This window comes from Raphanus sativus, chromosome 5 (assembly GCF_000801105.2).
Source record: "Raphanus sativus cultivar WK10039 chromosome 5, ASM80110v3, whole genome shotgun sequence".
In the NCBI taxonomy this organism is placed as follows: Eukaryota; Viridiplantae; Streptophyta; class Magnoliopsida; order Brassicales; family Brassicaceae; genus Raphanus; species Raphanus sativus.
The window spans coordinates 31,562,537-31,834,834 of NC_079515.1; the positions used below are offsets into that span (position 1 = coordinate 31,562,537).

A 272,298-nucleotide genomic window follows, 5' to 3' on the forward strand; every position below is an offset into this window, starting at 1 on the left:
AAGAGCTTTGCATTACCATTGCATCGCCTGTGTGTGTTGATTAGCCTTGAATTCCACCAAACATCTCCAAAGAAACTCAAATCAACAGACCATGAAGAGTGAAAGGTGAGTGCTGCTTAGAAATTGCATTTTATGGCATTTCTAATCATACTCCATTTTCAACTTCAAATATCATTATGGAATAAATTTTTCTTCAATCCCACTCTAAAAATGGATTAATGACTAGGATTACTCGTTGCTCCATTTAATCTTACCAATTATTCCATTTTATAGTTGAACTTTATTATTTATAAAATGATTCTTGGAATTTTAATGTTTTTATTTTTTACTTAAATAATATTTAAAAATGACATAATAACATGAAAGAAAATAGTATATTACAGAAATAACTATTCAATAATTTTACATAAAATGTACAAAATACTCTTTTAAAAAAAATAGAAAACATAAATATTTAAAATAAAAATAACATAAAATAAATGAAAATGTCTAATTTCAAAATTTTCTTACTCGATTTAGGAATATCGACAATAAAGAAGTTCATTTTTCATTAAATGCATTAGCTGATCATTTGTGGAAAAAATATTCTGATGCTCATTGTTGAACCAACATATATTGTCTTTTTAATGATTTCTTGTAGTTTTTAATAATAAATGTTTAATTAAAATAATTTATATTTTCAGGAATTATTGTATACATAAAATAGTTGGGGTTAATTGATATTTTATAAATATAATTTATTATTAAAAATATTAAAAAATAAAAATAAAATACTATTTTGGAGAAAAAATAGAGTAATATGCATCATTTTTAAGTAAAACTGCAGTAATACATTGGAGATGCTTTTATACATTTTTTATCAGTTTCATTTTTAAACAAGCGGGGGTTTTCTGTATTATCGCATTTATTGATCTTTTATTTTATTTTTGGGTCAAATTATATATATACAGTAGTTTGTTTTAAAAACTTTGAATAATAAAAAAAAATACTTTGAATAACATTTAAATAATACTTTGAATAACATTTAAAAACATATCTTTTCTCCCGCCATAAGTCTTCTTAACCCATTAATAACATTTAAATCTTTATTTGTTTCGTCCAGTGTTCAAGAAAACGCTAGGCGCTAAGCAGACGGTGAGCTAACACCTAGCGTCTAGAACGATTAAGTGAACGCCTAGATTATTAGTTAAGCGGTTTAAGCGTTTACAAATTATAACAATATATGTAATGTTTTATACTAATAATAGTAAAAAGTATTATTTATATATGATAAAAATTATTTTCATTAAGAATATATATTACAATATATTAATTATTATAATTTATGAATAATAAATTTTATATTATTTATTATTACAATATTATAATTATCTAGGCGGTTTAAAGAGTAATCGCCACGGTCTTGTAGTGTTTAGTGCCTAAACGCCGCCTAAACCGCTTTTCACAGTTAATTATCACATCTTGTATCTGGTCCGAAATGCAATGGGATATGATACTCTAATCCAGTTTTTATTTCATATTTTAGTTTTAAGACAAATGTATTAATTATACTTAAACAACAAATTTTTAAATATAATCACAAAATCTAAAACATCAATCATTCGTGTACACGGAAGGAGTATATTTGGTCCATAAATTACACAATAACTAAATCATTTTCTTGATCTTAGCATAATCAGTAATTGATTTGTCATAATCCATGAATCATAGTGCAATTTCCAGTAACACTACAATGAAACATCTATAAATTAATAATGTTGGGGCTACACTAAAACTATAATTTTTTTATTAATTTATTAAAATTATTAATTTATCGATATACTAATTGAACCGAAAACTCAATTTGAGACTATAAAATTATATTAATTTATAGAAAATTTTAATTTATATTAATTTATTGAATATTAATTTAAAAAAAGTATACTGTATTTGTTTAATAAGTTAAACGAGTAGTGAGTTGTTTGACAAAAAAAAACGAGTAGTGAATTTGATAGTCTATACTAATAAAGTAGGTTTTTTTATCTTCTTGGGGGGAAAAATGCCATGTAGCATTTTTTTTTAATAATTAAAATATTTTCTCAACTTAAATTTAATGAATTTTTTTTTTGGTAAATTTTTTTTTTACTAAATTTTGGTATTAATTGTGAAATTTAATGAATTTTGGTATTAAATTATGAAATAAATGGGGGGAGAGGGTAGGTTAAACTTTTCTTGATACATGTCCAAGCGTTTATAATAGTGTTTTGAATCTGACTCAGATCCGTAATTAAACTGATAAATCTGTGACCCAATAGAAATCGAGTTTGGGTTTTATTGTAGCACTGGTTGAACCAATAGATAATTTTTATTTTTACTATTTTTAGTTTAAGTTGTATTTTGAAATTATTTTTTATATTCTAAATTTCTAATTAAAATTTTGAAATTTAAGTTTTATTGTCGTCTTCCTCTTCTTCTACACTACAATTTACGTTTGCAAAAAAAGTGAGACTTATTATTCCCCTACACTACAATTTACTTTGGCAAGAAATGTGAGTCAATTATTTCTTTATTTTTATTTAATTTAATTTAATACAAATCATTACATTTTTAATTTACAGATAGAAAAATAAAATCATATGATCATATGAATTACAAAACAGAGTTTGGATTGTTGAAGAAGAAAAACCTAGCGAGATTGATTATAATAAATTAGAGAATGCTCTTACTGAAAAATATTCCAAAATGATGAAGTGACAAATTAAAAAAAAATTGTTGGTAAGTTTTAAAATTTAGAGAAAACCAAAATTAGTTGATATGATCTGGTGTTAGTTTATTTTTGTTATTGACAATTTATTACAATAATGTTTTAATTCCGGTTTATTTTAAATTGGAAAATGTCTTGATTTTTTAGATGTCATAATTCTTATGTTACAACTTTTTTAAATAGTCTAAACTATTTCTTAATATTTTGTATGTACACTAAAAATTCTTAACTTTAGTTTTTATATATATTTGTTTTCATAGCTAATATATTATTATATAATAAAACTAATATTAACCCGCAATTCATCTGCGATTAATCCAATGATCTAGTGATTCAGTAAATCATCTGATTTAATGTCTGGGTCGAGTTTCAAAACACTGGTTTATAGGATTTTTTTGTATTTGATGTTGACGATGGAGAATATAGCCTCTACAATTCTCCTTCTTTAACGCAATCGACGTAATCATTCATATAATCAATCCAGAAATCACATTCATCCCACCATCTCCTATTGAATGCTTCTTTAGTTCCTGCTTTCTCAGTTTCATTGTATATGTATAGATGGTGTGAGAGTTCGGATGATACTCCTTTTACTTTTTTCAACTCAATCATTGTCAAATTTCCAGTTTCATTGTTCGGAGTTAAAGACAAATCAGTGTAAAGATGTTCAAACTAGGCTACAACAATTTTGGCAAGCTTGAAAGGAGAAAGATATTAGGGTTGATATGTTGTTGATTAATGGGAATGTACACCGATTTCTTATTTCAGTTTACCAACTAATGATTGCTTACTTTTAAAGTAGCAGTTTTCTTATGCATCATCTCTTTTCTCAGATGGTGCTTCTACATGCGTTAACCAACTTTCTCAGATTTAACACTTTTAAACATTTCTTGAAAGAAAACTCAGTCTATGACACGAGTATTTAAGATTCCAACTAAAATTTTTTTTACGACTATTAATTTTAATTCTATTTTTATTAAATCGATTAGTAACAACTACTTATGCTATTTTACTTTGAACTAAATAACTTCAAACAAAATAATATATTACGGTCGCTAATCATTATAAAAAGATCAGAAAATATTATTTTTTACATATTTTCTTTACTAAAACCATATAATAAATTATAAATTTAAGTAAGAAAAAAATATACAAATCCGGCGCGTAGCGCCGGTATATCACTAGTATAATATAAACTATCGAATTTAATAAAACTTTTACAACAAAAAAAAAGAGAAATCATCAGCTGTTTTACATTTATTCGAATTTAACTAGACTGTGTCATATCACAGACATGCTTTCTAGTGTTACTACTAATCTATCTTATTAAAACAGAAACATTCTGTTGAACCTAACATTTATTTTGTAAGTTTTTAAATTAAATACATCTTTATACTTTATAGTTAAACCTACATTAAATCACTAATGTTACTTTCTTTATACTACTATTCATGTTTCCAAACAATATACTTATTTTTTTATACTATTATCAATGTTTCCAAACAATATATTTTTATACTACTATCAATGTTTCCAGACAATACAATAATTAATCTTAGTTATTTTATATATATCATTTTCTCTTTAAAATTTTGTAGAAACGTCATAATTTCATAAATTGCAAAATAATGAACTTTAAAATTTGGATTATAAGATTACATATCGGTCATCCATCAGTCATCCATCAGTTCAATCGGTTAGTCTCCAGGTTTAGTGATTTTTTTAATATGAATATTTTAAAAACCAAAATTGAATTGTCAGGTCTCCGGATTAACGGATATAATCACAATCGGGTTTAATTTAAAAACATTGATTTAAATGCAAAAATATTTTAAATACACACTCTTTAAAAATTACCAAAATATTTGTTAAAATTATTAGTGAAATTTTTTATCGTAAAATATTTCGCGATTCCAAAGCGCGGGTCAAAATCTAGTTTAGATATTATGTTGGACTTTCACGTAAACAAACGGGTTTAACGTTTTATACCAAAACGTAACCTCACAATTATCTGTCGTGCGTATGTGCATTTTCTTACTTAGTTCTGCCACGCTCACATAATTTACGTGTATTAGAAATATTTGAGATATATTTTATATTTTTACTTTATGATTATTATTTTAGTTTATTAATTTTATTTGACAATTTACTGTTACGCTCTTATTTTTATAGCATTACCCCGACTCCTTTTTCATTTGTTTAAAAAACAATTCCGAGTTTCTTTTAATATATTTTTGATTAAAGGAAAATTATAAAGAGAAATCGTGATATTAAATAAAAATGTTATATATTTAAAATTACCTTTTTGTCTCTACCTAATTGGCTAGTTTAACACATCTTTATATCCTTATCAAAGTATGTATATACCATACTGCTGTCCTCAATTATTTGTGATAAATATTTGTAGCTGCCGGTCATTTCTCTCTCTCTCTCTCCCTCCCTCTAAGCAAACTAAAACACAACAAGAAAAGCTATGGCTGGTATGCTTCCTGGAGTTGAGTGCGCGAGGAGGCGGCGCTTCCACGGCGGTGCTTCACCGATTGACTTATCCAACACGGTTTCTGTGGCGGCAGCGACAGGACAGGTATGGACTCGGCGACCATCGTTCTCTCTCTACACTACCAGTCACGAGTGTCACCAAGCCTATGTCTCCTTCTCGGTAATGAAACGTCTAAAATAAAATAAACAAACAGTTCAAGCATTTTCTTGGGAAAGACTGTAACTCTTTTTAAGTTTATAAAATATAGGATAGAAATGTTAGCAACAAATCGTACGGTGATGATAACGATGAGAAGCTCTTCGGAGCAGCCAAAGAAGCTAAGGAGAGGCTGGACAAGCGGCTGAGGAACCCGCGAAGAAGGTTCGGTTTGGTTAAACTAGCGTATGGTAGCAAATGAAGTACTAATTCACCTTAAAATGCGCCGAACCAGCTCAAGTCTTTTGCTTTTATTCCATGATAATGATGCATGATGATGTATTATTTACTTTCAACATGTGGTATCACATGAGCATATAATTGTGAGATTGCCTTTTGTCGGACAATTATTTTATCCCTTTAAATATTAAACCACTTTATCAGCTAAGCGCATTTTAGCAAGTCCTCTATATTTAATGTTAAGTTGCGTCTTTCTGTTATATAATGGAAACTTCCCGGAAACCACTAGGCAGCTTCCAAGTTTGCCAAATTTGACATTAACTCCTCTCGATTTTTGCTTTGAATTTTCAATGGAAAAATGGCAACGAAAGTGAATAAACTCAGGCAACCAATGGTAATTGGTAAATCTAATGTTCGGAAGCTCTTCTAGATGCTATATGTATGCGTGCAGCATATATGGATCGAGCAATTTATCGAAAAAAGAGGATTTTTTATGTCTACCACATTATTGTATTATTACTGATCTTTAATTTCACTATAAGATATAAGCAAATCTCTAAAATAACATTTTTTCAGTTTTTGTCACAAAATAGCACTCAAAAAATAAAGTGACCAAAATAGCACTTTTTATTTTAAAATTTTAATATTTATTTTCTATTTTTAAATATTTGAACACATTACTAAAACTTCACCCTTTAACTCTAAACCCTAAGTCGTAAACTAGTTAACCCAAAAGTTATAAACGCATATTTCTCTTATGAGAAAAAGACAAAAATAGCACCAAACCAAAAGTTTTTGTCACAAAATAGCATCCAAGGGTTATAAATGCATATTTAACCTTCAGTAAAACTTATTTTGGTCATTTTCCTTCCTGTGATGCTATTTTTGTGACAAAAACTTGGTTTGATGCAATTTTTGTCTTTTTCTCATAAGATATTGTTATAAATACATTTTTCTTTAAGAGGCGAGAGACTCTTGTACCCTTGATCTATATATATATAATAATTAACTTTATAAATAAATAAAAAAATAAAATAAAAATTATTATTTTCAATACTTTTCGATTATATATTTTCAAGTTATATTTTTTTTCTTTTTCATTTTTTTAATTTTCTTTTTGAAATTAAAAAAAAAACATTTTTGAAACTATTGAAAAATATTTATTAGAATCGTAAAACTCTATAGCATTCCTCAACTCCAAACTCTAAATCTTAAATTAGTTAACCCTAGAATTATAAGTGTTTTTTATTTCTTTAAAAATATGGATAAAAATTGTTAAAGTAAACATGAAAATGATACTAGGAATGTCATATTTTTAGACAATTTCCCAAAGTAAAAAAGAAAGAATTTCTTATACTTTTATATGTATAATACTGTATTAATATCATATTTTGTACATATAATACAAAAAGTTAGACACATCATTGGTACTAAATAAATTAATAGATTTATAAATATATACCAATTAGTGACAAAATTAAACTGTACTTCTTTTAGTTTAGATACAAAATATAATCCACTTACAAAGAGACACAAAATATAGAGCCAAAATATTGTTTTGATCTTGAGAACAACCTGACAAAATTTATGATTGCACTTTAATTTTCTATTAGATTTTGATCTGCGCTTTAAAAACGCGAAATATCCGACACTATAAAAGTTGAATAAGAAACATCGAATAGTTCGTTATAGATATTAAATAGGTCATCTTGCCCCATTTAGTCTCATTTAAGATTCATCCATATGTAAACTTTAGATCATGTGTAGTCTGTAGAAATACATATTCATTTAATTTAATCTAAAGATTCATATTATTGTGGAGGTTCACCAAACAATCATATTGTTTCATTTTGTATGCATATTTTTTTAAAAAATAAATAAGATATTTAACATTTACTTTTAAAAATAAAATAAAAAATAAACAAAAAATAGTTCGAAAAAAGAAAATTAATATTATTAAACCTGTCTACACTAAACTCTAAATCACAAACTAAACTCTAAACACTAAACTCTAAACACTAAACCCTAAATTCTTAGGTAACTCCTAAACTCTTGGTTAAACCCTAAACTTTTGGATAAATCTTAACATCAAGTCCTAAATACTAAACCATAAATAGTAATTCCTAAATTTTTAGATTTATCCAAAGGTTTAGGATTTATCCAAATATTTATTATTTAGTGTTTAGTGTTTAGGACATGAGTTTAAGATTTATTCCAGAGTTTATGTTTTATCTAAGAGTTTAGGGTTTACCCAAGTGTTTAGGAGTTACCTAAGAGTTTTGGGTTTAGTGTTTAAGATTTAGGGTTTAGTTTACGATTTAGGATTTTGTATAGACGGTGTTTAATAATATTAATTTTTTTCTTTTCAAACTAATACTATTTTTTGTTTGTTTTATTTTTTATTTTTAAAAGTAAACTAAATATCTTGTTTCCTTTTTAAGAAAAATCTGCATATAAAATGAAATAATGATTGGTTGGTGAACCTTTAGGTTCACCCCTAGGGTGAACCCAAGAATAACTCTTATTTTTTTTATACGCATAACTATTTGGATTACATAATTAGTGGTATATAATTTTAATATTTACTATATTACTAATTTCTTAATTAAGAAATTTAAACACAATAATTTATTGTTTCAAGTTTATGAAAAGTGAACTAATTAAAATCATAACCTTTGTGATATTTTCGAGAAATTTCATTCAATTTAACATTAAGTTAGATATTTCATTAACGGTATAATTCTATTTTAGGTTTTGGCCATACAAATAGCTCTGGAAAAGTATTATGTAAAATCAATTTTAATATTTATGTATTGTTAGTTTTCAGAAAGTAAGAATATTTAATTACTCTAAATTTATGTATTGTTAGTTTTCACAAGCTCTGAAGACTTTGATCCTTGGATATTTGTAATATCAATTTATTATAGAGATTTATTAAAATAATTAAATAGTATCCAAATTAAATATTCATTTCAAAAATATCAAAGTATTAAATTCTTTGAATATTTTTCTAACTAAATGAAGATTTTGTTGAAGATTCTGACATCAAAGATACAATTATTAATTGTGCTAAATGTAGTATAATATATTACTAGACTAAGATTCGCGGTTTGTGCTAGCAGAAAATTGTATATATAAATTATTTTTATGTACTATTACTAATTTCTGTTATTTTATATTATAAAATAATATATATATAGTGAATAATTAGTAACTATTAAATATATAATTAAATTGGGGTAAACCCATAAATCAAAACAATTACTCTTGTTTATTTACAATCATTTTATGGTAAATAAATCAAAATATTTACTTTTATCTATTTTATATAGTATATAATCTAATTTAAATGATATTAATATATATAGTATATTTTTATATGATTATATATCAGTGAGCTTTTTATTTATATGATTCATTTGTGTCATAGCAAAAATTTTAAATCGCTAATTTTTTTTAAAAATGTGAGATTTTTAATAGTTTTAATAATTTACAAAGTTCAAAAAATATAATGAATATTTGTTCAAAGCAAATTTAAAAATTAAAATATTCAGTATTTTATGGTATATAGTTTAATTTAAATGATATTAAAATAGATATATATATATATATATATAAATGAGATTTTCTACTCATGTGATTTTATTGTTATTTTGTTATTTTTTGAAACCATTGGTCACAAAATTTTCAGTGCAAGACTTTTAACTGTTTTAATAATTTATGCTTGTTTTGAAAATTTCAAAAATATACCATATACAGAAAAATCTAAAATTTATTATATAATTGATGTAGTTGTTTAATTTATTTTAATAATATAAAATTAAACAATAATGATAAATGATACACAATTTTTTATCATATCTATATTATTCAAAATGATTAATTATCATGTATACTTTAAGGAAAATTTATTATATATTAAAATAGAGCAACATATTTTTCTAGGGACTTTGAAATGTATTGTAATAATGACATGTGTTATAGATAAAAAAAATAAAATATTATAATGATTGTCACATGATATACAAGGGATATGAGGGATAAATTTAACTGCATGTATGTAATGCATTTGTGGTCAAAGTATGTATGTAATGTATGTTTACCGTAGATGTTAAAGATAAAAGATGGGTATTTGTCAAGTTTAATATAGTACAACTATAAGCTATTAAAACATTTGAATTGCCTGTTCATGTATATAGAAATATTGGTATATTCCGGTTTACTCCAAATTCTACATTTAATTGTGGTTTACAATAAGCCTTGAATTCTATTTTTAAATTATTTTTTACCAAAAAATAAATATTTTATACAGACAATTGACCTTTTAATGATGGTATAAAACATAATATTTTATATACTTAAAATTAAAAATATATAAAAATATTATGTTTTAATAGTCTATTTTGATCATACACATAAAAATAAAAAAATAAAATAATATTAGCTGTTCTTTTATACATATATTCATTTTTATGATAGTGAAATGCAAATCTAATAATATAAATATATAATAGTTTTGTATAATTAATAACAAAAAAAACTAATTAGTGTAAGCAAAATATTTATTTTGTCTTTAAAATTCTTATAAGCATTTAAAATTTAAACATATGACAAAAAACTTGAAAATATTAACCATTAACTATTTTAAATAATATATATAAGTGAAAATAAACATCTGCCTAGATGTGCAGATCAAATTATAGTACATAGTTAAGAAGGGAACAAATCTGCTAAATACTATTACATACTGTGAAACATAATAAAATAATAATTAAATTAAGTAATTATATGGTCAAATAAAATAAATTCTTTGAAAAAGATATACTGTTAATTATTAAGCAGATCTGTGGTCAACAAAATATAAAATTTGTGATAAGCTAATCAAATCTAACTATGTTAAAAGTGAAAAATAATTGTTGAAAATATTTTTTATTCATATGAAATAATTAATATTCCACATTTATATAGTATTATCATAATTACAGTAAACATTTAAAAAATATAATAAGAAATATTATTATTTAAATGTATTATAATGGTCACCTCATCATCCTATAAATCTCCCTCTAGTATCTCCCAAAATTTAGAGTATTTCAAAACAAGTAACTAAGTCTAGAATACAAATAAATAAATATGGCTAAAGCAAATTTTTCAGTTGTTCTTCCCATCATCTTCCTTGTAATGTTTGCTTTAGGTATGCATTTATCTTAATTTTTCCTCAAAAATTGTATTTAACGTCACTATATTTAATTTAATATCAGTCTTGTCTGTTGTAACATGCCCTAAATATTGTAAATTTGTAACTCATTGTGATATTGGGTTTTTTAAAAGATGATGTTAGTTTTTTGATATACATAATCCCTAAAGAAAAGAAAAGATATACATAATCATTTATAGTTTCTTTGTAGTTTACTCATAGCAATATTCAAAGATTTTTTTTTTAAGAAAGATCAATATTCAAAGATGCTTGCCTTATTCTACTTAGTTTTTTTTTTGGATTTATTCATATATATATATATATATATATGTTGTATTTTACTCTGTTGATATCTCCTGAGTCTTAGTTTTTAATTATTTAAGCATTTATTATCAAAAAAAAACTATTTAGGCATAAAATAGTGTTTTATTTGTTGTAGTTCAGGATAGTATGGGATGTCAGGCGAGTCTTGGTGATTGCCGTATCTATCTATAATAATAAAGTAGACATGGGTCTCTCCATAATCCGCCACGTCATCAGTAAGAGAGGGGCTTTTTCGGACACGTGTCCCCACTCTACAAAGTATATTGGCGTAGTTAGAGAAAAAAGCAGCAAATCCTGATGGGCCATTCAAGTTAAACCTAAAATAGAAAAAGCTCAATGTTAACTCATTAAATCTGCAGCCCATTTAGGGTAGTCTCCATCTTCGTCGGCTTCCTCTCCCTCTTCACATTCCCTGTATTCCAAAGAGTACATAATAACAGTTCTGTAACATTTTGTTTCATCATTGAAACCACGTCTTTGTTTCATTAACTCTCTTTCAAACTCTCCCACTACGATTATTTAATTAACTCTTTCATACACCTCCATATGAAATCCCTAATTTCTGATACTATAAATAGAGTTGCAGAATTCTCCAAATCTAACAGCTTCTCAAACGTCGAACCTATTGCTTCCAGCTTTGTTGATAGTAAACTATTATGGACAATATATGTTACATTCTGAAATTGTTAATCTGATAGTCTCTGATGCATCTGACTCAGCTGAGTTTGTAGCTTTTCATACTGTAACAAGTTAATTGGCAAATACTAGGGCTGCAGAGGTCTCCCAAATTAACAAATGGTATCGTACTTCCCAACTTACTCACATTTTTCTGTCCGTATTTTATGAAAACTGAGTGACTGAAATATTATCTCTCACCAGAACGCAAGTCTCCAAGAAGTAGGGAGTTCGGCCTTTCTATAATGCATCGAAAAAATGTCGGCCGCACCGTTACCTTCCAGTTGAAGCTTTCTCGATTTAATTTCTCATCCAAACATCAGAGTTCATTTACGATTCTCACTAGCGCCCATCCCAAACAAATTTTGAGAACCAAGTCATACATTAACTTCTTTATGCTCTGTCGGGAAACTACTGATGTTTTTGGTCATTGTTTAACATTGTTAATGCGCTAGGGTAGCAATGACAACCCGGTGATTACATGTCTGGTGGTGGAGCTGTGAAAAGAGGAAGCAGTGATGATGGGGATGGTGATGGGCAAACAGCTGCTCCAAGTGAATCAAATAGGTCACCTGTAGCTGAAAAGAATACAGGAGAGGATGCAGCAGTTCTGAAGGAAGGGTGAACCACAAAGAAGAAGAGAAACAATGAGATCAACAAGTTTGAAGACTGATTGACTACAAAGACGCTCTCACGTGAACATTGCATTGAAGGCTTTTTGTTTAAATCACTTTTATGAGTTAAGTCATTTTCCTTAAACCATGTCACTGATTTTAATAAGTTGGGTTTGTCCAGCCAATCTGTTACTGTTCGTTATCAATGTCAAGAAATATTTTTTACTACAATGAAGCAGCTACCTCATATAAATCAATAGTTCAAATAAAAATGTTTAAAGTAAAAGGTGAAACAAATATATAAAAGAAAAAATAACATAAGCTAACACAATCGACCACAATTGTCTTTTTAAAATATTGTTCTTATTATCATAGTCAAATTAGAAAAAAATTAAAAAACTAAAACAAATTTATTTCCATGAAAAACATTATGGTCAAACAAGTATATAAACTCTAAATGGAATCATCCAATAGATAGTAATTTTTGATAAAAAAACAACAAATAGTAAAATCTAATACTTTTAAAATTAAAATTTCAAAATTTTGTCAAACTTTAAATAATATTTATATTATTTGATCATTTTCTAACCCGCCCGTAAATACTATTTGGTATTTAAATAAAATAAAATTTCAAACATTGTTCCTTCTATGTATTGTCCACGGGGTACTTAACAGTATAAGTCTGTTCTCTAATTAAAACACTAACTTTAATTTATGTTTATGTTTTAACTAAATTAACTTTATTACGACTATCAATTTTTCATTTTATTTTATCCAGTCGATTAATCACAACCAGTTATGTTATTCCATTTTGAATTAAATAATTTTAAAACAAAGTAATATCCTATAGTGGCTAACAACTATCAAATGATTGGGAAAATATATCATTCTATTTTGATATATTTTCATTTTTCATATTTTTGAATACATTCTATTTACTAAGACCATGAAGAAGCTATAAATTTATGTGACAATAAAATATATGAACCCGGCGCGTAGCGCCGGAATACCACTAGTATGTGGAATAAAATGCAGTTATTATGGAAAGGGTGCAGAGGCTCATTGTTACGGTGGTATTTGTGTTTGTGACTATCCTTGTAATCCTCCACCAAACTTTTAAAATTAAAAATTATTGAAAATTAATAAGAAGAAATAATACGTTGAATTTCATAAACATAGTTGCTGCAGTCTTTCATGATATTTTAAATAATAATTCCGTAAATAATAGTTGCTGCAGTCTTGCAACTTTAAACCGACATCTCCAATGTTCTGCCATAATACGAGAAACACAAACTAAATACCTCAAGTAAAAGGTCTAAAGCAAATTAAATTTGTTACAGCATACTATTTCAATTCCCAACATCGAGCAGAGTTCTGGAGACCTTTACATGATGCCATGATGGGAACATGATGGCAAAAGCAGTTTTTAAGTTGTTCTCCCCATCATCTTCCTTGTAATGTTTGCTTTAGGTATACGTTTATATTAACCTTTCCTCAAAAAATATATTAACGTCGCAATATTTTGTATATTAAAACAGAAGTCATGATTTTTTTTCATGTATGATATTTTAAGTTGTACCATTATTTAGAAAGTTTATAAAATGTACTTAACTATAGTACTTCCTCCGTTTCATATAAAGTGTCGTTGTAGAGATTTTTTTCGTTGCAAAATAAGTGTCGTTTTAGCATTTCAATGCAAAATTTATTAATTTGATTCTGTATTTTATTTTTCTATTGGTTGAGATGTATGGGTAATGATGTTTTTGTATGGAAAATATGCAAAATTTAATGATTTCTTAATCCATGTGCACAACTCTAAAACGACACTTATTAAGAAACAGAGGGAGTATCACTTAATATCTTTATTTTCTATTTAAAATAAAAATTAATATCTATTTAAGAAAATTCTAAACAAAATCTTTAAAGAATCTTTTCAGAATCTTTTTAAAATTTATTTCCAAAATTGATTAACTTAAATTTTAGTTATCATAAATATAACCAGAAATTTAAATTTAATTTATTTTTGAATTATAAACAAAAATAAAAATTACACAAAATATTATTTTAATGATAGCAACTTAAAATGCTTACTTTAAAAAATACATTCTACAAAGATTTTAAAAAGATTTTGTAGGGAAGCAATATTCATTTCTATTTAATTATATAAAATGTATACATAATTAACTTATCTTATTTTTTATATATAATAATTTATCATATAAACTGAATAAACAAAACAAATTTCTAAAGAAATCTAGAGTTTTGAATTACGGATCGGGACCATAGTAAATTAAATAAAAAATAATTCTCGAGTATGTAATTTCTAACAAATCTATCATATTTTGTCCATTATATCTATCATTTTGAACTGATAAGTTAATATATTTTATTTTCATAAATATAAAACATTTATTCTAAAAATATAATATTTTGGTAGAATGGTTTAACATTAATAAACTATATAATACATGTATAAAAATTAATTAAACTTTATATATACAGTAATTTGTTATATAAAATGAATAAACAAAACAAATTTTACAAGAAAATCTAGCGCTTTCAATAACGGGCCATGATCATAATAAATTAAATACAAAATAATTCTCAATTATGTGATTTCATGCATAAAATATTGGTTTAATCATCAAAATCAAATTTAATACGAAAAATTAAATATATAATATGAAGCATCATATATATATATATAATGATTTAAAATAATTAGTTAATTAACAGCATAGAAATTATAAATATTGTATAGGAAATAATGATATAAATACTTAAATATATTAAAAATATAAACTAATTAAATAAAACAAAAAAAATATATATATATATATATATATATATATATAATATATATATATATATATATATATATGCGGGTCAAAATCTCGTTTAACTTAGTATCAGTCTTGTTTGCTGGAACATACCCCTTTAATATTGTAAATTTGTTTCTCGTTGTGACGTTAGTTTTTTTGATATACATAATCCCTTAAAAAGATATACAAAATCCTTTATAAATTACACATAGCAATATTCAAAGATTTCTTTTTTTGTTGAGAAAGAGCAATATTCAAATATCTCCCCTTATTCTACTTAGTTTTTAGGTTTTGGCTTTATTCATTGATATATATAATATTGTAGTTTACTCTGTTGATATCTCCCAAATCTTAGTTTTCAATTACTTAAACATAAAATATTTTTTAATTATTGTAGTTCAGGAAAGTATAGAATATCAGGCGAGTCTTGGTGATTGCCGTAGGAATAAAATGTAGTGTTTATGGAAAAGGTGCAGAGGCTCACTGTGACTACCGCTATGACGGTGGTGTTTGTATTTGCAACTTTCCTTGTAATTCTCCACCAAAAATTTAAAATGAAAAATTATAGAAAATTAATAAGAAGAAATAATATTTTGAATCTCATAAACATTGTTTCTGCAGTCTTTCATAGTATTTTAATTCTTTAATTTTTTATATCACTAAAATTTATAGAGCACAAAATTAGTTGCACTTAGATTTTTAAATTAAAATTAGAGCTAAACAGAAATATGATTTAAAATTTCATGCAAATTTATGAAATCAAATTAAAACAATAAAAATTGTACTTCAGCAACTAGAGTTCGACAGTCAAAAACTATTTGGGGGTTCATTTTTAAATTATTTATACACCAACGACTAGAGATAACCAAATATAGTTCCATTATAGAACTCCAAACATAATTAATCGATAGTGTGTCTTTAAACTAAAAGTCTCAGTTGTTCAAACAAAAAAAAACTAAAAGTCTCTTATCTATATGTAATTATATTAGTTAATTTAGTTTTATTAATATATATATATATATATATATATATATATCAAATTTTTATTTTTATTGTGAAATATTAGTTATTAGTATATTTAAATTGTTTTACAAAAATAAATATTTATGCAGAAATTATACTTTAAATGATTGTATAAAAGTTATTAGACCAGATTTGTTTTGTATATTAATGCAAATCCCACATTGAATTTACATATATATATATGTGTGTTTTATTAAATAGTCTTGATCATACACATAAAATATAATTACAAAAACAAAATAATACTCATGTGTTCTTTTATACATTTATCCACTTTTATAATAATAAAATGAAAATATAATTAAAAAAATAAAGAATATATTTTTTATAATTTATAACAATAAATTAAATCACTGAATGTAAAATATTATTTTGTCCTTAAAATTCATATAAACATTTAAGTATATGCAAAATGTTACAAATATTAACCATTATATATTTTAAATAATATCATTATATATAAAAGTTAAAACCAACATCTGTGTAGTGGCGCATATCAAATCTCTAGTAGTAAAAGAATATAAATCTGCTAAGCACTAGTAAATCTGCAAAAATTAATTTAAGTATTTTTTGGTCAAATAGAAACTTTTAAAAAGGTAAAAAAATAATCTGTTATTGTTAAGTAGATCTATGGTCAACGGAAAATTAAATTGGCGATAAACTAGTCAAATCTAAATATGTTAAAAGTTAAAATAATTGTTGTAAACATTATTTTTATTCATATGACTTGTTTATTGAATATATTATTATCATAATTCAGTCAATTTTCCAAAAATATAATAATAATAATAATAGTTATTATTATTAATTGTCGCCTCATCATCCTATAAATATCTCTCTACTGTCTCCCAAACTTTAGAGTCTTTCAATATTCAATAAACAAGTATCTTAATCTGCAATACAAAATATGGCTACAGCAAAATTTTCAGCTATTCTCCCCATCATCTTCCTTGTAGTGTTCTCTTTAGGTATGTGTTTATATTAACTTTTCCTCAAAAACTGTATTCAGTGTCATAATGTATAATTTAGTCTAAGTCTTGTTTGTTGGAACATACCTTGAATATTTTTTTTTTTGAAAAAGGGCTTTCAATCATACCTTGAATATTGTAAATTTGTATTTCGTTGTGATCTTAGTTTTTTGATATATTCAAAGATGCACGAATGATTCTACTTAGTTATTTGGTTTTGGATTTATTCATTGGTATATATATTTTATTTTACTGTGTTGATATCTCCTAAATCTTAGTTTTTCTTTATTTGAACATAAAAAGTTGTTTAATTTATTGTAGTTGAAAATAATATGGGATGTCAGGCAAGTCTTGGTGATTGTCGTATGTGCGGAATAAAATGCAGTTCTTATGGAAAAGGTGCAGAGGCTCACTGTGATTACCGCTACGACGGTGGTGCTTGTATTTGCGACTTTCCTTGTAAAGAATATAAGCCTCCTTCTGGCCCTCCACCAAAACTTTAGAATGAAAAATTATTCAAAATTAATAAGAAGAATTAATAATTTCTATCTCATAATCATAGTTGCTGCAGTCTTTCATAGTATTTTAAATAATAATTCCGTGTATTTTTGATATCAATAAAATTTATAGAACATAAAACTAGTGGCAGTTAGATTTCTAAATAAGAATTAGACCTAAACATAAAAAGTATTTGAAGTTTGATGCAAACTGATGAAATGAAAGTAAAAAGATAAAATTTGCACTCCAACAACGGGAGTTGGACATTCAAAATTTTTTGAGGTTCATCTAAACTATTAAAATAAAAGTGCAATTCAGAATTAATCCTAATCGTTAGTATGGTTAACGGAAAATTAAATTGGTGATCAATATTTAAGTCATACATTCTAGAAAGAGTTTTCTTTAACAATTTAGATCAATATTTAAGTCATACGTTCCATTTAGGGTAAAAATAATTCAAAATTTAAATAGACATTCTGAAAGTAGTATACTAATATTTTAAATGTTTTTTCAAATTATTAGTTTAAAAAAAAACTATTGAATACATATTACCAGTTTTCCTGGTTTACATTTTTTATTTTTTTAAATGAAAAAATATTTATTTTAGATAATTTTATTATTCACTTAAGGTTTTTTTATACATTAATTTAAGGTTATTTTAAAAGAAAACTAGATATTAATCCGCTCCTTTTAAGGGCAAAAATTATTTAAACAAATTTGTAACTTTCCGACTGCTCAATAATGAGTCACTTACGTCTGCCTCTTCGGTCTGTACGTTAACTTTCCAAAAGGTTCAAAATTATTTTTTACTGATTATGCAATCATCACCCGACTTTTTCCCGTACTTTGGCATCACTCATACGGTATCGTGAATAACTTTCCGATATACCACCTAGCATTTCACTATCCAATCCAAACACTTTTAACTTTGGAATTCTAAATGAATGTGTGGCGAAAAAAGTAAGTCAATTTTGGTGACATAGATAGCCAAATCAATTCTTTTAAACTTTTCCATATATCATAATTCAGAATCTTATAAAAATTTTTTAATTGTTACCAAGATTAGAATATATATATTATATAAAAAACGCAATATTTTATATATATATATATATAGTTTTGTTTATGATATTGTTTGTGGATATAATATTAGACTTGGGGGATAAGTTATATTTTAAAAACAATTTAAATATACATATATATATATATATATATATATATATAAATGTATGAATATAGTAATCTACTATATATTAACATAAGAATTTTTTAACTTTAATGGAAAAACAAATATAATAATAGATAACCGGCTAAGAGTTGTATATTGCATTTACTTTTATAATAATAGATAACCGGTTAATCGTTAATGAAATCGATAGTAAGAATAATGGTTTGGTTAAATTACCCGGTGATGGTATGATTTAAATATTACATCGGTTTATTAATTAATCAGTGTATAACTAATGTCACATGTAAACCTTTAGTAATGGGTCTGAAAATTAAAAATGACTTGACAACAGTAGATATAATGTAGGACTCTATTTTAATAGAGTAGATAACACAATGCATAGGGACAAAATGTCAAATTGTTTTTAACTACTCCAAATCTCCCAAAAAATATGGAATGAAAACACACACACAGAGATTGTCTGAACTATGAAGATGAACATTGTCTGAAAAGATCTATCTTTTCTTTTCTCTGAGATTATAATTGAAGTTCGTTATTTATACAATCTATTTCTTTTTAACTTTTTTTAAACATGAATTCTTGCAACTTTAAACCGACATCTCCAATGTTCTGCCATAACACGAGAAACACAAACTTAATACCTCAAGTAAAAGGTCTAAAGCAAAAGAAATTTGTTACAGCATAGAAAATACTATTGCAATTCCCAACATCAAGCAGAGTTTCAAGCAGACTTTGGAGCGCTATACATGATGGGAACACGCCACGCAAGAGCCAGTGAGCTCTCTACCAGTAATCGCCACAAGAACATTTGCCGTCACTGAAGTGATGGAACCGTTTGTTGTCTCTCACGATCAACGTTCTACCAATGATTTTGGACGTGATCTTGATGAAGTTGTGACAGTCATTACACACGCGCAGATTCTTGATGATTGTCAGAGACTTCCGAGGCGGGGTGCATATAATACCATAAGCAATCGCTAGCCTCTCACTGTGGTAGAGCAGCGCCTGTTGTTTAGCCTCCTCGTCAATGTCATGCAGAACACATTTAGTGTCTGGAACATAAACCGCTCCTTTCTTCGCATCCAACTCCTTAGCTTCATCCTTGTACAAAGTCAGATTCCGAAACTCGAGAATCCTACTCCTACTAGCAAGCATACTCGTCTCCCTGTATGACTTAGGAGGAGGAGTAGGAATCTTGTTGGTCACAGCCTTGGAAGGGTCAAGACCAACCATCAACTCCTCCGCGTAATCCTCTAACTCAATATCTCCATGAATCTTACCATAGTTCCTCATAGCTTCCCAGAACTCAGCCGTGGCTTCGAAAGGAAGCCCGCGGATGTACTGCTCCGCCTCGACGAGATGCCCACATTTCCCAAGAACATCCAAAACACCCAAGTAATGCTCAGTCCCGGGGCTAATCCCAAACTCGTTCTTCATCGAATCGAAATGCAGAAACGCTTCCTTTATCCCACCCACAGCAGCACAAGCCAAGAAGACAGCAACGAACGTCTCCTCGTTAGGTCTCATCCCTACCTTCGTCGTCATCTCCTCGAACATCTGCAACGCATCATCCCCCATCCCGTTGTCGCTATACACGCGCATCATCACGTGCCAAGAATCCATATCTTTGTCGGCCATGTGATCGAACACTCTCTTGGCGTCGGTGACGCTGCTGCACTCCCCGAACATACCGATGACCACGTTGTTCAGCTTCGGATCGCTCCTGAAGACGGACCGAAGGAAGTGATCGTGCACCTTCTTGGAATGCTCGAGGGATTTCAGATTGGCGCAGGACTCGAAGAGCAGAGAGAAACAGTCTTTGTCAGGCATCGCTCCCTTATCGAGCAGCTCGATCGCGTCTTTGTATCTCCTGAGCTTGCACAAGCGGACTATCTCATCCACGGTTGGGGCTATCTCGTTGCTCTGAACGTTCTGGTTCTGATAATTGACCTGATTGTAACCGCCTCCGCGGTGTTGAGGAGGTCTGTAACCGCCGTGCTGAGGATTCGATTGGTTAGGGTTAAACCTCTGGTTTTGAGGAGCGTTTGATTGGTTTTGGAAACGCTGGGAATCGAACCCCGGAGATGGATTGTGCCGTTGCGGCGGAGGGTAAGATGCGACGGGGTGAGGATTCCGGTGATAGTCACTCGCGGAGGCGGATGTGCTGAGGTTTTTGCTCGCGGTTGAGCTAAGGGCGAAGGTTTGGGTAACGGAGGCGAATCGAGAGGATAGATGGGGGAGAGAAGAGCGTACCTGAAGCAGGGAACCTACTGTGAAGATCTTCTGGGTACGCGCGCAACGAATCGCCATTAGAGAAGACATTTTCACTGAGCAGAAATGGTGAAAGGCGATAGCTAAAACCCTAGTTGATTTTAGGGGACGCGGATGATAACACAGGAAAATAATATTATGGTTTTCAGAATAATCCTTCAAGCGTTAAATATTTTCATATGTCACCTTTTTGTTCCAAATATTCAGAGTTTGTCCTCCTCATCTAATATAAAACAAATTGCAATACGACCCCAATATCTTTTAAAGATATACCTTGATTTAGATTGGGATTTATATATTCTTCAAATACTCGCGTTTAGTTAGTTAAATTTAATCAAACTGTATCCGTTTCTTGTTAAAAGTATATATATTGACTTTAATTGAGAAAAGAAAAAATCTAAATGCCATCAGTATTACAGTAATCTAGTAATTCATAATCTGATTGTTCAACCACATTATACATTGACAAATTAGTTGAAAGAATGTGGTATTTTGATCACTTTTTCAACCATTTTATCTTAGACTTGGACTGCAGCTTGAAACAACATTTCTTTATCTACCTTAAAACAATTAATTCTGGTACGAATTAAGTGTTTCATAAGAACCTGTCCATATTGTAATAAACTGATAGTTTTAGTTTTTTTTCTTGAATTTGGATTATTTTCTCTGTTTAGAAGTTTCATTTTTACTCTTATTCGCTTCCTTACTCCAGCTCTTCGTCAGCAATCACATAACTCCGTTTCTTGTATGATTTCTTGTACAACCCTTAACATACTGGGTTTCCTTATGAATTTATTCCACTTATCCTAATAAATTTGTTACCAACTTCATTCTTTGTATATAGAGTTATACAAGATAACAACAAACAACATAGCACCAGTGGTCTAGTGGTAGAATAGTACCCTGCCACGGTACAGACCCGGGTTCGATTCCCGGCTGGTGCATTCTTTCGGAGCTATGAAGAAAACGGCTTGCCGATGGTTGGGTCCGTCGCGTTTAATCTGTGATATCCAGATGACATGCCTTTATCCCGAGCTCTGTTTTTTTTCAGTTTGGTTTAGTTTGAAGTCAACTACTCATAAACATAAAAGAAAGTCTAAATCTTTTTCATTATGGTTACTAATGTTCTACTTGTACAATTTTTGAAATTTAGTCTATGAAGACCGAAGAACTGAAAGCTATAATGATAATACACTAGTGATACATTTTACAGTGTTGTTTTATTAACACAACGTAAAACGATATGTCTATCTACAGACTTATTTTTGATACTTGTACTAACAACATTTCGAAGAACCACTCTATTTACATCTTCCCGTATCATACAAACAACCCTCTCCTTTTCCTAAACATGTCTCTACTTCAATACCTCCCATTACGCATGTACCCCAAGTTCATCACAGTTTTGAACGTAAGAGGCGTCTCTGGAAACCACGATTTGAATTCTTACGGGAAGAGGAAGTGGCGTATGGTTGGCCGTTGAGACAACCTCCAAATCTGATATCCCATCCTTCGATGTTCTTAGGAACACATGAATCGAACAGGAACTGCCCAAGAACGCTGTGAGCGTTTATGCTCATTGGTTGGAGCGGGCGGAAGGAAGATCTCTCTCTCTGCTCTTCCTGTGAAGACGATGGATCATTGTTGTTGCTTTGATACGGAGCTGAGCTTGGTAAGAAAAAATGGTCACATGGACCAGTGGCTACTCTCTTTAGGCTTTGGTTAGATTTCACAGCCACTTTCTGAAGGTCGCAAATTAACTCAGAGATCTCATCATGCGTGCGAGCTCTTTCTCCAAGTTGTCGGATTTTATGTAAGTGAACTGATATGGCCTTCTCTAGAAAGTTGGAGATAACAGCTCGGTATTGTATAGGGTTATGTGTGTAGTGCCCTGAGGAAAGAGAGATAAAAAAAAGCTCAGATATTGCCATAATAGACTTAAACATGTTATATGACTCACCTGCATGAGGAGAGTTTTTCCACTTGACAACTTTAACCTCTCCTCCCAGTTCCTGTAATTGATGGGTGAAGCTCGAAATCACTTGGTGAGGAGCCAGTTTGTCATTCTCCGAGCATAAGATGAGATATGGAGCCTCAATTTCCTGGAAACACACACAGAAGGGAGAGTTTATCTTCTTCTGTAGAAACCAACTTGAGAAGCCATAACCAGAGAGAAGGTATAGATAGTAGACTTACAACAGATGAGTAGAGGGCCTGCCAATACTCACTGCGTTGAGATTCAAATCTCGTAAGATATAAACCGTCAAGGCCTGAAGATATCCCTTTGGCCATCCAAGATATGAGTCTTGAAGGCACAGACATTCGTCTTATGGATGGATGTAGTGCGAATTTTGTATTCAAATCACTGGTGAAATCCAATGGGCCAGAGTCGTAGACATGTCCAGAAAGACAGTTTCTAACAAGCTGGCTATCATCCTTCACAAATTGAAAAAAAAAAAAGAAAACAAGAAATGAGTTGAAAATTGAACTGAAGAAGAAACAAACATCATCATTATAATAAAGAGACAATTCTCACCGGATGAATTTGAGGTTCACAATCACCCATGATCACCTGTAGTACTTTGTACATGCAAGCTTTTGGAGCCCCAGAGAAAGCTAGAAAGATTACAGGACACGGTCTGCTCTTTAGCTCCTGAATAATAAATAAACACAACGTAACATAAAGCCACAAATAAAGTGACAAACAGTACCAATTCTTATAAAAATAAAAATAAAAGAATTCAGCAAATTACTGAACCAGAACCTTTAAGTTAGGCTGAATCTTACCTCAACGAGCTCAGCAAGAAGATGAAATGCTAGCGAGAGAGCCATCTCTGGGTAAAACCTGAAGAACATAGACGAAATAGCAAACCTAATTAAAGAGATTCTGAAACAATATCCAAACAGCATAAGACGCAAAAAGATACTGATTCTGATAATGCCGTTTTTACAAACTGAAACTCAGAGAGAATAGAGAATTCAAATTCAAAAAAAGGAACTAAACAGAATCTAAACAGCATAAGAAAGATTCCGATTCTGATTCTGATAGTGACGTTGTAGAAGCAAAATCTAGCTACGACACACATCGCAAAATTCATCAGTCGTAAGATTAAGCTCACAGATATATTTCAGAAGGAGCGGAGCTTACGCAGTGAGAAAATCAGCGCGGCAAACAAGCGAGTTCCAACCGAGAGAAGAGTAGAGGTCAACGAAACTCGCGAGATGGTTCTCGTCAATCGAACTCCACGCGAACATCGCAACGACGCCGTTTGATCCACCTTCGTCCTCCACCTCTCTATCCGCCTTCTTCCCCCAGTAAACTCTCCCCCCTCCGATCATTTTTCCCGGCGACGATTGACGCTGAAACTCGTCCGAGAGATTTGGTGTGGTTTTTTTTTTGTTTGTGAACCACTCGAAAATGTTTGAGATTACGGTGGTGGTTGTTATCGTCCACGTCAGATCGTTCTGTGCGTATTTTAGTTCGCTCGTTTATAGTGCGCCTTTTCGTACGATGTCGTTGGCCACGTCATTTGGGTTTGACGTGGAAGTAAGAGTCAAAAACGATACATAGGTGTTGTTTTCTTCCTCTACGCCTCGTGTTAAAGCCCAGATTAGATACCAAGAATTGCAATGTTCTCTTTTATGGATTATGGTTATCCTATTTTCTATGATACTAGGGATTGGCCCGGGCTACGCCCGGGATTCTTTATTCAATTTTTATTTTTTATATGTATATTGTATTTATATTTAACATATAAATATTATAATCTGGTATTAAAATATAAGTTGCTAGACAATTTAAAAATTATTTTAAATTATTCATTTAGTCTTTTCTTAGAAAACTGAACTTTTAATATATTTGTTATTGAAAATTATTTATAAGATGATGAGCAAATGAAGATGTTTTAGAATTCAGGTTGTAAATGTTTTGGTTGTGACTTTATTTTATATTGCTGTGTTTTATTTTCGAAAAAAAATTCAAAGCACTAAATAAAATGCTTTAGAAAAACTGATTTTCAAAGCTAGTATATTTCCATTTTTATTTTTTTTTGCTCTAGACTCATGCCTTGATTGGTAGAGCATTAACATTAGCATTATGTTCCACATTATCCAATCAACATTTGTTAGAAAAGCATTTAGAAAAGCATTTACTAAATGCTAATGCTCTCTAGCAAATGCTCTCATTTGAAGCTTTTGGAAGAGTATTTGCATTTACAATTTATAAATTTAAGAAATAAATATAATTAGTTCATTTATTTGATTTAATAATATCATAAAACTATTTTTATATCCAGAAAATGAAAATTTGATTTTTAAAATAAATTTACAATATAAATATTTTTAAAAATAGTATTTCAAATTTAAAATATAATTTAATTATATAAATTATATTATATTTCAAATGAGAAATATTATTTTTTAAAAATAGATATTTAGTTGTAATTTTATTTTTTTAAATAAAATTTTCGATATAAACATAATTTTGTAATTAGTAAATAAAAATAAATTAATCATATATTTTTATATATTAATATATAAAATAAAAATATATATATATAATGATAATTTATTTATTTTGTTCAATAGTATTCAAATTATTTTATATCCAAAAATAAATTTATATTTTATTTAATAATATTCAAAATTATTTTATATCCAAAAAATAAATTTATATTTTTAAAAATACATTTTTAAATAATAATATTTTACATTTAAAATTTAATTTATGTTATTAATTAAGATTCATTATTTTTATTAATAAATATATTATTAATATATATATATATATTATAATTTAATATGTATAATTTAAAATAAATCTATTATATACTAATTTTTATAAAAAATAAAATTATATACTGCTACTACTCTATCAATCATCTTATTAAAAGTTTTAATAACAGCATACAGCTTCTGCAGCATACTGCTTTTACAGTATACTGCTACTGTTTCTTCGTCAGCTGTACCAATCAAGTCCTCATTATTGAAAGCTAAAACATGATTGTCTCATAAAAGTGATTTAGAAAAAAAAAATATGGCTCTTCAGAGCTTCTACATCACTTACCAATCATCCTCTAAATTTTAATTAGATTAGTTGGACTATAGAAATGTTTCGGTCGATATATTTTTTATAACTTATTGTTTAATTTAGTTTTTTCAAAATGAAATAGTTTATAGTATTTAATGGGCTCTTTTCCCCGTTAGATCAACACTTCTATGTTTTTTGTTCATGTTTTTTTTTAAGTAAGAGGTTTAAAAGTTATAATATTTTTCTATAGCTAAAAAACTTACAACTACATAGATAAAAGCTATATACTAAATTCTTACAACAAAATTTATGCATTATAAATTTATATGTAAACTAATCGGACACTTGATCTAAAGCATTTTATTTATAACCAAACTAATCGGACACTTGATCTGAATATTATTTTATCTTATAAGTTTTTATGTAAAATATTGTTAAATGTACAAACATTATAATTCTTAGTTTTAGAATCTTTAGCTAAGGCCCATCTTGTTTCTGCTTCTGCAAATTATTCAACAGCCCACTGAGACTATTTTTACTAATCAAATTTCTGGTTGCTCAAAAAAAAAAAGAATCATTGAAATAATAACTTTCAGGTTTGTTAGAAAATTTGTCTTTTCAATTTTCAATAACTATCTTGAATTTATCGATGTAAAGCTATAGCTGATTAGTGTTTTTGTTTAATATACTACATTATGTGTTTTAAGATCCTCACGGTCCAAACGAATTGATTGATTCTGGTGATAAGCCATATAAGACAAAATGTCTACGTTCCTCGTTTGCCCTTTAACTCAGGTATCCTGCACTCAAAATAACAGAGAATAAAAGCCAGTTTCAAAAAAGAAAAAAATAACAGAGAATAATTCAATCCACTTTGTATTTTTTCAACACATTCAGTCTTTCATAAGAGCATAGAAGGTGGTTTCAAACCTCTGGATATGGTCTAGTATCAGAAGCCTTATCCTTGGTTAGATGCTCAGATCTTTTACCGCACATCATTTATATTTCAAAAAGCATCAAGACATCAATTTAGTTGCAACACAAAAGAAACTTTCAAGCTGATATATATGTTTTCATGATATATATACATATCGGTGAGAGAGTAAAGAATAACAACTCACTTTGAAAAATATTCCTCGGAAGATAGCAAAACCAACAGCAGTGGTGATTGCATTCAGTGGTTGTCCTTGCAAGTCTGGGCTCACCAAAGAGTACGCAAATCCAAATTCTAATGGTGTTACCATGCTGTCAAATTCATTCAAGAAGTAGTAACTTAATAAACTTATGCACGTAAATGGTTTGTGAACTGATACTTACGCTGTTCTGACTTAAACAGGTTCAAGATCCTTAAATCATGTGACAAAAACTTGATATTGAACCTGGCAAAAAAAAAAAAATTCGTTCATCACACATACTTATTAGTCTCAGCAAGTCAAATGTTCAACTCAACCACAAAAGTTCAAAACTTCCAAGCGAGTGAGATCGTTATGTAGAGAAAAATACAAAACACGACTTACAGAGGGAGAGATCTCGACTCCCAAAATCTCAGCAGGCGTATCTCGACGGTCGTCTTTCAAGTCGGAGAATATGAGAGAGAAGTTGAGTAAAAACTGATGAAACTGATGATTTTCACGAAAAGAAACTCTAATATTTATAGTTGTAGATTCATTGAGGGGAATAAAAGAGGGGATGTATGATTGGCAAGATTGTGTCAATGAGAGCTTTAATGACGATGCTTGAATGCAATGGCGAGAAATTAATCTTTGGTAACGTTTCAGAAGTTTCGAACATAATACAAAACGACGCAATTGAAGATTCAAATGGAGATTCATCACGTCGAATTGCCTCACTCAAGATCGGTTTAAAGCTGATTGATCGGTTTCTGAGATCGGGAGAAGAAGGAGGTGATACGGCGCTAAGCAGCGATAACGTAATCAGAAGCTTTGTTTGATTAAATCCGTGATGGGCTCAAGACGAATACGGCCCAACAAAACAAAAAAGACACAAATGACACAAATTAAATGATGCTCTGCGTTTTAGGTTGATGGACAGCTGTCGGCTCCTCCTTCCTTTATTTGTTGCGCTGGCAGCAGGAAAAGAGAGTAACCTTTTCTTTATAATAATAGATGTTATGTAACTTATACTTGAATTTTTGAATGTAGATTCAACAAAATAACTGAAACTAGGCATATGTGCAATTCGGATATTGGTTAGATCCGGTTCAGATATTTTGTGTTACGGATAATTGGTATAGAGGATAGAAGAACCATTTACTACTTTATCCTATTTTTGCTTGTTTTGGTCTTTCCTTCAACATATTGTAACACCTTTGAAATATACAAAACTAAGAGCACGCAAGTTTGTCGGTTGTAAAGTTTACTTGATCCGCGCTTTGGAAGCGCGGAATATTTTACGATGAAATTTTTTATTAATAACTTAATAAATATTTTGGTAAATTTTAAAGAGTGTGTATTTAAAATATTTTTGCATTTAAATCAGTGTTTTTAAATTAAACCCGATTGTGATTACACCGGTTAATCCGGAGATCTGACAATTCAATTTAGATTTTTAAAATATTCATATTAAAAAAATTACTACCCGAGACTAACCGATTGAACTGATGGATGACCGATATGTAATCTAATTTGATTTAAATTATAATAGTTTCATAATCTGTAATCTTATAATCCAAAATTTAAAGTTTATTATTTTACAATTTATGAAATTATGACGTTTCTACAAAAATTTAAAGAGAAAATGATAGATATAAAGTAACTAAAATTAATTATTGTATTGTTTGGAAACATTGATAGTGGTATAAAAAATATATTGTTTGGAAACAGTGTTAGTAGTATAAAGAAATAAGTATATTGTTTGGAAATATGGATAGTAGTATAAAAATGAATATTAGTGATTAATGTAGGTTTAACTATAAAGTATAAAGGTGTATTTAATTTAAAAACTTACAAAATAAATGTTAAGTCCAATAGAATGTTTCTGTTTTAATAAGATAGATGAGCACCGAAGAAAAAGAACTAGTGGTACAGGGAAAATAAGAAAGCAATTCAGGTTAGATTAATTCAAACTCTAACCCGAGAATCCGAGAATCCAATAACTAAAAGGAAAAGCACAAGTCAAACCTAAAAATACGGAATGGGTGACACGCTAAATATGAAATAATTACTATATTGTTGTTTTTAGAAAGGGAGATGCCAATTGACAAAAAAAAAAGAAAGGGAGATGCCATTGTGTTCGTGTCCGAAACATCGAAAACGATGTCGTTTCTTTGCTAATAGACTTTCGTCTCGAACCTTGCGCTTTCAATATTATTTTTATGGGTTCCCCTAAAGTTTCTTCTTTTCTTTTGTGCAAGTTGCCGAACATCTAAAAGCTCCACAGACAACGTTTCTCGTGTATCTCTAATAATTGTTTTTTAAATTAAAAAAAAAGAAAAACAATTCTCAAGAGTTTTCTTCGTTTCTCTTTTGATTTAAATTTTCTTTCTTATTGTATGGGCTTGATCGGAGAAAAGCCACTTTTGTGTTTTTGATTTTCATTATTGTGTTTTATTTAAATTTTTGGCTGGAGGGTGTGTCTGAATAATTCAATGCTTCTCTCTTCTCTTCCTTTCTAAATCTCTCTCTCTCCTCTCTAAACCAAAGCAGCTATGGGCGACGAACACTCTCTCAGCCCAAAGGTACCGTTTTGTTCAATAATCCGGTTAGGTCTTTTTAGGACTTTCGTTTGATTCGATATGGGTTTCTATAAAAATCGAATCTTAAGGCATCTTAGGGTCTTGAGTAATTTTGAATTTAGTGATACCTATGTTGTGTTCTAGCCCTTAATTTATGTTTTTTCTTTTTGTTTCTAAAACAAAGCAAACAATTCACTTTAATGTTATTTGTTTAATTTACAGGATAGTTTCGTCTTCAAGCTCCCTAAAAAATCCCCACTTGTGTTGAGAATGGTCGTTCTCATGTTTGTCATGGTCTGCGCTGTCTACATTTGCTCAATCTGTCTTAAACAAATCGGTGTCGTCCCAAGTGCTGGTTTTTTGAACGTTGAAGTCTTTGAGAAGCCTTGTCCCGAGCCTAACATTGAACCATGGGACATACCATATGTACATTACCCTAAACCCAAGACATACAACAGGTAAAACGAGATATGTTTCTCAGTCTATTTGTTTGGTTCTAATGGTTATGGTGTTGATGTGTGTGTGTGTGTGTGTGTGTTAGGGAGGAATGTTCGTGCAATCCAGTTAGGTATTTTGCGATTCTGTCAATGCAGAGATCTGGTAGCGGCTGGTTTGAGACTTTGCTAAACAATCATACTAACATAAGCTCCAACGGGGAGATCTTCTCGGTTAAAGACAGGAGGGCTAATGTCTCCACCATTTTCGAGACCTTGGACAAAGTATATAATCTAGATTGGTTGAGTAGTGCTTCTAAGAACGAGTGCACTTCTGCCGTTGGTTTGAAGTGGATGCTTAATCAGGTAAATTGTCTACTATAAATGGTTTTAAGTCATTTATTGCAAATTAAAATATAAAGATCTGTTGATAGCTACTACTACTAGTTACTACTCTCTGTGTGTGTTTAATTACCTGCAATAAAGGCTCTGAATATGTTGAAAAAAACATTTATTGTAATATTTGACCAAAAAAGTTATGTTGTTTACGATCTCTAATTGCTACTACTATCTATCTATGTGTTTATTACCTCCGTACTTTATACAGAACGTTTACTTACTGTTTTAGTATAGTTTAGATGCTGGAACTATAGATTTGTGTGTTATATCCTTAGGACAGAACCTAAACTATGATATATGTTCTTGGTTACGTTGTAATGTGGCTGGGAATGAAACATATGCAGGGTCTAATGAAACACCATGAAGAGATAGTAGAATACTTCAAAACCAGAGGCGTCTCAGCTATATTCCTCTTTAGAAGGAACCTCTTGCGCCGAATGATTTCAGTTCTTGCAAACTCTTACGATAAAGATGCTAAGCTATTGAACGGTACTCACAAGTCCCACGTCCATTCTCCTAAAGAGGTAATGCCTCTTTCTCTTTCTCCTTTGTTTTTTACATATCTTTGGTTTTTGTGAAACTGAACATGTGTGAAACAAATGTTTGTTTCAGGCTGAGATATTGGCGCGGTACAAACCGTTGATCAACACAACTCTTTTGATAGCTGATCTGAAACAAGTTCAAGAGATGACTACAAAAGCACTTTCTTACTTCAATACCACTCGCCACATCTTCCTCTATTACGAAGACGTTGTCAAAAACCGCACCGTGAGAACATATTCTTTCACTATGCTTCCTAGCTATTTTCACAACAAACAAATAAATCGAGCTTCTTTTTGGTTAGCAGAGACTAGATGATGTGCAAGAGTTTCTGAAGGTTCCAAAACTTAATTTAAAGAGCCGGCAAGTGAAGATTCATCACGGTCCTTTGTCACAGCACGTACAGAATTGGGAAGAGGTTCAAAAGACGCTGAATGGGACTGGTTTTGAAAACTTTCTACTTGAAGATTACCGAAAGTGAATTAACACGGTAGGAGAGAGTGATGTACATAAACCTCTCTCGGATGATTGTCAGACCATCAACTTGTAGGAGAGTTTTGCTAGAACAGGTTTTGCAAATCTGCTTTTTTTTTAATGTTTTAGTTTTCTGTCGTAAGCGAGTTGATAGATTTTTATTTGATTCATTCTTTATCAGGGAACTAAGAGTTAAATTGTAATCAGAAAAGTCGATCTGGTTAATTTGCTTCTAACGATAAAATCATGTGGTTATAAAATATGATTTAGAAGAGAAATCTGCAACTGAAACAGACAAAGACCACACAAAGATCTGAACTGCATTGCAACAGTCAGTCCCTAAAACTCTAATAATCCAAAACAGGACGCAAGATAGAGGGTCCAAAAGCAACACCAGTAAAGCCAAAGAAGCCTTATATGCTCCATATCTTAACCGTCTGCTGATAAACGATTGTTATGCAATCCATGTAACACCAGTATCAACACCAAGGAGCTTTCAACAGAGACCTCAGCACAAGCACATTTCGGCATCAGACTCCGAAAATTAAACGCTATGCCATAGTAAAGGACGGGCCTCGAACATAAAGCCTAGACGATGGATATTATCTCAATGGCCCTTTTTGGTTAATGGACTCAATTGCTTTAGTCCAAAAAAATTTGACGAAATGGACTTAAGACCCTTTTGTAATATGTATAACTACAGTACTACTAAATCACCAGTAAGATATATTTGTGCTTTTTTGTTTCTTCGATTATTTATACTTCTTTTAGCTATCAGTAAAAGTGAATATAAAATTTATTTTTTTCTCTTTTGTTAAATACACAATTATAGAAATATTATTCCATTTGGTTATATACTAAAAATTATAAATTTGATTCAGAACATTCTCATTTGGAATGAATCTTTATTTCTAATACTGCCATTTTCTAAAATTTTGATTGGGTATTTGGAAAAGCTAAAACCAAGTCAATGCTTTATATTTTTTAACAAAGTCAATGCTTTACTTCTTCTTTTTAAAAACCCATAGGACGTCATTGTTTTTTGGTTATTTTAATCAAATAAAAAATCAAAATTATTTAAACATTATCTTTTAAGTTATACAACACATATAATTCACATGGCCTGCATGTGTGATTCTATAAATACGAAGACAGAGAAGATGAATTGAAGGTGGAGAAAAGGGAAAGAAAAAGAAGAGAGGATCAAATGTTGATAAAAAGAATAGAGCTTTGTATAGAGATAGTGAAGATAACAATGGATTTTGTAGTGGTGGTGGCTGAAGCCGCCAAAGGCTTTTTGAGACACGCTCCTCAGGCTCCGCCCGCTCTCCTCCGCCAAGGCCCCTACTATTACTCAGCTACGACCCCTCGCCCTTCCCCTTACATGATTGGCTATCTTCCTTGTTGAGATTGTAATTCTTTATGATATTTCTGTAAGTTAATTACTTGGTTTAAAAATTTTAAATGTAAATTTTATACTTTTTTGTTTCTTTCAACATCATGTATTATACGGATTTAAACCTGGTTGGGGATGTTGCACCAGCTATAACACAAACCACAAAGCTACATATCGAAGTTATCTTGTAAATATTTTTCTTTTTGTATAAGTACTTATCTTGTAAATTGCTACGTTTTGTAATGAACCACATTTCTTATATATTTAACCTCGGTTCCCGAATTGTTTTGTGTGTGTTGGTTTGCTTTCGCTTGGGTTTTTTTTTTTTGAAACTTCGCTTGGGGTTTTACTCTTTGAGTTTGTTACTATTTGTTCTAATGTTCGAATCCGATGTGGAACTAAAGACAAACGTAAGATAAAATATAAATATTTTATTTTTGTAGAAAAGGGGGGGGGGATATGTTGGAAACATTTCGAGAAAGGGAAATGCCAAAAGACTTAATTGGAGGTCTAAATTGTTATCTAACAGCGTAAGTATTTGCAAAATAAACAAATACCTAATATATATATATAGTATTCTATATAATTTAATAATAAATTTATTTTAGTTTATATAACATAAATTAGATAATTTATCAATAATTAATCTTATTAATTTTATTTTTATAGCATTATAATTTTTAGATAGTTTAAAAGATCATTATCATGGTTTTGAAAAGCATCTTTCTTAAACGGTTTTAGAACATTGTTTCAAATAGAGTTATAAAATCAAAATAATGGAAATGAGGTTGACTTATAAGAAGACGTGAGGAAACATTGGTCCCGTCTCAGACAAGAAATGTCTAGGTTCAACCATATTCTTTATTAATTCCACCGCTTAACTTGTAAAATGAGTATTAAACACACGATAATAGTTTACACTTTGCATTTTTGACAAAAGAAAAATGGTTGCTATATACTTATAGAAAATAAAGTTTTTTTAAAGAAAATAAAACTTAAACTGAGTAAAACGTTGAACCTCATGCCGAGGTGGAATGAAAAATTGTGTGTGATATAGTGTCTAATGATGATACTTTGTGTAATTATATGTAGATCATAAAGTTCAAAAAAAAAATATGTAGATCAAACACTATATATATCGTAAATCTCTTAAATACCCAATATAAGTCTGACTGAAAGGTTTAGTTTTCATTCTAAGAGAATGTAACAAGTTTGTTGACTAAAAGTGAAAGGTAAAAAAAATCTTGTTCTTAATAGATAGAGATTTACATAGTCTTTTCATTTGGGAAATCTCTTTTCGTTTCTGATCGTATGTTTTGTTTTGGAGACCTTCCCAGATTCTGGAATGCTTAGAAATAAGTAACTCGTGGAGCTGTTATTATAATTTGAGCATGTTAATCCAGATTCAACGGATCAGATACAAACACGTGTTAGTTATAGCGGCATCTAGTCATGTTACGTGATCCGCAATTGTATAAGGTACGACCTAGGTATAGTTTTTATTATTTAAATATGGATAGCTATGTATTTTATGTATGTTTTTAGAGGACCACTTCTTCTTTTTCAGAGTTTTTGTGACTCGTGATGACCTTTAATTTGAGCCTTGATAGACTATATATAGAGCCTTCGTTTTTTTTTTGACTGCCTTCGTTTATTTTATTTTGATCAGAGGTTACTTCTTTCCTTTATCTTTGCAATAAACGAAAGTTGACTGCGAGCTGCAGGCGGAGTCGGACGGCGAAGCGAATCTCTGAAGTGGATATAAAACTAAAAGTCTAAAAGTATAACGCGAGATGTTCAAAGTCGAACAATTATAAACTGAACTAACTATGTAAATATATTTCCCCGATTAATTAATAGTTGCAAGGAACAATTAAGAAAATACAAATTGAAAGTAAGATACATAGTTGTTTTTAAAATAAGGAAATACAGTTCTTACTTTGAAAACAAGTACTAGCTTATACAATCTTCTAATTGATTTTAAAGTTAAGATTTAATTTTAAAATTTAAAGGCTATACATACCTTTTAATTTTGACATTTGGTATGTACTGTATTCATCTTTTTCAAACTGAAACTGATGTATCCATTTATCAAAAATATTTTTTTTTATCTCCGGGATTTTGTAGTCGAGTGATAAAGAGAAAGATTTCAGACGCCAACATCTTTAAGATTTGAGTCATCTGAATATATTCATGGACTCTATTTTTTTTTTGGAAATTAGTCTGAGTTTTTTTCATAAATTCGAGACATCTCAGATTAATCAAAAAAGTTGCTTTATAAAATTTAATTGGTAGTTACCAAGTTGACAAAACAATAAAAAGAATTTTGCAATTTATAAAGTAAATGGTTTAAACGGACAATTGAACGGAGAAGATGCACGTCTACATGCCTCAAATTGAAGCTAACCAATCAAACTCGGAAGATGCCTTCACCATACTATATTAAATGTTACTAGATCATGATCCGCCCAGTCGGGCGGGTTTTCATATTTTTTGGAAGCATGAGATATGTTTTTTCATTGTTATGAACTTTTTTTTTTGATTTTTTGTACATTATAAAGTTAATTATTTAAAAAACAATTATTACATATTTACTCAGTGAATTTTATTATATTCCGATGTCTAATATATTACATGTGTCTGATATATAAACAAAAAGTGTATTATTTTTTTGGAAGTGATCGTGGATGTGTAAAGATGATGTAGAAGATCAGTATTTATAGTTTAATTTTAGGGTAACAATAATGTACCACCGATATATATACTAAACCAATTAAATAATTTATAAAAAATACCAAATCACAGTATATGATTACCGAGATATTATGTATAATTGTAATGACTTGGTGAATGTATTTTTCCATAAAATATTTTCTTTGAAAGTAAAATTCGAGATATCTATATCTGTTATATAAATAATCATATGCATCGAATATATACTACACAAATATTCTCTAAGGCAATTTCCTAACATATCTTATTAGCAAAATCACCCATAATTGTAAATAGAATTATGGGTCATTTTGTTAATCTATTAAACATGTTTTATAAATAAATTTAATATTTTTAGTGTTATATATTTTTAGTTTTATAATATTTATATTTATATTTATATGTCTAGTTAACATTATTATTCAGACCCGTGCATATACACATAATTTCAATTTTATTAAGATATTAAACTAATATAAAATAATTAGTCATACATTTGTTAAAATTTTGGTATTTTATATATTTATGTAGACAAAAATGTATAATGAACATTTACAGTAGACTAATATAATAAAATTTGGTTTTATTTTTATATAATAAAATTCTAATTAAAATTATTTTATAATAAAATTATAATCATATGACTATTTTATAGTAGATAAAAATGATACATCTTTTTTAATAGAGAAGATATATTATCAAAGAAATGTTTATATGTATTCTTAAGGTTTGGTGGTATTAAATTCAATTTTAATAATATTACACATTACGTAATATAGAGGTAAATAGAATATGTACATATATTTGTACATAATATGTTATGTTGAACCCGAAGACAATTTTAAACAATAATCGTATGCAACTATGCACTAACTTAAATAAAGAAAAGATGGAGTTGCTAATCGTATGATTATGAACATGAATATATTTCAAATCTTTTAATTAGCGTTGGACCATTTATTTCCTAAACCAACAAAATAAAAGAAAGAGTCTCAGTCTATTAATGAAGGGAAAATTCCATAAAATACTCCAACTAAATTTTGTTAAGCTTTTTAATGCCTAAACTTTTTTACTACCCAGTTTAATACTTCAATTAATTATTTTGTTCATTTTAATACCCAGAATGTTAAACATGTACCCACTTTAATACCCAAACTTTATTTATTTTAATAAAAGTTCTAATAAGTTTCAAACAAAAATTTTAATTTTTAAAAAAAAATTTACAAAACAAATCAAAAAATTCTAATTTTTTTGGTGTTTGAGAAATAAAAGTAACTAAATAGTGTAAAATATTAAATTTTGTAATAAAATTTCTAAATTTTAAATACTGTATTTAGTTTGTTTTCTGAAATAAAAAACGAAATTTATTTTTATCATTAAAATTAACTTATTTTTTAAAAACTAATTTTCCATGGTTTATGTACCTTCTTTCCTAAATCTTAAAAAAAAATTAGAATTTTTTGAGTTTTTTTTTGTAAATTTTAAATATTTTTAAAAAATTTTGTTTGAAACTTATTAGAGCTTTTATTAAAATAAATAAAGTTTGGGTATTAAAGTGGGTACATGTTTAAAGTTTGGATATTAAAATGAGAAAATAATTAGTTGGGGTATTAAACTGGGCAGTGAAAAGTATGAGTATTAAAAAGCTTAACGAAATTTAGTTGGGGTATTTTTATGGAATTTTCCCATTAATGAATTCATGTGGATATCATATATACCTATACAAGAGAGTGTGCATTTAATTTAAAATCTTACAAAATAATAGTTAGATCCATTACAATGTTTCTATTTTAATAAGATAGATAAGCCTTCGTTGTGGATGATAAATAATGATTTGATATGTATATCAATTGAGCATAGAAAATAGTTCGCTAACATGCATTAAATAATATTCGACTTCAATATGAAATAAGTTCGTACCACTTCTTGAGATAACACTTCATTTTATTTTTTTATAACTGTGGGATCCCAAAAACTTTCTAGACCCAAAAACTAATCTTATAAAGTCTATGATATTCCATGTATTTTTACTATTTAAAACAGTCCGAAGGATCAAAGAAATTCGGACCCAAAATGATATTCACGACTGTGAACTCTTTACCAATAGGTCAAAACAATTTGGTTGATAACACTTCATTTTCAACATCTAGAAGAACAAAAATAAGCAATTTTGTTAGCAGGTAATTAGTCACTTCCGACGAGAGAGAGTACTGTAAATATAAGTCAACCGTCTTGGTGTTACTGTTTACGTTCATAAAACATCAAGGTGATGATTGTTTTACTAGTTCTTAGATTCTGGTTTTTAGTTTTTGGCTTTTAGTTTTTGGTTTTCAGATTTTAGTTTTTGATTTTTAGTTTTTGATTTTGCAGTAGATTTTGGTTTTTAAAAAAACATGATTGGTTGCTTTAGATTTTGGTTTTTAGTTTTTAGTTTTTGTTTTAAAAATAATAAAACAAAAGTATTACTAATAATAAAATATTTATTAAAGTAATCTAATTTAAAATATTATCATCAGAACACATATAAACTTACTAATAAAATTATTTTTAACCAAACAATTGTAAAAAAAATAAACTATTGTAAATCCCAAATAAATATGCAACAATTTAGTCTCAAATTCCTTCCATATTTGATATCAAATGCTATTATACAAGTAATTAAGTTATAAATAAAAAATTAATATCGTGCAGTTGATGATTTTTTTCTAAAATATTTTTTAGGCATATATATATCTAACAATTAAGTAAATAGTAATTTCTTTTAATTTACAAGTATAAAAAATTTGTTCTTATATCTAAACCATTTTTGTCGATTTTATATTTTGAAAAACTTGAATAAAAATTTATATTTCAATTTTTTGGATTTTGACTATAAAGTTAAAATCGATCAAATAAAAAAATGATAAAAATATATTACTTATTAGGAAAATAATAAAACAATACAAAATACTACCACATAAATATTTATATTTTATTAAACAAACCAAACAAAATTTAAACATATTTTAACATTATGATAAGTGTATTACTTTATGTAATTTAAATATTAATTGCTATAGTTTTAAAGTAAAAAATTAATATGTCGTGCAATAAATATATAGTACTTATAAATTTATAACAACTTTTAATTATATTTTATACAATTAAATTATATGTTAAAATATTAGTTAAAATATTATTAAATAATTTACCTACACAAATCTTTGAAATTCAATAAAAATAAAAATATACTCTTCGTATTGGATTTTATCTCTGATAAATTATTTTTATTCAACTATAATAATCTAGAATAACTACTATTTAATCAGTTTAATTTATATAAGATAGTTTCCTATATTGATGCATTAATATAAGAATATTTAAAACAAAAAGAAGAAAAAAGAAAGAAAACTCACGTCATTGAAGAAAAATCAAGAAAAGATGGATTTTGGTTTTTGCTAAGAAATAGTAGTTATTTTCAAAATCTGGTTTCCCTAAAATATAGGGAATCTATTTTCTAATAAACTTTTTTTGAAAATAGACTTGATTGGTAAAAAAGTAGCTTTTATAAAAACAAAAACCAAAAACTGTTTTAGAATCCACAAACATTCAACCTCCAAATATTAGTTCCAACAAAAGCTTCCTACTATACGTCTAAGATGCCTCTCAACTATTTTTGGATTATGATATCCTTCTAAAGTAAACTATAATTATATTACTAAATTGCGGATTTAGATTTTCGGAATCTAAAAATATCCCATTTGAATTTTTAATAAATTTTGACAAAACAAAATAATAATTTACTAATTTTAATTAAAAATTAAATTGTAAAATATTTTCAATATGTATTCAGTTAAAAGATTATTTTTTTTAAAATAAAAAAATGTTAGGTCGATTCAGATTTATATAGTTTTTATTTTTTATTTAAAATCTGTTAGTTTAATATTTAATTGTAAGGGAAATTTTCTCAAAAAAAAAACTTTAATTTTTTTCTCAAAAAATAGCTTATGAAGAGAAAAAATGATCAAAATGGCCTTTACTAATGAGATTAAGATACTTTTAATGAGTACTATATTTAATAATAAATCGTGTTAAAATATTATTAATTAAAAAATTTATACTTTAATTCTAAACTGTAGACCCAAACTATCCCCAAACTATAAACATAACCACACAAAAAAACTAAACCATAATTTTTAATCAATTAGTTCTAAGGATATATGTATTTTTAGGAGGTTGTATTCAACTAAGAGTTTCAAGTGATTTGTATTAAAATAACAAATCCACTGTTATTTAAACGTGGATTTTAAAAATCATTTTAAAATCTAGTGTTATTGAACTTGTCATTTTATAAATCACTCTGAAATCCACTGTTATTGAACAAAATTTAAGTTGGAGATTTTAGAATACTTTAATTGTTTCTAGAGTGTTTGAAGGGAGTTCTTTAGTTATAAAAATAAAAATCCAAATCCCACTATTTTAGATAAGATTCTAGAGTGTTTTAACAAAAATCACATAAATCTCTGCACCTAATTAAAATCATCTAAAACTCTATTAAAAATCAAATCACATCAAATGTTAAATTGAATACACCCCCCCTTAAGCTCTTCACTGAATGTTATTTTGGTCGTTTTTGTGGATATATTTTTGATAAAAATATCTTAGTTTGGTAGAATTTTTGGTACGGGTTTGAAAATTTTGGCTTAGTTTGGGAATTTTTCTAAGGTTTATATAGTTTCAATTAGGAATGGGCGTTTGGGTATTAATTCGGATTTAGTTTGGTTCTATTCGGATTTTGGATTTTTAGGATCAAAGATTTCAGTTCCATTCAGATACTTTTAAATTCCGGTTCGGATCTTTACAAGTTCGTTTCGGTTCATATATACTTTAAATTTCTCGCAATTATAAAGAAAATAATATATTACATATAAATTTGAATACATATGCCAAAATATCTAAATTTAACATGTAAATTAGTTTGGTTTGAATATTTGGATTTAGAATCAATAAATATTTTTTTTTGTATTTTGAGTATACTTTAACTATTTTAGACATTTACTTTTGACTATTTATATATATTTTCAAGTATTTCGGACAATTTAAAAGTATTATATATATTTGGATATCTTTTGATATACATTAAATCTAAAAATAATTGATATACACATATGTATAAGTATCTATTTTGGATATATTTAGGTATCCAAAATATTTGGTTTGAATTTGGTTTGATTTCGATTCTTAAATACCAAATTTTTGAATTCATTCAGATATTTAGTCATTTCCAATTTGGATTCGATACTACATTTTTGGATCGAATTTAGTTTGGTTCGGTTCTTCGGATTTGGATCTTTTGCCCGGTCTTAGTTCCAGTGATTTCTCTATGTATCAGAATATACCGCACAAACTGATATTGCTTATTTGCATTTCTTTATGGGCATTCCATAAATTTGGTTACTATTTCACTGTTTATTGAATATACCACACAAGCTGTATTCCTTTGTTTGCATTCATATATTTTTCTTATCTTCTCTGTTCTAGTTCCATTTCTTATTTACCCTGAAATTTTTATGTCAAAGCCTAGGTAACCAACCACTTGTCCTTCACACCGACAACTATGAGTTGTATTTCAAAACGTGTACGCAAATCTACAAGTCAACAAATATTGAAAGCAATGTTTATAGAATAATAGCACAATTAAATGGACGTACAAGCAACAAATTATGCGCTAATTTTTTGATTACTTGTTGTTTCGTGCGACTTACTCCAGAATATTTGATTTCTTGTAAAATTACGTTGCTAAATCTTGATTGCGAATTTGAACTCCAAATTATATTCAGCTCAGAATTATATAGTTTGGATTGATTTGAATACAGTTAATTTAGTATATAAATTTATATTCTATTCAAGTTATTTTCTAAATAATTTTGAGAATTTTGGTTTTAGAAAATTTTGACACAGTTCCAGAATTTTCCTCAGCTTTATATAGTTTCACTGATTTATGTATAAACTATACTACAAACATTTAGAGCGTCTCCAACACAAAAATCCTGGGGAATATCTCAGCAATAAAAGAATGAAAAATATAAAATGCATTAGAGAGCAGAGAAACGGGAATTTTTTTGGAGAGTTTTCTGATACATTTTTAAGAACTGTTTGACATCACTTGTTAATTATTAGTTGGTGTAATTTTCGAAAGGAGAAAAAATAACTATCAAATAAACAAATTAAAAAATATATTTTTGTGTGTGGGGATATCCAATTTGAATATAAGACCGATAAAGTTGCTCTTAATTATATTGATTAATTTGCATTATTATATAAGCATTCCAGAAAATTAGTAATTGTTTCCTGGGAAAAGAATGGTTATTTACAGAATTCGTATCAAAAATCAAAACACAATTCCCTCTCCCACTATTTTAGACTATCTACTTATTGAACCTGAGTTGTAATAGGCGTTGTATCTTTGGCTTCTCATAGTATCATGTTGACATGATTCGATTTCATCACTGTCTGTGATGTGCGATTATGTCGTCTTGCATTCCTCTCACGCCAAGTGTAGTAAATTGTGATCGGAAACACTATTCTCAACAATATGAAAGGTAAGAAACCAAACCAGTGAGAGAAAAGTCGTTCCAATGTGTCATTCCAGTCCGGGTCAGGTTCTGACTCCGTAAAGATTATCCACCACTTCTATCAAGAAAGTATACGGACAAGTAAAAAAAAGAGGTGGTCTCTTGTTTCTTCTCGTTCTCCACATAAAAGACATCTTTCTGATTGTCTCCAATTCCTCATTCGATCTCTTGTTGATAATTTGTCTCCTATCGCCATTTTCATATTATCACAGCAAACTTAAGTATTGAAAGCAATGTTTATAGATCAATAGAAGGATTAAATGAACGTCCAAGCAACAAAAGTTTGGAAGTAACACTCAAAAATAAAAATAAAACTAATCTATCTACCCTTGTTTTAATGTTTGGTTTCCAGATTTTATCAAACTTTTCAAAGATCCAAACAACATAGAAGTAGGACTAAAGTTGAAGCAAACAGACCATAAGATCAACTAGCAAAACAGACAATATCTACAAAGAAAGAAGGAAACATACAAATAACTGAATAAGAACAATCCGACTCTCTTATTATATTAAGAAGAGGGCATTGAGGTAGATATCACGACATAGGATAGGTACTGAAGTCCTTCCTGGATCTTTGTGATGGCTGTGGTTTGGTCGGAGCGAAGACTATCATTAAAAGTGTTTGCCTTTTCCTCCATGGTTGATGTTTTCAGTAGATTATCTTTGGAATCATCATCAGTGGAAGCTCCTTTGATCGCAGCTGAGTATGTTTCAGATACATCTGATATACCTGCAATGTGGAAAATAGTATTTTAGTTTTCTCAATATCACAGACAAGTATTTACGTGGAGGACCCAATACCAAGTACATTTATGCTAAGTACCCCCCTTCAGAGTAGAATAATTGTCTTCTGTTTTGTTTTGGGTTATTCAGTAGAAAAGATGTTCCTTGTACCTTCTAATATAACAAATGAGATACTACTACCCTTACATATGATGATTCTGGCAACCCAGTATCCACAGTATGAAATGCGATTGCAATTATAAGCCCAAGTAAGTTGAGAAATTATGGACCAACCTGTTATAAAACTGTTGGAAACTGCTTCAACGTATCCAGCCATCGATTCTGCTTTGCCTTTAATCAGCTTAGCTTTTTCAGTAGGATCCTCTGGCCACTCGATTTTCAGAGCTTCGGTGTCTTCATCCTGAACTTTGTTGGCATGAGATATCATGGACTTACCGAGAATAAGTAGATGAGTAACTGCAAAACAGCACATCTCTGAAAGTCTCTGCAGAACAAAAAAAAATCATATTAGGTGCATACTGTGGTAGAGTGAACAATCTTCAATATATTGACAGCGATAAAAAGGGAACACTCTTCGCACATGAACTCCTTCTGAGTGAAGAGATTCAAGCCTGCCACCAGTCCGCTGGATCATATCGTTTATGCTTAGTCCAGTTAAAGCGTTTGTGAACCTAAATACATCAAAAGTGACGAGCAAATTAGAAAAAAAAAGGATCAAAGTCAAATATACTGACACATAAGGAAATACTCATGATTACCCAGCAGCCATATCAGCAGCTTGGCTGACGCTCGAGTTATGTAAATTCTTCATGTCATCATCACTGCCTTCAGTTTCGGTATCTATTTTCTTCCCTTTGTCAGACTCTACTTTAATTTCATTCATTTCAGCAGCGAAGCTAAACAGCTGCTGGATCTGTTTGAGCTTCTCGTCATACATCGATTTCTCATCTTGTGACAGTTTCCCCTTTCTCCTGTTGAACAACAGAGTATAGTGGCTTGACAATGCTTCCAGTTCCTGAAATCAACACATATAAAAGAATGACGGAAACAATATAAATGATCCAAAACATACAATTTGACAGGTGATTTTTTGTTGAAAAAGTATCTCACCTCAAGCTGCTCAGGACCACCATAAATGTAAAAGCATCGATCAAATGTCACTTCCTCAATAGTTTGATCCTTAAAGCCTTCCCCGTTCTTGTCAACTCCAAGACCAGTCTCTGTAATCAACAAATCCATAGTCTCCTTGCCCACAAACTCAAGAACTTGCATTCCTTTGGCAGTTAATGCTTTTCCCGTCTGCAGATGAGAAGCAAGTGTTAAACGAAACGTGAAGCTAAACAAATACAGAAGAGGACACAAACAAGCACAAACCTCCAATAGAGACGGAGCATCAGATCCAGCTTCCCTAGGCGAAGAACCTTGCTGGACACTGTTTTCAAGCCTACAAAAGAGACAATGCGGCATCAATAACTTGAACTGTCTTTTCCTAGGAAAAGCAGTCTCTATTAAAGAAACACAAGACCTCTGGGTTCGTTAAGCTACCACATCTAAGAAAAAAAGTGAATTATTATCTTCAGCAAATGACACAAATAGCCTACCCAGCGTTTTATTGGTGATGGAGAACCAATGGAGCAAGCAAAGTTACCAGAACAAGAATCCATTAAATTACATAAATTGAGTATGTTCATGGTGTTATTAAGTCCGCCAGGTATTAATTGCTTAGAGCCTCCGAAACTGAAGTAAGTAATATACGATTCACACTTTCCTTAAGAAACATGGATAAATCCTTTAAGTTACAACAGTGGGACTAAAGCGTATTTCCATTTCCATTCACAAAGTTAGAACAGACTAAATAGTGAAAGCCTTGGAGTTAAACAAAGAGAAAAAAAATAGAAAGAAACATACTTTTGCACCAAACTAGTGCCTCCTTTTAATGCATTCCCTAGTGCCAGCCAAGCTCCAGAAGTAAAACTCTCCACTGAATCATCTAAAACCTTCAAACCCTGAAAAAAAAAAGATAACACCCGTAGCTACTTAAATTCTAAGCAAATAAGGAATAATGGCTTGAGCTAACGACAATATTAGATGGAGAGTGGCTTCTGCATAAAACTCACCTGGCTAAGAAGTGACTCTTCACTTGCATCCTCCAACTTAGCTAAAGCCAACTTCTTTAACTTGTGACTCTCATCATCATCATCATCATCACTATCCTGCTCTGTATCATCACCCTTCTCTTCTTCCTTGGCAGAAGATTCCGAGTCTTCATCGCCTTCCTGCATATCCGCAATGCTTTTCGCTGCTTTCTCCGCCACTGCTGCAGCCTACAATGAGAAGAAGAAAAATCAAATCAGAGACTGAATGTGTGGATCAGATTAGGTCAAAGTCCATTACATTGCGAGATATATCCTGGGCAGCTTTCTGAAGATCGGAGAGCACGGAGAAGCCGGAAAACCCCCATCCCCATCCACCGGCGTTCTGAGGCGGCGATTCCTCTCTCTGAATCGGTTCTTTCTCCCCCTCCTCGTGCGATTGTTTGTCATCTTCCTCCATCGATTTCGAGATCCAAATTAGGGTTTTCGAAGCAAATGAATGAGATAGTAACAAAGGGGGTTCGAATCGAAAACTGTATTTCGGTTAGATGAGTGAAGCAGTCTCAGACTTCACCATTTGTTTATACCTTCGTCGTGCAGCAAAAACATCCCTTACAATACGCTGTCGTTTTCGGTGTATTTTATGGTTTTAGACAGTAATTATCTTTCTTCCTTTAGCCCAATAATTTATTCTTTGGAGTTTGGCCCAACAGCTTTATTTTCTTTCTTTCCATTGATTTTTTCTCTACTTTCCATTGTTTTTCTTTTTGGTTTTCTCTAGGTGAAGAATGATCCACCACCATGCCTAAAATATTGTGAGTGGGTGTGGTGTAAGTACTTGCCAATTTTTGGTTATTAGCTATTTGAATTGATTTGTCCAAATAATTCCGTTTAATATTTATATTTGACTTACTTGTAAGTTGTAACGAGTATTTTATTTTATCAAATACTTGCAAAAGATTGATATTCATAAGTTACTTAGACTTATCTTGTTACTTATCATATCAAGTATTTTTCTCATGATTACCTAGAAGGTAACATACAATTACATGCAAAAAAGATAAACATTCCAATTTCAACATCCAGAAATCATATAAATACTCAAAGAAGTAGACAAAAATAAAAATAAGCATTCGAGATATTGGAAAAACACATGAAACTCATAGTTCTTCCATTTTGTTGTAATGCTCCATTTTATTTTGATGCTCTATATGTTGGCAAGGGAAGGTAAATAGTAAATGTGGAATTTGAATTTTTACAAGAGAAATACGAGCTTTATTATCTTATTTAGTAATGGGATGTATAGTATATTAAACCGATATTGATATTAACTTTTAGTCATTATCTGAAAGTGATTTTTTAAAATTTTGTTTAGATGTCATCAACATATTCAGTTTCATCAGAAAAATATAACATAGTTTATTAAAAAATATGACATGGTTTGAAGTTAATTGTGACAAAGAAAATTATATTAAATGTTGATTTAAATTTTGGTAAATTTTTTAGACATGGTAATAACTTATGAATCGCCATTAAAGTAAATATATTCAATATAACATTAAATAATATATAGTAAAACATAAAAGATTTAAAAAATCAAAATATTATTTCATTCTATTTTTGTAATATACAAATTTTATTTCTAAAAAGGTTCTTCAAACTTTTATGCAGTTTTTAAAAAACAATTATAAATTTCTATTCATAATACTATTCATAATACTTTTAGAAATACTATTTAGTTTTACTTTTTGAAAATTATAAAAGTTTTATATCTAAGAGCTTTTTCTTCTAATTTATACAATTTGATTTAATATATTTTAACCACAAGAAATAGAAAAATTTGTCCAAGATTACAATTTTAAATATATACATCTATTCATAAATATAATTTTAAATTTATGCTTAACTAAATAAAAATAAAAAAATTGGTAAAATAAAATATTATTAATAAAGTATTTTAATTTAATATAATTTTTAATATTTATTGTTGTTCATCATGCTGGAAAATACTTAGTTATAGTGGATGAAAAAGACAAATATTATTTTGCAAATAGCCAAAAAATTATTTTGTAATGAATAACGAAACAAATACCGAAAAATAAAATGATATTTTATACTTGGCTAATTTTTGGAAATATTGAAATTTATTAACTTACAACTCGTCTTGCTAATGCTAATGGTGTAACTGGTAGCCAAGATTATGAATGTTATGAACAAAAAGAATCATAAAAAATGGAATGAACGTCAACGGAATAGTAGAAGTTACGGAATAAAAAATATGGGATTCCATTCCATCTCATTCCATCATTCATAAACATTTTTAATCATGAATGTTTTATAATTACGTTCCATTTTTTTCATCTATTCCAAAAGGAATTAGTGGAATGACATTTGATTTTTATTCCATTTAAATGGTAAAAAAAATTTGGAATCAGTCGGAATAAGTCATTCCATGCATATGCAGTTTTATTCCAAAAATTGGTAATCCAGTTACACCCTAAGTATTACATTTCAAGGTGGGTACGGTCAAATCATAAGTGTAAAGAATTTAGGAGATGGATGGTGGTGTCTTGTGGCACATCTCCAATTTTCGCGCGCTCTTTTCTTAACAAACCACGTGACCCTCACGTGGGAGAAACCTAACAGACTCTGACCCTTCAAATCCTTAGCCTTTTCGTCTTCTCTTCAAAAGCTTCCCCTTATTTCTCTGTTTCCCGAGAAAATCCAGAGAGATAGTAAAGACGCCATCGTTTATTTTTCTCCAAGATTCAGCAGTAAAGTTCGCCGGTTCATCATCGAAAGTGGAGATGGAGTCATCAAAGGTTGATCAAGAAGCCGGGAAAGTCGAAGAAACATACCAGAAAGTTGATACGTGAGTAGTAAAATCAAACTCCTCCTTTCTCTCCATAGAATCTCTCCGATAATCATCTTTAACTATCTGTTGTTCAGAGAATCAGAAGAAGCGAACGTCACTCGTGTTCTAGCTCTTGATATGATACTCAAGGTGGTTTTATTTTTCAACCGTAACAAAGAATCTTATAAATACGATCAAAAAGTTTCTCAAGAATGTGATTGTTGTTGCAGTCTCTGTTGAAGATTAGCGTCTTCTTGAGCGATTTTATGCTGGAGTTTTGTCAAGAAACACATCACAGCTTCACAGAAGACGGTGAATACGCCGTTCCTCCTTCGACCCAACTTCGTGATTTTCTTCTCAACAATCTAAACGTCACTCATCATCCTCTGGTCTGAGTCTCTGACCTCTGAAACACTTTCGTCTCTGTTGTTAGTTTTCTCTTTAATCTTCATTTTTTTACTATTCAGGAAGCAAACGGTGTGTTCGAACTCCTGGTAACCGTCTTGGAGCTTTTACCTCTGTGGAGAAGTGTAAACGAACCTCTGAGTTCCAAGTTTGAAGTATACGAAGCGGCGAAAAAGATTTGTAACCGATGCAAATTGGTTACGGAATATCCGGTTGAACGTTCTTACGGTCTGATCGTGGTTGCTAGTTCACTCAGGGAAATCAAGGCAAGTCAAACTTTTCATTATTACTATTATTATTATCTAAGCGTCCTTTTATCCTTTATAAATGATGCAAGAAATGTTTTTTGGTTTTCATCACAGTCTGCATTCAAGGATTTCACATTTGAGAACATCCTTAAGGCTATCAGAATCGCCTTGATGATGATGCCTTGTGACAAGGAAGGATGTGGGAAACAAAACTATGTTGAGCGTGTGATCAATAAACTTCCATCTGTTTTCACTATTGGTAAGAGCTTAACAAAGTGTATTTGGTTTATTATGTAGACATCCACAACATAATGCACCTTTTTTTCTAAATGGAATTGTTTTAGGTCTAGAGTGGGAGGACAACGAGACTGAAGAAGATATATTTTCGACCACTTCTGTTCTGGCTACTGAAATTGATATTAGTGAGATTTTCAAATACGAAGGTGACAGTTTATTCACTAATTACCGTCTTGTGTCCATGGTAAGTATCTGATTCCTTGAGTTCCATTTGTTTTTTTTTTTATATTGAAGATTATGTTACAAGAAACAACTCTAAATGTTGAAATATTCAGGTTTGCTGGCTTGGGGATCAGTACAGTTGCATAGCTTATGAAAACAGAGGCTGGGTCATACATATTGGTACTGAGAATGAGGTCAAGCAGCAAGTTTCTTGATATGTGACTTGTTTTTATCTTGGATTTTGTAAAACTTGAACTGAGTGAGGTGTGTTGCTTTTATACAGGTTATCGGAGATTGGAACAGAGTTCTCAGCATTTTTGCAAAACTGAAGATTCGACCAGAGATTCTGTTTTTCGAAAACGTAAGGCTCCTAGAACTGCATGCTTGCTTATGTTTTTGTGGGTGTTCTCAGTTCCTTCAACTTGAATGGCAGGTGATGGGGAGAGACCAGATTGTGTCCGGGAACTTGGGATCAATTTCTGAAGACCAATAAAATCTTTTTTTTTTCTAATGGTGTAGAGAAGGGATTTGATGTATATTCAAAACTTTAGAATCAATGCTTTGGAGGTTAAAACGTTGTGACTCGATTTTTCTTTTCTCGTCAGCTCAAATTCAACATCTTGATTGATATGATCACTGAATAAAGTACCAAATTTCAAAACAAGGTTAAGTTTGCTTCGCTATAATGCATTTCGGTAAGCTTGTGAAGATGATCATAGAGAGTACAGCTCGCAGATTTAGTTAGTTTTGTGGTAGTTGTTCAGTTCCTCTAGTGAAAGCTTTATTTATCACTTGAACGAAGTTGATATGGGCTATTTTTGTCATAAAATGAATGAAAATCATAAACTTCGGCTAAATTTCTGTTAACCAAAACTTCACTACATTGTAATTTACAATGTTCTAAAACTCATTACACACTCGTTATATAGTAGATGATTTAACGCCTGATCATATATGCGGATGCTTAAATAGAGCTTAGCCAGATATATATATATATATATTAGAAAAGTGAACGTATAATGTCTTCAAACATAACTTCTATATATAATAATATTATTTAACATAAATAAATAGTTTCAAATTAAAAACTAAACATTTTAAATATACAAGATGATAAATATACGAATTTAATTATTTTGTTAGCAACTAAACTAATAGCTATAATCATATAAATACATAAAATAAATAGTGATGACAAAAAACATAAAATCAGGTAGTAATTGATATAAATTATAACATTAATAAAATATAGAATAATATTAATCATTTAATGTTTGAATATTTAGTTTAAAGTCTTCCACTGTTTTATTTTTAATTATCGTTTTAGATTTATGCATATTAAAAAAAAATATGATTTTATATATTTTCAAAATAAAAACACAATTACTTATACACCTACTATATTGCAAACAATAGAAAAACAAATGGTAGAATCTCATTGATAAAGTTTGCATTAAAATTATAAAGTAACAATTATTTTGAAACAAAAATTGCAACGATAATTAACTTGCAACGGATGAGGTATATATTATCAGTCTAAACTTTATCATACACATGAACTATATGAGTCTGTACAAGATATTGTTTAACATGAACAGTACAATCGATCACTGTACGACAACTTAATGCCATCTAAACCGCGTTTTGAAACACTGTAATTTTTATTAAATATGAAATACTTTATTTTATGATTTTTGACATTGACCCGAAAATTAGTAGAACCCAAATAAGATTTATGAACATTCAACATTGTGTGGTTAATCTAATAGAATCTTCTAACGAGACACCAAACACCCAATCTATTGCTATCGTGATGATTGGCAAGTACTTTAAAGTGTTAGTAAAATATTTTTGTACCTAAAATCTTCTAAACTATTAAAATTAAAGTACAAATAAATTTTAACCCAGAGTTTTCCTCAATAATTACATTTGTATGCCACTGACCTTAAACGGCGTCGTTTTGTAACATTACTAAAGCAACCTAATTAAATTTACAGCATTGATCTTAAATAATTTGATACAAAATCGACTGAACCTTAAATAATTACATGTCCGCACAATCTACATATTTTGTTTCCTATTTTTATGGCTAATTTTGAAAATCAAAAATTTTGGTTATTATGATGCTTTAATATAAAAGGAATGTATATTAAATATTTCAAAACGTATATCCTCTTTTTGATACCTTCAAATCACAACTAATTCCCTATTTAGCATATCCTTTGGGAAGTTAACTATATATATATATATATATATCTAAATCTAAATCTAAATCTAAGAATACAACTTTTAATCTTTTCTCAAAAGCTTCGTAGCGTGTTCAAGTTGTATGCTTATATTACTGGACACAAAACACATCTCAAGCGTTTGTTACATTTGATTGATTATCTTAATTGTTTTTAGATTAATATTTTAGTTGTATATAAAACAATCTTTCAAATACCCCCTCACGTATGCATCATTCAATCAAGTTCAAAACCAATCAAATAAAGTTAAGGCGTTAGTTCTATTGCAGTTCTAATTGAGCTTCTACATTAATTTTATCAAATAAACTAATGATTTGAGGTGTGTTCAAAAAAAAAAAAAACTAATGATATGATAATATAAAAGTTGAACTTTTAGATGTTAACTTTTTACTATTTTTTATATTTTCAAATATTTTAGACAACTTTAAAATAACTTATATTTTTAATATTAACTCTGAAAATAGCTAATATATTCACATATATAAATATGATTCAAATATATTCGAATACTCGAAATATTTTGTTGGATTATGTTTGGTTCTGAATCTCTAGATATCAAAATTGTAAATTCGTTTGGATATTTAACCAGTTTTGATTCGATTTTGGTAATACTTTCAGATTATTTAAACGAAGAGTTGAAATTATAATTTCCATGAATTATTTGTACAATAAAAATGAAAATATTTTTTGAAGCCGATAAAAATAAATATTTTTGACATTGATTTAATGGAGAATTGAATGAAATATATTTAATTCAAATTTAATTTAAGAAAACACATTAATCTAAAAGATAAAGCATTAAAATATGCAGTATTATTTAATTTTCAGTGACATGACATTGTAAATAAAGTAAAACAAAAGTTACAAATAAATATTACATTTAAAAAAAACAAATATCAGTCAATATAAAAGTTAAATGAAACACCCGAGCGGGCGCTCGGGTACAAATTCTAGTTCTTTTTAAGGCACATACCAATTATGCTTTAGAAAGATCTTTTCAAGATATGAAAAAAAATGGATATACGCTGACGACTGGTAACCTCTCGTTGTGATGATCATGCTTATTGGATACATTAATATTCAGTTCACCTAATATCGAGTTTGGAAACTGTAGTCTGTAGATTCTAAGATACCATCATCGTGAAACGGCCATAACACAAGAGAAGAAGCATAACAACCTTTCCGTATCAAAATGTAAATTTTTTCATGTACCAAAAAAGATGTTAGTTGTTACTACACGAATTTCATATATGATTCCTGGTAAGGAGTTAATGCTACTTCGATACATTGCCATCATTTTTTCTTCTTTTGTCTTCCTCAAGTTTTCTGATATTTTTGTTTTCTCACAACGCGATTTATAATATAAAACTTAGGTCTCTCTAATATTAATAGCCCGGAAACATAGGAGGTGGTGGCGATGCATATTGGTGACCAACAAATGGTGGTATGATGAATTCATCACTTGGGGGTGGTGCTTCTATGGTTTGCGTCGGTGTTCCTGGGGGAGGAGAGTTGACCGGTGTTTGTGGTGGAGATTGAATTGGTGTTGGCGACTGTGGCGGTGGGGAGAGAACAGGTGGTGGAGGAGAGTGGACTGGTGGCGGTGGCGAATATACCGGTGGTGGTGGAGAGTATACTGGTGGAGGTGGTGAATGAACTGGTGGTGGAGGTGAATGAACTGGTGGTGGAGGAGAGTGTACCGGTGGAGGTGGTGAATTGACTGGTGGTGGCGGGGGTGGGGAATAAACGGGTGGTGGAGGTGAATGGACTGGTGGTGGAGGAGAATGTACCGGTGGTGGTGGTGAGTGGACTGGGGGTGGTGGAGAATGAACTGGAAGTTGAGGAGAAACCACTGGGGGATGTGAATGATGTGGCGGAGGCGGGCTGCGTCGGAACTTCACTGGAGACTGTTCATATGGATCATTTGGTTGTGGTGACTCTGTTGGAGATTGTGGTTTCTGAACCGGTGATGGAGGTGAATGGTCAGGTGGTGGTAGAGAATGACTCGGAAGCGGAGGAGAATCCACCGGGGGATGTGATTGATGCGACGGAGGTGGGCTGCGCCGGAACTTCACTGGAGATTGTTCATATTGATCATTTGGTTGTGGTGATTCTGTTGGAGATTGTGGTATCTGAACCGGTGATGGAGGTGAATACATTGGTGGCGAATGCTGAGGTGGATGAATCGGAGGAGAAACCATTGGGGGATGTGATTGATGTGGCGGAGGTGGGCTGCGTCTGAACTTCACTGGAGATTGTTCATATGGATCATTTGGTTGTGGTGACTCTTTCCGAGGTTGTGGTTTCTGAACAGGTGGTGGAGGTGAATACATTGGGGGTGGTGGTGAATGGACAGGTGGTGGCGGAGAATAGACCGGTGGAGGTGGAGAATGAACTGGTGGTGGCGGTGAATGGACTGGTGGAGGCGGTGGTGGTGAGTGGACTGGGGGAGGTGGAGAATGAACCGGCGGTGGTGGTGAATGGACTGGTGGTGGTGGTGAGTGGACTGGTGGGGGTGGAGAATGAACTGGTGGTGGTGGTGAATGGACTGGTGGAGGCGGTGGTGGTGAGTGGACTGGTGGAGGTGGAGAATGAACAGGTGGGGGTGGTGAGTGGACTGGTGGAGGTGGAGAATGAACTGGTGGTGGTGGTGGTGAATAGACTGGTGGAGGTGGTGAGTGGACTGGTGGAGGTGGAGAATGAACTGGGGGTGGTGGTGAATGGACTGGTGGGGGCGGTGGTGGTGAGTAGACTGGTGGGGGTGGAGAATGAACCGGTGGTGGTGGCGGGCTACGCCTGAACCTCACAGGAGACTGGTCAGACGGGTCATTTGGTTTTGGCGACTCTTTCGGTGGTTGTGGATTATGTACTGGCCGAGTTGGCACGGGTGATGGTAGCTTCGACTTCGATGGTGTAGAGGGGCTATAACCGCCACCAGCACACTTGTCCTTACTACAATCAACTGGACGACTAATCACCACCGCACATTCCTTAGCTGGCCGTTGTTTAGGCCTATCTGGCAAGCAGTTACGTGTATCATCCAATGCAATCTCTTTCTGACTACCTGGGACACACGAATCACCTTGACCGTTGAAGTAATTGTAGGCGTACGTCAAGTTAACCAACTTAGGCAACTTGCAGATATTCTCCGGCACAAACCCAGTGAGTTTATTTCCAGAGATATCAATCTCTTCGACACCAGTAAGCCCAACAAAGCTCTGCGGTAAAACACCGGTGAATGAGTTCATGCTAGCATCAAAAACGTTCACATTGGCCAGCTTCCCGATCTCTGAGGGGAAACAACCTCCAAGGCGGTTGTCCTTAAAGATAATTTCGTTAAGATTCTTCATGTTTCCAATACTTTTAGGGACACAACCGTTGAATTTGTTGTGAGCGAAGGTCACGACAGAAGCCGAGGATTCTCCAAGAGACTCAGGAATGGTGGAAGTGAATCTATTGTTGTTCAAGAAAATGGCATCAAGATCCTTCTTGAAAAGCTGATGAGGGACTTGACCTTCGAAATCATTGAACCTCAGGTCGATGAATTTAACAGCCGGCCACGAAAGGACAACCGAAGGGAAAGGTCCGACAAAACGGTTGTTGCTGACATCGAACTCGTACATTAACTTCAACCTATCGAGACTCTTGGGTATGATACCACAAAACCTGTTCGAATTCAAATGAAACATGGCCACATCCGTCATCAAACCAAGCTCGACGGGTAAATGTCCCGCAATATCTGCACCATTAATATCTACACCGGCCACGACCGCGACGTTAGGATCATCGAGAGCTGGTGCACAAAACACGCCTGTGTAGTTACACACGTGCGGACCATTCCAGTTTCCGGTGGTGTTAAACGGGTCTGAATAGACTGCTTTTTTCCATGCCTGGAGAGCTATATAAGCTCTCTTAAGCCTGTTGTTGGCAAACGTCTCCTTGAGGTCGACCTCATACTCAATATCATCAGGAAGATCGCCGTTCTCAGGCAACGTCAAGAGCTGACGTTGCGCGATGAATGAGGCTTCTGCGTCGGTGAGTGCTAAAGCAACAGAGGAGGATAAGAAGAAGAATAGGACACAGCCCAAGGCCGCGAGAGAAAATGGAGGAGGTTTAGTCATCATGGCTTTTGATCAAAACCTTGGAAAAGACCCAAGGCTGCTTATGGAGGAGACACCAAAGGGTTAGTATTAATAAATACCAAAACTATTATTAATTTTGCATCACCCACAGTTTTTGTCCTATATTTAGAAGACTTGTTATGTTTTTGAAAGATTTTGCTTAACATTCGGAGACAGAACATTATCAAGAATAGAAATATCTTTGTAACCAAAACCAGGTACTAAAATAAGCACACGGCTTGGAAACAACTTTATCATCGAACCATTCAAGATCATCACACATTGACAACTATATTTTATAGGCATTATGAAGATATATTACAAAAACAGATATATTACAATAATTATATGTACATAGAAGTAAAACTGTGTGAGATGGATTCTTCAGTCTGTTTCGTGGTCCGGAGGGTGAGAGAACCAAGCAGGGATGGTTCCTTTGGCTCTAAGCAATCTTGTGAAAGCAGAATCTGGCATTCTTGATTTCTCTTCTTCTTCCAATTCTTGTTGAGATTTTGGTAAACCATCAGGAACATGAACGTGAAGTTTCGTCGCATCTGTATCTGATTCCTCTCTAACCTCTAAACCATTCTTGGTTTTGCTTTCCTTCTCCATCGAAGAAATTCCATGTAAACACCCGATTAGCGATTTCACACCGCCTGCTTGCAAGATTAGATTCTCAACTTCCACCTTTGGCTTCTCTTTCTCAAGGTCCTTGAGTTCAAAGTAAGCTCTCCAGCAGCTGTAAGAGTCATCACCTTCGAGTTTACAACAGTAATCTGAAACCGAACAAAAAAAAACGTCTCAATCATCTAATAACATTCACAAGTAGATATTTCATTTCATATTATTCTCAACGACATCTTCATATGTAACACATCCAAGAACAGAATAAGAAACGTTTTTATTGGTCGGTAAAAAATATGTACCTGAGAGTTCGGTCTCGGTTTTTTCTATTAATGGGGGATCTTGAAGAACACGGTCGAACTGTCCGCGGCTGAAGAGCTCAAGCTTAGGAACGTCTCTCGTGCTTGAACACCTGACCACCGGGAAACAAGACTTCGACGTTTGGACGAACTTAGGCTTGCCGTGAAACTCTATAGGGAGAGGAAACGGTCGAAGAGTAACAGACTTTATCATCTTCACTGAAAGATATAATTGTTAGCAAGTAGCAAGAAAGAAGGTTGGTTTTTGAAGTTGGAGATTATGCAGAAGAGTGAAATGGATAAGGCTTGGATACTTTTTTATAGATAAAAGGGAAAAAGGCAAATTGAATTATTAATATGGCCCATAGATTAAGCGCCGTTGATATGATTTTGTGTATATTCATAATATAAGATAAGGTTGTATAAATATCACTTTGATTGGTCCCCACGCCCAAAATATCTTAAACCAAAAGGGACTTTTACCTAGTCTTACCATTTAAACCTGATCAGGATACATGTCGATAAATTTTGATGATCTGATATGTAATTCGATTTAAATTTATAAAAAAATATATTTTTTGAAAATTCAAAAAATCTATAAAATCTGTTAAAACCTAAAATAACAACATCTCTAACTACATTTTATTTTCATTTTAATACAGAGTTTAGAATAATAATATTCTAATCGTATTTTATTTTTTACACTATCATAGAAATGAGTTTACTTTATTTTTTTGTTCATCACTTTATTTTTTGTTATAAAATAGAATACCATTAGAATATATCATAATTTTATTATAAAATAGAATACCATTAGAATATACCATAATTTTATTACAGAATTAATCTATTTTAGATTGAAAAATAGAATGAACCTAATAACCACATTGACTTGAACCAATTTGATTAGTTTTGTCATTTCTGTCTTTCTTTTGGGGTTCTTTAGAGATATTCTTTCATGTCTATAAGAAAAACAAGTGTTGGTATCAATTTTTCTGAGTTCTTTTTGGTATACAACAATGACATGTATGGAAATTGCACAAAACGAAGCTAGAACAAGAACAAAACTGTTTACAATGTGATTTCAACATCTGCAAATTTTTCTCGCAAGATGCATCACCCGATACATCCATATCTGCTAATTTTAGTGGGAGGATTGATATGATGGTGTCGAGCTATTCCAAAGATGTTAGCTTGTTCTTGGTTTTGCATAGCTTGGTTCTTCTTTGAATACGATATAAAAGCGTGTCGCTTCCATCTACACATGCAGAGTGCGCCACAACCACTGAGCCATTATTCCATGAATGTCATGTGCATCCTTTATTCCTAACTTCCAAACCAAGAGACCGAAGAAGATGTTGTGTTTGCAAAACGTCAACACATTCTACCACAACAAGTGAAACATTAAATTGATTAAATGCGACTTTTCTTTATGTTTCAAGTGTCCTGCTTTATCTCAGTAGCTGATGTATAACAGTATAAGCATATGCTTACTCTTACTATCATTGTCTCGACCACTTATCTTCAATTGTAACCAGCGATGTCCATACAAAATTGTTTTTTTTTGTATATATTGTCGATTAATATTTTGTTCCACGACTTGTGTTCGTGTAACTAAATAGCTCTTGTTGAAAATATATTATTGAGTTTGTATTCTGCTATCTGATCCATAGAAATATAATTTTTTTGTTTGGAAAACTTGGAGGGCAAGTTATTTGTTTAGGCCATGGAAGTTAAAAACCCCTACTTAGAAACCTCAATTACATAGTACCTGTGCTTCTCTGCATTACACTTTGTCTCTCTTACAGAAGCACTCCACTTAGAGAATTAACAGCATTTGCGTAGAGGTCGGCAAGAGAGTACTGCCTCAGATTCTTCACCTCGTACCATGAGTTCAATGACTCAAGGTTCATGTCTGTCCCCGAAAACGCCACCTGTATCCCGATGTTGCAATTAGCCTCACCACCTCCATTACCCTTGCATTTTGATGTTGGAACCGCACAATCCGTCCCATTCAGACACACGGAAGAAGATCCTCCTTTGCACGAGTCGCATCCGAAGTTGTTCCAGAACAGATTCTGCAACACTCCCTTCTGAAACTCCAGCACCTGCCAAAAAACAGTTTTCAAGTTCAGCGATTCAAATGCTCTATTATTGTTATGTTGTTTGTTTGAAAAGAGATTTAATCATTACAAGTGTGAACGATGTGATGGTGTGGCTTCCATCAGCGACCTTCACAGGATAAGATCTTGCTGCGTATTTCGAGCCTGCGAACCCAACCATGTGTCCTCCTGCTTCACTCTTTTTTCACAAGACAACAACAATAAACATCCCAAATAATTCGTTAGTTTTTTTTTTGTGGTTGTGTCTCGTTGAGATTAACGTCATCATATAGCCAGAGAGATACTTACCGGGTTAAACTTACTTGTGTCGATGGAGAGAAGAGAAATCTCGTCCACCTTAGGTCTAAAAAGCGCCAGCTCCGCCTTTTTCGCAGCTAAACCAAGACGAGAATCGCAAGGGGAAAGCTGGATTTGGTCAAGGAAGAAAGCTTCTTTGCTTGAGATTGCAACACCTACGGTGAAACCATCTCCTTTGCTTATTTGAGTGTCTGAACATGGACTGTACACCACGTTATTGTCTAATGCCCCAACCAAAACATCAACCATCACCATCAACAACATGATGGTCGTAGTGACCTTTCCTAGGGTTGATAGTTTAACCATTCTCAGAGATCGTTAGATTGATGATGTTATGAAAAAAGGATAAGAATCAGAATGAGAATGTTTCAAGGGTGAGCTTTTTCTGGGTTTAGGAGGATCCTTCAGAGGAAAGGAAATGATGGAGTTAAGACGCACCAAACGGTTACTTCGGCTGTAAAAATGGATCTGTCTCCATTTCTTTTCTTTTTGGAAAACACTAATTGTTTGGATCTCTCCTTAAATTAGTAAATTTCTTATTAACAGAAAAGTAATTGAATGTATTTGCTATTGTTGGTAAATGATGTATACTCCTTTCTGCTTCTTGGTAAAACTGAGCTGTTTTATTTGCCATATTCTCTAGTGAATTGAAAAAATACAATTTGGTCCAAACAATTAGTCTGCAAAGGGTTGCCTCCATCACAACAGTCTTAAAAAGAGATTTAGATTGTCATTTAGACAAGTTAAACATGTAATATAACATATGAAATAATATTATTTACAAATACCAAATTTTATGATATAATATATCAATGAGTTATCTTAGTTTATACATAATACTTTTATTAGTTTATTATTATAAGTTTTTGCAGTTCAAAAAGTAATCACCATAGGCTAGTCTAGAGACAGTAACTAGGAATTTTGAACACTGCTTTTTTTTTTGTGCACAAGAACTAGGCCTAACAAGAACACTGCTACTAATAAGATTTTATGAGCTAGATGGGACTGAGAAATCTCTTTGCTTTGGATCTCAATAATCTACTAACTAAACGGAGAAAAAGTGAGTATCACTGGTGACAGAGCTGTGTTTTATCATTCAGCTTCCTCATCTCAAACTCCAAAACAGCCAAGAAAAGAAAAGGCAATGTAGCCGTACAATCCTTTTCCAAACCAATCAGTTTAAAAATAATATCAGGATCAAATGTGTAAGAAAACACCAAGAATTGGGTTCAATAATCATATGCATAAGCAGCAAGACAAGACCTCTGTTTCTCTGTTAACTTTTATAAGTGGTTAGTATCAAAACCCCTAATCTAGGAACGGTGACACACTTTCATAATATATGATTTCCAAAACTATTCCGTAACAGCATGCGATCTCTCTCCTACTGCTCTTGAACACTCTTTCTACTCGATTCCATCACAATCTGCAAAGATGCAGCAAATTCTCACATAAGTAAATCTTATAAGAAGTTCTAAAATTACGAACTTCAACAAACAAGTCTACTCATTTACACCTCTTAATTGCAAGAAAAATACTAGTACCAGTACCAACAAGCTCAAGCATCAAAACAGATAACAATCAAATCAACAAACTCAACTATTCAATCAAAGTTTCTACTTTTGACACACAATTTCAAAATCGCTGAATCTAAAAAAATCGGATCGGAAGATTTTTACCTCAAGCGACGGCGACGGGTTGGCTGCTTTTAGGCTGGTTATTATTCGAATTGTTCTGAAAATCCTCCATGTTGTAGATGACGGTGATGTAGAGGGAGCAGCTTGGGCAATTCGCGATCTCTTCGCCGAGACGCAGATCCTCCTTGGTGATCTGGAACAGATCGCCACAGGGGCAAGGGTACGTGTACGCCTTCATCTCTTCGTTCCACTCCATATCCTCTATCTCCACATCGTCGTACGACATCGCTAACCCAAGCCCGAAGTTTGAAAAAACTTTGTTCCTTCTCCGGCGGAAATTAGGGCACTGCGTATCTGAGCTCCGCCGCCGCGTTGAATGTGTTTATATTCGAAAGAGTTGATGACCGAAGCGAGAGATATATTTTTTTATTTAGTCCACAACTTTATGAACTTTTAACAAAAGACCTCAGACGTATTGAAAATTATATTTTTAAGTCAACTGAAAAAATGTAAAAGAAAATTCTCGGGGGCTTCTTTCGATAGAGCTCAGATTTGCTCCTAACCTTTCAGACGAAGCACGACGTTACTGGGGACAGTTTTGCATATTTAGTATCACATTCTAATATCTAAATAACAGAGTATGAACACTCTCAGTTATTGTTTGAACCAAAATATTTGTGACTTCAGTTTCAAACTACTTTTCAATGAAACAAACGTGTAATTTTAGCAATAAGACAAAAGGAACCACGAAGAAATGGATAATAAGAGATAAGAATCCAACTCAGATGACAATCATTCACCAAACTAACTAGCTCCAAGTGGGGTTTGAAGAAAAAGTAATCATGGAATAAGATAAGAAGCACATTAGGTATGGCCCAGACCATATCCAATTGCTACGAATCAGCTCGATTTTCATTTTGTATTATCATCTTAAGAGATAGAAACATATTACCAATTAATGACAGGTCACCCCTGAAAGAAACAGTATCAGCAAACAACTAGAATACAGTTTTACCATTTGAGTAAATAAGCAAAAAAAAAGCTTAAAAAAAATCCGACCTGCCGGAATCCAACCAGCAACCTAAAAATTTGCTGTCACAGATTACAGTCTTCCCCTCGCTCTAATTATTAGTTAACAACTAAGCTAAGGTCCGTTGCTGAAATCTGTGAACAAGCAAGCCCTTAATATCTATAAACATTTCTTGAAACGTGTCGTTTGTTTTGCTTTTTCTTTTGGTCAGTGAAACGTCTTTTATTTGCATAACTTGGAAAATTCAAGATACTTTTGATGACTTGGCCGGCTATTTAGATGAATACGTTGTACATATCTCAAAAATACAACTCTTCTTGACTTGCAATATTGGAAGGATGTACATATCTCAAAAAGACAACTCGTCTTGACTTTGTATTATTGGATGCTGTCCAAGTGTAAACCCCACCACCACCAAGATGTCCACTTTTTCTCTCTTCTTGATCAAGAACGTACAATTATATGAACACTCATCAAACTTGCTATGATTTTCTATGTAAAAATACTAAAAAGTCCCCTCTTTTCATTATCTACATAAAGCTCAAAGCGTCTCTCTCTTAATTTCATACTGGAATCAACAAGAAGAATGGCAAAAGCTATGGAGCTCTGGGTTGGAGAGATGAAAAAGATGGGTGAGAAGATAAACCATAGAAACCCGTTGATGCAAAACAAGAAGAGTACATCTTCTATTGTGTCCAAACAACAACAAGGAGAAGAAGAAAGAGGAGTTGCTCAAAATGTGAGAGAAAAGGATACAACTATGTCTGAGCTCACTGTCTGTCTTCTCATGGACCGTTTTGTTCCATGGTGATCCTCCAATATAGTATTTTTTAGATCTCCCCTTTGTTGATGTTTGTTTATATATCCAGAGTTATATGTATATATATATGTATATAGATGTTGTATATGCAGTCCATGATCTTAAATTTCCATGTAAATCTATGAGGGTAATGTGTTTTGAGGGCTATAATTTGTTTTATTAGCCAATATACAGTGTTTAATTATTATAATAAAAATGATGACAGCTTTCTTTTGATAACCTCGTTATTTTGGGCGAAACCCAAACTTATTTATGTGACATGTGGAAGAACACAAACAAAAATTGAATTTCAGGATTCCAAATGGTCAATCATGATTGATATAGTAGTAAAATGGGAGAAAATTATCCATCTTTATGTAATTTAATCCACATGACAAGACGATCATGGACATTTTTTTTTGGTTAAAGACAATCACAGAGTTATTTTTACAATAGCACGACAGAGTAGCATGATGATTCTTGTTTTTTTTTTTGTCAAACACATGATGATTCTTGTTTATTTGGTTAACGGTCGCTGTTTAAGAATTCGCTATGTTATCAATCAGATTCAAAATTTCATTTAAATTTGTGGGCGTGGGATTTAGGAGTGTTCAACTCGGTAAACCAAACCAAACAACCAAAACTGAACTGAAAAAAAAAATTGTTTAGATTTGATTATACCAAACAAACCATATGTGTTTTATATAGAAACTATAGTATTAGTATATGAATATGGTTAAGTTACTAACAGATTAAACCAATTAAATCGATTTATGAACTATATAGCATGTCATAGTATTTATATTTGGTTTATTTTATTAATATAATCTCAATTTAAAGTTTTGTGGTTTACTAGTATTGTTTTGTTTAAGGTTGAAAATTATTTTGTTTTTTTTTCCTTTCCATTTCATAGATTTTACATAAATTATTAGTTATTCTCATTTTGTGTGTCCATTATTATTAGCTACCTTCGTGTGCATCAATAATTTTAAAATTTGACATTTTGTATTTTTAGTCACTGGTCTAATATCTAAATTATTAGTATTTTATTCAAAACTAGAAAATAATAATAATATAAAATAATTTAAAATTTCATAAAACAAGCAAATATCGATAACTGCTTATAAAAAGAAAATATAAAACACAAAATATTTTTTTTGTAATTTTCTTACAAATAATTCAATAAATTCATGTAGTTAAATCTTTCAATCATAATGTTCTCAGTTGATAACATAGATTATTCATCTAATCTCTTTTATAACTTGTTAAACTGCAAATAATGTTCTATCAGTTTTAGTTCCAAATTTTCTTTTGAATTTTGACAATCACTACATAATAGTCCACGTCACAATTAGTAATATCTATGTGTTTGATAACATTTTCATTTTTTTAAATAGAACTTTAATAGGTTTTTAACTTCCTCATGTGTTGATTATACAAAAAAAAACTAGTTTCGTAAGCAAATCATCACTACCAATTATGTTTAAATGACATATTTTATTTAAGAAGTTCCAAATTCAAACATGATATACCCTCAAAATATTATAACTAAAATGCTTAATAAATATTATTTTAACTATAGCTGGCACGACAATTGCTGCTTGCTTCCACCAATCAATCGCACACACTCTTAAAAGGTCTACCGCTACGTATGCCGACATGTGCAACGTCTTCATCACTGATATAGTAATCTATACTCTAAATAACTCCGTAATGGATCCATTTGCAACGTGGCACGAAGACATCCATCGATTCACTTCTATATGTTTCTAACAAGAATCACGTGTCTTTCACAACATTCATCACCATCATCTTCATTTTTCAAATCTCTAACCAGTTCTCTTTCTTGTTCCTCTGTAATCTCTCGGGCAAAGAGATGACTTTCACAGCGATGAGGAGAGACCATGGAACCCTTCAAGCTATGGTCGGATCCGATCTCAACGAGCTAGCTACCGCTGCTAAGAATCTCGTTAATCACACCTTCATGCTCACTGGTTTAGGCTTTGGGACTTCTATCCTCGAATGGATTGCTTCAATAGCCGCCATGTAATCTTTCTCTCCTCTTATATCTCTTTTCTCTTACTTCTTTTCTTTATGTTCATCTTGTTTTTTTTTTCCTTTTGCAGATACTTGTTGGTCTTGGATCGAACTAATTGGAAGACGAATATGCTCACATCACTTTTGATTCCTTACATCTTCTTCAGTCTTCCTTCCGTGATCTTTGGCCTTTTCAGGTAAAACTAACCAAAAAAAAACAAAGCTTATTCAGACAGATCGAGACATTTTTGTCTAACTCGTGTTTCTTAAATTTGACAGAGGAGATGTTGGTAAATGGATCGCGTTTGTAGCTGTTGTTGTACAACTCTTCTTCCCTAAACACTTCCGAGGTTTGTCTTCTTCACACTATCCGTTGTACAGAACAAAGACTTTTGCTCATTTTCTGATTGGCTATCTATTGTTGTTGTTGTTAAGAATGGTTTGAATTACCGGCGGCTCTGATTCTACTCATAGTGGTGGCTCCAGGACTAATCGCCGGCACATTCAGAGACAACTGGGTTGGTTTAGTCACATGCTTGTTGATCGGATGTTACTTGCTCCAAGAACATATTAGAGCTTCAGGTGGATTTAGAAACGCATTCACAAAAGCTCATGGCATCTCCAACACACTTGGGATCATTGCTCTTGTCGTCTTTCCCGTTTGGGCTCTTGCCTTTTAAGACAACTCTCTGTTTTATTTCCCATTTGTTTTTATTTATGTAATAGTGTGATGATTTGTATGATTCTGTGTCTTTCATAACTTGTCAACCAGTGTGGTTTCAGTTTCTACGCTTTTGGCCTATTCAATAAGAATGGCCATGAGGTGTTTGTTAGTGTGGATGGATTAAACTGAGATTTGTCATTTGCGATCTCTTGCCAAGTACATCGAAAACTCAAATTCTAGAAGTGTTTATGTTTGGCTTAACCTTAGCTTCATGGACTCTTTAACACCATCTAGACCAAAACATTTTCTATATAGCTCATATAGATACCCCATATTTAGACCAAAGTTTAACTTTATTATTTTATAAATCCTTGTAGAATATAGTCACTGAACCACAGAGACAAAGCACCAAACTAAATTTAAAATCTAGTCGTTAATCATAAGCCGAGCTGCGAAATATCTTGACGACAGAAGCATCAAGTATGTCAAGCATCACCGAATTGGTGGTACACCTAGGAGTCTTAAACTGGTTCAAGCTACCACATTTCCCAACAAACTTTTCGGCCACTTTCCCAAACGTGCCTCGCTCCACGACTCTCAGCTCGAGCGGTCCGATCGATTTCATACGCCTCGACACAACGTAACCATGGTCCACGAATCCAGCATCTATCTCCCTGCAGCATTCTTCGAGAGCTCTATCCTCTGCCTCTCCTCTGATCTCCCAGTAGATTATGTAACGACCGGGACTAGCTTTGACGTCTGCATGGCTCGTAAAGTCAACGACTTCGGCTTGTGTTGTTTGACTAAGAAGCTGAGACGCCTTGTCGACCACTCCCTGAAGATCCTTCTCTGTGTTCTTGTCAATGTTGATGTTTAAGATGAGTTTCCTTCTGTATATGAAACTTATCTTCGGTGTGCCGTTGTGAAAACCGGTCACCTCAACCACATCTCCTAACCTGTACCTGTAAAGACCTGAGGATACCACAAAGACTAATGATTTGAAAAGAATAAAACTAAAGTAAAGAAAATATATTATTTTATAAATTTATTGAAACTAATAATTTTATATTTAAATAGAATATATAATTCAAAATTGATAAAAGAAAATTAATAAATTATCATCAATTAAAAAAAAAATAGAACAAGGCCGAGGAAGCCTGAAAAGCTTGTCAATGCAGTGGAGATTTTTTGTTTTACCTGTGAAAGTGGTAAGAACAACCTCGTACTCATGTCCAAGTTTGACCTGAGAGAGGGGCACAGGTTTTTCTTCCACAGAGTCACGGTCACTAGGCATGTCTTGTTGATTCTGTTTTTGCCTGTGGAGTGGTATAAACTCAAAGTAACTAAAGGTGGGAACCACAGCAAAGCTCACGTCTTCAGGGGGAAGCTGAGGATCAACGTTCACGCCAATCAAACTCTCGGATGACACATAGTTCCCGCTCACCAGAGGCAAACCACCAGCGTAATGCCTCAGCTTTTTCAGGTAGGACAACATAGAACCCGTCATGATCGAGGAGACATATTTTGCAGTTGGCCATAGCTTCGGAATCAAACCGAACCATCCTAGGTTCGATTCCATCTCTACGCATATCTCTTCGATCTGAGAAGCGAGAGACGGGTTTGGTCTGATGAGAGCCAACACAGCTCTTCTCATACATGGGGATGTGATTCTTGAGCTGAGATTGCCTTCCTTGATGTCAGCACATATCTCTCTCCAGTTTTCTTCGAAAAAAGAGAATGCTTGGACAATGGTGTAGGAGAAACCAGAGGCGACGATGTCTACTTGGCTAGAGAAATGGAGACCAAGGAGGAGATGGCAATACGTGCACTGCACGAAATCGCCTCCCGAGATGACCTCTTGTGGGCTACAGGTGAAAGACTTTGTTGTCTCTTGCTTAGTTTTGAACTCTTTGCTCGCGTAGTAGAGTGTTGTGGCCGTTCCTACGCTCAGTCCACCTGGTGTCTTAGATACCTTGGCGGCATATATAAACTCAAGGATCTTCCCTCCTTCCCTTATTGGATAACACCTGCATCGCAGGAACTTTGTGAAGAAATGAACAACTCTTTTAATGGTCAAGAAATGAAAAGAAACCTTGATGTGTAAGCCGCTGATAATCTGGACATCTGAAGAATATCTTGCGTGACTTGACAAGTGAACGGAACATACTTTTGGCGCCCTTCTGTTGTTCCAGAGCTGTGTCAAAAAAAGAGAAAAGACCAATAGATTAGAGAACAGATATCACACTACAAGATGCATACATATATATTCATAAAAAAATATATATACCTGAGGGAGAGAACAGTGATGGGTTCTTTTGTGAGTAAAGGAGAAGTCTCTCCATTTGCAATTCTTTGAATATACGGATCCATATCAGCATGTGAAACAATAGGGACCAAGGAAGTAAAGACAGTTTCCAAGGTGTTATCGTCCATCTCTCCTACATCAGCAGTCCCAAGCCATTTCCTCAGATACTCCACTCCACAGTTGAGCTCAAGAATTCGACGGAGTGTCTCGCTTTGAGCTTTGCAGGCGTTCTCCGAGACATGCTCGAACCAACCAATAATGTCAGCATGTCCAGCTTCTGCTGTTTCCATTGACGATTAGCTTTTAGCGCACTGTAGTATTCGCTGAGTGCAAATGAATACCAACATATAAAGAGAGTACTATTGGTAAAAATCTTTTTTCGCAGATTTTATACTTCTATTAGTGAGACACCCATTAGATCACCTCTATCACTATAGTATCTCAAAAATCTTTTTCACAGATTTAATAATAACAATTTGATCTAGTTTTATTATGTAATTAAATTTTTTTAGATTTTTTTAGATTTAACTTCATTCTATGAATAACACTTGTAACTCAGTATCTATACAATTTTAATAATATCCTATTTGATATACTATGGGAGTATATTCAACCAGACATTTGATATGATTTATATTAATATGACAAATTTACTATTTCTTCAAATATGAAATTTAAAAAATATTTTAAAATCTAGTGTTAATGAATTTGTTATTTCATAAAATCCAATTATCCGATATACCTGGAACCGTGGTTCATACCCGAAACCGAACCGACTACTGTAACAGTGCTAGTATTCTGTAATAAAACATGGTTTCTAGTGGATAAGTTGCATTTGTTTGATCAAGTTTTTGCCAAACCACAATAAAAATTCTCTCATTGTATTACTAACTGATACATTTGCCTACCATTACGCAAGTGATAATGGTTGTGATACACTGTAACCATCTGATTAAATATCAGAACATATGTACTCTAAGATTATATGCTGAGAGGCACAAGCAAAAGAACAAAACTCTAAGGGAGTTATGTAGCTTCACATCTAAAAGAGACAAAAGGTTGAAACTTTACACACTGAAACTCATGAGGCAATGAATATTACAGACTAAGGCGATTTTTACAATTCAACCGTATCCGTAAGTTACATCTCGTTTCGCTAACACCGAGTCAAAGGGTATCTCGACTCTTTCCTTCACAAGACACCTCGCTTCACCGTCTTCAATCACTAGAACTTTCCCCTGAGGACATTGGTTCGGCTTCCCTCTGACTACTACTCTCTGCGGTAGGAGAAACTTCAGTGACGCCCCTCTTCTCCTGATCTCCGGACCGTATCCCGAAGCAGACAAGATTGAAATCACACCGATGACCGGAAGCATGATCTTGGCGACAGAGCCTAAGAAGCGAAAAACTCCACGATTTGAGCCTCCGTGGGGACTTTCCACCTCCGTTTCCTTTCTCACATGTCCTGACCCAAACCCGTTTTCATCAGATATCTTCTGCTTAGACGGTAGATGAGGTAAGTAGCCATTGTTGTTATCTAAACCGAGGGAGAGAGGAGGAGGATGAACAGGGTAAGGAGGAAGGAGAAGATCGTTCTCATAGTCAACTCTCTCGCCAGCGAAAGTCGAAGCCTCGCGTAGTACTACGAGTTCTTTCCCTTTGTACTCCTTGAGCTTCTCAAGCAACACCTTCCTGCTGTGATCAATCTCAGAGAGAGCCACTTGCTTCTCATACTGTTGCCTTTGCCGTTGATTCTGTTTTTTTTTATTACAAGAAAACCAATCAATACCATGAGAGATAGATCTTATTACTACATTAACTGAGAATTAAGACAGAAACACCAATTGGTTTGGTTTGGCTAATTGAGACAAAAAAAAAGACATAGAAGCAGGTAAAATCTAGGGTTTGGAACCTGTAAAGAAGCAAGCTGAGACTCTAGGGATTCAAGAGCATCGCGTATACGCAAAAGCTGTTCAGCTACCTCTTCTTCCTCCTCCTCCTCCTCTACATCTCCAGAGCTGATTGAGTCAAAATCCTTATCTTGACTCCTGAGAATAGTCCTATCTCTCTTTCCTTCTCCGGGAAAAGAAAGCTCGTCTCCGCCGACGGGGGTGCTGGAGCTGGCGATAGAATCGCTGATCTTGAGTCTGAGCTCGGTGGCTCTGGCTAAAATCAACCCGATGCCTTCTTCGTCTTCCATTTTTCAACGATTGTGAGTGAAGGAGAAAATTGGGGGTTAGGGTTTTTGTAAGGTAGTGAGTGAGGGGAAGGAAGGAAGAGCCAAAATCGGAGTGTGTTGTTGTTAAACAGAACGCGTGACTGTGGTTGGCTAATTCTCAGATTTCAGATTTCTTTCTGCTGTTTCTTTCCTGCTTTTCATCAACGGCCACAAAAATTCAACCATTCTTTATTTTATTTTATTTTATAATCTTTTTTGTTATTTCATTATTTAGGAAAAAGGAAGAAAAACAAAAGGGAAATTGATAGAAAGTCACTTCTGGATTTATCACAAAGATGACAAAACATAACATTTCTACATAAATTATCAAAAGATTTGAAAATTTGTTTTTCTTCGACGTAATTTTATTCATTAAATTTAGTCATTAAATTTAATCGTATAAGTGAATAAGTTTATAGATTAAAAAACTAATTCATTCTCAAGGATAGCAATATCGGTTCATGATCAAATTTGCCTATGTATTTCGATCTAGTCTAGAATTCATCACCCACTTGGTGATCATTCTCCGCTTGAGATCTTAATCCCTGAAACAATTTTACTATATTATCTCATTACGCTTTGATTCTAGTGTGCATCTATATTTTGATAGGTTGGAATCAACTAATTTGACTCCTTTTTATAATGCAATTTTAATGAAATCGGCTTGTCTCTCGAAGCCATTGAAAATTTATGAGAACTTTAAAAGGATCCACAAACTTCCCTCGCAGCTCTTTCATAATTTTACGAGAGCATATTACATTGATAATTTGCGGAAGATTTACGATGATTTTTTTGCCACTGTAATCTTTTCACAATCCATCACAAATTTGCGAAGATAATATTTTGAAGAGATAATATTCCGGGCTAATATTTCTTAGCCATTTTTTCTCGCAAATCATCTGATTATAGTGCCAGGAAAAAAAAATTAGTAGAAGTAGAAGCTTTTAAAACTTTATATATGTTATCAAAGTGGTCCAACATGTTCATACTAAAAAGTAAAAGATAATTTAGAAAAACAGTACAAATCTAGTTTCTTTTTCATGATATAATTACATTTTCCAAATCCAAATACTACAAACTAAATTGCTTGCCATTTGATAAAATTGAATTAAAATTAGTAAAGAAAACTCACATAAACTAAAGTTGCATTTATAAAGCAAACAAAATATCTACATATTCAATGAGGATTCAATTCTAGTTTGCATTTAAAGGATGAGCATGAGACAATATATAAAAATTATGAATAATTATCTCGTTTGATAATCAAAGATGAAAAGATCCGTGTGTCGACGGAAAACTGCAACTTTAGTTTACAGCCTCCAGGTTATTAACATATAAAAATTATGAATAATTATCTCGTTATATAATCAAAGATGAAAAGATCCATGGTGTGTCGACAAAAAACTGCATCAGTTAGAGATTTTCTTGAATTGTTAAGATTTGGGGTTACTGCTTTAGCTTTCAGTGAATGAACACCCATTAATTAGATACATGTTGACAATTTTCTTTCGGTTTCACATCCTGAAGTTGATTTTCGTTTAGATTTAAATTTAGGTATATGATCCAATCAACTTCCTAGTTCAGTATTTGTTCAGCTTAAAACCATTTTCTTGATGATAGTGTAGAATGGATCATCTAAGTATCAAAACTAAAGGTTATAGATTGTGTCGATAATAAATATGATTGGTCAAAACCGATTGCCGACCATATTGTAGTGTAATTGACTCTCTGTTGTGAATTTTGCTTGAATTGAAAGATAAACTACAAACGATAACCTTGGTTATGTTCTGTACAAAGTTAAAGATGATTTTATTAATTGTCCCAATGAGAATGTATTAGTATGTAACTAAATAGGGATGCAGTTTTTCGTCGACATACCATAGATCTTTTCATCTTTGATTATCAAACGAGATAATTATTCATAATCTTTATATGTTGCCCCATGTTCATCTTTTAAATGCTAACTAGAATTTGATCCTCATTGAATATGTATGATATTTTGTTTGCTTTATAAACGCAACTTTACTTTATGTGAGTTTTCTTTACTAATTTTAATTCAATTTTATCAAATGGTAAGCAATTTAGTTTGTAGTATTTGTATTTGGAAAATGTAATTATATCATGAAGACGGAATTTAGATTTGTGCTGTTTTCTAAATAATCTTTTACTAACAATTTATTATTTTTCTAAAAATAATTACTTCGCAATTTTTACATGTTTATACTAAAAAGTAAAAAAATAATTTAGAAAAACAGCACAAATCTAAATTTTGTCTTCATGATATAATTACATTTTCCAAATCCAAATACTACAAACTTAATTGTTTACCATTTGATAAAATTGAATTAAAATTAGTAAAGAAAACTCACATAAATAAAGTTGCGTTTATAAAGTAAACAAAATATCTACATATTCAATGAGGATTAGATTCTAGTTTGCATTTAAAGGATGAGCATGAGGTAACATAGAAAGATTATGAATAATTATCTCATCTAATAATCAAAATGAAAAGATCCACGGCGTGTCGACGGAAAACTGCATCAATTAGAGAATTTTTTTGTCAACAGTCAGAAATTTTTTTGAATTGTTAGGATTTGGAGTTTTGAACTTTGATTAATAGTTAAGATTTTGTTCTAATAAAAGAGTCAAAAATTAAGGTTATTTTATTTATAAGTAACCAAACCAATTAACATATAATATCCAAAAATAAGTAATTCCAAAATAAGTACATATATATCTATTTTTTAGAGATAGATTTTGTAATATTATTAAATATTGTTTTATTTTTTTGTTGCTTGATTACTTTTTTTCACGTTCCTTGGTAAAATTACTTGGTTTAACCGGTTAAGTTTAGTTAGACAAAGTTGGTTAAGTGGCAAACTAAATTAATTATTTAGGGTTTTGTTTATTGGTGTCACAAGGACTGTGCTATAACGAGTTGGCGATATATACACATTACACACATACCTGAGCAGATCTTGAGTTAAAAGAAATTAGGGTTCTACTCTACTTACTTTATGTTACCCTAAAGGAACCAAGAGAATGGGTATGATTAGTGACTTACCTGACCAGATGCTCCTTGAGATTCTCTCATGGCTTCCAACAAGAGAAGTGGTGGCGACAATGCTTTTGTCCAGACAATGGGAGTTTCTTTGGAAGCAAGTGCCAACACTTGATCACGCTTTTAGCCAAAACGATGGCAAAGACTCTTCAGATTTTGTCAACACATTTTTGCGGTTAAACGAGAGTCCGGTTTTTAGAAGTTTCAAGTTATCGGTCAGTCCATACTGCGACGCGAGAAATGTTAGAACCTGGATTGATTTCGCAGTTTCCCGGAGGGTGCGTCACCTTGAAATCGACCTTACAGCCGCCCGGAAGCCTATGATCACGACTCTTCCAAAGCGTCTGTACACTTGTGGGACACTAACTTGTTTGAATCTAAAGGCCCTTGTACTCGACGAAATACCTGAAGAATATCCAATTCGTCTCGCATCGCTCCATTACTTGTACCTCTCCGTCTCAAGTCAAGTGTCGGGGCACATGTTTATGTGTAAGCTTAACGCTGGTGCGCCTCTTCTAAAAAGGTCAGTGGTACGCGGTGACGATGTCTACAATAAGCAGTTTCTTGATTATATAGCACGTAAAAACTCACTGAAGAGCTTTACATTGTGCTCATCAGAGGTAAAAATACTAAGCTATCTTATTTAACTAATTAAGTACTTTGTCGTTGGAATATATGGATATATACTCACACGGTAACTCAAAATGTAGTGGGATCCAGTCACCATTGGCCCTTACTTTAAGAAGCTTGAGCATTTTTGTATGTGCACATGTTCCCCCTGGTGGTGGGATTTGCTTATCGCGTTTCTTAAGTATTCGCCTAAACTACGCTCTCTCCAGCTAACCAAGGTAATTCTGATTAAAAAAAACACTATTAGCTTTATTCTATAATATTATCATCTTCTTAACTTTGGTCTTCACATCAGTCTTGCAACTTGAGACGTTGTTTTCTTTGGGCGGAGCCAATTACTACTAGTGGTCCCCAGTGCTTGTCATCGACGCTTCAAACCTTGGAATGGAGAGATTATACAGATACTCAATTCGACAAAGATGTTATCTCTTTTCTCCTCAAGAACGCTACGTGTTTAACAAAGGTCAAGATTGTCCCCGTAACCACCACTGGTCATATTGAGAAGCTTCGAATCCAAGCCTACCTCTCAAACTTGTCTAGAGGTTCAACTGCGTGTCAGCTTATCTTCCCCTAAACGATAGTATCAAGCTCTCAAGATTTGTTATGTTCGTTGACAAAAAAAAACAAAAAATAAAAAAGATTTGTTATGTTCATTTGCTATTTTATTTTGGTGAATTCCTTGCACGAACCTTGAAATTAATCTTAAAAATGAAACTTTACTAAACGATATGGTTACATTCACTCATTTGAAACTGGTTCTACAGATGATTGTTGTATCACAGAAGCAACGATGACCACGGAAAAGTTAGCTTTTGCCTTGTCAAAATCCAACACTTTTTTTGAAGCGATGATGAAAATTTGATATTTGATGTAACGCTTGCCACAAACGAGAATATAGACATCAGCTAGCTCCACCTATCAGCTAAGTTCTGGTGTCACAATCCTCATCCGTGCAGTAGGCTTTGTCACATGATCAAGTGATGATGACATAGGAACCAAGGACAACTCAAGTGAGCTAATTCCGACCATGAGGCAGCAACCAAGAACAAGGTCCGGAGCTAAAGATTGGGCAAAGAATTTTTCAGCAAGGTTATTGATGTTTTAGTCGGCCAAGATGATCCTCTATGACCCAACAACCGTCCGGACCAGCAGATCCTCGACCAGATGTCCATGGGCAAGCCTCAGAAGCTCAAGACCCATCCGAGTACGATCCAAATGGACAAGGTATGAATACTATAGGTTATATATCTAAGTGAACATTATTCTCGGTCAAACAAGGAGTTCCATGGTTGTCATTTCCCCTAAATAAAATGCAGCATCTTAAGGCCAAGAGAGGAGCCAAAACGCTACACTTCAAAGATTCAAGCAAACATCCACATTCATCCCTTTATTTGGTCAAATCCACTTTACATATTCGCATGGTCGACTAGAAAACTAAAAGTTATAAATATTTGACTAGTTTGATTATCTTGCACTAATCGACAAACTAAAAGTTACATATACATAATATTTTTATAAAATAAAAAATAAGAGAAATAATTTTCAATTCTTTTCGAATACACTTTTTGAATTCACACTTTTTTTTTCAAAAGAATTCTTTTTCAAAAATCTTATTTTAAAATCAATTTTTTATGAAACTACTTTTAAAATTTCAGTATTTATTATTATTATTTTTAAAAACTAAACCTTGCCCCTAAAATCACATCTCCATATCTAAATTTTATGTCAATATTAATTATATAAATATCTATTTACCTCTGTGATAAAACATTTTGGTCCTTTACCGACTGTATCTATGATAAAAAAACAGTTACAGTCATTGTACGAAATTTCTCTAGTCAATATTTATTTATTTTTTACTTCTTACATTATCATCTTAGACACTTTATTTGCTATTATTTACTTCATTGTTTTGTAGAAACAAGAATGATAATTCACAAGAAAAAGCGCCACTTTGTGCCAGTGAAACAGAAGATAGAAAGAAAGGGTGAAGCTTACTTTTTCTTTTCTGGACAAAGGTGTAGCTTACTTATCTCGGTTTAGGTATGACTCATTAAAATATTGAATTAAAATTATTAGAAAGAGATTTATAATGCACAATCTGTGCGTATCGCGGATGAAATAAGAAATTAGTTGAGATTTAACGATGTAGACAAAGAAGTAGGTAGTGAATCACTTTCAAAATAAAAGGAAAACACTCCTCATTCATATTCTTCATCCAATATCTCTATAAAAGGAGTTATGAAGTCGATATAGGGTATTAAGTCTCACCAGACAATCTAATAGGTGACCTTGAGAAAGAAAACAACGGGATAAATAATGGTAACGGAGGAAATTGAGGTAGACGTGGAGATCAAATCTCCGGCTAATATGTTCCACATGTTCGTCGGAAGATTACAACATCTGCCCAAAGCCACTCGCTACATTCAGGGATGTGATTTGCTCGAAGGGGACTGGGGCATGGTTGGAAGCATAGTCTTGTGGAAACTACTTTTTGGTAATGGCATAACTATATCCTTTTTAAATTTTATTTATCAATTTGTTTTCGTCCTATTCTTCTTTGATTTAAATGCGAAGATCTTTTTTTGTTGTTGTTGAAAATGATGGTGAGATCATACAAGGACTTGGTAGTTGGAACATAAGATTTTAAAGATTTTCTGTTTTGCTTGTTTCTTTGATTTCAATCACAAGAAAACATGTTTTGGTTTAGATGGAGAGGAAATAGTGTCAAAAGATATGATCGAGGCGATGGATTTTGAGAAGAATGTTATTCAGTTGAGAGTGTTAGAGGGACCTCTTAAGACAGTGTACAACAGCCTCTTGAAAACGATGAAGGTGAGCCCTAACCATGGAGGACCAGGAAGCACGGTAAAGTGGAACGTGAAGTACGAGAGGATTGATGAGAACGTTGCTCACCCTGAGAGGCAGCTCCAGTTCTTGGTCGAAGTGACTAAACAGGTCGACGGATACCTCTTATCTGAGGAATAAAGCCTCTTCGGGTTGGCAATATCTAAATAATTAATGCTTCACATACAACATGTTTGTGTGGAAGAGTTATTGTTACGTAATAGAGGACTCCTCTTGTGTGTTTGTATGTGTTTCTCAATAATGTATTAATGTGACATTTATCGGATCTAAAAGAAATATATATATATATATTCATTTAGGATACTCCTCTTGTTTTATAGGCTTGACATCTTATCTGATATGTGCACCAGTATCCGAATCTGATGCGAGAAAACCAAACTGGAATAACAAAATATTCTAACATATATTGAATTAAAAAAATTGGATATCCAAATTCGAACAAGTATTATTTAAAGTTGAATCGATATCCGAAGATAACATAACATATGTACACTTGACCTTATATTTCTAGTTTACATCTTTTATTTTATTTAAAATTTTATATTGATACTATACATACTTTAAAATCATATAATATACATATAATTACGGACAAAATAATTGGATAATCACATAAAATGTATGTCAAGCTTTTTGTTTCATACATTAACAAAAGTTATATCGAATTTTTTTAAAATCAATAACCGAGTTCATGTTTTTTATTTTTGAAATGTTATTTCTAAATATATTTATCATTCAATCTATTAAAAATAAAAAGAATCATCTAAGTGAAATTTATATTTTTAAATATAAAAAAATTGAGAAATAAAATAAAATTTAAACTTTTATTTTCAAAATCTAAATATCCAAATCCGACCTAAAATAACCGAACTCGAATTAAAAATACATGAATCTTATCCAAAATGTAAAAATACCCGAACGATTGTATACTTATCCCCCAAACTGCTATCATGATCACATAACTAATATGCATTGCTAATATCTTTATGTATTAACCCTGAGCTTTTCTATAACTTTTCAACTTTTAAAATTCCACCGGTAAATTTGTAACATATATCTTATTTTTCCCAGAGAACAACATGCCACCAGCCACAATTTATATCTCAAATCAAATAAATTGATGAAAGCTGATTTCAAAAATTCATAACATATTAACCCATAAACCCAATAATTGAAATACCTGAAATTGTGATTGATGAATCGTTTAAATGAAAATTTTTAAAAGAAAGAAAAAGTTACCATCCATCCAATCGGTAACATACTTTTCAATCTCACCTGAATAGGAGGGAAAAGTCTGGTGGTGACTAATAGCCTAATAGGGGATTTATTCACCTATTAATAGATGGATAAATGCAAGAGTTGTCAAGGGAAACTCCCACTGAACAAAAACAAAGGTATTCCAACAAGTAGTTGTCCAGAACAAATAATTCTAACAAGTACTTGTCCAGCACAAATGGTTCTATGGTCTAGCGGTTAGGACATTGGACTCTGAATCCAGTAACCCGAGTTCAATTCTCGGTAGAACCTAATTTTTGTCTGTTTTTCCTTTGACCAAAGATATTCCGAAGCTTCCCACATGAAATCAAATAGTCAAGTATTATTTTAATCCACACAAGATCAGATCCAATCAAAACGTAGGGAAAGTGGAACTGAAACATTTAAACGAAACCAATGTTCACACCTTCTTTTTCCCGGCCTTCGATAAGAAAGAACCTGAGAAAACCCAACCTCCAAGAATTACAATTTACAATAATAAATGATCAAAAAAAAAAAAATCTAAAATTTTTAAATTAAAAAAGGAAAAAAAAGACAGCAAAAGAAAATAATAAAATCTATATATAAAAATGATTAAAAAAAACATATCCTCCCTTCTAACATAATCCAACCTGTGAGGACTGACTGTGCCTTTGGTTATATTATCAACACAAAGAATCGATGAACGAATCATAAAACATTATCCTCTCAACTCTCCCATCCCCATAAGCACTTTTACACATCTTCACCGTAACCAGGAGGTTCAGGCACAATCTCACTAGACTGCCGTCTTCTCGACGATGAGTTCCCATTGTTATTGTTCCTTCCACTACTCCCTTGCGACCCCGAGTTTCCATTACCACCACCTCCAGCTTGATGGACACCTGTTACATCCGACGCGCTCTGCCTCCAGCTCCCAAATATAGCAGCGTTCCAAGAACCCCTAGAGGAGTTTGTTCTCAACCGTGAAGAGCCTCCCGAGCCAGAGTTGTTATCCTCTCTCACTACTTTCAACGGATTCTCAAGAGCGTTCACAATGTGTCTCATTAACGGCCGTCTTGTTGGTTTTGGGTTTAGGCATGACTTTGCGATGATAGCCATCGCCCATACTTCTTCTAGAAGATCCTCGTCCACCAATAACGACGGGTCTAAGATCTTTGTTACCAGTTCCTTCTCGTTTGTGCTTATGTATTTCAAAGCTTCTTCCATGTAGGCTTTTGCTTCTGCGTTGTCTGGCGAGCTGATCCCCAGCTTCCCCGTGACTAGCTCAAGTAACACTTTGCCAAAGCAGTAGACATCATAGGAGCATGTTGCATTTGCTGCACCTGAAGAGAGATTAAAAAATCAGATATCATAAGACAAGAACCAACTAAACTGTTAAACAGAGCATATATACCTGAAGAGGATGCTTCAGTCGATCTGCAAGAGAGGGAACAGAAGCATAAGTAAAAGTCGAATGTTGTTATGACGAGACAACAAACAGAGTTTGGTTAATGTAATGAGAACTTACTGTGGTAACCGAAGTAAACGAGAAATCCTGCTTTGGTAAACATCAGCTTGAGCATATACCTCGCTTAGGCTTCCGAGACGTACATCGAATTTATCATCTAGAAGTATGCTACTTGCTTGCACATCCCTATGTAACATTGATCACACACACACACACACACAAGAGTCACTTTCGCTTCTGTGCTTATAAGACAATAGAGAAACAAGACACAAAGAATCAAGAGTTTAGTTACCTATGAACAAGAGGTGGAGAACACTCGTGATGCAAATAAGCTAGTCCCTCGGCTGCACCAAGAGCAATCTTCAACCTCGTTATCCAATCCAAAGACTTCAACCCATCACCACCTTCGTTATCTGACTTCCTAAACAAAGAGCTAGCCAAGTCTCCGTTCCTCATATACTTGTACACCAAAACCTTCTGGCTCTCACTCTCCAAGCAGTGTCCAAGAAAAGGAACCAGCCTCTGGTGTTGTCCAGCTTTACTAAACACCTGAAGCTCTGCTGATATATACCCTTCGTTTTTACTCTCCTTCGCATCGATCTTTTTAATAACAACGGGTGTTCCATTATCCAAAAACCCGCGGAACAAACTCCCGGAATGGCCATGTTTGATAAGATTAGCGTCACCGAACTCCTCCGTCGCTTGGAGAAGCTGCTCAAACGCAAACGCGTTCCCAAGACGCGACAAATCAAAAGTCTGTCCTCCTTTAGGTGGCTGAGAAGCTTCCGTTACAGGTTTAGTAGTAGGCCTATCATTGTTCACCCCTCCGCTTCCTCTTCTTCTTCTTCGACGTATACATAAAGCCACAAGAATGACAATCAGAATAAAACCAATCCCTCCACCAACTGCAGCTAATATAATCACAGTCATGTGGCTTATCCCTTTAGAAGCCTTCCCCGAACTAGGTTTCGTGATGTTAGGCCGTCCGAAAGCATCAAACTCTAGTCCTTTAGCCGTGTAGAACGACGAACAATCTTCTGAAGACTTCTGTCTCTTCTCATCCCGAAGACAGTTTCTGGTGACAGACGCGTTTGCTCTCACCACATAATCCGGAACCTGACCTTCGAAGTAGTTACCAGAGAGGTCCACGGCACTGAACCTCGTGAGAATCGGCGTGAGCTCGCCGTAGAACATGTTCGAGGAGATATTAACCACCACCACCACCACCCCAGCATCACCAGAGCTAGTAGTAGAGTTCGGCAGCGTTCCTGTAAAGTTGTTCTCAGCAACGTCGAGGTTCTTTAACATAGGCAAAGACCAACACGCGTCAGGTAGATAACCGAAGAAACCGTTTTCTCTCAGAACTAAACTCTCAAGCTGGCTATTATTAGCACCAGAACCAAACAAATCATCAGGCAAAGCTCCACTCAAGAGGTTATCACTAACCACCAAGCTCTTCAGATTCGTTAACTTTCGAAACTCTACAGGAACCGAACCGGACAAGGAGTTGACGCTGAGATCAAGGTCAACGAGATTGACCAGATCTCCCAGCTGAGGAGGAATCGAAGAAGAGAAGCTATTGCTGGAGAGGTTCAGATAGAGTAGCTTCGATAGCGATCCAACACCGATCGGGATCGGACCGGTGAGGTAGTTACCAGAAACATCGAGACTCGTCAGGTTCAGCAACGAGGTGAAAGAATCAGGGAGAGGTCCGGTGAGGGAGTTCTTAGAGAGATCGATCTCGTTGAGACTCGACAAACCTCCCAAACTGCTCGGAACCAAACCGGTGAGGCCGTTACGAGAGAGATTCAAGGTAATCAAGGTGGTTAGGTTACCTAGCGTCACGGGGACGACACCTGTCAATGAACAAGAGGTGAGATCCAAGACACGGAGCGTCGTTAAGGTGAGGGCGAACCAGTCGGGGAGGGAGCCGGGTAACGCGAATCCAGACGCGTTGAAGTAGAGTAAGGAGGTGAGGTTAGCGAGCGGTTCGAGGGAGGAGAAGAAGCGCGGGTTTCTCTTGCCGATTCTCGTCCTTTTGAAGCCTGAGATGTTGATCCCGACGACGACGACGCTTCCGTTTAGATCGCATTGTATGCCTCTCCAGACGAGGCAAGGGTCGCCTTTGATTGGCCAGTCTGTTCCTCGTAGGCCGAGAGTGGACCTGAGACGGAGCAGAGCGAGACGCTCGTCGAATCGAGTTTGTGATTTCGCAGTAGCAACAAGGAGTAAGCAGTCGAGGGAGAGTAGCAAGAACAGTAAGGAAGACAAGAAGAAGAAGAATGAGCTTCTCCGATGATGATGATCAACCATTGCTCATCTTCCACTCTCCAACATTGTTATCACTTTTACATAAATCCAAATTGAAAAAAAAAACCCTAGAAACAATGTTGGATTGTTAAGACTAGAGACAGATGTCGAAGTGGTTTTAGTCTGTGTCTGGATCCAATTACAGTTCCTTCCTACCTTCCTTCACAGAGACTTTAAACACACCTCTCTCTCTCTCTCTCTCTCTCTCTCTCTCTCTCTCTCTCTCTCTCTCTCTCTTCTTCTTCTCTCTAAAATCCTAGTTAGAGAAGATCACTAATCACTAAAAAGAAAAAGGGATTAGTGAAAAATCTTGGAGAAGATCGAGACTGCTGAGAAAACAAATGGAAGACTGTGATACTCCTCTCTCTTTCTTTGTAGCAAGACACTAGAAAAATAATTAAAATACTCCATAATCAGTGTAATCATGTAATGTTATGTAATAATACGCTTAATGATGAAAGAAAAATTATTTGGAGCAGTATTGAAATTTTATTAATATTTGCATTAAATTCAAAAATTATATGGTTACATTACAGGTGATGTCCTTTTTTATTGTTTGGTTTGGTTTTAGGTAAAAGCCAGCTGGGAAAAAAAGTTCCCTTTCTTCTTTCTTTTTTTGTCTCAACATTAATATTTTTGGATTTTTAAGGAATGGTATTTTTTCTTAACAAAAGTAATGATATATTCATGTACTAAATTCGGCACTCTTGATTGAAATAATGAGGTAATATATTATATTCTTCCAACTAAAGAAATAATTATTATTTTCAATTTTTTTATACGTGTTTATTGAAATAATACCTACACATAAACAGAAATTTAAAACCGTTTTTTTAAATAACATTGATAATAAGTTATGATATGAATTGTTTGACTTGTTCCAACTACCACATCGTATTATTGGGTGTTCACATGTTACGCAATTAAACCAAATCTTCTTCTTCTTTTTTCTAGAAACGAGAAAAGAAAATAAAGATTAAATTCCTCTATTTTTTTTCTAGTTGAAGAAAATTATTGTTTTTTTTTTCTTTTAGTTAGCACAAGTTGAAAAAGGTTCTCACATCGCAATCAAATGATCCAACAAATGAACTTTCACGACGATTTAGCCATTCACTATGCACTGGTCAACTAAAATATCTCAATGATATTCTAAATTCACGGGGCCAGTGGTTTAGATTGGTTCTGCTAAAAGTGTACTTACTACTATCTATTTATTTCATTTTTATAGTTTTCTAGATAGGAAACTTTAATGTAGCTTTTTAATTAATTTATCTTCAATTTGAAAAGAAACACAGGTTAAAAAGCTAATCCTCAAGATAATCATACAATATCTTGTATAGTAGAGCCTTTGTATTCTTCTGCAATTGTACGGATCTGATGAGAACACTTGTTGGAAACAAAATTTGACCATCCTAGATCCTACCATTACATGTCTGAACTTGGAAAACCTGATTACATATTTAAAAAAAAAAATAGTATCTATCTCCTGGGAAAAATGGGATAGAGATGTTTTTATTCCTCAAGGCCAAAAGATGATTCCATGGGTGATTTGTTCCATGTTGTTTCTTCATCCGCTTCTTTGTAGCTTATCTCGTAGCTCCTCGTAGTGTTTTATTTGCTGTTTGCTCACAGACGGCGAAACCAAGGAGACGGCTTGCTGAATATGAGTCACCTTGATGACACACTCACTTGAATCAATAACACCATCACCTTCAGACGATTCAATGGACCTGAATTTCTCCTCTACTGCCAGGTGTATAGCTTTGTCCATCTTCCAATTCAAACCAAACCGTCAGAGAATCATACACATTACAGTCATCTAACGATTCAAAAAAACAAAAAGAAAATTACCAGGTTAGCGAGATCAGCTCCGCTGAAACCATCACAGTTCATTTTTGCAATGGCATCCAGGTCAACACTAGGATCTATGGGTTTCTTCTTTCCGATAGCTTTTAGAATTGAAGCACGCTCATCTGCAGTAGGAAGAGGTACGTACACACGATTCCCAAACCTACCAGGTCTCAGTAATGCTGCATCAATCACATCTGGCCTGTTTGTAGCTCCGATTACGTATACATCACGCCTCTCTTCACCACCGTCCAGCTCAGTAAGAAACTGTGGAACACCAAACAAAACAAATCAATTTAATCAAACCATCATTCGCTCTATATAATCAAGAAAGCCTTACCTGGTTCAAAAGTCTTCCAACGACCCATGAACCTTCTCTGCCACGACTTGTTGTCATAGCATCCATCTGAAAAATTCAAACAAGAATCAGACAGTTCCACACTTAAACTTGCATGGTTTGTAAAATCATCTCAAACCTCATCAAAGAAGAGAATACATGGCGCGCATGTCCTGGCGCGTTGAAACAGCGTCCGAATAGCAAGCTCGCTTTCTCCAACGTATTTATTTAGAATTTCTGGACCCTGAAAAGCCAAACTTAGAAGATTAGAGAAAAAGCATATTATAAAGAAAAATCCAGAAAAACATGACTTGGAAGTCGTCAAACCTTAATGTATATGAAATTAACTCCTGCCTCGTTTGCAACTGCCTTTGCAATCAAAGTCTTTCCACAACCCGGTGGTCCATAGAGCAAGAAACCTGTCTCTAACTTCTCTCCAAAACCCTAAAAAGATCCCAAAGCAGTACACTCATATCTTAATAGAACAAGGAAGTAATCTTTGACTATGTAATAACGATGGTAAGTGTTTTTTTATTACTACCTTGTAAACCTCAGGATGTTTGATGGGTCTGACTATGTATTTGTTGAGTTCACGCCGTAGATGGTCAAGTCCACCAACATCGTCCCACGTGACATTAGGCACGATAGAGAATCCTTCTCTAGTTAAAGATCCCTGAGCTAACTTCACTGCTTCCTGGTGGAGAAAAAAATAAAAATAATAACAAAATAAGGAATCAAGGAGGAGCAAAATAAGGCATCAGATTAAGACACACACCTCAAAATCAGACATTCTGACAAAGAGCTGTTCCAAATCCTCTTCCGACCAGGGCTGCCTCAGCCAAGATTTATCATCTAGGCCATCCCCATCCCCATCCCCAGAGAGTTGACATTGTCTTGAATCCATAACTCTCTTGATGCCTATTCTGCCAGCCATGTTAGCCACACCTTCCAAATCAGCTCCGACGAAACCAGGCGTCAAACGAGCTATCCTTCTCAAGTCAATGGAACCTTCTAGTCTAAGTCTTCGGACCACAACAGAGAGTATCTCAGCCCTAGCATCTTCGTCTGGAGCTCTCAGAGCAATCTCACACTCAAACCGCCCGCTTCTCCTCAGGGCAGGATCAAGAGCATCAGGCCTATTAGTAGCTCCAATGACAACGACGTAACCAGCACTATTATCATCGCCCTTGTTACGAGGCCCATCCATACAAGTCAATAACTGCGTCACGATCCGCTTCTCCGCCTCCCTTTGCTGGTTTTCCCTCTTTGAACCAATCGCATCGATCTCGTCTATAAACACAATGGAAGGCGCAGTCCTATATGCTTTAGAGAAGAGCTCTCTAATGTTCTCTTCAGAACCACCTGAGAGAGAGAGAGCATACAGTCATTATTAATACAAGAGACAGAATAGTTGGCATGAGAGAAATGACATTATTACCAAAAACACTAGAGACCACTTCGGTGGCTGAGATCTGATAAAAGGGAACACCAGCTTCATTGGCTATAGCATTAGCCAGCTTGGTCTTTCCACAGCCAGGTGGTCCGTGGAACAGGATCCCGCTCGGCGGCTTCACTCCCATCTTCTTAAACGGTGGAGGATTGAGAAGCGGGAACAGAACATTAGTCATCAGTTCACCCAACACTTCGTTTATCCCACCAAAATCTTTAAAAGTAGGTCCGTTACTCCCCTCGACAGCTTCCGAATCGACATCACCAGTACTCCCACTCACGGAGGAGCGAGAGACCTTAGCCTCCTTTCTCAACAACCCCATGGTAGTAGTCATCTTGCTGCTGCTGCTACTACCAACTTTGTTGATTGGTTTCTCGGAGGAGGTGTTCAGCTTAGCGTAGCCATCTCTTACGCTGTTACTGGTCAAATCAAACCGCGGCGGACTCAACTTCTCGCTGTATACGGCGTCCTCAGAAGTGGAGACTTCACCAGTGTCTTCTTCAGAAGAAGAAGAAGACACTGGCCGCTCCTTGTTTGTCCTCTGTTTCTTCCTCTTGCCCTGGTCGCCACTGTTGTCATCTTCTTCTTCTTCTTCTTCTTCTTTGAGGCGCTTGGATTTAAGGATTTTTCTGACGTTGATTAGAAGCGCATTCTTTTTCGACCTCTCATACTCACGGGTGGTGGAGCGGAGATGATCAACGATATCTTCAGCTGTGGTTAAATCCTTGCTGCAAGAATCCATCATTCGACTCAGACGTCCCATATTAATTCCTCCGCTAAGACCCCTCATTGCCATCAGTCAGTTATGAATCTTCGTAACCTATTGGAAACATTCACACATCGATATTGGAAAAATTGAAATCTCGGATACAAATGCTCTTTGTCGCGTCATCAACGATAGAAAATTGTACATAAGCTATATATATGGAGGAGTAACCAACTTCTAAATATCGATCAAGTTATCATAATTCCACAATATGGGTTATCTTGTACCACAAGTAACCTAGAATACCTAGGAGATGTTACCTTTATGAGATAAGATGAGAGTCGAGTTCTTCTATTCGAGAGCAAGTTCAAAGAGAGAATTCTTTTTTTTCTCTGTATTTTTATTGAACTTCAAAAACTGTTTGACTACAAACACAAGACAGAGTTTAGACAAGAAAACTAATGAGAACCCTAATCTAACCACAAAAGCCACGTTAACAATTTAAAAGAACAATTAAAAAAGCCCATACGACCCATAGGAGATGGAGACTCGCTGCATCAATATGGGATATCTCAGAGTTAACGAGAAAGTTGAAACCTTTTTTAAAAAAATTTGTAAGGACTCATCCATGTAAACTAAAACAATGAAAAATCAATAACTAAACATGAATCTCTTCAAAAAAAAAAAAATCTCTTCTAAGGAGAGAGAGAAAACGTATAATACAATATGATCAAACGAGAACCTAAACTTGGTGTTCAAAAAAAAAAAAAAAGAGAACCTAAACTTGGATGTCAGAAAAAGCATACAAACTCTCGGTTTCGTGAATCCATACACTAAACTTGAACCTATAGGAAAGAGAAGAGCCAAAAAATTCTGAAAATGGAGATTTTACCTGAAATCGATAGTGGAAACGGAACGAACTTCTGAGTAGACACGAGTGATCAGTCTTCTCTTTTTCGGTCTACTAGGTCAAGAGTCCAGAGAAACAGGTAACCCAGACGGCGTTTATACAAAATTGCGTGTTGTTCTATCGGTTTGGCCCAACGGATTAAAAGCCCGCGGACTGATACCACACAAACAAGCAGTGGCGGTGGTAGTTACTGGCCCAAATGATTGGATAGGGCATTTTGTGTGGTCCAACTTAGTCACTGGCCCAAATGATTGGATAGAAATGTTGTGTAGTTTTTTTTTTTGTATTTTAATCTCCACCCAATATCGTGACCAAAAAAAAATCTCCACCCAATAATTCAAATTCATTTATCATATAATAATTTATTTTTAAATTAAAAATTTATCAATTCATAGTTTTTATGATCTATAAGCAGAGTCTACTTTCATTTCATTTTGGATATAGAAGAAAAACGTCATTTTCACTATAATCAAACTATTTTAGTGTTTTAAACTTTTTTTTGTTAAATAGATCTTAATAATAATTTTTTTAACACTCGCGGTTCTTCTTATTAAAATTTATGTTATATTAATTTTAAAGTTAATCTCAATTAAAAATATTATTAATATGTAATTATTATAAAAGTATAAACTAAAATGGTGAAAATGTTGAATTTTTTTAAATAAATTTGTAGAAGTTAAAAATGAAATGGGTGTCGAACGGTGGAAGAGAGATGATGATGTAGAATGCCCTTTTTACAGACATTAATATAGAATGTTAAAAAGAGAAAAAAGGATGGTGAAAATGAAATGGGGTTGAAACCATTGTATATGGTCTTGTTTGCTGTTTTCTGTTAAGTTGCTTGATTGTTCTTGTACTTTGAATGTGATGCTTCTTGGATTATTACTCTATCATTGAGTGCTATGGCATCTTGAATCCAATTTGCATCTCTATTTGATCAAATTCTAGTTGGAACAAGAATCAGAATCCATGGACTTGTTTAGCTTGCAATAAGTGCGTACTTTCCAGACTTCAAGCAAAACCACATATATATTAAGTTTCCTTTTAGAAAAAAAGTAAGACATAGGCTTTCGGACAACCGTAGAGATTCACCTCTCATTGAGGGCTCATGTAGACTACAATCGGTAAATCGCCGCACTAGCTCTAGCTAGAGCTCCTCTCCTGAGACGAGCAGTCTCTCCTCGAAAGACTGTCTTTCGTGAAGTTCTGCGACTGCATGTATCTCGCTAACTTCTAACGAGAATTATTGATAACAATGACTCATTGACAATGACATGTCCCTATATCCACATATCAACAACATGAGACTTTTTTTTAACAACATGAGACTTACCTTTGAAGGAAACCATATCATGTGTTTAAATCTGGTTGTTATATCTGGCCTCGTACGAAGTCCACGAGACAGACACTAGAGACTTAAGATATATATCACCAAACCGCCGATATAGCCTAAATGCCGTCATGTCCACTTTTCTAAATGAAGACATGTCTTTGATATTCCCAAAACGACCTATCATGTGATGGTTACAATCAACCAAACTAGAAGATGAACAAAGTTGGAAGCAAGATTACAAAACTCATTCAGATTCACTTAATAAGTCATAGATGTTTTCATACCAAAACAAAGTCACAGATGCTCATTGTTGGACTTGGCAGCGCCACAATTCCACAAAGCACCGGAGGTTCTATACTTTCGCCGTACGCCTCGTTACAGCCACTGCATTATGCGTTATGCGTCTTATTGGTTCCTACATAAAAAACGAGTAAATAAATCGATTTTTAAATATTAGAATTTTATGAAACTGAGGTCACAACTTCTCGGAAGACTACGAATTAAACCTAGAGTGTTTGTTGGGGAACTTCCGATCCAAGAAAAAACAGCGTGTGAACATGTGCATTGGGGTATAAAACCCTCAACATAGTTAGTATTGTAGCGTCGTGTATTAAAAGTAGAACAAAACCACATGACTAATCACTGGCGTTATAGTTTTTATGATATATTTATAAATCTTTATAAGTCATCAAAATCATCTAGTGGATGAGGAACATATGTGATGTGATCCAAAATTTAATAGATTACTACGAATTTTGTGTAAATCGAAGTAAGTTAGTGAAATATTTGGTCAGAATTAGTTTTATTAACTCTCAAAATGCATACAATTTTATAATATTATATATTATATTTGCAGTTTTTATATCATCTTGATTACGTTTCTGGTAGAGTAAATGCAATTTGAAGGATCCATAACATGTCTTTTTTTTGCTAAAATTTGTCATATAGAAAATATAATATTTGCAGGTTTTGCATGCTCGCCTCTATAAATATTTGCATGTGTAGAGATCGAGAAGCAGAGTGCAGAAATAAGAGATGAGATAGAAGGAGAGCGGCCCTACTAACTACCCTTTCTTTCTTTGTTAACTCAAATATTTACTCTCTAATGGCTAACGTAAAGCTTATTTACCATTTCCTCATAACCCACTTTTTCAAGCTCTGCCTGCTCCCATTAATAGCACTTGTGGCCACCACTAAAGCATCAACCCTAACACAAGAAGATTTCCAAAATCTATGGCTCCATCTCCAACACAACCTCCTAACCCTAACCATTCTCTTTGCGGTTTTCACATTCGTGTCAACCGTCTACTTCTTGACCCGACCTAGACCTGTCTACCTCGTTGACTACTCCTGCCATCTTCCTCCTCCGCATCAAAAGATCACGGTCCAAACGATCAGAAATAATATCAAAAAAAATCTAGAAATAAATCCTTCTCTTAGATTACTGGGAGAGGACTCGTCTTTGGACTTCTTTTATAGGGTTCTAGAACGTTCAGGTCTTGGGGAAGAGACCTACATTCCAAACGCACTTCATAGCGTCCCACCTCTCCAGACAATGGCCGCTGCACGTGAGGAGACAGAACAAGTCATCTTCGACGCCATCGACAATCTCTTAGCCAACACTAAAGTCAACACGCGCGACATCGGTATAATCATCCTCAACTCAAGCACGTTTAACCCGACTCCTTCGCTCTCAGCGATGGTTGTGAACAAGTACAAGCTTAGGAGCAACATCAAGAGCATCAACCTCGGCGGCATGGGCTGCAGCGCGGGCGTCATTGCCATCGATCTCGCTAAGGACTTGTTGCAAGTTCATAAGAACACTTACGCTCTTGTTGTGAGCACGGAGAATATCAGCCGCAACGCGTACGTGGGAGACAACAAATCTATGATCGTCGCCAACTGTTTGTTTCGTCTCGGTGGGGCCGCGGTCTTGCTCTCCAACAAGTCCGAAGACAGGAGACGTTCCAAGTACAAACTGCTCCACACGGTTCGGACACACACCGGAGCGGACGACAAATCTTTTAGATGTGTGCAGCAAGAAGATGATGAGAAGGGCAAAACCGGAGTCTCGTTGACCAAAGATATAACCTCTGTTGCTGGGAGAACCATTACCAAAAACATAGCCACTTTGGGTCCGTTGGTTCTTCCCTTGAGCGAGAAGCTCCTCTTTTTCAAGACTTATATTCACAAGAAGTACTTTGACGACAAGATTAAACACTATGTCCCGGATTTTAAGCGTGCCATTGATCATTTCTGCATCCATCCGGGTGGGAGAGCTCTGATCGATGAGCTTGAGAAGAACCTGGGGCTATCTCCGGTTGACGTGGAGCCATCCAGGTCGACATTGCATAGGTTTGGTAATACTTCTTCGAGCTCTATTTGGTATGAGTTAGCTTATACGGAAGCTAAAGGTAGGATGAAGAGAGGGAACAAAGCTTGGCAGATTGCTTTAGGTTCAGGTTTTAAGTGTAACAGTGCGGTGTGGGTGGCTTTACGCAATGTCAACCCTTCGGTTAATAGTCCTTGGGAACATTGCATTGACAAATACCCTGTTAAGCTTGATCTTTGATTATTTCAAAGTTAATAAGGTTGATCTCCAATATGTGTTATCGGTACACTTTTTTCTCTTCCTTTGTGATATGCTGGTGAATTTATGTTGTTGGTTGTAGTTGAGTTCAGTGAATGACTGCATTGTTAAGAGTGTTACTTTTGGTTTAATAGTTTTATATGAGTTCTAAGAGAAACTAGATCTTGACCCGTGCGACCGCACGGGTATTAATTTTCACTTTTAGTTTTTATTTATTTATACAAAATAATATATTTATAATATTTGATCGTTTTATATTGATTAAGTTAGGGGTGGATATTTGGGTATCCACTCGAATTCGGTTAAAATCTATTCGGGTTTGAGATTTTCGAGTTTAAAGATTCTAGCTTTATTCGTGTATTTATAAATTTTGGTTCCGGTTTGATTCGGATTTTTGCGGGTTTGATAACCCGTTTAAACTATTTTTAAATTTTCAAAATTTATATATCTTTAAATATCTCTAAATCTAAAAATAAAAATAATATAACATGTAAATATGAGTAATGTGATTTGAGTAATGTAAGCCAAAGTACCTAAATTAAAAATTAAAAATATGTTTAACTTGAATATTTGGATGAGAATAAATATATATTTTAAGTATTTTTGGTGTTTTAATTATTGTTTATCTATTTTAGATGTTTACTTTTGACTATTTTTTATATTTCAAATATTTTAAACAACTTTAAAATAGCTTATATCTTTAATATTAACTCTAAAAATAGTTAACATATTAAGTATATAAATATGATTTAAATACATTCGAATATCCAAAATATTTCGTTCAGATCAGGTTTGGTTATGGTTTTCTAGATACCAAAATGGTAAAAATCCGTTTAGATATTATCTAGTTTCGGTTCAAATTTGATAATATTTTTCGTTCAGATTCCTTAAATGAAAAGTTGATATTATAATTTCTATGAATTGTTTGTCCAGTAAAAATGTAATTTTTTAATTTGAATTTGATTTAATGGAGAAATTAATGAAGTGTATTTAATTCAAATTTAATTTTGGAAAACACATTAATCTAAGTGAAAAAAGACAAAATATTAAAATAGAAAGTATTGTTTAATTGTGTATTTAATTTTGGAAAACACATTAACTAAAGTGAAAAAGACAAACATAAAAATAGGAAACTTAATTAATACTACAGTGGCATGAAGTGTAAATAAAAGTGAAAACTAAGGGGTATTTTTAAATGGGTACTTCTCTTTTAATAAGATAGATAGACACAACTTTTAATTTGTAATAACACAACTTTTCACTTTGTAATGTTTCATTTTCTACTTACTGATTTATTTTTCTAATAAAAAAGTGATGTTCGTGATCCTTTAAGTTTGTAGTGATCAGAATATATGTGATATAAATTATTTCTTCCTCTTATACTTTATATTCTAAAATTCAGTTTTTTTAACATGACATCAGAGTCTTATTGATTCAAAGACTAACTAAAGAATAAAGAGAAGCAAGTATTTGCAAAAAGGATTCAAGGAAAAGCTAGAAACAACGAAAGCAACAATGTAGTGATTCCCATATTTAAAGAGGAGATTTCTGGCACATCAAAATGACAACAATTTTCATAACTCAAAAATTGTGGATACTGGTGGAGAATGGAGTTCTGAACTAACCGGCACAACAAACAAAGAAAACTCCTAGACTGTTGCACTTAAGAAATCAATGGGAAGGAGCATCATTGCAAATTGTTGTGTCTGATCAGATATTCTCGCATAGAACCAGCTGTTACTTTAAAGGAAGCGTGGGATGCTTTGAAATCTGAAATCCAAGGAACTCCACAATTATGATTAATCAAACTACAATCGTTAAAAAGGGAGTATAAAAATTTGAAGATGAATGAAAGTGATAACATCAAAGTCTTCACTAACAAATCAATTGATTTGGGAAATCAATTAAGGATTCATGGTGAAGAGAAGTTGGACTATCTATCAGATTGTCTATAAAATTTCCATATCTCTCCAGAAATATTTGACAGCATTGTGGCTGTGATGGAGCAAAAAAAAAAAGTTGGATGTCAATGTATAAATGAAGATAACACCTTGCAATGTATTAATATACAAGCTAACTATCAAAGTATCTGGAAAACGTGGTTAGTAACCAAAAGATAGCAGGGTGCGAAATTTGTAATCTTTAAACAATTAAGTGAAATCGATGTTGTTGAATATGCTCATTTTTATACAGTGCCGGCTAAAGCTTAGAGGTAGTGCTGACTGTGCATTTGTACAGGGTCCACTTTTCTCTATCAAATTTCTTTTACTAATTAGGGTCCTAAAATTTTAAAATCTTGTAAAATATACTACAAATCTAAATATTGCACATAAATCCTCCTAACATATTTATTTCAGATCAGGGCCCAATATCTAAGTGAGCGGGCCCTGTTTTTATAGTATAGTACAGTTATTGTTCGGAGTTCGGACATTTATTGTGAGCCATTTGTATTAGACATGGTAGGAAAAGGAACACGTCAATTTTACAATTTAATTTTTTTTCCGAAATTTATAAAGAATTAGAAAATAATTGCTACTCGTTGATGCTTTGCGACATACGAGGTTTCAACAACTTCTTGTTAGAAATGGATTTGGTGACATTCGCCTTCTCGCGCTGATTCCTTTTTTTCTTTCTTTCATTCTTCCTTCAAAAAGAAGAAGACAGTTTCTCTCCACGTTTTCTGGTAACAATCTCAAATCTCTTGATTGAAAAATGTGGTCTGTAACTGAAGCTTGTGTCTTTATTTTTCTGAAAATTGATTGAAAAATGTGATCTTTAGACTCTGATTGTGTCTGAGGCTTATCTTTAACCGTCCACCTTTTTTTTTATTGATGAAATTCTACTCAAAATGTAACCTTTTGAGTGAAATGTGGAAGCTTTGATGAGATTCTCTTTGTCGTTTTGGAGTTTATCCATTGTAATTGATAAAGAAAGTGACTTTTACTTACAGGTGATTTGATCAGGCTTCTGGAGAAGTCTGTGAAGCTCTGTTTTGGTACACCACCATTGTCTGAACAGTTTATGGTTATTGGGTAAAGTTAACAAGGGAATGAGCAAGAAAAAGGAATCAGCTTGGTTAGGTCGTTGGACTCAGTTAGGTAATGAAGTGAAGTTTCATGATCGTAGTAGTGGTAGTGACTCTAAGGAGTTGACTAGGGCTGAAGTCGATAAAGAGGTGTTGCCGTTTCCAATGTTCAAGGTTTCTCAGAAGAGAGATAATACTACTAAAGACGAATTGGGTTCAAGCTCGAAAGCTAATAACAACAGAATGCCTTGGATGTATGCTCAAGGAGATGATAACCATGTTAAAGAAAAGACTACACAGAACCTGCTTGAGCTGATGAGACCAGTGAGGTTTTACGCAACGGTTGATTCGATCAACTTGCCAGAAGAAGATGGTGGTCATCAGGTACTGAAGGGTTCCATGAAACTGAAAGGGAAGATTTTTGGTAGGTATCTTGATCTGTTTCCAAACCACCAACAACATAAAGGAGGAGGAGGAGGAGGAGGAGCTAGGCTGGAATCTCTGGAAAGCTCCCAAGAAGAGAAGAATGAATCATCTGCGGAGACTGATACCTTGGAAATGGATAAACTTCAGATGATTCATCTTTCTGGTATATATTGAAAACTTAACATACATGTCTCGCTCTGTTTATTCTCATACTTTTCTGATTCTCATTCTTCTTGGCAGGCTCCATTGCTTCCTCCTCAACTAAGGTATTTGATTAATCTACCTCTGTTCTCAAAAGCGTTTTCCAGAAACCTTACAATGACTTGGTTTTGTAGGGCAAAGGAAGAAAAGACGATTCGGCGGTTCCCAGGACTGAAATACCAGACATGAATGAAGAACCACCTCTGGTTATGGATGGAGAGAACTCAGTAGATGGTGGGCATCAGGGAGAAACAAGCAACTCAGCTACTCAAAGTATGAACGTGGACCACTTTCTCTCAAGAGACTGCAAACGTGTGCGGTTGGAACAAGAGCCAGAAGCCAGCAGCAGTAGATGGGTCAAGCGTCTGAAGAGAAACTCCTTTGATTCCAGCGGACATGATGAAACCAAGAGCCTGATGAAGATTGAAGAAGAAGAAGGGAACAACAGCAACAACAACAACAACCTCTTCCTTGAAATCTTGAAGTCAGGTATCAACAATCTCCAACCAAGAAATCAAGAACCTGCCACTTCACAAACCAAGGGAGGTGATGACGTTACGCTTATGCATCCATGGATCCAGAGATGGTGCAAGAAGAAAGATGAAGCAGAAGGGGAAGATGTTAGGTTTGAGGCAGAGAAGGAAAAGGAGAAGAAACAGTATCCGAGTATTGCAGCCATGGCACTGATGGGGAAGGCTCTGACCGGTTTAAACCCGTATGGTCTTAGAAAGACAGACTCTCTCATGGTCTGGAATGCTCGGGATCTAAGGTAGGATAAACAAAACCATCATCCTGATCACCAGAACTAGCTATCAGGCTTCAGTTGAATTCGAATTCGAACCATGTGCCGTTGGCCTGGTTGTTTTGTTTGATATATGAATAACTTATTTGTATTATAAAACTTCATTTGGTCGCAACACTAAGTAATTGGGTGACTAAACATATCAAATACCAGTTGTGTTTTATGTTTCATGTAAAATATAAATCTTTTTAAGACGAGAGCAAACTCCATTCTTGATTGAAGGGAAAAAAGATGAACATCTAAACATTGAGTCAAAGACTTGAGAAGTACATGTGGGCAAAAAGAAAGAGAGAGAGAGGAAAGACAATGAAAAGGAAACACTTAGTTGTGGGTAGCCCTAGTGTAAATCTGCTGGCTGGAGTGAGTAGAGACCATCCTGATGGTTCCTTTAGCCATCAAATCTCTGATAGCCTTCCTAGCAAGTGACCCATTGATCTACACAGCACACAAATATCATCATGTCACAAACTCTAAAACAATGAGAGAACCATCTGTGCTCAAAATCTATGAATCAGATCATTTTAGCGATAAGCAAGAAGAAAAAGTTGTTGCTTGAGCTTCACAAGCGTACCCAATAACAAAGATTTAGTTTTCCAAATTATACAAAAAGCATGCAAAGAACATCGATAGCTTATCTAAACCCAAACACACAACAAAGAGCTTATCTAGTGAAAAGTTTGAAACTTTGGAGAGTGGATTTAATTACACGAAGACGGTCGGAGAGGATGGAAGGAGTGATGAGTTTGAACTTGGGAGCTTCGGAGAGAAGCTTGTCGTAAGTAGGCTGATCGAAGAGAACCATGTTGTTCACCTTCTCCTTTTGCTTTCCCTTGCTCCACTTCTGTTTCAGTCAATCAAAGAGCAACGTAACTGTAAGCAAACAAGCAAGTAAGATGTGATTTTTTCTTGGATGGGAAAATGACCTTCTTCTTCTGCTTCCCGCCCCCTGATTTGGCGGGTTTAGAGGATGGTGGTGGAACTTTGTCCTTCTTCGGTGCCTGCCATCACCAAAACATAAACCCCATTTTGTCAGATCACCCATCATCATAACACGAAAAAGTTAGATAGAGATAGAAACGGAGCACACACCATTGAAGGAATTGACTGAACAGAAGAGAGGGGAGGCGGCTACAAGGGTGGACGAGCTGAAAAACCAGAAAACCAACAAAAAAAACCTAAAAAGAGTGTTTTTGTAAAGTAACAGCGAAAGGGAAAGGGTAAGAGGGAGGGGCTACCTCCTTAATAATAAAACGCTGCGTTTTCCACTGCTTTGAAAGCCCACAAACAGGCCTACAAGCTTTATCTGATAACCAATTATTATCCGTTGATTCTATGGACTCTTGCTCATTTCCAGCGAACTATGGTTTTGGATTTGCCAAGGATTTATAGTCATCTTGACCTTATTATTTATAACTAAGGTTAGTCAAAAGAAAAACTGAAAAGACAGGGAGGATAGTAAGATCAGACCAAAATTCGTTCCGAATATAAAGGAAACTCGCATCAAGAACCCCCTAAATCGCTTTAGAACCCTGTGTGGGAACTAAAGGATTCCAACACACATGTATCGATCACACTATCAGTGTTAAAGTTATCTCACCCACACAAAAGGGTATTCAATCTTTTACATTTTACATCACCACACTTGAGTAAGAGATGGATGGGGGAAACAAACTAAACTGCCATTTTCATCTCTATTTTCTTGTGAGGTTCATACCCAATGAGTTCAAAGTCTGCTGCCACAAAAGAGTCAACCTCTTTCTTCTCACCGTTTATCTTCAAAACCTGCAGTTGCCAAAACAAAACAAAAAACACACACATTAAACATATAGATGAATATGGTCCGCATTGCATACCTCAACCATCATTGTTATTATTGGTACACTTACAGGAAAAGGTTTTGGTGGGTTCCGAAGTTGCTCCTGGAGAGGCCTCACGTGAGTTCGATACACATGAGCATCCCCAATGACATGGATAAAATCACCGGGAACAAGATCACACACATGAGCTAGCATGCAAGTCAGAAGAGAGTAGGAAGCAATGTTAAACGGCACACCAAGGCCCATATCCGCTGAACGCTGATACATCTGACACGAGAGCTCCCCTTCCGCCACGTAGAACTGTGCGAACATGTGGCACGGAGGAAGCGCCATCAGCTTGAGGTCAGAAGGGTTCCAAGCCGATAATATGATACGCCGATCATCAGGATTGTTCTTGATCTTGTCGATTACATCTGCCAGCTGATCAAATCCTTGGCCAGTATAATCAGCATGCATATCTGTGTACCTGTAAAAAGAACAAGAGATTCACCCAAAGAAAATCATCCAAACAGAGAAGAGAAAGCAAAGAGATGTTACTGACTTGGCCCCAAAGTGTCTCCATTGAAATCCATAAACAGGTCCAAGGTCGCCTTCCTCTCTCTCAGTCAGACCAATACTGAAAATAAGTGAGGATCTATCAGCAAGAAGGTCGTGACATGACAATGAATCTTTAATTTCTTGAAACGGTTTAAAAGCTTACCCATCAAGATACTCTCTTGAAGCATTCCCATCCCATATATGGATACCTTTTTCCTGAAGCACCTGCCAGTGTACAGAGACGCCTCTCAGAGAACTATCTACTAACTCTTTTGTATAGTTTAGAGCACACAACCATTGTGAAAATAAATACCTTTGCATTAGTTGAGCCGCTTATAAACCATAGAAGCTCCTCAAGAACACCTCTCCAGAACACTCTCTAAACACAAGACGCAAACAGATTGAATCATATGAGATAGTGCCCTCAAGATATGACAGAAGACAATGAGCATATACCTTCGTTGTCAGAAGTGGAAAGCTTCTGCGCAGATTGAATTTCATCTGTGTGCCAAACCTCGACAACGTACCAGTCCCCGTCCTATCATTCTTCACGTTACCGTTCGAGATAATATCATCAACCATATTCAAATACCGAAACTCCTCATGCTGATCGAAAACCATCTTGGGGAGAAACGAAAACCTCTTCCCATTATAAAACTGAAGAAGAGACTGCGACCCGTTGCTTTCATCACCATCAGCACAACTCTTCACACGGACAAAACTGGTGAAGCAGAACCGAAGTCCATTCTCAGTTATAGGAACAGACGAACACCAAGGCTGATAAACGCGAGTGTCAATCTCGGGTATAAACGTGTCACACTCAATACTCGTATCAATCTCAGTCAAATGAATAGCATCGCAACTAGGCCTGTTCAATGCTTCCCTGCAAAACAAACACAACAATCAGCAACAAGATAAGGAATCAATCACCAAAAAAAAGCAAAAATCAACACATTACCTCAAAACATCACCACCTCCTATAACAAAGACCCTCTCGATAGACAAACAGTAAGGCGGTGCGGCTAAGAGATAAAGAGCAGAATCAACACTACTGCAGGTGACAACATTCTCGGTGTTGGCTATATCAAACCCACCAGAGCGAGTCAGAACAACGTTGAGGCGACCGGAGAGGGGCCTGTGCTTAGCGGGGATAGATTCCCACGTCTTTCTACCCATCACGACGGCGTTTTTCTTGGTTGGGTCGGAGGTTGTTTGAGTGATGTCCTTGAAGAACTTGAGGTCGGTAGGGAGGCTCCAGGGGAGTTTGCCGTCTTTGCCGATACCCATTTGCTTGGTTGCGGCTACCACGACTTGGTAAGTCCTCTGAGGGTCTGGAGGAGTTGTTGTGGTGTTGGCGTCATCGCCGTTGAGAGTGGTTGTTGTTGTTGCCATGGTGGAAAAAAGTTCGAGACTTTGTGGTTTAAGACAGCAGATACTGAGACAATCAAACACTGATTAAGATTTGATTCATATGATGTCATAACAATCGAAATAATCGAAAATTTCAGATTCAGACTGACCGATTTAAAGGCGAAAGGAAGAATCTTTGGCAGAGAATCGAAACCGCAGAAGATTAATGCAAAAGAGGAATTGGGGAGTTTTCTGCTGGTAGGTAAAGCCTCCTTGTTCCTTTCACCTAACTCTTGCGTTTTGTTTGATTGGGAAACTGTCTATAGAGCTTGAAAAGGACGGGGAGAGGTGATAAGCGGGAGAGTGAATAGTGGTGGGCTCGAGTTGATTTAGGTCTTTTATTTTTGGTATTTTTTTCAATTTTTTTTAGTTTTTGATATTTTTTCTGTAAATTTCGGTTTATAAGAAAAATTAATCAGTGATTTAGTTTAGTTTTTTAATCATATAAATATATTTTACGCAGATTTAGTCTCTCCGTTCCGTTTCATATTAAGTATCGTTTTATCTTTTAAATTTTGTTTCATTGTAAATGTTGTTTTATATTTTCAAAATAAATATTAAAAATATTATTTTCTGTTATTACTTTTACTTTCAACTCATTTATTATTAAAAATCAAAGTATTAACTATAAGATAGAAAAATTAATCATTTGATTAGTTTGTGTGTAAAATTATTAAACGATACTTATAATGAGACGGAATGAAACGGGGGAAGTAGAGATTTTTTATTATTTGAAATTTTACTATCTTTGTGTCAACAACACAGAATGAAAAGATCCAAACCCATTTAGCTTAACTAATACGATGATTGTTACATGAGTTGTGAGCAATCCGTGTAAGCATATTTCCTTCTTTATTACAGGTGTATGGTTGGTAACCTTACCTGAGTGAATTATAAGATTTAATGGTGAGTTAATCACGTTGGACTATTTTAGTTTTGTTGGGATGCTAGTGATTAACTCCAATTTAAAACTAAAATAGTCCAACGTGATTAACCCCAATTTAAAATGATACTATTGTCATATAGGTATGCTTTAATTAATCGGTGTATCCAAATCGAATGTGATATGAGTGATTGAGTTTTACAAAAGTGATATGAAATTTATTATTCTGAAATCCATAAGTTTTGGCTCAGCAAATCCCACTACTAAAAACAATTGAGTGTAGCGTGCTACGTGTCTATGTATCTAGTATTGACTAATCTAAAAGGAATATGGAGAACATATACTTCTCGATATGCTTTTTATTTTATTTTACTTGATGTAGCATGGTTGATGTAAAATATGTTTTAACTCGCAGTAGTGGGCTGAACTTAGTCAACATAGGCGTCACCTCTCTTCTATTATCTAGGTTTATTGTACATATATGATTGGTTGTTCATAATTTTTAATATAGCACACACATGTCTATTTCCATGATTAAGACAAAACAAGTTGCAAAACAAAACAAAACAAAAAAAACAAGTTGCAAAAAAGGAACAGTCTTTGGACCTTATCAATGGCTTGTTAGATTGTAAATCAAGTATTTTTCTCCAAGTCTTAGTTTCAAATCATCCTCTCCATTACCATCTTCCAGCCTTTCACCTCTTAATCATTCATCTCCAATAAGGTAAAGACTAAAACAAATATTTTTCATCTTCTCTTTCTCAATCTTGATCATTCTCATCTTGAATTATCTTTTGCCTGATCCTTCACCATCTACCCTTCTCTGGACGCGCCAGCGCGTTTCATTCATCAATATGTATTTCGTATTAATTGTACGAATAATCCGGCCATTCCGCCAGTACTTGATTCTGAATCATCTTAATTGTCTTGTAGGTGCTCAATTAAGTTCATCTAAGCATGGCTGACACCAAACAAGGTATATATAAAGTCAATGCATTTGTCTACGCCGTAAAATACAATATTTTTGATGTTCTCTAATGTTAAGTTAAACTAAATGAATCATGGGTGGAATTAGATATTGAAACTTCGGAGGATGAGAGGAAGATAACGAAGATAAGCTCCTTTAGAAAGAAAGCAATAAGCGCATCAAACAGATTTAAGAAGTCGTTCAGGAGGAAGAGTCGGAGGAACTTAGGCAGAATCGTGTCAGAGCCAGGCGGCATCAATGCCGAGGATCTTGAGTCTATTGATGCATTCCGTCGACTCCTTCTCCAAGAGGACCTTTTACCTACCCAACACGATGATCCTCACATGATGCTCAGGTTTTTTTTTCCAACTCATGAAAGAAAACAAAATTTGCTTTTAGGTACAACTTAAAATAGATGATTGACATTTTTTGGAAAATCAGTCTATAATTGTTCGCCAAATCGAAGGTCAACAGCAAAACCAAGTAGCCAAATATACCAAAATAAAACAAATATAAACTAGTTTTTTTTCTTTAACTTTAGTAGGTGGCATGATGAAGGACTAACTTTTGTGGAACATTAGTTTCTGACGTGGAAATATTTTAGACTTAACCAACTTTGAGTTGATCTATTAGTTAAAACTCATAGATTACTTAATTTTAATTTTAAAAATAATGAATTCAACTCATATTGGAAAAAACCTACTCTCCAAATAATAGTATAGATTACTTAATACTTGGTATGGGTCTCGTAAATACGGACCCACATATGACTTCCGATTTTTTTTTTTTGTAAATTATACTTCCGATTTTTTTTGACATCAACACCCAAATTATTCAAAAAAGAAATTTAGCTTAGATTTATTTTTACTGTGAGAGTATGTCAAATAGGGTGGATGATATTGATATCAATATATATGAAATGTGTTTACGTATCATAGAATTTCGTATAAGGTCCGAAAAGGTTCAAATCTTACTTGAGGATATACTTAATCGTTTTTCTTTGCCAAAAATTTCCTATAAATATTGTGTTCTCATATTAAAAATAAAAGTTACAGTCTCTGATGTTTGTTTGATCTACAAAGATTCTTAAGGGCGAGAAAATCAGACGCTGAGAAAGCAAAGCAAATGTGGAGTGACATGCTCCAATGGAGAAAAGATTTCGGAGCCGATTCAATCATCGAGGTCCACCATTAATTTGTCCATAATTTTTGGAACATCTCTCATGCCGAGTAAATGTATAGTGTTTTGACATTAAATAATATTTCTGATGATGAAGGATTTTGAGTTTGAAGAGATCGATGATGTTGTCAAACATTATCCTCAAGGCTATCATGGAGTGGACAAAGAAGGAAGGCCGGTTTACATTGAGAGATTAGGCCAAATCGATGCTAACAAACTGTTACAAGCGACTACAATGGACCGGTACGAGAAGTACCATGTAAAAGAGTTCGAGAAGATGTTCAAGATCAAGTTCCCTTCTTGCTCAGCGGCAGCAAAGAAGCACATCGATCAAAGCACAACCATTTTTGATGTGCAAGGCGTGGTGTGTTACCTTTTAATATCTTGATTCTAAACACAAAGATGTATAAATACGAAAAAGATTGTACATATTTTTAAAAATATGTTGCATTTTTCCTGAATATAGGGGCTTAAGAACTTCAACAAATGTGCAAGGGAGCTTCTACAACGCCTTCTGAAGATAGACAACGACAATTACCCTGAGGTATTCAAATCTCAAACAGCTTTTCATCATTACAAATGGTAACCAATTAGTGAATTAAGTTTTTCTTTTGTAGACTCTAAACAGAATGTTCATCATAAATGCGGGTCCTGGATTCCGGCTCTTATGGGGCCCGGTTAAATCTTTCCTTGATCCAAAGACGACGTCAAAGATTCATGTTCTCGGGAACAAATACCAGAGCAAATTGCTCGAAGCCATTGACGCTAGGTAAGATTAGTAGTCATTAATCATCTTAATATGCTATGTATACTTATTTGTAATTTTTTACAAAATCCGGTTTCTTGTATTAGTGAGTTGCCAGATTTCTTTGGCGGCCGTTGCACTTGTGAAGACAAAGGAGGCTGCATGCGATCTGATAAAGGCCCATGGAACGATCCCGAGATTCTTAAGGTTAACTTTGGAGCTTAAAACTTGTTTTTTTTTAACGTTTTATTTGAGTCTCTTACCAAAGTGTGTTCTTATGAAAAGCAGATGGTGAAGAATCCTGAGGCCAAGTTCTCGACTATTTCAGAGGACGAACGTATACTCGTAGAAGAAGAAATGTCAATGGTCTTCGAGGTAAGCTAAGAACTTTGTCAACAATAAACATTAGCATGAATTCTCATAAGTTACGTATCTAATTAAGAATATTTTATGCATAACTATAAAGCCTCTGGAGAAAAAGAAAAAGAGAACCATCAAAGACAATGTGTGTGAGAAACAAATTGCAGTAGTTGACAAGTTCATGGCCCTGTCTTTACCTGAAAAGCCTCCAAAAACCGTCAAAAGAGGTAATATAGCTATTCATATTAATTAATTATTATAGCTCAAATCTGAAGATTATTTCTTGTTCAACAATCCAAATTGTTTAACCTGTCATGGACTATTGCGTAGGGAAGGCGCCACAAAAGAAAGATGATGGTTTTCTTGTGGGAGGGGTTATCGCCTTTGTGATGGGAATTCTAGCAATGGTCCGGCTATCTAAAGGGGTTCCACGCAAGCTCACAGAGGCTGCACTATTCGGAAACTCAGTTTCCAATGAGGAATCAAAAATGACTAAACCGGACCAAGATCAACTTTCAACACCGGTCTCAAGCTCTGAGTATGTATTAATGGCAAAGAGAATGTCCGATCTTGAAGAAAAGTACATGTCCCTTGATTCTAAACCAGCGGATGATGGTTTAGAGAAAGAACAAAAACTTCAGGCTGCGCTAAACCGAGTCCAAGTGCTTGAGCTAGAGTTATCTGAGACCAGAAAGGTAAGATCTAACTCAGTCAAACTAGACTCAAATAAACGACAAAGAACAAATATTAGCTAATTAACAAATGCTAAAGAAAATAGCAAAATGGCACAGCTACAAGACTAGTGGAATAAACACGTTTTTTTTAGAAAATGACATATTACTAAATTTTCTTTTCTAGTAGAGACAGAGTGGCATATATTTTTAATTATAGACTATACTTAATAGTTTTTCTGCTTTTTCCGGTTTAGGCTTTGGATGAAACGATCGCCAAGCAGAAGGGAATTCTTGAATATATTGAGAAGAAAAAGAAGAAGAAGAGTCTGGTGAGATGAATCCTTCAGAGAACTTTTATGATTTATACTAATGCTTAATTAATTTCTAATGTTCTATGTCTATGTCCCTAACGATTTTGTCGTAATTTCAGTGTTTCAGGTTCTGAATCAACGAACCGCTCTGACACCCCCCCCCCCCCCCCCCCCAAAAAATAGAAAAGAAAAAAATCCTGTCTGAAAATAAGATGAGATGAAAAGCACATGATACACGATTTTTCTATATATAACTTTGTTGTTAAGCAAAAAGTGGAGTTTGCCACTAGAGGCATGCTTTTTGGTGTTCTCTTGTAATTTCGAGTGCTTATTTTGGTATTCGCTTGCAACTTTTCTTACTTGTACTTAGATTAATTCGTGCGAGTAAACGATAACTAATGTATCAACTATCATCACTGGTGTGCATTCAACCAAAATGTACTTTATTGTGATGCAAAGAGTATATTTATTTGATGTCAGTGCATACAATTATGCACTGGATCTGGATGGCAGCTAAAATTTGTGGTCATTTGTGGCCGACCCAGGGCCGGCCCTGGGGTAAAGCATGCAAAGCAGTGGCTTTAGGCGCCATAGCTTTATATACTTTACGGGGCGCCAACATCCTGTTAAGTCACTGTAACCTAGCGGTTTGTGTTCAGCACCACTGAGATGTTGGTGGCGAGTTCAATTCCTCCTCCCTTCATATTTTTCCTCCTTTTTCTTTTTCTTTTGGATAAGTATAGTAATTGATACCGATTTGACATGAACAATTTGGTTACCTTTTCTAACAACTTAGTTTCTTTTATTACCACACTATATTAAATGATATATATCATTAATAAACTATTTAACTAATTAAATCTTTTTTGATCAAAACTAATTAAATCCTGATTATTTTTAAAGGAGATATTTTTCTTTTTGGGTCTCCATTTTTTGTAAATTTTTATATTTAATGAAAAATTATATAATATGAGAATACAAATTATCCTAAACTGGGTTCTAATATTCTTTGATATATTTCTCAAAGTGAAATAAGTGTTAATGTTCAACTTTTATCATATGTATTGCAATATTAGAAAATTTATGTTATTTTTAAAGGAAATTAAAATACAATTAAGAATCAATCAAATGAATTATCAGTGGAATGCAAACCATCTAAAATGTGGTTATTCAAAAAAAAAAATTTGAAACTAATGGTTATTCAAAATTGATCAATGGTTTTGCGAGAAATTTTTTTTTTCGTCTAAAACAGATGAAGCTTTAGTAACATATATTTTGATTATATATTAAAAGTAGTAAAAAAATTGTAGTTATATTTATGGGGCATTATGTTTTAGATTTGCTTTAGGCGCCATATTAATCCGGACCGGTCCTGGGCCGACCCTCCAGTAAAGACTGTCTGTAGGGAAACAGAATGATGGAAATCAAGAAAATTGTGTATTTTACTATTTGCTAACAATAAAGATTTTGTTTCTTTATGAAAAAATCATAAAAAAATTTCTGAATCTTTTATGTAGCAGTAGGGACTCCCCTAAGTCCTAACTGATTGATCTCTCTGAATCTGAGGTTTTATTGTATCTACGTAATTTTCCCTTTTTTCTTGTTGTATGATTATTTTTGATCCCCTAAAATCTGTCAGTCATTAGTATTGGAGAATAAACCAAAAAAATTTGGATCATATCTTTCGGAGTATATTTAGCATTGTGAATATTATGTAATTTTCTTATTGGATCATTATGTAATATTATGTATAAATTTATTAAGTATTCATATATCAAATTATCAATGGAACAAAGCAAGTCATTCTCCAGTTGATCCTGTTCCTCAAATGAATTTCAGTTCATCATATAGCTTATTTTTTCCGTTAATCAAGCGACAACAAACAAAATTTGATAACCAATTAGTTAAATAACTATCTAAAACTAAGTATGTGAATATAAATATTCATAATTTAGATATCTAAGTTTACCAACTCAAAAAAATTGAAATATTAATATTTAAATATTAATAAATACTTATAACTGATTATATATACTTGATATTATTTTATTAAATTTATAAATTTTTGAAAATAAGCAAGATGACTCAAATAGGAACAATTTAACCGTTGTCAAAAAAAAAGGAACAATTTAACCATTTTACTGGACCGGTTAATCGATGACTCAAATAATGGGCTCAAAAGTCAAAACTGTTTATTGGACCGGTTAATCGATTAATAAACCTAACCTCTCATATTTTTAGCTCTAATTAAAATGGTCAAAAATAAAATAAACTCGCCAGCAAATTGATCGGAGAGTAAAGAAGAGAGGCGACGGAGGAAAAAAAAAGGTTCAGTTTGTTACTTCCTTCCTTCTCATGCAGATTCTCCAACCTCCCGTTAACGGTATAATGTCTCCCCTCTCTCCGATTCCACGAATGCATGTATGGTTTGATTGTGATTTTTAGGGTTTCGTTTTGATTTGATGACAGGTCACCGCAAAAGGAAGGCTGATGACGGACGACTCTGTCTCGGTGGCTCCGAAGCAACAAAGCGGGTCAGAAACTCATCTAAAGTCACAGACTTTTCTCAACCCTTTGCTGTCAGCAACATGCTCGAGGCTCTAGACGGTGGTAAGTTCGGGAGCGTTACCAAAGAGCTGGAAGAGGTGGCTAACCTGAGGATGGAGCTGGTCAAGCGTTGCATCTGGTTATATCCGTCGCTGGCCCATTCTGTGTTTGGAGCAGCAGCAGAGGATGGTGGCCAAGGAGAGCTTGTGAGTTTGGAGAATCAGCTGGCTTTGGATTGTGTTATTGACTTGGATGGTGATGATACTGATGCTTCTAAGAAGGCTCTCTGTGTGGTTCCTTCCACTGAGATTGTTATTCTTGATTCTGATGATGATGATGATGAGGGTGTTGAGAAGCCTAAGTATCCGTTTCAGTCGAGTCTTGTGCAGCATCAGAAGAGTCAAGGCGATGTGGTGCCTGTGACGCCGCAGTTCGCTTTTGAGGAGGTTGTTTTGGGGAAGGGAAAGGACATGTCTTGTGCCATTACGGCCTTGGTGGTAAGTTCTTAGTTTCAAGCTATGAAGGTTATTACAAGTTCGGATGTTTGCCTCTGTTTTGAAATTTTCTGGTTTTTGTAATTTTCGCAGGAGGGACAAAGTAGTAGAGGCAACCTACTTGCTATAGAAAATGGTATGGCTATTGACAGAGATGTCTGCGTGGGACAAGCGAGGAGAGAAAAGGTCATTGCCATTGAAAATGGTGTTGTCAACGATAAGGGTGTCTATGTGGGCGTTGAAGATGATGAAAGTGGTGATGAGTCTGAAGCAGCAGATGAGGATCTTGGTAATATCTGGAACGAAATGGCAATGTCGATAGTGTGTTCCAAGGTAAATCATTGCAGTGTTTCTAGTGCTTTTTTCATTTTGTTGCATCTGATATAGTTAGTAGTTGTGAAGCTCCTTTTGTTTTAGTCTTTTTGTATATTATGGTTGTTCATTGAGATCATATAAACGTGTAGGATGCAGAGACTTCACGTAATGAATCAAAGACCGATGAAGTGGAAGACTGTGAGCACTCCTTTATACTAAAGGACGACATGGGTTATGTTTGCCGTGTTTGCGGAGTTATTGACAAAAGCATCTTAGACATTATTGATGTGAACTTCAGTAAAGTAAGTCTCTTTCTTCTTACACTATGCTATTCTCTCCTTTGATGGAAAAGTATGTTTCTTCATACTCAGTTGTGCTCTATTTATATTACATCTAACGACTTGTTTTGTTGTAGGCGAAAAGAAGCACGAGAACATATGCTTCTGAAAGTCGGGTTAAAAAGTTTGGGGAATCAGATTTTGAGATTAAGTTATCTGAAGAAGGGCTGATGATAGGTGGACTTTCTGCTCATCCGACGCATGCTAACAAGATGAAGCCTCATCAAATTGAAGGGTTCCAATTCCTTTGCAGCAACTTAGTAGCAGATGAGCCTGGTGGCTGTATCATGGCTCATGCTCCAGGTTCTGGAAAAACCTTCATGATCATCAGTTTCATGCAGAGCTTCCTGGCAAAGTATCCTCAGGCCAAGCCATTGGTTGTGCTTCCAAAGGGGATTTTGTCTACCTGGAAAAGAGAGTTTGTGAGATGGCAGGTCGAAGACATTCCACTGCTTGACTTCTACAGCGCTAAAGCAGAAAACCGTGCACAACAGCTGGCCATTTTGAAACAGTGGATGGAGAAGAAGAGTATCTTGTTTCTGGGCTACAAGCAGTTCTCAACTATTGTCTGTGATGATACAAGCACCGACTCACATTCTTGCCAGGAGATATTGCTGAAAGTACCTTCGATCCTCATCTTGGATGAAGGACACACTCCAAGAAACGAGGACACAAATGTATTGCAGTCCCTTGCCCAAGTCCAAACACCAAGGAAAGTTGTCCTCTCAGGAACGCTTTATCAGAACCACGTGAAGGAGGTTTTCAACATTCTGAACCTCGTTCGACCAAAGTTCCTCAAGTTGGATACCTCCAAGTCTATTGTTAAAAGGATCCTGAGTCGTGCCCCTATCTCCGCTGTCAGGTCTCATCTGGGAGGCAATTCAGACGTGTCTTCGGCTTTCAACGAAATTGTGGAGCACACGCTGCAGAAGTGCGAGGATTTCAAGATGAAAATTAACATGATCCAGGATTTGAGGGAGATGACAAAGAAGGTGCTTCACTACTACAAAGGAGACTTCTTAGATGAGCTTCCTGGGCTTGATGATTTCACTGTGGTTCTCAATCTGTCTCCAAGGCAGTTGACTGAAGTGAAGAAGTTGAGGCGTGAGAAGAGAAAATTCAAGGTTTCGGCTGTGGGGAGTGCAATTTACCTTCATCCGAGGCTGAACGCTTTCTCTGAAAAGACTGATAGTAAGACTGATAGTGTATCTGATTCAACTATGGACGAAATGCTAGAGAAGCTAGATGTGGATGAAGGCGTGAAAGCAAAGTTCTTCCTAAACTTGATAGACCTGTGTGACTCAGCAGGGGAGAAGCTCTTGGTTTTCAGCCAGTATCTCGTGCCTCTGAAGTTTCTTGAAAGACTAGCTGGTCTAGCTAAAGGATGGAAGCTAGGGAAAGAAGTCTTTGTTCTCACAGGAGAATCCAGCTCTGAGCAGCGTGAGTTGTCTATGGAAAGGTTCAACAATTCGCCAGACGCCAAAGTGTTCTTCGGTTCGATAAGGGCCTGTGGAGAAGGTATCTCTCTAGTTGGAGCATCTCGGATACTGATTCTGGATGTTCCTCTAAACCCTTCAGTGACACGCCAAGCGATAGGGAGAGCTTTTAGACCAGGACAGACGAAGAAAGTGCATGCGTACAGATTGATAGCTGGGTCATCACCTGAGGAAGAGGATCACAACACTTGCTTCAAAAAGGAAGTCATCTCAAAGATGTGGTTCGAGTGGAATGAGTACTGTGGATACCGTAACTTTGAGGTAGAGACAATCGATGTGGATGATGCTGGTGATATGTTCCTTGAAAGTCCTGCCTTACGAGAAGATATAAGAGTTCTCTACAAAAGGTAACATCAGAGTTGAGACCAGATTTAAACATAAAGTCATCATCTTCTCTCTCTCTGTTTGTAATATATAACTTACTCAATGCTCCTTTTATTCAGGTAAACCGAAGAAAATTTACTGATGGAAACTTGTTCTTGTGGCTTTGGACATGCTTATGTTTTAGAAACCTGTCAATAAGATAACTTCGGGTAGGGTCCTTTTGGTTTTTGTGAAAGATTGTTGAATCTTTTGGACGTGCTTGTGGTTTTGTTTCATTAAGTAGTGAGCTTCTATTGTTCTTTTGATGTGAAAACCTTTGGCCTTATGATATGCTAGTTGTCCTCGTTAATTCCATCTGATGGTTTACTTTCACAAAAAGAATATAATTATTACTACACCCTCTCTATTGTATTTTTCATCAAGCTACAAAATCCTGCAAGAATTGTGCCGAGCCAAGTCGGTGCTGGCCGTTGCCTGAGTTTAAATACTGGAAACTGGTTCCCTGGATGCTGTTCTCGTAGCTGTCGCCGGACATAGGTACGTCGTTGCCGCGTGTGTCCGGAATGCCTAATGTTAAAGACATCCCACCACTACCATTTCTTGTCATTTCGGTGACCATCATGAACCGGTCGTCACCACCACCGTTGCTGGAACTAGACACGAGTTGATGCTGTTCTTGAGACTCGGTGGTTTCTGGTCTGTTGTTTACAGAAGACAAGGTGGTAGCATTCTCCTCCAATGCGTCTGTGAACTCTTCCTTGTACATCTCCTCCACCATCGGTTTCCAGAGACGCACACGTGCGTTTATAAACCAGTTCGACACCTTTCAACAATCATCCAAAAAAAAAGAATGAACACAACAAATTAAAAAAGCATTTGAATGAGAGAAAAAGACATTACAATACCTGGCCTCTGCTCAACCCTGTTTGTCTAGCTAGCATGATCTTGTCCGAATCCTTTGGATAACTAAGTTCACGGTTTTCAAAACAAAAACTGTTCAGAGACAATGAATCAACAACAAACTCAACGAGTGTAGTATATAGTAAAAGAAGAGTTACGGGTGGAGGAAATGCTCAAAGAGCCAAGCACGGAGTATCAAAACAGAGGAATCAGGTAGACCGCGTTGAGGCCTCCAAGCGTGAGGTGGTTGCATCACGCCTAACCTCTGCAACGCTCTCTGTTGCCTTACCTGTTGATCAACGTTCCTTAACCTACTTATACCAACTCCTCCTCCTCCTAGTCCATCTACTTCCCCACCTAAACTTCTCCTTATCACCAAGATTTGTCCTGATATTGCATCCCTTAGGCAACGGAAATGCCTTGAGATCGTCTGAAGCGCAAGGGCCGTGTATGGCTTCGCTGCTCCGTATCCGGCTATTACATCGAAAGATGACACCACTATCTGCATCTGATGGTAATACTGCTTGTATCTTCTGTCCACCTTTTTTAGATAAAAGTCACAAAACAAAATCAACACACATTATCAAGAAGATAGCAAAGAGTATGTGATTACCTCGTCTAATATAGATAAGAGTTTAGAAAGTTTGTTCTGCAGTTCTTGTCTCTCTGACGGAGGTAAGTCAGGGTTCATGCTTGATTCTTGAAGATTCTTCTCTCTGTGTTCTTCAATCTTGTCTCCCTCTGGCTGAAACTGCTTCAAAGCTTTCTTAACATTAACAGCTTCATCCAGAAGCTCTTGAGCAGCCTTGAGATACTTTGAGTTATGAAAGCCCGAAACAACTTGTGTTGCGTACTCATTGTTACCGCCTCTCGATGTCTCAGTCTGAGAGCTGAGGCCAAGGGAGAGTCCCTGTCCCGTGGTGGGACGCATCATCACCGGGAAGCAGGTCCTGTCATTGTCTTCTTGATCTCTCCAAGAACCAGAATCTTGAATCTCCACCACTTGTGAAGCTCCTCCACCGAAAAAACTAGACAGTACTTGAATCTCTTTTGGAGCTGAGACATTGTTAGCTTCTCCGGGAAAGTAAGAAACCGAAGGATTCGTGTAGATCATTGCGTTTTCAGGGACAAACTCGGATGCATTTGGTCTGGAATAAATGTCACTTGAGCCATTACTTTTGTAATAAGTTGCCATAGTTAAGTCTCCCCTTCTTCTTCTTATGATCAGATCAAACTTATCTGAAACAGGATTGGTGTGTTGCAAGATTCAAACACAATCAAACTCTAAACTCTTGGGCAAAGAAGAAAGTAAACGATTTTTTTTTTTTTTAACTTTCCTTTTTAGGTAGGGAGATAATAGATGCTTTAAAGCTGGTTGGTGCTTGAACTTGCTTCTTTGATTCTTCTTCTTAAATTTATTATTTGATGAAGATAAGAAATAAAAATGTTTTGAACTACAAATATGTTTAAGAGCATCTGAGGTATTACAACCCTCTCTTAAACCCTAATGTTCTCTCCTGTCACTCTCTTTGGCATTTTGTTTTGTTTGTTGTGTAAAATTGATTGGAGCAATAGCAAAACATACAATCATATTCCTCTTTTTATTAATTTTATTATATGTTGAAATACAATATATTCCTAATTGGTTACAGAAAATAAAGATATTCCTAATTCTTCTAAGATGATGTGTTCATCAAGCATAGATTTGGAGTAACGACAAACATTAATGGACATTTTCATATCTAAATTAAAATTGTATAATTAATCTGTTTTAAAATATTAATACTTAAATATTGAAAAACACATTTTAAGAAACTCTACAGATGATGCTCTTGTCTTTTATAAGATTAGGTGGGAATAATTTGATTAGACGTGTCAAAGTTTACACACGGATGCTCACTACTTTTTCAATTGGTAAGCTTTTACAGTTTCTTCTTCTCTGTCTTTAAAGTAAATTTCTCTAACATTTTTTGTTCCTTTTCAAATATTATCTTGCGATGATGGTCCACATGCTACTAACTAGTTGCATTTGCATAGAACTATTTTTGTAATAAACAAAAACAATGAAAACACTTTTCCTTATTTTTTTCTCATAAACAGTGAATAAGGGCCATTTTCCCCACTCAGCTTTGTCTTTTTGTGTTAATAGTTCCAAGATATTTACGGGTTAAAACCATTTCTTTCCAAAATGTTTATGTACAACTTTTACTTTCTCCCTCATGAGTGTAGTAGGTCCATACCTTAACATAGTGGAGCTGTTTATAGCTTTAATAATTAAGTAGCTGCAATTTTTTTTAGTAAAAGTCGAACTCAAAACAGTACAAAATGATGAAATATTTTGAACTAATGTCAGAATATATACAAAATTAAACAGTTTAATCGAAATCTTTGAAAGAAAAAATCTAAAATTTGAAATTAAAAATGACAAATAAACTGCATATATAGTTATGGGGTAGATAAGTGAAAAAACTTGAATTGATGGGTGGCCAAAGGAAAGGGAAAGATGTCTGAATTGGGTCAGAGATGGCAGAATTAGAGAGACAGAGACTTGGTCAGAGTCAGCCTCAGGGATAGGGAAGAGTGACACTTATAGACGACCAACCAACACTGCTTAACAATAATGATAAGAACAAATAATGTAGATTGTAGACGATAGAGGGAGGAGAGAGGAGAATACGTTAAGAAATGAAATGGCAGTTTTGGCTGGGCAATATAAGAATTGTGATGTTCATTTTCGTTGATGTACTTAGTTGATGTCACTGAACTTGCGGTCGACACTAATCTAGTTGGCTAAATGAAATTGAACTATAGGTTTAGTCATGACTCATGTAATCAGATATCAGCATTAGGCCACTCAAAATGTGTTTTTAGCTTGTGGGTGTTTTAGTCTACTTGAAACTAATGGGCTGACTCGCTGAGTTCATATTTTCTCATTATTGTCCTAAGAAACATGTGATATATTATGGGCAAGATTCGAATTGCGCTAGGTTTATATTATAGGTTTATATTAAACATTGCTTTGATACATTATCAAAAATAGTTTTGAAGTACTGTATCTATAATATAGAGAGAGTTTTTCTTGTTCCTTGTTATTGATTTGATTAAATTCATCAAATAACTCAAGCTATTTTTTTAATCCTAGATTGAGCTAAGCAAATCCAAAGTGAGGATTCTATTAAACCTCTTGGTTGAGCTGATTATTGACTTGGTACCCAACGTCAACAGTAAACATATCAGTCTAAGTGTACCAAATTAGTCTGATATATAGGACCATGGGAAACCAGAATATAACAGTGAACTGAAGGAGATAAGTAGAATCGAATTTGAGTATCCTCTAAACCAGAATAGATACACCGACCAGTTATAAATACCAAAAATTTAATTAATTTTGTATGATTAATTTTTGATCTAAAAGCACACTCCTTATATACTAAATCACATATCACCTAACTAATCAAAATTTAACACTTCGCAAAACAATTACTTTGCAAAAAAAAAAACAAATAATATTGATTAAAAATGATTTCGAAACTCCACTACAAACTCCACGTATAAAAATGATTTATAAAAACCTAGATCCCTAAATTTTCTCACATCATCCACACAAAGTAAAGAGACTTTTTCTTAGGTTCACCCTCTAGGGTGAACCTTTAGGTTCACCAACCAATAGCATTGTCTTATTTTAGATTTAGTATCTTTTATAAAAGGAAATAAAATAATTACTAAGTTATATTATGTTTTTAAAATAAAAAGGATAAAAATAAATAAAAATAAATAGTAGTTGTAAAAAAAATTAAAATATTTTTAACACTGTCAACAAAATACAAAACTCTAACCCCTAAATTTTAAACATTAAACTCTAAACCTTCAGATGAACTACAAGTTATAAGTCCAAGAATTTATGATTTATCCAAGGATTTAGAATTTACACAAGGGTTTAGGGATTTAAGGTTTAGGGTTTAGTATTAATGGTTTAGTGTTTTAACATTTAGTGTCTAGTGTTTATAATTTAGAAATTAAAATTTATCCAAGGGTTTAGGGTTTAGGGTTTAGGATTTAGGGTTTATGGTTTAGAGTTTAGTGTTTTAAGATTTAGTGTCTAGTGTTTATAATTTAGAGATTAAGATTTATCCAAGGGTTTAGGATTTACCCAAGGGTTTAGGGTTTAGGATTTAGGATTTAGGGTTTAGGGTTTAGTATTTTTTTTTACGGTTTAAAAGTTACTAGATCATGACCCGCTCTACCGAGCGGAAGTCAATTTTTTTTTTTTATCTTTGTTTCTACTAAATTTACTAAATGTTATACATGATTGCAATGTGTATTAATATAAAATTTTGATAAATAATAATGTGTACTAATGTGTTTAAATAAGTAATGTGTTTAATTACTAAATTTGATTTTTAAATTTTATGATAACGTGAAGTAGATTTTTTAATATATATTATTTAAAATATATAGTGCTATATATTTTGTATTTTCAACATTTATCATATAAAACTTACAATGGGGTATTATTTATATGAAAATATGTGTAACATAATATATAAATATATTATATAAACATATCTACGATTTTCGCAAAGGCCATGCGCACCCGCACGGGTTTTATTTTTAAAATGTATTCTATATTATTTAGTTTTAAGTAGTATCGAGTTTGTATAATTCAATTTTGTGTTTAAAGAACAATATCAAATCTGTATTTATGTAAAAATAACACTTTGCAAGCGCGAGTTGTGTCTTTCTATTGTAACACAAAATTTTCTATAAAACTTATGTTTTTTTGTACATTACGAAATTTAATTTTTTAAAATAACTATTACATAATTTCAAAGTAAATTTTATCTCTGGGGTCTAATATATTTTGTGTGTAATGGTTCAAAGCATTTTCGATATATATTATATTTCAGTTTGGTTTGTTTTTAGTATTATTGTATAAGTATAATACTATACAATATTACTATATTCTATACAATATATAAAGCTATGTGTTATTTGTTTTAGAAAGTAGATTAGGCCCAACGTAGTTAAAGAATAGTCATATCTTTATATATGTGTCTGTGACTTATCTACTTAGTGTTATTCGTACTAATAAAATCAATATGGCCAATGAAAGTATACTGATCAATTTAAAATGAATTGTATAAGGTAATTCTAAAACGATTAATATTTTTAGTATTTTTAGTATCTATCTTATTTAAATCGACATGTAATAAATGTGAAAATCATATATGGAATATGAACAAAAAGAAGAATTGTATTTAAGGAAATACATCAATGCAAAGTTAGACTATAGTACGTATAATATATAAAGAATGAGACATTTAATTTAAATATATAAGGTCCACCTTTAAAATCTACCTAGAAGAAGTTGTAATGTTTCTGATTTAATAAGATAGATTAAATTTATTTTTAAAAATTCGTTTTTTTATCAATTACAATTTTTTCTATATTTAAAAAACATAATATAACTTGCATTTACTTTATTTCCTTTTATAAAAGATATTAAATCTAAAATAACACAATGCTATTGGTTGGTGAACCTAAAGGTTCACCCTAGGGGGTGAACCCAAGAATAACTCAAGTAAAGATCACGTTTTGTTATGAGTTATTCTTGGGTTCACCCCCTAGGGTGTACCTTTAAATTCACCAACCAATAGGATTCAAGTATTTTATATTTAATATTTTTTTAAAAAGTAAATAAAATATTGTTAAATTATATTATGTTTTCAAATAAATAGCTAAAAATAAATAAAAATAGTTGTAGTTGCAAAATTTTTTTTTAATAAAAACTCTAAACCCAAAATACTAAACCCTAAACCCTAAATACTAAACCCTAAACCCTTGGGAAACCCTAAACCCTTGGATGAATCATAGTTTTAAAAATTAAAAAATCTTTTTTTTTCAATTATTACTGTTTTTGTTTATTTTTAGCTATTTATTTTAAAAACATAATATAATTTAAGAAGATTTTGTTTATTTTTTAAAAATATATTAAATAAAAAATACTTGAATCCTATTGGTTGGTGAACCTAAAGGTTCACCTAGGGGGTGAACCCAAGAATAAGTCTTTTGTTATTGTAACAAGAAATAAAGATCACGTTCTGTATAACTGTTTTCTGCATACATTTTGTAGTTTTACTTTATTCTTCATCCTTTCTTCTTCTGGTGTAGATCAGTTCTTCCATTGATCAAAAAAAATCTATACAGTTCATATTTACTCCTAATTCTAAATGTTTCTAGCTGTTTTCTCTTAGTTTAGATTTGGTTTCCTCTTCTTCTCAATAATATTTTCTTTTTATTAATTATATTCATTTCAGGTAAAACATCACATAACTGTGCTTATGTTTCAAAGTTTAATTTTCAGTAAAAAAATAAAATCTAATTTATTAAAACAGGATCATTGTTATCTTTTACCCTCAATATACTTAGGAATATTACTTATTTTGCCATTGGATCTATTTTTAATTAAGTACTAGATTTTGATCCGTGCTTTCAAAGCGCGGAATTATTTTCAAAACAAACAAACTTGTATTTTTGTTTTATATTTTTATTTAAAAGCTTACACATGAAACGTTTTCGGTGTTTTAAAATCAGATCCGGACCAGCGGTTAAACCCGCAAAACCGGCGATCCTATATATAATCTAGTTAGTTTTACAAAAAAAATTCATTGTTTAAAAATTCTATAAAACCTGCAAAAAAACTGCTAAAACTTTGGACTCGGTTACCGCCTTATCGGTTGAATCGATGGATAACCCATTATGTAAAATTATTTGACTTAAATTGTAAGTTTTAAAGTGTTTGTTATAATTTTTTTATTATATATAACAATAATTTATTATTAAATTTTGATCCGAACTTTAAAGTACATGATTAATTTGTATTCAAAAACTTATTTACTGAAAATTAAAAATCTTATACATATGTATTTGTTTTGATAAAAAAAATTTAAACTATATATAATTAAACTAAAATTACATGAACGTTATTTTATGAAATTTTGATAATTTCTTTATATATCCGTCTCATATCAATTTTACTTATATTTTAAAACTTTAAATTATAATACAAATTTAATTTTAATTTTTTGTATTTTTTAAAATTAATTTTATTTTTATATTTTCGAAATTATTATATAAATTAATTATTGTTATTCAACCCGTCTCATATTTGATAAATATATTAAATTATTTTTGATATTTTAATTTATATATTTATTAAAAATAAAATTAATCATTAGTTTATATTTCTTACTTAAATATTTGTTTTAATAAGTTGAAATAGGCTGTAAGATTCATAAATATATTTTATTCTGTTAATTGGTGTTGTATTTAATTATGAATATAAATTATGTATCTATATATATTATAGAAATGTTAATTCTTATCATTTTTAATTCTTATCATTTAAACGAAAAATGAATATTATTCATTTTTATTATAGTTATAATTATGATTTTTATTATATAAAAGTAAATATTAAAAAGAAATGTATATCTATATTTTAAATAAAATGTATTAAAATATATTATCAAAATGTAATCTTAGAAAGATCTGTTACAATTTATTCTAATGTAGTCAAAATAATGTGTACTGTATATGTTAGTTGATCAAATTATTATAGGTTTAGTTATTTAAATTAATTGTTAATGGTACAACTTAAACTAATATTAAAATACTGTAGCCGATTTTTGTAGCTGATTACTGTAGCCGATTATATAGGGAGAATATATTAAAGTTAATATTTGATTGAATGAAACAACCTAGACTACTCCTGAGTAGATCAAAATTGCTACTGTTTTAATAGTATAGATAGATTAATCTAACTCTAACTGTATATAACTAATCTATATATTTTGTAACTTTCATTTTAATCTCAAAACTGCCGTGATCCAGTTAACAAAAAGAAAAAAACTGCTCTGATCCACTTCTCTCCGATATGTACTCAACAGTCATATTTATTCATAATTATTTCTTGACAATATATGTAACCATGACTTTTTATACAACCGAACCACATTAATTATTTTCTACTATAGTTAATTGACTTTAACAGTATTAACATGCTATTAATAATTACATCTTCTATGGTCCAATTATTTTAATACAATTGTTAAAATCATTTATTAATTATTTAAGAAAAAAATATTAGTACAAAGAAAAACCCAAATATAACTAAAACACACAAAAATATAACTAAAAACAAATAAATAGAAAAATTAAATTTCTAGAAAAAATGTAAAACAAGGGCGGGTCAAAATCTAGTTGAAAAGTTAAACCTCTATCAAAAACAACGAAGGTAACTATAAGCATTTCAACCCCATTATCTACAAACTAAATGGGTATACACAAATGTTTTCTTTTATGTCTTATTTTTTGAAACTAACATTTCTTTTGAAAACCAGAAATGAAAAGGAAACAAGAAGATAAAAACAAGAAACAAAATGAAAGAGTCTTCTCTGCAACAAACATAAACACAAGCAAAACCGTAAACAACTGGTATTTTTATCTTTAGTTATTCTTTGATTCTCTTACTTATGTTAAGTTTTAAGAATTTCTATATTTTTTTGTAGCTTTGAAATCAAATCTCATGGCTAACAATAACTACGATGATGCAATTTAGATATTTACAAATTTGTTTGTTATAGTTTGACTAATTAACAAATCTGTTTTTTAAGGCAAGTTACTTAACATAGCATATTCTTACCATTTTTTTTGCTTGACAAAAAAACTAACATAGTTTTGTAAGTCTATATACTCACTATATTGACTATTTCTTATGCATGTTTAGTTTCATGTATTTAATATTAATTCCAAGAAATTTATTTTAAAGAAGAATTATTTATAAAACAAACACATATATAACTGAATATAACAAATATGATATTTCTAGGTGTTACTTAGCTTTAGATTATTGTTTTTTGAAATAAGTTCAATTTTGATTTAAAGACACTATAATTTTATTTTTGAACAAAAAAAAATTAAAAGCAAGCAAAAATTATAACCAGGATGGCTGCGCTGTGGATGGTTACATCATGTGGTTCTTTAATAGATTCTGGCATCCCATTGATGACTCTCCTGATGTTGATTCTTGAGAACCTTAGTATCTTATTTGTTCTCAAGAATCATCATCAGGAGAGTCATCAATGGGATGCTAGAATCTTTTAAAGAACCACATGGTGTCACCATCCACAGCGCAGCCATCCTGGTTCCTGTGCCAACCATAGTAAGCGTGCGTCCTGTTCTTTATCGTGAACATAGCATGTCCGAAGCTCGCTTCTCTGAAGGCAGAGTACTTAGGCTGAGGTTCAGTCATTCGGCAGAAACCATATATCACACATTCACAAATAAAAAAAAATAGGTTTCATTGATTAGAAAAATTTAATTTATAGCTTACTTGGTAGACAATCCTTCAAGATTGCCTCCATCACCAATGGTGATGTAGATGGGAGCAAAATGATCTTTTACTGGAGTACAAATTCCATTAACCACATTGTACGCAATGCTAGATATATGTTCCTGGTTTCAAAAATAGCTCAATATTTATCAAAAAGTATAGTTTAAAGAGACATGATGAGCTAAAAAGTTATTGTTTGTCTTACTGATGTTTCATAGCCATGGACGTGACCCTCAAAAACAACATATACTTCGTTCTCGACCAACCACGGCTCATACATCACTCTCATTGTTTCGCCTTCCATGTAATGGTAATCGTAGCTGTTGTACCACGGTGAATGCATCAGAAAAATCAACCATGGCATTTTCTGTTCTGTTAACCTTTGGGAACTCCTCTTCGAGCGACGTGTATTGCGGCGTATATTTACCTGTCCATGAACTCCTCTTAGTCTTGGTTTTAAGAATATCCCACAAAAAAAAGGGTTTAACAGCTTTAAGCTGCATTTTACAGTATGCTGATATGAAGCTAGCATGATTATGTAAGCAGGACCTCTCTTTATTGAATACCAGAATGGTTCTGTGCTGCCTGATGATCGGTGAGGAGTGCAGTATCTATTCTTGAATGGCTTAAATGGTTTGTTTTCTCCCTGCAAAAAGACAACCACTCCCAGTCTAATTAATACATGTCTAACTAAAGCCTAAAACAGAGAAGATAAAGCAAGAAGCATTACAATCTGGGGGGCAAAATCAAGTTCATGGTTTCCTACGGTCCAAACCCAGGGTTGATATGCTATGCTTCTTTCACATTATGAGTTGTGAAGTTGAGTTGTGAAGTTTTGTTATGCAGGGGATCTTGGGCAGAGTTTTGACTCTAACATAACCTTAACACACTATGATTTATGAGAATAACCCATTGAAAAGTCAAACAATTTTTTTTGTTGGAGATTTCTCATACGCTGACACATACTCGAACCATGCAATAATAGATGGGACAATTGGGGAAGATTTATTGAAAGAAGCATGGCATATCAAGTTATGCTTCTTTCAATAAATCTTCCCAACTGTCCCATCTATTATTGTCATGGTTCGGGTATGTGTCCGCGTATGAGAAATCTCCAACAAACAAAACTTTTTAACCTTTCAGTGGGTTATTCTCATAAATCATAATGTGTTAAGGTTATGTTAGAGTCAAACCTCTGCCCAAGATATCCTCTGCGTAACAAAACTTGACAACTCAAGTTCAAGTCCAAGACACTATCACTGCCTTTCCTTCAAGCTCTCCTTGTGTAATGTGCACCTTTTTTGTGAAAAACCAAATAACCCCAGTTTAGATCCGTTGTTTAACAAAGAAGAAAATAAAAATTTGTATCTTTATAAAATTTCAATAAGCAAAGGTTGTTAAATCATTTAAGAACATCCAATAAATCACATTTTCTCCATAACAAGATTAAAAAAAGAAGAAGACAGGTGATACCATAACAAACTCATAAAAAGATTGTTGATTATTATATAAAGGAAATGTATACGTACCTGTTGAGGTGCATTGCAATCAGGAGGAACAAGAAATACATCACCATCGAGTGGCATATCAACCGTTGCCTCTAACCTTCTGACATAACTACTTGTTGTGCCACCATGACAGAACAGCACTAAGCTGTCAAGAACCAAACATAAGAAAAGAAGAACATAATATGGATTTAGTGAAAAAAAAAATACGGATTTAGTGCTTCTAGCTGGCCCATTTTCTTGAGTGCTCAGACTATCTTGTGTGAAGAAATGTCCTCTGAAGAGCTAATCTTATAAAGACGGAGAAGTTTCCTTATGAAGCTCGTCCTGATGGGAAGCTTATCAAGCATCTTCCACCTGCCTCCCTAAAAAAGTTGAATAAAGTTGAACTAACAAGTGCGGTATTCAAGGCGAAATTGTCAAAACTGCTTGTGTCACCGATCAGTAATAATTTTGGAAATGGTCCATCTAACGTACATCTACCTAAAACCGCACATGCTACTAATAGCCAGCGTATAAATACGCACTTATTCATTTTTTGTATATTTCCATTAATTTATTGTATTAAAATTATAAAATTAACAGCAAATCAAAATCTTAAGTGATGGGAAGCTTATCACGCATCTTCCACCTGCCTCCCAAAAAGAGTTGAATAAATTGACATTTTTGTTTTAGAAAAAATGCTAATATATAGACAACATAGCTATTTTTAAGCAACGGAATATGCCTTTTCGGGGCGGGCATGATATGCATGTTGTTATATTTCCTTAATTACTTATTTTTTATTTTGACTAAAATGCCCAGATGGCCAGATGGCATACGTTAACGCTTGGAAGATTTTACACTACAGAATCAATGTACCCTTTTCAATTGCGGATCCTGGATTGTTCTTGACTGGTATCATAGTGAGATATTATCACCAATTTAATAAGGGTGGATTGGTGCAATAGACAGCAGGAGAAAAAACAGGCGATGTAACTCTGTAATAAAATAGTTTTGTGATGTAACAATTTTGGATGAAAGTAGACCGTAAGTGTGTCGGTCTAGACTCTAGTTGACGCGAGGTGGAACAGAAAAACTATACTACTATACTATATGCATTAGACAAATAGTATACAATTATCTATTTATATTAACAATGTGTTGGAGTCTGTTTCTTTTGATGACAAAAAAAAAATATTAACAATGTGTTAACAAACATAATTGTTTTTGCTAACTGCAGAAAAAATAATTAAAAATATGGGAGGAAGAGGAAAAGGAGAAGGAATATGAGAAGAAGATAAAAATTGAAGGAGAAACAGAAAGAAAAAAATAAGAAAGAAGGGAAAAAGAAAAAGAAATGACAAATATAAACTTTTTGAATCATAGTACTGATATAATAATTAAACCTATCACATGTTTATTTAATATAAGATCATATTTCTGTCATACGTTCACTGAATATAATAGAATATACTTTCTTTGTTTCAAAAAGATACATATTCTAAACTTTTCATATATATTAAAGAAACATATTAAAAATGCATTGGTTTTTGCGAATAACAATTTTTCATACCTATTAAACAAAAGAAATTCAATAATTTTTTTTTTTTGAATTAGCAAATTTTCAATAAATAATACATTGAAAATGTAAAAAAATATATCTTTTGAAAATGTTTTTTTTTAGATATGGATCTTTCTGAACTGATGAAATAGTACATTTCAGCTAAGAGATTAGAGGTGAAATTGATGGAGTTGTGAAGGAAAAGAGATGGCATATGGAACATAACAACTAAATTGTATAAATAACATATTAACAAACAATTTTGATCCCGTATAATGTTGATAGAATGATATAAACTGATAAATTGTATTAACATGAGTATTGTACATCGATATATATACAAAGCAATGACCGACATATATATCTCATAGAGTCCATCTTCAAGATAGATGGGCCGGATTAATAGCTCATGGAGTTAATCGAGTCCTCCTTGTTTGCAAGACGCCAACTGTTCTTTAAGATGATGAATACGAACTTTGTTTCCCAACGAGAAACGTTTCTTCAAATTCTCCCAAAGTTTGTAAGAATCGGAGATAAAGGTGACCAGTGATCAAACTTTTGCTTCAATAGACGACCTTATCCAGCCAACAATCATGGAGTTAACCGAGCCCCAGAGATCAAAGTTGGGATCGTCAATGAAAGGTTTTGATATCGTTCCATCGATAAACCCTAAGTTCCTTTTAGCTCTCAAGGCATTGATTAGTTCCGTCTCCGGTGAACAACACCGATGTAATTAGAGCACATGGATTGTCCGATGCGTGCAACGGATATGGATTTGTGCTCACTTAGCCGACGACACGTTTCTCAACTGAGTCAAGGCTTTACTTGCAGAAGAATTATCGTTCCCCGCCCTCTACTTGATGAAAAAAATATCAACTTCTAAGTCTCAGGATTTGGTTTTCTCTGATACCATATAATGTTGATAGAATGATATAAACTGATAACTTGTATTAACATGAGTATTGTACATCGATATATATATATATATATATATATATATATATCATAGAGTCTATCTACAAGACTCAAGTATATCAACAATAGGACTTATCTATAGGTAATCCTAACTACAACAAAATTCCCTAATATGCTGATAAATTAAATTTAGATTTATGGTTTTAAGAGAAGGAGGATGAACAAAATACAAAATATGAGAAAGAAGAGGACAAAGGAAATGAAGAGAAAAAGAATGAAGACAGAAAAGATGATGAAAACTTAAGATTTTTTTTTTGAATAAATTTAAAATTGATAAATATAATACACATAAAGATAAGAATATCCCATAGATGAAGAATAATTGATAAATATAATCTTCTCTATAATAAAAGGAAGATAATCTCAATAGTTAAGGTGTCCACGTCATCAAAAGAAATCAACCAATCAGAATATTCATTTTTGAGATGTCATTTCCTCTTTTAAGTCGATATTGAAAAATAATGGGCTTCTTACAAAAACTTGCTCATTCTATTTTCCTTACAGCCAAACTCGAACCAACTTCTGAAACTTGGATCGTCTCTGCCTACTCAATCTACTTTGTCTTCTTAGAAGTTCTCCGTTTCAGCTATCATCATATCAATCAATTGTGTTCTTTATTCCTCTTTTATGGGTAGGTTCGTTTCACCTTCCTCTTCTTCTCCTCATATATAAATTGCTAAAAAGCTTTGTCTAAATTTACTTCTAAGCAAACCCGAGAGAGTCTACTTTGAAGAGCCTAAAGCTATGGTGATGAACAGGTACACCCCCTTCTTTCTTATTTGTCGACATCCTTTAACTGAAATAACACATGGACAGGGCACTGTCGTACAAGGGTTTCGTTATCGATGAATAAAGATTTACCGTGTTACTGAAAACACCCCGCTATCAGCAACGCGTGATGTCTGAGATTGAATAGAACTGCAAAGAGATTCGGTTTTAAGCCCTCAGAGTATTTTCGAAGGAAACTGTGACGTGACCAAGGAGGCGATCGGTACGTTAAGTTGTATCTTTAATGATCCGAACTATAGAATCAGGATATTGGTATCGCATTTTCCAAGATAGTGCAACCTCGCTTCAGTCTCTAAAATGTTAGTTATTTGTTCTGGAGATGTAGGCGGCCATCTCAGGTTAATATATGTGAATGTTAGATATCAGATATTGTTACGATTGTATAGTTCCTATATCTCAGGGAATATTCCTTAATAGTTGTAACTGTATGGCCTTTATAAGTAACGATGAATACAAAGTATAATTCAAGGGGAACTCATTAACTTACATGGTATCAGAGGGTTCACAACGATTCTGAACCTACACTCTCTCAATTTTCTTCTTCTCGCTTCTCTCTCTTCTTCGTGTCCTCACTTTCTCTTCTTCAATGGCGGCGGCGGCACCTGCAATTCTCGAACGAGCCTATGGTGTCACCAACATCAAGCACCACATCCCCCTCATCTTGGACATCGACGACCATAACTATGACGCGTGGAGAGAGCTCTTTCTCACACACTGTCAAAGTTTTGATACCTCAGGGCATCTTGATGGATCATTGGTTCCTACTAACGCTGATGATCAAACTTGGCACAAGAGAGACGGCCTCGTAAAGCTTTGGCTTTATGGAACTCTATCAAAGGATCTGTTCAAAGCAGTTTTCAAGACCGGAGGAACATCAAAGGAAATATGGGATCGGATCGAAAACTTCTTCAGAAACAACAAAGAAGCTCGAGCGATCCAGTTGGATCATAAACTACGGACAAAGGAAATGGGAAATCTCACCGTCCATTCCTACTGCCAAGAACTCAAATCGATTGCAGATCTCCTGACGAATGTTGGAGCACCAGTCTCGGAGAGAACGCTTGTCACATACATGCTCAATGGCCTTGGCTCAAGGTATGACAACATCATCAATGTGATAATGCATCGACAACCTTTCCCTACCTATGACGAAGCTCGCTCCATGCTGATGCTTGAGGAAGACAGACTCAACAAGGGAACGCGTGTGCAGAAAAATGATACTTCATCTGCTGAAAAAGTGTTGCTTGCCTCTCACGCCTCTGCTCCAACAGAAAAGAGTCCTCATGCCTCTCAACAACAGCAACCACAAAGATCATATCAAAACAGAGGATCTAAGAAAAACAGAGGACGTGGGCGTGGATTCTACAATCAGCAACGTCCCCAATATCAGCAGTGGAATGCTCCCTTCTGGAACGGAGGATACCCGATGTGGCCTCAACAACAATTCAACTCGTGGGGTCAACCACTTCAAATGCAGCAACCTGGACTTCTTGGGCCAAGACCACACATGCCACCACAGCAGCAACAGCTTCAACGCAACAATGGCGGTCCACAACCAACAACAGATTTCGCCACAGCATTCAACACCATGACTCTGCTGGATCCATCAGATGGTCAGTGGTACATGGATTCTGGAGCTACTGCACACCTCGCTAATTCAGCAGGTAATCTAAAGTCGGTTTTTAGTTCTGGCATCGGAAAATCAATTATTACTGCAGATGGAAATCAAGTTCCAATTCACCAGACGGGTTCTTTCTCTTTTCCCAATTCACTTCGTCCTTTAAATCTCAATTCAATTCTTGTTTCACCATCAATTATCAAAAATCTCATTTCTGTTCGAAAGTTCACAAAAGATAATTCTTGTTCCATTGAGTTTGATCCTTTTGGTTTCTCTGTGAAGGACCTTCGCACTCAGAGGAAAATACTCCGCAGTGACAGTACCGGTGATCTCTATCCTCTTCTCCCGTCACCGATCAATGAGTCTCAGCAATCTACTGCTTTTTTAGCTACTTCTTCGAGCATTTGGCACAGCCGTCTTGCTCATCCCAGTACTCAAACTTTGGATTTTCTTATTTCATCTAAAGCTTTATCTTGTAATAAAAAGAACATGGCAACTCTTTGCAATGCATGTCAATTGGGCAAACATAATAAACATTCTTTTTCTTCATCAGACTCTTCTGTCACTGCAGCTTTTGATATTATCCACTCGGATTTATGGATGTCGCCTGTCACAAGTCAAACAGACATCCGGTACTACATTCTCTTTCTAGATCAATACTCAAATTTCGTATGGGTCTTTCCTCTTCGGCATAAGCATGAAGTCTTTTCCAAATTTCAAGAATTTTATGCTTATGTTAAAACTCAGTTCCATGCAGATATCAAATCCCTGCAATGTGACAATGGCACTGAGTTTAACAACGCCCAATTTCATGATTTCTTCAAAACAAAAGGCATCACCTTTCGCTTCTCCTGTCCCTACACGTCCCAACAAAACGGACGCTCCGAGAGGATGATTCGAACTATCAATAATGCTGTGCGCAGTCTTCTATTTCAAGCTCTTCTTCCTCCTTCTTTTTGGGTTGAAGCTCTGCATACAGCTGTTCATATCATCAATCTCTTACCATCAAAATCCATCAACAACCAAACACCTTTCACTACTCTATTCAAAAAGCCTACCTCTTACTCACACCTCAAAGTCTTTGGCTGCCTTTGTTACCCAAACCAAAACTACCCATACACTTCAAAGCTCTCACCTCGATCGTCAAGATGTATTTTTCTCGGGTATCCTCAAGATCACCGAGGATATAAGTGTTACGACCTTTCCACGAGAAAAATTATTCTCTCTCGTCACGTCAACTTTGACGAAACGAGTTTTCCATATCATGACTCGTCTTCTACTTCCACTTCAACTTATGACTTTCTTGACGATCTCTCTGCTCCTTCTCCTCTGCTCCGTGACATTTTGCAACAACCTGTTTCTCAACCTTCGCTTCCTCCTCCTATTCCTCCGACAGAGCCAACTCAGACAGCTCCCACAGTGTCTGTGGCACCAAGGCATACAATGTCAACCAGATCACGGAGTGGTATAACAAAACCCAAACAGATCATGTCTCTTCTAGCACGATCGTGCTCTGCCCTTCCTAAAAGCCATATAGCTGCTCTCAAAGACCCGTTCTGGAACAAATCTATGCAGGTTGAGTACGATGCCATTATTAAAAGCCATACTTATGATTTAGTGCCGCGACCCCCAGGCGTTAATATTGTTAGATCAATGTGGTTACACAAGCTTAAATATGATGCTAATGGTGTTTTTAAAAAGCCAAAATCTAGATTGGTGGCTAATGGTAAATCGCAGGAAGAGGGAATTGATTTCTCCGAGACCTTCGCACCTGTGATCAAGCCTGCGACAATAAGAACCGTCCTTCACGTCGCTCTTGCAAACAATTGGCCGGTCAATCAGTTAGACGTTCAAAATGCATTCCTTCATGGTACTTTGGATGAAACAGTATACATGTTCCAACCACCGGGGTTCGTTGATCCAACACGCCCACACCACGTCTGCAAGCTCAACCGCTCAATTTACGGATTGAAACAAGCCCCTAGGGCTTGGAATGCTCGATTTGTTGCTTTCATGACTAACCTTGGCTTTGTGCAAACCAAAAACGATGCAAGTCTTTTTGTTTACAGGGGAAACGGCAGCATTGCATACCTCATACTCTATGTAGACGACATAATTGTCACAGCCTCAACAACTCCTCTACGCAACAGCATCATCGCTGCATTGAAATCAGAATTTCCGATGACCGACAAGGGGACTATAAGTTCGTTTCTTGGCGTATCTGCGGTTTATAATGACAAAGGCCTCTTCTTGAGTCAAGCCCGATATGCAGAGGAGATAATAGAAAAGGCTGGTATGAAGGACTGCAAACCGATAGCCACTCCTGTTGACATGAAGTCCAAGCTAGCTGATGGAGTTGGCAAACCTGTTCTAAATGCCACGGAATACAGAAGCCTAGCAGGAGCCTTGCAGTATCTGACGTTCACGAGACCAGACATAGCTTATTCAGTACAACAAGTATGTCTTTTTATGCATGATCCAAGAGAAGAACATATGCTAGCTCTGAAGCGTGTCATAAGATATCTTCAAGGCACAAAATCAAAAGGTTTGCAGTTACTGAAGAACCAGAAGCTCACACTTACAGCATACACCGACGCAGACTGGGCTGGCTGTCCATCAACTCGTCGCTCGACTTCCGGTTTCTGTGTCTACATTGGAGATAACTTAGTGTCATGGTCGGCCAAGCGACAACCCACTGTCTCACGCTCCAGTGCAGAAGCCGAATACAAAGGAGTCGCAAACGCCGTTGCAGAAGCGTGTTGGCTAAGAAATCTGCTTCTTGAAATGCATTGCCCACTGCAAAAAGCTACAGTGGTCTATTGTGACAACGTTAGTGCCGTCTATCTATCTACCAATCCGGTGCAACACCAAAGAACCAAACACATAGAAATCGACATTCACTTCGTCCGAGAGAAGGTGAAAATGGGACAGGTTCGGGTCTTGCACATTCCTTCATCACTGCAATATGCAGACATCTTTACAAAAGGCCTACCTTCTTCCTTATTCAACTCCTTCCGCTCCAGTTTAGGTGTTTCAGACAACCACGCTGCAACTGCGGGGGAGTGTTAGATATCAGATATTGTTACGATTGTATAGTTCCTATATCTCAGGGAATATTCCTTAATAGTTGTAACTGTATGGCCTTTATAAGTAACGATGAATACAAAGTATAATTCAAGGGGAACTCATTAACTTACAGTGAACCAGAAGTTTCTAAGAATGTATGCTGATTATCCCACTAATTCTTTCTACTGTGTTGGCAATAATAGTCATTCCTTATTTTGAGCATTCGTGTCTATATTAGCAACTCCTATGAATGTTTAAATTGTTTGTAGCTGGCGATAAACTTTTGCGATTTGTGATCTTGTAGCTGGTCCGATTTCTCATGCTCTGGAAAAACCTAAAGAAGATGAATTCGTTCTGGAGTTGTAAGCTGTACATCTATATGATTTTGGTGAGGAAATCATAATATTTTTTATTTTATTTCTTAGGTCAAAGTTGCACAGTTATGACGATGTGGTGGAAAGAGTGGCTCAGAAGCTTGGTCTTGACGATCCATCTAAACTAAGGCTTACATCTCTCACAATTGCTATTCCCAGCAAATACCGTGGAGTAGAACGTTTGTCAGACATGTTAGTGAACTTCATAATTTCTTCTTACTAAAGAAATCATTTTGCTCATAAATTGTTTTTCTTTTTTGTCTTTCAGACGTCTGATATTTTGTATTATGAAGTTCTTGACATTCCTCTTCCAGAATTGCTATGTCTTAAAAACCTTGAAAGTTGCTTTCCATCATTCGACCAAGGAAGAAGTATGCATAGCCTTTTATTTCTGATTCATAGTCTTCTTTCTTTTGCAAATATTGGATTGTTTTTCAAGCCTTTTAACCATCACTGTACAGGTGGTAAATCCACAATATCAGACTACCTAAACAAAGCACAGTCGGAGATGTCATTAATGAACTAAAAACAAAAGGTAAAATGGCTGGCTTGTTTACTTTCTGAAGTAGCTGGTATATTCTTCTTTTTTTGTTTGGTCTCTGGATTGTCTACTGCGAGAAACTACTTTTAAATGACAATCCGATGAAATTGAAGGCATCCATCCGGATTATACTGCTGACCTCCATGTTTGTTGCTGAGGAAAATTCGTTTTACAGGCTTTGGATTACATTTATTACAAATTCGATGTTATGCAAAAGTTAATCTCTAAGGTTATGACTGATACAGGTGGAGCTCTCGCATCCAGATGCAGAACTGAGAATACTTTGAGGTGTTTTACCACAAGATCTACAAGGTAACGAGCGGCTTCTTACTTTTTTACATCCTAGTCAATTATTTGACGATCCTACGATGATGGCTGTTCGAGTATTTCTCCTCATCAAATTCTTGCAACCCTATAATTTACAATGAACATTAATTCAAGTTGCTGGTGGTATGGTCTGCAGATTTTTCCATTAACTGATCTGACTGAAAGAATTGAGAATATAAACGACCACTTTGGGAGCTGAGGAGGTATGTTACTAGTAGGCTGCCCCTTCTATTTAACTGTAGCTTTTCCTTCAATGTTTTATGGAAGTCTTAAGTAGTCTTGCTGTTCATTACTTATATTTCAGATTTTCTTAGTTTACTTACTTGTAGCATTGTTCCTCTCTGACTTGTGTCTTGCTAAATCGCAGATTCCGGAAGAAGAGAAAAACATTGGTCCAAATGATCGCTTAATACTTGTGTACCACTTTGCTAAGGAGTCTGGACAGAATCAGGTGATAGTCAGCTATCAAGTTTTTGTTATCCAACTGTTGTACAAGTAGTAGCAAAGTGTCTAAACTGTATAATGTTTGTTTGTTCCTCAGCAAGTGCAAAACTTTGGGGAGCCCTTTTTCTTTGGTAATCCATGAAGGTGAAACTTTTGAAGAAATTAAGAACCGTATCCAAAAGAAGCTTCATGTATCAGATGTGGACTTTGCCAAGGTATGTACAGGATTGAGTAAAAATGATCAAAGCTCTCTATATAAATGAATTCTGTAATTTTGGTGGAACTGGTACAACTCTTACCTTTTGCATTCTATTATGTAGTGGAAGTTTGCATTCATGTCAATGGGACGTCCGGAGTATTTGCAGGACTCAGATGTTGTTTACAATCTCTTTCAGGTGTTTACTTCATCTCCTCTAGTTTTCTTGAAAAAATGGGTGGTAATATCGGAGATCTAACTTTTTTGTTTTTTTCCTTTTCACCTTGAAAACGGGGTAAACAGAGAAGAGATGTCTATGGTGCTTTTGAGCAGTATCTCGGGTTGGTGGAGCACACTGATACTTCTCCTAAGAGGGCTTATACTGCAAACCAGGTGACATTTTTTTGATAAGTAGATTATTTTGCCCAACAAGGTGTAACCAAAGTCGTCCCTCTTTTGTTCATTTTGTATGCATTGTCCTTGTAGAACCGACACGCGTATGAGAAGCCGGTGAAGATATACAATTAGCCGAGAGGAGGAAAGACCAAGTGTGTGAGGTGCTTTGAAGCTGCTTTGAAGTTATACCCTTTGCTGTTGATGTGGTTTTCACGGACTGAGGGAAGAAGTACGACTGTGACTTTGTGAACATCTCTGGTCTTGAGTATGAAGAGATTGGGTGCTGTTACATTGTGCTTTCCCAGAACATTTTTCCAGACATTTTTGTTCTCCTGCAAATAAAAAGTTCATAATGTCTCAAGGAGCTAAAAAGCATTCAAATCAACTTATAAAAATGAAACGGAGGTTTCATTTACATAATTACCAACCTCGATCAGGGAGTATTGATTTTGCCGATAAAGTTACTGATCTATAACGGTGATTATTATCTATTTACATAATCAACTGATCAATAAGATAATCAATAACGGTGATTATTATGTGTATTGATTATTACACATTTGACTCTGGATAATAATCACCGTTCATAGTTTTTGATCAATAAGGGTTGTCAGAGTTTGTGTGATCCACTGGGAAGTACTATTGCATGGAAGTTTATCTTGTCTTTACATTATTCAAATAATCAATAACGGTTGGCAACCTAATTAATTTTAGATATCTTCCATTTTTTCATTTTCATGCTATATACATCGTCAAGACTGAATTATCCAGTGTGTATCACACAAACTCTGTTATTTACATCATCATTATCCACTATTTTTTTTTCCACGGACCCTGAGTTTTAGCAGTGAGTTAACTAGCTGTTACAGCAACTATTTGAGATTGTAGGCAAGGATGCCGATGCAGCCAATGGCCAAAGCAAGAAAAACAGGTACAGTGGAAGGCCCAAGGTTCTGCGTTGTGCTGTTTGTTCTGTCGCTGTCTACTCTCTCTTTGCGTGACCTTTCTACAAGATGCTCGTGAACAAGTTTGCTCAGTATGTCCATTTGAAGCATTATCTCATGTTGTCTACCAGTAACAAGCGCAACCTGTCCAGATATAATAAAGATAAGATGAAATATTTAGACCCATGCAGTAGTCTCTATCCGAGTCTAAAGCTATCTCTTAAGTTCTGCTTATGTCTATTGGAGTGAAGTAAGTCGAGAATAAAATTGAAAAAAAAAAAAAATACCTCTTCCTTGAGACAGCAGAAGCTCTTGGAAGGGCCCCTTGAGAAGGAATTAAGCTAATTTTTGTCTTCAAGTCATCTGGCAAATCCTGAAACATGGACCCACACACATATCAAAGCTTTACCATCATGATATATATAATCAACCGGATATGTGTGCACAACTCATACCGTAACTTTTTTCACAAGCTTCTCCAGCTGCATCAGTTCAATATATGTATCTGGAACATATGAAGAAGCGACAAAAAAAGTTTGATTAATTACTAGTTTCAAAATACCACCCTAAAGACAGTTGTAAAACTTTTACAGAGAGCAAAGAGAAACAGATACTACCTGAACATATGTCCGGTTCAGTTGTTCGAAACAACTGCTCTTCACAGTAACCTTGTCATCATCAAAGATGTGACTTTTTCTTTCCAGGATTGCTGAAGCTTTATAAAGTAACGCTGAATATTGTAACAACAGTATTTAAGGGATCCAAGTTCCACGTTATTATGAATGTGGAAACTTTATAAAGTAACGCTGAATATTGTAAGAAGACAAAGTAGAGAAGATCAAGGTCACATTAAAGTGCAAAAGATGTCAAATTACAATGGTTCATGAATTGGTAATTCGGTAGAAAAAAAAAAGAAAAGAAAACTAGATTGAAAACAAACTTTCGAAATGACAAACAGAAACAAAGGGCTTGTTAGCTGTGAATACTAACTCATAAGATTTGGTATGGAGATCATGTATCACCAGTGGTCGCATAGGATCACGATCACCACGAATCAATAACTTGTTCTTATCTAAAACCGCTATCGTTAAGAGTGGGAGACTTGATCCACACCAACGAAGAGGTTTTAGTGATATCTATTGAACACATTTTCTTCCATGTATTGATGTTACCGTCTGAAGAATCTAACAACCATATATCTTGGGTGGTGCAGTAACGCTCGGATACACACAAGCAGTTATTGAGGATGCACATGCTGTATCTGAAGGGATCATGTACATCGGAAAAGGGAGCTTTACAGATAACTTGAAAAGTTTCAGTGTGAAGATCGAAAGATAACACTTTGGTTTCTTCACCATCAGTTAACCAACAAAGAGATCCATCTACGTAAACAGGACTATGGAGAAGAATTATCTGATAAGGAGAAGCAGGGTGAACGTACCTCCAAGTGTTAATGCTAAAGTCGAAAACTTCACAAGTAGTAACGTTTTCTAGGCCAAATTCAGATGAATTATATAAAAAAACTGGTTTGTATGTACCCCTTAGTTTGTCTTTACCGAATCCAAGCTTATGACATGACGTAAACAATTTTTTTTGCAACCTTGTCGATGCAGAGCTGTTGAACTCTGGCAAGAGGTAAACTTTGATGCCACCTAGTGGCGGGATTCACCACCACGACACAGACACTCGGGCGGTAGTTGGTGTAGAAACATACTAGACCATCACAAATATAATGGCAGACCGACCTGCATGAAGTAGGAAAACAGACCGTATAAGCTATTGATGATCCAACCACAAATCTTCGAGCATCTGTCTTCAGGCACCCATCATCACGTGTATAGTGAATGAAAAGTATATCCGGACCTCGTGATCGCCTACGATGGCTCAACTGCCTCTCCTGGAAACTAGGTATTTTGGAAATAGAGGAAATTTTCTAGTCAGTTTATTTCTATTTTTCTTTTTAAGGAAAAGGGGAAACTCCATGACTCTTCCTTTCTTTCTTTTCAATATCTATATATAATAATATAATACGAGCTGAGTACCCTGCCCGAGCAAAGAGAAACAGATACTACATGAACATACAGTATATGTCCGGTTCAGTTGTTCGAAACAACCGCTCTTCACAGACAGTAACCTTGTCATCATCAAAGATGTGACTTTTTCTTTCCAAGATTGCTGAAACGGTATAACCCAATGCCATTAGTCCTCCGAGAAAGCGAACGTTGACTTCCATAGAACCGTAACCATCTCTGTTCTCAATCTGATATGGTGTGTTTATACATAAGAACTATATATATATATATAGTATGAACAAGTAATAATAACCATACCTCAAACGTGAGATAGTATTTTCCATCCCTGTTCCTCATTCTGAGGAATGATTGACATGCTTCAAGAGGATCCTCGCCTGTTGGTAGCAGACAGATGTCTCGTGAGTTTCCTCTGTACGTTCCTTGAAATCCTCAGACAGAGCCGCCTTCATTTGTTCGGGTGTTACAGCCTTCGTTGCCTACAATATAAGGTATCACAAAACCAGGAAAAGCGCCAAAATATAAAGTGTTGTTGTAACCTTTAAGAGTATAGGTTGGGTTATGAAAGCCACCGTAAGGTTCAAACGTGTTGAAGATGTTAATATGAGCTGTCTTCAGGTCAGGTTCAATAAGCGCCTCGTACGTGGGATAAACCTGGTTGAAGAGAAAGAAAAAAAACACAAAAGCGAGATTTTATTGTCCCAATAACTCAAAACCAAGTGAGATTAATCAGAGGATAAGAATAGGGTGACAACCGTCTCAAATATTTGATCAGACGTCTTATGAAGATCCCTGGCCAGGACGTTCAATGTCTCGAAAACACACAATTGACAAGATTCAAATGCATTCCACCAGTGACAGAGACACGAAGATCGAGCAAAGGCCGTAGCTTCTCGCTCAAAGCGTATATTCCTTCAAGGATAACAATGCGGGAGCTAGGCACCTCAAGCGTTCTATATTAAACACACACACAAAAGAGCCATATAAGTTGATGTGTCACAACTCTTATCAACTAAACAGCTGTTCATAAAACTACTAATCTATGTGCTAAGCAATATAAAATTAATGTCTTTCCCCTATAAGACACTGTTAACGTTTACAATGAAGCTTATATTCACTACCTGTAACCAATTCGCGACCTCGACTTGATGTCATATATAGGAACCTGAACAGATTTGCCATCCTTTTAGGCCGTGTATGTTGTCAAGAAGTGTATCATAATCTGTCAACCGTTTGTCTGCAACAAAGAAAAACATTAATAGTGAAAACACTTCAAAGACATAACCGAATCAAGCCGTATGCGTGACATTACCATCAAAGTCTCCGTCAATCGCACGAGTACCATCAATGTAGCTGTCCATATTGATGATAGCAGTACTAGGCATGAACATGAGAAAGTTTCTCACTGCAGACAGATTTTCCAGCGCCGGAAGGACCAGCCAAACCAACCATGATGAGTACATCGTTCTTCTGAGAGAGTAGCTGGCAAGAACGGATAACAGAAAGGAAACCATTTTCAAAACACACAGAATCCTCGATGGGAACGATCCCGTATCTTGGTTCTTACAATATTAAAAAAAAAAAATTAATGGTAATTTTTTGGAATTTTTACTTTTTAAAATACTAAACAAAAGAATATTTGAAAAATAATTTATAAGAGATAATATTGACCTTGGTTCTTTAAAATTACTAATTTATATAATTGTGACAAATGTCATATATTTAAAATTGTGATATATGTTCAAATTATATCATAATTAAAAATAAATATACTACGATAATAAAAGAGATTTTTTGTTAAAAATTAATTATATATATTATCTAATATTAATTTTCTATTTTTAATCTTAAATAAAATATGATTGTAAACGATTATTTGATAGCAGTTTTATTTTTAATACTGCGACATGGGTTAGAAATATATCTCATAATTAAAATATATATACTAAGAAAATAGAGACACTAATTTTGAAATAAAAAAATTTAAGAATTATTTCATACTAAATAATTTTTAGAACTATTTAACTGTATTTTTAAAAACAATTTCCTTTTTAAAAATTATAAATAAAAAATATTTGTAAAATAATTTATTCAATACCAATTGTCCTTTTCTAAAATCTTAAAGAAAAGATTATTGTAAAATATTATTTGATAGTAATTTTTAAATTTTGAGTTGTATTAAAATATCCCATGATCAATAAAATATATAATAAGATGATGAATTTTGCTTTTAAAAACTTATCTTTTAAAAACTTATTTTAAAATGATTTAATGTTATTTTTATCTACTTAATTATTTAAAAAAAAATATTTGTCAAATAATTTGTTTAATACTAATTTTTTTCTAAATTTCTAAATAAAATATAATTGTAAGAAATTGTTTGATAGTAATTGTCCTTTTCTAATATCTTAAACATAAGAAAATTGTAAGAGAATGTTTAATAGTAGTTTTTCTTTCTTCAAATCCTAATCAAAAAATTTTGTAGAATAATTATTTCAAATATTTTCTTTATGAAAAATTAATTTTCCTATTTAAATGGTTAATTTTCCTTTTAAAATCATAACAAAAAGAAACTACAATTATTTACATCTATATATGTGATTAAACTCTCTCATATTTCGCAATTTCTCATACTTTAACACCAAACATAATCAAAGATACAAGAAAATACTAAATGAGTTTTTCTCCATGTTCTTTCACATTTTCGCATTATCATTTTTTGGGTGATATGTTGAGGAAATAATTAGATATTCTGATTTTCATATTAAACTAATGTTGATATTTTAAAGAAAATGTGTTGGTCTTTTTATATATATATATATATTTGTTGCCGTACGTTAGTTATGTCACAGTTTTACATGTTGTTGTACATAAATTAATGGTGGAATAGACACAAGTTATTCTGTTGTAGGTTATGATAAAAAATTAATGAAAAGGAGAAATAATTTTTCTGTTTATACATGAACTTCAATATTAAAATATTGAAAAACTATCATTTAAATACTAAACTTTCATTAGTTCACCAAAACAAATACAGACTTTGCACTGATCCAAATAGATCACAAACATGTATTGACACCAAACATAATCAAAGATACAAGAAAAATACTAAATGAGTTTTTCTACATGTTTTTTCATATTTTCGCATTATCTATTTTTTTGGGGTGTCACATGTTAAGAAAATAACTAGATATTATGATTTTCATATTAAACTAATGTTGATCTTTTAAAGAAAATGTGTTGGTATTTTACCAAAAAAAAATCATTCTATATATTAATTGAGAAATCATTTTAATGATTTTTGCTTGCGTGTCGATCACTGGTGAGATTTCAGAAAATTGTTATAATTTGATTGATCGTTGATTTTAGGGAAATTGCCTAAAATATCATTTTCATAGTATCACTTTTCATGTTTACACTAACCACTTTTACCACCATTTTTAATGAATGGTTTAGATTTGAAGGTTTAGGGTTTAGAGTTGGGGTTTATGATTTAGAATTTGAGATTAGAATTTTGAAAAGCATATAAAAAAAAGCATATAAAAGTCTTTAACCTTATAATAAATAAAGTATTATTGCAAATTTGTTTTTAATGGCGGTAAAGATGAATAATGGTACTTTAAAGTGGTATTTTTGAAAATTCGCCTTCCAGAAAACTGATGGGAGGACAGAACTCCTGAACAATGCCAAATTGCAGTAGCTTGTGGTTGTGGACACATGAATAATATATGATTGATGTACTTCTCCTCTAGACAACATCTTTGGCAGGTTGGATATATCAACCTTAACCCCACGTGAACATATCTTGTATCCCTTTTCTCTTATATATTAAAAAGTAAGCATTTAAAATGATGTAACTTCAATTTTGTATTAATTAAAAGAGATCCCTCATATGTGGCACTCAATTAAGTATTCAATTAATCCTATGTGGCAGTATAATATTCAATTGGAAAACTGGTTGGTCCATGTTCGATTTATATTTTTTTTCTAGAAAACATCTCCTAGTCTATATTTGAGAATTGATTTGTATATGTGGCATCACTACAATCACTCTCGCAAAAAAAAGATGACATGGCGTTTAAAATATGACATGGCTTATGATTTAAATATAATGTGTACAATTACATTTAATATTGATATATATTTTTTGGAAAACTGTATGAAGTATGACAATAACTTATATATTACATTTATTTTTATTTTTGGTAATTTTTTTAGAATATGGTAATACTAATAAATGATCACTAAATAAATATATTCAGATATGAAATTATAAAATTTGAAATACTATTGTTTATTTTTATAATTATATAATTTGTATTACTAAATTTTCTTTTATAAATGTTGTTTATTTTTTAATTTTTGATAACTATAAATTTTATATGAATTTTTAGTAATTTTATATAAGTTGATTTAATATATATATAACCAAATGAAAGATAAAAAAATACTAAGATTATAAATTTAAAAATATGTACATACATATTCTTAAATATTAGTTTAAATAAACAAAATTATTCTTTTTCTTAATTTTATACTTAATTAAATCAAGTTTATCTTAAATATTGGTCAAAAATAATAAAATATATAATTTTAATAAATTTTAATTTTAAATAAAACTTAATTTTTAAAAAATTTATCACTGCACATGGTGCATGAAAACACCTAGTTAACTCTAAACTATAGTGTATTAACTAAAGCAAGGTATTGAATCATATGATGGAACGTTTCGTCTCTCTGATATTTAAAAAACGCAATCTACCAATTGATGATACAAAATGAAACTTTAACAAAAACGAAACTTAAAAAACTAAACACTATGGATATATGTTCACCGTTAATATGAGGTTTGCTTTTGTAATAAGACCATTGCTGGAAAAACTCAGTTAGTCAAACATTTAAACAAGTTTAATATCTCTTAAATACTTGATGATTTCAAACACAAAGGGGTATTATCATATTATGAATCTTGCTGATATTGGTTATAAATTTATACATTAAGCTTCTATACACAGTACTTTTGAGTCCGTATCAGTATCACAAACATATAATCAAGCATCTCTTAAAGCTGTAGAGTGGAGAATATATTGTTCTGTTACATTTCTTATAATTTTTAAATTATATAAATTTATTTGTAGCCAGTGGCGGAGCCACATTGTGTAAGGGTGGGGCATCTGCCCCTTATGCATTTTCAAAATTTCAAGCAAAACCTTGAAGAATTTCTGTTATGCCCCCTTTAATTTTAGCAAATTTCTCCATAATTCTTTGAACAATATTAACTATGCCCCCTATGGGACTCTTCTCTGCATCCGCTACTGTTTGTAGCTAATGTGCACAATTGTCATGATGCACGAAAAAATTTAAGCTTAAACTTTAAGATAATATTCAGCCAAGTGTCATGATGCACGAAAGTTTTGAGTTTTAAACCTTTGGCATTGCATACTTCGAACCATTAAAGGTATTATTACTATAACATAACTTTGAGCGACGACAATATTATAGTTATGTTTTCGGAAAGTGTGAAGTATATGGTATTTTGACTTGATTTTTTTAAGTAGTGAAGAAACTCAATATATATTGTTGAACAAGTTTACATATGTCATTAATTACTCTATTAATTTAAACACACGTTTTAATAAATTCAAATCTATAACCTGCCAATAATTTGTATTTCTTCTTTATCAAGCAAGACATAATATGGAAACAAACTAATTAGAAATAATACACTAAATATTTCATGAATTTAATTTGTGTATATTTTTTTGTCAATGATATCCATTGTGGCTTTAATTATTTATTCAGAAACCATGGATAGTATGACTATATATACAGTGTTCAGGAGAATTAAAAAAAGACAAATAGATATCAGATCTGATCATCTCTAAATTTTAGATCTCTACAAGTTAAAAAGACCATGTATAATAAACATGAAGCTATTGATTATCCAAGCTATACATAACTGTATAGAGAAAATGGAATCGTCAATACTTTGGGATTTGATATAAATCAAAGATTTTTGTTCAGCTGTCAAAAACAAAGTTCAGAAAAAGAGATTGAAGAATATCTCTTCTGAACCGATGAAATGAGAGAGCAAGAGACAAACCATAGTTGGAAAATTCAAATAAAAAGTCACATATGTTTATTTCAGAATTTTATCTGTTTTAAGAGTATTCATTTTATTTAGCCCAGAAAAAAAGTTTGATAATAAGATCTGATCAATTTTGTTGGTATGCCCCATATAGAACCACACTTACAATTGATGTCTAACTTTAAAAGCTAGCCCAGTAGGTAGTTGTTTTTTTAATAATATTTTCATTTTAATTTTATGTAAAATTGTGAAACTATGAATGTAAAAATTTTAAGCCTAAATTGACCATGCCTTGATAAATTCAAAAGAGTTATTTATCGACAATTACAATTACAAATGGTTTCCACCCAATGTATATATAAATAATTATATAAAACACACATACAATTATACAGATATCAAAAAAAAAAATCCTAACACATATAAATATTTAATATGTTAATACTATATGTTTTGAAATTTTAAATATTTAACCTCACAGCGCAAATCGCAGGTCTTATCCTAGTATATAATCAATTATCGTACTAAAAGACATCAGTCCAAAAGAAGTGGAAGACTCGAGTATAAACCAGCTCCAAGTTTTAAAGATAACTCTTCTCGTAAAATCTGGTAGGTTCAGTTACAAAAACAAAAATCTGATAGGTTTGCGGCAAAAGCAAAGAGGATCGTCCTACGATCTTTTACCATGTGACATTGTCGATCTTGTTTTGTCAAGATTCTTTAATAACCGCGCGAGGTAGAAAAAGAAGCTTTATAATAATTAAAGCTTTGTAATAGTTAGATATATGTACATAAATATATAATAGTTAAACCTTTGTAATAGTTAGATATTAATGTGTAATAGGGAGAGATTACACACGTAAAGCTTCAAATAATTTAACTAGAATGTTTTAGCTCCGCTCTGTTATAGGGTAGAGTTCACCAAGCAGTAAGTAGTTAAACCAAGAACCGTAAGATTTACCAAGTATTAAATAGCAAACTGATAACAAATCTCCTTTTTTTTGTCAAAGATAACAAATCTCCATGTTACAAGTAAACGGGGGGATATTTACAAACCGTAAGAGTTTACGAGAAGGAGAGGAGCCCAAAGGATAAAATCAACAAACAGGATGCCAGAACCTGTTGTAAACCCACATGGTGTCGGCCTCCACGGCGTAACCATCCTGGTTCCTGTGCCATCCATAGTGAGCATGCGTCCTGTTCTTTATAGAGAACATAGCATGTCCGAAGCTCGCTTCTCTGAAGGCAGAGTACTTAGGCTGAGGTTCAGTCATCCTGCAGAAACCATATATCACACATTCAAACTCTTCATACTGAATAAAATAAAAAATATAGGTTTGATTGATTAGAAAAGTTTAATTTATAGCTTACTTGGTAGACAATCCTTCAAGATTGCCTCCATCACCAATGGTGATGTAGATGGGAGCAGATTGATCTTTTACTGGAGTGCAAATTCCATTAACCACATTGTACGCAATGTTGGATATGCGTTCCTGGTTTCACAAATAGCTCAAAAATTTATCAAAAAGTATAGTTTAAAGAGACATGATGAGCTAAAAAAGTTATCTTCGTCTTACTGATCTTTCATAGCCATGGACATGCCCCGCAAAAACAACATCTACTTTGTTCTCGACGAACCACGGCTCATACATCACTCTCATTGTTTCGCCTTCCATGTAATGGTAATCGTAGCTGTTGTACCATGGTGAATGCATCAGAACAATCAACCACGGCGTTTCTGTCCTGTTAACCTTTGGGAACTCCTCTTCGAGCCACATGTATTGCGGCGTATATTTACCTGGCCATGAACTCCTCTTAGTCTTGGTTTTAAGAATATCCCACAAAAAAAAAGGGTTTAAGAGCTTTAAGCTGCATTTTACCGTATGCTGAATATGAAGCTAGCACGATTATGTAAGCAGGACCTCTCTTTATTGAGTACCAGAATGGTTCTGTGCTGCCTGATGATCGGTGAGGAGTACGGTATCTATTCTTGAATGGCTTAAATGGTTTGTTTTCTCCCTGCAAAAAGACAACCACTCTCAGTCTAATCAATACATGTCTAACTAAAGACTAAGGCCAAAACAGAGAAGATAGGTAAAGCAAGAAGCATTACAATCTGGGGGGCAAAATCAAGTTCATGGTTTCCTACGGTCCAAATCCAGGGCTGATATGCTATGCTTCTTTCAATAAACCTTCCCCAGCTGTCCCATCTATTATTGTCATGGTTGGGGTATATGTCAGCGTATGAGAGATCCCCAACAAACAGAATTGTTTGACCTTTCAATGGGTTATTCTCATAGTGTGTTAAGGTTGTGTTTGAATCAAAACTCTGCCCAAGATCCCCTGCGTGACAAAACTTCACAACTCAAGTTCAAGTCCATGGGAAGCTTACAACTCCACTCTCTTTTAAAACCATTAATATGTTTTCAGGAAACAATTACCAATGATACCAAACGTGTAGGGAACGTCAGGACCAGATTTAGGAGGAGTGAAGAACCAGAACTTGCGTTCTGTTTGTCCCACACCTACAATATAGTAGTACTTGGTGTCATACTGCAAGAAGAGAACCACAAAATCAGATACACGAAAATATAATAAAAGATTGTGAAATGATGATGATGATGGACCTCTAAGTTTCTGATGGTGCAATGATGGATGTGACCAGACGTATAGTTGTAGAACTTGTACGTCTTGGATTTGCCACGGGCTTTTAGCTTTTTGCAGCTGTGCTCTTTCCAGTAAAGAACCGTGTTAGATCCTCGTGCTTCTTGCGTCACCCAAGACACTATCACAGCCTTCCCTTCAAGGTCTCCTTGTGTAATGTGCACCTTTTTTTGTGGAAAAACCAAATAAAAACCCCCAGTTTAGATCCGTTGTGTAACAAAGAAGAAAATGAAAATTTGTAGCTTTATAAAATTTCAATAAGCAAAGGTTAAATCAATTAAGAACATCCAATAAATAACTTTTCTCCATTAGAACAAGATTAAAAGAAAAAAGACAAAAGTGATACCATAACAAAACTCATAAAAAGATTGTTGATTATATAAAGGAAATATATACGTACCTGTTGAGGTGCATTGCAACCAGGAGGAACACGAAATACATAACTATCCAGTGGCATATCAACCGCTGCCTCTAACCTCCTGACATAACTACTTGTTGTGCCACCATGACAGAACAGCACTAAGCTGTTAAGAACCAAACACAAGAAAAGAACATAGTATGGATTTAATGCTTCTAGCTTGCCCATTTTCTTGAGTGCTCAGACTATCTTGTGTGAAGAAAGGTCCTCTGAAAAGCTAATCGTATAAAGACGGAGAAGTTTCCTTATGAAGCCAATCCTGCTGAGAAGCTTATCAAGCATCTCCCACCTGCCTCCCTAAAAAAGTTGAATAAAGTTGAACTAACAAGTGCGGTATTCAAGGCGTATAAATATGCACTTATTCATTTTTGTATATTTCCTTTGATTTATTGTATTAAAATTATAAAATAAAAAACAGCAAATCAAAATCTTAACAACGAGCACACATATATATATATATATATATATATATATATATAAAACAATTATGCTAAACGTATAAGAACTAACGTATAGGTTTAAGAACGTTATTATGTTATAGCTACAGATATATGTTACATATATATTTCTGTTTATTAGTTGATTGTTTTATAAATATTAATTTTTAAAAATTTATTTAAATTACCATAGTTGTGTTTATTCATCGTTACAATTTTGTTTTGCCCTTACACAATGACAGGAACAAGAAATCACCAACATTGCGTTTATTCATCGTTATTCAACCATAAATGATGCATACAACAACACAAATCAGATTCTGAAGTTCTCAGGAATCAAAAGAAGGTGAATCATCAACAGGATGCCAGAACCTATTGTAAAACCACATGGTGTCAGCCTCCACGGCGTAACCATCCTGGTTCCTGTGCCATCCATAGTGAGCATGCGTCCTGTTCTTTATCGATAATATAGCATGTCCAAAGCTAGCTTCTCTGTAGGCAGAGTACTTAGGCTGAGGCTCAGTCATTCTGCACAAACCAATATATCACACATTCAAAACTCATCCCATCTGAATCTAATAAAAAAAAACTTTGTATAGCTTAATTACTTGGTAGCCAAGCCTTCAATATTTCCTCCATCACCAATTGTGATATAGACGGGAGCAGATTGATCTTTTACTGGACTGCAAATGCCGTTAACCACGGTGTATGCTATGTTTGATACGCGTTCCTAGTTTCACAAATAGCTCAGAGTTGTCAAAATATATAATAGTTTTAAAAGAGACAGGATGAGTTAATGTTTTTGTGTTCTTACTGATCTTTCGTAGGCGTGGACATGGCCTGAAAAAACCACATCTACTTTGTTCTTGACGAACCACGGCTCATACATTACTCTCATAGATTCACCTTCCATGTAATGGTAATCGTAGCTGTTGTACCAAGGTGAATGGTTCAGAACAATCAACCATGGCGTTTCTGTTCTGTTAACCTTTGGGAACTCCTCTTCGAGCCACGTGTATTGCGGTGTGTATTTACCTGTCCAAGAAAAGAAGTATAAATCTCGGATTTTAAGAAACGTGTCAAGATTTTAAAAGCTGCGTTTACGTACCATATGCTGAATATGAAGATAGCACGATTATGTAAGCTGGTCCTCTCTTTATCGAGTACCAGAATGGTTCTGTGCTGCCTGAAGCTCGGTAAGGAGTACGGTACCTATGCGTGAATGGCTTAAACGGTTTGTTTTCTCCCTGCAAGAGTGCATATAAAGACAATCCATCTCAATGTCAGTCTAGTCCATGTAATGCCAAAACATAGAGGGAGCAAGAAGCTTTACAATCTCGGGAGCAAAATCTAGTTCATGGTTTCCTGTAGTCCAAATCCAAGGCTGATAAGCTGTACTTCTTTCGGCAAATCTTCCCCAACTGTCCCATCTATTATTGTCATGATTTGGATAATTATCAGCATATGAGAGATCACCAACGAACAAAACTGCTTGCCCTTTTTTAGGGCTCTTCTCATAATGTGTTAAGGTTATGTTTGAGTCAAAAGTCTGTCCAAGATCCCCTGCAACAACAACAATTTGCAAATCAAGTTCAAGCCCAAACGTGTAGGGAACGTCAAGACCATGAATATGTTTTCAGGACAATTAATTAATTACCAATGAGACCAAACGTGTAGGGAACGTCAGGACCGACTTTAGGAGGAGTGAAGAACCAAAACTTGCGCTCTGTTTGTCCCACACCTACCACATAATAGTATTTGGAGTCATACTGCAAAAAAAAAAAAAACAAGAAAATCAGATAACAAGAATAGCAAAGATTAATGATGAAAATTAATGATGTTGGACCTCCAAGTTTCTGATGGTGCAATGATGGATGTAACCAGAAGTATAATTGTAGAACTTGTAAGTGTTGGTTTTGCCATGGGCTTTGTGCTTTGTGGAGCTATGCTCTTTCCAGTAATGGACTGTGTTGGATCCTGGTGCTTCTTGTGTCACCCAAGACACTATCACTGCCTTCCCTTCTACATCTCCTTGTGTTATATGCACCTTTTTGTTGAAAACCCAAATCACAAAACCCACTTTTCAATTCGAAAAGAAAAATTAATAGTTCTTTATAAACCTCCAATAAGCAAAGCTTGAATCAACCACTAGAAAAAAAAAGTGTTACAAAGAAAAAGAAATACCTAATATTAAATTAGATAAACAAACCTTGACATCTACCTACCAATTTTAATAGTGATAAGGGGAACCCACAACATGCAAAAACTCAGAAAGAGATGGTTGGTACCTGTTGAGGAGCATTATGACCAGGAGGAACGCGAAACACATCGCTATGAAGAGGCATATCAATGGACTTCTCCACTTTCCTGACAAACTTACTGGTGATGCCTCCATTACAGAACAGCACCAAGCTGTTCCAGACCAAACCAAGAACAAGAAGAAAGGATAAGAAATCTGATCTCATTTTCGCAGATTTTCTTTTCCGACCTTCTGTAAATTCCCTTTAAAAAAAGAAAAATAGGTGCAATGTATTTATGGTTACTGATCTGTAGATGATTCGAACCTTTTCAACTCTGTTTTGAATTTCTATCGAGTTTTTGGGTAAAATAGTACTTTTGCATGTTTCTTTCTTTGACCAATGGTAAATTGGTAATCGTGCGTAAACTTGGAAGTATATATTCTGGAAAATATTTCCGGACACACGAATCTATGCTTCTCTTTTTGTTCTCTTTTTTCCTGTTTATTTTATTTTAGTCAACTGTTCCCTCCGTTAACTATAAGACCCATGTTTTAAGTTTTTCGTATTTATTAAAAAAAAAACATAAAATTACAGTTGTCAACGCATAGTATTGTTTTTTAATGAACTACTAGATTTTGACCCGCCCTTCAAAGAGCGGATATATGTTTTGTTTTATGTTTTTTTTTAATAATTTAGTTTAATTTTTGTGTTTTTATAATTATTTTAGTGTTTAATATTATTTAATTTAATATATTTTGGTGACTATATTCAATATGTCAAATTACATAACTTTACACTTGTACCATATGCATTTCACAAACCATTTTAAAACTTTATTCTTAAAGTTTGCAACATATTATATTTACTTAGTAGTTACCTAATATAATTTAGTCAAGAATATTTATATCCCAATAGTTCCAAAAATAAAAGTCTCATACTCTATTAGACATGATCTATATACTCGAACGTTTCTTAAATTATTACATTCGAAAACTAATATCAAACTCAACCCGCAACTAAAACCGAACAAAATTTTTGAAAAATATTTAAAGAAAATATTTTTAACATATTCTGTTATATATATATGAAGTTGGGTTAAAATGGTCTTCCCTAACTTTTAAGTAGAATCACATTTAATAAATATTTTTATTCGAATAACCTATTTAAAACCCGTTAAACTAAATGAGTTCATATGAATATTTATTTCTATTAAAAATTCACTTAACCAGTTAAGCCTCGTCAATCATAAAATTAAATTTTATTAATAACCCAGGTTGTGGATTTTATTAATAACTAAGCCCCGTCAACCTACATATAAAATCCACGTTATAATTAAAAATATATTCTAATTATTTTAGAGCCCTTAATTTTTCTTTAAATAAAGAAAAATAATAGTTGAAGTAAATATATATATCAATAGATTATGTTCCAAATTTAATATAATAGATTTTAGTTTGATTAAATAAGATATATTGATGCATTTACAAATTTGGTGCTTTTTAATTAATTTTTTGAACTATATACATTGAAAACAGACAGTTTTTAAGGAGTAGCGGGATAGTACATAGTGATTACATGTACATCATTATTTTATGAAGAAACAATTAGATGCAGTTACAAATTAATTAATGTATTCTATAGAAGTTACAAATTTATTTTATTAAAGTGGTTAAATGAATAATCATTTAGACGCAGTTATATTTTGAGTTGGACCCGACTAATATCAATTGGTTATACTTAATATCAGTTGGTCATACCAATAAATTGTTAAAATTGTAAAAAGTAAATATATTATGTAACATATAAAAAGGAACCCAAACACTTACGTGATGCAACAGTTATTAGTATATCTCAAAGTAACAAAATTTTCAAAGAACCGTAGAATACGGTTACATTTTCCTTCTAGTAGAAATATATTTATCTTCTATTGGTTAATAATCTGTTGGTTTGACTAATATAAAGAAGTGGTCACCAGTAAATTTGGAGAGGAGGTTACAAAATATGTGTCCGATAAAAAGTAGTTACAGATACAGTTTGTTTAAATCAATATATGATTTATTTTTTAAGTAGATTACATAAAAAATATTAGTTGGACACAACTTCATATCAATTGGACATGTTGAAGAATTAATAGAATAGATTTCCTATAATTTTTAGAGTACCAATAGAATTTTAATATATACAAGTATATTTTTCAAAATATACAATTTATCATTAATCAATGTATTGAAAACACTAAAATATTTTTTTTGAAACAAAAGTTTTTTAGAACGTAAATCTTTTAAAAACGGAGAGAATAACTTTTTCCCCTATTCTTAATTTTGTTATAAACTATTTATAGTTCAAATACTATTTTTACCAGTTAGGGTGTTCAGTTCATAATTCTGTTTGAATTTTTGTATAATTTTTCTATTTTGTAGTAATAATTACAAAGCGAAAAAAATTATTAAGTAATTCAATTTTGGTCCAAATTTAATGATTGAATAAATATATAGTTTTATAAAAGCGAACTAATACATACTATTATTATAATAACAAAATAACATTGTCGAAATATTCTTCCGAACTTCATCTAAATGCAGAGAGTATATGTGACAAACTCTAATTATAATCAGACTTATTTTCAGATTTAGTTCGGAATGAACCTTCAGCATAACAAGATTTTTATTGTAATATATCTTCAACCTAGTTGATATTTTCTTTCTATTTAGGTCAATCTTTTAATATGCTTTTGCATGTTTCTTTATCACTTCTGATCTGTTTCGAAAGTCATAATTTTCATTGGATGCTTGATTATTTTTCATGTAAGAGTAGCTCTTTATTCCTCATGTATATAGCGATTATAAAGTGAAGGATCTCTTTAAACGAAGATTTAGAATTCTCCTTATCTTTAGATGAAGTTTTGAAGAATATTTTGTATTATTAACTGAGGTTTAGTTTCTGGTGACTTAAATCAATCATCACTCAATTCCTTCTAGTTATCAATTGCAAAAGGAGCTAATCAGTTCAAGCCAAAAATTGGAAGCTTCATGGTCCAAAGAATCTGACGTTGTTGATAAATATGAGTTTTGATTCTTAGTGAATACGACCAACAAAATTCAAGCAGAATTGTTCACAATAGTTTTGTATATTCAAAATAAATTTTCAGTCATAACTATGATGTAAATAGAACCATTCATCATAAATCTTGTAATGATGAAAACGTTGAAACTAGTCATTGTGGAGTCCTTTTTTGAACGCTTGTAATTCTATCAAAAAATTTTTTACAGCACTGAGACAAACTGGCTAACAACAAGAGTAAAGTTTATATTCTGATGTTGAAATCATTATTTTTAACATAAACATATTAACGTTATATTCTGATGTTGTAATAAATAAAAATATATAAGTTAATATATAAAATATGTCTCTCATTTATGTGCAAGGAAGATGTTTATAAGCCATATTCCACTTTTTGTAGAATTTAAACTGTTAACTCCAATGATCAGTGTCATCTGATCATCGACTTTTACCCGATTTCAATATACAATTACAGTTGGCTTTAAAAAAATTAGTTGAGAAAAAAAAAATTAGTTGAGAGAGATGTAGCAGCACTAAGAGAGGTATGGAGTCACGAGTTCCACCTTACCAATAAGAGCCGAAGAAACTCAGACCAATCGTATCGTATCGTTTACTTTTCGGCGAATGATGACTTTCTCATTTTAGACCATATCTAACCAAATTCAATAATGTTGGATCTGTGGACCCTATTTTAGAGGGTGTTATTGGATTATGTATATATAAAGAGTTATATAGATTTAGATTTTCTAATGATTCTAGTGTTATTCAATTATGACTTTTCAAAACTATATCAAAATCTGATGTTATTGGTTTATGAATTTGAAATAAGTTGTCAAGAGTTTTTAAAAGTCTAGAGTTATTGGATTTGTTATTTTACCAAATCAACAAATATCTTGTGTTATTCAAAAAAATATGAAAATAACTGTTTTTTCATGACTTAAAAGTCTGTTGTTATTCATTTGTGATTCTACATATTTTTCTTCACAAAATTTGTTTAGCAAAGTATTGCCTATCGTTCATGTATTCTCAAATACTTTTTATAATTTAACCAAATTTAAATTAATAACATTTCAAAAGAAACTCTACAAATATTGGTAGCACATGTCTTCGTACACTCATCACCGTAATTCGTTCACTCATCACCGTAAAGATTGGAACATGTAAACTTTGATATTAATTATAAAATGCTAACTAGTTACAGATGAATGTCGAGATTAGTCAGATTCTTAAAAAGTCAATGACTTAGAAAATAAACACAAAAACCTTTTTTTTTTAACGCTTTGTATCATTAACAAGCCATATAGGCAAAAAGTTCCAACATATTACAAAACCTTGCACAAGAACATATCAATAGATATGTCATAAGAGAGGATAAATAGAAAAATATCAAAGAAAGACAAACGCAATACACGAAGACAGTAGTTTTTTAGATCAAAAACCTTTGATCTAAAAAAAAATTGTGAGCTTTGAGAAAGAAAAAATATGAACGAGAACAAAGGAAGAACAACAAATGGAATACAAACTGGAAAAATGTGAAGAGGATAACAACAAACGTAACAACACAATATTTAGAGATACTCTACATAAGTTTATAATTATCTTCAGATAAAGACTCTAACAATTTACAAAACTTTTTGACAAAACTTTAAAAATAGAAAAAAAATCTTCATAACTCTTTTAAAATTCAGAAATCAATAAATTTTAAAAAATCATCAGAACTCTTTTTAAATCGCAAACTAATAACACCCCCTTAATCTTTTTCTTATTTTCTCTACTCCACCTTTTCATGCCAAAAGGTTGTAATTTGCAACCAAGCCTTTTAAAATGGGAATCAAATCATGTGAAAAGTATAGCCAACTTAATAAGTAAATAGACTCACTACCTAACTTTTTTTGGACATGCATGTTTTGCATGTTAATAATTGATAAAGGTACACCCTTAGGAAACTGAGACCAAATGAAACATTGAAGATAGATCGTCTTTAAAGTTGAAACTCATTACAGACAGACTAACAACTAGTGAGAAGACAGGCTGAGCCACATGGACCCGTCAATCACTTGCTAAGTTTCCATACTAATTAAGCTTACTAAATTCAAACTCTAACCACAGCATATATTAAGCTTTTCTCATCAGCTGCAAGGCACTGTGATTATACTCTCTTGATTCTGTCACCTTCAGCGACCAGAAACCCTTCACTAGCTAGGGTTCCAACCGCCTTTCTTACCTGATTAAGAAAGGTCACAACAAAGACTTTTTGTTAGTTTCTTTGTCACTTTTTGTTAGTTTCTTTGTCATTTTATGAGCCGTTCAAGACTTTTGATATGCAACAAAAGTTATAAATTGACTCACATCATGAAGATGAATTTCGGTGTTTATGTTGCCTCCATGCTTCTTCAGTTCTTCCAGTAGCTGCACAACATTTCTCATTGTAATTAGTAAAAATCTCAGAAGAATGGTATCTCTAACATCATTTGCTTGCATTGCTCGTTATGAAGCATCAGTATACCTCTGATAAGCGCATTGCTGATCCTCCAATTTGCATTTTCTCAAGAGTTATGTCTCGAATCGACGACACGAGGATGTCCCGTCTCATTCGTTCACTTGCTGAGACTCCAGTGTTTATCAGGTCCATGTCAATAGTTCCTTCACCAATATTAAAAACAGCGTTTATTGTTAGAAATAGGTATTGAATCATAGTGTTTATATTAATCGTCACGCTTAATAGTGACGAAGCTTACCAGTGGCGTGATCGGTTGCTGATTGCTGCATTGCAACTCTGAGAAGTCGAAATGCCTCGTCCACGTCATGTTTTTCAACCTTTATTATCCATCACAAGAACCAAAATATTAGTTGATATGAAATGACAAACTGAAACTGCATCGAAGATTCACTAACCCATTCAGAGAAGCGCATACGAGCCAAGGCCTCACTAAGTCTGATCAGGCTTTCAATTTGCCTAGGAGTCGCTGTTATGACCTGTGTCAGATTCAGAGAGTTAAGGCACGAGACTGACCAACCGTAAGCATTGCTATGACAGCACAAAAGGAAAAACAATGAAGTTCCAAGACGCACCTTTTTGCTACTTCCGGCAAATTTCCCTGCTTTTCTAAGCTCGACATAACCTCGGGTCAACTCCTCTGCGGCTTCATCTGATAGTTTAGGATGAATGTTCTTGCGAGCATAGCTAACATAGCTTGTCAGAGTAGTGATGTCCAAAGCTTCCTCTTGTGCACTCTGCAAATTGAGATAAAAGGATACCAAGTCAAGTAAGATATGGGCAAAACACAATCATTTGTAAAACATATACTGTGGAAAGATATATGACCTCTGCGTTCTCAAAGTGTAGTGCCACAATATGCTTTGCAAGCCTTCGGTCAGTCTGCTCATCAGGCTTGTCAAGAATCAAGTAGATTAAATCGAATCTGAGAAGCAAATTAAGATAAAATTAGTAACACCAAATAGACCTCTTTTGCATAAAACAAAAACAAAAACGTCACTTTCGTTGAAGCGTACCTAGAAAGCAGGGTCGGAGGAAGGTGAATATTCTCAATAACAGAAAGCCGCGGATTATAGCGTGAGCCACTAGGATTTGCGCAAGCCAACACAGAGGTCCTAGCATTTAGAGATGCAATGATACCAGCCTTTGCTATTGAAACAGTCTGCTGTTCCATAACCTGGCAGAGCAACAATGTTCATCAGTAATGCAATCTTGAGCACTAGAGAGGAAGCGCCTAGAAACTGCAAGCAATAACTTGAGCAATGCTAAGAAGAAGAGAACAAACCTCATGCAACATGCTCCTTGCACTGTCAGACATTTTGTCAAATTCATCAATACAGCAGATACCACGGTCACTGAGAACAAGAGCTCCACTCTCCAAAACCTAAATGATGTAGCATTCACGTTACCAGGTCAGGCTAGAGAAGATACTGAAAATACAATTGATTACAGAAATGGATGAAAACAAAATGAACATACAGTTTCTCCTGTCTCAGGATCTTTAGCCACATAAGCTGTCAAACCAACAGCTGAGCTCCCTCGCCCACTTGTGTAAATCCCACGTGGTGAAAGCTTATGAATGTACTGAAGCAGCTGAGACTTGCTTGTACCAGGGTCACCAACAAGTAAGATGTTGATGTCACCACGAAAATTAGCACCAGATGTCAAGTTCAAAGCATTCCCTCCAAAAAGCTTCACATTTTGAGGTTTGACTCAGTAAAAAGAGCTAATGTTGTTTAGAGTTAGTTGAAACTATATACAAATATCAAAAGCGTTATATCACCTGACACAGTAGACCCTTTTTTACATCATCCAACTCCCAGATGTTTGGTGCTAGTGATCTAGCAAGCTTCTCATATATATCTGGTTGTTTAGAGAGTTCTTCAAACTTCTTCAGCTGAAAATTAACACACACAAAAAAAAACTGATTAGAAAGAAGGGACAAAGGACAGTTACAAAAGTATAGATATATTTAGTTAACAAGATGAAGAACCTTCTCCTCATCTAACTCGACATCTTCATCGACTCTACGAAGACTATTGTCAACGTCCATAGGATCCTCTGCAGCCATTCTTGTCTTACTTGCTTTCTTTATATGAAGGCAATCGATGTAGGTCTGTACTCCAAGCGATCCATAAGAGAACATAAATAACAATGTCAGAACGTAAAAGGAATAATGAGGAATAACAAACAAAAGAAAAGATAAAGATGGCATGCCTTAAACACAGATTTCACAGTCCTGTGAGCAGGCCCTACTCGAACAGTCATTGCTCTGTAAATTCCAGTGACCTATCCAGTAAACAAGCTTTGACTGTCAAGGATAACCATAGTAACGCATGTATCAACATTATATCATTACTGATTTTACCTCAATTCTATCACCAGGCTTCCCATTATCAACTAGCTTATCATGCAGCAACAAGCTAACAGTGTGAGGTGTTCCTCCTTCAGGAATCTCATCAGGCGTTTCCTGAAGCCTCACAATCTGCTTATCCGCAAACCTGATTCACAAACGAAAGGGCATTAGCTACAGTACAGGATTAAACAGAATCAGACAAAAACCCATGTTTAGTTATATAACTTACCTGCATCGGTTGTGCACTAATGTCATTGAGTTCTTGGCAAGGCACTCTTGTTTCAAGCAAGTGGGAGGCTCACTTATTTTCCCTAACAAGAAAGCAAACATTATGAGAAAGAAACTATACAGACATTATAAAAGAGATGGATAAATCCTTACCTCTATCAACGATGATAGGGTCAGAGAAGTAGCCACAAACGAGACATCTAAACACAGCTTCCCTGATCTCAGGAATGATTGAGCTACTCCGAATGATCATCCCCTTCAAAGAGATCATCTTCTCAATATCTAACCAAGCAAAAAAAAAACACACATTCCAAACATAAGCTAAGCTAGTCAATATAGAGAGAGCTAAGAAACCATGAAAACAAAACTAACCAGATGGGTTGAGATTCCTCATGGAAGTGGAAGTCCTGAGGTTAAAAATCCTGACTTGAACATGTTTCTCAAACAAACGATTGATAGAGGAAACAATATCCATCAGCACGATATCAAAGATAGCGAGAACTTCCAAGGGATAACGAACCATCTTGTTGTACAAATCCGGATCATAATCAAACACATCATAGGCATCAACATCAATCCACTCTCCTTCAATCTCAATCACTTTGCGTATCGAAGCCATATACTTGCCTTCTCTAAACAGATCGTCGCTGCTCTCTTTCGCTTCCCTGAAATGCTTGACGAACATCTCAATCGCGGATTTGACATCCTGGACGCTGATGTTGGTTCCCCAGACGAAGGTCGGGGTGGTGTCGTCGGCGCCGTCTTCTCCGCCTTCGTCGGAAGAGGGAGGTGGTTCGTCGGTGTGCGAGGGAGTCGTTGGTGGACGGTTGGATCTGGCGGCGGAAGGGCGAGATGCGGGAGGGGTGGAGTTTGGGACTCCGAGGCGCGAAGGCGGTGGAGGAGTGGCGAATTGCGACGGGGTGGAGGATCTTGCTCGCCGGCGACGGGAAGCTGGGGAGGAGTAGGTGTTGGCGATGGGGCTTGAAGCGTTCTCGCCGGGAGACGAAGGACCTGCGGGTGGTTAGAGTAAAATAAAATCACGAAACGGTTACGGAGATAGAGATGAGAGATAGAGAAAGAGTGAGAGAGTACCGTCGGTGGTGTTGGCGGGAGGAGGAGAGTCGGAAGCCATAGCTGATTGGAATATTGTGAGAGAGAGACAGAGAGAGAGAGACGGAGGAGCGTGGAGTGAGGTTTCGGCGCTTTTTAGTGACGAGTGATGGTTTAGGCGGGGACTTCACTTGATTTTGGCGCCATTATTACTATGGGCTTTTTAAATGGGCCTGTAGCTTAGGCCTATTATTAATTTTGAATCGAAGGCCTAACTACATTGGAGCAAGGCTTGATTTTGATTATATACCATTCATAGAGACAACATTCTTTAGATAACCTTTGGCTTAACGCATCTTTAATCTATTTGGTGATCACGCGAAATTTGTTTTTGTTTTCTTCAATCTTGTGGAAAGAAGTCTTGATCGAAGGTATTTAGCTTCTCCATCAATTGCCTAAAGCCTTCTGTTTCTTGGTTTAGGTGGGACGCCACTTGATTTTGGCGCCACTATTTTTAATGGGCATAAAGCTGGGCCTATTATCCATTTTTACTCTTAATGGTCATAAAGGTCACATGCCTGCAGCATTTGCTGAGAGTATGCATGCAATAGTTAATCTGATTATCATGTAGTACCACCAAACTGAACTTCTTCACGTAGCTTTCTAATAATACAAACATTATAGGAAGGAATGATTCGTTGACTGTTCAATCTTGATTCAATCAAATGCTACAAGCTAACTGTTCTTGAATGATTCTTTCTGCTAAGTAAGAGATCATCATAAACGATGATTTCAATTCACACAAAAGTAGACTTAACAAACTAAAAGCGTCAAAGATCAACACTAAACATCCAATTCCACTCTTATCCAAATCGAGAAAGCAATCCAACTACACCATTATTTACAAAGATGATTATATCCAAGAAATGACCTACACACAAACCTCAGGTATGTACAAGAAAATCGAAAACAACATCATCAGCACCTGAATCAGACGCGGAGCCCATGCTTGCCGGAGAAGCAACCACGTTTAACGAACGCTCTCTTCCCAACTTTCCTCATCCTATCTCCCTTGCTCACGCTTCTTGGTGGTGCCACCTCATCATCATCAGGTTCGTCGCATTGATCCTCCTCCTCGCTGTAATCTCCGTACTTGATTCCAACAGAACAACCAGAAAGAACCACCGTCATCCCGCCGAGCAAACCACCACGGTGATCATCAGCGCCACCTTTGGCGTCGTCATCGGAAGGCTTCTCGTCGTGTTCATCAACGAAAGCTTTCATGAGCGTCGGCGGCGGCGGCGGAATGAAGTTTCGGTTCGCCATTGTCTCTCTCTCTCGTTCTTGCGGTTTTGGATTGGAGACGCTTTGTTTCACCGAAGGAGGAGGTGGAAGTTAGCTTTTAATACTACTAGACGCAGCGAGGTGGAAGTTAGCTTTTATACTACTAGACGCAGCGTCTTATGTGACTTTATACTCGATAATTTTTTTCTTTAATGCTCTCTTGTTTTTTTAATAATCTCCACAGTCCACAGTTATCGATAACTAATTTACTCAAAATTTGATACAGTTTATTTAATTTTCAGTGCGTTAAAAGGCTTTCTGAGAAGTTTATTCAGTAGTTTGAGTGTATGTTACTCGGTGAAGGTGAATTTATTCCAAGGTGGTGTTGTGTTATCATCAACGTAGGTAACATAAAAATGGGCTTACCGAAAAAGGAGAGGGAGAAATGGGCTTTTATGCGGCCCAAATATACAACGTGTTTCCAACTCTTATTATACAAACACGATCTTCCTCTTCCACTCATCAGAAAATCCAAAATAAAAAAATATCAGAGAGAGGTCGCTGCAAAAATCCAAATCAAATCTCCCCAGATTTAAAGGAAGATGTCTACCTTCAGCGGCGATGAGACTGCTCCCTTCTTCGGCTTCCTCGGCGCTGCCGCCGCCCTCGTCTTCTCCTGTAAGCACCTGCTTCTTCTCTCTATTCGCATCCACGCTTTCTGGAAATCGAATCAGATTCAAATGGTTTATTAGATAATTTCTGAGATAGATGGTCGCGTTTCTGTCAGAGTTAACATGATCTCGAAGATTCTTGTTATATCGTTTGCCTAATTGATCAAATGATTATGTGTTTGTTGTTTCCCTGTTCGATCTGCATCGACATGATCATCTCTTCATACTGTATATAATTTAGTCACGTTCGTATATCTTATGATCAATGCTATAATGTATGTTCTAGAAGACTATGTAATGTGAAAGTTTTAAACGCCCTTTGTTTGCTTTCACTTAATTTTGGAAATTGGAACCCGTTTGGTGTATACATAGATTATATTTAGCCAAAATGTTACTTGTTTGGGTTAAGGTATGGGAGCTGCTTATGGAACTGCGAAGAGTGGTGTTGGTGTGGCTTCCATGGGAGTTATGAGACCTGAGTTGGTGATGAAGTCCATTGTCCCCGTGGTTATGGCTGGTGTGTTGGGTATCTATGGACTCATCATCGCTGTTATCATCAGCACCGGTATCAACCCGAAGGCTAAGTCTTACTACCTCTTTGATGGATACGCGCACCTCTCGTCTGGTCTTGCTTGTGGTCTTGCTGGTCTCTCAGCTGGAATGGCCATTGGAATCGTTGGAGATGCTGGAGTCAGGTTTGTTTGTTCCTCTTTTGCAACTGTATAAATAGTCCTTACCTAGTGTATTGAAACTTGACTTGTTTGGTTTTGGAAAAAATCTTGGCAGGGCAAATGCTCAGCAGCCTAAGCTTTTCGTGGGGATGATTCTTATCCTCATCTTTGCGGAAGCACTTGCTCTATATGGTCTCATTGTAGGCATTATCTTGTCCTCTCGAGCTGGTCAGTCCAGAGCAGAATGAGAAACAAAACAAACGTCAGGTGATGATTATTATTTTTTTCGTGTGTGGAATGTCTCACTTGCTCTCATCTGTTTGTTTGGGGTTGCGATCTCTGCTCCTTCCTTCCGATGGGTGCTTGAGTGTAGGATGTTGTTATTTGTTTGGTTGGCTAATAATAAGACAAGTGTGCATGTTTTGTATTCTTTGTATTTGTCTTGAGGAACTTGATGATATTTTGTTTGTAAAGAAGTTTGCTTCTGAAACCATCTTCGAGTGTTGTTATGATATTCATCTATATTTGGTGTCCTACAAAATGTAAGTTACAGTTTTGATTATGCAGTTAACTTTTAAAACGAATAAAACATGAATTAACAGAGGTGGTTTAACCAAAGTGATGATAATAACTTTCTGAAGATGACATAAAACAAAAACTAGATTTTGACCCGCGCTTTTGAAGCGCGGGATATTTTACGATGAAAAATTTCACTAATAATTTAACAAATATTTTGGTAATTTTTAAAGAGTGTGTATTTAAAATATTTTTGCAGTTAAATCAGTATTTTTAAATTCAATCCGATTGTGATTATACCGGTTAATCCGGAGATCTGACAATTCAATTTATGTTTTTAAAATATTTATATTAAAAAATCACTAAAACCCGAGACTAACCGATTGAACTGATGGATGACCGATATGTAATCTAATTAGATTTAAATTGTAATAGTTTCATAATTTGTAATCTAATAATCGAAATTTCAAAGTTCACTATTTTGCAATTTATGAAATTATGACGTTTCTACAAAATTTTAAAGAGAAAATGATAGATATAAAATAACTAAGATTAATTATTGTATTATTTGGAAACATTGATAGTAGTATAAAAATATATTGTTTGGAAACATTGATAATAGTATAAAGAAATAAGTATATTGTTTGGAAACATTGATAGTAGTATAAAGAAATAAGTATATTGTTTGGAAACATAGATAGTAGTATAAAGAAATGAACATTAGTGATTTAATGTATGTTTAACTATAAAGTATAAAGGTGTATTTAATTTAAAAACTTACAAAATAAATGTTAGGTCCAACAAAATGTTTCTGTTTTAATAAGATAGATGATATAAGATTGATCAAATTTTTTTCTTGTGATTAAAATATACCTTGCTTGAGATTGTAAGCTTTGGTAAATTCATTAACTGAGAATAGCATAAAGATGATAAGCATAGCTCTTAACATTGGTGAAGCTGTGTTCTCTCTCTCTCTCTTTAACCATTTAGTAAACACAAGGAAAAATAGCATTCCGGCTAGCCGGATAATGCTCAAACTTCCGGAGATACCACCGGTGAGTTTCTACAGCCGATAATGATAGATTCCCAACCTACAAAAAAAAAGGAAAAAAATACAATTTCTCTGAATTTAAACAAAGCCATTCATCAGTGTTTCGACAGCGAGAAAGTGCACCGTACCACAAAACCAAAGAGTAACCAGTTAGTTACATCTGTTCCTCCACTAGCAATCAGCAAGCCCGCATATAAAATCTAAATTACAGAGCCATCATATACCATTTAGCAAGGAGAATAAGTAAAAGAAGATATCTACTAGAAGGTCGTGTTACGATTTCTGCCAAGTAATGTGGACTACAGTCTAGAGACAATCTCAAACCAATCTCCATTTGGTATTATGTACTCTTTCGCTTGGCTAGGATTCTCCCGGAGAGATCCCTGCATTGACAATTGTTTTGTAATATTTATTTATTAGTTATTTTAACTTTAATTAGTTTGAAAATTGATTTAGGTATGTTTAATGGTTGTTTAGGGGGGAGGGTTAGTGGGAGATGAATTTAGGCAGAGTTGATTGATTTTAAGAATCAAGAGATTTATTAAATTTATAAAATGTTATAATGAGTTTTTCATATTTAAAAAATCTATGAAACTATTCTACTATAATGATTTTGAGAATCTTGAGTATCAATGCAATATTTTGAAAGTTTTGTTTATGAGTTAAAATATTAAGAATTCAAATTCCAATAACACAAGATTTTGATAGAATTAAGAATATTATATCATTGAAGAATCATCAGTCCAATAACACTTGATTTTACAAGAATGTTAGAATCCATTAGCCAATAACTATAAACTTTTAAAATTCTAACAATCATTATAAATGTTGCTCCCACTAACTCCCCCTTAAGTGAAAAAAATAATAAATTTAGGATGAATGTTCTTGCGAGCATAGCTAACATAGCTTGTCAGAGTAGTGATGTCCAAAGCTTCCTCTTGTGCACTCTGCAAATTGAGATAAAAGGATACCAAGTCAAGTAAGATATGGGCAAAACACAATCATTTGTAAAACATATACTGTGGAAAGATATATGACCTCTGCGTTCTCAAAGTGTAGTGCCACAATATGCTTTGCAAGCCTTCGGTCAGTCTGCTCATCAGGCTTGTCAAGAATCAAGTAGATTAAATCGAATCTGAGAAGCAAATTAAGATAAAATTAGTAACACCAAATAGACCTCTTTTGCATAAAACAAAAACAAAAACGTCACTTTCGTTGAAGCGTACCTAGAAAGCAGGGTCGGAGGAAGGTGAATATTCTCAATAACAGAAAGCCGCGGATTATAGCGTGAGCCACTAGGATTTGCGCAAGCCAACACAGAGGTCCTAGCATTTAGAGATGCAATGATACCAGCCTTTGCTATTGAAACAGTCTGCTGTTCCATAACCTGGCAGAGCAACAATGTTCATCAGTAATGCAATCTTGAGCACTAGAGAGGAAGCGCCTAGAAACTGCAAGCAATAACTTGAGCAATGCTAAGAAGAAGAGAACAAACCTCATGCAACATGCTCCTTGCACTGTCAGACATTTTGTCAAATTCATCAATACAGCAGATACCACGGTCACTGAGAACAAGAGCTCCACTCTCCAAAACCTAAATGATGTAGCATTCACGTTACCAGGTCAGGCTAGAGAAGATACTGAAAATACAATTGATTACAGAAATGGATGAAAACAAAATGAACATACAGTTTCTCCTGTCTCAGGATCTTTAGCCACATAAGCTGTCAAACCAACAGCTGAGCTCCCTCGCCCACTTGTGTAAATCCCACGTGGTGAAAGCTTATGAATGTACTGAAGCAGCTGAGACTTGCTTGTACCAGGGTCACCAACAAGTAAGATGTTGATGTCACCACGAAAATTAGCACCAGATGTCAAGTTCAAAGCATTCCCTCCAAAAAGCTTCACATTTTGAGGTTTGACTCAGTAAAAAGAGCTAATGTTGTTTAGAGTTAGTTGAAACTATATACAAATATCAAAAGCGTTATATCACCTGACACAGTAGACCCTTTTTTACATCATCCAACTCCCAGATGTTTGGTGCTAGTGATCTAGCAAGCTTCTCATATATATCTGGTTGTTTAGAGAGTTCTTCAAACTTCTTCAGCTGAAAATTAACACACACAAAAAAAAACTGATTAGAAAGAAGGGACAAAGGACAGTTACAAAAGTATAGATATATTTAGTTAACAAGATGAAGAACCTTCTCCTCATCTAACTCGACATCTTCATCGACTCTACGAAGACTATTGTCAACGTCCATAGGATCCTCTGCAGCCATTCTTGTCTTACTTGCTTTCTTTATATGAAGGCAATCGATGTAGGTCTGTACTCCAAGCGATCCATAAGAGAACATAAATAACAATGTCAGAACGTAAAAGGAATAATGAGGAATAACAAACAAAAGAAAAGATAAAGATGGCATGCCTTAAACACAGATTTCACAGTCCTGTGAGCAGGCCCTACTCGAACAGTCATTGCTCTGTAAATTCCAGTGACCTATCCAGTAAACAAGCTTTGACTGTCAAGGATAACCATAGTAACGCATGTATCAACATTATATCATTACTGATTTTACCTCAATTCTATCACCAGGCTTCCCATTATCAACTAGCTTATCATGCAGCAACAAGCTAACAGTGTGAGGTGTTCCTCCTTCAGGAATCTCATCAGGCGTTTCCTGAAGCCTCACAATCTGCTTATCCGCAAACCTGATTCACAAACGAAAGGGCATTAGCTACAGTACAGGATTAAACAGAATCAGACAAAAACCCATGTTTAGTTATATAACTTACCTGCATCGGTTGTGCACTAATGTCATTGAGTTCTTGGCAAGGCACTCTTGTTTCAAGCAAGTGGGAGGCTCACTTATTTTCCCTAACAAGAAAGCAAACATTATGAGAAAGAAACTATACAGACATTATAAAAGAGATGGATAAATCCTTACCTCTATCAACGATGATAGGGTCAGAGAAGTAGCCACAAACGAGACATCTAAACACAGCTTCCCTGATCTCAGGAATGATTGAGCTACTCCGAATGATCATCCCCTTCAAAGAGATCATCTTCTCAATATCTAACCAAGCAAAAAAAAAACACACATTCCAAACATAAGCTAAGCTAGTCAATATAGAGAGAGCTAAGAAACCATGAAAACAAAACTAACCAGATGGGTTGAGATTCCTCATGGAAGTGGAAGTCCTGAGGTTAAAAATCCTGACTTGAACATGTTTCTCAAACAAACGATTGATAGAGGAAACAATATCCATCAGCACGATATCAAAGATAGCGAGAACTTCCAAGGGATAACGAACCATCTTGTTGTACAAATCCGGATCATAATCAAACACATCATAGGCATCAACATCAATCCACTCTCCTTCAATCTCAATCACTTTGCGTATCGAAGCCATATACTTGCCTTCTCTAAACAGATCGTCGCTGCTCTCTTTCGCTTCCCTGAAATGCTTGACGAACATCTCAATCGCGGATTTGACATCCTGGACGCTGATGTTGGTTCCCCAGACGAAGGTCGGGGTGGTGTCGTCGGCGCCGTCTTCTCCGCCTTCGTCGGAAGAGGGAGGTGGTTCGTCGGTGTGCGAGGGAGTCGTTGGTGGACGGTTGGATCTGGCGGCGGAAGGGCGAGATGCGGGAGGGGTGGAGTTTGGGACTCCGAGGCGCGAAGGCGGTGGAGGAGTGGCGAATTGCGACGGGGTGGAGGATCTTGCTCGCCGGCGACGGGAAGCTGGGGAGGAGTAGGTGTTGGCGATGGGGCTTGAAGCGTTCTCGCCGGGAGACGAAGGACCTGCGGGTGGTTAGAGTAAAATAAAATCACGAAACGGTTACGGAGATAGAGATGAGAGATAGAGAAAGAGTGAGAGAGTACCGTCGGTGGTGTTGGCGGGAGGAGGAGAGTCGGAAGCCATAGCTGATTGGAATATTGTGAGAGAGAGACAGAGAGAGAGAGACGGAGGAGCGTGGAGTGAGGTTTCGGCGCTTTTTAGTGACGAGTGATGGTTTAGGCGGGGACTTCACTTGATTTTGGCGCCATTATTACTATGGGCTTTTTAAATGGGCCTGTAGCTTAGGCCTATTATTAATTTTGAATCGAAGGCCTAACTACATTGGAGCAAGGCTTGATTTTGATTATATACCATTCATAGAGACAACATTCTTTAGATAACCTTTGGCTTAACGCATCTTTAATCTATTTGGTGATCACGCGAAATTTGTTTTTGTTTTCTTCAATCTTGTGGAAAGAAGTCTTGATCGAAGGTATTTAGCTTCTCCATCAATTGCCTAAAGCCTTCTGTTTCTTGGTTTAGGTGGGACGCCACTTGATTTTGGCGCCACTATTTTTAATGGGCATAAAGCTGGGCCTATTATCCATTTTTACTCTTAATGGTCATAAAGGTCACATGCCTGCAGCATTTGCTGAGAGTATGCATGCAATAGTTAATCTGATTATCATGTAGTACCACCAAACTGAACTTCTTCACGTAGCTTTCTAATAATACAAACATTATAGGAAGGAATGATTCGTTGACTGTTCAATCTTGATTCAATCAAATGCTACAAGCTAACTGTTCTTGAATGATTCTTTCTGCTAAGTAAGAGATCATCATAAACGATGATTTCAATTCACACAAAAGTAGACTTAACAAACTAAAAGCGTCAAAGATCAACACTAAACATCCAATTCCACTCTTATCCAAATCGAGAAAGCAATCCAACTACACCATTATTTACAAAGATGATTATATCCAAGAAATGACCTACACACAAACCTCAGGTATGTACAAGAAAATCGAAAACAACATCATCAGCACCTGAATCAGACGCGGAGCCCATGCTTGCCGGAGAAGCAACCACGTTTAACGAACGCTCTCTTCCCAACTTTCCTCATCCTATCTCCCTTGCTCACGCTTCTTGGTGGTGCCACCTCATCATCATCAGGTTCGTCGCATTGATCCTCCTCCTCGCTGTAATCTCCGTACTTGATTCCAACAGAACAACCAGAAAGAACCACCGTCATCCCGCCGAGCAAACCACCACGGTGATCATCAGCGCCACCTTTGGCGTCGTCATCGGAAGGCTTCTCGTCGTGTTCATCAACGAAAGCTTTCATGAGCGTCGGCGGCGGCGGCGGAATGAAGTTTCGGTTCGCCATTGTCTCTCTCTCTCGTTCTTGCGGTTTTGGATTGGAGACGCTTTGTTGTTCACCGAAGGAGGAGGTGGAAGTTAGCTTTTAATACTACTAGACGCAGCGAGGTGGAAGTAATTAGCTTTTATACTACTAGACGCAGCGTCTATGTGATTTTATACTCGATAATTTTTTTCTGTTTTTTTATTAGTTTGAGTGTATGTTAACTTGGTGAAAGTGAATTTTATTCCAAGGTGGTGTTGCGTTGTATCATCAACCTAGGTAACATTAAAAATGGGCTTATCGAAAAAGGAGTAGCAGAAATGGGTGTTTATGCGGCCCATTAATGCAACGTGTTCCCAACTCTTAACTATAGGTACACGATCTTCCTCTTCCACTCATCAGAAAATCCAAAATAAAAAATATCAGAGAGAGGTCGCTGCAAAAATCCAAATCAAATCTCCCCAGATTTAAAGGAAGATGTCTACCTTCAGCGGCGATGAGACTGCTCCCTTCTTCGGCTTCCTCGGCGCTGCCGCCGCCCTCGTCTTCTCCTGTAAGCACCTGCTTCTTCTCTCTATTCGCATCCACGCTTTCTGGAAATCGAATCAGATTCAAATGGTTTATTAGATAATTTCTGAGATAGATGGTCGCGTTTCTGTCAGAGTTAACATGATCTCGAAGATTCTTATTATATCGTTTGCCTAATGGATCAAATGATTATGTGTTTGTTGTTTCCCTGTTCGATCTGCATCGACATGATCATCTCTTCATACTGTATATAATTTAGTCACGTTCGTATATCTTATGATCAATGCTATAATGTATGTTCTAGAAGACTATGTAATGTGAAAGTTTTAAACGCCCTTTGTTTGCTTTCACTTAATTTTGGAAATTGGAACCCGTTTGGTGTATACATAGATTATATTTAGCCAAAATGTTACTTGTTTTGGGTTTAGGTATGGGAGCTGCTTATGGAACTGCGAAGAGTGGTGTTGGTGTGGCTTCCATGGGAGTGATGAGACCTGAGTTGGTGATGAAGTCCATTGTCCCCGTGGTTATGGCTGGTGTGTTGGGTATTTATGGACTCATCATCGCTGTTATCATCAGTACCGGTATCAACCCAAAGGCTAAGTCTTACTACCTCTTTGATGGATACGCGCACCTCTCCTCTGGTCTTGCTTGTGGTCTCGCTGGTCTCTCAGCTGGAATGGCCATTGGAATCGTCGGAGATGCTGGAGTCAGGTTTGTTTGTTCCTCCTTTGCAACTATATAAATAGTCTCCTTACCCAGTATATTGAAACTTGACTTGTTTGGTTTTGGAAAAAATCTTGTCAGGGCAAATGCTCAGCAGCCTAAGCTTTTCGTGGGGATGATTCTTATCCTCATCTTTGCGGAAGCACTTGCTCTCTATGGTCTCATTGTAGGCATTATCTTGTCCTCTCGAGCTGGTCAGTCCAGAGCAGAATGAGAAACAAAACAAACGTCAGGTGATGATGATTTTTTTCGTGTGTGTAATGTCTCACTTGCTGTCATCTGTTTGTTTGGGGTTGTCACCTTCCTTCCGATGGGTGCTTGAGTGTAGGATGTTGTTATTTGTTTGGTTGGCTAATAAAAAGACAAGTGTGCATGTTTTGTATTCTTTGTATTTGTCTTGAGGAACTTGATGATATTTTGTTTGTAAAGAAGTTTGCTTCTGAAACCGTCTTCGAGTGTTGTTATGATATTCATCTATATTTGGTGTCTTACAAACTGTAAGTTACAGTTTTGATTACGCAGTTAACTTTTAAAACGAATAAAACATGAATTAACAGAGGTGGTTTAACCAAAGTGATGATAATAACTTTCTGAAGATGACATAAAACAAAAATGATATAAGATTGATCAAATTTCTTTCTTGTGATTAAAATGTACCTGCTTGAGATTATAAGCTTTGGTAAATTCATTAACTGAGAATAGCATAAAGATGATAAGCATAGCTCTTAACATTGGTGAAGCTGTGTTCTCTCTCTCTCTCTTTAACCATTTAGTAAACACAAGGAAAAATAGCATTCCGGTTAGCCGGATAATTCTCAAACTTCCGGAGATACCACCGGTGAGTTTCTCCAGCCGATAATGATAGATTCCCAACCTACAAAAAAAGGAAAAAAATACAATTTCTCTGAATTTAAACAAAGCCATTCATCAGTGTTTCGACAGCGAGAAAGTGCACCGTACCACAAAACCAAAGAGTAACCAGTTAGTTACATCTGTTCCTCCACTAGCAATCAGCAAGCCCGCATATAAAATCTAAATTACAGAGCCATCATATACCATTTAGCAAGGAGAATAAGTAAAAGAAGATATCTACTAGAAGGTCGTGTTACGATTTCTGCCAAGTAATGTGGACTAGAGACAATCTCAAACCAATCTCCATTTGGTATTATGTACTCTTTCGCTTGGCTAGGATTCTCCCGGAGAGATCCCTGCATTGACAACATTTTTTGCATCTCTCAGGATCTTAAAACACTCAAACAATGAGACATAACGTTAGAAACATACGAGGATTGCATGACAGCGGCGCTGGTGTAACCATCCACAATAATTGTTTTGTAATATTTATTTATTAGTTATTTTAACTTTAATTAGTTTGAAAATTGATTTAGGTATGTTTAATGGTTGTTTAGGGGGGAAGGGTTAGTGGGAGATGAATTTAGGCAGAGTTGATTGATTTTAAGAATCAAGAGATTTATTAAATTTATAAAATGTTATAATGAGTTTTTCATATTTAAAAAATCTATGAAACTATTCTACTATAATGATTTTGAGAATCTTGAGTATCAATGCAATATTTTGAAAGTTTTATTTATGAGTTAAAATATTAAGAATTCAAGTTCCAATAATACAAGATTTTGATAGAATTAAGAATATTATATCATTGAAGAATCATCAGTCCGATAACACTTGATTTTACAAAAATGTTAGAATCCATTAGCCAATAACTATAAACTTTTAAAATTCTAACAATCATTATAAATGTTGCTCCCACTAACACCCCATTAAGTGAAAAAAATAATAAATTATGAAAGCTAGAAATGTAAAATTCTGTTGAATTATTATGGTAATAAAATTAGTGAAATAGTTAGTTGAGTGAAAAAGAAAGTAAATGTTGTAATAAAACACTTAAAATATATTTGTTTTGTTTTGTACTTCTGTTTTATTATAATATATATAAAGTTATTAAATTTCACAAAGAAAACGACACAAACATAATATATGAGAATCATAGCCAGTTGCATTGGTCATACGTAAGTAGTTGTAATTTCCCTACACATTTATGTTACTTTTACATTAGATTAAGTATGAGATACAATCTTCTTTTAAATAAAAATATGGATTTAGGTTTCTGAAAATAATATAACATAACAGAAGAGTTGTAAATTATTAGTTCTATGTTACTAGTTATAAGTTTATGATAATAAAATCGTTTTACATAGCAATTTTTGAAAATATATTACTTTTATCAAAATTTCTTTTATAAATAGTTTAATTTGGATTAAAAATATAGTTTTACAACTATTCATCTAATTATGGAGTAATAATTTATAGAAATTATTAATCTATTAAGTATTAGTTTATATATTTTTTGTTGTATGGGAAGTATATAAATTAATGATATTACTGTTTTCAACTAATTAATTAAAACTTTAGTTACAGCTTTAATTGGTTGCGATATTATATATATATATATATATATATATCCGGCTCTAAAGATGATTAAGGGTCGCAAATTTTGGTTAGTACAGTTAGTACAGCTAAATGTGTTTTGTAAAAGTTTTGGATACAACCACTGCTTTCATCACATGACTCATTTTCTTTTGTTTGTTACCTAATATATTTTGTATAATTTTGTTTTGTTCTTTTCCTTCAAATATAGTATTATGTAACGTAAAGGCAAATTGCCTTTTCAAAAGTAGTATTTTTTTACAATAAACATATAATCATGCACGTCGACAAATCCATGGGCAGGAAGAAAAGACAAAAATAACATTAAGAAATGAATTAACAAGCCTTCACTCAAAAAAAAAACAAAAAACGAATTAAGAAAAGCTACCCCAGGGAGAACAGAACAAACCCGTGAGTTGGCAAAATAAACAAGTGGTAAATATTAAATCACTCTGGTGGTGAGACCGTAACCTCGAATCTTTTAGGTAGTATTTAGCTATTCATAGTAAAACACTTCGGTGTTCATATGGGAGGCTTATGCGCTATGTCTCAAAATATACATGTCTCAAAACATACATATATGGAGCGAATCGAGTGATCATGAAATTAGTTACAAAAAAATTTGGAAGAAAAATTAACGTTCCGTAACACCAACCCATGCTTGAATATGTACGTACCTGCTTTGCTAGCTTGCTGGCATGATCTCTGTTCTACATAAATGTTATGTATAGAGAGAGACGGTTAGTTTTAGTCAAATAGTACATTGTGATCTGTTTTGACCATTGTCCTATGGCAACCACAATGGTTAAAACTTATATTGAGTATCTAAAAGCAAAAAAGAATAAATAATTTTATTTAGGAAAATAAAGTGGCCAATAAGAGAAGAACATATATGGTATGAAAGGGTTTTAATCTTAAGGGCAAAAATCTCTACACACATACGAGTTCTAATATTTTTTCATTTATATTTTCTATTATCTTAATTCTAAGGTACGTATTAAAAACCTCATGTTGGAGTTGGAGCTGACCTTAAGAGTTGTATGAATCTAAGAACTTAAAGTAAAAAAAAAAGAATCGTATTCGATTTAGACCGGAAAAAAACTTTAAAATTCCTTCTTCTGCAAGCAGTTGACGCACGCTTAGAAACTGGAGATATATTTGCTATAAAACTTGATTAATTAGGTTTTATTGGATGTACTATGTAGAGCATACTGATCATTTCTTTTAAGAGAACTAAGCATACTGATCATCGAAGATAATAATTAACCTCTCTCACAGATTTAGTAACAAACCAGATACCCGTGAGGAAAATATTACAAGCTTTCTTCAGAGATTTAAATCCAAAAATACCCAAGACGAGCTTAAAAACGACAAAAGAAACAGAGAAAACATCATCAAACTAAAGAAAAGAGAGAGGATGTTCAAAAAAAGAGAAGCTACAAAAAATAAAATAAAATAGAACTTCATCTTTAACCATCTCCATCTCTATCTCCTTCAGCTTATTTGTTCTTCGTCTTGTTGAAACTATATAGATGTCATCGGATCATGGAAGTCAGATCTCGAAAGAAGAGTTCATCGCAAGGAATGGTAAGACCCATGTCGTGATCAAAACCAAACTCTTCCTCAGCTCTTCGAAGGAGACATTGGAAGTCAAGATTGGACAAAAAAGAGATAGGAACTATGTATCTGCTCCTATTTTTTCCTACATAAACAGGGAAGTGTCCCTTTGGTACATCAAGTGGGAGATCATATTCTTCATATCCTACTCCTCCATTCTTCTTTCCCAAGCTCGAGCATCTCTTCAGAATATGCCTAAGCATTGTTGTTTGACCAAGTTTTGTAGATTTCTTGAGAATAGCCATTTTCTTGAGTTTTGGGTGATTTGGAGAGAAAAGCTTTTTGTTGTGTTTGTGGAGAGGCGGAGTTGGTGGATAATATTGAGTGGTGAGGTGTAAATATTTATAATGACGTGCATGTGTTGTATATTTCTATGTGTCTGCGAGAGAAGTGAGAAATATGTGTAGTCAGTAGAAGCCACGCACACAATGGCAATAAAAACGTTAGGGGTTAGAGCCATTTTATGGTTGCTCCTATTATGACACTGTGGTCCCCTTCGATCTCCACCTAGCTCATAACAAGATAACCCATAAAATGCTATGGATTTAAATTTTAGTGTAATATGTATTAGAAAGTTTGAAACATACACAACTTTTAGGCTCTTAAAAATGGACTCCGAACGATTTCTAATTAGAGTGGCCTGTCTTTCTTTTACTGCAGTAAATAAATACAGGCTTAACTAAAACAATATTTATGATAAAATTGTTGTTAATCTCCATTTATAACTATGTAACATGAACAAAAAGCTAAAACTCGAACAGATGTCTGCATAAAAGTACAATAAACTCTTTCATTATTTTTAACTTTGTAAATGGTGATTTACAACAATGTAACAATGCGATTCAACATTTGTTTTAACACAGTTAAAAAAATGCGGACGCATTCGTCCCCTCGCCGAACCCGGTACACGAGACGGCATCATCTCGGCATCCCGTGCAACGTAGCAAAAAAATAAAGTAAAATTGTTTATAAACAAATGTTTACTCGATGAAGCATTTTAATTTTGTAGGAGATATTATTTGAAAAGATATATTTTGGGGATTTTGAAGTTAATTTGTAAAACAAATAAAAATGAATTTGCTTCAGACATATTTGTCAGAACATTTCAAAATAAGTCAATTCGTGTCCCTGTCTACCTGCAGAGCAGAGGTGTTAAAGAGCGTTAATCACGGACTTTTGGAAATAGCAAATGTACTGAAGAGTACAAAGCAGGGCAGGATTTGTGGTTAGAAAGAGCTTGTGACACTTCCAAACAAAAAATAATATTGTCTGTTATTATTCTTTTTCTTTTAAACTTTATTTTTGCAGACACCATCCATGTGCGCTCCTCTCCATCTTTGCTATTTTTTCTCAAAACTCAGAATCTCAGTTCCTCTTTTCCAACGTTAGGTTTCAATTATTCCCCAAATTTCAGCTCTTTAACTGGTATAGTAGTTTTGATTCTATCGTGAACTCTCTAAAAATGAGTGGCTATAAGGATCTCATTTTGGTAATAGCGTATGTGTGGATAAAAAACGGGAAACATGTAGGACCAGTCGATGACTCTTGAACTTGACGTGGTGAGGCTACGAACGGTTATGTCGGAGCATTACAGTTACAGACCAATATAGTTATTGTTAATGTAGCTATATTGTAATGGCACTGAAGAGAAATAAGTGTAAAAAATAAAAATGTACATGCAAGGGTTAGTTTCACACTTTCCTTAACACTTTAAAAAGATAATATTTCCTTAAATGTAAGTAAACAACATTTTTCTAGTCTCTTAAGATTCAAACCAAACTGACAAAATATAAAGACTCAAAACAAAATTTTAATAATATTATTTTGTGGTTTTATGTAACATATTATTAAGGTCAAGAACGCTTCGATAACATGCTAAACCACCAATACTCTGATAAACCACCAAGGCACCATGTGCTTTGTATAAAACCTGATTTCAATGAAAAGCATGTAGAAGTATATGATAATGTTGGTTTCAATAAAACATCAATTAATCTTTTGCAAAAAAAAATAAAACATCAATTAAAAGCAGTGTTTTAAAACGTAAAAGAATCTCGGGAGAAATAGACCCCAATTTCCATAATCAGTGGAGCTGATTTGGTCAAAAAGCTATGTGATCGGCGGTTTGAGAGTAGAAAAATTGTCACTATCTGAAACAAGCATTTTGTCTTTAATAATTCTATCTGCATTTCTCTTGGGAGCTATGGCCCCATGTGTTTAGGAAAGCCACCTATGTTTCTTAGCTCAACTTTTGTCGTTATGTACTTTTCTTGTATAACACAGAAATCAAATCGATGTGCAATATTAGGAAGATTGCACACTTTTACTAATTTAGGTTTGGAATGGAGGAAAAGATGGGCCATACACATATAATCCCATATAGGATGTGATTGTAGGCCATGTTTATCCCATAAAACCCTTAATGAGTTTCTTTATTTTATTATTTTTTCTGATTAAAAAAATAAAAAATACATCAATTGCAGGTCGCCACATATCAGTGGAGTCCACGAACAGTATAAACCCCAACAATAGTCGATCTTTAACATGGGCTTTTTGTTACCGATTTTTATGTTTTTGTGGGACCTCTTCCCTAAGAAACTCCCTAATCATCCCTGATAAACTTGCCCTAACAGAGATAGAGATATGGATAATATTGTAGATGAAAAACATTTATTCCACTTCGAGCTAAAGGGTATGATTTGTGATTATAGCTAAACATAGAGTAACAAAAATAGAACAAATGAGAGCAAAAATTGTAGAATAAGAAAATAATAAAAATACAAATAAAAAGTGGAAACCAGCGTAAAACTTTTCTTCCACCAAAACTGAATAAATGATTTTTTCACCTAATTAAAGTACAATAAGTAAAATATTTTTTCACTTAATTCATTGGTACAGTCTTAGTAGAAATAAAAATAATTATGTTTTCAGCTGAAAAATTATCGATAAAAGTGACAAACAATTATTTTTGCTCCGCTTGATCCATACGATCCGCAGTGCTTGATCTGCTTTTTTCATTCAGAACTTAACTGCTGGTGAGTAAGATTTATGTTCACTAAAGTTATCTTCCACGCTTCTTCGCACCTAAGATAGTATGAGGACCGGCTCTTGGTCAGATATAACTGTCCGTTTGAAGCATGACAGTCACATACTTCATTTTGGGGGCTGAAAATACGGCTGATTTGACAGATATGTATTATCAACTCATAACCGTAGGTAAATTTTCACAAATTTTGTTAATTTTAAAACGTTAGGTTATGATATACAATGTTCTCAGACAATTTTTCAAGTATAACCGGAAACATTTCATGTAAAAAAACTCTTATTAAAGAAACTTGAAAATTTTGTAGAAGTTTAATAGTTGGAAGATAGAATTCTTTTAATGCAAACCAAAAAGATGGTTTTTGACAAACATATGAAAATTTACCTAAAACAAAGACGAGGTAAAAAGAAGGAAAAAAAAAGAAAATAGTTTCTTAATTTTTTATTAATGACTCGTGAGCTTTAAAAAACGAGCTATGTGTTTGTGCGACGTTCGGATTATCTATTGTATTTTTATAAAGTTAAGTGTTTTTTACAACTTTCATTTCATTTTATAACACATTATAACTATTTTATTTATTGTATTTTTAAATTATTCGACAACATTTATTATAGAAGTACAAAATATAAATTACCTATTTTTAAAATATTTTATTACAATTTTTAACATACATTTTCAATCTTTTTAACTAGTTCATTAATTATGTATATTGTAATAATTCAATAGCATTTATTTTGTATGTTAACCATAATAATTCAAAACAGTTAATAAGAGTTATTTAATTTGTTTATTTAAATACAAATAGTGTATAAAAAGTAATAAGTGCATCATAACACATGGATGGTTGAAGAAATAGTGTGGCCTTAAGTTCCAATTTTTTGGACCAGATAATTGATAGTATGACATCATGAACGTGTAGCTTAACTTTTATAACCCAAAATACATATAGAAAACCTTGCAATATATAGATGTCCCAAAACCGTGGGCGTACACCATGCTTTTCTTCTTCTTCTCTTCCAGTTTTGACATAGCTTAGTATTTACTACTAGTTAGAGAGGAGAGATAGATTCGATTAAGTTATTTGGCATTTCTAGAAACTAAAAAACTATATATAGACATTAAGAAGTTGTCAAGCTGAAAAAAATTGAAAGCCTTTTCAAATAAAAAAAATCTGCTGAAGAAAATCGGGTAAAAAGTAGCATCGTGAATGTGGGCACAGCTAACCTTATGAAAAGCCCAATTGCCGTTATTATCATACAGAACCACCAAAATAAGACCATCTCTATTATTAAAAGAGAAGTACACTTAGGAAATGCCCATGAGTTTTCAATGTTAATTACACTTCCATGCCACTGAACCTATTAATTAACATTCTTAAAAAAAATCTTGTCTTTTCAGATTATTAAATGCATGTTTTCTCATTCTGATTTTTCCTTAAAAATCGGAAACAACATCTTCACATAGAAGAAAGTTATTTATACCAATAGATGATTATTAATTTTTTTTCTTTAGCCAAAATAAATTCAATATCTAAACATAATATCTTTGCTGGCAATAAGTTCTAACCTATAATCACTATCAAATAATTAATATACCTATAAAACACAGAAACTTATCCTATAATTACGCTAACTTCTAAAATTTGGTGAATAATAAATTATCTTTACATTTTTTCCATATCTAAGTAATAAATAAATTGTTGTTTTAAAATGTTATATTAACAATAATGTAATACATACATATATATATATATATATATATATATATATATTATCAGTAGTACAAAGAAAAAATTTAGTGAAAACAAATATTTATACGGCCACGGGTCAAGTTATAGAAATAAACAACAACAGTGCAAGATTATATTTTATTCATTTATATTTTTTTAAAGAATGTTAAGATTTCAGAATTGGAAAAAATTTATGACCAACATCTATATTATTTTAATTAGAAAATTTAAAATTTATATCAAAATATTTTGTTAAACATTTAATCTTAATTTTTATTATAACTATAAATATTAATTTCCAATCTAAATTTATGTCTAAATATTACAAATATATCATTTTGTATAAATAAAAAACTAAAAACATAAATAATACCCGTCCGGTCGGACGGGTCAAGGTCTAGTCAAATTTTATTAGAGAATACTATTGTAATGCACTTATTTGATTTGATCTTTTATTTGCCCAATCTATCTGCAAGGCCAAATGAACTTGGGTTTGAGAAACGCAAATGCACTAACAATTTAATTATAGAATTAGTGAAAACTCATAATTGAATGGTTAGGGTCGATGCTCTGCAAATCCAATAAAAATCCAAATGGTGGGTTGTTACAATAAAAGTCAATTTCGTGTGACAATCCATCTCGTGTATCCACCTGTTCCGTGAATTTAAAGTTTACAACTTTGTAGAGCACCGATTCTATTCTTTTACATTTGAATCTTCACTGACTCTCCTATGTAAGTTATTGGTGCGTCCGACGTTCTTTAAACTTAAGACATCACCTTTTAACAAACTTTTCAGAAGATAAGTTATCACCAATTGATTAGGATTGATGCTCTACATAACTGTGAACTACGGAACGGGTAAATTCAAGAGACGTGTTGTCACAATTTACCTCAGCAAATCGTGTGTTACCTCCCTAAGCCAAGAGGCTGAGTATGCCATGTAGTGATATCGACAATATTAAAGTAGTTTCCCACCTTATCGCATGCCTCCAAAACCTAGCACTCTTAATCTCTCACATTGTATTTTCAGAGACAACATTACCGATCCAATCTTCGGTTTCGTACTTGAGGACAGTCATATCATGTGTCCGGAAGTCCGTGCTGCATATGCGAAGATCTTTGTCGCATATATCTCGTTTATTTTTTTTTGAATATAAAGGAACTTGAATTCTGAAATGTTGAAAAGCTATTCATGATGGTCTAAACAAATTCTTGGATTCATATTTCAAAATATAAGCATTTCCCTTATAAAGTATATGTTATCATTAAGTCAAAAAAAAGTATATGTTATCACTATAATATAAAATACAAAACTGTCCTCACACTAGTTGTATGCATGTATATAATCAATCATTTCTCATATCAATAAGTCTTTTATTAATTTTGTATCAGTAAGTCTTCATTTACGTCTCTCATGTCAATATATGTATATGTCATGGTTTATAAACTCTTCAGCTAATCCTGTTACTCTATCAGTTTAAGCCATATTGTCGATTTTCAGATCTTGTTGTTTCATTTCTATGTCTTAGAGACTATATAAACCGCTAAGTTTTTGTTGTTGTTCAAAAATAGGAAATATTTAGAATTCGTTATCTTAAACTCTCATTCAATTTTATATTCAATAAATAAAGGACTGGATCTGTTTGATCAAAAAAAAAGGACTGGATCTAATAATTTTTAACTAAGGTTACTAGACGAAGCTTTCTTGACCTGTTTGCTAGCATGAATCTTAGCATAAATCTCCTTCGTTCTATAAGCCAACAAAATGTCTAAACCAACTCCAATACCAGAAGCTAAAGCCATGACCAAGAAGATGAGACGGTAACAGTGAGCTCCTACGCAAGTGTTGCCTCCACCAGGAGTTGGTGTAGCCTCCGCATCATAGAGAAATCCGGCCAGGAGACCAGAGAAGAGGAACGAGCCAAGGGGCAAGTTAAGTACTAAAATGTTGTAGATGAGACCATAGTATTTGAGACCAAAGAGTTCAGATGCTGTGGGTACGGTAATGGCTAGACGGACACCATAACAAACTCCAACCACCATTGAACCAATGTAGAGTGAATTAGGAACTGCTAAAGCCATTAGTAGATATCCTACGGCCATGAGGATTTGAGATGCTGCGTTCCATAGTGATCTTGGTGTTCCAGCTTTCCTATAGAAATTAAGAGAAATGTTCACATGTTTTATTAGCTAGTAAAGTAATTAAATCAACATGCCTTTTTCTTTCCTTACTGAACAACAAATCAACATGCTTATTGATAATGATGTATTACGTTTACAATAAGGTAACCTTCGAGTCTGGTTGAAATTCAATATAACATTGAAGTTTGTAAAGAATCTAGAGGGGATATTCACGTGATAGGGAATTGAAGAGTGTGGTCCAAGTGAAGGAAAAGAACAAGAACTAGTTTGGACACGTCTATGCACAAATACAAAAATTCAAAATGAAACAAACAGAGCAATCTGAAAAATCACTTTTCTTTATATGAAAAGTCATTAAAGGAAGAAAAATGCAGACAAACACCAAAAGCGTTGAATGTTGTGTGTCCGTCCATTGATGTGGATGTAAAATGATATACGTCACGTAATTGCTTTTAATCTATATTATAACGAGAATTAAACATAGGATCCCGGAGCATTATAGATATTAAGATTATAGATATTTTATGGTGGCTGTAGATTTTAATATTAGAGCATCTCCATCAGTAAGTTTGTCCATTCTCGATTTCCAATGCAATTATATTAATTTTTTACTTTTTTCGTTTGAATTTCCAAAAAAAAAAAAAAATTTAATTAACCGATCAATCGCAGGTCGCCACGCATCAGTGGAGCCCGCAAATAGTGACGATACGGGTTCGTCCAAGTGATCTTGCACGGCGCGGATTCACAAAGCAAACATTAATATATATTTTTTTTTATAGAAATACGTGTGAACTTTTATTACCATACCCCAATGAAAATGTTCTTATAGCATTTTAGTTAAAAACAGAGGCGGGATCCACGTTGGAAGGGAGAGTGTCAGCTGACATGTTAATGATATTATAATTTAAGATTAAGTTCTCTGACACACGTAAAAAAATCCTAGATCCACCACTTGTTAAAAGTTTTAATGTTTTAATAATATCATTCATAAATCTTCAAAAATCAAAATGTTAGCGCATGAGTGTTTGTTTTCTACAAACAAAAAGAAGAAGAAAATATGCAGGTTTAAGGAATTTGTATAGAGCATGATTAGAAGATTTAGATACTTTAGAAAAAAATGTGCATGAGAAAAGATTCTACAACATTTGCCAATTAAACCTTTAAGTTAGTTTTGAACCGAACATACCCATCAAACAGACTGAATAGTAAGTTCGCGGATACAAACAATTGCATGGAACATAAACTAAAGTGTCGGCAGGTGCTGATTGGAAGAACATAACCAACTATTTGATTTCTAATTTGAAACTTATTTTCATAATTTTAGAAAAATATATACATTTCGGAAAGAAACTGAAAATGTAATTTGTGTTAAACTTAGATCAAAGAATACTGAAAACTTCGTGATATCTTATTGAATCAACACCAACGTACAAGACTTATATAGTCAAACAAAAAACAACTCCTACAAGTCAGCTAACCAACCAAAGCCACTCCTATAAGTTAGCTAACAACTCAACACACGCTTCCTAGAATATAGGAAGATTTATTCAAATCTAGAAAACCAAAACAACTTGAAACAGACTCCTAAAAGCCCGGTGTACTTCAATCCCTCCCTTAAACTGAAGCTCCTTTCAGTTTACAAACTTCAAGCAAACCCCCATGTCATTCCTTAGCTTCTCGAACACGTCAAGCTTGACTGGCTTCGTCATAATGTCTGATAGCTGATCCTTTGTTGAGCAATACTCCATGGTAATAACCCCTCATTCACCAAGTCACGAAGAAAGTGGTAACGCACATGAATATGCTTACTTCTGCCATGAAACACAAGGTTCTTGGACAACTTGATTGCAGAGCTATTGTCGCAAAATAGAACAGTGCCTTTCTCTTGTTCAAACCCCATCTCTCCTAACACATTCCGTAGCCAAACTGCTTGACAAGCTCCATTAGCAGCTGCTACATACTCGGCCTCCGTAGTTGAAAGCGTGACAATAGGCTGCTTCTTGGAGCTCCACGCAACCGCTCCTGCTCCTATCATGAAGGTGTACCCTGATGTGCTTCTCCTATCATCTTCATCACCCGCATAATCACTATCCACATAGCCCACTAGTCCCCTTGCATCACTTCTCTTGTACTGTATTCCAAGACCTGACGTTCCTTGAACATATCTGAGTATACGTTTCACTGCCAGCATATGCGACTCCTTAGGATTCTCCATGTATCTACTCACCAGGTTCACAGAGTAAATTAGATCCGGCCTTGTGGCTGTTAAGTACCTCAAACTCCCAACAATCTGCTTGAACAAAGTAGGATCCACTGAGCGCCCTTCACCTTCCTTAGTCAACTTATTCCCAGGAATTATAGGATTCCTCACTGAGTTGCACTCTAACATTCCAAACTTCTCTAACGTCTCCAAAGCATACTTCTTCTGACTTATGAAAATCCCATCTTCATCTTGCACGACTTCAACACCCAGAAAATACTTCATTCTTCCTAAGTCTGTCATAGCAAACTCTTCCATCATGGACCTTTTAAACTTCTCAAGTAATTCAGCCGAATCACTAGTATAGATGAGATCATCTACATACAGGCTCACGACCAAAACACTACTTCCTTCTGTCTTGACAAACAAGGTATGTTCACAATAACACTTTTTGAAGCCCTCCCTTGCAAAGTAACCTTCAATTCTACTGTACCATGCCCTTGGTGCTTGTCTCAAGCCATACAACGCCTTCTTCAACTTGTATACCTTCTCTCTCTCGTGCTCTGACTCGAACCCCTTAGGCTGCTCAATGTAAACATCCTCCTTGAGCTCTCCATGCAGGAAAGCACTCTTTACATCAAGCTGAAACACAATCCAACCCCTTTGAGCAGCCAAGCCTAGTATCGACCTAATAGTGTCCCATCTAGCTACTGGAGCAAAGACTTCGTGGAAGTCAATTCCATGAGTTTGATGAAAGCCTTTTACTACAAGTCTGGCCTTGAACTTATCAACCTCTCCTCTTTCGTTGAGCTTTGTCTTGTATACCCACTTTACTCCAATGATCTTGGCTTTTGCAGGCGCTTCTACTAGCTCCCAAGTTTCATTCTCTTCAATGGCTTTTATCTCAGCTTCCATCGCCTTCTTCCACTTATCATATTTGACCGCATCTTCAAACTTTTCTGGATCTTCTTCATTAATATACAGCACCATATATCCTTCATCATCTTCAACAAACAACCCTTTCTCTTCACAGATGTAATCCCTCATCCATGCTGGTTTTATTTTATTCCTTCCAGCTCTGCTACTGCCAGCGTTTTCTTCTTCAGTCTCAGTCTCAACAGTTGTTTCTGCAGTGTCGTGTGCCCCTTCCTGAGCCGTATCTTCTCTCTCATTCTGCTCTTCTGTCACGTTCTCTTCTCTGTCTCCACGGTTCTCTTCATTCTCTTCTCCACACACGACAAACTCTTCTTCTTGCTCTGTTTCTTCCCATTCCCAACGCTTCCCCTCGTCAAATCTCACATCTTTACTTATGACAATTCTTTTCTTTGCAGGATCATACAACCTGTAAGCTTTGGACTCTTTGCAGACCCCGAACATGACGCATCTGACACTCTTTTCATCAAGTTTCACTCTCTTCTCGTATGGTATAAGTGCAAAGGCTACACATCCAAAGACTCGTAGATGTTCCACCGATGGTTTGTGTGAGCTCCACTTCTCTGTTGGCGTGACATCTCCTAGTATAGACGTTGGGCTCCTGTTGAGAATGTGCACTGCATATTGTGTTGCCTCTGTCCAGAAACGCAGAGGAACTTTCATCCCAAAGAGCATACATCTCACCATATTCATTATGCTCCTGTTCTTTCTCTCTGCGACCCCGTTCTGCTGCGGAGTATACGCTGCAGTCAACTGTCTTTTGATCCCTTGCTCCGTGCAGAAATCATCAAACGCCTTGGAGTTGAACTCACCCCCTCTGTCAGTCCTCAGACACACCAGTTGCTGTCCACATTCTCTCTCAACAGCACTCTTGAATTCTTTGAATACTCTAAACGCTTCTGATTTCTCAGATAAGAAGAACGTCCAGCATTTACGGCTAAAATCATCAATGAAGTTAATGATGTATCTCTTACCACTCTCTGATGTAGGTGAGATCGGTCCGCAGATATCACTGTGTACCAGCTCCAGTCCCTTGCTTGGCCTCCACAGACTTTTCTTTGGTATGTTCTCTCTGATCTGCTTTCCCTTCATGCACACCTCACACACTTCTCCTGGTTTATTGATCTTAGGTAGTCCGTTCACCATTCTTTTCTCAGTCAGCTTGAGAAGGCTGTCATGAGAGAGATGACCGTACCTCTTGTGCCAGATCTCGTCAGATTCCTCCAGTGGGCTCTGTATCTGATTGATCTTCAGCTCTTCCTTAGGTTCCAAGACAGTCGCCATGACTACAAACATTCTGTTTGACGTCATTGTAGAGTGCATTATCATTCTCCTCTGTTGTTTGTGCCAAATCTCACACGTATCATCTTCAACTATGATCCTCAAACCCTTTTGTTGAAGCTGACCCATGCTTAGGAGATTGCTCTTCAGTCCAGGCACATAGTATACTGATGAAATCACCTGAGCTGTGCCATTAATCTCAAGCCTGAGATTCCCTCTTCCCTCAACTTGCATCCGTCTATCATCTCCTAGTTTCACTTGTTGTCGAAACTTAGTGTCAAGTTCCATGAACCACTCTCTCATGCCGCACATATGGTTGCTACAGCCAGAGTCCAGGTACCAAACATGCTTTTCTTTAGCTTCCACCATAGCCATTAGAAGCACATCTTCTTCTAACTCTGCATAGTTAGCAGACCTCTCCCAAGCTGGACACTCATTCTTAAAGTGTCCCAACTTATGACATTTATAACATTCAATGTTACTCTTGTCAAACCTTGTGCCTCCACGACCGCCACGGTACCCTCCTCTGCCTCTGTAGCCACCTCTTCCCTGATTGTACCCTGAGGAACTTCCACGTCCTCCACCGCCTTCCATTTTCAAGGCATGTTCTTCACTGCTACTCTTGCAAAGATTCTGCTCGTGCACCAATAAGGAGCTCTGTAACTCATCAACAGACAGCTCCTTAATATCCTTCGACTCTTCTATGGCACACACGATATACGTGAACTTGTCAACCAGTGTTCTCAACACCTTCTCCACAATCTTCTCATCCGTCATATCCTCTCCAAGATTCCTCATGTCGTTTGCCACCACCATGACCTTGGAGAAGTAATCAGTAATCGAATCACCTTCCTTCATCTCTAGCACCTCAAAGTTTCTTCTCAGCCTCTGAAGCTGAGCACTTTGAACTCTTTTGTTCCCTTGATACTTCGTCTTCAAGGAATCCCAGATATCCTTTGAGGTTTCCTTCTTAGCGATCGTCTTCAACGTCGTCTTGTCGATCGAGGCAAAGAGATAATTCTTAACCTTCAGATCCTTGAGCTTCTGATCTGCAAGTTCGGTTCTCTGAGCCCCCGTCAGTATCACGTTCCTCTCAGCCTGCGTAACACCTTCTTCGACAAGCCCCCACCATTCTTTAGATCTCAAGAGATTCTCCATGAGCATTGCCCAATGCTCATAATCTCCATCAAGCTTTGGAATGCTCAACAACGACTCCTTCTCACTCATTTTCTCTTGAATAGGCTCTGATACCACTTGTTAAACTTAGATCAAAGAATACTGAAAACTTCGTGATATCTTATTGAATCAACACCAACGTACAAGACTTATATAGTCAAACAAAAAACAACTCCTACAAGTCAGCTAACCAACCAAAGCCACTCCTATAAGTTAGCTAACAACTCAACACACGCTTCCTAGAATATAGGAAGATTTATTCAAATCTAGAAAACCAAAACAACTTGAAACAGACTCCTAAAAGCCCGGTGTACTTCAATTTGCTGATTTAAAAAAATAAATAAATTGAAGTAGGGGGAAACTTACCTGAGAAAGTGTTCAGAAAGAGTACCGGAGAGAATGCGACCGAAGAAGCCCCAAATACTAGTCATGGAGACGAATATCGAAACATCTGTGTAACCAAGAGCAAGCCCTATCTGGCCCATATTGTTCATCACTGCTAAACCAGTTCCTACACCACACAGGAACGAAACAAACAGCACCCAAAAGTCAACGGTCAACATCGCTTCGATTATCGTATGATCTTCTCCCAACACCGGCCTCTTCCTCTCCGCCACAAGATTCTCCTCTTCCGCCGCCGCAGCCGCTACAGCGATAACTTCCTTCTCGGCCGCGATATCTGAGCCGAGCAAGGGTTCTTGAATCTGTCCTTCAAAGTCTCGTTCACCACGATTCAAGCTTTTGATGAATGCATGGAAAGGTATAGCGATGGGAGAGAATAAGAGGAAGAGAAGTATAGAGGCGAAAGCGACTGAGAACACTCCGGTTTTGACTCCGATGATGTCGTAAGACTGAAGGTAGACAGCGACTACAACCGCTACGATGTTGAACACGGCGAAGTAGCGAGTCTCTTCGCTCTCCTCGGCGGCGGAAGAAGCTGGAGGGATCTCGCGGAGGAAGAAAACCGCCGTGAGACAGACTGCGAAAGGCACGACGGCGAGCAAAACAAGAAACGACGCCGGATCGTTTGAGAACAGAGCAGTGCAGAGATCGGTGAAAATAGCAGTGCCTAGCCCCACGTATCCTTTCAAGATCCCTGAAACCGGACCACGGTTTCGCCGGAAGTTTCGTATGCAAGTAACTAGAACCGCCGTATTCATCCACGTCGTGCTGTTTCCTCCCATGCAGAGGAACACGCACATCTGAAATCCAAACACAAAATCTTGTCATAACTTGCATGTATGAGTTTCAGACCGACATAACGGGTCGTGGGTAAAGCCAAATATAGCCCAAAAGTATCTAAGAAAATTAAATCTCCATCTTTTTTTTTTGATAAACTTTAAATCTCTAAATTTGTAAAAAAGAATAATTTTTTTATTAAATCTTTTTTTTTGATAAACTTTAAATCTCTAAATTTGTAAAAAAGAATAATTTTTTTATTAAATCTCCTCTAGCTCCTAAAATCTCATAAAGAAGGATAAACTTTATTCTTAGTACCTGCCAATAAGGAAGCGGGGTGATGGTACGGCTAACCACGAGCCATTGTACGCCATATCCAAGAAGACCTTCGAAGCAGCCGATAAGGAGGATGACTGGAGTCGAAAGACGGTCGGAGGCGAGGCCGGCAAGGATTCCAAAGGCTTTTCCGACGTCTTTAGCAACGGAGAGGTTGTTGAGTTGGAGCTGGTTGAGGTTCATGAGGGACTTGAGAGCGCTGGAGTAGTTGGAGAAGGTGTAGTTGTTGCCGGAGATAGATTGAACCCAAACCGCCGTCACAAATCCAAGCCATTTTAATGCAGAAGAGTAAGAAGAGGAAGATCTCAGGAAACCCATTGTCGAGAGAAAAGAAGATTAGTGTGTGGATAGTGGAGGTTAGACTTAAGGGAGGCTTTATAGAAGAAAAAAGGGAATTTAACTAAAATGTTCTAGTTGTCCAAAAAAAAAAACTAAAATGCTCTTTTAACATTTTGTCAACAAATAATAAAATATTGTTTTATTTTAAATATACAAGTGGAATGAGAACAGAGAAGGTACCCCGACAACTCATGTATGAAGTGAAGATGGTGTGCGAGCGGCGAGCCGTGTGATATATCACGACATTGACTATTTGGAAGATGGTGTGCTTTTTTCTTTTTTTCTTCTTTGCTAAATTGTAAATATCAATGAAGGTTGGATGGTTTACAAGATTAGTCGAAACCACAATCTACTTAACAGTTGATTTATTCTTAAAAGCACAAAAAAAATTAAAGACCTTTAAGATGCAAGGATTAATTAAGTCCAAGCGTAACCAAACAATGATAACGGAAGTTAATGTAATAAACTAGAACAAGAGACAACCGATTAAATTTTCTAGTCACACCGATTCTAGTTCAACTGAGAAAGACCAGACAGAACAAGAGAATAACCTACACGGAACGTTCGGATGAGCTTTCACCCGAAGATGGTTCCTAGCAGCTTCGACGGAGATCGCTGGCTTCCACTCTAAAACAGTACAGGAGGAGGACGCCTAAAATAGATTCGAAGCTAACGCGGTTGAAAAAATGTAAGTGTTGATTTGATGCGCTGCAGAAGAAAGTGAAGAACACGAGATAAGTCTGATCAAACGAATGCAGTAAAACATGCTCTTCATTCGGCCACGTGATCATTGAGAATGCATTACATACATCCACTTATTCGGTCCGTGGGTCCATCTCGTCCCCGACAGATGGTACATTAATTTTTTTCGGAGGCATGAAAACATTATTTATTAATTTTATAATCACCGCATGACATTTTTCCGTAGTACGAAGGGTTTCACTCGTACGATATCATGAATCACTTTCCGATAAATCATCCATTCATTCATTACTTCAGCTTAATCACGATTAATTCTAGAATTTTAAACGGATGTGTATTAAAAAAGGTAAGTCAACTTTGAAGATATATGTATCCAAATCAATTTCTTAAACTTTTCCAGATATCACAACTCATACCTTTTTAAAGAATTCAACGTCCTCGTTGTGTTCCATAACAGGCTTTAAGATGTCTCTCGGGTCAGAACCGAGACATCTAATCACTTCTGATAACTCTTATAATGCTTCGATTGTCCACGGCTGATCGGTCATCCACGCCCACTAATTCGGTTGTAGCTTCATCTCGTCTGACGGGTGGTTCGTTAATATTTCTAGAGACCCGAAATCATTGTTTATTGACTGACCCTGCAATCAGGACATGGCATTTCTCCGTACTTTGGTCTCATTCGCACGCTATTGTAAATCACTTTTCGATATATTATCCATCCTTTCATTATTTCATCTCAAGTACACATAACTCTGGAATTTCAAATGAATGTATACTAGAAAAAGTAAGTCAATTTGATGACACAGATAGCAAAATCAATTTTTTTTAACTATTTTCATATATCACAATTCGGGATATTACAGACTTATCCGCAACATCGAAAGTAGCACAAAGGCTTTCACCGGAACAATGACAAAAGAAGCGATACTAATATTGGCAACTTTTGGGACAGCTCTCATCAAAATTCAAATCTTTAATGTGTAAAAGTAGAAAATGTGAATAATACGTTAACTTAATTACCGAAAAATGCACATCTTCTTATTCCAGTCCCATAGAAGAAAGTCAGTTTAGGTTTTGGTCTAGAAAATCTGTTTGTTTGCGTCTGATCCACTTTCTGTATTTTGTCTTTTGTTGTCGTTTTGTATTGGATTGAGACAATTTCTTGATTATAAACACGATTGTTTCTTCGTTTTCCTATACTATATTGACTAAGTCCGATCGGTGCAACCGCAACGATTGCAGGTACTAGGTGCTGCTACGAATAGGATTGATTGCTTTTCTTAACATTTAGACAAAAAAAAAATATGATTGATTGCAATTTTAAAGGTTTTTTAAGGATTTGTACAATTGGTACAACGGTCACAAATTAGTATTTTTGCAGGACTCTTATGATAACTGTTAAATAATAAATTAATAATATTTACATTTTTATAATTATGAACATATTAAAGTTATAATATTATAATAATTATAAAAGTATATTTATATGTTTTTTAAATTATAGAAGATATTTTTGTTTCAAAGTTTTATAACATAAATTAAAATTTAATATGTATTTATTTTACAATTTTTATTGTTTCAGTTTAAAACTTTTATTGAATATTTTTAGTTTATTTCTATTTTTTTTTTTTTAAGAAAACATTTTACTCTCTAACAATCGTCGAAAATCACAAACATTAGCTGAAATCATCTTTTGATTTTGGAAAACTAAGAACAGTTTGAACATTTCAAAATACCAACAACCATCATCAATCGTAAAAAAATTACATTTGCGGATAATAGCAAGAAAATCATGCAGTCATCTATCTTATTAAAACATAAACATTCTGTTGGACCTAACATTTATTTTGTAAGTTTTTAAATTAAATACACCTTTATATTTTATAGTTAAACCTACATTAAATCACTAATGTTCCTTTCTTTATACTACTATCCATGTTTCCAAACAATATACTTATTTCTTTATACTACTATCAATGTTTCCAAACAATATATTTTATATACTACTATCAATGTTTCCAAACAATACAATAATTAATCTTAGTTATTTTATATCCATCATTTTCTCTTTAAAATTTTGTAAAAACGTCATAATTTCAGAAATTACAAAATAATAAACTTTAAAATTTGGATTATAAGATTACAAATTATGAAACTATTACAATTTCAATCAAATTAGATTACATATCGGTCATCCATCAGTTCAATCGGTTAGTCTCGGGTTTTAGTGACTTTTTAATATGAATATTTTAAAAAACTAAATTGAATTGTTAGATCTTCGGTTAACCGGTATAATCACAATCGGGTTGAATTTAAAAACACTGATTTAAATACAAAAATATTTTAAATACACACTCTTTAAAAGTTAACAAAATATTTGTTAAGTTATTAGTGAAATTTTTCATCGTAAAATATTCCGCGCTTTTAAAGCGCGGATCAAGATCTAGTAGAAACTTAAACTAGTTGGATGGGATAACTGGTCTAACAGTTGGGTCCACGTTAAATCAGAACTTGTCAAATAACTCTTTTTATACATATATAATAAGCACCATCATGTCGAAAGTCTTCGATTCTTTTTATCTAAACTTCAAAAGACCTTGTTTTGTCAATGTATAAACTATTAGAGCTCAATAGAAAATATAAAATTTCACATGACCACGTTGTCGCTTGTGAAGCAAATTGCTGAAAGTTGGGAAAGTTTCTCTTGATCTATTCATCATCCATACGAATACATATATAGCACAGTCTGTTTACAAGTGAGGTGATATCTTCCTATATTTCAGAAACTGATCAAAACAGAATAAGAATATCTTTTAGTAAAAAAAAAACAGAATAAGAATATCTTGATATATTCTTTCAATTGCTACTTAATAGCATTAGTAAATTTAGAGGCTGATTGGTTCTTCCATTATGTTGTGTGTGATAATGGTTTTTGGTGTTTGACGGTAATTACTAGAAATTCTTCTATTTTTTTGTCAACGAAATTCTTCCATTTATTTTGTACTCTTCCAAATTTTTTAAAACAAAAAGTTAATTTATTTATAGAATTATATAATTATATTTTTTTAAATTGTTTTAAAATTATTATATATATCTTAGTGTTCAACATATTTTTGATTTTGTTATTTATTATTCTCAACTGCCTACAATTACAATATGAATATTGTGTGTGAAACCGCAATCATCCAATTTAGGTCATTTCTAATTTTTAATTATAAAAAGGTCATTTCTAATTATAAGAGCATAAAAAGTTAAGAAAATTTTCTCTGCAATAGTATACTATTTTGAGATTAAGAATGCGAATATGATATTTTAAATAGGTTCTCTCAGAATTTTTCTTAAATGAGGTAATTTGAAAATGTATTTGAGTTTTACTCCAATAGATTTTTTCACTTTTACCTAAAAATTATATTTGAACTATATTCTATTATTAATACTTGTTTTTAATTTGAATAAAATTTTAGTTTATTAAGATAATATATATCCAAATATGATTTCATTTTAACTAAATAATTATTATAATATAAATAAGTTTAGTTTTAGATGGATGTTCGAAATCTCGCTAGGCGTAACGCGTGCGGCTGGTCCTGGCCTAGCGAGTTGAAAGAAAATCGAAGATTAACCGGGGATTACTCGGGGATTAATTATATAGTGTTTATTATATATACCGTTATATGGATGAACAATACAAAGATGCAACTTAGTGTAGTGGCTATCTCATACTTTGAAATGCTTAGCGGTTGTGGGATCGAAGCTCAGAACATGTACTTTCTATTATTTTTTTCTTTTTTTTTAATAAAGGTTAAAAGACCAAACAGTCCTCATCTTCTTCATTAGATCTGTCGAGATCTCAAACCCATTTTTTTCTCCTTTGATTTTTTTTCTTTTTTTTTGAACTTAGCTTTCAATATAAATGCAAAAGAAATTAAAAAGTTTACAAGCCCATTAGCTATGGTTAAGTTTAGTTACCCAAAAGGTCCAGTAAGGATACACATATTAGAGATCAATTAGGCTAGAGGCCCAAAAGTAGAAGAAGATGAATTGATGATGACGATGGAAGAGGAAGATGGAGCATAGAGTTGACAATCAGAGCGTGAAACATCAAGAGAGCCACCGCTGCATCAAACGCGAGGAGACAGCCGGGGTAGTAGAGCGGAGCGAGGAGATCCTATCCTTTATCTGTCTTTCCACTTGCTTTGTGAGATTCTCCGGTGATCGATAGGTTTGGCGATGAAGACGAGCATTTCGTTCCATCCAAATCCAGTAAATACAACCCTGCCAGCAGAGGCGCAGTAGCATCCCTTTAGTTGATCGAGGTCCCAAGGAGGCTAGCTGAAGCAAGAGCCGATCCCAGGTCCTCTCCGGTTGGATTCCACAGCGAAGAGCAGCCGATTCCCACACAGTCCACGAGTATTGGCAGAGAAAGAACAGATGATTGCGGTTCTCATCACAGTTGTTGCACATGAGGCACAAGGGGCTCGTTTGATGACCCCATCTTATAGTTCTGTCTCTTGTAGGACATCGGTCCAAGGTGAAAAGTCAGGAGAGGAAGTTGTGTCTTGGGATGCCAGCTTTATTCCAGACAGAGTCATACCAAGGTACCTGTGAACCTTCTTCACGAAGTTTGTCATAGATAATTCCCGAGCTGTATCGATCACTTATGATACCATCCACTTCCCATTCATAGTAGTCATCAAGGGTGTTTAGCTGGACAGTAGTAAGATGAGCGTGAAGATTAACTAGTTGGTCTGACCTTGCAGGAGGGAGACTCCAGTACCCATTGTTATTCAGTGACGCCAACGAAGCATCATTTGGGATCCCCAAGTTGGAGCTCCCACGGGATCCTAGATAGGTTCGTAGGAAAGCAAACGGGGACCAATTATCACTCCAAAACCGACAAGAATGTCCATTCTGCACTCGTAGTTTTACCCAGCCGTAGATGGAGGAGCTAAGCTTCAGAAGCTTATTTACCTGCCAAGAGAATCGCTGAGATGGCGACATGGTTCACAAGTTGCTTAAGGAGCCATCCAAGTTGCTTATTGGATGGTTCCTTTGATTTTTTTTCGTGGTCATTTTTACTTGTTTTTTTGGGGTTTTCACTCAAATATAACAGATCCTAGAGCTAGCAGACGATTTTCAACATAGAAATTATGAAAAGTGGATCCTTTTTTTTTAAATCCGATTTTGTGAACGATTTGGGCAAAACGCCACGGTTCAGAGCCACCCAACGTTTAATCACCGAGTAAATGCCCTAACGCGGCGCGTTTTAGAACACAGTCACATAAAATAGAATATAAAATAATATATATATGATTTATTTATTTAAAAGTATTAATAATTTCATTGAAGTAATACAAATATTACGTTTAGTTGTATAAAAATAAATTAAAAATAAGAATAAATTTGTAAATAGAAAAATTTAAAATTTAAACGTGATTGCAACATTTTTGGGATTTTTTGAAAATGTTATTTTTGCAATTACAAGAAGTATACTATTTTCAACTAGGATAAGACCTGCGCCTTGCGCATGGTGAAATATATATTAAAAACTTACGTTTTCATATTTTGTAAAATTTGATGATTTCGAAAAACATGTGTTCTTGTGATCAAAATATATTTGGTATTTATGTTTTCAATATATAATAATAACTAACTATAAATATTTGATACACCTAAAAGTATAGAAACCCAAATCAAACAATTTAAATGTGATATCATTGATACTCCTATAATCATAAATTAATAATTGAGAAAAATTGATGGTATTTCTAAGGAAAAACTCAACCGTATATACATAGTAGGCATAAGTGAATTTTCGGATTTTTTAGAAATTTAAAATAATTAGCATTAATTATCTAGAAACCATATTTTAGCGTTATATAGTGAACTAATATTTATGTAAATTTTCAATAACTACCACAAACATATTTGACATGTTATTTTAGCGTTATACAGTCATTTTGGTAAATATTATTAATATTTAAAATTTTATTACTAAAGTTTTCTAAAAATTTCTAAATTTTTTATTAAATATATTCAAATATGATAATAAAACTTTCAAAATATATTTTTTATTGTTATACAATTTTTATTATTAAAATTTTCAAAAAATTCTACAATTTTTTAAAATAATTTTAATCGTAAAATCATTAGTTTCTTATATATCTAAATTTTCTATAAACATTTTAATTATTAAGTTTATTGATTCTATACCCATTGATTTAATATATATAACCAAAATAAATAGATAGAAAATCTATCTAAGATTATTATTTTAAATATATATATATATATATATATATATATATATATATATATATATATTTGAAATATAATTTTAAATAAAAAAAATTATTTTTATCTTAATTTTATGTTAAATTAAATCAAATTATATTAAAATATTTGTAAGAAAAGAATAAAATTTCATTTTTACTTATAATTTATATTTTAAAAAAATTACTGCACATGGTGAAGGAAGACACCTAATTTATCATTAACTACTACGAAAGGTCATTATTAATATTTTCCTATACTACAATTAGGTAGGTACCAAAGATTTTTCTTAATATTAAACATAAATTTCATAATCTAAGTTCTTAAGAATTATGTTGTAAGGAAAAATATTTGATGTATAAGTTCGTTTGGTAATAACAAAACAATTTAGTTTCAGTATTATTTTTTGTATAAATTTATGTACGTGAAGAAAGCCTGAGAACTGAACAATATTCTTTTTTCCTTTTATAAACAAAAGAATTTTGAATAGCTGCGTCTCTTTGCTATTTTTTATATCAAATCGTCTTTTAACTATTTTCTGTTTATACCAAAAGCATGCAATGTTTAGGCCATAATATATAGCAAACTTTGATTTAAATAGATGTCAAAGTAGTACGGACTAAGAGTATATCTTACACTTGTTTAAAAAAAATATTTAAATCTTACACTTGATTTAAATAGATGTTGGATCACAATATAAATCAACTTTGAGCCGTTTAAAGAAAATCTCATTTAATAAGACCGCCGAGTATTAATTTAATGAGATCACAGAGTATTAAGTTTATCATATCGTAAATATTTATGTTTGGACTAATATAAGTTTTTCTAACAATTGGATTTTGGACTTATTAAATTATTTTGTTAAATACATATATTCAAAAAATAAATTTGTTACTACAATATAAATTGAGTTATAAATTGCAGTAAATAATTAATTTATCAAACTAAAGACATACAATGAGTTAATGACCATAGTTAAAGATTTTTAATTAATGGACAGAGTGTGCAAAAATTATATACTTAAAATTAAGTGTTTGTAACTATATAATTTAAAGTTTGATTAATATATAAACTTTGAACATATTGCACAAAAATGATTATGTTTGTGCAGCAAAACAATTAGAACAACACTTTTGGTAAATTTCAGATTACAAATCTATGACGATTTTAGAACACCACATTTGGTTTTTATTTAAAAAGATTTTGTATTCTAGAAAACATATATAATGTAACCTAATATTGAATATTGCAAAAAAAAAATACAATAATGATGAAATATACAATAGTCTTGTGATATAATAAAATTTTCATATAACAGACATATATGTATTGACCTGAGTTTCTAAGTTTTGGCAATGGTAAAGCTCTCGTTATACGAATGTTTCAATGACTCAGATACCTTTCTTTTATATAGATACAGAGCACTGATGAGAAAATATTCTGTAATATTTGCAAATTAGTGAAATATATTTATCTTGCTAATCATGGGTTTTACAGGTGAGAGCAAATGAACCAAAATCGTCGTGTATGTTCACATTAACCGTTTTGTCAATTACAACTCAAATGAACATCACTAATCAAACAGATTTCATATTAAAGCTTCTTCACTGTTCTTTTTGTTAGACTTGACTGATAAACCAGAGTGTCTAAATTAAGTATAGGGCCGGTAAACAATTGCCATATGAAAATATAGCAAAAAATGCAAAATCAAACTATATAAAAATTTAAGCTTAAAATTAATTACAAATCATCCCAACGAAGCAAATCTTTTCATCAAAAGAAACTCGAGCAACTTACTCAAAATTCAACGAAGACTTTATTGTAAAATACTTTCTTGTAGCTAATATTCAAAAGGCTTCTCTTCATGTGTATTCAGTCATGAAAATATAAGATTAGCTGCAAAAATTGGAAATGATAAAGAGTAGAGGCTTCAAATTAATTACAAAATCCAAACAACAAAGTAAATCAACCTTCAAAAGACCAGAAAAAAAAACAAACTTACATCCATAAATAAAAACAAATCGAAAACTTAGTGAAATATTGCAAACATAAGCCTCTTCTCCGTATAAGACTTCAAATCAGAGATAAGGTTCCTCAGCCATAGAAAAAAAGTTTGTTTTTGACTCTATGAAAGATTACGCTTAAGGTTTAATGAATGATGAAATGGTTAACATTGTGGTGCTTTATATAGAAGAAAATCAGAGCATTGATGAGCAAATTTTCGAAATATTAACATAATTCATGGATCAGATTTAACTTGTCAATCTCTCTCTAATTAACGCAAATCACAGTATAATTTACCATATATACTTCCTTGTCAATGTCCTAATTACTGGCAGAATAACTTATATATTTTTACCATATATAAGATATACGATGAGCTCAAAATATTTAATATAGTCAAAACTATCTGTATATTATACTCTAAAATATCAATTACCACATCCTCCATACTTAATTTTCATATACCACCAGTAAGTAGGTTAGATTCATGCATACATTACTTTGATAAATCGTTGTAAAGGGCAAATTTTAGTCAATTTAGTTTGTTTTCATTACGCCATTTCGGTTTTAATTATTCGAAAATATATATTTGCCAAACTGTGAATATATTATGATCTTATATCTAGCCATCTAGGATTAAATATAGGCTTGCTTAATACAAATTAACTTAGTTGTTTGAATATGCCAAAAATTATTTGTTACTATATATTTAATAACGGAGATATCATTTTCGTTTGTCAATTTAATGTTACATGTGATTTATATGGTATATATGCATTTAAGCTTACGTGGTCATCACTTATATATCTCCGTAAATATGCACATTTATTTCAATCAAATTCTAATCTAAGAAAGTCATATTTTACACCAGTCCAAGATTTATTCAAATCAAAAAAATCTAAATAAGTCAAGTTTTAATATAGACGTTTCTAATAATATTGAAATCAAACGGCTAATCTAGGAAAGTCTGTTTCTGTACGAATCCAAGATTTATTCAAGTCAAAGACTAATATAGGTAAGTCAAACTTTAATTTGTTTACGTGATTGTATAGTAATTATAACACATAGAAATCAAATATCATTGTGTATAAAAAAATATAGACGTGATATATATTTTTTAACTTTAATATATACGTGATTGTATTCTAAATATATCATTCCTAAATCAAATATTGTTGTGGCCAGTAACATCTTAATATACACTCGAAAAACTCACCCGCCCATTCCAAAATCAAATATTAAAAAATAGATTTTTTTATATATCTACCTATATATAAATAAAAATTCAGGAGCAAAGTATGATCCTATAAAATGTTTTTCTTTTGAGATATAAGTTTTTTAAAAAATCAAAATTTTATATATGGCAACATTATACTACTTAATTTCGTAATATGATATATGACAATGATCTTTGATTTGGTAACATTATATATGGCAATGACTCAATGATAGTTATATTACATATTTTCCTTTTTGAGTATAACGTCTACGTAATAATCAAACCGTGTAAATATATATATGGCAACCATCATTCATTGTGAAATCTAAAACTTTCATTTCACACGAAATCGTACAATGTAATGATGTGAACTATAATGTATATGAAAAAATTCGAGTGTTACCACAATGGCATTTGAATGTAATTTTTCTAGTGAATTAAGGGTGATTATATATTTGAGCTGAGAGGAAATATGGAGCCGCCACGTCAGCATGGCACACATGTAAATAACTTACACATTTAAGGTTAGTCTTAAAAAATGCTCCTTGATTAATAAGAAGTGGATCAGTGGGTTGCTTTTGTATTTAGAATTTTTTTTTATTTTACCATAGCGAACTTATCTAGAAGTCTTCTTCGATAACCATGTTAGTCTTGCAATTAACAAAAATTTTGTAGAAGTAATTTTTTTAATGGAAAAGTCTATGAGAATTTTCAGAGAATTTGCATAATTAATTTATTTTTTTTTCAGAGAATTTTCTTGTGAATAGACTTTTGAAAAAGCCTTTTTACTGTCACATGAAATCTCCGAAGTGAAGCAAAAAATCTGGGTAAGTTAGCTTTCCTATATATTTCTGAAAAATTCTTACATGAAGACTTTCCAAGAATTATGCTCTCAAAACCAAGGGACTGACCAAAATCTCAGAAGTCTTCTATAGAAAATGTTAAATTTCTGAATTATTTCTGACAATAGTGGAACTAACCTATTTATTATGGAGAGTTCCTAAGCAGCAAACTCGATTTGTTTTGTTATAAAAAAGATTGTAGATTTCTCCAGAATTTTTCTATGAAAAATTTACAAAATAGTCAATTTCAAACCTTTGATAAAAAAAAAAGTCAATTTCAAACCTAACATATGTGACTTCTCTAAGAGTTTTCTATGTAGATTACTTCCCAAAAAATCTTTTAAACAAAACATTCTAAAATTTTCGATTATTATACATTATTTAAAACATTAATTTCCTTAATACTTATAATTATTATTTAAAAATGCAATATATAAGCATGATATATAATTTCCATAGAATGCACGTACTAATCTTATTAATCTCAAGCAACTACACAAGGATTTTCAGGTTTAGCCTTTTATTAGATGTTTTATCCAGAGTTTCACAAGTTTTATTTCAACAAATTTCACGTGAATCAATTTAAAAAAATTGAAAATCAATAAAAAGTTAAACACCAAATAAAATGATGAAATATTTTATTTTGAAAGTCTGACATAAAATATTTAACTAACAAAAATATATTACATTTTAAAATGTAAAAATTCCAAAGAGTTTGACAAACTAATCAATTTTTTTTTATAGAGGAATGTTTACATAGTTTAAACAAAGATATGAAATTTTTAAAAAATACACAACATTTAAAAGATTAATGTTCAGTCTGTAAAAATTAAAACCATGTAAATTTTAAATATGATATATACATTGATATCTATACTATTAAAGCATGATTCTTTCTATTTTTAACCTCTGAAATACCCTTTTATTTACTATCTACACGACTCTTTATTACAACAAAGTCGATATTTGGGCTGCAAAATAGGCCCACTTTCCATGCAAACGGAGAATGTCTCGTCAATCAACGTTACCTAACAAACATACAGGTTTGTGTTTGTTTTGTTATTATTTTCGTTTGGGTCATTTGGGCCAATTTCAAATATATTTTTTTTTTCTTTTTTTTGTCATCAATATATTTTTTTTTCTAACATCAAAGATTTTGTTTAAATAAACATAAATTAAACAGATGATTATGTAATTTTTTCGTTTTTCTCTATATATTTTAAAATTTCATAAAATTAGAATATTTGTAATGAAAGATGTAAATCTTTTATTGGGGTAATATAATAGTTTATTAACAAGTTAAGTCAGTAAAAAATAACTTTAGAAAAAAAAATTCAATACATAATATTGATTAGAGAAATACCACTTCAAAATCTTTTCAAATATCAAATTCAATTTTGTAAACATAAATACTCATTTCTAAAATAATAGTAAACGAAGATGATAATTTTAAGTTTTCCATTAAAAAATTAATATATATATATATATACATATAAATATTAAAAAATACCAGATATTTTTCAACTTTAAAGGATTTTTTAATGAGGAAAATAAAATCGTGCTTTATATATCATGTTATTTTTTAATGACTAAATAAATATATAGAATCTTTTATTCTCTTCAAGAAAATAATTGTTTTCTCTTTCGCTTTTCAGTTCTAAATCGTAACTGTAAATTGAATTCCTAGCACACCCTTCCTGCCAACTTCCATCTATTGTGGTATCCCAATTGCAAAGCCAAACAGCGATGAATCGGACAGCTCATAATCAAGGTCATGCGGGAAGACCTCCACCTCAATACACAAGTAATATCATCCCCAAACCTTGCTGACAATGAACAAAATGCATCGGGTATCAATCGCAACTGTTGGGAAATTACTAACAATTTAACTTTTGCCTGACAAGTTTGAGAATATAAAAATACATTTGGAGGATATTTGAGATCATTTCTCATTATATTAACTGCGGATCTTTTTATATACAGAAAAACAACTAAACTTGTTCTACCCAGATCACTCCTAACAGAAGACGAAATTAATACCATTTTCAACCGAAATCGTAATAGACTTCCATATCAATTTGATTAGAACTTTCTGAAACCAACAAAGTCTAAACAATGGAGAGGCAAAGGCCAGCCGACCTCACGTGGCCATATATTTCCTTCTCACCTTACGTTAGACTTTAGTGTTTGGTATTTTGGAATGATCCATTACGACATATGGTACGTTTGATTGACACACACACAGCCGAACATTAGTTCAGTGTATACGCATACTGGCATACCGACACACATAGAATTATATATATATGTATGTATGAAATTTTTTACCCAAAAAAAAATATTTATTAATGTAATTACCACACACACACACATATGAAGAAATACGAATGTTGTGAAGTTCCCACACGTTATACCATACATGCATTGGACAATTCCATGGGAAGACTCGAACATTTTCAGGAAAAAAAGATACTGAAATTGTGTATAGTTGTTGAATCTTAAATCCGGTAACCGAGTTTTAGGAGTTTTAATCAACTGATAATTAGAGTTTAGGGGTCAAATGTTTTGTTTATTGAAGTGTATCAAAGTTAAATGCCAAAAGAGAAAAAATACAAGGGAAACAAACGCGTAGTCAAAAATGATTAACTTGTTGTCAGTAGTTATTTATCTCACGGTGTTCTCTCTCTGTTTTTTCATTGTCCCCCTTCTCTCTCTGTGTCTTCTTTTTAGACATCTTATTCCCCTTGATTCCATCTTCACCATCATTATTTCTCGGATCACGAACAGTGTTCAGCGGGATTGTTAACAGTTATATTCGGTGCCGTAGTAGGGTGTAAGTGCTCTTCTCTCCTGAATTCAGTTGTGTGTGTCAAATCGTCCTGACGAACATATAATTCGGTCGACTCTCTCGGTTGATTGGATTGTGCTCTTATTGAACCGTTTTTCTTCTTCTCTATTGTTGCTGGGTCGAATCAATTATCGGACCTTGACCGATGGTCAGGACCATATCCAACAATAGTGGTCTTCTACGTATCCTTAGCCCTTAGAGCATGTTTATTGATGTAGCTTAAGAAGGATTCTTAAGAGTAATTGTAATTAAAATAAAATAAAAAAAGGAAAAAAAAGAAGGGACATACCTTAATCTTTATCGCCGTCCCCCCATCGATTCTTAGCATAATTAGAATTTAATTTAAATGAGAATTAAGGAAAAAAGAATGGGACGTTAACTAAATTAGATACGTCCTTCCCTTGTCCCTGGTGCCACGTGTTGGCTGGTGACGAAGCGGAGAAGCCAAAGAGGGGGAAGACGAGTTTGTGTTTCATTTTCGATATGGAAAATGTTTTGTTTGTCTCTCTCGACGACGAAGGCGACGCATGCGATAAAGAAGACCGACGATTTCATCTCCTACCCGTGAGAGATTCTGACCTCTGACTCCGCCGATTCCACTCCGGTACCTCCTCCACACTCTCTCCCGCATCCCCAACGTCATTCTCCGCCGATTCCACTCCGATAGCTCCCCCGATTCGCAACTGTTTCTCCGACGATTTCTGACTAAATTCCCTCCCCCGAACCCGTCACCAGATTTCAATCAAAAAGGTACTCCTCTCTTGATATCTTGTGTATTTGCATCATTTTGATCTTTGTTTTATCTTCTTTTTGATCATTAGAATCCATATAGTATGCATATAGGATGCATTTGCATTGCATTTGTCCTTATCAGGTATTGGAGATGCTAGTTGGTGACTTTGGAAACATTAGAGATGATTTTGGAGCAAAAGAGGATGATTTATGTTCGAGAATCTCACCACGGCTAAGTGTCCCAGCGTCCTGCGTGCCCCAGCGGTCTCGTGTCGCGTCATCCAGGCTGCTGCGTGTCTGCTGAGTGACATTTTACCATTTTGCCCCTTTACGTTTTAGAATGGAAAAACCTAAGTTTAAGTATGTTTTGTAAGCCATTGGAGGCGGATTATCTTTTATCTATTGAAGAACACAAACTCTCTCAAGAAAAACATTTCTTTTTGGCTTGATTTGTTATTGTTCTTGTGATCTCTCGTCTATTTCTCTACATGATTAATCTGAAATCCATCATGGGTTTAAGAGGAATCATGGAGATTAGTGAGTAATCATCTTTTGGATTCATGGGTTAGGGTGATTAGGCTAGTTCTAGGATGTTTTAGATATAGATCATACTTGTTCCTTGCTAGTAGAGTGATCTTAATGCATCATTTGAGTATGCCACTCAAAGGGTGATCTCTAGGCATTTCTCACCCGACAGGTGTTTGATGAAATGCCTGAGTCAGCTCTCCTAGGCTTTTAGTGTACTTTGCCAAAGACATTTGTTGTTAAAGATGCTAAGATAGCTAATAGACTTGTTAGTAATGATTGCTTGCATGTTATTCAACCAAAGACATTTGATGTTTGAGATATGTTAGCAAATGAGCATTCATCTAGACATAGAGCTTGCTTAGAATTGTGTCTAAACTTAAGGTTGATAGTTTGATTTATCATTTGCATTCCTTAGATCGAAACCTGATCACCCAAGGTCTAAATCCCTATACCCATGAGTTCTCCTTTCCAATAGCTTAAGAGTATCATTTTACTGTTTTGCATTAGCTTTAATCATTAGTTTAGAATTCATCAAATCACTGGTTGCACTTAGATTAGGCAAATACTTGCATTCTCTCTGATTTTAAATCCCTCAGAACTGGTTCGACAACTTACTTCCACTATTCTATCATTTGACTTAGGAGCCTCAAAACTCCTAACATCAAATTGGCGCCGTTGCCAAATTCTGAGTTTGATTTGAACATTGAGATTTAGTCATTTGCTTGAGACTAAGTCATTTTTATTTTTGTCAGTTACTGATTCTCTTCTTCACTCTTTGTGATTTTCAGGTGTATGAACTTGAGGAGCAAGGGTACATCAAACCTTGTTCCAAGAGCCGCAGACATCAGAGCTTTAGAGAGAGAGTGTACTAGAAAGAGAAGACAAGAAGAGCAACAGGCTCAACTGCAGACACTGGAACCTGCAATGGAAGAACAACAAAATCCTCAGAACCCCAATGGAGTCAACAATGTTCCACCACAAGGGGCTCAACAGCGACCAGCTCGCCCCATTGGCACTTATGACCGCCCCAACATCCATGGTCCTAGACTTGGAATCCGAGCACCAGCTGTGGCTGCTAACAACTTTGAGATCAAGTCAGGGCTGCTCAACTGCATAGAGAACAACAAGTATCATGGTCTGGCTGTGGAAGACCCATTTGATCACTTGGATAAGTTTGACAGCTACTGTGGTATGTCAAAGACTAATGGTGTGTCAGAGGATGCTTTAAAGCTCAATCTATTCCCCTTCTCTTTGGGGGATAAGGCACGTCAGTGGGAGAAGTCTCTACCAAGTGACTCCATCACTACTTGGGAAGACTGCAAAAAGGCATTCTTGGAGAAGTTCTTCTCTACCTCAAGAACTGCTAAGTTGAGGAATGAGATCTCCAGCTTCCAACAGAAGAACTTGGAAGGATTCAGTGAAGCTTGGGAGAGGTTCAATGGTTACCAAGCTCAGTGCCCACACCATGGTTTTTCAAAGGAGAGCTTGCTGAGCACATTCTACAGAGGTGCTCTTCCTAAGTACAGAGCCAGACTGGATACAGCTAGTAATGGGTTATTTTTGGGGAGAACTGAGGAAGAAGCAGAGGCTCTGGTTGACAACATGGTTAAGAGTGATGCAGTCTACAGCGGAGACCATGACAGAAGCAGTAGAGGTGATGACAAGCACACAAGGAATGAGATAAAGGCTCTTCAGGAGAAGATTGACACACTCATTGCTGATAAGGCTACACAAGCGCAAGTGAACTTTGTTGGTAACCCACAACAGGAGATACCTCCTACTGTCAATGAGGTTGAGGGTTTGGAAGGGCAAGAAGAATTGTGTTTCATCAACAGCAATGGTAGCTGGTACAAGAAGGAACCCAACTTTCAGTACAACAACTACCAACAGAAGCCCTATTCAAACAACCAGCAGAGTGGTTATCAGCCTAGAAACAAACAGCCAAGCAACTACCAGCCTCAGCAAAACCCCTCTCCTGGCTCCTCTACCCCTCAAGAGAGCAGCACTGATGCCTTACTGAAACAGATCTTAGAGTCTCAGACTAGAAGTGAGAAGCATGTGGGCTATGAGCTGAAGAACCTTCACTCCAAGATTGATGGGAGTTACAATGAGCTCAACAACAAATTCTCCCACCTTGCTTCTTCTGTCAAGAATTTGGAGAATCAGTTTGCTTCCATGAGCACCCACCAGAATCGCCAGCCAGGATCTCTACCTGGAAAATCTGATCAAAACCCCAAGGAAGCAAAAGCCGTCACACTCAGGAGTGGTAAGCAGTTACCTCCTAGAACCCTCACCAAAGATGCTGAGAAACAAGGTGAGGAGGTAGCCATCAATCTAGATGATGAAGTGGTCATTGTTGATGAGAAGACAGATGATGAGATCTTGGAGAAGATTGAGAAAGATAAAGGTAAAGGAAAGGTTGGAGAAAAGAAGAAGACAATAAAAGATGGTGAATCTACTGCTCCAGCAGGTGAGAGCTCTTCTGTCCCTCCTCCCTATGAACCCAAGCTTCCATTCCCTGGTAGATTCAAGAAGCAGCTGTTACAGAAGTACAAGGCTTTGTTTGAGAAGCAGATGAGTGAAGCTCAGGTTACAATGCCCATCATTGATGCTTTCATGCTGATTCCTCAATACAGCAAGTTCTTGAAAGATGTTGTAGCTGCTAAGAAGAAAGAGATGGAGGGAATGATGGTTCTGAGTCATGAGTGCAATGCCATCATTCAGAGGCTTGATGCTCCAGAGAAGCTAGAGGATCCAGGATGCTTCACACTACCTTGTGCTCTTGGACCTATGGTATTTGAGAAATGTCTCTGCGATTTGGGAGCTAGTGTCAGCTTGATGCCTTTGTCTGTGGCAAAGAAGCTTGGCTTCACTCAATACAAGAAGTGTAGACTCTCTCTGGTGTTGGCTGATCGTTCAGTGAAGTACCCTGTGGGCATCCTAGAGAACCTCCCTGTGAAGATTGGAGGATATGAAATACCTACAGATTTTGTGGTGCTTGAAATGGGTGAGGAGGCTCAAGACCCATTGATTCTTGGAAGGCCATTCTTAGCTACAGCAGGAGCTATCGTGAATGTGAAAGAAGGCAACATTGACCTTCATTTGGGTAAGGAGAACATCCTCCACTTTGACATCAAGGAGAAAATGAGGAACCCCACTGTGTTTGGACAAGCCTTCATCATTGAAGAAATGGGCCCTCCATCTGATGATCACCTTGGTGAGCTACCACCTGAGGAAGATGGGGTGTTAACTCCACTTTCTGCACCTACTCCAGCCTGATCCAAAGGAGGCAAAGTCAAGCTAGAGACTTAAAACAAGCTCACTTGGGAGGAAGTCCCATGAGTATCCTTGTATATATTGCATTAGTATTTACATTTTCATTTTACTGCATAAAACAATGGGAAAATGAAGTTGTGTGCAGGTGTGGAGCAGAAAATCGGACATCAGAGCGAGGTCATGGAGCGAGGGAGAGAAGTCGCTCCAGCTGGGAGCGACTTGCCCACAGCGACCCCTCCACCTCGCTCCCGTCTCAGGTAACTGGAAACTTCCCTTCTCCCAGTTCTTTGCATTTTCGAATTTCATTGGGTACCTCACTCACACAGAGACTGTGTGATTTAAGTGTGGGGGAGGTGCCAAGCATTTGATCATGTTTGTTATGATGATTTTGAGTCTCATACATTGCATATTACATTCTTATTTGCATAGAAAAACCAAAAAAAAATTAAAAATTTTGAAAAACACAAAAAGAATCATTTAGTTTGCATCATTTGCACTTTTAGGAGAGTCTAGAGCATATAGGTTGCATTCATTTGCATTGGGAGCAATGATTTAAAATGCCTTGTAGAGAGCACTGTCTAGCCTCGTATAGTTCATGCACTTCTCTTGAAAACCTTGTAAGCTTCGTGCCTTGAAAACTCTCCCTGAAACTCAATCTCTTAAGCCAACTACAACCTTGAATTGAACTGAATGAACTTAATTTCTTGCTCATGGTCCCTTGTGTGCTAAGTCATGGATATACACACTAGATTTGTCACATCTTTTATGCCGATCTTTTTGACAATCTCTAGTGGCATTCTACTCCCTAAAACCCTCTCCTCCTTTTAAGCCTTAATTGTTTGTTGAGTGAGGCCTTTTTCGGAAAGTCTTACATGCGCATAATCTTGAGAGTATTGGGAACGACAATGCTCAGTCTTCATTCTTGCTAGATTGCTTACGCTATTGTCTAGCCATAGGTGGGGGTGAGTGTTGTAAAGTTTGAACTTGAAAGTTGAATGGGAATGAATGAACTCTTGTGCTTAATTGTCTTATTGGAAATTGTATAAACCTCTAGCTCAAAGTTGTGAAAGTCTTGGCCCCCAAATAAAAAAAAAAATAAGAAACCGAAAAAAAAAAAAAAATTTGAAAAAGGGGGCTAGCAAAGTGAGAATGAGCTTAGAGGTTGTGTTTTAAAAGTTTAAATATTTCCCTTGATTAAGAGTTTGTGGATGTGTTCTTGAGATTTTTGGGTGAGAGATGTGAGATGGGTGTAACTTGGGATTTTAATTGTGTCACTTGTATGTTTGAAAAAGGGTAGAACAATGAAGATTGAGCGTTGTATGCATTAGTTGATCCCTTTCTTAGATATATTATGTGCAATGTCAAGGCTACTTGTTTTGAGAGTGAACCACCTTGAAGATAATGAGTTTTGAACCCCTTGATCACTAGAATGAAAAGCCTTCCCTTACCCAAATGACTTGGACCAATTGACCATTTGCATAGAACTCACTTATTGTATTGCTTAATGAATGTGAGAGTTGGCTGAATTGAATGTGTGGATGCATAATGTTGAGTTAAGATAGGCCTAGAGAAGCTAGAGGATAATAAGAGAGAGTGTGCTCATGTTGAATTCAGATGTTAAATCGAGTGCTTTGTATGTTTCTTTTGGCTATGAGCTCCCACTTTCAAACCTCTTTCCTTATGAGTTCTAGAAAGTTCACTTGTGGACAAGTAAAGGACTAGTGTGGGGGAGTTGATATCTTGTGTATTTGCATCATTTTGATCTTTGTTTTATCTTCTTTTTGATCATTAGAATCCATATAGTATGCATATAGGATGCATTTGCATTGCATTTGTCCTTATCAGGTATTGGAGATGCTAGTTGGTGACTTTGGAAACATTAGAGATGATTTTGGAGCAAAAGAGGATGATTTATGTTCGAGAATCTCACCACGGCTAAGTGTCCCAGCGGCCTGCGTGCCCCAGCGGTCTCGTGTCCCCGTCCTCCATGCCGCTGTGCATCGACAAAAAGCTAGAGAAAATACGCAAGCTCACTCGGCCTGGTCCCGCGGTCTCCCTGCCCGCGCCACAGAACTGAAGCTCCCAGCGTCTAAGTGTCCCAGCGGCCTGCGTGCCCCAGCGGTCTTGTGGCGCGTCATCCAGGCTGCTGCGTGTCTGCTGAGTGACATTTTACCATTTTGCCCCTTTACGTTTTAGAATGGAAAAACCTAAGTTTAAGTATGTTTTGTAAGCCATTGGAGGCGGATTATCTTTTATCTATTGAAGAACACAAACTCTCTCAAGAAAAACATTTCTTTTTGGCTTGATTTGTTATTGTTCTTGTGATCTCTCATCTATTTCTCTACATGATTAATCTGAAATCCATCATGGGTTTAAGAGGAATCATGGAGATTAGTGAGTAATCATCTTTTGGATTCATGGGTTAGGGTGATTAGGCTAGTTCTAGGATGTTTTAGATATAGATCATACTTGTTCCTTGCTAGTAGAGTGATCTTAATGCATCATTTGAGTATGCCACTCAAAGGGTGATCTCTAGGCATTTCTCACCCGACAGGTGTTTGATGAAATGCCTGAGTCAGCTCTCCTAGGCTTTTAGTGTACTTTGCCAAAGACATTTGTTGTTAAAGATGCTAAGATAGCTAATAGACTTGTTAGTAATGATTGCTTGCATGTTATTCAACCAAAGACATTTGATGTTTGAGATATGTTAGCAAATGAGCATTCATCTAGACATAGAGCTTGCTTAGAATTGTGTCTAGACTTAAGGTTGATAGTTTGATTTATCATTTGCATTCCTTAGATCGAAACCTGATCACCCAAGGTCTAAATCCCTATACCCATGAGTTCTCCTTTCCAATAGCTTAAGAGTATCATTTTACTGTTTTGCATTAGCTTTAATCATTAGTTTAGAATTCATCAAATCACTGGTTGCACTTAGATTAGGCAAATACTTGCATTCTCTCTGATTTTAAATCCCTCAGAACTGGTTCGACAACTTACTTCCACTATTCTATCATTTGACTTAGGAGCCTCAAAACTCCTAACATCATCTCTGCCTGTAGATTAGTTTCTGTTTCTCGATCTAGTTCCTCCGCATGCGTTTCTAGATGCTTTGTTGTGATGATTTGTTCGGTAGATTAGTTTTTGTTTGTGGATATAGTTCCTCCGACTCGGGCATCTACGAAAGCTAATTAGTTTTGATATGTTCGGTTTGTTTAACTTATGAGTTAAAATTTAGTTTCTTTTTTGATGATGATGATCGTTGATGGTTTCTTTGATGCTGTTTCGTTGATGGTATGTTCGGTTATTGATTCTTTGATAGTTTCACATATCATTTCTGAACTTAAGTTATTTCTGTCTTGATATTATATCGCATACAAGTTGTTTGTGTTTTGATTTCTTATCACATTTTATTTCTGGAGTTAAGTCGTTTGTGTTTTGAAGCTATCGTCTTATTAAGTATAGTAGATAGAGCAGATAATATTTTCCTCAAAGCAAAGTTGCTTTCGTAGATGTGACTTCAATTGAAAATTATATGAAAGCTTTTAGTTGGTTGTTGTATTTGATTATTCTTAACGAAAGCTGTCATATTTTAGTTATGTGTTGACGATTAGCCTAGTCATTTACTTGAATGGTTGAAGTGTAACAAAAAAATACAGCTTAGTTATTTCCTTGAATGGTTAGGATTGAAGGTATATAGTTAGGTTTTGGAGATAGTTTTGAAGATAGTTTAGTCGGTCTTGAAGATAGTTTACGTTTTGTAGTTGTAGGTGATGAGATTGTAATAAGTTTTGAAGTTATGACTGTAATAAGTTTTGATTAGACCCTTGTAGTTTATGGTTACCTCTTTATGATGGTTTATTTAATTAGCTTTAGTTAATTATCACCTATAAAAACAGAGCAAGCTTTCATTGTTTTACACACATCATCTTCTTTCACTCTTTGTTTGCGCCATCTGTTCCTTTCTTCCCCTCTTCTCTGTCTTCTAATCGCTATGGATTCAAGGAATCCATTGAATCCATATAGTCAGACTCCTAGTTTAGTCGGTCTCCTTAACAGCCAGAACTTTCCCTATGAAAGTTATCAAGATAGTGTGAACTTTGGAGCATCTGAGATCCCCCCCCATTTAGCTCCCAACAAAGCGAGACACCATTGGCCTCAAGGGAGAGAAAGAAGTGGACACCAGCTGATGACGAGGTGATAATCAGCGCGTGGATAAACACTTCAAAGGATCCGATTGTTGGAAACTCACAAAAGTCAGGGACCTTCTGGGCTCGAGTTGGTGATTACTATGCTGCAAGTCCGCATGGTAGAGCTCAGGGTGTAGGAAGAGATGGTCTAAACATCAAGCAGAGATGGCACAAGATTAATGATTTCACTAACAAGTTCTGTGCTGCACATGCGGCAGCAGAGAGACAGATCAGCTCTGGTCAGAGTGACCATGATGTTCTCAAGCTGGCGCACGACATCTACTACACTAACAACAATAAGAAATTTACTCTAGAGCATGCGTGGTGTCTCTTGAGGTATGAGCAGAAGTGGCTAAGCCTAAACCCTCCTAAACCTACTGGTAGTTCAAAGCGTAAAGCTTCTGAGACTCCTACCGAAAGTTCAAACACCACTGCTGCTGATCATGAGGTCCCCCCTGATCATAACGTCCGCCCTGAAGGTATCAAGGCTGCTAAGGCTAGAAGGTATGGAGGAAAAGGCAAGTCTATGGCTGACTATGCGAACATTTGGGAGATGAAGAAAGAGGATTTAGAGAAGAAGGAGAGACTGTCAAAGCTCGCCATACTTGACACTCTGTTAGCCAAAAAAGAACCACTCACTGAGGCTGAAGAAGTGGTGAAGGATAAGCTACTTGCCATACTAGACAGTCTCTGTTAGTAGTGTCTTGAATGTATCTCTGTATTTCTGTTATGTTTCCTACTTTTAAAAATCAAGCTATCTCTGTATTTCTGTTCCTACTCTTGTATTTCTGTTCCTGCTTATGTTTGCTTATTTATAAAAATATTTTTATGGTTGCAAATTGTGTGGTTGTTTTCGTAATAAGCTTGTCCATGTAATTGTTTTGCAGGTTTAGTCTCAATGGGCCGATACAGTTACAGTCAGCCTTCACTCTCGGATGACTACGGTCTCACAGGTGACAGTAGTGACCAAGATGTGCCGATAAGTCGTCGTGACGAAGAAGAGCTAATATACGAAGAGCTTATTCGTCGTGACCAGGAAGAGCTTAGTCGTCGTGACCAAGAAGAGTTAATCCTCCAATATGGCGAGACGGCTCGTTATCCTCCACAGCCAGAGGTGGAGTTTGGATTCCCTCAGACTTGTTACTGTGATGGCAAACCTATAGCAACATCATACACAAGAAACGACCCAGGGAGGAGATACTACACTTGCGAGAATGTTGACGATGGTGAATGCCACATCTGGAAATGGTGGGACGTCGCGGTGATGGAGGAGATGAGTGCGACAGACAAACGCATACTTATGTTGGAGGAAAAGGTAGATAATTTGAACTCTATCAACAGCTATGAGACTGACGAGAAGGTTGCTAACCTTGAGAAGTTAGTTTCTGACTTGGCAAAGAAGAGATCAAGTTTGATCGATGGGTTCGAAGTGTTTGTTGGTGTAATGCTCCTACTTTTGGTTCTAATAGGTATGGTGCTCGTCTTTAAGTGAAAGAGTGATGGGTCATGTTGTAATAGGTATCATGAAAGACTTGTTTAGTTTGTTTATGTCTCATGTTGTAATCGGTATGAATCAAACATGTTTCTTTAGTTTCTTTAGTTTCATGTTGTTTAGTCTCTTGACTTGTAACCGGTATGAATCAAACATGGTTTCTTTATGTCTCATGTTGTTTCTTTAGTCTCATGTTGTTTCTTTAGTCTCGTGATTTTTCTTTAGTCTCGTGAATTTTTTTTTCTCGTCTTTACTAAGTCACATGATGTCTTTATATCAAGAATAAAGACAATGGAAAATCACATGACTTTTTTTGTTTATTAACTGAAGAGTAGTCACATGACTTGTGAAGTAGGTTAAAGACAATGGAAAATCACATGATTTGTGAAGTAGAATAAAGACAATGGAAAATCACATGAGGCTGAAGAGTAGTCACATTGATACAAGATGGGTGAAGAGTAATCACATGATTTTCGAAAAACATCTCTTCTCCACCCTTTCAGTATAAATATGATAGGTAGTGTAACACATCTTTCACACCTTCAAGACTTCTTCTCCTCCCTTTCATTTGCCATCTTTTTTTAAAAAAGCAATTTGCAATGGCATCATCTTCTCATTTTCATTACCACAAAGATCATAAAGATGATGCTATGGATTCTGCTTTTGATGAATTTTTTGAGAATGACATTTTTCCAGAACCAAAAGAGAGAAAAAAACGTGTTGTTATCGAGAGAAACCGGGAAGAAGGTCACGAAAAGCTTTGGAATGATTACTTTAGTGAGAATCCAACATACCCTCTCAAGTTATTCCGGCGACGGTTTCGAATGAACAAATCATTGTTCATGCGTATTGTCTATCGTCTCTCCACCGAAGCACCGTATTTTAAACCAAAAGAAGATGCAACCGGACGGGCTAGTCTATCACCCCTACAAAAATGTACGGCAGCAATTCGACAATTGGCATATGGTTTTAGCGCTGATACAGTTGACGAATATGTCCGACTTGCTGAAACGACAGCTCGGAAATGTTTGCATCATTTTACGGAGGCAATTATCACCTTGTTTGGCGATCAGTACCTACGACGTCCCACACCGGAGGATCTAGAAAGACTACTCTACCAGGGAGAAGAACGTGGGTTCCCAGGGATGATTGGAAGCATCGACTGTATGCATTGGCAGTGGAAGAATTGCCCGACCCCTTGGAGAGGAATGTTTGCACGAGGAACCGGAAAACCATCAATTGTTTTGGAGGCCGTAGCTTCACAGGACCTCTGGATATGGCACTCGTTTTTTGGAGCCCCAGGTACTATGAACGATCTTAATATTCTTGATCGATCACCCGTTTTTGATGACATTATTTACGGAATAGCGCCAGAAGTAAATTATTATGTCAACGGAAACGAGTACAATATGGCTTATTATCTCACGGATGGTATTTATCCGAAGTGGACGACTTTTATTCAATCTATCAAACTACCACAAGGTGAGAAAAATTCCTTATTTGCTAAAAAACAAGAAGCTGTGCGGAAAGATGTCGAGCGTGCCTTCGGAGTCCTCCAATCTAGATTTGCCGTTGTCAAAAATCCATCTAAGTTATGGGATAAAGAAAAAATGGGGAATATTATGCGAGCATGTATCATACTCCATAATATGATTGTCGAAGATGAACGATCGACATACTCTAACTATGACGAAAATGAATTTCAAGAAAGAGAAGATGAAGATACATTTACCGTCAAAAGAGCTCCAAATCTCGGCAGCGGCAATACAATGGATCGTCGGAGGAGCATTCTGGATAGACAAATTCATCGACAATTAAAATATGATTTGATTGAAAATATATGGGATAAATTCGGACATCTTCAAGAATAATAACTTATTATTAAGTTTTTATGAATTGAATAAATTGTGTGCTTGCTTTTATTTATGATGTTTGTAATATTTTTTTTTTATGTTTGTAATTTTTTATTTTCAACGTTGTAATTTTTTTTTTTTTAAGTTTGTACTTTTTATGTTTTTAATTCTAATGTGGCTTGTTTAATTATAAACTTTTCTTATATTTCTCATTACATTTTTACAATAAACTAAAACATCAAAATATTTTAAATTAACCTTAAGAACTTTACGAAAGTCCCACCAATAAACCAAACTTTTCTAATTGTCTTTCCATTTGTCCTTAACAGTACTAATATTCATTTTATAATATGAGGGACTCAAATTTTGTCACACCCATAAAGATGGTCTTAATTAAGCGCAGGAAGGAACGTTCCTTACTCTTTTACTGCACGTGTCGCTGTTTCTATGTGTTTCATCTTTTGTTTTTTCTCTCTTTCTTTTTTTTTTCTCTGTGGCCCACTTAAGAGACAAATGAAGGGTATTAATATCAAATATTTTATTTATGCTCTGGGCGACACACGCATACGTACCACTAGATCTTGAGATGGTATCTACAAAATTTAAAACATACGAATTTTAACATAATGCAAGGGATAGAATTGTACAACAATAAAAATATTGATTTAAAATGAACTTTCGTACTGTGATCCAAAAATAGAATAAGACTGATAGTATGTAAATAACAACATATTTACTTTTAAATCGATCTTTTAGAAAACTTTTAAATTGTCAACTTATATAATTATTAAAGAAGTTGAAAATAATGAAAACAAAAAGAGGAATAATATAAGATCTAGTCTGAATCCTTAGCTTACACGTAAAGGGTCACTTGAGTTTTGAGTAACACGAAACAGCAGAGATCGATGAAATTGTGGGTGTTGGGTTACTTTGAGATCCACTACTACTATTCTTTGGGACCACCCCTCCATTCCTAGCGTCACAATTATTTTTGTGTATATCAAATTAATTGCATATAGGCATTGACCCATTTCCCTGATCCCTATACTTTTTGTTTCTTTCTATAACATGATGCGTTTCGTTGTACAACCTTATAATCATAGTGGTGAAGACACTACCGACGAGAATGTTTTTTAAAGTATAGTTTTGAAGAAAGAATGTTTTACATTGATGTTCTTCGACCTACACGTTCATGCGAATATTTAAAACTTTCACGAAATTAAAAAGTAAGAGTATTTGATTTATGTGTACCGTGGACATACAATTTTACATGAAAATTATTCTGAAGTTGTATTTGCAATATGTGAACACTAAGTTGATACCCGGACCTCGTAGTCCAGTGGTACACCCCAGGCTTCGGTCACTGAGGGGCAACCCGAATTCGACTCGCGGGGAGGGGAGGCGTGTCCAGGGCCTTAAACGGTACAGACACAGGCTGGCGCTGGGCCTAGGTGGGTGGGTCCCGAAGGGGTCAACCACCTGGTTAATCAAAAAAAAAAAAAAAAAAAAAAAAAAAAAAAAAACACTAAGTTGATGGTTTAATAATGATTTTGTTTTCAAATACGAAAATAAAAATACAAAACGAAAAATTTTACAATATTTTTGTAAACCGTTCCAGAAATAACAAAAACATAAGTTGATGACTTGGTGTTTATAAATATGTACAAAGTTACTGTGTACAATATTCTGTTTGAGTTTTTTTTTCTGTTCAAGTTGTTTTTTAATAAAAACGTTGTTTCAAAATTTACTAATATAGATTGAATAATGAATTTGTACATCAAATATTTTTCTTCATATATATTTCATGTCAAACCCGGGATGCAGTTCGGGATGATCAACCGGACGTATGCTACCGAGGTTAGGGATAATCGTCCAGGTCTTATTGTGAAACAAAAAAAGCCATTACAAAAAAGAAAAAAAATATTTCATATTTGCACCGAGTATTTGTTGTATGAAAATGTAAATCTTTAGAAAGCATTAGTTTAGTTACGCCCACGAGGAAAATTATTCTAATGAAAAAGTTGAAGGGTAATTTTGTAAAACTGGAAAACTAATGATCGCATCTGCATAGCGGTAACTTTATTATATAAAGACCTCAAAGTCATTCCATTTTAACGGAAAAGCTCTCCACGCCAAAAGAAAAAAAAAGAGACCCAAGAATCTTAGCAACAATGGCGATGGCTTTCAAGATGGTAGAAGAATATTTTTGTTTTTTTTTTCTTGCATCTCCTTGTAAGATTTTCATCTGAATTTGAAACTAAATATCATCCGATTTTGCAGGCCACGACGGGGATGCGAGTGACGGAAGAGTGCACGAGCTCATTCTTGGAGATGAAATGGAAGAAAGTGCACAGATACATCGTGTTCAAGATCGATGAGAATTCCCGTAAAGTCACCGTCGACAAAGTCGGCGGCGCCGGAGAAAACTATCAAGATCTCGCCGCTTCCTTACCCGTGGACGACTGTCGCTATGCCGTATTTGATTTCGACTTTGTCACGGTCGATAACTGCCGCAAGAGCAAGATCTTCTTTATCTACTGGTTAGTCTGCTTACCTCCCAGAACTACAATATTTACCTTTACATCCCTCCAGCTATAATCACTATTAGTCGGCAGATCGGTTTGAACGGTTGATTCCGTTCGGATAAATACAGTTTGCACAAAGTTTTACTCATCTGAACCAAAAAGTTAGTTTGGTTGGGCAGTTGTTCAGTTCGATTTTGTTTAATTTGGCTAAAAATCAGGTTTCGGTAAAATGGATATTTCGTGATATATATTAAACATGCACTGGCGAAAAACATTCATATATGCTGCAATGGTAATTACATTTGTTAACCGTATAAGGTCGCCGGAGGCATCTAGGATAAGGGCAAAGATCTTATACGCAACGTCGAAGGCTGGGCTGAGGAGGGTTTTGGAAGGGATTCACTATGAGCTTCAAGCTACCGATCCGACTGAGATGGGATTCGATATTATCCAAGACCGTGCCAAATAAGTTAATCAAAAGAGTATAATATAATATGACTGACCCCACTTTGTCGGATAATTATCATTGATCAGGTATCAATAAATGTTAATTATTGGTGGTTAGTGCTTACTTTCAGTCTCACCTTAATTATTGGTGGTTAGTGCTTACTTTCAGTCTCACCAACAGCACCCTTTAATTATGTATGTTACGACTGATTTTCCTTTTTGATGTTTCGTTGTTATCTGCTTTTGTCGGTTAAGCACACATGAAAAGAACGAATCTCCTCAAGTCTTAATAGAAACGATATTATCATAAAATAATTACGTTTACATCAGTGAGATGAGGAGTCTTTTTCATAGATCTACAATAATTTTTTTCCAATAGTTGGCTACAGACCAAATCATGGCCATATTAGATGATACCATAGATTAGTCCTTTTTTCAAAGTAAAAGAAAGACAAAATACGTACGTGACTTTTTTTATAATATGAAGAGAATGAATAATTATTGGGATGTTGAAAGCAGAAATTGACAATCGAACAGTTGGCAAACCTGATAAATATAGAACAGTGATTTATGAATAGATCAGATTGTCTACCTGTAACGGCGTCGACATTAGTGAACTTCTTTCTTTCTTTTTCTTCTTTTTTTGTTTGTCACCAAGAGCATAGTTTTGACGACGTCCCAAAAGATTTAAGTTTTGAGTTGTTATGGTTATTTGGTTCTGATCCGAACCCAAAAGTTTTCGGTTCTAAAATGGATCTTCATTAAGATTACTAGAACCAAAGCGAACCTTCAAGTGTTCTAAACGGAACCCAACTTGGATATCTATAAAACTTGAAAGGGATCAAATACTTTTAATAAAACTAAAAAAATTCGAACCTAACCTAACAGATACACCTACGCCAATTCATATATTCACTATTGGCTAGGCCTAGGCATTCATGTTCTCAGATCAGATTCGGATCAGGTCGTTTCAGATTTGGATCTTTCGAATTCTAGATAATTAGACCTAAATATGCACTTGAAAAAAACTTAGGTTCGATTTCTGATCAGGTCTAAGTCAGTTCAGATAGACGATTTTTATCCTTGTAAAAACCCGTCATATTTGGATACAAACTGTTTCATTTTAGTTTCAGGTCTGTTGACTATTTTTTTTGGTTCAGTTCGGGTAAAATTCTCATGCGTACTACTCGCTAACCAAACTAAATTTTCATCTACTCGAACCGAACCGGCCTTTTGATTTTAAATTTAATTTCCTTTTCCAAAAACCGAACTACATAATCTAAACCCAAATTACCCTACCCGTATCGAACCGAACATTTATTTAACTCAAGTCTTGTCCAATTTTCCAACGAAAGGAGACATTTTCCAGCTCTGAGATATTTACTCTATTTCTTAAATCATCATTATACAACACCCCTTGAATCGAACCTATAATTTCTTCGAGGGTTCCGATTCGATGAAGGCTTCTCGAGTTTTAGCCGCTGCGGCGGCGAGGGTAGGACCGGCGATGAGGAAGCAAGTGTTAACGCTGACGGACGAAGCAGCGTCTAGGGTTCATCATCTCTTGCAGCAGAGGCAGAAACCTTTCCTCCGATTGGGCGTTAAAGCGAGAGGGTGTAACGGTTTATCTTACACACTCAATTACGCCGGTAACCGTCTCATACAAACTATTCTTTGATTTTCCTGTTTTGTCTGATTTTGGGGTGGGACCGAACTGATTATTACCAAGTTTCAATCTTGGTTGCTGAAAAGAACCTTTTGGTTCTTATTTATGTCTTTGATAACAATAGCACGTAGAGGTATAGACGTGTTAATTGTTCGTTTGATACACCAGACTTTGTTAAAGTTTGAGACTTGGGAATGTTTTGTGCGTGATCAGTAGAGATGATGAGTCTGGTTTTTAGCTCATTTGATGATGAAGCTATATGCATCGATATATGTATCATGTGCTATCTAGTTTTAAGATATCATGCGGATGATTCTTGCCTCATCAGACACATTCAGGGACACTAGCTGAATGCGTATAAGACCATAGGTTTGGTTAAAGTCTCTGTATTTTCGCCTCTTTTGGTTCTTAGCTCGTCCATGTGAAAGCCATATGTTGCTATGTTCTATGAACATTCAAGTTGAGTACATCCGTTACATTTTGTGTTCTCAAATTTGATGATTACGCTCATCAGTGAAGAAACCTCCAAATGCTATTTCTTGTTTCCCGAGGGTTAAGTTGTTGAAATACATAGTTTCACCTTTTATGTTTATAGATGATGCTTTGCTTCGGTGTTCCAGAACAAGAATTTTCTAGCTATGTTTCATGCTGTTGACTGTGTCTCTTTGAACCGTTGAGTATAGACTCATCTCCGTATGTATTGTTTCAGATGAGAAAGGGAAATTTGATGAGCTGGTGGAAGAGAAAGGTGTGAGGATCCTTGTGGAGCCGAAGGCCTTGATGCATGTGATCGGAACAAAGATGGACTTCATAGATGATAAACTAAGGTTTGCAAACTCTCGTCATTTAAAAAAAAGAAACCGAGTGTCTGTTCATATATTTCCCCTTTTAAAACGGTATTAACTTTTGTTCTCTGTTTAATTGCAGATCAGAGTTCGTGTTCATCAATCCCAACTCCCAAGGTCAATGCGGGTGTGGAGAATCGTTCATGACAACATCTACTTCCTCGAGTGCTAAGCAGAGTTGATAGTGTTGATGCACTTATCATATGTTACATTGTTAACAGTCTTTGAGAAACATAATGCTTCTGCCAGTGAGAATTGAGTTTTTAATTGGCCACTTCATCACATGTACATTATAAGCAGTCTGGTTGCTTAATGATATTTCTGAAGCTATGTACATGTGCTTGTGATTTTCTTTAGATCAATTCATGTATTCTTTAGAACACGTTATAAATAAAACGTGTGGATTATGTAAACTAATTTACTAACTTTTTTTTTTCTCAAAATCAATGTTAAAGAAATAGCTAGGCAGCAATTATGCATTTTATAGGGATTGTTGATTATGCGGGCAATCCGCTTTGCTGATTGTTTGAATCTTTGAAAGTGTTTCATCTCTCTTAAAGACAATTACCCACTATTGAAGTTGAAGGCAGAGTTTTGGTTCCAGTTATGGTCGGGTCGTCCCTTCGGAACAGTTACTTGTTGAAAATGTTTTGTTAGTTAGTTTATTCTCACAACCGTTCTTGTCTCTAGATAGGTCATCATCTACAGTTCATATGCTGTTGCTTCAGCGTGTATATATTTAGAGGGACTAATGAAGTTGCCTTAGTTAATATGGATTTGGGTAATAATTAAAGGATTGGTTAGTTATGTGATGACTGACTGTTTTCAAGGGACTAATGAAGTTGCCTGTAGCCTATTAGGTAAGTTTTAGAGGGACTAATGAGTTGCCTCTAGTCAACTGTGCTCTACCAAACTCACAATCTCAAAACTGAAATCTGTTATATATTCATGTCTTTAACACGAAAATTGAGGATACATTACAAAACGGACAAAAATATAACGAAATCTAAAGCTACTTTAAAATCTGATAACAACATAACTATTAGCATAACAAGAGAAGTCGAACTATTGAAAAGGTGGCAATGTATCAAAAGCTAAAAATACCAAAGAGATTTGAAGGAAAAAAAAAACGTCCCACTCCTAAACGTCGAAGAAGTCGTCGTATCAAGTAGGAAAAATAGGTTTCTTTTCCGTCACCATAACCTCAACAATAGCCACACTGGCCTTGACCACCACAACGGCCGCCGGAAAAAGGACCACCAACATGAAGACCACGACCACGTCCATTGAAACGACCAAAACGGTCATAACTATACTGCGCACCACCATTGTAGAAACGACCTAAACGGTCATAGGTCTCCTGACCACGACCACGACCATCGAAAACAGGACCAAAACCGTCATAGGTCTCCTGACCACGACCAGGACCAAATAAAAAACGATCATAACGCTCCTGATCAAGACCGTCTGGAAAACGACCAAAACGGTCATCAGTATACCTTTCATAAGATTCCTGGCCAGAAGAGAATTGATCGATAGACATGGTATCTGCCTCGGCTTTTGCACTAATCGATGAGATCAACAAATCCACCTTTTCTTCCATCTTTTGAAGACGACAATCCATCTTTTCTTCGATCTTCTGAAGACGATCAGCGAATCCTTGCAATATCTGCATCACATCAGATGTTTTTTTCTCGATCAGAGCATGATCTGCTTTAGCAGTGGTGGCAGACTTATTGTCCATGGAGAATATGAGACGAAGGAGTTTAGGTTACAGAGAGAAAGTGGAGAACGGTGGAAACGCTAGACTCTTAGGAAGAACGTATTTATAGACTTTATATCCCGGCTTGAGGACAATAAAAAGGAAAGTTCCCAAATAGAAAATTCCATTTAAAAAATATTTTTAAATAACATAAAATATACTTTTGAAGTAATAATTTTTTTATATCTATATTTACTTAGATGATATATATATATATATATATATATATATATATATATATATATATATATATATATATTTGTATACAATGTGATTTCATAATTTTAAACAATACAAATATATTTTTTTTTCAAAGTAATAGAAACATTTTTTATATATCAAACTATTTTCTAGAATGATTGCATGAAATAATTAAGTAACACAAACTAATATATGTTTGATTGACTAAGAATAGTTTATAATTAGTTAGTCTTATTGAAATGTTTTATTTATTTTTATATATTTATTTGATTATATCTTTCAATTACAACAAAACAGATTTTATAAATTATATTTTATTTATATAATAATATGATTTGTAAAATAAAATCACAGAGTTTTGCAAACTTTTTATTTTTAAGAGATATTAAAATAAAAAAAATTAACAATAAACAACTTTTGATCAAATAGTTACAAAACATTTTAAAATAACATAAAAATATATATTTTAACTAGGTATATATATTATATTTTATCATTATTAAAATTATTTATTTTCTTAATATTAAATTTGCTTTTAAATTTTATGATTTTATGTTTGTGGAACTCACTATAACTATTGAAAAATAGTAGTGGTGTGAGTAGAATCTGGTTGATATGTTAAATGAATATTATATTAATAGTTTCAATTATATTATCTCTTTGTTGATACTCTTATATTATTTTAAATTTATTTGTCTTGAAAATACCATTAATTAAAATGCACTGAAAATAAAATTTAAAATGGTGATTATTTTTTTGAACATATTTATAGAGCTATGTATTTGTAACATCCAAAACGTCCATGGATAATGGATTTCTTGACTCTGTTCACTCGGTCAGTGAGTCCTTCACGTCTAACGGGTAATGTATTATTTTTTCAGAGGCTCGAAAGTTATGTTTACTGACTCTGTAGTCACCATATGATCTTTACTCTTGTTTTGATCTTACTCACACAGTATTGTAAATCACTTTCCGTCATCCTTTCAATATTTAAGATCAAGCACATTTAACTCTAGAATTCTAAACAGATGTGTGAACGAAAACGTAAGTGCACTTTGATAATATAGATAGATAAATCAATTCTATTAAGTTTTTCACATTTAGCACAAATCAGATGTTACATTAATATTGTTTGTAGAAGGGGTCATGTGCTTGTGATTTACTTATATTTCTTTTAATCTTTAGAGCACATAGTTATAATAAATCGTTGGACTCTGTAATCCGGGTTTCTAAGTTTCCCAAAAATATCCGAAAGATATATCTTTTACGATATTCAACTAGTGTAATTTATCTATTTACTATTATTTAAAAAGTGATTTTATACTGATATTTTATGTTTTTTCATAATTTTAGATTTATTTATATTTTATGCTCAATTATTAATTTTAATAAATTATTTAGCTGATCTTAAAAATAACTACAAAATTCTAAGGATAATATCATAGCTCAACAACCGCTACAGAAGCCTTGACCGCCACAACGACCACCTCTAAAACGACCACCAACAAAAAGGCCACGGCCACGGCCACTGTAAAAACGACCATAACTGTCCTGACCGTAATCACCAGGAAAACGCCGAAAACGTTCGTAATCCTCCTGACCATCATGGAAGAAGCGACCAAAACGGCCATCGGTCTCCTGACCACGACCACGCCCAAAGGAAAAAGGATCAAAACGCTCATCACTCTCTTGACCACGAATCTTGGTATTTGCTCTAGCCTTTTTCGGGGAGGGATCCTCGTCAGAAGATGATTCATGCCTAATATACATGTTCTCTGCCTCGGCTTTTGCAGAGGAAGTTTCAAAAGTTGCACCAACTTTATTATTTAAACTAATCAATGAGATAAACAAATCCACCTTTTCTTCCATCTTTTGAAGACGACAATCCATCTTTTCTTCGATCTTCTGAAGACGATCAACCAATCCTTGCAATATCTGCATCACATCAGATATTTTCTCATCATTCGTATCTTTTGGCTCTCCAGTAACTTCTTCTAGATGTGTTGTGGCCTCAATCACAACAGGAGCTGCTTCAGCTGTGGTAGCGGATTTAGGCAAGAAAGCGTCTAGGTCAAAGAGAAAGGTGGACAACGGCAAAAACCCTAGAGGCTAGGAAAGAAAAAATGTATTTATAGACTTTCTAATTTGACTTGGGGTACAAGGGTCTTTTCAATTATTTATCTTTTGACTTTTTTCTTGTCGGCAATGTTTTCATTGATAATGCCCAATGGGCTATTATCCTTCAACTTGTGCATATATTTTGCCCAGTCATCATTTATATAACGCTAATGCACATTCTGATTTGAACATTTCGTCGCAATAAATGGACATGCGAGTCTAAATTGACATCTCCCACAATCCTTAACCAACCAGTTCGTGGGATCTAAATTGACATATTGTGCCTTGATTCTGTGTATCCCAGTGTCCCACAGTATCTACGTGAACTACTCTGATTTTCAAATATTTTCATGAGTCATAACTAGATTCGTTTTTGTTAGGTGAGCTTTTGTTTACCCAATTGAATCAGTGTGTAAAAGTATACACTGTAAACTACTCTTTTTCAAGAATGAATTTTGTTCAGCTAAAAATAACCCAACGGAAATCTCATATTGTGTGATCAATGAAAAGTCTTTAAAGTATGTGATGAATGTAAACACATGTACTATCCAACTACTTCTATCGTTATCACACCTCATCTTCATACAAGTTATCATCCGCATATAACTTATCACTTAAAGTATGTAATGGATTAAAAACATTGTACCATCCAACCACTTCTATCGATATCACATGAAACTCTAGGTCTAAATGTACACGTCCTCTTGGCAAAAAAAAATGTACACGTCCTCGTGAGATTGAGAAAGTATATCGAGGGCAACCGAGATTATTAGTAAATAGTTACCCTCTTCTCTCTCTCTTAAACCATTGAGTTACAGAAAGAAAACGAATGCAGAATCACTAAATACAAGAAATAAGCATAAATTAATTCCAAAACCCATTAACATAAATTCAGACTCGATTTATATGACTGCATTATCAAATGAGACGTCGATACATTTGATCATAATATTTTTAAATTTATGTACAAAGATTAGGAAAAAAAGACATTAAAATAAAACAAAGTAAAAGCGAGATTTAGAGTAACATTATCAGATCTAAAAATTTATTTTTGATTACTTGTTTAGTTCATTTCAAAGCTCCGAAAATCCATAAACCTCGTATTCAAACCCAAGAAGTCATAACCAAGGCTGCTAATACTACTAATGTCAAGTGAAGAATGGCTAATGCTACTGCTATCCTCTGTTTGACATTTGGCAGTATCACTACTAGACTCCATGCCGTTTTCGACGTAAAGATGGGATGGAGTGTAGGTAGATCTCTCTCTTGTCTGATCATCATAATTCTTGTTTTGCCACGGTGGACTGATCCTAAGCTCGAGATTCAATTCTGGGCAAATCTTTTCTTGGACAACAACAACAACTGGGTGACGCTCAACCCTCTCTTCTTTGCAAACGAACCCATTGATTAGATTTTGCTTTTGGTTTTTATTTTGCTTTTGCTCCTCAGACTTTTCTGTTTTATCAAACAGAGACCCAAAAGACACATCTTTTACAACTTGGTCCCCTGTTTTCTTCAAATCATGATCTTTCGCGGCGTTGATTGATCTGTGAGTGTTGGGATCAATCCCTTTGCTCAAAAGTTTCCTCTTTATATGTGTGTTCCAGTAATTCTTGATCTCGTTATCTGTTCTTCCAGGTAACCTCGCCGCAATTAAAGACCACCTGATGAGAAGAAAAAACAAAACAGAGCATAAGCTTAGAGAAAACAGAGCATAAGCTTCTGAAAACAGAGCATAAGCTTAAAGAAAACAGAGCATCTTAGAATCTATGAAAGAAAGGGTTGCTTACTTGTTTCCAAGGAGGCTGTGAAGCTTGATGATAACTTCATCTTCGTCGTGGGTAAAGTTTCCTCTTTTGAGATCAGGCCGGAGATAGTTAATCCACCGGAGACGGCAGCTCTTGCCGCAACGGAGGAGACCGGCAGCTCTAGGGAGAGATCGCCAGCAGCCTTCTCCGTGTGATTTGATGTAAGAGACGAGTCTCTCGTCTTCTTCTTTAGTCCAAGCACCTTTGTTCATGTGTTCTTTCTCGCAGCAAGGAGATCTTCCCATGGTTTTCTTCTTCTTCTTCTTCTTATTCTTCTGCTCTTGTTTCTGAAGTTGTTGGGAGGGTTTTATGGAGAGAGGAGAGAGGAGAGAGGAGAGACATAGAAGGTTGGAGGTGGAAGGTGGGCCTAATTGTTTCTAGAAGAGAGTTGGTAGGACACGTTGAAGGAGTGGCTGGTGGGCTCTTTATTTTGTTTTGTTTAGTATTTTATTTTACATCAACCTATAACTACCACATTCACATTTTTCACTATAGTTGATCTCACACCATGTCTTATTTTTAACATAAAGTTCTAATCCATTAAATTTCATGATCTGATCAACATGAAACGTTATAAATTTTCCGGCTCAACAAAACCATCAATTTTCCCGTGTTACGAAATTCTTACAAAATTATATTTAACCCAACGTGTATATATATACGGTAAAATTTGATGGAGTTTGGTTCAACAAAATATCTTGTTTCAGTTTTATTTATTTTAATTTGGATTGTAGCTTACCTTAATGTACTTTTTGACTGGAGTTATAAGACTTGGGAGTTTTAGCAAAAAAAAAGTGTAGTCCAAATTTCAAACAAACAGTAATGGATGGGAAATGATACAAAAGTATAGTCCTAGTCAAATTCTTGATCTTCATCTGTTACTCAGCAAACTTGATAACTAGTCCGCAAGCTTGTGATTAATTTGACTGGAATTAATATTAACAAATACTTGAATTTTTACAGTTTTTGTTTTGTTTTTTGATAATTAGTTAAATCCTATATTCCAATGGAAACAATTAAAATTTCATAAAGTTCACACCCTAGTAAAAATATGTGAACACTATGACACCGTCGAATAACATTTTTAATAGTTGTAACCACGTGTCACCGCCTTTAACCCTCAAAATGTATAAAATTCAAATACAAACAGATCAATACTGGAGGAAAAAACAAAAACGTTCTAGAAGATCGATGTTACCAAACTCATATATCACTATCATCTAGTTGGGATAAAAGCCCTACATGCCCATACGTGACGCCTTGTGAGGGAATAGTCCAACTTCGTTTTTTTAATCTATCTTATTAAAACAGAAACATTCTGTTGGACTTAACATTTATTTTGTAAGTTTTTAAATTAAATACACTTTTATACTTTATAATTAAACCTACATTAAATCATTAATGTTTCTTTCTTTATACTATTATCCATGTTTCTAAACAATATACTTATTTCTTTATACTACTATCAATGTTTCCAAACAATATATTTTTTATACTACTATCAATGTTTCCAAACAATACAATAATTAATCTTAGTTATTTTTATATCTATCATTTTCTCTTTAAAATTTTGTAGAAACGTCATAATTTCATAAATTGCAAAATAATAAACTTTAAAATTTGGATTATAAAAATTACAAATTATGAAACTATTATAATTTAAATCAAATTAGATTACATATACCGGTCATCCAACAGTTCAATCGGTTAGTTTCGGATTTTAATGATTTTTTTTAATATGAATATTTTAAAAACCTAAATTGAATTGTCAGATCTCCGGATTAACCGGTATAATCACAATCGGGTTGAATTAAAAAACACTGATTTAAATGCAAAAATATTCTAAATACACTCTTTAAAATTACCAAAATATTTGTTATATTATTAGTGAAATTTTTCATCGTAAAATATTCCGCGCTTCCAAGCGCGGGTCAAAATCTAGTTACTATTATATCATCATAACTTCAAACCCTCCTTTTGATTTCTAAATGATTTCATTGATATTAAGAATATTAGTTGGATACAAACATTTTATTTGTTTAATCTAATTGGTCTTTCCTTGCGGATTTAGATTGCTTGTTCTAGTATTGTTTACTTATTTAATGAACATTTATTAGGACAAAACTTGATTGATAAGTTAAATTAAGTCCCTAATATTATAAACATACTCGCCCTTTTCAACCTATAACAAATAAAGCTAGTTTATTATACGATAATACGCGACACATCCGCACTATATTATAATTCAAAACTGATAACAAATTGGAAATGTAAGCTTAAGCTCGTAAACGTAGGTACAAATCTAACAAACAACCTTCTCTTAGTGTTGATTTAAATGTGGTGATAATCTTTACAAACAATAGAGTTAATCAGAGATCTTGATCTCGAAGAAAAGTCTCTCGATGAAGCATATCCATGTAAAAGATCGAACAAGAACGATCTCCCAAACCAAACATGGAAGGTAGAGATTATCCTTAACGTCACAAAAAATGAAAAAAATGCATACTGGATCATGTAATAGAAGTTCCCTCCATGTTTGCCTTTAACTAGTTGTTCAGAATAATACAATTTAGCTAGCTACTTTGCGTTCTTTTAGTTTATAAGAATTTTTAGGTTTCTGTAAAATTCACAAACAAAATATCGACGAACCGCACAAAGTAGAGAGGATTACCTAGTTCGAGTATCCAAAGTTATAGGCAGTGGCGGAGCTAGAAAATGGTCTCACCCGGGGCAATACAAGATTTGGATCTAAATTTATGGGGGGCATTAGAAGAAATTTGACCATCAAAACCATAGAAATTTTAAATAATCCATAGAAACTCAAAAAATTTCAATAATTCATAGGGGGCAGCTGCCACCATTCTTCCTTCTCTCCCTCCGCCACTGGTTATAGGTGGGGAGAAGTGTAGAAATTGTAATTTGTAGCATAAAAATGATAGTATTGTACTTTAACGAAATGTATTATGTAAATAAGACTGTATATGTTTTGTATCCGTACAAAGAAATAAAACTAGTAACAAAGAGTGGTTGGAAATGAGAGAGATGTCATGACTCATGGGCCGACCTTACCTTCCAATGTACAAAGACAGATTGCAACATACACCGGTCATCCTGAAAGTTGTTCTAACCACCTATTTTCTAATTACTATGTTAACCTCCTCACTTTCTGTGTTTAGCAAAAAAACATATCAACCATTTAATATGTTAATCGCATTAGAAAATAAATTATTCCAGTAACGTGTGAACATAAATAGAAGTGTGAAGGAAACAGCAAGACTATTAACCCGGAATCAATATATCTTTTTTTGGTCTATCTTATAAATATTATCCTAAACATTTGAAATAAAAAACAAGTTTGACATAAAACCAAGAAAGCCTAAAGAAGCATCGTACCTAACAATACCAACCATGTCTAATCCTCAACAGGGTTCGGTTTCAGGTAAGTCCCACTTGGTGTAAGGTGTGGTGGGTACTTATTCACCAATTTTATATCATCAATTAATGCTATCGGTATTAGATATCAACATTACGTAGAGTACGAGGCAACTCTACAGCAAAGCGGTACATAACAATGGATCTCACATAGGAAACAAGCTGGAAAATAGCCTAATTCAATCTACCAATTTTCTTTCACATAGGAAACAAGCTGGAAAATAGCCTAATTCAATCTACCAATTTTCTTTGTACATTTTTCATATCTCACGAAACCATGCTAAATTTAACATAAACAACAATTAATTTCAAATAAACTATATTAACTATAACTATAAGTGAAAATCAGCATCGACTAAAATGATATTAGTCAACTTGGATATGTCAGATGTATACACATGTTTTAATTGAGTTTAGTTATCATATATTTAATTTTCGCCGAATAAGCTGTCAAATATAAAAAATTATAAAAAAATTATTAAAAGATCTAAAACTATATCTGAAAAAACCAAAAATATAAAAAAAAATCTGAAAAAATAAAAACGAACAGTTTCAAAGTATAAGCAAAACTCAAAATAGAAAATATCATATTTCAACCCGAAATTTGCATCGTACCTTTTAATACTTTAAGGTTTCGATTAGTGACCGCTAAATAAAAAAAGTAAAACATCCACAACCGAAGTTGATCGAAATCATTTTTGGGTTAGTTCTTGTTGAGGATAACCTGAACTGTTTAAAATGAGATTTTAGAGTGTTTTTAATTTTTTTTCAAATGTTTGAGAGGTGTTCATTAGTTATAAAAATTAAATCTAAATCTAAATCTCATAGTTTAAAATGAGATTTTAAAATTATTTAACAAAATTACACCAGATTTTAGATTTAATACACCCCATAATAGAAAACCTAGTACGGTACAATATTCATAACTGAACTTTTGTTTTTGTTTGTGACAAAAATTTTTTTTCTTCAACTTAAATTTTGTTCAATAACAGTGATTTTTAGAATGTTTTATAAAATAACAAATTTAATAACATTAAATTTTAATTTTTTATTTAAATCCATATTTGAATAACAGTGAATTTGTGATTATACAAATCAGATTTGTTATTTGTGTAGTTATTATGGTATATTTTTGGTATTAGGTATTTTTAGTTTTCTTGAGTTTTAAGTGTATTTTTCGGTTTCCTGTATATTTTGGATTTCTTTATATTTTAGTTTTACTGGACTTCTGTTTTTTTTTTGAAGTTTTGGGTGTATTGTTATTTTAGATATCTTTATTTTTTTTCTTAGATTTTTGGATATTTGGATCTATTTTAGCTTTTCGGGTATAATATTGGATTTTGCTTATTCTAAAGTTTTTTTTGGGTTTCAGATATATTTTTTGATTTTCGTTTATACAATTAAAATTTTAGGTAATTATTGATTATTTTTTGAGTGTGGAAGTTGAATTAGCAAAAATTAGACACATGACTGACATATAATTCATCGAATTTTAACATAATCATTTAAAATACGTTTAGTTAATGTTGAAACTAATACACCAAAATTAAGGTCTGAATAAACACCTCCAAAGTTCATGTTAAATTATGCTTTTCTGAAACAAGGTGAACGTGAACACTTTGATTCCAAAACTTAGCTCTATTAAAAATTAGATGTATCCGGTAAGATCTGAAACCGTTTGTTACAAATCCTAAGCTTTTTTGTGCAGTGTACTTACTAATCCTAAATAGATTTGGTTTAACCATTGTTTTTCCAGAAAACCTGAACCAAAACTTGGATGGAACACCTCGATCATAAAGACATGAACTGATCAATGTGTGATCTTATTGCAGAAATATAGGAATCTAGAGAACATATTATCTCGATAAATGCATGCTTACAAACCAGAGAGCTGAGAAGGAAATGCGTGCTTTCTATTTCATTTACTTCATCTTTCTGCGAATTTCATAGAAGTAGCTAAAGGCCACAACAGCAGCAGCCACCGCGACTCCGACTGCAGTATGTGCCAGTGCGGTGCAGTCTGTTATCGCCATAGTGACCGTAGACGTTGGTGTGAACCCGAGTTCTGAAAGTTTCTTGTGTGACTCTGCATAGTCTCTGAAGAATACATCTTCGTTCTGTTGGGACAAAATGTTACAAACTTATACTTGCAAGATAATCTTGGCATGTCTTTATGAAACTTGATGTGCAACTTCCGGGTATTAATAATTCAATTAATCTTCAGAACACAATAACGATGTTACATACCTTTGCGTAAAGCTCAACATACTGACGGAACTCCGGGACTTCCAACAAAGATTTGTCCGTTGAAAGTTTCAGCAAGCCCTCTGATTCTTCTTCTTTCAGCAATTCCCTGGTACCAACAATCATCATGGTTTACCAGTTGCTGTTACCAAATGTCATAGGAAGTTAGAGAATCTTACACAAAGTATGAGTTATCAAACTTTAGAGGATCTTCAGTCCATGGTCCATCGAAACCTGATCTCTCTGGATGAGCCCTTCCCTAAACATTAAATTATTATTATTTTTAAGCTATACACCACTTATTGATATATACCAAATGACAAATATGAATTTGGGAAACAAGAATTTACCAGAGTATGTGCCCCTGACAGTGCCACAATATCTTTGTCAGACAAACCCATCCGGTAGAAGACATCTTTCAGATGTTTGAAACCTACATGTAAATTAGCATACAGAACTTATAATCCAAATCTTCATCCAGAAAAGAATACATTCCAACATATTAATTATATTGGCAACACCATGACACTCCAAATAAAAAGTTCAGGTACTTCAATTTTAGTAACTGATAGAATAGAACTTTCATCCTACCTTGATTAGCATCAGGAAGTCTTCCTTCGTCGGTGCAGGCATTTGAATCCTATAAGAAAGAAACAGACTGATAATATTGTTATATTGCTTTTTGGCAGTAAGATGTTATTAATTACTGAGAGAATATTACTTTTCTGCCAGGAACAAAACTGATGTCAGGTCCACCGGTCACTTCAACCGCTACCACACCAGCAAGCTGAAATTGGTAGAATCAAGTTTATGTGAAAATGAAAAAGCAAAACATGCTTTCTAGAGCATTCACAACTGTAAATACCAGAGAACACAAAAGACACGACTATTTTTCATCTCTCTCAAGTCTCAAGAACCATCATACTGCGAATAAGCGATCATCTAAATCCAAGTGATTCTCAGTTCCTCTGTTTCTACACCTCGAAGACTTCAATGGACAGCTGAACCAAATATATCTAACAAACTAACACTTTTGATGATTTTATAAGAGCACTAATAAAAAGTCAGGTAAATTATACTAAACAAAAAGGGATCTATCACTTGTAACGATCATGATATTGTTTTAGTTACCTGGTACAGGTCCGCATAACTGATCTTGGGATGCTTAGTTTTCACGTCCTCTGAAATATTAAAGAAACAGCATCAAATTTCATATTAAGACGTAAGAATATTTGAAAATCGTCGTAGAGAAGTCATATAAGACTACAAAAATACACCACATGAGTACAAGGTACATGTTTCCGTAATAAGTTAAACCTGTGATTTTCTCATAATTAATACTAACAGAACCAACTCATTCCAAGTAAATCAAAGTGAAACATATCGACCATCTCAAGGCTATGTGTATAAAAACGATTAGGTAAACCCTATAAAGATATCAAAAACCATATTATAAAGATACCTAAAACATAGTACTCAATCAATCAATCAATCAACATCAAAATGGAATCCTTAATCTGTTGATGTAAAGATGTCCGCCCTGAAGTAGTCGCTGACGTAGTTGCTGAAACAGACGTCGTAGTGAGTGGTGAAGACCATGTGGAGTCGAGATGCTGAGCTGGAGTCGTGTAGACTTGGAGAGCAAGGGAGTATCTTGAAGAAAAAGGCAAAAAGGAATAAACTTGGGGAGCAAGTTTATGACTTAAAGGAAGAGGAATAAGTGCATTCCAATAAAAGGAAAGTTGCACTTATTGATATGGAAGATGTCCATATTGTGGTTCCTTGGAGACTAGGGTTTCGGGAACGTGGAGTTAGTATAAGATAGCTATGTGGTCGTCTGTAGAGAGACAGAGACACAGAGGCTGATCTTATAGAGAGAGAGAAGCGCTTGGAAGTGTTCTGGGTCGTGCTGAAGCAGGGGCTGAAGTACTTGACGGTGGAGAGACATAAGCGGGTAGCTTAGGAATTGTTCAGTAGCAGCTGTTAGGGTGTTAACAGGCTAGCGAGGCTGATTAAGCAGAACTTGTAATTGAGTTGTACAAGGCGATTTCTAATAAAGCTATTGAGTGTGCTTGTGTAATTGTCTCTCTTGGTTTACCTTCTGCATTATTTGTTGTGGTGTCATCTTTGCACTTACAAGTGGTATCAGAGCGGGTCACCTAAGTTACTGGTGTGATCCTAGAGGTGAAGATGGACACGGTTATTTCTGTGCAGAAGGCAATCGTGTTGAAGGCGGACCAGTATGGTCATTGGAAGGCTCGCATGAAGCAGTTGATTCGAGGAATCAATGAAGATGCGTGGACAGCTGTGGAGACTGGTTGGGAGGAGCCTACCATAGTCACAGCAGATGGGAAGAAGCCTAAGCCAAAGGAAGATTGGTCAGAGGCAGAGCGCAATGCATCAAAGTTTAATGCAAAGGCGCTTTCGACGATTTTCGGAGCTGTTGAAGTAGAGCAGTTCCAGCTGATTCAGGGGAGTACTTCAGCTAAAGAGGCGTGGGAGATCCTGCTGAATTCGTTTGAAGGAGATGATAGTGTCAAGAGGACACGTCTGGATCATCTTGGGTCGCAGTTTGAGAATCTGAAGTGGTCAGATGCGGATACGGTGGCGAGCTTCAGTGCCAAACTCAGTGCTATGGCGCATGAAGCATGTGTACTTGGAAAGAAGTACAAGGAGAAGAAGCTGGTGAAGAAGTTGCTACGCTGTCTTCCAGCAAGGTTTGGAGCTCAGAAGGCGGTCCTGAATATGACTGCAAACACGGATGAGCTCAAGTTTGACAAGGTTGTGGGTATGCTGAAGGCGGAAGAGATGGAGACAGGCAGTGGCTCGGTGTCTACATCAGGAGGTACGCCAGGGAGTATAGCCCTTGTAGTTGACAAGGATGCAGAGAAAATTCAGAAGCTTGAAGATGCCGTGGGCATGTTGGCTAGGAATTTTGGCAAGAGGATGAATTTCTCAGGTGGGAGGAATCAGGTTGGTCGCCAGGGAGGTGATCGTGACAGTAGCAGAAGAAGAGAAGGTCTCAAGTGCTACGAGTGTGAAGGAGTTGGTCATATAAGGGCTGACTGTCCGTTGGTACAACGAAGAGAGCTCAAGTGCTCTGAGTGTAGAGGTGTTGGACACACACGGCGTGAATGTCCAAACTCAAGGAAGGGTAAAAGAGTTTCATCGCAGTCGTCTGATGAGTCAGAGTCTGAAGAAGATGAAAAGGTAGTGAAGAATATGGTTGCGTTTGGTGCACGCAAGGAGGGATCTAGTGAATCCTCGGATTCAGATGTCATTACAGACTCTGAGGATTATCACATGATGCTCAACAAGTGGTTGAATCTCAAGAACGAGAATCTGAGATTGCAACACGATCTGGTGCAGAGCCGTGAGCAGTATGAAGATCTTGCTGAAGAACTTGCTGCTGTACATGAGAAGAATGAGTCTCTGGAGAAGGAGGTTAGCAACCTGAGAGAAGTTGCTACTGGGGAACGAGAAAGAGCAAGGATGCTGGAACGTGATTTGGCTGAGAATCGCAAACAGATCAGGATGCTCAATAGTGGATCCAAGGAGTTGGATAAGATACTCTCGATGGGACAACCATCCAAGGTGAACTGGGGTCTGGGATATCGAGGAGCTGAGGGTACTAAGGAAGTACAGAAGGGGCTGTCACATTTCGTGCATGGGAGCACATCAAAAAGTGGAGCCAAAGAAGCTTGTCAGGAAGTGCGTCGGGACGTACGACAAGGAGTGCGGCAGGAAGTTCTACAGCGCGTGGCTGTGAGTAACAAGCCGAAAGTGATACATCAGTGCAGCAACATGAAGGTCAGACAGGGGGTTCTGAAGCATGGGTGTGCAGCTGGTACGAGGAAGGAGGTTGATCGGTGCATCAACAACTGTGTCAGGCCAAAGAAGAAGCAACATCGGATGTGCTGCTGGTTCTGTGGGAAGGTTGGACACAAGAAGGTGGAGTGTTTTGCTCGTGAGAAGAGCAGAAACATGACCAAGAGGGTGAACAAGGCGTTCACTAAACCCAAGAGGGTTGAAGAGGTGTCTGTAGCCAAGAGTAGCTTACTTGATGAGATCAAGAAAGAGACATCAGAAGAGGGATGCAGCTCTGGTAGGAGTGATCTTGAGGAAGATCAAGAAGCATCAAGTCTGGAGCTAGGACACGGAGTTGTCCGTAGCACAAAGGGGAAGGAGATCGAAGTGCGTCAGGAAGTGATGCGAGAGGATCTTCAGGAGGGTGATAGCGAAATCACTCCAAGACAGTAGCAACGAGTGCAGAGGGCACTCGGGGTGGTTGAGAAGAGGCTCATGGTCAAGGAGACGACGCATGAAGGAAGCCTGGTCCTCAACAGAAGTGAGTCGAGAGGTAGCTCGACAGGTGCGTCAGATCGTGATGCAGTAAGTGTAATCTATTCCGCTGCAGCAGAGGCTGTATCATGATTACGCATGGAGTAGCAGACGGGTGTGTCTGTAAGGCTTGACATCTAAGCATCTGTTTTAGCTTAGTATGCAATCAAGCAGGGGGAGAATGGTGACGTTCTGGTCCAAGGAGTGCATATCTCATGGGGGAGAAGAGCATAGTGATGGACGTCCTGAAGTAGATGATGCTTGTCTCATGGGGGAGAAAAGCATGGTGTGGTGCACATCTCGTGGGGGAGAAGAGCACATTAAGCGTGGAAGTTTCCAGGTGGGGAACGTGGTTGTTGAACCAGAAGAAGGTTGTGCTTGATCGGCACACAAAGCTAAAAGGGGGAGATTGTTGATGTAAAGATGTCCGCCCTGAAGTAGTCGCTGACGTAGTTGCTGAAACAGACGTCGTAGTGAGTGGTGAAGACCATGTGGAGTCGAGATGCTGAGCTGGAGTCGTGTAGACTTGGAGAGCAAGGGAGTATCTTGAAGAAAAGGCAAAAAGGAATAAACTTGGGGAGCAAGTTTATGACTTAAAGGAAGAGGAATAAGTGCATTCCAATAAAAGGAAAGTTGCACTTATTGATATGGAAGATGTCCATATTGTGGTTCCTTGGAGACTAGGGTTTCGGGAACGTGGAGTTAGTATAAGATAGCTATGTGGTCGTCTGTAGAGAGACAGAGACACAGAGGCTGATCTTATAGAGAGAGAGAAGCGCTTGGAAGTGTTCTGGGTCGTGCTGAAGCAGGGGCTGAAGTACTTGACGGTGGAGAGACATAAGCGGGTAGCTTAGGAATTGTTCAGTAGCAGCTGTTAGGGTGTTAACAGGCTAGCGAGGCTGATTAAGCAGAACTTTTAATTGAGTTGTACAAGACGATTTCTAATAAAGCTATTGAGTGTGCTTGTGTAATTGTCTCTCTTGGTTTACCTTCTGCATTACTTGTTGTGGTGTCATCTTTGCACTTACATAATCCACATATAAAGGAGGTAAAATAAAACCTCACCACAAAGATCAAGTGCTATCTTCAAACCGCTGTTGGCACCATGACTGTACTCTGCTTCGTTCCTAATAGAGCCATTAGGTCCACCGGTCTTGGATTCAGCATCATAGGTTCCAGCATCATGCCACCTTTTCACAAACCAGACAAGACCATAATAATCGCACATGCAGTACATAAAAAATAATTCAAACGACAGAAACAGAAACTTACGCCAAACGGAGCATGATCGGAGCGCAGTTCTTCTTGGCGATGAGAGCACGAAGTTCACGGCGAGCCTTGTCAATTTCCTTAAGGTACTCGGCGTCAACGATGAGTGCCGCCATTGTTAGTCTTGAGTCTTTTGAGAGAGAGAGAGAGAGAGAGAGAGATGAAGGAAGATATATAAGAAACAATATATGGTTCAAAGGCAGATAAAAAAAGTAATCAAATCTTGTTTTTTAGTTAACGTTGAAGTTTGAGCCAAAGAGATAAAGCACCCAATGGGGAAATGGGCTTAAAAGAATAGATGGATCGGTGTCAGTGATCTTCTGTTCTCTGCAGTATCTAACCTCTAGTGGACCTCATTGATTTTCGCCTAATAAAAGTATTATTATCTGCATGCTGTTTTTCTATCATCTAAACGGCATGATAGTTAATGCATATTTGTGAAACGGCTTGCATGGTTTTGTATGGAGAAACATTTATTTCGTTGTAATCTATCAAAGAGATTTCGGTTTACACTTATTCAACAGCAATACCGATACGTCTCATCATTTCATTTAACAATCAATCTACACTCTACCAAATTTAGTTATAGTTTATAGCCTTATAAAGTACAAATTGAAAATTCATTACATAAACGGAAGACTTGAAGCCGTATAATATACGTTTTAATTACAAAATTCAAAAATGGAACGACAAAACAATGCATAATTTTCGTATCTACTCAACATGAAGTATAAACGATGCAAGTAAAGATATATACTTATTTCTTCTTTGGACGGCCACACTTGACTTGCACAGCAAGCATCATAGCAACTTTGGGACATGAATCCTTTTTGTCTTGCTGGAAGGTGGTCTTGTTAACCGGAATCACACACTCTGCTTTACCCAAACAATACTGCAGCAACAAAGAAAACCAGTCCCCTTTACTTCTGGAGCAAGTAACATTAATCACAAAAAACTATCGCCAGTTTATATTATTCTTACCTTCTCGACGACTTGTTTAGAGACAGGAGCATTGCAAGATCCAAGGGTGAAGTTTCCACAAACCCCCTCAGGGTTTCCGAAGCTAGCAAATTGCACTGCGGAGATCTTCTTAGTGCCGGAACACTTGAGATTAGCCGTGAGTTGCACGTCATCAGTGATGGCCTGGACATTGTCATTCTTCCTAGTCCAGTGTCGGACACTAGGAGTGTAGTCTTCCCCGATGTAAGAACAGACAGTGTCTCTATTGACGATGACAAAGTCGATAAGCTCTGGCTTCACATTTGGCTCTTCCTCGAATATAACCAGAAGGTTTTTCTTGCGCTTCAAGAAAGACCTAGGGATATGATACTCGATTTGTGTTGACTGGTTTAAAGGAGATAAAAACGACATCCAGTATCGACCAACACCTTCTCCGTTGACCCAAATCAAACCCTTTCCCATTCCATTCATCCTGATTGCTGCAGGGCTTAGGCTTTCTGGCGCATCAAAGTATGTCTGCAACATATATTTCAAATATTGTTCATTAATTAGATCACATCTTGCTATCTAAATTATATCTCTCTCTATTATATGATGGCTAATGATCAAATATATATTTTTGCTGAAAAGAGTTAGTAACTCCACCTGGTACCATGTAAGTCCTGGTGCTTTTCCTGAGAATTTCTGCCACTTAACCTTCTTCAATCCCTTCGGGGTGTGAATATCGAGCTTTTCACCTTTCATACCCACCTACAGATTTGGAAAACCAGATCAAAATCGCCTTGGCGGTTGAGAAAGTTAAGATTCATGACAAACCTTGTTTCCCCATTTGTTTTTCTCAGTGAGATCAAGTGGTCCAGAGCTCAACCCTAAGATGGAAACACTACGTGGACCTGTGAATCTATGCTCCAGATAAGACCCACTGTCCTGTTGACACACAAGAAAATCATTAAACTTGAATGTTTTTGTTGTTATAATTTTTTTTGTAAGAACAAATCTAGCTATGTTTCTTACTGGAAATCCTGTTAAAACACCTAACATGGTAAGGTGGTTCTCTCCTTTTAGTGCAATCGGCTTCTGAAAGACGAAACTCTTCTCATCATGGCTACCATGCCCGTTTCCTGAACAAACACATTAATAAATTCAAGTTCCCGAATCATTAAAAGAAAAACCTTAATGTTGTAGCTTCTCAATATTACCAAGGTATTCTCCATTGAACCAGACATGTAACGCGTGGCCAAGACTAGCAACCCTCACAGTAGTCTTGCCTCCTTTCTTAAGGTCACTGTCATCTATCTTGAAGCTACAATATAGAAAATTAAATTAGATAAAATTCTTGCGTTTCTTTTTTGATGTATTCTTCTTAAAATTCTGATTCATAAAAATAAATCCACTTGTACGCTTACTTTGTTGTGTACCATCCGTAATCAGACTCGTCTTTAGCCAAGCCATACAGCTCAACAGGGACATAAGAATCACCTTTAAGCTCTTTTGGAACCGTCTCAGTGAAAACCTTGAATTTAAACTTCTTATTTGCCTTCTTTGACTTCATAAAGTTCCTTGCAGTGTGATGAGAGACAATCTGAAACATATAGCAACCAAAAAAAATGTAATTAAAGAATTTTTTATTTCTTTTAGTAATTACTTGATTTGCAACAAGATTTTTGATTTATCAACATCACCTCTCCGGTGCTATACACAACCGTTTTGCAGTCAGGGAGAATACTGATTGAGCGAGGCGGTATAACGTAGTCCTTGCCCCTGAATTTGATTATCTCTGCAGATTCTGTGTTATTGTTAGCTAGAAACGCTGCACAAACTTTAGTTCCAGGCTGCTCATAGTATCTTATCTGCAATTACAATAATACATCAAAATCAAGAAACTTAACATTTCTATGTATTCTGTAAGAAAGATTTCAAATGTTTCTATTTATTGATACATTTATATATAGATGCAGTTACCTCTGTGTCTTTGCCAGGCTTCTCAGTTCGAGATTGCCCCCAGAGAAGTGCCTTCTTGCACAAGTTAAGTGCGCTGTGAAGATGTTTTAGATGACCATACTTAGGCTCCTTTTCCAATCCTATGTGTGTAACAAAAAGGCAGATGAGAAAAGTACATTAATCATCAACAAGATTTTATTAATTATAAAAACAACAACATATGCTACTTGTCTTTTGATTTTACCGTATTCATCAAGAGGTGCATCATCGTAGTAACGAGTGGTTACGTAATGAGCAGAGGTTCTTCCAAAGTTAGTACCTCCATGATACTACAAGAAAACAAACAATTCGATGACATTCTTCCAACATATAACTGGTGTTTTATACGGTACTTTTATCTACCATGTAGTAGTTAACATGGCTTCCATTCTTGGAAAAGAACCGGGCAACAGAAAAGGCAATATCTTCTACAGATCTTTGCACTGGAGGATCGCCAAAAACGCGGAACCTACAATCAAAGTACAACAATCTCATCAAGTTTGACCTCGTTGTCTAATTTTTCTAGTTGATACTTATTAAGGAGCTCAAGTGAAGAACTCACTGAGTAGTCCAATTCTCTGTCCATAAAGATGGCTTGTGCTCTCTGTTGGGACCAGGGAATGTGTCACCACAATGCCTTCCATTACAGGCGTTGATCTGTTAAACGATTAAAGTTGTTGATGTTATATTTTACGATTACCTTGTTATTATAATTATAAAGTAATTAATATGTGATAGAAAGATGACTTACCATAGGATCAGGAGCATCATTTTGCTTACACATAACCCATGGGATCCCCAGATTCATAGAATGAACCAGTTTAGATGCCCACTTTATGTAGTTTAATCCATCTTTTTTATAGGCACGTTGAACCGCACTATACTCATTCTCTATCTGCATCCAGTTTTCAGTTTACAAAGTTTTCAATAGTTCCAAATTCATATATAACTAAAAATATATGTTTGGGGTCAATGATACCTGTCCTAATACGATGGGGCCTCCTTGTGAAGCAAAAAGCTTCTCTTCCTTCATCAAATCAAGTATCACCCTAACATACCTCTCTGTATGTTCCTGCAGTTTTATCAAATTATTGTAAACCTTTTGATTGTTCTATTATAACACTCATATAAACATATCATACATGCACATGTATAAATAAAAAATTACCTTGAATGGTTTATTGTCGGTTCGGAAGAAGATCCCGGGAACTTCTCTAAGCCAGTAAGGAAGTCCTCTGATATTTTATCATAACCATAACCATGAAAACATGTCACATAAGAACTCAAAATACTAAAACTATTATGAATAAGAAGAGAATCAAAAACATACCCATGAGTCCATTCAGCCTGAATGAAAGGTCCAAGCCTCAAGGTTACATACATCCCATTCTTCTCAATCAATTTTATAAACTTCACCAAATCGCCTCTACCCGAAAAATTGAACTGTTCCAACAAAAAGGAGCAAAAAATTCTCAAAACAGTGATGTACTGGTTATTAATTCTTTGTGATATGTTCTCTAGGAATTACCTTTCCCTGTTCAAGCTCATGAAAATTCCAAAAAACATATGTTTGAATCATGTTCAAACCACCTTGTTTTGCTCTCTTGATAATCTTGGGCCACATCTAAAACAAAACATTCTGGAGAGGTAAGTACAAAAAATTAAAATAAAAGTTCAAAGAAATGATTGACGAATGATTTACTTCAGGAGTGCTACGAGGGTAATGTATGGAGCCAGAGTAAAGCAGTTCTCTTTTTCCATTGATGATCAAAGACGTTCCATCATAAGTTACTTCTTTCTTCGTATTCTTGGAGGTTGCCTTCTCCTCGTCCTTGTCTGAGAGTGCTCCAGGGAAGGAGAGTAGAACCACGAGAATGGCTAGTAAAAGCCATGGATGATTAGAAGAATGTATTCTCATTTGACTATCTTCTTTGTCTTATTTTTCTTTTTCTTGGGACAATGAAATATGGTTTGTTGTAAAGAACTCTCCTTTTTATTTCCTAATTTTCTCCTTTCGTTTGTTTTCTTTGCTACGTTGAATTTTCTAATTTTAAGGTGTTTTGCTTGGAGAGCCTAATTTGGCGGGTATACACACAACCACTTCTCTCACCATCAAAAACGAAGAGAAAAATGTTAGCCAATGCTTATGTTGAGGAAATGCTTAAAACTTTGTTCATGGAGAACCATTGATTGTTTTTTCATTATATACTAGGTGTTTTCCTGCACCATGTGCAGTAAAAGAATTTTAAAATATTTTTAATAGATAAATATAAATTATATTTAATTTTTTATTAATATTATAAATTTTCTTTTTTCTTATCAATATTTTAATATAAATTTGATTTAACTGAACATTAAAATTAAGATAAAAATAATTTTGTTCATTTTGAATTATATTTAAGAATGTGCATGTATATATTTAAAACTATAATCTTAGGTATATTTTTTCTATCTATTTATTTTAATTAAATATATTAAATAAATATGTAAAATTGCATAATTGTCAAAAAATTAAAATTAAACAATATTTATAAAATATGTAGATATATATAAGAAACTAATGATTTTACGATTTAATTTGATTTTATGATTTAATTTTTATAAATTTATAAAAATACTAGATATGGATCCGTGCGTTGCACGGGTTTTATTTGATGTTTTAATTCATGAACACATAAAAAGATTGGAAATATTTTTATCACGTTAGTTCTTGGATTTTCAGTATATATTGGTGACATTTTAATAACAATAATATGTTTTCTTACATAATTTTTGATTGATATTCTATTTCAATAATAATGGTGTTTTAAATAGTACATTGATATTTTTATTTTTTAATAAATACTTCATTTTTATTATTTTTCAAAATAATATTAGCTATAGTTAATTGAAATATATAGAACTGTGAACTCTCTATATTGTTTATATTGTGTAAGACAAACTAAAAACGATACAATTAAAAATATTAATATTACATAACACCAGTCAATATGTTTTATCGATAGTCAGCTAAATATCGAATATATTTCTAGATAAAACATCAAATTTATTTACTTTAACATTCATGGTGTGACTTTAACATCTTTTTCTATATACAATATTTTGTAAAACACTATTGTCGCTATGTTTTAAAAATTTGAAGTTCTCCAGTTGTAGTGACTCTTGATAGTGCGACATATAATTGTAAGACTGGACTTGACAAATAGACCAACTTTTTAAGCTTTGACCTTAACTCTGGTTGATAGTAATTTCATAGAATACTCTTATAGAAAATTGAAGTCTTTTCATTTTGAAAGGTCATCTTGCATATGTCGGTATGAGACTTATTCTAGGAATACAAATCTGTTTTTCCACATAATTTCCGGTTAGGATTTCGGCTTCAATATTCATGTTGTATAGGCGAGTTATTCATAACATTATTCTATTGGAAAGTCTTTCTTTTTGATTTAAATTCCTTAATAGCATGACCTACAACAATCCATTGGAAAGTCATTCTCTTTGATTTAAATTTCATAGTAGCGTGATCTACAACAACATAACCAATTTTTATATGTTGATAAGAATAAACACACATAATCATAATCACATATAAGCATAATAGTCACATTAACTTAGTCACAATAGCATAACAGCTGGACAAAATATCCGTAAATTTTGATTTTATCTATTTCGATTTGAACCAAAATTCCAAATATATGTAACTGTACGAAGCAAAGAAAATACTTATATGCAATATCTGTAAGAAACGAACCAAATCACAAAATACTAATATTACTAAGAATGAATATCTGATCTGATCCGTTATATGAATACATATACATGTATGTAAAGACGTAAATATATATAATTTATATAAATTTTATTTATATTGTATATAAGTTTTATAGTACTTTTTAATAAATTTATTAAGTTATATATTAGAATTTTAAAAGTAATATTTTTTTATTTTTGTAATAAAATGTTATTATTATTTTATCATATTTTTGGAATTTATGATTTATTTACTAATTTTAATTTATTTTTGCTGATCGAATCGGATATCTGGTCGAAAATATAAAATTATCTGAATATCCGGAGCACCGAATATTCGTGTGGCTACAGATCGAATTGGATCAAATAATTGATTATTATAACAAAATGGATCGGATCAGAATATCTCCAAAAATCCGGATATCCGATTCATGTTCACCACTACATCTATATGTACAAACGGCTAAGTATAATTGTAACAATAACTAATGTATAACAGTATGGCAATTATATTCTTTTTAGAAAAAGGTCAACATCAATTTAATGTGAAGATCAAGATATCTAGTTATTTCTTCATGTGATACCAAAAAAAAGGTAACACGCGAAGATGTGAAAGAACATGCAAGAAAACTCACCAAATATTTTTCTTGCTCAATCCTGCAAAAAAATTACTTTTTTAAAACACAAATTGTTTTTATTATCTTCCTATATATTTTATTAATCATAAGATATTTTAACAAATGTCAAAATTTTATAAGGAAAATTAATATCAAATAATCTTTTACAATTATCTTTTTTTTTTTGGATTTTGGAAAAAAAATTAGTATTAAATAAGTTATTTTACAAACTTCTCTTCTTTAAGATTTGTAAAAATGAAAATTTCTAAATATTACTATTAAATAATTTTTAAAATTAAATTTTACAATTAAATATTTTTTAAAATTAAAATTTACTATTAAATTTACGAAAATTATTTCTTTAATTTCTTTTAATTTTATTAGTATATATATTTTTAATCATGAGATATTCTAACACAACTTCAAAATATTAAAAGAAAAATTACTATCAAATAATATTTCTAAAACAATAGTATTAAGTAATTTTTAAATTTTCTTTTTTACTATTAAATAATTTCAAAATTCGTTTTTGCTTTTATTTTCTTAGTATATATTGTTTTAATCATGATATATTCTAAAACATGTCGCATTATTAAAAAAGGAAATTACTATTAAATAATATTTTGTTTAAGATTTTTAAAATGGAAATTTACTATATAATTAATTTCACCAAAAATCGTTTTTATTATCTTATATATTTATTTTAAATTATGAAATAGTTTAACACATATCACAATTTTAAATATATAACTGTCATGCGTCACAATCATGTTAATTAACAATTTTGAAGAACCAAGTTTCCTATAAAGTAATTTTAGAATATTATTAAGTATTTTATAAAATTTCCTTTTTACTATTAAATCAACTTTAAAATTAATTTATTTCAAAATTCGTTTTTTTGTTATCTTAGTATATATATTTTATATCATTATAAATTTTAACCTCTTTAAAAATATTAAAAGGAAAATTACTATCAAATAATTATTTGCAACTATGTTTTTTTAGAATTTTAAAATTGAAAATTATTATTAGATATACTTACAATTACTTTTTTAACATAATTGTAAGTATATATATTTTTAATCATGTTAGATCCAAATTGAAATTAATTAAATATCCGACGGATTCAAAATTTTGGTATTTAGAGAATCAAAATCGAATCCGATCCAAACCAAATCAAACCAAAGTATTTCGGGTACCCGATATCCAAAATAAATTTATTTGCCTATATATATTAATTATGTTTATTAAAAAAATTTAAAAATACATAAGATATTTTTACGTCGTCCAACGTACATGAAAATATATACAAATAGTCAAAATTATATGTCTAAAATAGCTAGAGTATACTCAAAACAATAGAAATATTTAATATATATATATATATATATATATATATATATATATAGATTATCTATCCAAATATTCAAATCAAACCAATTTATATGTTAATTTTAGGTATTTTGACATATCTTTTTCAAATTTATATGTAATTTATTATTTTGTTTATAGACTTTGAGAAATTTGAAGTATATAATGCATTTTAAAACTTTTAAAACAACTTAAATAAATTATCTGAATCCGCATGGAACCCGCAAATATTCGAACCGAACTCGAATCAAAATTTAGAAATATCTGAATGAAACTGAAATTTTTTACCAAAAAAACACAAAACTTAAAACTTAAATAGATCCGAACCGAACCAAAATGGATACCTGGACCATCGTACCCAGCAGGATACTCTCGAGTCCTCTGTCGATTTCTCCTTCCCACCAAATCTGCATATAATCGTTCTCAGAATGCTTAGGTAAAGTCGCTTCCTTTACAATGCCACCACGATCTCTGACTACCACCGATGCACCTCTACGCCCCACCCCTTGCCAAGTATTTTTTATTTCATTTTTTCTGAAACATCTTATTTGTTGCGAGTAGAAGAAAATTTCTAGGAAAATGATATTTTTGACATATTAAAAATTAATCGCTAGCATATTTTAACTATAGTTAGCTTATGTTTATCTGATGAATTAAAGTTGATTTATAAAATTCTCTTAGAATAATATTTTAGAATATTATTATATTAAAATTTACTATTAAATTTACGAAAATTATTTCTTTAATTTCTTTTAATTTTATTAGTATATATTTTTAATCATGAGATATTCTAACACAACTTAAAAATATTGAAAGAAAAATTACTATCAAATAATATTTCTAAAACAATAGTATTAAGTAATTTTTAAATTTTCTTTTTTACTATTAAATAATTTCAAAATTCGTTTTTGTTTTTTATTTTCTTAGTATATATTGTTTTAATCATGATATATTCTAAAACATGTCGCATTATTAAAAAAGGAAATTACTATTAAATAATATTTTGTTTAAGATTTTTAAAATGGAAATTTACTATATAATTAATTTCACCAAAAATCATTTTTATTATCTTATATATTTATTTTAAATTATGAAATAGTTTAACACATATCACAATTTAAATATATAACTGTCATGCGTCACAATCATGTTAATTAACAATTTTGAAGAACCAAGTTTCCTATTAAGTAATTTTAGAATATTATTAAGTATTTTTAAAATTTTAAATCAACTTTAAAATTAATTTATTTCAAAATTCGTTTTTTTATCTTAGTATATATATTTTATATCATTATAAATTTTAACCTCTTTAAAATTATTAAAAGGAAAATTACTATCAAATAATTACTTGCAACTATATTTTGTTTAGGATTTTAAAATTGAAAATTACTATTAGATATACTTACAATTACCTTTTTAACATAATTGTAAGTATATATATTTTTAATCATGAGATATTCTAACACAACTTCAAAATATTAAAAGAAAAATTACTATCAAATAATATTTCTAAAAGAATAGTATTAAGTAATTTTTAAATTTTCATTTTTACTATTAAATAATTTCAAAATTCCTTTTTTTTATTTTCTTAGTATATATTTTTTTAACCATGATATATTCTAAAATATGTCGCATTATTAAAAAAAATTACTATTAAATAATATTTTGTTTAAGATTTTTAAAATGGAAATTTACTATATAATTAATTTCACCAAAAATCGTTTTTATTATCTTATATATTTATTTTAAATTATGAAATAGTTTAACACATATCACAATTTTAAATATATAACTGTCATGTGTCACTGTTAATTAACAACTTTGAAGAACCAAGTTTCCTATTAAGTAATTTTAGAATATTATTATCTTTAAAATTTCCTTTTTACTATTAAATCAACTTTAAAAATAATTTATTTCAAAATTCGTTTTTTTGTTATCTTAGTATATATATTTTATATCATTATAAATTTTAACCTCTTTAAAAATATTAAAAGGAAAATTACTATCAAATAATTATTTGCAACTATGTTTTGTTTAGGATTTTAAAATGGAAAATTACTATTAGATATACTTACAACTCTTTAAAAATATTAAAAAGAAAATTACTATCAAATAATTATTTACAACTATGTTTTGTTTAGGATTTTAAAATGGAAAATTACTATTAGATATACTTACGATTACCTTTTTAACAAAATTCGTTTTTGTTATCATCTTAATATATATTTTTAATTATAATATAGATTAATACATGTCACAATCTTAAAAAAATTAATGACACATGTCGCGACCATGTTAATTAGTAACTTTGAAAAACCAAACTTTATATAATAAGATGTATATATTTTGGAAATATTTTTAATTTCAATGATATTTCAAAATTTGAAATGCATAATTGAATATATTTATTTTAATGATGATTCATGAGTTATTACCATATTTTTAAAAAGTCCAAAAATATAAATCGACAGTAAATGTAATATATGAGTTATTACCATATTTTAAAAAATTTACCAAAAATATAAATTAATATTAAATATAATTGTTCATGTCATATTAATTTATAAGACATGTTATCAATTTTAGTAGCCATGTCACAATTATTTTAGTAGTCATGTCACAATTATTAGAGACATTGCCATTTGGTATATGTATTTAAATTATATTTAAGAATATATATGTATATATATACAGTTAAAATCTTAGATAAAAATTATTTATTTCATTTGGTTAAATGTATTAAATCAACTTGTACAAAATTACTAAAAATCATATAAAATTTTATAGTTATCAAAAACTAAAACTATATAATATTTATATAATTTGTAGATATCTAAAAGAAACTAATGATATTACGATTTTTTTTTTAAATTCAGAAAATTTAGACAATTTTACATAATAAGAATTTTATAATTATAAAACTAAAATTATATAATATTTCGAAATTCAAAATGTTTTATTTAAATATATTTATTTTAGTGATGATTTATGAGTTATTACCATATTCTACAAAGTTTACCAAAAATATAAATCAATATTAAATGTAATATATGAGTTATTGCCATATTCTAAAAATATTTCCAAAAATATATATCATCATTAAATGTAATTGTCCATGTCATATTTAATCATATGACATGTCATCAATCTTAATCGCTACGTCACAATTATTTTTGTGAGAACGATTGTAGAAAAGACATGTGGTAAATCACTTCGCAAATAATGTCTAGGGGAAACTTATCTGAGGTGGAGTCTCTTATCAAATTCATTTGTCAAAAGTATATGATACACACATATGCATGAAATATCAATATAAATACTGATGTCAAAAAAATATATCAATATATATACTATTTGCATTGTCTATATTTTAAATAAGTGTCGCAAAAGCTATATATTTAAAAAGTTATCTTTCAATTATCCTGGATAAATTTCCAAATTGCCGAGTCTAGTCCATCCCAAGGCTGTCAAACCTAGAGCAGTTGTAAATGAAAGATTGACTCAAATCAATTTCACCAAGATATTTTTAGTAGCGATTATATGAACAAACTTACAAGATATGTTCAGTCAGTTTTATATGATAATACACTTGTGATTCACCACTACTGACTAATTTCTAATTAACCAAAGAAACCCTACAACAATCATATCTCATCCAATGGTGACTCTTAAGCGTGGCATCAGTAAGCTAAGGACTTCAATCCTTACCTCAAACAGTGGCACAAGCAATCCAACATCCATGATATGGCTATTAGAGATATATTGGGCAAAAGTTGTATATCTTAAGGATTTTTTTTTTTTGAGCAACATTTTAAAGATCAAGATTGTGAAGCACGTGAAATTCATAAAGATTTTTGAAACTAAAAAAAAATTTGAAAAACAAGTTTATCTCAAAATATTTTTAGCATATTTACAAGTGTTTAAGAAAATTAACATTATCTAGTATCAATATTTTTTTAATATTAACACTATATATATGCATTTTGTATTCTAATATCAATTACAACACAATAATATATCATTATATTCTATTATAATTTACAATGACATCAAGCAATGCTGGACGAGCTTGAGTCTATTATGCAAATCGGATTTGGTTTTTGATTCCTGCCACAAAATAAATGAATGTACTGGGATGCTGATAGGTTTTCTTAGTGAAGTTTAATGTTGATGGCACCTTAAACAAGCTCAAAGATCGCTTTGTGGCTAAGGGTTTAAGCAAGAGGAAGGTGTCGATTTTAGTTGAAGGCCCAAAAGCCTAATCGGATAAGCGAAAAAAAATTGAAGGCCCAAAAGCCTATGTCATTACTTCCTCGTTGCAGCAGGAAACAAAATCAAAAGACAAAGAGTTGAGTTGTGCAAAAGGAGAGTCAAGATATCGTACTGAATAACTGTTTTGATTCCTTCTTATCATTAGGACATAGCATAAGTTAATGTGGATATAGATTAGTTGTGGTGTGATAAGGTCGGATTCGTATTGGCACAACCGAGGAAGATGCAGCAAAGAACCCTTTTTTTGCGTGACGACTACTAAATACTAATGACTTGATGATAAATGAGTTGAAGCTCCATATCCGTTAAAACAAGCCGGAGATTCTTTGTATAGAGACAGAAGAAAGAACCGGTCAATAACATAATATAATCGCTGCACCAATTCAAGGATTAGCCTTTCGCTGCACAACTCATTATCCGCGATGAATATCTTTTATAAAAAATCACAACCAAGGCAAAAAATATTAAGTAAAAGAAATAGAACCAAAAAAAAAAGGTTAAGAAATGGAACAAGAAGTCAGAGAGTCGAAAAGTCTAGCAGAGACTTTTGAGTTTCTTCTGCTGTTCTTTTGTCTCCTAGCTACCTAAAGAGCATCCATCTCTCTCTCTCTCTGCCCAAATCAAAAGGAGGATTTAAAGTCAACGGCGAGAACATGAGTACTCCAAGGTTAAAGTGTGTCATCGTCGGTGACGGCGCCGTCGGCAAGACTTGTCTACTCATTTCCTACACTAGAAACACTTTCACCACCGTAAGTTCACTTTTTTTTTTCTGTGGTCCAGTTAAATCGTTGGGTAAAACAATATGCTGATCACTAAATTTGTTGTGTAGACCTAAAGTTTATATTTTTAATCCACAACTTCGTTTAACGGATCACTAGAAGGTTAGGAGGACATTTGTCTCTGCGTTGATACTTGAGTGATCTGTAGGATTGAGATTGTCTGCTTCATGACATAATCAATTGTTTTTTGGGATGTTTGTGATCTCTTTGGGTCTTACAGTTTTTGTCTGTGTCCGTAACATAATCAGGTTAAAATTATTAATCAGTTTTTTCTTTTTGCTGACTTTCAGCTTAAAACCAGAAAAGGAAAAGAAAAATTTTCCCTCCCCAATACACAAGCGAAAACAATAAATATTAACGCTAGTTCTATTTTCGTTTGTCCCTCTCACTTTATTTTTGCCCATTACCCTTTATGTAGATTCTGACTGATAGAATGTTGTGGTGACAGGATGATATGCCAACTGTTTTTGAATATGTCTGCGTCCATGTGATTGTCGATGGGAGCAGCATCAACTTGGAATTGGCGGACACTGCAGGTGAGTTATAGCTTTGAGATCTAATTTCTTTCTTCTTTTGTCTCCTTTTGTCTTTAAGCTTTTTCTGTGTTTATGTTCTGCCTTGATTAAACAACACAGGACAAGATGACTACAATAGACTAAGACCATTAAGCTATCCATGTACTGATGTCTTCTTGCTCGCATTCTCTCTTGTTGACAAAGCTAGCTATGAAAATGTTGCTAAGAAGGTTAATATCATTTATCAGTTCTTTGATATTTATCTAGACACTTTAACGCAATAAGTTTGATGTTTTGTTTATGATTTTGCAGTGGGTTCCTGAACTCAGGCATCATTCTCCTAATGTTCCCATCTTACTTGTTGGAACAAAGCTCGGTTGGTTATTTTTAACTTTTTTTTTCATCTGTTATTATTCTTCAAAAAGATTAATAGGTTCTCTTTTAGATGCTCGAGATGATAAGCAGTACTTTCTTGAGCACCCTGGAGCTGTGCCTATATCTACTGCTCAGGTAACTTTCCTCATCTTCTTCTCGCTGATCTTCTTTTTAAGGAAGTTTCTTCTTCTTAACTTCCTTTATTCATTATAGGGTGAAGAACTAAAGAGGCTGGTTGGAGCTTCTGCTTATATAGAATGCAGTTCAAAGACACAATTGGTATATACCTCAAATTCATCATAATTATCATTATTATTCTCTTTTAAAATCTTGCTGATGAGATATACCTTCTTCGTTCATACAGAACGTTAAAGCTGTCTTTGATGAGGCCATCAAAGTAGTTCTCAAGCCACCCAATAACTACAACAACAACATTAGTACAGCTCAGAAAGGCTGTTCCATACTGTGATTCGAGAAAAGAATAAACATGAATCAACAGTTAACTAATCATTGTTTCCGAGTGCCCATTTTCTCTCATTTCCGTTAAACAAGAATTTGTCATTTGTAGTCCTAAAAGCAGACATATCCGAACTCATTGGTCAAGTATTTAAACTTTGGGGTTGTATCTTTAAATTCTTCCCAAGTGTTTACATTTGCTTCGATTCCATTGGAGACTTTTCTTCTTAAGTGTTTACGCAGGCTCGGTGGTGTTGTAATAAGAGATAGCCTTCTCTTTCACACTACTTGCTTTGCAACGACTTCGATTCGCAAGTTGGTAAGCTCACTTTCATGGTCCAATGAACATGAACAAGAAGACAGACACCACAAAGGATACTGTATTAACGACTATTGATGTTAAAAATTCTTAACATGTCTCATTTAAAGACAATTCAGTAGATGGTACATTGCATCAGGCATGTAAAGACCATAAATGTCAAAAATGTCACGCTAAGTCGTATCTTTCAGAATCAGAACAAAAGAATGAATCTTTCTCCATTTTGCTTAAAGATATCAAATAGAAATCTGAGTGCAACCACTAAGAGAATCAACAATAGGTACGTTAATTTATAAGGTGATTTAAATTTCGGTATATGATATATTGTATAGGCTTATGAAATATTTCTAGTATAAAACATGGTGTTTTTAGGTTTCGAAATTCTATTATAAAAGAAAAGCGCACAAATGAGAAGTTGGTTAGTGGTTAAAATTCTTACTTATGAAATTTTCAGGATTGGGAGGTTAAATGATTAATCGAAAGTTTGGGGAATCGAAGGTGGAATTCAATAGTAGAGGGGTCTAAAGAAAAGTTAACACAAGAACAGATAGGAAAATGAAAAGGAACAAGAGTCTCAAATCAAAAGTAGGGTCTGAAGTCAACGGCGAAATGATGAGTGCTTCAAGATTTATAAAGTGTGTCACCTTCGGTGATGGCGCCATCGGCAAGACTTGTCTACTCATTTCCTATGCTAGCAACACTTTCCCCACCGTGAGTTCACTTTTGGGTAATCCCAAAACTTCGTTTTAGCGATCATTAGAAAGTTGGGAGGACATATGTCTCACTGATGTTACTTTGGTGATCTATAGGATTGAGATTGTCTGCTTCGTAACATAACATAATTGTTTCTTTGGGATGTTCGTAATTTTTTTATCGTATATTTTTTTTTTGTGGAATGTTGTGGTGACAGGATTATGTGCCAACCGTGTTTGATATTTACAGCGCCAATGTGATTGTCGATGGAAACTCCATCAACTTGGGAGTGTGGGACACTGCAGGCAAGTTATAGTCTTAACTTTGAAACGTTTTTTTTGTTCTCGAGTCTCTTTGTCTTTAAACTTTCTGTGTTAATGTTTTGCCTTGATGAAAAAATATAGGACAAGCTGACTATAATCGACTAAGACGACTGAACTATCATCTTCCTGATGTCTTCTTGCTCGCATTCTCTCTCGTCAGCAAAGCTAGCTTTGAAAATGTTGCTAAAAAGGTTAAATATTAATCATCAAATTCTTTGATATTATTATCTTAGTCATTTTGATAAGATATGTTTTTTTTGTCAGTGGATTCCTGAACTCAGACATTATGCTCCTAATGTTCCCATCTTCCTTGTTGGAACAAAGCTTGGTTAGTTCTGTTTTTATTTCACCTGTTATCAGTCAAAAGATAAAGAGAGTTCTGATTAGTGGATGATTTTTTCCAGATCTTCGAGATGATAAGGAGTACTTGCTTGAGAACCCTGGAGCTGTGCCTATATCTACTTCTCATGTAACTCTCCTCATCGTCGTTTTCTTTAAGTAAGTTTCTTCTTCTTATATGCTCCTTTTGTTCATTGTAGGGTGTTGAGCTAATGAAGCTTGTTGGTGCTTCTGCTTATATAGAGTGCAGTGCTAAGACACAACAGGTACCTACAAATTCAACATCATTTTATAGTTTATTGCTGACGAGAGAACTCGTTCAATTATACAGAACGTTAAAGCTGTCTTTGATGTGGCCATCAAAGTGGTTCTCCAGTTACACAAAAACAATAAGGAGACCAAGAAAAAGAGAAAATCTCAGAAGGGATGTTCTATATTGTGATTAGGAGAAGAAGAAACACGAATCAACAGTTGAATAATCCTTGTTTCCGAATGCACATACCCTTTTTCTTTTTATTAACACAGGAATCTGTTATTTGTAAAGAACTGAAATTTTAGAACAACTCATTGGTCAAGTACTGAAAATGTCAAGGTTGTATTCTTTGTTTCCATCCCATTAGAGATGGTTCTACCTAAGAGTTTGCGAAGGCTCGGTGGTGGTATTTCAAGAGATAGTCATAACTCGCAAGAAGAGACCAAGAGCCTTCACTTTCACACTACTTTTTTTATGTACACTGAAACAACTTTGATTTGCAAGTTGGTAAAAGTTCATTTTCCCGGTCCAATGAACATGAACGAGAAGACAAGAACAAAGAATATTGTAATAACGATTAATTCTTTATATTAATTCGTATTCTCAGATTCTTCCTGGAGAAATTTAATTTTGACTCATTTAAAGACCGTTCAATAGATATAGTACATTGCATCAAGCATACAAAGACCATTAACGTCAAGTAAGTCTTCTCTTTCAGAATCAGAACAAAACAATGATTCTTTCTCCATTACCTTTATGGGGCAAACGGGCAGCTATATTGCTTTAAACACTTAAAAATGGAAAATCTAAGACCATTAAAGAGAATCAGCAAGAGGCTTATGAACCACGCTTTAAAAACAGGCCACTCGTTCATACTAATGTATTATTTCTATTCCCTCTCGTGATTTTGGTAAATTATTTAAGATTTCTATTTTTTCTTATTTCCTTTTCGAATTTTATTTTTACTTTTTATGTTTTATTCTATATATAATGATTAGGTTAGTTGGTGAGACTCATCCAAGCAAGAGAGGTTTCCTTTGAATCAAACAACACGATGGCAACGAGACGGATATTGAGAGAGCTAAGGGAGTTGCAGAGAGACCCTCCTGTATCATGCAGTGCCGGTAAAGAGAAAAACTTTTCATCGTAGATATCTAATGCACGTAACATTATAAGCCATGCATCAAAGTAATGATCCAATAGGAGATTTGATTTTTTTTTTTTGATTTTCAGGTCCCATAGGAGAAGATATGTTTCACTGGCAAGCTACGATAATGGGTCCGATTGAAAGTCCATACACGGGTGGTGTTTTCCTTGTCGATATCAATTTCACTCAAGATTATCCTTTTAAACCTCCGAAGGTATGTAACTTCAACAACAAGCAACTCTATAGTCTCTTCCTTAGGGCTCAAAACAAAACCATCATGATTATATTGTTATTTTTTTGAAAAAAAAATCATGATTGGATTGTTGTTGTTGTGTTTTTGGTTGATGTTTTCAGGTTGTATTCAAAACCAAAGTCTTTCACCCAAACGTCAACAGCAATGGAAACATATGTTTGGACATTCTCAAAGACCAATGGAGCCCTGCCCTTACAATCTCCAAGGTTTGTTTGAAATCATTTAAATTAAATCTTTTTTCAAGATTATATACCAAGATCGATGTTTTTGGCTCCATTACATATATACCACAAGTTAACATATTTGGTATTGCAGGTGCTTCTTTCTGTGTGCTCTCTTCTTACAGACCCAAACCCTGACGATCCTCTGGTTCCAGAGATAGCTAACATATACAAAACCGATAGGGTCAGGTACGAAGCCACGGCTCAAAGCTGGACCCAGAAGTATGCGTCGCAATAAAACTCATGACTCCAAATTAACCCTTCTTCATTCTTTTGGAAAGTGTCTACAACTTGTCCTTTTTCTTCTTCTTTTGCGTTTGGTCTTTATTACAAAACAGTAAAGTGGAATATTATTGGCGGTCTCTATTTCTCCTTGCTTTGTTTTAAATTAATTAGTCTCATTACTATATTTGATATCGATCTTAATTCATGCCTTCTATCTTTTGTATTAGTTTATTGGCATTATTCAAGCTGTTTTGATTCTTTTGCTTGGTGGTTGAGCAATCTCATTCCTTTTGATAACAGGAATAATACATCAGAGCTCGTATGTGTATTGCATTATTCATGATAAGTTTATGCTGTTTCATATGTTTTTACACGTTCAGAAATTATTCCCTGTATTTAAAAAGTGTCACAAAAACTATATAATTAAGGGACCCTATAATTAAAAAGGATCTTTATCTTGGAAAGTTTTCCAAAGTGCCGAGATTAGTCCATAAAACCTAGAGCGGTGGTAAATGAAAGATTATAACTCAAATTAATATCATCAGCGATATTTTTTATTAGCAATATGAACAATCTTACGTGATATGTTCAATCAGTTTTATATGACAACACACTCGTGATTCACCATACTAACTAATTCCTAATTGTCCAAAAATACCCTACACAACAATTGTCTCTCACAAGACCACTCATACACCAAAATTATAAACATAGTCTTCTTGCGTGTTCTTTTCCTCTTATTATTTCGGTCTACCTAATTTCCATTAGATTCATTCTCTCTTTATACCTCCAAATCTTTTATTATTCTACGGAGATACAACCTTTTTTTTGTGCCACGTACGCCTTCTTCTCAAAATTCAAGTTTCCTCTTCTTACTTGTGCCACAAATAATGTACAAGAGACTCCACAATCCTCATGACAGTTTCCTTTTCATGGACAATACATGGGACTTGATCCACGACATCAAACTACATTCTTGGTGCATGGTAATGTTCCACTGATCATCTCAATCATCTACGACCTCTACCACTGATATCTCCTGAGCCTTACTTATCGGTTTCAGTGTTTTCTGAAACATTATATATCAAGATGATATTCTCGTTTCTCAGGAGCCAAGCTACTCAAATATGCATGCAATATCAACATTAATTTCTCAGGAAATGATCAATCTTCCTTCATTTGCGCATCTGAATGCACTTCCACGAATCTCTTCAGTCTCATCCTATGGTGACTTCTAAGTGTAGCATTAGTAAGCCAAGACATACCATCCTTACCTGAAACAATGGCATAAGAACTCCAACATCCGTGATGGTGTCAAGCACTGCTGGAGGAGCTTGAGTCTATTATGCAAATCAGGCTTGGAACTTTTGATTCCTGCCACAGAAGAAATGAATATACTAGGGGGCCTATGGGTTTTCTCAGTGAAGTTGAATTTTGATGGCACTTTAAACAAGCTCAAAGATCTCTTTGTGGCGAAGGGTTTAATCGAGAGGAAGGTGTTGATTTTTATGAAATATATAGTTCGGCGGTTCGCACTTGTACCATACGATTATAACAGTTTAGTTCAGAGTTAAGAAATGGGAGTAATCCTGGCCACGGCCCACCGTCCACAGAACATAGCAAAAAGTTAATGGGAAACAGAGTATATAGAATCAACGGAAAACTATCGAATAATATAATCTTCCATTAACCAGAAAACACAGATCAAGAACCTAGAATAAAATCTAATGGCTATTTTCGATAAAGCTACTTCTTTCACGATCGCTGGTTCACATCACACATGTTAATTTTTTATTTTTAAAGAAAAAAAAAGAAATGGGGGGAATATATAGTCGATGGTGACTGGTGATCTATTTATCTAGCTTTTGATGGAATAAAAATACAAGTTATTTTATGATGAAAAATCCGATGGTCTCTTTTTCAAAAAAAAAAATCCGATGGTCTGAAATTAACGATGAAAATTCTACAATGTTGTGCGTTTTCTTTTGTCGTGTCAGGAACTGTTGAGGCATAAAATTTAATTTCTGTGTGAACGTCTAGCAAGTTGTTTCAGGGAAAATCACTGACATATGGGTGAAAATGATTTCAGTGATTTGACCAATTGATTAGTGTTTTCAATCAATTTCAGTTCAGCTTTAAAGAATTTAAGAATATATCATGTAGAGCATCTTCAACCCATAACACTATTTTTGTGTCAAAACTACACTATTTTAGTGTAATTTTAGCACTAAAAAGAAGTTCTTCTCCAACCACAACACCAAACTTCACACCAAAAGTTATTTATAATATTATATGTATTTATCTTTTTATTTTTCATTTATTTATTTGTAAGTTTTATTAATAAAATAAATGAATAGCATTTTAGTGGAGTGAATAGTGTTTTAGTGTGTTGAATAGTGTCACACCAAATTTGGTGTGAAATTATAGTGTTGCACTAAAATGGTGTAATTTTTGCAGTCCCATTGGAGATGATTTTGGTGTAAAAACTACGCTAAAATAGTGTTTTACAGTTCCATTGGAGATGGCCTAAAGAATACAATTCTTTTTCTTTGACTAATGCTTATAAATATAATTAGTGTGATATGATTCTCAGATTCTGTGATAAATATTCATGTTGATTTTTATTATTAATTTGATTAACTAAATCATTTTAAATAGTTATTATATTTTTTAAAATTGTCATACAAAAGAATTGTGGTGAGAATCTTTTACAAACTCTTTGGTTATATAATGGAATGAAAAAGTGAAAACAAGACTAAAGAAAAACAGTATTGTTGGGTAAATTTTTTCGCTTCATTTGAGTTATGGAAATTTTTTATTTTATTTTATTATTTGTATTTTCATCTTTGAGTTAAATGGGTAAAAGTGATTTTCTACACTTATTATATCTTATTTGTTGAAATTAGAAAAAATCAGTTAAAAATGTTTTTTACTCTAATTGTACTAAACTATCTCTCAAATATAAATTTTCACTGTTAAAAACTCTAATTTCGAAATTTTGAAATTCTTTAGGAAAAAACTCTATATTTGAAATTATAGAGTTTATTCTTGTAACAAAAACATGGAGCTATTTGATGTCATTTCTCATTGTGTCTAAGTACGTGATTTTATGCTACTGAAATTCAACACATAATTTTTTTTTACTTCAGTATGAAATGTAAAATTTATTTATTCACCAACATATAGTTAAAAAAATACACTGTTGACTGTTATTATTATTCTTCTTTTTTTAAAAAAAGGAATCTCTGCAAATCGAAATCTCTTTTGGTACGTCCATGTCTTTCCGCCATGGAAATAAAGCCAACTGTTGCCATCAATGTCTCCTCTCTACCCTTTCCTTATCTGATTCTCCCCTCTTTCTCTCTTATTATAAAAAAAAAAACTCTCCTCCCCGATTCGCCGCCCATGTTTCTCAATTCCAAAATTAGGGTTCGTAGCGGCGATTCTCCTTCACTTCTTTGGTCTGACTTCTAGGGTTATAAAGGTACGAACTTTCTCCCAATTCACTATCACCCGATGATTAAAAATCGATAATCGGATCTTAAATCGCTCGAATTGTATCAGATAATTGACAATTCGTTGTGTGTGTCCCTCTAGGTCTTTACTTGATCGACAAAGCTCGAGTCTTGTTTTGATTTCAAGCACAAGTGTCCTGTAATAATAATGGACGACGGTGAGGTTGAGTTTCCACTTAGCAGCTCTTCGATAGATTCCTTCTTCGACGAGCTTCTCAGGGACTCTCACGCTTGTACCCACACTCACACCTGCAACCCTCCCGGACCAGAGAACACCCACACCCACACCCACACGTGTCTCCATGTCCACACCAAGATCCTCCCTGCTCAGACCCAAGACAAAGAAACCACCGACGACACCTCGGAGTCTTCGGGGAACAAGAGCAAGAAGAGGCCTCTCGGGAACAGAGAAGCGGTTAGAAAGTACCGAGAGAAGAAGAAGGCGAAAGCTGCTTCCTTGGAGGATGAGGTCACGAGGCTCAGGGCGGTGAATAGTCAGCTGATGAAGAGGTTGCAAGGTCAGGCCGCGTTGGAAGCTGAGGTCACGAGGCTCAAGTGTTTGCTTGTGGATATTAGAGGGAGGATTGAAGGAGAGATCGGTGCTTTCCCTTATCAGAAACCTGTGGTTCCGAACGCGCATTTCTCTTATACGATGCAGCCTTGCAATATGCCGTGCGGTGTTGACAACAACAGCTTGTACTGTCTTCAAGATGGGAACAGTGGAGAAGGTAGCTTGATGAATGAGCAAGGAGGGCTGGATGGTTGTGAGTTTGATCAGCTTCAGTGCTTTGCTGATCAGAATTTAGCTGGGTGTAGTAATGGAAATGGAACGTTCAGTGCCAATACATCGGGCGTTGCTACTAATAAGAGAAAAGGTGAGAGACTCTTAAGACGACCTTTAAGACCTTATGATCTCTTTACTTTTGCGTGGATTTAAGTTTATGAACGCATTGGTGTTTGGTCTTTGTTTTGCAACAGGTGGGACTTGTGCAGCTAAGGCAGTTTGAAGTATCATCACCACCAGTCATGTGGTGCTCTCTGTTTTCACAAGGCTATAGAGTTAAATTATCTTTCAATAAGTAATAGAGTTGAACTGCATCACCAGCTCTCCCTCTCATGCCCCTTCTGCTGTTTTCATTTTTTTTTTATTTTTCTTATGTAATTGCATTTCTTTGTTGAGCGCGTGGAAGCTAGAAGTAAGACTTGTTTATATTCAGTTCGAATTATGCCAGTGTTCTTCCCGATTGGTTTTATACTTTAATAGCTTCTCTCTTGAAGCTTTGATTGAAGATGTTGAATATTGCATTTGGAATTTTTTTTTTTTGAAATAACATTTGGAAAATTAAATATCTGGAACTTTAAGAGTTTTTCCTTGCTCTGCATAAATAAGTAAAAATTAAAATGCATGAGTCTTGAATCCTCTTGCTTACTATTCTCATGTTCAGTAGTAACACAGTAACTCAAAATTCACTTACAACTTAAGTAACGGAGAGACCAGATCATTTCATAATTTCATTACTGTTATGTATTTTATCCTTGTTTGATATCCTCATCGCAAGCAAAATCTGATATCTTAGCCTTGTGGCCTCCGTGAGAGAAGAGTAACTCTGGTGGACCATCTTCTGCAGCATCTAACTCTATCTCAAGCTGCTCATCTCCAACCCTGTAAAGCCTAATAAATAAAAAGAAACATTAGTTAACGTTGATCAATCTTTAGAATAAAATAGTCCATATTCAGAGTTCTTCTGCAAAGGAGGTGACTGTACACTGTTCAGGTCCCAGAACATCAGCCTTCTCTCTTCACCAGAAGATGCAAGCATTGTTTCAAACAAGGCAGTGCTACATTCAGCTTCCGTAGGTCAAACAAGTCAACCGTTGAATCTGAGGAAGCTGTGGCTAAAACCCATTCGTTGTAATGGATTGAAAGACAGATAGTTCACCTGATTTCACACAAGAAAGCTTGACATATGAATCCTCACTCATTATATATATGCATAGATTAGAAATGGTTCCTATCTATATCAACCGCTACTCAAAACATTCATCAAGCTCCCTACTCATCAATTTCAACAACCCGGATCTTAGCTAGTCAAAGGTAGACCCATCAACTGAATCTTCCAAGACGGTTGCAGGATCTACATCAGCTAGTACCAAATTAACACATTCAGATTTTGTATATTTCTCCACTCATGCAGAATCACAATTACTTGAAGGTAGTGCAGAACGATAAGGTTTTCACTTTTCTCTTAGCACCAACAATAAAAGCTTATGAATTCAAATCTTTAATCACTCGTAGTTTTCTTTTTTTTTTCTAAAACAAACTATATGACAGTATAATATCTTGTAACGGTAATTTTTATAAAATAAATATATTGTACTTTATAAAATCGTATACGAACAAAAATATGTTGACTAGTTCATACTTGAAACGGAAACAACCAGTATTTTCATATTATGCACCCACAACTAGCATATGCAAACCTTGGTGGCAAATACTAAGCCGACAAGGCTCCACCAATTGCGATTTTTCTATTTTGCAGAGTTTTAAAAATTGGAAAAAGGCTGACAAAAGGAAAAAAAAAAACAAAAAATGGAAAAATCATATTAACCGTCGGATCAATCGAACGGTCAAAAGAAAAAACCTAATACATTGTGGGAACACCCAAGTCTCGTGCTTATATAATAAACTCAAACCTAACAAGCTCTCTCTCTCCCCACACCACAAGCTCCTTAAAGTTCCTCATCGCCGCCACAAAAGCTTTCTTCACATCACACAATGGCGGGTAAAGGAGAAGGTCCAGCTATCGGAATCGATCTCGGCACAACCTACTCTTGCGTCGGAGTATGGCAACACGACCGCGTTGAGATCATCGCTAATGATCAAGGTAACAGAACCACTCCCTCTTACGTCGCCTTCACCGACTCCGAGAGGTTGATTGGTGATGCCGCCAAGAACCAGGTCGCCATGAACCCCATCAACACTGTCTTCGGTATGTTAAATCTCATCTCTCTGCTTGATTACGAAAGTTGCCATCTTTAGGGTTTTGCAGGAATACGAAAGTTTCGATCTTTAGGGTTTTACAAGGATCTTAATTTGATTGTGATTTTTAGGGTTTATAGGACGATCTTAGTGACTTCGATTTAATGTACTTAATAGTGGTTTCGATTTACCTTTGAATGATTGAGTAAAGTCTGTTTTTTTTTTAATCTTTACAGATGCAAAGAGATTGATTGGTCGGAGATTCAGTGACGCATCTGTCCAAAGCGACATGAAGCTATGGCCTTTCAAGATCATCCCTGGCCCTGCAGACAAACCAATGATTGTCGTCTCATACAAAGGAGAAGAGAAACAGTTCGCCGCCGAGGAGATCTCTTCCATGGTTCTCATCAAGATGCGTGAGATTGCTGAAGCTTACCTTGGTGTCACCATCAAGAACGCTGTCGTCACTGTCCCAGCTTACTTCAACGACTCTCAGCGTCAAGCTACAAAGGACGCTGGTGTCATCGCCGGTCTGAATGTGATGCGTATCATCAACGAGCCGACTGCTGCGGCCATTGCTTATGGTCTTGATAAGAAGGCGACCAGTGTTGGGGAGAAGAATGTTTTGATCTTTGATCTTGGTGGCGGTACTTTTGATGTTTCTCTTCTTACTATTGAAGAAGGTATCTTTGAGGTCAAGGCTACTGCTGGAGACACTCATCTTGGTGGTGAAGACTTTGACAACAGAATGGTTAACCACTTTGTTCAAGAGTTCAAGAGGAAGAGCAAGAAGGATATTAGCGGTAACCCCAGAGCTTTGAGGAGGTTGAGGACGGCCTGCGAGAGAGCGAAGAGGACTCTTTCTTCCACTGCTCAGACCACCATCGAGATTGACTCTCTCTTTGAGGGGATTGATTTCTATTCTGCACTCACACGTGCTAGGTTCGAGGAGCTCAACATGGATCTTTTCAGGAAGTGTATGGAGCCCGTGGAGAAGTGTCTGCGTGATGCCAAGATGGACAAGAGCACTGTCCACGATGTTGTCCTCGTCGGTGGTTCCACACGTATCCCCAAAGTTCAACAGCTTCTCCAAGATTTCTTCAATGGGAAAGAGCTGTGCAAGTCCATTAACCCTGACGAGGCTGTGGCTTATGGAGCAGCTGTTCAAGGTGCTATTCTAAGCGGTGAAGGTAATGAGAAGGTGCAAGACCTTCTTCTGTTGGACGTGACTCCTCTGTCTCTGGGTCTCGAAACCGCTGGTGGAGTCATGACCACCTTGATCCAGAGGAACACTACGATCCCAACCAAGAAGGAACAGGTCTTCTCTACTTACTCAGACAACCAGCCTGGTGTGTTGATCCAAGTCTACGAAGGTGAGAGAGCCAGAACCAAAGACAATAACCTCCTCGGAAAGTTTGAGCTCTCTGGCATCCCTCCTGCTCCACGTGGTGTCCCTCAGATCACTGTCTGTTTCGACATTGATGCTAATGGAATCCTCAATGTCTCTGCCGAGGACAAGACCACAGGTCAAAAGAACAAGATCACGATCACCAACGACAAGGGTCGCTTGTCTAAAGACGAGATAGAGAAGATGGTTCAAGAGGCTGAGAAGTACAAGTCTGAGGATGAGGAGCACAAGAAGAAGGTTGAAGCCAAGAACGCACTTGAGAACTATGCTTACAACATGAGAAACACGATCCGTGATGAAAAGATAGGCGAGAAGCTTCCTGCTGCAGACAAGAAGAAGATTGAGGATTCGGTTGAGGAGGCAATCCAGTGGCTTGATGGCAACCAGACTGCTGAAGCAGACGAGTTTGAAGACAAGATGAAAGAGTTGGAGAGTGTCTGCAATCCTATCATAGCTAAGATGTATCAAGGAGCTGGTGGTGATGCAGGTGGCCCCTCTGGAATGGATGACGATGAAGCTCCTCCTTCTACCGGAGGTGCTGGTCCCAAGATTGAGGAAGTCGACTAAGCTGGTGCATTCTTTTGCTTTGATGGTCTGAATTTTCAGTCTTGTTGGGTTTTATGTTCTGTTTTATTTTTGAGCTATGTACTACTCTCTCTATTATCTTGTGGACCTTTTTTCTTTATTTAGTGTCATCACTCTGTTTTTATGGATTCCAGTTTCTTGGCTTTTGCTGATGTGGTTTCATAGAAACAGAGCATGGAACACGATTAGAGCTGTGTATCACCACATATCTTTGCATTTATGTCTTGAGGTGATTCGAGATGATCAAGTGTGTAACACCTAAACTCATCAAAATGCAGAGTAAAACAGGAACAACATTCGATATGATGTACAGTATCATCTCCTTTTTTACATCTCCTTCTGGACTTACTCGCACCAGTATCCATAGAATGTAAACTTGATTGCTCTTGCTAGAGGAACTTCCTTTTTAATGGTCACACGCGATCTCAATATCTACGTCTGAAAAAATGGATCGCGAAACCACAAGACATCGGCATCCTAAAACCAAATGAGAATAACATTAAGCATGTCATAAATAATAGGAATATTTTTAAGAAGTAAAGAATATTGAAGTTACAAAAAAAAAAAGTAAAGAATATTGTGACAATTATAATCATAAAATTGTGATTTCTAGTTTTATTTATTAAATTTTCTTGTGAGACGAAAAAGATTTGGAGCTTTTAACGGTTGTGGTAGAGCTAAAACTTTCTAAAATCGACAAGTATACTATTAAGAATACTTTTAGGAAGTAAGGAATATTCTAACAATCTAATTATTTAATTGTTTTTGATAATATTTTCTATATATTTTGTGGAATTTATGAAGTTTCTGAGTATTTTTTTACCAAAACGTACGTCATTTTAGGAATCATTGGTACTAAATAAAGTTATAGATAAAAATCTATTTACTTCCAAGCTTAAAACATATGATATCTAGTATATATGGTTTAAACACGATATCTAGTATCTATATTATTAAAGTTGTAGTACAAAATGGAGATGTTTGGATACAAGGATATGATTCTTAATGAAATGTGTTTGGACATAAGGATACCAAACTCGAAATCATTATTTTTAATTAGTTATCGGTTAACTTATCCCGTTTGTGCTCTAACCAACTTGTAGAAGTAACCGAACAATTAAATACAAACTGATTACTCGCTTGATTCCTAAAAATATCATAAAAATCTAAAGTGTTTGAATTAACAAGCTATAATCTCGGTTGCAATCTGATACAAAATATTACTACCTTAACTTTTTGAGGTCAACTTCCTTCCCACGTCTTTTTCTTCTCCAAGCCTCCATAAATAGTTATCTAAATCAGCGCACACAAATATAACAAAAAAGATATTACGATCTAAAATATTTTTAAAAGATATGATATCCTATAAATGTTTCAGCTGAGAGAATATCCGCACAATATCATAACACACAATAGGTTTGAATAACCTAGATTATTCACCTCTCTATATATACCGACAGTAGAGGAACCTAACATCCATTGACAACTCCCAAAACAAACATGACTATCCAAAGAAAGATGGTTTTCATCAACGATCTCAACCCTTATAAAGACGAATGGCGAGTTCATGTCAAAGCTCTTCATGCATCATTGAATCATGTAAAGATCTTGGCAGTATGGTGTAGAAAATAGCATAACCTATTTACTAATCCTACATGTTTCTACTTTTCTTTCTTCTAAACAAATAACTAACCGTGTTTTGCTCCTCTTTGATGGCCAGTGCATTGTCTAAATTTTGTTCAGCTGACGTCTTTTTGTTCTCCAAAACTTCAATTAATCAAGCAGACCAAAGAAAACAGTCTCATTATTTCCATTAGATAAGAGAAATATATTGATTAAGAAGAGAGGTATTTCTAAAAAACAAATACAACTCACAATGCTAGCAGTAGTGTATCTCAAAACTAAATAATATTCATGTAATCTAACATTAAAAACGTTTCAGCAAGTGATACTTATCAACAATTCATTCTTTTTGCTCTTTCTTATTAATTCTGGATTACAGAAACCATAACATAGTTTTCTTTATAGTCTGAAATCATATTTTTTGAGGATATAAAATAAAAATTTGAAAAGAACAACTCACCTCCTCGAGCATGTCTTTATTGATGAGTGCCTGCACTCACTAAGTAAGAAATAGAGAGATTTCTCTATTACATCAGAAACAGAAACATATATTTGTAAATCTTTAGCATCAATAAAGTTTATTGCTTAACCTACAACTATCTATATTACATCTTATATGAACATAAAAGATTATATGAACATTATACATCAGAAACAGAAACAATCTCATTGTCAATCTTTAGCATCAATAAAGTTTGGTTATCCATATATGCAAGTATATAAACTGAATATATATAATGCTCTGTCTAATACCTGTCTACTCCTGCCGTGACTTTGTTTTTTCTGATTCTTCTTTCTGCTAAATCAATATCAGAAACACATATAAAAAATCGATAGAAGAAGTACCATCAGTGAGGACAATTAACTAAAAGAGGAGTTTATTGTGATTGATTACCGAACAGTATATCAAATCGAACTTCAATTGATTCATTACATGGAATCGAACCTATATCTGCTTTAACTAAGCCGCATTCCCACTGTCTGATTTCATCTTTTGGTCAGAGGAAACTTGATCCATCATATGCAAATAAGAAAAACAACTTCAATCGATTAAAATAACTTAATCGTATGAATTAAAATAAACTCGGATAAAAAACTAACCTTGATCACAGAAGAGACTGCAGAAGTAGAGATCCAACTGATTTCTTATATCTTCTTCCATAGATATATTTCTCCAGTTTCCTCGATCGATTGACATGAAATAGTGTTCGGCGAAGAGGAAAAAATATCTGAGAATTAGAAGTCCATCGAAAAAGAAAAGTCGTTTCATTACCTTTCTGTTTTTTTTCCCGGAAAAAAAAAATATTGGGCTAACAGTATTAAGATATAGATAAATCCAATATACTATGACAACCTATATGGGCCAGCTTTAATATAAAAACCCAATTTAATGACCTAAAATATATTTTGTTTTTCTCAACACCTAAATTTATTATAAATTTATAATAAATCAAAACTTAAAAATTTAATTCATATTACAAAAAATTATATTGAACTATATCAATTTTTAATTCAAATATAAACACATTTAAAAAAAAACATATTTACTAAAACATTTTCAAATGACCATTAAAAATATAAATATATATAAGATAAAATACAGTAGAAAGGCCAATTTATATTTAAAAAATATATATATTTTCATATTTTACATTAACTTTTTCAAAATATAGATATATGTAGTTAATAATATGATAGTATGTATACATTATTATTAATTATACGATGACACATATATGATATATAATAGTGACATGAAAAACATAAATACAAAAAAATATTGACATGTAAAACATAAAGACATTATATATAATATAGTAACAATAAAAGAGGATCATTCTGAAGAATCTATTTATACAAGGCTGTTACACTTTTTCATTTGGTTTTTCGGATCCTAAACATTTGGACATAACTACGAATTTTAAAATTTCTGATTTAGATTCAGGTCGATTTTCGGGGTCCATGTCCATAATTCAAATACCTATAAATGACCTATAATTTCTGGATATATAAATAGTCCAAATTGGTTTGAGTTTTTTAAGACTCGAAAAAGATTCGAAGTACACGGAAACCTAAAAATAATAAAACCCAAAATTCAAAAATACAAATAATACCTACAAATATTTAAATTTACAAAAAAACAAAAGATTATTATAAATATGACCTAAAGAACCTAAATACCTACAAACATTTTCTCATACCCAAAACATTTTTTAAAAAAATATTCATAATACCGAAAACATATTCAAAATACCGACTACATATGTGAAATATCTAAATATACATAATATACACAAAACATTTAAGGTACTTTGAATACCCGATTGGGTTTTGGGTAGGATCCCCAATCGAATAGAGACTGCGGGTCGAAGAAAATATCAAATTTGAACTTTGCCTAGACCCAGACCCAAACAATAGATATATTTCCGGATCGATTTTGGTTTGGTTTACGGATTCGGTAAAAATTCAAGGCCTAAAAATGTTATATAAGAGTGTATATAAAAAATTATATAAATTAATTCTTAACTTATATAATTTTAAAAAAGACTCTTCTTCGATTAATGACTTTGTGACATAATATTATACACAATTCCAAAATACTAATTCACAAACTTTGTTTATGATCCAAAGAAAAACCCGCGCTTTCGAAGCGCGGGTCAAAATCTAGTATTTACTTAAAACATATGATATCTAGTATATTTACTTCCAACCACCAATTCAATGAAACATTAACACAAAACGAAACCACACATTCAATGAAATACTAACATAATCTACGAAAGGCCAACTACCATTATAAATGGTGTTAGATTTTTCACGCAATTGTTTTTGGTATGAGAACAATAACCAACAACTTTATTATTTTATTGTACATTACAGATGCAATAAACTTAAAATTATGGTTTATATAGTGTGATCATATCGAAAATTGTAATATATAGGTAGAAGACAAAACTGATTTGTTTGATAAATATGGTAATGTTGCATTGAAAAGTTTAACGAGGTACCTACATATCAGACATGTTATATTTAATAGAAAATGTTTAACCGGTTTGATAATTATTAGGCTTTATGATTTGTTCTATTGTCAGTTGCAAACTCTTGTAATTATTTAAGAAAAATTAGAGTTAAGTTCTAATTGTATTTTTGTTTTAAAAAACTAGATACAAAATTTAAACAACAAAATTTAATATTTATACAATACATACACTAAAATATAAATTATATATTCAAAAATTTATGATAATATCAAAGTTTATAAAATGAAAAAGATACTCACACGAATGTACGGGTTAGACTCTAATTTAGATTAAATAAGTAACAACGGTATCAGAGGAAGACCTTACTTGTGATATTCACCGGTTGAGAAGTTTCTGCATTTTGCCAAAAAGAGAAGTTTCTGCATTTAAAATAATCAAAAAAAGTTTGGACTCATGCTTCTCGAAAAGAAGCGATTATCAAGAAATTTAGCAGAATCCAATTTAACTAGTGAAGTAACGTTAGTATTTTATGTCGACGAAACGAGCCAACATGACACACAGAAGTAAGCTTCTAGAAAAGAAGTGATCATCTAGAAAATAACGAAAGATTAAAAACGAAAAAGACAAATGTTCAAAAAAGGAAAAAAGGCGACAGAGACAAGAAACAATTATTTAAGAGCCCTTATTAAAATAGAAAATGAACAGTGAAAAACTAACGGAGAAGCATTGCCTAGAACAACATTGTCACGGCAAGAGGGGTTGGCTACTGTCGCTTTCGCTTTAGTGGAAAAGTGGGCCGAAATGATACGCCATTGTATCGTTTCTGTGTCAATTGCATCATATGGACCTAAACATTGGTTTCTAGAAGAACTTTAGAGTATCTATATACTTTGATTCCGTGAGTTACTGAAATACATCAACAATCGAAGAAATCTCTATCATATCTCAAATTATTTCTCATCCATATTCAAACAAAATATATATTAGTTGTATATTTAAACTAGTGATGTAATTTTAAAAATCAATAGTTCTGTTAATATATGGTTTTTAAATGATATACCTTAAATTTTTTGATAATATATGGGCTTTAAATGATAAACCTTTAATTTTTTTGAAATATAATTAAAAATTTAAAGTGTTATAGTCTAATTTATCAATCTGTTTCTAAGAAAATTAAGAACTCTAAAATCATAACTATATCAAACATTTCTTGTTTTTTTTCTTAATTATATATGAGAGGTGTCATCTATTGGAATATCTGTCTCAGCAGAGAAACTATTTGGTGCACAATCAAATATCTGTCTCAGCAGTGTTCTATGGCATTGATAAAGAGCTACCGGAACATCATCTCAGCAAGGAGGTGTAGAAAACATTTTGATTCTCTTATGGTCGTATGGTTAAAATAATGTGTTTTCTTTTATGTTCAATATATGATCCATCTTGTTTTTGGTTTCTTTTTTTTGCCAAGATAACTCGAACTAAAGATCTTTTTGTAAAATCTTATATTCAGTCAGAAAGAAACTTCTATTCATTTATGATATTTATAGTTTAATTAGTAAAAAAAAATATATAAGAGGTGTCCATGGTGAAATCCTACTACTCCTATAGTCCTATTCATGTGATTGGCTACATATAAATTTAATTGTTTTACGTGAGAGTTAAACAAAAATAGTTGACCTTCGTATATTTTTTTAAATTGATATTTTATATAACATTGTCTCTAAGTGTTAGTCAAAAAGAAAAAAAAAACATTGTCTCTAAGTGTGATGATATTTTTCGTACACAGCCCGGCCAGAAGTCAGAAGCACATGGCTTGGCAATTGGCATAGAAGTTGTGTCACATCTGCGTATACATTTTTTTCTTTAACATGTAAATAGATTAGTTGTTATCAATGCTCTAACTCTATATTAATTACATCATTAAACAATATCAGTAACTACTAATTTATCCAAAACATTCATGTCACTTCCTATATATAAGCATGCGAACACAACGTAAGAAACATAAGAGATAACAAAATGGCAGTGTCATCATCAAATCATGTGGTTCTCTTTCCTTACATGTCCAAGGGCCACACAATCCCTCTCCTCCAGTTCGCCCGTCTCCTCCTCCGTCACCGCCGCAAACAATCAACCATCTCCCTCACAGTCACTGTCTTCACCACTCCTAAGAACCAACCTTTCGTCTCCGACTTCCTCTCCGACACGCCGGTGATCAATGTCATCTCTCTCCCTTTCCCGGAAAATATCTCCGGCATCCCTCCCGGTGTCGAGAGCACCGACAAGCTCCCTTCCATGTCACTCTATGTGCCCTTCACGCGCGCCACAAAGCTTCTCCAACCTTTGTTCGAAGAATCACTCAAAAATCTTCCACAAGTTTCCTTCATGGTCTCGGATGGATTCCTCTGGTGGACATCGGAATCTGCAGCTAAGTTCAAGATTCCAAGATTGGTCTTCTTCGGCATGAACTCTTATGCCTCTGCTGTCTCCATCTCTGCGTTCAAACATAAACTCTTTACCGAACCGGACACTGAATCTGATACAGAACCGGTCACTGTACCGGACTTTCCATGGATTCAGGTTAAGAAGTGCGAGCTCAACCTTGATACTCAACCGGGTCCAGCCGCCGAACTACTCATGGACCAAATTATGTCGACAACTACTAGTCATGGGTTTCTAGTAAATAGCTTCTACGAGCTTGAGACAACATTTGTTGATTACAACAACAACAACTCCGAAAGCCCAAAGTCGTGGTGTATTGGGCCATTGTGTTTCACTGATCCACCTAAACCGAAGCGTGCTAAACCGGATTGGATTCATTGGTTGGACCAGAAAGCAGAGGAAGGACGTCCAGTCTTGTACGTGGCATTTGGAACACAGGCAGAGATATCAAACAAGCAACTCAAGGAACTAGCTTTAGGCTTAGAAGATTCCAAGGTACGTACACATGCTATAGACCGTGATGCAATCCAAATACAACAGTTACAAAAATATTATATAGAAATGCTTTTGATTGAGGAGGCTTTGGTGACATACACACATGTATTATGTAGATTAGGCGTTAATAGTTTAAGTAGACGTAAGACTTTTATCGACTGAATTCCATGACTTTAATTTATAGTGTGGCTGCAAGTTGGCCTTAAGTTTATAAAAGCAAAACTCGATCGATTGATACAAAACATCGCACTATATTATACGTGTTTTGATTGTGTTAGGTACTTTTTTTTGTGTGGATCACAATAGATGACGTGAGACATAAAATCTGTAAATAAATAATTGATGCCATGCAATGTCTACAAAATACAAGTTTGCCTATTAAACCATTAAAGTAGACTTGTAGGCTTTGCGTCGACCTAATTCCAAATTAATAACATGCGTTATGCAATACGAATGGTGATGTGTATCTGTATTAATAAAAGCCAGTAATTAAACTATACTATATCATATTTTATGTTAGTTTAAATACTGACTATTCAAGTAAGGTTTTAAGTGTAATATATGATTATATGTTGAATTACTAATTTATTATGTATTTCATGGTTTATGATTTTCAAGGTAAATTTTTTATGGGTCACAAGAAAAGACGTGGAAGAGATTATTGGAGAAGGATTCAAAGATAGAATAAGAAAGACTGGGATGATAGTGAGAGATTGGGTGGACCAGTGGGAGATATTGTCACATGAAAGTGTCAAAGGTTTCTTGAGCCATTGTGGATGGAATTCAGCACTAGAGAGTATATGCGTTGGGGTCCTGTTGTTGGCTTGGCCGATGATGGCTGAGCAACCACTGAATGCGAAAATGGTAGTGGAAGAGATAAAGGTTGGACTAAGAGTTGAGACCCAATATGGTAGTGTGCGAGGATTCGTAACAAAAGAGGAACTAAGCCAAAAGGTATCTAGATGATGATTGCATAAATGCTTATTTTGATTTTATTTTATTCATAGATCTAACAAGTTACAACATAAATTATTAAATATTAATCATGTTTTGTCTTTTAAGACAATTATATGTCTTTTTTTTGTTTTTTTATGTCATTACTTTTATTTTACAGGTTCAAGAACTAATGGAAGGAGAAAAAGGGAAAACAGCAAGAAAGAATGTAAAAGAATACTCAAAAATGGCAAAAGCAGCGTTGATCCAAGAGACTGGTTCATCTTGGAAGAACTTAAATTTGCTTCTTGAAAAGTTATGTAAGAGTGGAGAGACAAGCGAGGGCAATAACTAGCAAGTATGAAGACTGAGGACTGGTTAACTTGATTAACCAGTTTAGAGCGGTTGGTATAATCAAATCAATATATCCAAAATATATGTTTATGATTTGTTTTGGTTTACTAGAACCTTTTCATTTTACCTGGAGACATCAGGAAAATGTGTACCAAAAGCCAAAATTTGTTTAAGCGAGAAAAGAAGATTGGCGACCTACTCTAAGTAGAAAAACTTGTTTAATGAAATCCAATTTAGTCAATTTAAACAAAAACTGAAAGGAATATTTAAAACTTGCTGATCAGTTTCTGCCGAAAAGAATGCCTTATGTTAAGTCATAAGGTTATTAGCAATGATTGGTCCTGAGCCTAAGGAAAAAATAAGATGTAGTCCAAACTCCTTTCAATTAAAAAAGAACTATAACTCTAATCTACTAATCATTTAAAAATCAATGAGCATTTCTGTTACATTTCTTTTTATCCCAACAAGTCTTATTTTTCCTGGTCGGTCGACTGGTATCTCATAGAGCCTAGAGGTCAAATTTTTGTTTCCAAGTATATTACAAATGATTTTCTACCGGTCTCCAATAATCACACACACACATATATATATATATATATATATATATATATATATATATATATATATATATATAATAACCTCAGTGTACGTATATATTACATAACATCACAATGAAATGATGAATATCTCCGCATATGATTACAAAAGAATTTTCTCAAAAAAAAATGATTACAAAAGAATTTATCTGAGCAGGTAATTATACGCAATATAAAATTCACGAATAAACCACTTTACATCTAGCTCACAAAATGACGACATGCAACTTTAACTGTATCATGTTGGACACTCCGATAAGATCTTTATAAAATCAACACACATAAATGTATTTTGTGCAATTAACTTTAAATTAAACTCGATACCTACAATAGAAGCATTAGATCATTGATAAACCAATTGACCAAGAGACTTTTTACTGAAAAATAACTATGTAACTCATTCAATTGGCCAAGAGAACTTTTTGCTGAACAGAGACATGATTGTAGAGATATCAAGACGCAGATACTTACGTCGGATCACTATGGGAGTGGTTTGTTACGTAATCGGATTTTCAGCTTCATAAAAGGTGGACAGTTGGGTCTATGTATATTGATTAGGAATTAGGAGACAAAGCCATCACTAGCTTTTTCTAGGAGTGAGCACCGATCAGATACTATCATACTTTTCAGTATTTTCAATATTTATAATTTGCTTCGGTGCTTAACAAATATCTAATTTTTTAATTTACTTTGTTTTCAAAATACTGATATCCAGATATCATAAAAATTTATAGATTTTCACGAATTTTTACGAATATTTATGAATATTTACAAACATTTCATTCACTTTGTTCAATACAAGTAAATTTATAATTTTTTAAAAATATATCTTAATATAATATAAAATTAAAGATTAGTGAAACTATATGTTCCACAAAATTTTAAAATTATCTTTATACACTAAAACTAAAACTAAACATATTTATGTACATATATTGTTATTAGTTTTCACTTTTCATAAAATATGTACATTTATCACTTTATTGTCTACTCATATAACAGTTTAAGTCTACATGCAATTAATTATGTAAATGTTATCTCGACACATATGAGAACATATTTACCTTGAAACTAAAAACAATTTTTTTTTTTTTACTAAAAACAAATTCAATGACAAGCAACTTAAATTATGTTGGTTTTGTTAGAGATTTTTGTAAAACAAAGAAACTACATCAAATAATAAAATAACAATAAATAAAAGAGAAAATAAAAGGGAAAATTTAGTTAAAAGTTAAGAAAAGGGAAAATAGTAGTTGAGACGCCGAAAGAAGAATGCATAACCTAAACGGAACGATAGAGAAAGGTAGTTAGGGTTTTGCACGTATTAGCTCATGCAATCTTCGCCTTTCATCATTCCATTTCTATCTTTTTAATATATTTATTTTATATATATCTCATATACATGTACACACTATCGTCATGCATGTCTTGCACTTTACCTACCAAAGCTACAATATCAATCTCTCCTAAGAGAGAAAGAAATAAAATTATACAGACATAAGTTCACACACACACACACATATATATATATGTAAAATCAAGTTTCGGTGTCGTTATTTTACACGAAAAGCAAAACCTTGTATACGTATGTAATTATCGTCTATTTTTTTTTTATCTTCCTTGCCTTCTTTCTTGCAATCTCTTGTTCTCTTTTCTTAGCTATTCCTGCTTTGTCTTTGTCAAGTTTCAGAAGTCACAAGATTTTCGAGGAATCTTCTTCCTTTTGAGAATCTTGTGTAAGTTTCTTGTTAGCTTATATCATGATTGTAGCTCTATCTTTAGTTTGAAAACATGTGAACGATACATTTTGTCTTTTATAATTATTTATGCCATCTCTTCTCCTTTGTAAACCAACAAAACCATTAGAAGTATTGGAACAGTATTGGTTCAAGTATTGGAATAATTAATATTGGTTCAAGTTTGAAGGGGGCTTACCATATTTGGAAGTTATATATATTAAGTTGTTTTTTAATTTATTTTTATGTAGTACTCATTTTGAGAAACGGAGAATAATATGCAAAACTTGTTGGAGAAATTAAGGCCTCTTGTGGGTGCAAGAGCTTGGGACTACTGTGTTCTCTGGAGACTAAACGAGGACCAAAGGTTGATTTAATTCTTCGATGCAACAAACTTTTAAAGAATCTCTCTATCTACCTATCTTTTGTCTTTCGTCACAATGTTTCTTTTTGGCTCGGACCGAGATAGGTTCCTGAAGTGGATAGGATGTTGTTGTGGTGGGACACTACTCATAGAGGAAAATGAAACTGAAGAATTTAGCTTCGGAGGTTGTAGAGATGTTATGTTCCATCATCTTCGAACCAAATCTTGTGAATTTCTTGCCCATCTTCCTTCCTCCATCCCTCTAGATTCCGGGTATGAACATATACATGCTACACACATATATAAGACTACATTGTTTGTTTCATATGATATATCTAGAGATGGAAAAATGGACTTGTGTTATAGGATATATGCGGAGACTCTTCTGACTAACCAGACCGGTTGGTTAACTGAGAGCTCGGAACCAGG

General features: G+C 34.0%; 51 protein-coding genes, 3 long non-coding RNA genes, 4 other non-coding genes and 3 pseudogenes across 73 annotated transcripts in view; 29 read left to right on the forward strand and 32 right to left on the reverse strand.

Moving 5' to 3' along the window:
• Window positions 1-5,125: 5,125 nt before the first annotated feature.
• Window positions 5,126-5,826, forward strand: LOC108857485 (uncharacterized). Its single transcript, XM_018631474.2, has 2 exons — window positions 5,126-5,402; window positions 5,491-5,826. The coding sequence occupies exons 1-2, from the start codon at window positions 5,217-5,219 to the stop codon at window positions 5,638-5,640; spliced, it is 336 nt and encodes a 111-aa protein (XP_018486976.1). The 5' UTR covers window positions 5,126-5,216; the 3' UTR covers window positions 5,641-5,826.
• A 13,650-nt stretch (window positions 5,827-19,476) lies between these two features.
• Window positions 19,477-21,323, reverse strand: LOC108862063 (pentatricopeptide repeat-containing protein At2g15690, mitochondrial). Its single transcript, XM_018636087.2, has one exon. It carries the CDS (start codon window positions 21,248-21,250, stop codon window positions 19,712-19,714), a length of 1,539 nt encoding a protein of 512 aa, XP_018491589.2. The 5' UTR covers window positions 21,251-21,323; the 3' UTR covers window positions 19,477-19,711.
• Window positions 21,324-22,072: 749 nt separating this feature from the next.
• TRNAG-GCC (transfer RNA glycine (anticodon GCC)) lies at window positions 22,073-22,143 on the forward strand. Its single transcript has one exon. It is a non-coding gene; the product is annotated as a tRNA-Gly (tRNA).
• Window positions 22,144-22,360: 217 nt separating this feature from the next.
• On the reverse strand, window positions 22,361-24,648 carry LOC108861237 (uncharacterized). Its single transcript, XM_018635069.2, has 6 exons — window positions 24,348-24,648; window positions 23,987-24,044; window positions 23,736-23,852; window positions 23,396-23,635; window positions 23,160-23,301; window positions 22,361-23,090 (listed from the first exon to the last, which is right to left on the reverse strand). Exons 1-6 carry the CDS (start codon window positions 24,536-24,538, stop codon window positions 22,597-22,599), a joined length of 1,242 nt encoding a protein of 413 aa, XP_018490571.2. The 5' UTR covers window positions 24,539-24,648; the 3' UTR covers window positions 22,361-22,596.
• Window positions 24,649-26,282: 1,634 nt separating this feature from the next.
• On the reverse strand, window positions 26,283-28,199 carry LOC108838575 (uncharacterized). The gene is made up of 5 exons (XR_008946050.1): window positions 27,746-28,199; window positions 27,546-27,607; window positions 27,350-27,473; window positions 27,159-27,210; window positions 26,283-27,028 (listed from the first exon to the last, which is right to left on the reverse strand). It is a non-coding gene; the product is annotated as an uncharacterized LOC108838575 (long non-coding RNA).
• A 1,378-nt stretch (window positions 28,200-29,577) lies between these two features.
• LOC108857395 (uncharacterized) lies at window positions 29,578-31,994 on the forward strand. Its single transcript, XM_018631380.2, has 6 exons — window positions 29,578-29,925; window positions 30,145-30,380; window positions 30,464-30,722; window positions 31,100-31,279; window positions 31,368-31,523; window positions 31,603-31,994. The coding sequence occupies exons 1-6, from the start codon at window positions 29,896-29,898 to the stop codon at window positions 31,774-31,776; spliced, it is 1,035 nt and encodes a 344-aa protein (XP_018486882.1). The 5' UTR covers window positions 29,578-29,895; the 3' UTR covers window positions 31,777-31,994.
• Window positions 31,995-32,903: 909 nt separating this feature from the next.
• On the forward strand, window positions 32,904-33,447 carry LOC108859825 (uncharacterized). Its single transcript, XM_018633737.2, has one exon. The coding sequence runs from the start codon at window positions 32,977-32,979 to the stop codon at window positions 33,175-33,177; it is 201 nt and encodes a 66-aa protein (XP_018489239.1). The 5' UTR covers window positions 32,904-32,976; the 3' UTR covers window positions 33,178-33,447.
• A 9,373-nt stretch (window positions 33,448-42,820) lies between these two features.
• Window positions 42,821-45,909, reverse strand: LOC108856166 (uncharacterized). The gene is made up of 9 exons (XM_018629903.2): window positions 45,630-45,909; window positions 45,353-45,559; window positions 45,144-45,241; window positions 44,610-44,679; window positions 44,346-44,534; window positions 43,994-44,250; window positions 43,816-43,906; window positions 43,509-43,719; window positions 42,821-43,221 (listed from the first exon to the last, which is right to left on the reverse strand). The coding sequence occupies exons 1-9, from the start codon at window positions 45,786-45,788 to the stop codon at window positions 43,001-43,003; spliced, it is 1,503 nt and encodes a 500-aa protein (XP_018485405.2). The 5' UTR covers window positions 45,789-45,909; the 3' UTR covers window positions 42,821-43,000.
• A 2,056-nt stretch (window positions 45,910-47,965) lies between these two features.
• On the forward strand, window positions 47,966-48,975 carry LOC130494971 (uncharacterized). Its single transcript, XM_056985855.1, has 5 exons — window positions 47,966-48,200; window positions 48,278-48,332; window positions 48,413-48,571; window positions 48,650-48,857; window positions 48,950-48,975. Exons 1-5 carry the CDS (start codon window positions 48,136-48,138, stop codon window positions 48,973-48,975), a joined length of 513 nt encoding a protein of 170 aa, XP_056841835.1. The 5' UTR covers window positions 47,966-48,135.
• On the forward strand, window positions 48,954-49,897 carry LOC108858786 (uncharacterized). Its single transcript, XM_018632658.2, has 5 exons — window positions 48,954-49,094; window positions 49,180-49,316; window positions 49,408-49,488; window positions 49,578-49,655; window positions 49,728-49,897. Exons 1-5 carry the CDS (start codon window positions 49,007-49,009, stop codon window positions 49,785-49,787), a joined length of 444 nt encoding a protein of 147 aa, XP_018488160.2. The 5' UTR covers window positions 48,954-49,006; the 3' UTR covers window positions 49,788-49,897.
• A 2,835-nt stretch (window positions 49,898-52,732) lies between these two features.
• Window positions 52,733-55,944, reverse strand: LOC108858787 (pollen-specific leucine-rich repeat extensin-like protein 3). The gene is given in 3 exon segments (XM_056985856.1): window positions 52,733-55,661; window positions 55,663-55,701; window positions 55,912-55,944. Coding segments are annotated over 3 exon segments (2,808 nt in total). The 3' UTR covers window positions 52,733-52,925.
• On the reverse strand, window positions 55,944-56,880 carry LOC108856618 (CCG-binding protein 1). The gene is made up of 2 exons (XM_018630465.2): window positions 56,588-56,880; window positions 55,944-56,437 (listed from the first exon to the last, which is right to left on the reverse strand). The coding sequence occupies exons 1-2, from the start codon at window positions 56,796-56,798 to the stop codon at window positions 56,046-56,048; spliced, it is 603 nt and encodes a 200-aa protein (XP_018485967.1). The 5' UTR covers window positions 56,799-56,880; the 3' UTR covers window positions 55,944-56,045.
• Window positions 56,881-58,213: 1,333 nt separating this feature from the next.
• Window positions 58,214-62,007, reverse strand: LOC108856498 (uncharacterized; annotated as a pseudogene).
• A 146-nt stretch (window positions 62,008-62,153) lies between these two features.
• On the forward strand, window positions 62,154-62,710 carry LOC108856501 (uncharacterized). The gene has a single exon (XM_018630310.2). It carries the CDS (start codon window positions 62,258-62,260, stop codon window positions 62,480-62,482), a length of 225 nt encoding a protein of 74 aa, XP_018485812.1. The 5' UTR covers window positions 62,154-62,257; the 3' UTR covers window positions 62,483-62,710.
• A 1,490-nt stretch (window positions 62,711-64,200) lies between these two features.
• On the forward strand, window positions 64,201-65,369 carry LOC108856630 (cold-regulated 413 plasma membrane protein 1). Its single transcript, XM_018630480.2, has 4 exons — window positions 64,201-64,516; window positions 64,597-64,704; window positions 64,787-64,857; window positions 64,943-65,369. Exons 1-4 carry the CDS (start codon window positions 64,347-64,349, stop codon window positions 65,185-65,187), a joined length of 594 nt encoding a protein of 197 aa, XP_018485982.1. The 5' UTR covers window positions 64,201-64,346; the 3' UTR covers window positions 65,188-65,369.
• Window positions 65,285-67,901, reverse strand: LOC108860968 (indole-3-acetic acid-amido synthetase GH3.10-like). The gene is made up of 4 exons (XM_018634800.2): window positions 67,459-67,901; window positions 67,264-67,365; window positions 66,369-67,198; window positions 65,285-66,143 (listed from the first exon to the last, which is right to left on the reverse strand). Exons 1-4 carry the CDS (start codon window positions 67,764-67,766, stop codon window positions 65,605-65,607), a joined length of 1,779 nt encoding a protein of 592 aa, XP_018490302.2. The 5' UTR covers window positions 67,767-67,901; the 3' UTR covers window positions 65,285-65,604.
• Window positions 67,902-68,403: 502 nt separating this feature from the next.
• On the reverse strand, window positions 68,404-69,801 carry LOC108860085 (plastid division protein PDV2). Its single transcript, XM_018633999.2, has 2 exons — window positions 69,389-69,801; window positions 68,404-69,230 (listed from the first exon to the last, which is right to left on the reverse strand). Exons 1-2 carry the CDS (start codon window positions 69,674-69,676, stop codon window positions 68,601-68,603), a joined length of 918 nt encoding a protein of 305 aa, XP_018489501.2. The 5' UTR covers window positions 69,677-69,801; the 3' UTR covers window positions 68,404-68,600.
• A 2,816-nt stretch (window positions 69,802-72,617) lies between these two features.
• Window positions 72,618-74,027, forward strand: LOC108837333 (putative FBD-associated F-box protein At5g56700). The gene is made up of 3 exons (XM_018610392.2): window positions 72,618-73,375; window positions 73,466-73,603; window positions 73,681-74,027. Exons 1-3 carry the CDS (start codon window positions 72,737-72,739, stop codon window positions 73,957-73,959), a joined length of 1,056 nt encoding a protein of 351 aa, XP_018465894.2. The 5' UTR covers window positions 72,618-72,736; the 3' UTR covers window positions 73,960-74,027.
• Window positions 74,028-75,606: 1,579 nt separating this feature from the next.
• LOC108859721 (MLP-like protein 165) lies at window positions 75,607-76,511 on the forward strand. Its single transcript, XM_018633628.2, has 2 exons — window positions 75,607-75,882; window positions 76,096-76,511. Exons 1-2 carry the CDS (start codon window positions 75,705-75,707, stop codon window positions 76,371-76,373), a joined length of 456 nt encoding a protein of 151 aa, XP_018489130.1. The 5' UTR covers window positions 75,607-75,704; the 3' UTR covers window positions 76,374-76,511.
• A 1,197-nt stretch (window positions 76,512-77,708) lies between these two features.
• TRNAQ-CUG (transfer RNA glutamine (anticodon CUG)) lies at window positions 77,709-77,780 on the forward strand. Its single transcript has one exon. It is a non-coding gene; the product is annotated as a tRNA-Gln (tRNA).
• A 113-nt stretch (window positions 77,781-77,893) lies between these two features.
• Window positions 77,894-81,674, reverse strand: LOC108863482 (probable LRR receptor-like serine/threonine-protein kinase At2g16250). Its single transcript, XM_018637919.2, has 4 exons — window positions 79,250-81,674; window positions 79,018-79,143; window positions 78,904-78,926; window positions 77,894-78,832 (listed from the first exon to the last, which is right to left on the reverse strand). Exons 1-4 carry the CDS (start codon window positions 81,268-81,270, stop codon window positions 78,243-78,245), a joined length of 2,760 nt encoding a protein of 919 aa, XP_018493421.2. The 5' UTR covers window positions 81,271-81,674; the 3' UTR covers window positions 77,894-78,242.
• Window positions 81,675-82,640: 966 nt separating this feature from the next.
• On the reverse strand, window positions 82,641-86,640 carry LOC108861957 (cell division control protein 48 homolog C-like). Of its 2 annotated transcripts, XM_018635957.2 has the most exons (10): window positions 86,501-86,640; window positions 85,929-86,033; window positions 84,891-85,722; window positions 84,228-84,814; window positions 83,994-84,146; window positions 83,780-83,896; window positions 83,592-83,696; window positions 83,456-83,521; window positions 83,119-83,382; window positions 82,641-83,038 (listed from the first exon to the last, which is right to left on the reverse strand). In XM_018635957.2, exons 3-10 carry the CDS (start codon window positions 85,696-85,698, stop codon window positions 82,835-82,837), a joined length of 2,304 nt encoding a protein of 767 aa, XP_018491459.2. In that variant the 5' UTR covers window positions 85,699-85,722; window positions 85,929-86,033; window positions 86,501-86,640; the 3' UTR covers window positions 82,641-82,834. The 2 variants fall into 2 exon arrangements, with proteins under 2 accessions (XP_018491459.2, XP_018491458.2); XM_018635956.2 differs by lacking the exon at window positions 85,929-86,033.
• Window positions 86,641-88,815: 2,175 nt separating this feature from the next.
• Window positions 88,816-90,463, forward strand: LOC108861959 (3-ketoacyl-CoA synthase 18-like). Its single transcript, XM_018635960.2, has one exon. The coding sequence runs from the start codon at window positions 88,957-88,959 to the stop codon at window positions 90,421-90,423; it is 1,467 nt and encodes a 488-aa protein (XP_018491462.1). The 5' UTR covers window positions 88,816-88,956; the 3' UTR covers window positions 90,424-90,463.
• A 2,500-nt stretch (window positions 90,464-92,963) lies between these two features.
• On the forward strand, window positions 92,964-95,116 carry LOC108861960 (F-box protein At2g16365). The gene is made up of 4 exons (XM_018635961.2): window positions 92,964-93,124; window positions 93,392-94,055; window positions 94,133-94,158; window positions 94,228-95,116. The coding sequence occupies exons 2-4, from the start codon at window positions 93,491-93,493 to the stop codon at window positions 94,864-94,866; spliced, it is 1,230 nt and encodes a 409-aa protein (XP_018491463.1). The 5' UTR covers window positions 92,964-93,124; window positions 93,392-93,490; the 3' UTR covers window positions 94,867-95,116.
• On the reverse strand, window positions 95,092-96,144 carry LOC108861961 (40S ribosomal protein S25-3). The gene is made up of 4 exons (XM_018635963.2): window positions 95,985-96,144; window positions 95,819-95,893; window positions 95,602-95,736; window positions 95,092-95,330 (listed from the first exon to the last, which is right to left on the reverse strand). Exons 1-4 carry the CDS (start codon window positions 95,985-95,987, stop codon window positions 95,217-95,219), a joined length of 327 nt encoding a protein of 108 aa, XP_018491465.1. The 5' UTR covers window positions 95,988-96,144; the 3' UTR covers window positions 95,092-95,216.
• A 207-nt stretch (window positions 96,145-96,351) lies between these two features.
• LOC108861958 (bifunctional dihydrofolate reductase-thymidylate synthase 1) lies at window positions 96,352-98,955 on the reverse strand. The gene is made up of 8 exons (XM_018635959.2): window positions 98,770-98,955; window positions 98,208-98,684; window positions 97,706-98,132; window positions 97,563-97,628; window positions 97,413-97,474; window positions 97,254-97,328; window positions 96,782-97,178; window positions 96,352-96,677 (listed from the first exon to the last, which is right to left on the reverse strand). The coding sequence occupies exons 2-8, from the start codon at window positions 98,639-98,641 to the stop codon at window positions 96,567-96,569; spliced, it is 1,572 nt and encodes a 523-aa protein (XP_018491461.1). The 5' UTR covers window positions 98,642-98,684; window positions 98,770-98,955; the 3' UTR covers window positions 96,352-96,566.
• A 1,171-nt stretch (window positions 98,956-100,126) lies between these two features.
• On the forward strand, window positions 100,127-104,131 carry LOC108856893 (phosphatidylinositol/phosphatidylcholine transfer protein SFH7). 2 transcript variants are annotated; one of them, XM_018630795.2, is made up of 13 exons: window positions 100,127-100,266; window positions 100,476-100,518; window positions 100,618-100,864; window positions 101,592-101,691; window positions 101,786-102,052; window positions 102,155-102,232; window positions 102,306-102,457; window positions 102,541-102,640; window positions 102,722-102,808; window positions 102,900-103,020; window positions 103,124-103,488; window positions 103,722-103,796; window positions 103,898-104,131. In XM_018630795.2, the coding sequence occupies exons 2-13, from the start codon at window positions 100,500-100,502 to the stop codon at window positions 103,910-103,912; spliced, it is 1,626 nt and encodes a 541-aa protein (XP_018486297.1). In that variant the 5' UTR covers window positions 100,127-100,266; window positions 100,476-100,499; the 3' UTR covers window positions 103,913-104,131. The 2 variants fall into 2 exon arrangements, with proteins under 2 accessions (XP_018486297.1, XP_018486298.1); XM_018630796.2 differs by lacking the exon at window positions 100,127-100,266 and adding an exon at window positions 100,311-100,398.
• A 1,882-nt stretch (window positions 104,132-106,013) lies between these two features.
• On the forward strand, window positions 106,014-109,646 carry LOC108862654 (protein CHROMATIN REMODELING 35). 2 transcript variants are annotated; one of them, XM_018636859.2, is made up of 6 exons: window positions 106,014-106,161; window positions 106,248-106,822; window positions 106,913-107,152; window positions 107,284-107,436; window positions 107,550-109,315; window positions 109,412-109,646. In XM_018636859.2, the coding sequence occupies exons 1-6, from the start codon at window positions 106,134-106,136 to the stop codon at window positions 109,413-109,415; spliced, it is 2,766 nt and encodes a 921-aa protein (XP_018492361.1). In that variant the 5' UTR covers window positions 106,014-106,133; the 3' UTR covers window positions 109,416-109,646. The 2 variants fall into 2 exon arrangements, with proteins under 2 accessions (XP_018492361.1, XP_056866626.1); XM_057010646.1 differs by lacking the exon at window positions 109,412-109,646 and having other exon boundaries at window positions 107,550-109,319.
• On the reverse strand, window positions 109,623-111,743 carry LOC108862655 (BEL1-like homeodomain protein 7). Its single transcript, XM_018636861.2, has 4 exons — window positions 110,806-111,743; window positions 110,351-110,733; window positions 110,198-110,258; window positions 109,623-110,115 (listed from the first exon to the last, which is right to left on the reverse strand). Exons 1-4 carry the CDS (start codon window positions 111,385-111,387, stop codon window positions 109,711-109,713), a joined length of 1,431 nt encoding a protein of 476 aa, XP_018492363.1. The 5' UTR covers window positions 111,388-111,743; the 3' UTR covers window positions 109,623-109,710.
• A 6,301-nt stretch (window positions 111,744-118,044) lies between these two features.
• Window positions 118,045-121,709, reverse strand: LOC108861357 (uncharacterized). 5 transcript variants are annotated; one of them, XR_008934438.1, is made up of 7 exons: window positions 121,302-121,708; window positions 121,116-121,203; window positions 120,317-120,882; window positions 120,136-120,232; window positions 119,792-120,013; window positions 119,587-119,708; window positions 118,050-119,490 (listed from the first exon to the last, which is right to left on the reverse strand). It is a non-coding gene; the product is annotated as an uncharacterized LOC108861357 (transcript). The 5 variants fall into 5 exon arrangements; XR_008934437.1 differs by having other exon boundaries at window positions 119,311-119,490; window positions 120,317-120,475; window positions 120,780-120,882; window positions 121,116-121,665; XR_008934436.1 differs by having other exon boundaries at window positions 119,311-119,490; window positions 120,317-120,466; window positions 120,780-120,882; window positions 121,116-121,664.
• A 3,275-nt stretch (window positions 121,710-124,984) lies between these two features.
• LOC130494972 (uncharacterized) lies at window positions 124,985-125,990 on the forward strand. The gene is made up of 2 exons (XM_056985857.1): window positions 124,985-125,826; window positions 125,876-125,990. Exons 1-2 carry the CDS (start codon window positions 124,985-124,987, stop codon window positions 125,988-125,990), a joined length of 957 nt encoding a protein of 318 aa, XP_056841837.1.
• Window positions 125,991-132,102: 6,112 nt separating this feature from the next.
• LOC130494635 (uncharacterized) lies at window positions 132,103-132,812 on the reverse strand. The gene is made up of 3 exons (XR_008934440.1): window positions 132,760-132,812; window positions 132,592-132,677; window positions 132,103-132,448 (listed from the first exon to the last, which is right to left on the reverse strand). It is a non-coding gene; the product is annotated as an uncharacterized LOC130494635 (long non-coding RNA).
• A 449-nt stretch (window positions 132,813-133,261) lies between these two features.
• LOC130494660 (F-box protein At1g11270-like) lies at window positions 133,262-134,537 on the reverse strand (annotated as a pseudogene).
• On the reverse strand, window positions 133,923-135,879 carry LOC108858790 (inorganic pyrophosphatase TTM1-like; annotated as a pseudogene).
• A 5,479-nt stretch (window positions 135,880-141,358) lies between these two features.
• Window positions 141,359-143,815, reverse strand: LOC108862145 (purple acid phosphatase 10-like). Its single transcript, XM_018636188.2, has 8 exons — window positions 143,487-143,815; window positions 143,050-143,250; window positions 142,864-142,975; window positions 142,536-142,765; window positions 142,303-142,441; window positions 142,000-142,220; window positions 141,794-141,915; window positions 141,359-141,697 (listed from the first exon to the last, which is right to left on the reverse strand). The coding sequence occupies exons 1-8, from the start codon at window positions 143,670-143,672 to the stop codon at window positions 141,520-141,522; spliced, it is 1,389 nt and encodes a 462-aa protein (XP_018491690.1). The 5' UTR covers window positions 143,673-143,815; the 3' UTR covers window positions 141,359-141,519.
• A 290-nt stretch (window positions 143,816-144,105) lies between these two features.
• LOC108856783 (purple acid phosphatase 10) lies at window positions 144,106-146,561 on the reverse strand. Its single transcript, XM_018630667.2, has 8 exons — window positions 146,230-146,561; window positions 145,788-145,988; window positions 145,599-145,710; window positions 145,275-145,504; window positions 145,050-145,188; window positions 144,756-144,976; window positions 144,550-144,671; window positions 144,106-144,469 (listed from the first exon to the last, which is right to left on the reverse strand). The coding sequence occupies exons 1-8, from the start codon at window positions 146,404-146,406 to the stop codon at window positions 144,271-144,273; spliced, it is 1,401 nt and encodes a 466-aa protein (XP_018486169.1). The 5' UTR covers window positions 146,407-146,561; the 3' UTR covers window positions 144,106-144,270.
• Window positions 146,562-151,188: 4,627 nt separating this feature from the next.
• LOC108862143 (DNA replication licensing factor MCM4) lies at window positions 151,189-155,526 on the reverse strand. Its single transcript, XM_018636186.2, has 18 exons — window positions 155,415-155,526; window positions 154,695-155,333; window positions 154,476-154,604; window positions 154,324-154,405; window positions 154,107-154,239; window positions 153,956-154,027; window positions 153,732-153,854; window positions 153,522-153,635; window positions 153,218-153,430; window positions 153,024-153,122; window positions 152,755-152,915; window positions 152,567-152,663; window positions 152,314-152,475; window positions 152,137-152,217; window positions 151,980-152,058; window positions 151,748-151,884; window positions 151,591-151,650; window positions 151,189-151,465 (listed from the first exon to the last, which is right to left on the reverse strand). The coding sequence occupies exons 1-18, from the start codon at window positions 155,452-155,454 to the stop codon at window positions 151,391-151,393; spliced, it is 2,496 nt and encodes an 831-aa protein (XP_018491688.1). The 5' UTR covers window positions 155,455-155,526; the 3' UTR covers window positions 151,189-151,390.
• Window positions 155,527-156,362: 836 nt separating this feature from the next.
• On the reverse strand, window positions 156,363-156,698 carry LOC108858793 (uncharacterized). Its single transcript, XM_018632663.1, has one exon. It carries the CDS (start codon window positions 156,696-156,698, stop codon window positions 156,363-156,365), a length of 336 nt encoding a protein of 111 aa, XP_018488165.1.
• A 474-nt stretch (window positions 156,699-157,172) lies between these two features.
• Window positions 157,173-158,520, forward strand: LOC108856519 (V-type proton ATPase subunit c1). Its single transcript, XM_018630343.2, has 3 exons — window positions 157,173-157,334; window positions 157,737-158,022; window positions 158,114-158,520. Exons 1-3 carry the CDS (start codon window positions 157,259-157,261, stop codon window positions 158,244-158,246), a joined length of 495 nt encoding a protein of 164 aa, XP_018485845.1. The 5' UTR covers window positions 157,173-157,258; the 3' UTR covers window positions 158,247-158,520.
• A 1,744-nt stretch (window positions 158,521-160,264) lies between these two features.
• On the reverse strand, window positions 160,265-163,563 carry LOC108805243 (DNA replication licensing factor MCM4). The gene is made up of 13 exons (XM_018577239.2): window positions 163,452-163,563; window positions 162,732-163,370; window positions 162,513-162,641; window positions 162,361-162,442; window positions 162,144-162,276; window positions 161,993-162,064; window positions 161,769-161,891; window positions 161,559-161,672; window positions 161,255-161,467; window positions 161,061-161,159; window positions 160,792-160,952; window positions 160,604-160,700; window positions 160,265-160,512 (listed from the first exon to the last, which is right to left on the reverse strand). The coding sequence occupies exons 1-13, from the start codon at window positions 163,489-163,491 to the stop codon at window positions 160,414-160,416; spliced, it is 2,001 nt and encodes a 666-aa protein (XP_018432741.2). The 5' UTR covers window positions 163,492-163,563; the 3' UTR covers window positions 160,265-160,413.
• Window positions 163,564-164,399: 836 nt separating this feature from the next.
• Window positions 164,400-164,735, reverse strand: LOC108858792 (uncharacterized). The gene has a single exon (XM_018632662.1). It carries the CDS (start codon window positions 164,733-164,735, stop codon window positions 164,400-164,402), a length of 336 nt encoding a protein of 111 aa, XP_018488164.1.
• Window positions 164,736-165,105: 370 nt separating this feature from the next.
• Window positions 165,106-166,453, forward strand: LOC108856559 (V-type proton ATPase subunit c1). Its single transcript, XM_018630389.2, has 3 exons — window positions 165,106-165,264; window positions 165,668-165,953; window positions 166,047-166,453. The coding sequence occupies exons 1-3, from the start codon at window positions 165,189-165,191 to the stop codon at window positions 166,177-166,179; spliced, it is 495 nt and encodes a 164-aa protein (XP_018485891.1). The 5' UTR covers window positions 165,106-165,188; the 3' UTR covers window positions 166,180-166,453.
• Window positions 166,454-166,575: 122 nt separating this feature from the next.
• On the reverse strand, window positions 166,576-167,484 carry LOC108860692 (polyprenol reductase 2-like). Its single transcript, XM_018634550.2, has 3 exons — window positions 167,075-167,484; window positions 166,926-166,997; window positions 166,576-166,839 (listed from the first exon to the last, which is right to left on the reverse strand). Exons 1-3 carry the CDS (start codon window positions 167,195-167,197, stop codon window positions 166,735-166,737), a joined length of 300 nt encoding a protein of 99 aa, XP_018490052.2. The 5' UTR covers window positions 167,198-167,484; the 3' UTR covers window positions 166,576-166,734.
• A 2,175-nt stretch (window positions 167,485-169,659) lies between these two features.
• Window positions 169,660-170,435, reverse strand: LOC108862146 (protein SMALL AUXIN UP-REGULATED RNA 8). The gene has a single exon (XM_018636189.2). It carries the CDS (start codon window positions 170,273-170,275, stop codon window positions 169,949-169,951), a length of 327 nt encoding a protein of 108 aa, XP_018491691.1. The 5' UTR covers window positions 170,276-170,435; the 3' UTR covers window positions 169,660-169,948.
• A 6,010-nt stretch (window positions 170,436-176,445) lies between these two features.
• LOC108863408 (protein NUCLEAR FUSION DEFECTIVE 4) lies at window positions 176,446-185,108 on the reverse strand. Of its 2 annotated transcripts, XM_018637826.2 has the most exons (4): window positions 184,945-185,108; window positions 184,033-184,680; window positions 182,902-183,737; window positions 176,446-176,955 (listed from the first exon to the last, which is right to left on the reverse strand). In XM_018637826.2, the coding sequence occupies exons 2-4, from the start codon at window positions 184,366-184,368 to the stop codon at window positions 176,481-176,483; spliced, it is 1,647 nt and encodes a 548-aa protein (XP_018493328.1). In that variant the 5' UTR covers window positions 184,369-184,680; window positions 184,945-185,108; the 3' UTR covers window positions 176,446-176,480. The 2 variants fall into 2 exon arrangements, with proteins under 2 accessions (XP_018493328.1, XP_018493329.1); XM_018637827.2 differs by having other exon boundaries at window positions 184,033-185,108.
• Window positions 185,109-197,885: 12,777 nt separating this feature from the next.
• Window positions 197,886-205,098, forward strand: LOC108834425 (uncharacterized). The gene is made up of 2 exons (XM_018607760.2): window positions 197,886-198,265; window positions 200,329-205,098. Exon 2 carries the CDS (start codon window positions 200,333-200,335, stop codon window positions 202,817-202,819), a length of 2,487 nt encoding a protein of 828 aa, XP_018463262.2. The 5' UTR covers window positions 197,886-198,265; window positions 200,329-200,332; the 3' UTR covers window positions 202,820-205,098.
• On the reverse strand, window positions 200,906-201,012 carry LOC130495288 (small nucleolar RNA R71). Its single transcript, XR_008934560.1, has one exon. It is a non-coding gene; the product is annotated as a small nucleolar RNA R71 (small nucleolar RNA).
• A 3,929-nt stretch (window positions 205,099-209,027) lies between the features above and the next one.
• Window positions 209,028-210,538, forward strand: LOC108859910 (uncharacterized). Its single transcript, XM_018633810.2, has one exon. It carries the CDS (start codon window positions 209,098-209,100, stop codon window positions 210,367-210,369), a length of 1,272 nt encoding a protein of 423 aa, XP_018489312.2. The 5' UTR covers window positions 209,028-209,097; the 3' UTR covers window positions 210,370-210,538.
• A 1,848-nt stretch (window positions 210,539-212,386) lies between these two features.
• LOC108805429 (actin-depolymerizing factor 5) lies at window positions 212,387-213,559 on the forward strand. 2 transcript variants are annotated; one of them, XR_008934445.1, is made up of 4 exons: window positions 212,387-212,543; window positions 212,632-212,891; window positions 213,195-213,460; window positions 213,499-213,559. XR_008934445.1 is itself a non-coding variant. In XM_018577480.2 (3 exons), the coding sequence occupies exons 1-3, from the start codon at window positions 212,523-212,525 to the stop codon at window positions 213,343-213,345; spliced, it is 432 nt and encodes a 143-aa protein (XP_018432982.1). In that variant the 5' UTR covers window positions 212,387-212,522; the 3' UTR covers window positions 213,346-213,559. The 2 variants fall into 2 exon arrangements, 1 of the variants encoding a protein (XP_018432982.1); XM_018577480.2 differs by having other exon boundaries at window positions 213,195-213,559.
• A 1,093-nt stretch (window positions 213,560-214,652) lies between these two features.
• Window positions 214,653-216,273, forward strand: LOC108805430 (iron-sulfur assembly protein IscA-like 1, mitochondrial). The gene is made up of 3 exons (XM_018577481.2): window positions 214,653-214,972; window positions 215,699-215,816; window positions 215,917-216,273. Exons 1-3 carry the CDS (start codon window positions 214,780-214,782, stop codon window positions 216,014-216,016), a joined length of 411 nt encoding a protein of 136 aa, XP_018432983.1. The 5' UTR covers window positions 214,653-214,779; the 3' UTR covers window positions 216,017-216,273.
• Window positions 216,274-220,795: 4,522 nt separating this feature from the next.
• Window positions 220,796-222,039, reverse strand: LOC108835599 (transcription factor MYB7). The gene is made up of 2 exons (XM_018608831.2): window positions 221,706-222,039; window positions 220,796-221,579 (listed from the first exon to the last, which is right to left on the reverse strand). The coding sequence occupies exons 1-2, from the start codon at window positions 221,966-221,968 to the stop codon at window positions 220,979-220,981; spliced, it is 864 nt and encodes a 287-aa protein (XP_018464333.1). The 5' UTR covers window positions 221,969-222,039; the 3' UTR covers window positions 220,796-220,978.
• Window positions 222,040-226,962: 4,923 nt separating this feature from the next.
• Window positions 226,963-233,266, reverse strand: LOC108856708 (L-ascorbate peroxidase 3). The gene is made up of 9 exons (XM_018630574.2): window positions 233,013-233,266; window positions 232,806-232,930; window positions 228,531-228,580; window positions 228,121-228,186; window positions 227,991-228,039; window positions 227,750-227,832; window positions 227,579-227,658; window positions 227,403-227,508; window positions 226,963-227,272 (listed from the first exon to the last, which is right to left on the reverse strand). The coding sequence occupies exons 1-9, from the start codon at window positions 233,123-233,125 to the stop codon at window positions 227,078-227,080; spliced, it is 867 nt and encodes a 288-aa protein (XP_018486076.1). The 5' UTR covers window positions 233,126-233,266; the 3' UTR covers window positions 226,963-227,077.
• Window positions 233,267-233,614: 348 nt separating this feature from the next.
• Window positions 233,615-237,946, reverse strand: LOC108860125 (beta-galactosidase 13). The gene is made up of 18 exons (XM_018634031.2): window positions 237,652-237,946; window positions 237,478-237,573; window positions 237,280-237,392; window positions 237,118-237,184; window positions 236,929-237,021; window positions 236,701-236,844; window positions 236,512-236,606; window positions 236,313-236,418; window positions 236,155-236,239; window positions 235,932-236,050; window positions 235,652-235,819; window positions 235,376-235,551; window positions 235,169-235,272; window positions 234,984-235,090; window positions 234,786-234,896; window positions 234,615-234,719; window positions 233,991-234,485; window positions 233,615-233,901 (listed from the first exon to the last, which is right to left on the reverse strand). The coding sequence occupies exons 1-18, from the start codon at window positions 237,865-237,867 to the stop codon at window positions 233,767-233,769; spliced, it is 2,535 nt and encodes an 844-aa protein (XP_018489533.1). The 5' UTR covers window positions 237,868-237,946; the 3' UTR covers window positions 233,615-233,766.
• Window positions 237,947-246,450: 8,504 nt separating this feature from the next.
• LOC108859288 (rac-like GTP-binding protein ARAC3) lies at window positions 246,451-248,295 on the forward strand. Its single transcript, XM_018633177.2, has 7 exons — window positions 246,451-246,708; window positions 247,187-247,274; window positions 247,374-247,483; window positions 247,566-247,629; window positions 247,699-247,763; window positions 247,842-247,907; window positions 247,993-248,295. Exons 1-7 carry the CDS (start codon window positions 246,613-246,615, stop codon window positions 248,095-248,097), a joined length of 594 nt encoding a protein of 197 aa, XP_018488679.1. The 5' UTR covers window positions 246,451-246,612; the 3' UTR covers window positions 248,098-248,295.
• A 607-nt stretch (window positions 248,296-248,902) lies between these two features.
• Window positions 248,903-250,369, forward strand: LOC108859567 (rac-like GTP-binding protein ARAC3). 2 transcript variants are annotated; one of them, XM_018633476.2, is made up of 7 exons: window positions 248,903-249,114; window positions 249,314-249,401; window positions 249,501-249,610; window positions 249,684-249,747; window positions 249,824-249,888; window positions 249,959-250,024; window positions 250,090-250,369. In XM_018633476.2, the coding sequence occupies exons 1-7, from the start codon at window positions 248,959-248,961 to the stop codon at window positions 250,198-250,200; spliced, it is 660 nt and encodes a 219-aa protein (XP_018488978.2). In that variant the 5' UTR covers window positions 248,903-248,958; the 3' UTR covers window positions 250,201-250,369. The 2 variants fall into 2 exon arrangements, with proteins under 2 accessions (XP_018488978.2, XP_018488979.1); XM_018633477.2 differs by having other exon boundaries at window positions 248,951-249,114; window positions 249,346-249,401.
• Window positions 250,370-251,009: 640 nt separating this feature from the next.
• Window positions 251,010-252,039, forward strand: LOC108857689 (ubiquitin-conjugating enzyme E2 29). The gene is made up of 4 exons (XM_018631699.2): window positions 251,010-251,135; window positions 251,245-251,372; window positions 251,513-251,617; window positions 251,727-252,039. The coding sequence occupies exons 1-4, from the start codon at window positions 251,066-251,068 to the stop codon at window positions 251,868-251,870; spliced, it is 447 nt and encodes a 148-aa protein (XP_018487201.1). The 5' UTR covers window positions 251,010-251,065; the 3' UTR covers window positions 251,871-252,039.
• A 3,091-nt stretch (window positions 252,040-255,130) lies between these two features.
• On the forward strand, window positions 255,131-256,661 carry LOC108856485 (basic leucine zipper 23). The gene is made up of 3 exons (XM_018630295.2): window positions 255,131-255,341; window positions 255,455-256,247; window positions 256,351-256,661. The coding sequence occupies exons 2-3, from the start codon at window positions 255,521-255,523 to the stop codon at window positions 256,377-256,379; spliced, it is 756 nt and encodes a 251-aa protein (XP_018485797.1). The 5' UTR covers window positions 255,131-255,341; window positions 255,455-255,520; the 3' UTR covers window positions 256,380-256,661.
• Window positions 256,662-258,069: 1,408 nt separating this feature from the next.
• Window positions 258,070-260,473, forward strand: LOC108862141 (heat shock 70 kDa protein 1). Its single transcript, XM_018636185.2, has 2 exons — window positions 258,070-258,362; window positions 258,589-260,473. The coding sequence occupies exons 1-2, from the start codon at window positions 258,149-258,151 to the stop codon at window positions 260,325-260,327; spliced, it is 1,953 nt and encodes a 650-aa protein (XP_018491687.1). The 5' UTR covers window positions 258,070-258,148; the 3' UTR covers window positions 260,328-260,473.
• Window positions 260,474-260,609: 136 nt separating this feature from the next.
• On the reverse strand, window positions 260,610-263,270 carry LOC130494490 (uncharacterized). 4 transcript variants are annotated; one of them, XR_001950970.2, is made up of 7 exons: window positions 263,070-263,269; window positions 262,864-262,976; window positions 262,722-262,764; window positions 262,429-262,492; window positions 262,039-262,112; window positions 261,573-261,638; window positions 260,610-260,822 (listed from the first exon to the last, which is right to left on the reverse strand). It is a non-coding gene; the product is annotated as an uncharacterized LOC130494490 (long non-coding RNA). The 4 variants fall into 4 exon arrangements; XR_008946241.1 differs by lacking the exon at window positions 260,610-260,822 and having other exon boundaries at window positions 261,502-261,638; window positions 262,722-262,767; window positions 263,070-263,270; XR_008946240.1 differs by lacking the exon at window positions 260,610-260,822 and having other exon boundaries at window positions 261,502-261,638; window positions 262,429-262,467; window positions 263,070-263,267.
• Window positions 263,271-266,933: 3,663 nt separating this feature from the next.
• On the forward strand, window positions 266,934-269,371 carry LOC108857850 (UDP-glycosyltransferase 90A1). Its single transcript, XM_018631871.2, has 3 exons — window positions 266,934-267,886; window positions 268,505-268,840; window positions 269,001-269,371. Exons 1-3 carry the CDS (start codon window positions 266,969-266,971, stop codon window positions 269,172-269,174), a joined length of 1,428 nt encoding a protein of 475 aa, XP_018487373.1. The 5' UTR covers window positions 266,934-266,968; the 3' UTR covers window positions 269,175-269,371.
• A 1,845-nt stretch (window positions 269,372-271,216) lies between these two features.
• The window catches only part of LOC108862703 (transcription factor ABORTED MICROSPORES), a 3,048-nt gene continuing 1,966 nt past the window's right edge, over window positions 271,217-272,298 (forward strand). The window contains exons 1-5 of one of the 3 annotated variants that reach the window (XM_018636921.2): window positions 271,266-271,354; window positions 271,454-271,505; window positions 271,757-271,872; window positions 271,975-272,142; window positions 272,236-272,298. The exon at window positions 272,236-272,298 is cut by the window's right edge and continues 10 nt beyond it. In XM_018636921.2, the coding sequence (XP_018492423.1) occupies window positions 271,784-271,872; window positions 271,975-272,142; window positions 272,236-272,298 (320 nt within the window). In that variant the 5' untranslated portion in view covers window positions 271,266-271,354; window positions 271,454-271,505; window positions 271,757-271,783. Of the gene's footprint in view, window positions 271,355-271,453; window positions 271,506-271,756; window positions 271,873-271,974; window positions 272,143-272,235 lie in introns of all 3 variants that reach the window. The other 2 variants (XM_057011034.1, XM_018636922.2) reach the window with 2 other exon arrangements.

Excerpts from the sequence above, each read along its gene's own strand:
- LOC108857689 (XM_018631699.2), top strand. The coding sequence starts at position 251,066 with ATGGCAACGAGACGGATATTGAGAGAGCTAAGGGAGTTGCAGAGAGAC. Across the intron at positions 251,136-251,244 it reads TCCTGTATCATGCAGTGCCG|GTCCCATAGGAGAAGATATG; the intron begins GTAAAGAGAAAA and ends TTTGATTTTCAG. Across the intron at positions 251,618-251,726 it reads CTGCCCTTACAATCTCCAAG|GTGCTTCTTTCTGTGTGCTC; the intron begins GTTTGTTTGAAA and ends TTGGTATTGCAG.
- LOC108805243 (XM_018577239.2), bottom strand. The coding sequence starts at position 163,491 with ATGGCTTCCGACTCTCCTCCTCCCGCCAACACCACCGACG. Across the intron at positions 160,953-161,060 it reads CAAGGAGCATGTTGCATGAG|GTTATGGAACAGCAGACTGT; the intron begins GTTTGTTCTCTT and ends TTGCTCTGCCAG. Across the intron at positions 160,701-160,791 it reads CCTCCGACCCTGCTTTCTAG|ATTCGATTTAATCTACTTGA; the intron begins GTACGCTTCAAC and ends TTTGCTTCTCAG.
- LOC108834425 (XM_018607760.2), top strand. The coding sequence starts at position 200,333 with ATGAACTTGAGGAGCAAGGGTACATCAAACCTTGTTCCAAGAGCCGCA.
- LOC108862146 (XM_018636189.2), bottom strand. The coding sequence starts at position 170,275 with ATGGCTATTCTCAAGAAATCTACAAAACTTGGTCAAACAACAATGCTT.
- LOC108861958 (XM_018635959.2), bottom strand. The coding sequence starts at position 98,641 with ATGGCAACAACAACAACCACTCTCAACGGCGATGACGCCAACACCACA. Across the intron at positions 97,475-97,562 it reads GCGGCTCAACTAATGCAAAG|GTGCTTCAGGAAAAAGGTAT; the intron begins GTATTTATTTTC and ends GTACACTGGCAG. Across the intron at positions 96,678-96,781 it reads ACCCACCAAAACCTTTTCCT|GTTTTGAAGATAAACGGTGA; the intron begins GTAAGTGTACCA and ends TGGCAACTGCAG.
- LOC130494971 (XM_056985855.1), top strand. The coding sequence starts at position 48,136 with ATGGAGTCATCAAAGGTTGATCAAGAAGCCGGGAAAGTCGAAGAAACA. Across the intron at positions 48,201-48,277 it reads ACATACCAGAAAGTTGATAC|AGAATCAGAAGAAGCGAACG; the intron begins GTGAGTAGTAAA and ends TCTGTTGTTCAG. Across the intron at positions 48,858-48,949 it reads ACTCAGGGAAATCAAGGCAA|TCTGCATTCAAGGATTTCAC; the intron begins GTCAAACTTTTC and ends TTTTCATCACAG.
- LOC108859910 (XM_018633810.2), top strand. The coding sequence starts at position 209,098 with ATGGCATCATCTTCTCATTTTCATTACCACAAAGATCATAAAGATGAT.
- LOC108859288 (XM_018633177.2), top strand. The coding sequence starts at position 246,613 with ATGAGTACTCCAAGGTTAAAGTGTGTCATCGTCGGTGACGGCGCCGTC. Across the intron at positions 246,709-247,186 it reads CTAGAAACACTTTCACCACC|GATGATATGCCAACTGTTTT; the intron begins GTAAGTTCACTT and ends TTGTGGTGACAG. Across the intron at positions 247,630-247,698 it reads ACTTGTTGGAACAAAGCTCG|ATGCTCGAGATGATAAGCAG; the intron begins GTTGGTTATTTT and ends GTTCTCTTTTAG.
- LOC108835599 (XM_018608831.2), bottom strand. The coding sequence starts at position 221,968 with ATGGGAAGATCTCCTTGCTGCGAGAAAGAACACATGAACAAAGGTGCT. Across the intron at positions 221,580-221,705 it reads CACAGCCTCCTTGGAAACAA|GTGGTCTTTAATTGCGGCGA; the intron begins GTAAGCAACCCT and ends TCTTCTCATCAG.
- LOC108856630 (XM_018630480.2), top strand. The coding sequence starts at position 64,347 with ATGACTTTCACAGCGATGAGGAGAGACCATGGAACCCTTCAAGCTATG. Across the intron at positions 64,517-64,596 it reads ATTGCTTCAATAGCCGCCAT|ATACTTGTTGGTCTTGGATC; the intron begins GTAATCTTTCTC and ends TTCCTTTTGCAG. Across the intron at positions 64,858-64,942 it reads CTTCCCTAAACACTTCCGAG|AATGGTTTGAATTACCGGCG; the intron begins GTTTGTCTTCTT and ends GTTGTTGTTAAG.
- LOC108861957 (XM_018635956.2), bottom strand. The coding sequence starts at position 85,698 with ATGGCAATGAGGGGTCTTAGCGGAGGAATTAATATGGGACGTCTGAGT. Across the intron at positions 83,697-83,779 it reads TTAATTTCATATACATTAAG|GGTCCAGAAATTCTAAATAA; the intron begins GTTTGACGACTT and ends TTGGCTTTTCAG. Across the intron at positions 83,383-83,455 it reads TTGGAAGACTTTTGAACCAG|TTTCTTACTGAGCTGGACGG; the intron begins GTAAGGCTTTCT and ends GGTGTTCCACAG.
- LOC108858793 (XM_018632663.1), bottom strand. The coding sequence starts at position 156,698 with ATGGCGAACCGAAACTTCATTCCGCCGCCGCCGCCGACGCTCATGAAA.
- LOC108862654 (XM_018636859.2), top strand. The coding sequence starts at position 106,134 with ATGCAGATTCTCCAACCTCCCGTTAACG. Across the intron at positions 106,162-106,247 it reads TCTCCAACCTCCCGTTAACG|GTCACCGCAAAAGGAAGGCT; the intron begins GTATAATGTCTC and ends ATTTGATGACAG. Across the intron at positions 107,153-107,283 it reads TGTCGATAGTGTGTTCCAAG|GATGCAGAGACTTCACGTAA; the intron begins GTAAATCATTGC and ends ATAAACGTGTAG.
- LOC108858786 (XM_018632658.2), top strand. The coding sequence starts at position 49,007 with ATGATGATGCCTTGTGACAAGGAAGGATGTGGGAAACAAAACTATGTT. Across the intron at positions 49,317-49,407 it reads ATTACCGTCTTGTGTCCATG|GTTTGCTGGCTTGGGGATCA; the intron begins GTAAGTATCTGA and ends TGAAATATTCAG. Across the intron at positions 49,489-49,577 it reads ATATTGGTACTGAGAATGAG|GTTATCGGAGATTGGAACAG; the intron begins GTCAAGCAGCAA and ends GCTTTTATACAG.
- LOC108856166 (XM_018629903.2), bottom strand. The coding sequence starts at position 45,788 with ATGGAGGAAGATGACAAACAATCGCACGAGGAGGGGGAGAAAGAACCG. Across the intron at positions 45,560-45,629 it reads CCCAGGATATATCTCGCAAT|GCTGCAGCAGTGGCGGAGAA; the intron begins GTAATGGACTTT and ends TTCTCATTGTAG. Across the intron at positions 44,535-44,609 it reads ATGCTCCGTCTCTATTGGAG|ACGGGAAAAGCATTAACTGC; the intron begins GTTTGTGCTTGT and ends TCTCATCTGCAG.
- LOC108856783 (XM_018630667.2), bottom strand. The coding sequence starts at position 146,406 with ATGAGATCAGATTTCTTATCCTTTCTTCTTGTTCTTGGTTTGGTCTGG. Across the intron at positions 144,977-145,049 it reads ATCTTCATATTCAGCATATG|GTAAATACACACCGCAATAC; the intron begins GTACGTAAACGC and ends TTTCTTGGACAG. Across the intron at positions 144,672-144,755 it reads TCCACGCCTACGAAAGATCA|GAACGCGTATCAAACATAGC; the intron begins GTAAGAACACAA and ends TTGTGAAACTAG.
- LOC108863482 (XM_018637919.2), bottom strand. The coding sequence starts at position 81,270 with ATGGTTGATCATCATCATCGGAGAAGCTCATTCTTCTTCTTCTTGTCT. Across the intron at positions 78,927-79,017 it reads CGTTTACTTCGGTTACCACA|ATCGACTGAAGCATCCTCTT; the intron begins GTAAGTTCTCAT and ends CCTCTCTTGCAG. Across the intron at positions 78,833-78,903 it reads GACTGAAGCATCCTCTTCAG|GTGCAGCAAATGCAACATGC; the intron begins GTATATATGCTC and ends ATCTCTCTTCAG.
- LOC108856893 (XM_018630795.2), top strand. Across the intron at positions 101,692-101,785 it reads GAGCCGATTCAATCATCGAG|GATTTTGAGTTTGAAGAGAT; the intron begins GTCCACCATTAA and ends CTGATGATGAAG. Across the intron at positions 102,458-102,540 it reads CTCGAAGCCATTGACGCTAG|TGAGTTGCCAGATTTCTTTG; the intron begins GTAAGATTAGTA and ends TTCTTGTATTAG.
- LOC108856485 (XM_018630295.2), top strand. The coding sequence starts at position 255,521 with ATGGACGACGGTGAGGTTGAGTTTCCACTTAGCAGCTCTTCGATAGAT. Across the intron at positions 256,248-256,350 it reads TGCTACTAATAAGAGAAAAG|GTGGGACTTGTGCAGCTAAG; the intron begins GTGAGAGACTCT and ends GTTTTGCAACAG.
- LOC108857485 (XM_018631474.2), top strand. The coding sequence starts at position 5,217 with ATGGCTGGTATGCTTCCTGGAGTTGAGTGCGCGAGGAGGCGGCGCTTC. Across the intron at positions 5,403-5,490 it reads AAGCCTATGTCTCCTTCTCG|GATAGAAATGTTAGCAACAA; the intron begins GTAATGAAACGT and ends TATAAAATATAG.
- LOC130494972 (XM_056985857.1), top strand. The coding sequence starts at position 124,985 with ATGGCGGCGGCGGCACCTGCAATTCTCGAACGAGCCTATGGTGTCACC. Across the intron at positions 125,827-125,875 it reads TGGAACGGAGGATACCCGAT|CAACCTGGACTTCTTGGGCC; the intron begins GTGGCCTCAACA and ends CTTCAAATGCAG.
- LOC108859721 (XM_018633628.2), top strand. The coding sequence starts at position 75,705 with ATGGTAACGGAGGAAATTGAGGTAGACGTGGAGATCAAATCTCCGGCT. Across the intron at positions 75,883-76,095 it reads CTTGTGGAAACTACTTTTTG|ATGGAGAGGAAATAGTGTCA; the intron begins GTAATGGCATAA and ends GTTTTGGTTTAG.
- LOC108856559 (XM_018630389.2), top strand. The coding sequence starts at position 165,189 with ATGTCTACCTTCAGCGGCGATGAGACTGCTCCCTTCTTCGGCTTCCTC. Across the intron at positions 165,265-165,667 it reads CGCCGCCCTCGTCTTCTCCT|GTATGGGAGCTGCTTATGGA; the intron begins GTAAGCACCTGC and ends TTTTGGGTTTAG. Across the intron at positions 165,954-166,046 it reads GTCGGAGATGCTGGAGTCAG|GGCAAATGCTCAGCAGCCTA; the intron begins GTTTGTTTGTTC and ends AAATCTTGTCAG.
- LOC108856519 (XM_018630343.2), top strand. The coding sequence starts at position 157,259 with ATGTCTACCTTCAGCGGCGATGAGACTGCTCCCTTCTTCGGCTTCCTC. Across the intron at positions 157,335-157,736 it reads CGCCGCCCTCGTCTTCTCCT|GTATGGGAGCTGCTTATGGA; the intron begins GTAAGCACCTGC and ends GTTTGGGTTAAG. Across the intron at positions 158,023-158,113 it reads GTTGGAGATGCTGGAGTCAG|GGCAAATGCTCAGCAGCCTA; the intron begins GTTTGTTTGTTC and ends AAATCTTGGCAG.
- LOC108856501 (XM_018630310.2), top strand. The coding sequence starts at position 62,258 with ATGGCAAAAGCTATGGAGCTCTGGGTTGGAGAGATGAAAAAGATGGGT.
- LOC108861960 (XM_018635961.2), top strand. The coding sequence starts at position 93,491 with ATGAGCAAGAAAAAGGAATCAGCTTGGTTAGGTCGTTGGACTCAGTTA. Across the intron at positions 94,056-94,132 it reads TCAGATGATTCATCTTTCTG|GCTCCATTGCTTCCTCCTCA; the intron begins GTATATATTGAA and ends TCTTCTTGGCAG. Across the intron at positions 94,159-94,227 it reads TTGCTTCCTCCTCAACTAAG|GGCAAAGGAAGAAAAGACGA; the intron begins GTATTTGATTAA and ends TTGGTTTTGTAG.
- LOC108805430 (XM_018577481.2), top strand. The coding sequence starts at position 214,780 with ATGAAGGCTTCTCGAGTTTTAGCCGCTGCGGCGGCGAGGGTAGGACCG. Across the intron at positions 214,973-215,698 it reads TTACACACTCAATTACGCCG|ATGAGAAAGGGAAATTTGAT; the intron begins GTAACCGTCTCA and ends GTATTGTTTCAG. Across the intron at positions 215,817-215,916 it reads TTCATAGATGATAAACTAAG|ATCAGAGTTCGTGTTCATCA; the intron begins GTTTGCAAACTC and ends GTTTAATTGCAG.
- LOC108860968 (XM_018634800.2), bottom strand. The coding sequence starts at position 67,766 with ATGGAAACAGCAGAAGCTGGACATGCTGACATTATTGGTTGGTTCGAG. Across the intron at positions 67,366-67,458 it reads ATCACTGTTCTCTCCCTCAG|CTCTGGAACAACAGAAGGGC; the intron begins GTATATATATTT and ends TTTTTGACACAG. Across the intron at positions 67,199-67,263 it reads TCAGCGGCTTACACATCAAG|GTGTTATCCAATAAGGGAAG; the intron begins GTTTCTTTTCAT and ends CCTGCGATGCAG.
- LOC108856708 (XM_018630574.2), bottom strand. The coding sequence starts at position 233,125 with ATGGCGGCACTCATCGTTGACGCCGAGTACCTTAAGGAAATTGACAAG. Across the intron at positions 228,187-228,530 it reads GTTATGCGGACCTGTACCAG|CTTGCTGGTGTGGTAGCGGT; the intron begins GTAACTAAAACA and ends TACCAATTTCAG. Across the intron at positions 227,273-227,402 it reads ATGTTGAGCTTTACGCAAAG|AACGAAGATGTATTCTTCAG; the intron begins GTATGTAACATC and ends TTGTCCCAACAG.
- LOC108859825 (XM_018633737.2), top strand. The coding sequence starts at position 32,977 with ATGTTGATAAAAAGAATAGAGCTTTGTATAGAGATAGTGAAGATAACA.
- LOC108861959 (XM_018635960.2), top strand. The coding sequence starts at position 88,957 with ATGGCTAACGTAAAGCTTATTTACCATTTCCTCATAACCCACTTTTTC.
- LOC108862143 (XM_018636186.2), bottom strand. The coding sequence starts at position 155,454 with ATGGCTTCCGACTCTCCTCCTCCCGCCAACACCACCGACG. Across the intron at positions 153,123-153,217 it reads ATCCTGAGACAGGAGAAACT|GTTTTGGAGAGTGGAGCTCT; the intron begins GTATGTTCATTT and ends TACATCATTTAG. Across the intron at positions 152,218-152,313 it reads TTGCCGGAAGTAGCAAAAAG|GTCATAACAGCGACTCCTAG; the intron begins GTGCGTCTTGGA and ends AATCTGACACAG.
- LOC108862063 (XM_018636087.2), bottom strand. The coding sequence starts at position 21,250 with ATGTCTTCTCTAATGGCGATTCGTTGCGCGCGTACCCAGAAGATCTTC.
- LOC108861237 (XM_018635069.2), bottom strand. The coding sequence starts at position 24,538 with ATGATCGGAGGGGGGAGAGTTTACTGGGGGAAGAAGGCGGATAGAGAG. Across the intron at positions 23,636-23,735 it reads GTGAACCTCAAATTCATCCG|GATGATAGCCAGCTTGTTAG; the intron begins GTGAGAATTGTC and ends CAATTTGTGAAG. Across the intron at positions 23,091-23,159 it reads GAAAAACTCTCCTCATGCAG|GGCACTACACACATAACCCT; the intron begins GTGAGTCATATA and ends CTCTTTCCTCAG.
- LOC108862655 (XM_018636861.2), bottom strand. The coding sequence starts at position 111,387 with ATGGCAACTTATTACAAAAGTAATGGCTCAAGTGACATTTATTCCAGA. Across the intron at positions 110,734-110,805 it reads TCTTATCTATATTAGACGAG|GTGGACAGAAGATACAAGCA; the intron begins GTAATCACATAC and ends TATCTAAAAAAG. Across the intron at positions 110,259-110,350 it reads TTTGAGCATTTCCTCCACCC|TTATCCAAAGGATTCGGACA; the intron begins GTAACTCTTCTT and ends CCGTGAACTTAG.
- LOC108862145 (XM_018636188.2), bottom strand. The coding sequence starts at position 143,672 with ATGGGCAAGCTAGAAGCATTAAATCCATACTATGTTCTTTTCTTGTGT. Across the intron at positions 143,251-143,486 it reads GTTGCAATGCACCTCAACAG|GTGCACATTACACAAGGAGA; the intron begins GTACGTATATAT and ends CCACAAAAAAAG. Across the intron at positions 142,766-142,863 it reads CTACACGTTTGGTATCATTG|GGGATCTTGGGCAGAGTTTT; the intron begins GTAATTGTTTCC and ends TTTGTCACGCAG.
- LOC108805429 (XM_018577480.2), top strand. The coding sequence starts at position 212,523 with ATGGCGATGGCTTTCAAGATG. Across the intron at positions 212,544-212,631 it reads TGGCGATGGCTTTCAAGATG|GCCACGACGGGGATGCGAGT; the intron begins GTAGAAGAATAT and ends CCGATTTTGCAG. Across the intron at positions 212,892-213,194 it reads AAGATCTTCTTTATCTACTG|GTCGCCGGAGGCATCTAGGA; the intron begins GTTAGTCTGCTT and ends TAACCGTATAAG.
- LOC108859567 (XM_018633476.2), top strand. The coding sequence starts at position 248,959 with ATGAAAAGGAACAAGAGTCTCAAATCAAAAGTAGGGTCTGAAGTCAAC. Across the intron at positions 249,748-249,823 it reads CCTTGTTGGAACAAAGCTTG|ATCTTCGAGATGATAAGGAG; the intron begins GTTAGTTCTGTT and ends GATTTTTTCCAG. Across the intron at positions 250,025-250,089 it reads GCAGTGCTAAGACACAACAG|AACGTTAAAGCTGTCTTTGA; the intron begins GTACCTACAAAT and ends TCAATTATACAG.
- LOC108860692 (XM_018634550.2), bottom strand. The coding sequence starts at position 167,197 with ATGCAAAAAATGTTGTCAATGCAGGGATCTCTCCGGGAGAATCCTAGC. Across the intron at positions 166,998-167,074 it reads CACATTACTTGGCAGAAATC|ATTTTATATGCGGGCTTGCT; the intron begins GTAACACGACCT and ends TCTGTAATTTAG. Across the intron at positions 166,840-166,925 it reads GGTTACTCTTTGGTTTTGTG|GTTGGGAATCTATCATTATC; the intron begins GTACGGTGCACT and ends CTTTTTTTGTAG.
- LOC108858792 (XM_018632662.1), bottom strand. The coding sequence starts at position 164,735 with ATGGCGAACCGAAACTTCATTCCGCCGCCGCCGCCGACGCTCATGAAA.
- LOC108837333 (XM_018610392.2), top strand. The coding sequence starts at position 72,737 with ATGGGTATGATTAGTGACTTACCTGACCAGATGCTCCTTGAGATTCTC. Across the intron at positions 73,376-73,465 it reads TTACATTGTGCTCATCAGAG|TGGGATCCAGTCACCATTGG; the intron begins GTAAAAATACTA and ends CTCAAAATGTAG. Across the intron at positions 73,604-73,680 it reads GCTCTCTCCAGCTAACCAAG|TCTTGCAACTTGAGACGTTG; the intron begins GTAATTCTGATT and ends TCTTCACATCAG.
- LOC108863408 (XM_018637826.2), bottom strand. The coding sequence starts at position 184,368 with ATGGGTTTCCTGAGATCTTCCTCTTCTTACTCTTCTGCATTAAAATGG. Across the intron at positions 183,738-184,032 it reads CCCCGCTTCCTTATTGGCAG|ATGTGCGTGTTCCTCTGCAT; the intron begins GTACTAAGAATA and ends TTTGGATTTCAG. Across the intron at positions 176,956-182,901 it reads CTTTCTGAACACTTTCTCAG|GAAAGCTGGAACACCAAGAT; the intron begins GTAAGTTTCCCC and ends TAATTTCTATAG.
- LOC108856618 (XM_018630465.2), bottom strand. The coding sequence starts at position 56,798 with ATGATAAAGTCTGTTACTCTTCGACCGTTTCCTCTCCCTATAGAGTTT. Across the intron at positions 56,438-56,587 it reads AACCGAGACCGAACTCTCAG|ATTACTGTTGTAAACTCGAA; the intron begins GTACATATTTTT and ends GTTCGGTTTCAG.
- LOC108862141 (XM_018636185.2), top strand. The coding sequence starts at position 258,149 with ATGGCGGGTAAAGGAGAAGGTCCAGCTATCGGAATCGATCTCGGCACA. Across the intron at positions 258,363-258,588 it reads CCCCATCAACACTGTCTTCG|ATGCAAAGAGATTGATTGGT; the intron begins GTATGTTAAATC and ends TAATCTTTACAG.
- LOC108860125 (XM_018634031.2), bottom strand. The coding sequence starts at position 237,867 with ATGAGAATACATTCTTCTAATCATCCATGGCTTTTACTAGCCATTCTC. Across the intron at positions 234,897-234,983 it reads GTGTTTTAACAGGATTTCCA|GACAGTGGGTCTTATCTGGA; the intron begins GTAAGAAACATA and ends GTGTGTCAACAG. Across the intron at positions 234,486-234,614 it reads CAGGACTTACATGGTACCAG|ACATACTTTGATGCGCCAGA; the intron begins GTGGAGTTACTA and ends TATATGTTGCAG.
- LOC108861961 (XM_018635963.2), bottom strand. Across the intron at positions 95,737-95,818 it reads GCGGGAAGCAGAAGAAGAAG|AAGTGGAGCAAGGGAAAGCA; the intron begins GTCATTTTCCCA and ends TGACTGAAACAG. Across the intron at positions 95,331-95,601 it reads TCCTCTCCGACCGTCTTCGT|ATCAATGGGTCACTTGCTAG; the intron begins GTAATTAAATCC and ends TGTGCTGTGTAG.
- LOC108857850 (XM_018631871.2), top strand. The coding sequence starts at position 266,969 with ATGGCAGTGTCATCATCAAATCATGTGGTTCTCTTTCCTTACATGTCC. Across the intron at positions 267,887-268,504 it reads TAGGCTTAGAAGATTCCAAG|GTAAATTTTTTATGGGTCAC; the intron begins GTACGTACACAT and ends ATGATTTTCAAG. Across the intron at positions 268,841-269,000 it reads AAGAGGAACTAAGCCAAAAG|GTTCAAGAACTAATGGAAGG; the intron begins GTATCTAGATGA and ends TTTATTTTACAG.
- LOC108857395 (XM_018631380.2), top strand. The coding sequence starts at position 29,896 with ATGGGCGACGAACACTCTCTCAGCCCAAAG. Across the intron at positions 31,280-31,367 it reads ACGTCCATTCTCCTAAAGAG|GCTGAGATATTGGCGCGGTA; the intron begins GTAATGCCTCTT and ends TGTTTGTTTCAG. Across the intron at positions 31,524-31,602 it reads ACGTTGTCAAAAACCGCACC|AGACTAGATGATGTGCAAGA; the intron begins GTGAGAACATAT and ends TTTGGTTAGCAG.
- LOC108860085 (XM_018633999.2), bottom strand. The coding sequence starts at position 69,676 with ATGGAAGACGAAGAAGGCATCGGGTTGATTTTAGCCAGAGCCACCGAG. Across the intron at positions 69,231-69,388 it reads CTCAGCTTGCTTCTTTACAG|AATCAACGGCAAAGGCAACA; the intron begins GTTCCAAACCCT and ends AAAAAAAAACAG.